This window comes from Biomphalaria glabrata, chromosome 10 (genome assembly GCF_947242115.1).
Source record: "Biomphalaria glabrata chromosome 10, xgBioGlab47.1, whole genome shotgun sequence".
NCBI classification, from domain to species: Eukaryota; Metazoa; Mollusca; class Gastropoda; family Planorbidae; genus Biomphalaria; species Biomphalaria glabrata.
In genome coordinates, this window is record NC_074720.1 from 38015341 (window position 1) to 38236023 (window position 220683).

The 220683-nt window shown below is 36.2% G+C and overlaps 6 protein-coding genes and 2 non-coding genes across 18 annotated transcripts; 2 read left to right on the forward strand and 6 right to left on the reverse strand.

Annotated features, from left to right (window-relative positions):
* Positions 1-18645: 18645 nt before the first annotated feature.
* LOC106071623 (putative ammonium transporter 1) lies at positions 18646-31978 on the reverse strand. Its single transcript, XM_056044372.1, has 13 exons — positions 31576-31978; positions 30838-30990; positions 28245-28334; positions 27803-28030; positions 26708-26817; positions 25191-25328; positions 24846-25012; positions 24089-24152; positions 22584-22722; positions 22397-22491; positions 21595-21721; positions 21009-21125; positions 18646-19532 (listed from the first exon to the last, which is right to left on the reverse strand). Exons 2-13 carry the CDS (start codon positions 30971-30973, stop codon positions 19180-19182), a joined length of 1764 nt encoding a protein of 587 aa, XP_055900347.1. The 5' UTR covers positions 30974-30990; positions 31576-31978; the 3' UTR covers positions 18646-19179.
* Positions 31979-91753: 59775 nt separating this feature from the next.
* On the reverse strand, positions 91754-100968 carry LOC106053258 (gamma-secretase subunit Aph-1-like). Of its 4 annotated transcripts, none has more exons than XM_056043984.1 (8): positions 100725-100801; positions 100326-100373; positions 97881-98016; positions 97413-97556; positions 96890-96984; positions 95486-95608; positions 95066-95193; positions 91754-93742 (listed from the first exon to the last, which is right to left on the reverse strand). In XM_056043984.1, exons 3-8 carry the CDS (start codon positions 97991-97993, stop codon positions 93566-93568), a joined length of 780 nt encoding a protein of 259 aa, XP_055899959.1. In that variant the 5' UTR covers positions 97994-98016; positions 100326-100373; positions 100725-100801; the 3' UTR covers positions 91754-93565. The 4 variants fall into 4 exon arrangements, with proteins under 4 accessions (XP_055899959.1, XP_055899958.1, XP_013064234.1 ...); XM_056043983.1 differs by having other exon boundaries at positions 97881-98029; positions 100725-100741; XM_013208780.2 differs by lacking the exons at positions 100326-100373; positions 100725-100801 and adding an exon at positions 100840-100968.
* A 1710-nt stretch (positions 100969-102678) lies between these two features.
* LOC106053259 (transmembrane protein 117-like) lies at positions 102679-131776 on the forward strand. 3 transcript variants are annotated; one of them, XM_013208783.2, is made up of 6 exons: positions 102679-102973; positions 104793-105669; positions 116822-117057; positions 118826-119083; positions 123598-123724; positions 125364-131776. In XM_013208783.2, exons 2-6 carry the CDS (start codon positions 104955-104957, stop codon positions 125987-125989), a joined length of 1962 nt encoding a protein of 653 aa, XP_013064237.2. In that variant the 5' UTR covers positions 102679-102973; positions 104793-104954; the 3' UTR covers positions 125990-131776. The 3 variants fall into 3 exon arrangements, with proteins under 3 accessions (XP_013064237.2, XP_013064236.2, XP_013064238.2); XM_013208782.2 differs by having other exon boundaries at positions 102679-102964; XM_013208784.2 differs by lacking the exon at positions 102679-102973 and adding an exon at positions 104348-104662.
* Positions 121294-121432, reverse strand: LOC129928888 (U4 spliceosomal RNA). The gene has a single exon (XR_008780415.1). It is a non-coding gene; the product is annotated as a U4 spliceosomal RNA (small nuclear RNA).
* LOC129928889 (U4 spliceosomal RNA) lies at positions 122193-122331 on the forward strand. Its single transcript, XR_008780416.1, has one exon. It is a non-coding gene; the product is annotated as a U4 spliceosomal RNA (small nuclear RNA).
* A 2777-nt stretch (positions 131777-134553) lies between the features above and the next one.
* LOC106074904 (uncharacterized) lies at positions 134554-156311 on the reverse strand. Of its 2 annotated transcripts, none has more exons than XM_056044292.1 (9): positions 156154-156311; positions 150756-151467; positions 149297-149468; positions 148704-148838; positions 148257-148449; positions 147584-147733; positions 146033-146205; positions 141699-141848; positions 134554-137893 (listed from the first exon to the last, which is right to left on the reverse strand). In XM_056044292.1, exons 2-9 carry the CDS (start codon positions 151223-151225, stop codon positions 137339-137341), a joined length of 1998 nt encoding a protein of 665 aa, XP_055900267.1. In that variant the 5' UTR covers positions 151226-151467; positions 156154-156311; the 3' UTR covers positions 134554-137338. The 2 variants fall into 2 exon arrangements, with proteins under 2 accessions (XP_055900267.1, XP_055900266.1); XM_056044291.1 differs by having other exon boundaries at positions 149297-149471.
* A 3189-nt stretch (positions 156312-159500) lies between these two features.
* LOC106063929 (rho GTPase-activating protein 5-like) lies at positions 159501-215048 on the reverse strand. Of its 5 annotated transcripts, none has more exons than XM_056043636.1 (30): positions 214925-215048; positions 203182-203332; positions 201327-201467; positions 200669-200807; positions 199544-200222; positions 196543-196761; positions 195603-195896; positions 195034-195186; positions 192873-192981; positions 192619-192742; positions 191980-192181; positions 190656-190811; positions 188468-188728; positions 187996-188177; positions 187473-187659; positions 186217-186419; positions 185694-186029; positions 183516-183596; positions 181707-181846; positions 181202-181300; positions 180583-180697; positions 179754-179951; positions 178705-178893; positions 178377-178441; positions 176904-177032; positions 167725-167884; positions 167281-167358; positions 166417-166548; positions 166214-166319; positions 159501-165217 (listed from the first exon to the last, which is right to left on the reverse strand). In XM_056043636.1, the coding sequence occupies exons 2-30, from the start codon at positions 203302-203304 to the stop codon at positions 165028-165030; spliced, it is 5190 nt and encodes a 1729-aa protein (XP_055899611.1). In that variant the 5' UTR covers positions 203305-203332; positions 214925-215048; the 3' UTR covers positions 159501-165027. The 5 variants fall into 5 exon arrangements, with proteins under 5 accessions (XP_055899611.1, XP_055899610.1, XP_055899612.1 ...); XM_056043635.1 differs by lacking the exon at positions 214925-215048 and adding an exon at positions 208231-208364; XM_056043637.1 differs by lacking the exons at positions 183516-183596; positions 214925-215048 and adding an exon at positions 208231-208363.
* LOC129928572 (uncharacterized) lies at positions 210010-217769 on the reverse strand. The gene is made up of 5 exons (XM_056043228.1): positions 217738-217769; positions 216447-217425; positions 216237-216312; positions 213266-213427; positions 210010-210101 (listed from the first exon to the last, which is right to left on the reverse strand). Exons 1-5 carry the CDS (start codon positions 217767-217769, stop codon positions 210010-210012), a joined length of 1341 nt encoding a protein of 446 aa, XP_055899203.1.
* Between the last annotated feature and the right edge of the window lie 2914 nt (positions 217770-220683).

Genomic DNA, 220683 nt, shown 5'->3' on the forward strand with positions numbered 1-220683 from the left:
GACATGAAAACCAAAAAAGCGTTATTTCAATCGCTTTGGGTTTCTTTATTGTGCATTCTTTTCCTGTGGTATTCTCGATTGACATTGTGTCTTACTGAGGACGATATTGAAAAACCACTTCTGTATATTTGTATTTCACTGTATACTTTGTCTGTCCCACTTTCCAGATAGGTGCGTCATAGTGTTTTGGTGTCTGGAAAAAGGGGGGGGGGGAATTTCCGCATGAATAAGCACGCTAGCGCTACATCCTCTTTGACGAAGTGTACTTCAACTGAAGGTTAGTATATGAAATACTATATTAGGGATTTGTTTCTGGTCGTTTTCTAAGATAATGTGTCTTATTGATTCTTAAATTTCCATAAGTGCAGGGGTTGCCAAACTTTGTATTTAATGGGAAAACTTCGCTTATTCGAACATTTACAAAGAAAACGTTTATTTTAATTTATTTTTTTACATATCAACTCACTCTGTCTGTCTGTCTGTTTGTCTAGTAAAAAGTTTGAACAAATGTTTTTTTCTCGGATCAAGTTGAAACTTTGCACAAATATTTATTTTGTACCTGACAAGACATGAATCAATAAAAAAAAATTAAACAATTAGTTTGGTAATTAATTATTTTGTTTGATACCGAAATAATGGGAATAACTGCTATTTAATGAGTGATGTGGAAATATATTATGGATTTAACCCCCCTTAATACGTTTTCTCCCACTTCTCGGTTCAAATTTGGCAGAATTATTCATACCCAATCGATCCAAAAATTAACTAATTAGATAATCAATTAGTATTAATTAATTAATCTTGTTTTATATGGTAAATAGGGAGCGTACAAGCGGGCCTGCTCAACATTGGAGGTGGACTGCACATGGGTTTATGGTGCGTACAAGCGGGCCTGCTCAACACTGGAGGTGGACTGCACATGGGTTTATGGTGCGTACAAGCGGGCCTGTTCAACATTGGAGGTGGACTGCACATGGGTTTATGGTGCGTACAAGCGGGCCTGTTCAACATTGGAGGTGGACTGCACATGGGTTTATGGTGCGTACAAGCGGGCCTGCTCAACACTGGAGGTGAACTGCACATGGGTTTATGGTGCGTACAAGCGGGCCTGCTCAACACTGGAGGTGGACTGCACATGGGTTTATGGTGCGTACAAGCGGGCCTGTTCAACATTGGAGGTGGACTGCACATGGGTTTATGGTGCGTACAAGCGGGCCTGCTCAACACTGGAGGTGGACTGCACATGGATTTATGGTGCGTACAAGCGGGCCTGCTCAACACTGGAGGTGGACTGCACATGGGTTTATGGTGCGTACAAGCGGGCCTGCTCAACACTGGAGGTGGACTGCACATGGGTTTATGGTGCGTACAAGCGGGCCTGTTCAACATTGGAGGTGGACTGCACATGGGTTTATGGTGCGTACAAGCGGGCCTGCTCAACACTGGAGGTGGACCGCACATGGGTTTATGGTGCGTACAAGCGGGCCTGTTCAACATTGGAGGTGGACGGATCGTCAAGACGAGAATGAAGAAACAATATTAGCCTGAAGTGATTCGAAAGAGAAGTTTGAGCTGTCTGGTACCAAGAGCCGTCTTTGCGTGCTACCAGAAAATGAGATAAAGACGTGGATTGACACCGGGAAGAATTAAGGGTATCGTAAGTCAACATTAAGATTGTAGGTAGGCAAGGACTGATGTGTATTGTGTATTCAGAGCTGACGTCACTTCTGTGTTTTGTTGTTGTTACAGTAAACCCTCGTTGAGTTGCCACTCTTATATGTATTACAATCTAAACTTACACTAGGAAGAACACACCTTTACTACCAGACTTACCATAAATTAGGTTTTTGAGCTTTAAGCCCTTCAATAGCAAATCTTAATATCAGTTTTAAATCACTGGATCACTGTCGGATTCGTGGTTTGGGGAATGGGGCTAAAGGAAAAACCGCTCTAAAGCTGTGGACTCATCAATAGTACTTTTTCATGGTTAAATTATAATTTTTGTGTCAAATAAAAGTAGTTGCTAATCCAAATTACATGGGGGGGGGGGGTTATTTCTGAATATTTCCAAACATTCTTTTATCGTCTTACCTCATCCTTTTTTTTTTTTTATTTCTCTAATCCGAAAATTCATCATTAATAATTATAAACTGAAGACACAGCAGAAATAAATACCTATCACTGTTAATATTAATAGCAGGGGATGTAGAGTCAAATCCAGGGCCTAGATCTAAAGATAGATGCAACATCTGCAAAAAAGTATGCACCATGAAACAGAAAGCCATTCAATGTGACACCTGCGATGAATGGTACCATGCATCATGTCTCCACATGAATACACCTGTGTATTATGCCTTAGGCAACAAAGATGCATCATGGCACCGTGTACCGTGTGGGTTACCTCAGTTTACATCAGGACTGTTTGATTCCTTTGATGCAGACACTTCTAACCCATACAACATCCTAAACACCATCCCAAACCAAACTCACCAACCACTAGCCAGATCCACTCCTGTTAAACCTAAATCTACTAAAATTAATACAACAGCCTCACTAAACAAACCTACTAAAGAAGTAACACCAAAATACCTTAAAACCTTAGTAATAAATTTTCAAAGCATTAGGAACAAAACAGCAGACTTAGAAATTTTATTAGAATGTGAGAAACCAGACATAATTGCAGGCACAGAAACTTGGCTACATCCTCAAATTTATAATGCAGAAATTTTCAATAGTAATTATGAAATTTTTAGAAAAGATAGGGCTGATAATCATGGAGGAGTTCTTTTAGCAATAAAAAAACACTCTTATAGCAGAAGAAATTACCTTACCTAACTCAAAAAATATAGAATCAACATTTTGTAAAATTAATACCACCTCAACATCCCTAATAATAGGCAGCATTTACAGACCACCAAATTCTAGTTTAGAATACATGCAGGAACTATGTAATCAGATTACTACACTTAAAGAGACAAATAAAAATGCAGTTTTTTGGATTATGGGTGATTTCAACCTACCTGATATAAATTGGAAAACACTAACCATAGATAAACACCAAAACCTTAAGGACATAAATGAGCTTTTCATAGAAACTTTACACAACCTAAGTTTAGATCAAATCATTAAAAAGCCAACTAGATTAAACAACACATTAGATCTCTTCTTAACCAACAGACCTGGATTAGTAGTTGATTATGATATTATCCCTGGTCTATCAGACCATGAGATCATAAAAATACACAGTCAGATAAAAGCAGTAGCCAATACAAAACCCAAAAGAAAAATCTTACTCTGGAATAAATGTAACCTAACACAACTACACCAAGCTGCATTAAACTTTCAACAAACATTCTTATTAGAAAAAGACATTAACCAACCAGTCGATGACCTCTGGAATTTCATTAAAAACCATCTTAAAAGCATTATAGAAAATCATATACCAACTAAATACACACCAAACAAAATAAATAAATGCTGGTTTAATAATAGACTAAAGAAGCTTTGTAAACAGAAGGAAAACCTATATAGAAAATTTAAAGAAACTAATGCAGAAAGAGTTTACAAAAAGTATATAAAAATTAAACACTTAACCCAAAAAGTAAGCAGACAGCTGCAGAGTGAATACATAAACAATGTAATATCTAAAGATAACAACAAAAACCTATGGTCATACATTAAGTCTAAGAAAATGGAAACAACAGGCGTAGCGCCATTAAAAGATGAACATAACATAATACATAATGATAATGAAACTAAAGCAAACATTCTAAACAAATACTTTGCATCAGCATTCTCAGCCCCAGGAGACAAAGACATATTACTGATTTTGAACCAAGTAGACAACATAGAAGATATAGTAGTACAAGAAAATGGAATTCAAAAACTATTAGCCAACACCAAACCAAATAAAGCTTCTGGACCTGATGGTATTCCAGCTAGATTACTCAAAGAACTAAGTAATGAGCTAGCCCCAGTGTTCAAAATACTCTTTCAGGCTTCACTTAACCAGGGCAGAGTACCAAAGGACTGGAAAGAAGCTAATATCACCCCCCTATTTAAAAAAGGAGAAAAATCTGACCCAGGAAACTACAGACCAGTATCACTTACCAGCATCACATGTAAAATCCTAGAACACATAATATGTAGCAACATCATAAACCACTTAGACAAACATAATGTCCTCACACCATACCAACATGGCTTTAGGAAATATAGATCATGTGAAACACAACTAATAGGACTAATTGATGATTTTTCAAAAGGTTTAGATAATAGTGAACAAATAGATGCTATCTTACTAGATTTTTCTAAGGCTTTTGACAAAGTTCACCACCATAGTTTGCTTAAAAAATTAAAATATTTCGGCATTAATGGTCCACTGCATCAGTGGATTAAAGACTTTCTGATAGGGAGAGAACAAACTGTAATAATAAATGGTTCTAAATCAACACCGATAACAGTAAACTCAGGTGTACCTCAAGGAACAGTCTTGGGTCCACTACTATTTTTAATTTACATAAATGATTTACCAAATTGCATTACTTCAGGAACAAAAGTCAGATTATTTGCAGACGATTGGTTAACACAGGGGCGCCCCAGGGGGCTGTAACATCGCCATTGTGGTTCATTTTGTACACCAATGATTTTCAATCCGATAGTTCTTGTTGCTCCTTCACAAAATTCGCTGATGATGCTGCTCTTCTTGCCCTGCTCTCAGAGAGCTCAGACGTAAATGAGTATTTCAAAGAATTAGAACACATTGAGGAATACTGTAAAGATAATTTTTTATTATTAAATGTAAAAAAAACCAAAGAAATGATAATCGATTTTCGTAGGGACAAGAAGGAAAATGATATTGTTTCTGTAGCTGGAGAGACTATTGAAATTGTGCAAACCTTTAAATACCTTGGTACTATCCTAGACAATAAACTAAATTTTACTGCAAATACTGATTATATCAGCAAAAAAGGGCAGCAAAGATTACGACTACTAAGAAAACTGTCCTCGTTTAATGTTAGCGAAAAGGCCTTGGCTATGTTTTATCACGCTCACATCTGCAATATTTTCAGTTTCAATATCACTGCCTGGTATGGCAATCTGAGCATTAAAAATAAAAATAAACTTAATAGAATCCTAAATGCTGCTGGCAAAATCATTGGTAAAAAAAAAACCCATTTGGGCAGTTGTTTGAGACAAACATCTATAAAAAAGCTAACAAGATCCTCGAAATAAAGAATCACCCTTTGTGTCAGGATTTTGTGATTTTACCATCACAAAAGAGATACAAGACACCGATAGCAAAGACAAACAGACACAAACACTCTTTTGTTCCCCTGGCAATCAAATCATTAAATAAGAACAATCTGGTATAAACTTTGTCACATGTAAATTATGAGTGAGTCTGGTGTGAATGTACACTTTGGTTTCTCATAGTTATAATGTTTTTTTGTTTGGTGTAATGCACAAATTGTAAGACAAATTTCCTTACGGATAATAAAGATTATTATTATTATTATTATATAGAACAATAAAAACAACACAAGACACAGATATTTTACAAAGAGAATTAGATGAATTACAGAAATGGGAATCAAATTGGAGCATGTCTTTCCACCCAGAAAAATGTCAGTTGTTAAGAGTAACAAAAAAACTAAAACAAATTAATTCCACTTATCTTATTCATGGCAATGACACAGACTAAAAACGCAAAATACCTAGGTGTTATAATAAATGAAAAACTGTCATGGAATCCACATATTGATGAAACTACAAAAAAATCAAACAAAGCATTAGGATTTATTAAAAGAAATTTCTATAAATCAAATAAGAACATAAAACTAAAATGTTATTTAACCTTGGTTAGGCCAATAATAGAATATGCATCCTCTGTTTGGGACCCCTCAACTCAAGAAAACATTAAGAAACTAGAACAGACACAAAATAGAGCCAAGCGATTCATAACAAACGAATATTCACATTTGACTAGGATTACCAGATAACCTAGAATTATGTCGTTACCAGATAACCTAGAATTATGTCGTTACCAGATAACCTAGAATAATGTCGTTACCACATAACCTAGAATTATGTCGTTACCAGATAACCTAGAATTATGTCGTTACCAGATAACCTAGAATAATGTCGTTACCACATAATCTAGAATTATGTCGTTACCAGATAACCTAGAATTATGTCGTTACCAGATAACCTAGAATTATGTCGTTACCAGATAACCTAGAATTATGTCGTTACCAGATAACCTAGAATTATGTCGTTACCAGATAACCTAGAATTATGTCATTATCAGATAACCTAGAATTATGTCGTTACCAGATAACCTAGAATTATGTCGTTACCAGATAACCTAGAATTATGTCGTTACCAGATAACCTAGAATTATGTCGTTACCACATAATCCAGAATTATGTCGTAAGAAATCGGAGAAGGGGGGCAGTAGCTGATTAAGAATTTCAATTCAAACGCCCCCCCCCCCAACCTTGGGGCGAAGAAAAAGTATAAGCTGTGGACACCTGGAGAATGAATTTCTGAGGCTCAGATTACCAGAAAAAACTTTGGCGTTCTAGACCCAGTCTAAAATATTAAGGCCATGGCTACCTACTTCGTTTAGCTGTGCCTTGCATTTAGTGGATAGAGTGAAAGGCAGCTGAGGCAACTAAGACTAGACTAAGACTGCTTGATTGATCCTTATTAGGAAATTTTGTAGTAATTACATGGCCAAGGACCATTTTCTCAAATAAAATCAACAAATACGTTGATACAAATACAACAGAAACAACATAAAGATTTCATTGAGCGACTACACACAGACATCCTGATTCTTTTCATGTTTCCTAGTCAACCAGGATGTATGGATGGCTGCCTGGTCGTGCTGTTTGGATTTATCGATGGTCCTGGGTTCAAACCCTGCCCGCTCCCATCCCCAGTCGTCCTGCGGGAGGTTTGGACTAGGAAGTAAACTATCTTCAACTCTGAAGGAACATCCGAAATATGTAAAACATTTTACAAACAAACAAACAAACAAACAAACGATAGACGTTGATATAGTCTGACCGAGTAAGGATTCATGACGCGCAGGACGTAATCATCTTCTTTTTTGAAGTAACGTCTGTATTATATAAGATATACGATAAGGAACGAAAGAGTACATGTGCCGTTCGGTTCTAGATCTCCAGTCTTCATTGACGTCGCTCACTTCGCGACGACTTGACGTAGCTATGATGGAGCGGGTGGCTGTTGTCTTCCAATATTTTTCCGACTTTTCTTAGACATTTTTGTTCAAAAAGTTGGTTTAAATATAGTAGTGTTGTTCGTGGGTAGTTTGGCTGGTCAAATAACACTTGACCAATTAAAGCTAAATTTAACTTTCTACCCAATGGCAACGTGTTCTTTAAGTTGATATAACTGTACACATTAATTATTAAAAAGTTTTCCTTTCAGACTATGAGGTCTGCCACGGATGAATGTGTGTATATATGTATAATCTATTTTTACAATTGCGCGAATGACCAGAAGTGTGTTAGTTGTCAGAGAGAGTCCAGCTTGTGTGTGATATGCCGTAAAGATGATTAAAGTTTCTATGTTTGATCGAGTGTTACTTGTTTATGTGTAACTACAGCTGAACCAGGGACACCTAGATGTATCGAGAACTAAGATAGTTTCTAGCGAGTTATAAGTATAAATATAATAAAGAAGATGTGAAGCACGGTCTATAAGGCAGATGCTGTAAAGGTCATCTGTTTCTGTAGCCCACGGTTAACCAGGGTGTCATGTAGCCAGCAAAACGACCAACCGCCTTTACTCCCCCCCCCCCCTCTAAGGTCAAGTACCAATTAAAGAGGCGACCTAAAGATCCCGAAATTAAAAATCCCAGTCTTCACCAGGACTTGAACTCAGGAGCTTCAGAAGCTTTACCACTCAATACCGCGCCTCAATAATTATAAAACGGAATGTAATTTAAACTTTTAATGTTTGAAGTCCTTGACAGTGTTTATGTCAAACCTACTGGATTTATAAGAAACATGTCAGCTTTGATTTAAAAGTTGGTCACGGTAGTTTGCTATCTTGAAAAGATCAATTTCATCTTTAGAAAGAAAAAGGGCAAAGCACTGGTTTAGGCAATACATTTGCTTGTCTCTTTTTGTGTAGATCTTTATTGATAGCGACAACAAATCAATTCAAGAATAGTTCAGCTACCAGGATCTTAAGCAGAACAAAGACACACAGTTAAAAAACAACAGACAATGAATAATAAATTCATTTTAATTTTCTTTAGTTTGATATAGAGCACTGGACTTCAACGGGGGCGCAAGCGCCTCCTGAGGGGCTTTTTTGTGAAATGGGTGGGGGGCGGGTGCTGGGAGCCAAAGGAGCGGTAGGGGGGCGCTGGGCACAATAGAGGCGGAAAGGGGGCGCTGGGCATAAAAAGGGGGTTGGGGATATAACTGCGCTGAAACAAAACAATTGAAACATTTCTTCAAATTTAAAGCTGGCAAACTAAATATAGACAAAGTTAGCTGGCTTCTAATTTAAGAACAGAAACATCGTTAGAAATTGAGTTCGGGAATCCCATTTTCTATTTTTAAATTCTTACTCCGTTGCTGTTATCGGAGGGCATCTAATGTCCTTAAATCTTGCGCGCATAAACGTTTATGATTTGTTAACAAAGTAGGTAATACGCCTTTTAGATTATAGTTTATTTATCTACACAAGTTAATATATTGATATGTAAATTTTAATGTAAAAAACCCATTAAAGCTAACATTCACATAGAATAATTTAACCTTTTTTGAAACAAAAACATCGACAAAGTGTTGTTACGAAAACTCGCTGGTATGACCATTCTCAGTAATATTACCGTATTGCTACGAGATAAAAAGTATTCCAATGTTCTAGATTGAAACCAAGTCGGCTTCACGAACATATAGCAATATTCAAAAATAATTTAAGAATATTCATTAACAATTATAAAAATCTACTATTCAAACAAAAAAAAAAAGGGACATAGCAGGATATAGGCCTATGTTTTAGTGGCGTGTTAAAAAATGCATAGCTTAAAAATAAAACTGAATTTACGATTAAACCTAAACACTGTAGGCCCTATCTTCATACTATAAAGTAGAAAGTATGTATGTCCCGCATAGAAATCCAAACCGTTTGACCAATCTTGATAAAACTTGGCATTAATGTTTCTTGGGTTGGCTACTAACTGGAACCGTAACGTAACGTCAAATTTGTTTTATAATGTTGTTTATATGCTATACTTTTTTTTTAAACACCCACACCCTATTTACAACTCAAATATGTTGGCTTATTATCATGTTCCACAAAAAAAGTAAAGGCTCTTTCAATTTTGTAAAAGATTCTACAGAGTCCCATTTCATAAACGCATAAATGTTAAAGGTCATGGTACCAATCAATGGGAGAAAAATTGAGGGCCCTAACGTAGGTAAAGAGACATTTTTCAATCTTTTTTTAAGGGGGTGAGGGGGTTAACGGGCTGTATGGAACCACGTTGCGGGCCGAATATGGCCCGCGGACCGAATTTCGGCCATCACTGACGTAAGCAAAGAAGTTTTAAAATGACTTCTTCAAAAAAAAGTTTTGAATCGATATTGCTGCTAACGCCTCTCGCTAAAACGGTAGACATTTTTACAAGATCCTTAATACAAGATGATACGAAGTCTTTTTAGCGGCCCCCGTAAGGGGAAAAAGCCGCTATTAGGTTTGTGCAAAATGTCCGTCTGTCCGTCTGTCCGTCTGTCACACTCAGATCTCGAAAACTAGAAGAGATATGAAAAATATTATTTCATCATTAAATCCGGCTTGAAAAGTTTAGGTGCAACGGCTACTTTTGGTTTTCTAAAATTAAACCGTTTAATTTATAAAATTAATTATGCAAGCGATTTTTTCATAAAAATACACCAATTCTAAAACAATTACGTAAATGTAAGGGAGGCAATGTTACAATATGCTAACAAAGATGGACAATTTTTGTGTATTTTCAGTATCACTAAGTCAAATATATTTTTAAAATGTACAGGAAATGTTTACAACAAATACAAATAATAGTTAAAGACGTTTTTTCTGGTCAACTAGCTGCTAAAATTAAAAGAAAACATTTCTGTTTGTTTATAAAGGCTAATAATGAACTTTGTATGTAAATATCACGCACATTTTTTTAAATGGACTTTTTAAGCAGCGATTTTCGTGCAGTAGCGTAACGTCGCAACATGATCAGGTGCTAAACCAATTCCTTAAACTTTTTTTAAAAATCAGATTTTATTTATTTTTTGTTTAGTGCCCCCATCCGAATAAAAGAAGCTTATTTTTGTGCGTTTTGTCTGTTGGTCGGTCTGTCCGTCACGATTAGATTTAAAAAACTAGAACTCTAAAAGCTATTGAAAATCTGATTTACCCTTTAATGTTCCTCCCATAACATCTCAATAGTTTAAAGTATCTAAAATTGATTGTTCCGGATTTTTTTGTGCAAAACTAATCAACGCCAACAAATGTTTATTTGCTCTTCTAACTTATATTACATTCAATTTCCATGCTTAAACGTTGCAAAAACACATTATCAATAATATGTTGTTCCGTTTTTTTATGTAAATAGCATATTAATGCTAAATCATAATCTCTATACTGACTTATATTTCATTAAGTGTAAAAATGTTCCGGATATTGTTTTATAAAACATGAATTATGCCTAATGATTGTTTGAAATCGCATAAGGCTTTTAAAAAAAGTAATTTACTTGAATTGATTACTGAAAATTACTTTTTAGACATTTAATTTTCTTGTAAAACATAACATAGAAGTTTTGTAATCGATAAAGAAAGTTCCGGATTTTGTTTCTTACAAATCGTCGCCAGAAATTTCCGAATTTATTTAAAAATCTACTAACGCCAAATAATTGTTTGAACTCCCTCTTCTAATTAATAAACAAATAATCTTCTCATTTACGAAATAATGTTTTTACGGATTTTTATGAAAAATATTTTAACTCACTACTCTCTTACAGTACATTTAACTTTCTACCTAAAACACTAAAAAATCTAATTATCGTTAATATTATGTTCCGATTTTTAAGGAAAACAGAATCCAAACACCAAAGTAAGGTATGAAAATCTCTCCACGTGGCTGTAGTACATCTAATTTTTATACGAGACCATCCAAAAAATTTAATTAACGGTATTACATTTATATGAAATTCTCTTTTTCTTTTACTGTTTATACAAACATCCGGAACAATCTATTATATAAACTTTTCAATTGTGTTCATACCTAAAAATTATTGCGATGTTTTGAAACGTAAAATAAAGGTTAATCAATTTTTAATAACTTTTAGTTGTTTTTTTATATCAAGATAACGGACAGACCGACTGACAGACAAAACGCAAAAACAATGTGGCTTTGATCCTTTTTAAATAATATCTATTAGAACTCAGTGCACCAATGTCTATGAACCCTCGTTAAATATCTCGTGTAAATAAAGACATTTTTTTTTATGGTACCGGTACTAGCCTATTGTGAGGTAATGGAATTTTTTTTCTTTGACGTCATATGAATGGACTCTTTAAATGTAATGTTAAAAGAACGCACTCGGTGCACCAATGTCTATTAACCCTCGAAAAAATTGCTTGTATTAATGAAAACATATTTTAGTCTAACTAAGCCGTGTGACGTAGTGTTTTTTTTCCTTTGACGTCACATGGAATGAAATCTTTAAATGAAATGCTAAAAGAACGCACTCGGTGCACCAATGTCTATGAACACTCGAGAAATGGCTCGTGTTGATAAAGGTGATTTTTAGTCTAGCTAGGCCTTGTGACGTAGTGTTTTTTTTTCCTTTGACGTCATATGGAATGAATTCTTTAAATGAAATGCTTAAAGAACACACTCGGTGCACCAAAGTCTATGAACACTCGATAAATGGCTCTTATAGATGAAGGCGATTTTTAGTCTAGCTATAGGCCGTGTGACGTAGTGTTTTTTTTTCCCTCTGACGTTATATGGAATTAATTCTTCAAATGAAATGAAAAAAGAACTCGGTATAGTAATGTTTATTAAGCCTCGTTATGTGACTCGCGTTTAAAAAAGGAATGATATCTTGATTTAGATCTAATCTAGATTTTTTAAACTAGATCTAGATTTTTATTACAGTATATCTAGATCTGGATTTATATTCTAATTAAAATTATTTTAGAGTCTAGATCTAGAATTTCTAGATCTAGTTTAGACTAAAATAGACTAGATTAAGATGTAGAATTTCAATTTCTAAACTTAAAGTGTAAAAAAAAATGTGTAGATTTTCATTTCCAAACGTTTTGATCAATATTGTAATGTTTTAATATACTAAAACTAATCTACTATTTTTTTATTAAATTTAAATTTAAATTTACGGCAAATGAATCTTTGAAACATTATTACTTTTGACCATCGGATGGCTGCCTGGTCGTGCGGTTTGCGCGCTGGACTGTCGTTCAGATTTATGGATGGCCCAGGGTTCAAACCCTGCCCGCTCCCATCCCCCGTCGTCCTGCGGGAGGTTTGGACTAGGAAGTAATTATCTTCAACTCTGAAGGAACATCCGAAACGTGTAAAACATTTTACATCAAAATTAAATCACCTCTTGAATATTATTTGCGAATATGCAGATCCGACAGGGATCCGACTTCGACGGGGGCCGCCTCTGAGTTTGTGTAACACAAACTCTCTTTGTAATCTTGTTCTTACTATGTTTTAACTTTTGAAACACTACTGATAATATACTAATAATATACTAATAATATCATTTTAATGGGTCATTATTCAAACCTCCATTGATAACAACAATGAAATACACATTTTTAAATTTGAAAAGGCTTCGCCACCTTCCCAATGGTCAAGACATCGCGTTCCCACGAGAGAACGTCGCACCCTCCGCCCTTTGAGGTCCCCCCCCCCAGCCTGAGAAAAGCTTCAGTAGATCCTGCAAGTTTGTGATGGGCTTGCTGTTATAAGATTATCCTCGTCAATAGTACGATATCTTGAGAGACATTGTTCCGTTCTGCCGAAAAAAAAAAATTATTAAAGAATTAAAGAATTATTAAGGAATCGCGTTGGTGAAGACGCATTAAAATATTTTCTTTAAAAGAACCTTTTGAATCAATCTTGTTGCGAAGGTAGAAAGGCTCTTCTTCTTCTTCTCCTTCTATAATACAGACGTTAGAAGATTAATCGACGTCCCTTTAATTATTAATTGAACTTCTTAATTTGGTGCTAAATTCGTTTTTAACTCAAGTATAAAATAAGTAAAATGCAAATACTAGCGATTTTTTTTTGTTTGTTTTAAAAAAAAAGACCACTTTTGCATCACCATTTTAAGCACGTGCGGTAACGTTCAAGACACTGGTTCCAATAAGACAAATACAATAAGGCCTAAAATAAAACATATAGATGTAGCTTACTGCAGTAGATGTGCCTAGGCGTGTTTGGGTATATATCTAGAGGTTTTTTTATGTATCTGCTTGTGCTAAGATATAGTTTTTCCCACTTGGGTGTCACCCCCCCCCCATAAGGGTGTCACCCGGTGAGGACCGCACCTCCAAGTGAGGCCACTAGTTTAGAATTACTTAATTATAATTGCATAAATTTAGAATTGCATAATTAGAATGGCACGATTAGAATGTTATGGTTTGAACGTCATTATTAAATTTCACGATTAAAATGTCATGATTAGATCGACATGATTATGATTTCTTCATTAGAAAGTTACCTTGAGAATGCCATGAAGAATTTTTTTTTTTTTTAAAGTTAGATAAAATATCTGTTCGTAGATGCATCATCTAATAACTAAAGCCATCCATCCCAGTGGCACTACAGTTCAGGGAGGGCCCGAGTACATCTCTCCATTGTGATCTATCCTGTACTATACGTCTCCATGCCCGGACTTTTAGCTGTTCTAGATCTGCCTCTACATCATCAAGCCACCGTACTCGTGGTCTGCCTTTGGGGCGCTTGCCTTCTTATTTTTGCCTGTGAACAAGCTTTGCTCCTTTGTTCTTTGGCATTCTTTCGAGGTGACCTGCCCAGCTTAATAAGTTCCTTATGGAGGAATGGAAGGGTCACTATGGAAGAGTCTTCCTATAGCTAATAAATAACTGAATGTGCTCATTGAATACACATACTTGTACACCTGTTTAAAAACAAAGATGTAATAGACATTTAGTTTTATTTAACAATGTACGTATCTACATACAATGACATATGTATATAACATGCAATTTCATTAATAGACATTTCTTAAGAAGATTTAATATATCTCGTTGTATTTAAAAATATAATGTCGTACCACATAATGCAACATAATGTAGAAGAACAAATGACCTTCAGGGGCCGCTCAAGAGTTTGTATGCAACACAAACTCTGTTCATTATCTTGATGTTAAAGAATGTGGAGATGCAAACTTTACAAAGGGAAGTAAATACGGTATTGATATCACTCTAATGTAGAACATATTGTACTTAAGAGTTATGTTTCCTTGTAGTCCACCAGTCCACCAATTACTCAAGGAACCTAGCGTGTGACCTTCAAGGATTTATATAGGCCTACTCGTGCGTTCTTATAGTTTTCAATATCTAAAAATAAATAGAAAGATAAAATATTCAGATTGACACCGCAAGTAACTTCAATTATATTTAAACTATTGCAACTATTCTCTATTAGTACTTCATCACAATCACTACACTAGACTGGTCCTTTTTTTTACATGAAAAACAAAAGGATAACCAAACTACTACGCATTCTTCAATTTTAGCGATTTCGATATTAGGAATAGGATTACCAGTTGATTGGTTGACATGTCCTCCTTTTTGAGTCCTCCGCCCGACAAGCATTTGCATAGAATATATGAAAATGACCGGCTTTTACTCTGGTGTTTACTTCAGAGGCATAATATCCCACGATAGGATATAATCCTCCAAATCTTCAGTGACGATATCTGTATATCTTTTGGTCAAAGCGGCAAAAAATAACATTAGATTCGAAGGAACATTTTTTTTTAAATTACTTTTGAAAAGACAGCACGGAAACCTTCCAAAAGAGATTCGACCAAGCGAACTGAGCATGAAAGTCGCGCTAAATAAAAACGAAACTATTTCCACTCGCAGACGTTTATTATTGTTAGTCCAAAGGCTGAGATCTATTTGGACAAGTCAAGCACAAGTTTATTATTGTTAGTCCAAAGGCTGAGATCTATTTGGACAAGTCAAGCACAAGTTTATTATTGTTAGTCCAAAGGCTGAGATCTATATGGACAAGTCAAGCACAAGTTTATTATTGTTAGTCCAAAGGCTGAGATCTATATGGACAAGTCAAGCACAAGTTTATTATTGTTAGTCCAAAGGCTGAGATCTATATGGACAAGTCAAGCACAAGTTTATTATTGTTAGTCCAAAGGCTGAGATCTATATGGACAAGTCAAGCACAAGTTTATTATTGTTAGTCCAAAGGCTGAGATCTATATGGACAAGTCAAGCACAAGTTTATTATTGTTAGTCCAAAGGCTGAGATCTATATGGACAAGTCAAGCACAAGTTTATTATTGTTAGTCCAAAGGCTGAGATCTATATGGACAAGTCAAGCACAAGTTTATTATTGTTAGTCCAAAGGCTGAGATCTATATGGACAAGTCAAGCACAAGTTTATTATTGTTAGTCCAAAGGCTGAGATCTATATGGACAAGTCAAGCACAAGTTTATTATTGTTAGTCCAAAGGCTGAGATCTATATGGACAAGTCAAGCACAAGTTTATTATTGTTAGTCCAAAGGCTGCGACCTATTTGGACAAGTCAAGCACAAGTTTATTATTGTTAGTCCAAAGGCTGCGACCTATTTGGACAAGTCAAGCACAAGTTTATTATTGTTAGTCCAAAGGCTGCGACCTATTTGGACAAGTCAAGCACAAGTTTATTATTGTTAGTCCAAAGGCTGCGACCTATTTGGACAAGTCAAACACAAGTTTATTATTGTTAGTCCAAAGGCTGCGACCTATTTGGACAAGTCAAGCACAAGTTTATTATTGTTAGTCCAAAGGCTGAGATCTATTTGGACAAGTCAAGCACAAGTTTATTATTGTTAGTCCAAAGGCTGCAACCTATTTGGACAAGTCAAGCACAAGTTTATTATTGTTAGTCCAAAGGCTGAGATCTATTTGGACAAGTCAAGCACAAGTTTATTATTGTTAGTCCAAAGGCTGCAACCTATTTGGACAAGTCAAGCACAAGTTTATTATTGTTAGTCCAAAGGCTGCAACCTATTTGGACAAGTCAAGCTATTGGACTTTAAGACAAAAATACACCTACTTGACACAATCGTCATTCCAACAGCAACATATGAATGCGAGACATGGAAGTCATCTGCCAAAATTGAGAACAAGACTCAATGTTGTAAATTTATGTTGATTTATGTGTCTTTGTATTATTTTAATACCTCTTCTGGTATTGTTATAATGTCTGTTGAGTACCAAATAAATATCCGTCATCACATCCAGTTTGTTGTTCCACTTGCTGTCGCGTATGTCTGCTCTAATTAGCACAACACAACATATATTCAAATTCACTGATTCAAGTCTGACTTAGCAGATATACAATTATTAATATAAGATAACAGTTTATAATATACTGGCAACTACAGCTATATCATGAACTCACATGTAATACTTCACATAAATTGATAATGTAATCCAATTTTATGAAGACCCACCAATAGTGAACAAAATAAAAAAGAAAAGACTACGTTGGGCAGGTCACCTTGAAAGAATGTCAGACAACAGAGGGGCGAAAATCGTATACAGGCAAAAACCAAAAGGCAGGCGACCCAAAGGCAGACCCCGAATGCGATGGATAGATGACCTGGAAGCAGATCTGAAGCAGCTTGGGTTTAGGGCGTGGAGACGAAAGGCCCAGGAGAGATCTGAATGAAAGGATGTGTTAAAGCAGGCCAGAGCCCTCCATGGGCTGTAGCGCCACTGGGATGGATGGATGGATCCAATAGAGTTCATCAAATACGTAGCTAGCAATGCTTTCCACTCAAAAACAAAATACATCTATCTTCTTCCATATCCATTGCGTCTACTGATTTCAATGTGGTCAACTCTCAGAACGAGACCTTGTACCCATAGTTCCCCGTTATGTTTCACTTTCACGTTAAACATAAACACAAATAAAGAGTGTACTCCGTGCTTCCTGACTAGTCCATATCACAATAGCTATCAAGCTATGATGTGACAAACGTGACTCAACAAAGATTGCTAAGACGAATGATTAGGAGTCAAGTTATAGAAGCTAGGTCTCAAACAAGGAAATCCTATGCCACACTGGTAGTCGACCACTTAGTGAGGTTGTAACAGAGCGTCGCATGGGATTTGCGGGACATGTTCTCCCACAAATGAATTACGCATGCCGGTACCAAGAGTTGAGATGACTCGAAGTCCGATACGAGGAAAGAGCAAACTGTATAACTTGGCGCCAGACTTTCATGGAGGACCTCATAACAGTGGACACCAGGTGGGAAGAGGCTTCAGACATTGCCAGTGACAGATCTTAGTGGAGACAGCTTGCCGCCCAATGCGCCGCTAAAGTCTAAGACAACTATAGTTTTGGCACCACCAGTAGTCACTCATTAATTTCTTCCAAGCAAGATCCTCTGTGATGGTTGAAACTTTGTTAACAGGACTTCTCTAGTAGTGGCCCCGTGCATGCGTCTTATAACTACTAACTTCATTTCAAAACTGTTATGCAAATCAATACAAACATTGAGAAGATATGACGATAGACTCGTCAGCGGATGGAGACACTTAATCTTTCACTCTCCTTGTAATTTTTATGAGTAAGGTTGAAGCTTCAGCAGCTTTCTTCTTCTCAGGACATTTCTTCCATCATTGCAAGAGAGCTCTTTTTCTCTTTCGCAGTCAGAAAATGGCTTCACGTCCCTACTTGCATGTGAGTAACCCTGTAGCCTTACAGCCGACTCATTTTCTTGTCTCTTTTGGTAAATATTCTCATCAATCACCCACTCTAGGTGTAATCTGACAATCGCGTCTCAAACCAAGAATAGACCTCACTCACCAATCATAAACAGACAACATTTGCCACGTGGTTTTCTACATCTTCCATACAAAATACGCAATCCATAAAGGCTGTCACGTGATACGTAATATTGTTTCATCATTATCACGTGGCTAAATGTTTGTTTACGATTGGTGAATGAGGTCCATTTAGATGATTTTTCTTATTTGTTTATGTTTGACTTCATAAAGTTGTTTAATGTTCTTTAAAAAGAGACTATACCTTACAACAAATAGGTTGAATAAGATCAAGGACACTAGCTTAGTGCAAGACGGTTTTTTTGTGGAGAGAAGATTTTCTCACTGTGCCGACATGACATTTCAGCGGGCCAGATGGTACCACATCACGGACCTATGTGGCCCATAGTCTCTATTTTTTTGGCATCACTGCTTCAGCCAAATGCCTTTTAATTATATCTTATTCTTTGTAGTGTACTGTGTTGTCTTTTAAGTTCATATAAGTTTTAGTTCAAAATGTACAGCACAATATCTAGAAATCACAATATAAAACCATCTTTCGTTATACAAGTTTTAATTGTAATAAATTCGTTAAAAAATTAAAATATAAATTTATTTAAAAATCTACTGTAAAGTAAATATTTAAAACTATGTACAAAGAAATGCACTGTCATCGGTATTCTGTTTACAAATAAATTGCTTGGTTATACAACAAATAGCAAATGGACATTTCAGCAGAGGGAGACCACCTTGAAATAGATACTATTTAAATAATCCGGTATTCTCTCCCTTGGCATGTACAACATTGATTCGTTTTCTGTGCGTGGCTGGGAAAACATGGACATAACCGACAATTAAATGCTTATTCAGATATAAATGCAGCTGTAAAAATTAAATGCTTTAAATATTGAACGAGTACCTTAAAGAAAAAAAAATTAATACATAAAGATAAAATGTTAGTTTCATAATCAATAAAACAAAATCGAGGATATCTTTTAGTCACTGACTTCCTTAAATGTAACCAGGCTGCTGAGATGTTCTGTTCAGGTGCATCCCGGTGGCCGCACCCAATGGTCCAGGGGGGGGGGCTCTCAAAGGGCTGTTCTCTCTATGTTGTCAGACTTTCCGTTGCCCTCGCTGTAGTCCATGGCCTTGTTGGTGTAGCCCTCCTCAGCCAAGATGCGGGCGGGGCCCCACTTGTTGCCGGAAGACTTCTTCACGATCGGTGACGTCGGGGAAGGAGGCGCCACGGACGGGAGGGACGCGGACGAGATGGACCTCTTAATGCGCTCGATGTCCTCCGGGTTCTTGACCGCCTTAAACTTGTTGATGGAGTCCAGCTCTATCATGGACGGCACAGAGTGAATCTTGTGGATGCCCATGACTTTGACCTCTGGATGCTCGTAAGGTCCTTCATCCTTGACGAAGACTCCGCTCTCAAAACCTGCAAAGAATATGGTAACAGTTGTTCATCAAAGGGATATAACCCAATAATTATTAACACCATAGCAGATACAGAGTTTGTTCATCAAAGGGATATAACCCAATAATTATTAACACCCTAGCAGATACAGAGTTTGTTCATCAAAGGGATATAACCCAATAATTATTAACACCCTAGCAGATACAGAGTTTGTTCATCAAAGGGATATAACCCAATAATTATTAACACCATAGCAGATACAGAGTTTGTTCATCAAAGGGATATAGCCCAATAATTACTATTAACACCATAGCAGATACAGTTTGTTCTTCAAAGGGATATAACCCAATAATTATTAACACCCTAGCAGATACAGAGTTAGTCGTGTAAGACAGGTGGCTAAGGGGAGATTGAGGGTGAGTGTAGCCTGTTTAGACTTAGCATTAGTATGTGGAATATAATTGATTTGGAAGAACAAAGTATTTGAAAAGTGGAATTATCATACCTATATGACTATGTACGTGATGCGAAGATGTATTCAAAGAAATAATTTTGAAGATAAAAAGACAGAAAAGTCCCACCAATAGGTCTACTCCCAGTGGATACCATCGAATGCGTGACAAGGACAAGAAATTCAATAAAACAAAGGCGCAAGGGCCGCACTATGACATATGCTATTCAGCCAATGTAAGGGGAGGATTTAAGGGAGGGCAGGCGAGGGCTACAGCCCCGGGGGAACTCCATAAGAAAGGAGAATCCACAATAAAGATAATATATCCGAATTTCGAAGGATCAGAAAGTTTTTTTTTTAACCCCCTTTTTTTTTTTTGCTGACAAAATGTGATTTTAGTGTCTACCAAGGGCCCTACCCCTCAACAAACTGAAAAATGTACACTTTTTTAAACTAAAATATGCATATTTTTTTTTAAAGGAAAGTGAAATTAAATTTACAAAACCTATTTCTTCTAAAATATAACATGATTTTAGATACAAGTATTTTCATTTGTAAAAGGATCATTACAGCGTTAGAAAAATTGTTGAGGGCACCACATACATTTGTGTGTTGTTAGTCTGAATTCTACTAATGCGATTCTTTTTGGATTTATCAATGTAAGTATTCGGAATGAAGTATTGCAGTATCCCTGTGTTTGATTCATGAACAGTCGATTTGAATATGAGAGCTAAGCCATCGGCGAAATTCTGTTCTGAACTCTAAAAGATATATGCATACAGGGCCGGATTTAAGGGAGGGCGTCCCATCAAAAGTTTTTTTTTAAATCTCTGAATTTAAAGGAAACAAAATTAAGATTAATATTCAAGCACTCTTATGGCATAGTTAAGATACAAGTATTAGTAAAAAGGGAATTTCCATTAAAGCTTTCGAAAAAATTGTAGGGGCCTCCAAAAACCGTGCTCCAGGGCCCCCACATGCTGCTTAGATCTGGCCCTTTATGCATAACAATAACTCAGTTTTAATTTAGAAAGAGAGCCACCTACCTTGCTCTGTCTGAGCCAGCTGTCCATTCTCAAGTACTGCCAACACTTTCTCGTAGTAACCATGACCATAAGCTTCCAATGGGTAGGCAGGCTCACCATGTTTTGGTATGTCCAGACCTGAACAACAACAAAATTTTAATTTTTTTTTTTGCTAAACTTCATGAGAAAAAAATCTATTAAAATTTTGCAGGCATACTAGTTTTTTTTAATATATTTTTTAATAGTGTATTTTAGTGCCCTGTGGCACCACGCAGTTTATTGCCTTCTGATTTCACGTCCGAGCCACGTGTAGCTTTGTAGCTAGCTAGCTACCCTGCCATACTGCACTTTAAACCTCCCAGTTAAAGGTAGCCATAATGCAGTACAAAACTCTTGGCCAAGAGTAGCCATACTGCAACCATCCAGCAGCTATAGCCTAACGTCTTCAGCCATACTGCATTATTAGCCCGCCCCCACCCCCATTCAAGCGTAGCCACAACTGCAACCCCGCTGATTCTAAAACTGTATCGCTCTTGCCTCTCTTTGGACAGAGCTAGTAAGCCATACTCCGCTACAATTTAGTAACACACAATCATGCTTCCCTCACCTTTCATTTCGATCTCTGGTGGTACTCTAAAGAGGCCGAAATATCTCAAAGTCAAATACAACAAAGTCATCATGCCAGCAGTCCAGATGAAATAAGAGCAGATCCCAGCCAGCTGCCATGCCAACATCTGTGAAACCAGAGCATATAGGTTTTAGGACAAGCTTATAAGTGAGTGACTAAATGTCAATAAATAATTCGAAAAAGCAGTTTTAGGTTTAGGCAAGGCATCCCCATGTTTCGACTTTTCATTTGAAATTATACTCAATGGACATACACAAGTGAACACTGAAAAACGAGGCCGGGCATGCGTAGATACGATGAAGTTCAGTTTAGGTAGTACCAACAGTTTGGGTAGTACCAAGCAAAGAAAAAGCAGGCCGGGGGGTGGGGGGGAGGGAAGAAATACTTCCAAACAGCCTATTATCCCAAGCACTACTTATATATACTTTTATACTGTTTCACCAGCCCCACGCCCAGCAACCACCTAGCACAGAAGAGCATTTTGATAAAACTAACCCCCCAAAAATAGGACAAATAATGGAAGACACTACAGTGCAGAAATTTTTGTGTGTGGAATTAACACGGAAAGTCTTGCAAAGGGAGATACCCTTAAAGAATTTTTAAAATAAGAAACGTGTAAATTGAATGTTCTCCCTTTACTAGGCTTTGTTAAGTCCCGTATTTCAGTAACAAAACTCCCCAAAAATAATAATCGTGAACTCGGTTCGAGCTCTTGAAATCCACCCTCCCCCCCCCCCCCACCAGTTTTTTTTTCCAGAATAAAAAAAAAATCCTTTCTTACATAGCCTGATCTTTTATCCCAAGCCATCAAAATGCCGGTTGGATACTTGACAAAGGCCACACTTAAGGCTCCCCATGATCCGCCTCCGAAATGAACTGGGGGAAAAAAAAAGGCAAAGCTTAGAATACAATGTATTTGTACTAACTTTGTTATCGTTTTAAGATACCAATGTTTAGAGGTGACTTACCCCCTACAGCATTCAAAGGATCGTCAATTTGCCATTTCTGCAGGGTGACTTCAATAATATTCATGATCAAGGCGCCGACAAAGCCAACAATGACTGCTCCCCAAGGTTTCATTGAGTTACAACCTCCACAAATAGCCACCTTTTAAAAACAAAAGTCAACACATTTGTATTTAGTTCCAAAAATATTTATACTAAATACTAAAAGTTGTTTGTGTACTAAAGAGGTAAATGTAGGTAAGTGCCTGCGATAATATAGATTCTCATGTAGAAAAAAAAGTGGTGTATCCGGTGTACAAAATAAAGGAAGTGAGTTTTTAAAGTGTGTATGCACCATAGACCTATTGTATATATTATATCGAGACTGGAAATCGGAAACACATCCGCGACTGATTCACAGACCTATATATATATATATAGAGAGAGAGAGATTTATGTACGTAACTCTTCTAGCTGTAAATAAATCTTTTGTCTTAGAAAAGTAATGATCTTTAGTTTTCAAAGTTTAGAAATAATGCAAAATCATTTCTCGGATTTTCTTTAGAATGGACAATTAATCACAGAACTATATATTCACGCAAATATATGAAACAAAGGCATTTCATGTTGGTTTCCATTGAGATATTTTCAAAAATCCTAGATCGAAATAATTCATGACTTATTTCAATCATCTTATGTACATTTAAATAGATTGATTACCTAGATCTTTCTAGATTATGTATCTAAAAATTGCAAAATAATCATTATGAGACGAGAGTACTTTAATTTATGATGCTTCATTACTAGATCTAGATCTACAAATTAAATTATACGTTGTACAAGTTAGGACTGAAAAAAAAAGTTTACAAAACAAGGCATTGTTTCAACTTTTTAAAAAAAAATTCACATTTTTTGTATTGTTAAAAGATCTCATGTCCAGTCTAGATATATAAATATATAAATAAACATTTGACAACCATTAAGATGTTAAAATAGCTCATTTTTTATTTTTTTTTGTAGTTGGCAACAGCGACGTTCAATTTGAATTTTAGTTCATTTTGAGAAACCTCAATAACCTTGTGTTGACAAGACCGTCATATTTATGCGGGGCACAAGTTCGCCAAACACTGCTAGAGATCGAGCCCTAGCATTGGTTTAGTACTTTTAGATCTTAGTTTCATCCTCATCTGTCCCTTGACTTTCATCGGGATGCTGTGACAGTTCGTGCACCCAAATCCCTCCACTGTTTCCGGTCAGCAGCTGTTCTTAGTTGGATATCAAGAGAGAGGCCAGCCCATTCTTATTACGCTATCCATCCAGCTTTTCTTTGGGCCGCCCTTTCTTCGTGCTCCCTCCACTGGACCTTGAAGAAGGACTTTTGATAGTGAGTCATGTCTTAAAATTATGACCGAACAGTACAGAGTTTTAGACTACACATAAAACTTGTTTTTTGCTTGATGTCCAACTTTCGAGGGTGTGCACCAACGATGTGACCAAAACGAAACCTAGGCAAATATGCAAGTACTCACCATGCCAACGAAGGCTCCATTGATGACACTAAGCATACTCCAGTGATGACCAAAGAGTCCAATCCTATTAACAAAAAAGTACCATACATAAAATGAGTATATATATATATATAGTAGAATGAAAACGAGCAACTATATATACTGTGATCTGACATTCGTTGTTTTCCATTTATGAATTCTTGACAAGGGAAGGGAATAACTTGTATAAAAGTCTAAGTGAGTGAAAAAAATTATGGGTCAGGGTCAACTTTAAAATTGGTCAACAAGTCGCACTACATATTCCAAAAGGCTACTTGAGCTATGAATAGAGAATTTGTAATAACTTAGCTGTAGAACATTTAACTCTTGGCATGGCCTAACTTCTGCCGATGTGCCAAAAATAAAAAATATCAAATATCCATAAGGCTACAAATTCCTTTTTTTTTTAATTGCAAAGCTTAAGATAAACTCGCCTGTCAAGTAAAAAGTGTGTACACGTTATTTCTCCCACACCCATTCTCAGATAAGGTTGGAACTTTTAACATGAATCAAAAAATTAATTAAGTCATTTATTTATTGGTAATCATTTCAGTATGAAAAAAAGGGGAATAACTTCATTATTAGGAGATATAGTTAATGTGATGAGTTCATTCCCCTTTGCTTTTTTTTTTTTATTTTGCTTGTCTATGATGACTTGGTATCGTTCAAAAATTCTATTTAAAAAAAAAAACAACGTCCCAGCTTCTTGTGCATTAAGAACATAAAAAGGAGAACTTACTTGTGAGCAAAGAGAGACGTGAAAGCGCCCATACTAGCGGAAATGATCGTATTGAAGACCGCCATGTTGATGGCGTCACCGTCTCCAGGGTGAGACAAGTGACCTTGAGAAGCGGCGTTGAAGGCCAGGAAGCCGAAGACGAGCACGAACGCACCAAGAGCAGCCAACTGAAATTTAAAAAAAAATGTGTTAAACTGGTAGTTGGGTTTTTACAAAATCTAATAACTATATCAGTGATGCCCAACCTAATTCAACCCGCGACATGAGAGCCGGAAATTAAAATGGCCCGCACAAACGTTTTGGCTTTGTTTTGTACAGTTGTAAAATAAGCATTTTTAAACTTACCGGAACTGAATGACCCCTGATGGGTATACACGTGCCAGTCTCTTTGTGAAATCTGCCAATACGAGGCCCTAAGATCAAGGCGCCGAAAAACGCAGTAGTCCCACCGACAAGATGAACAATGCCGCTGCCACCAAAATCCTTCGAATGATAAATAGAAGAATAAAGATGTGCACATAAATAAAACAAATAACCATTATCTCGTGCACTGTACACATTTCATTTACTTCTTAACTCTTTCTCTCCTTAATTATTTACCACATTCTGGTGGAATCAACGTTGGTATCGTTAGTTAGGAGAGAAAGGGTTAAAATAGTAAGAATGGTAGAACGACGAGATTTAATGATTAGAAAATATTAAAGAGGTGTAATGACGTCATTTGTTTTTCCATTCCTTTAGTAGCTCACTTTTTTTTTTACACATAGTCAAATCAAAAGGTAGAAGGTAATGGACAAGTCAAAAACTCAAAAAAATAATCAGTGCTAAAAATTCGTACGGAAAGCAAAGTTGACAGCCCAGCCCATAAAGCAAATGAAGTGGTGCAGTTCCCAGACTGGGCCATTTTTTTTCCCTTTAGTTTATCTTATAGAATAGAGACGTTACTCCAGAAAAGATTACATCCTACGCGTCATGCATCTAGTCATGCATGTTAACCAATGACCTAATTTCTGCAAAGTTATTGCTTTTCTTGGCTGGCTCAGGCAACCCATTCCATGCTCTGATAGCACTGGTGAAGAACGAGTATTTGTACAAATTTGTCCTAGCATATGGAACGAGGAATGTGCCTTTATCTTTGTGTCTTTCTGAGTATTTTATTAGATTTTGTTTTTTTTGTATTTGAAGATTATGGTTCAGTGTTTTATGTATAATCTATTGAGTCTTCTCTCCTTCAATATCATATGAACATAAACTAGGAAATTGTGAAGTATAATATCCTGGTATCTGGGGCAATCAAGGAAGATGTGTTTCACGGTGAGGTAAGAGCCACAGTACTCACATAGTGGGGGGGGGGGTCTTATCCGTTTAGCACAAAGGAGTGCGGGTTTTTTTTTTTTTGTTCTGTTGAAACCATGACATGTCTATGTTAATGGATGTCACGTGCGTGTGGGTGAAGGTTGAACGGGAGACGAATCAGAGAAGCAAGAGAGAGACAACTAGTTGTGAGATTCGTTTCACTATTTCATTTTGTTACTAGCCTATCAGATCTATCTCGTCTCAAGTTCAATAAAATGTTTAAAAGTTTTGATTTTTAAAATGGACACTTGATCGTGATATTTAATGTTAGTTCATTAACTCTTTCTCTCCGTTATTATTATCCACATTCTGGTGGAATCAACGCTGGTATCGTCAGTTAAGAGAGAAAGAGTTAATATAATACGCCTACATAGGTCAGTTGTGCTTAAGGCTTGGACCAACAATCATCGAACAAGTCTGCGGCTCATTTTCTGAAATGGTAATGGAATGAACGGAGAAAGGGGAGAGAAGTGGAAAAAGGAGGAAACAATGTTTCACTGACTCACCTCGTATTTAATGTGCACTGTCTGTCCGTTCTCTATCTCAATGTCTAGACCCTGATAGAAGACTCCATAGTGTGACCACCCCCAGCGACTGCATAACGGATAGACAAAGGCTGAAGAGAAATAATACAAATAGTCAATACAAAAACACAATTGCAGCTCTGTTTTTATGCAAGGTGTTTGCAACCAGTTGAGTGACAATTTTAATTTAATCCAGACACAAAGTCTTACAAAACATTTTTGGTTTATGGTTAATAATAAAATAATACCTCAATCTAAAGATTTGACATCTTTCTAAAAAAAAAAAAAAGAAAAAAAAAAAGATTTGAAATACAAAAATAAGTATTAGACACTTGTATCCTTTGAGCCTTTTAAACATTTAAAATACTTAATTCAAATTTCCCAGCTTTCTTTGTTTTCTAATCCTCACGGCTATGGAGTGATAGGTTGTGTTTGTATATTAAGTTTTTCATCTATACCGAAATAGTGTCTGTGGGGGGGGGGGGGGGGGCGGTCTTAAGGTTTTCCGATCTTGAAACTTTTGGTTTATATAGTCAATTTTGGTTTCTCAGCAAAATCCTCCCTTAATTGCATTTCTCCAAGCGATGCTTCGGCCTCCAGCTGGCTTGATAAGTCCGTCCTGCTATGTGATATGTAGACTTGTTATATTTCATAAAGCATAGTTCAATTACTGGTTGGCGTCTTGTTCCATAAAATGATAATTCTTTTTAAAAAATATTCACGCCTATTGATTAAAATCGAGCATTTTCAAATGCTACATCGACACAGTCACAACACAACGTCGACACAGTCACAACACAACGTCGGCACAGTCACAACACAACGTCGGCACAGTCACAACACAACGTCGGCACAGTCACAACACAACGTCGGCACAGACACAACACAACGTCGACACAGACACAACACAACGTCGGCACAGACACAACACAACGTCGACACAGTCACAACACAACGTCGACACAGACACAACACAACGTCGACACAGTCACATCACAATACAATATTAACAGCATCTGATATATGATATGTAATAAAAGCAATAACATTTCTACCGAAATGAAAAACTTCACGCACCTGTCAGGAAGAAACTATAGATGAGGTACGCAATGAAGTCACACCGCTCGGCCAGGGCGCCGGACACGATGGTGCAGGAGGTGGAGGCGAACATGAGCTGGTAGAAGAAGTTGGACATCAACTTGTCCTCCACGTAGGCAGAGGCGAAGCCGTGCCACCCTATGAACCTGTTACCCTCGCCATAGGCAAAGGCGTAGCCGATACACCAGTAGGAGATCCCAGACACAACTAAAACAAGAATACGGACAACTCAGAGGCAGGTCAGCATTGCAATGTTATAAGTAAAAAAAAAAAAAAATTAACAAATTCGCCAAAATTCTACTTTTTTTTTTTTGTTTAGAATTTTAAATCTGTATAACTGATCATTAATTCTATTCTATTAGACAAGTAATAAAAAATAAAACTAAAATAAAACGACTAAGAGTAAGAAAACAAAACCTACATCCATCCAGATAGTTCTTGAGCAGAATGTTGTGGGTATTTTTACTGCGCACTGCTCCGGCCTCGATGAAGGCAAAGCCCATGGTCAACACTGAGAGAAAAGTAAAAAAAAAAAAAAAAAAAAAATTAAAAAAAAAAGGAAAAAAAAATTCCTTTATCAAGCTGATTTCTGATTATTTTTTTGTCATGCTACAGTCATTGTGCTGGCCACATGACACTCTTGTTAACCGTAGGCTACAGAAACAGATGACCTTTACATCATCTGCCTTATAGACCACAAGGTCTGAAAATGGAACTTTACTTTTTTTGGTCATGCTTCATAATTCCAAAAAAAAAAAAAAAAAGTCGGTTAAGTGAGCTCGGACTGTCCAGCTAATGGTTTTTTACAAGGGCATGTGGACGGGAAATTCATGTCTACAAAATGTTGCGCAAAATGTTCGTATTTTATTTAATTCTTCACTGGATACGAAAAAAACATTTAAGTCGAGTACGGGAATTCCCGTTCAAGCCGTGCTCGCAAGACTTAAAGCCAAATTTAATTTCTAACTTTTTTTATTGTAAGTCAAACCAGAGTGTTCGCTGTGTGGCATATTAGGTAGTTTTTTTTTTTTTGTTTTTGTTTTTTTGTTTGTTTGTTTTTAAAGTTTTATAATATAAATTGTTAAATCTCTTTGAAAATCTTTTAGAGCCATTTTCGAACTTCTAGTTTACCCTTTCAACCCATGAAGAGTTTACAAGCAAACAAAAGGAAATTGTAAACAAATAATAACCCAGGTATTATAATACGAGTACTGAAAAGTGCAGTGATTTTCTTAAAAAGTTATAATTTATAAAATACTTCGCTTATCAATACTTCCGGTTATTTTTTTTACACCGGATGCACCAAAAAGCTTGTCACGTGAAAATCTGGTTCATTTCCGTTTTCAGACGTTTATATTTCCACGGAACTCTGCTGATTATTTTTACACCTTTTCTACGTGTTTTGTGTACTAAGTTCATGCCTCGCTTGGCGAACGCATTAGCGCTTCGGGCAGGGCACAGAAGTGCCTTCTTTCAGAATTAAATATGTTACTCTCTAATAAAAAAAAGTTCTGTTTCCGTTCACTAAGGTTTTGTAAATGAGCCACATTTAAACTACAAGTCTAGCTAGTTATGTGAAAAACAATGACTATTATAGATTTTCACGATAAACTTTTCAATGTCTACATCTAGAATTTAAAATATCCACCCTGCCCCCACTTTTTTTCTCAAGCACTACTTCAAAGGGAGAGAACCATGTTAATCTTTCTTCATAATTTTTTTTTTTTTTTGACCACTATAATGCTCTAGAACAGTGATGTCCAACCTAATTCAATCAGGGGGCGATTTTAATTTTCCAACACTGGTGTCGCGGGCCACATGATCGAAAAGATGCAAAAGCTTAATGAAATTGACCTGAAACTATTTTATTTGAGACCCGATTATCTAGTAGGCCTACTTACATTCGTTATGGCGATATTTAGAGTTTTCTTTTTACGCGTCAGAAAATGGCGAATGTTTTTTTTTGTTGTTTTGTTTTTATTTTTGTAGAACAGCCACAGTTTCCTTATAAAACAAACACCTTGGCTGCCTTGTTATGTTCAACAAAAATACAGATCCGTTCACTTTTCTTGGTAGATTCTATACGCTGACTCCCTATTTTATAAACGCACACATGTTACATGCCTTGGAAGTAATCCATTAGGAAAAAAAGGGAAATTTCTAAAAGTTTCTAGTAAAATATATTTTATATTTACACTTACACACAATACTATTTTATCTGTAAGAGTTTGTGAGTGTTTTTTTTAAATGATGGTTTTCTATGACGAATGTATTTTAATAAGCTTTTTGCCAGGCATTTTAAAATGTAAATCGGTTTGCCTTAAGTTGATGCAAACCTAAACGTTTATATAAATACTCAGGGGAAGACTACTTACGTATAAACATTCATGGGAAGACTATTTACGTATAAACATTCATGGGAAGACTATTTACGTATAAACATTCATGGGAAGACTATTTACGTATAAACATTCAGGGAAAAGACTACTTATATATAAACATTCAGGGGAAGTCTACTTATATATAAACATTCAGGGGAAGTCTACTTGCATATAAACATTCATGGGAAGACTACTTATATATAAACATTCATGGGAAGACTACTTATATATAAACATTCATGGGAAGACTACTTGCATATAAACAATCATGGGAAGACTACTTGCATATAAACATTCAGGGGAAGACTACTTGCATATAAACATTCAGGGGAAGACTACTTGCATATAAACATTCAGGGGAAGACTACTTATATGTAAACATTCAGGGGAAGACTACTTATATGTAAACATTCAGGGGAAGACTACTTGCATATAAACATTCAGGGGAAGACTACTTGCATATAAACATTCAGGGGAAGACTACTTATATATAAACATTCAGGGGAAGACTACTTATATATAAACATTCAGGGGAAGACTACTTGCATATAAACATTCAGGGGAAGACTACTTGCATATAAACGTTCAGGGGAAGACTACTTATATATAAACATTCAGGGGAAGACTACTTACGCAAGATCATGATGCCAAATGTCAGCTGGTAGAAGTTGTCTATGTTCTGAGACAGATTGTCAAATAAATAGTTTAACTCCTCTAAGCTCCGAGTCACTGGAGCTTGAGTCGCAGGAACGGCTGTAATGTTGCTCATTCTGATGTTTTATTGAGCTAAAGGGAAAAAAAATCGTGCCAACTATGAAGTTTAAAAAAAAAATGACCATCAAAAGATAGAGTACTTTGTCATTAAAAACGAATGCACTTAATGCCATAGTTAAAAAGACTGCAACTTTAATACTGGCTCACTACAATTCCTACTATATGGTATTTCTTTAGCCACACGAGTAGCGGGGGGGGGGGGGGAGATGGTCTTAACGTAAAATAGCTACAGAGTATAGATACGCATAAGTAATACCACCACAAGTTTTAGAATGAAGGTTTTACACGTGTAGAGAGTCTATAAAAAAAAGTACTTTTTTAAGTTACGCAATTTTAAGTCAGCTAACATCTTTGTTATTTGATAATGATCTACAAACAAGCAAAATTCGATAGCTATTTAAGGTAATGGTCAAGCACCATTGAAATGTACTCTAAAAACTTTAATGTCACACGCGTGTTGAGAATATTAACGTTCCCAACAGCTTAGCTCTAGCCTCGTTTTGGGAAAAAGAGCAAAGGTCAAAGTAATCCATCAAACGAGCTGGACTTTAACAAAAAATCTGCCAAAAAAAATTAAAAAGTCCACACACAACATACCTGATTGAAAAGAATAGATCAATATCCGAGTAACGATACGTTCCAGAAGAAATGAATGGGGGACTTTCTTCAGATGATGAATGATGATGCACAAGCGATCCAAACAAAATGGTTTAATAACAGCGGCGATTTCGCCGGTATAAACCTCTGATGCTCACCAAATAGTAGAAGATGTTGGATGAACTATTGTCCCCTGCAGAGATTGTACTCATGACCACGTGGCTGGACTGTCCAGAGTTCCGACAGCGAATGGAGACCGAAGAGATTGGCGCAAGAGCGTGTCGTCTGAAAGACTACCCGTGACTGAATGTCCAAGCGAGGTCTGGGTACAGGCGCTTTTATAGGGGGGGGTAAGGCGAAGCTCAGGCGAGTTCCTGGAGAGAGAAAATCACACACGGACTGAAGCCTTAGAAAACAACTTATATAGGTCAGACAATTCATGCAATTTTTATTGTCGCGCATATCGCTACAGTCCCCTAAATGTATAGGGGATAGGGGTGGGGCGATTTTGGTTAGATATAATGGGTTAAGAGAGAGAGAATGCGGGGGGAGGGGGGTAATATAATGCGCAAGCAGGCAAACACGCACCCACAAAAATGACGTAATATGCAAATTTATTTCTCTTTCTGAAATAAAAAAATAATGGCATTAAATGCGAGAAGAGAAGTCGCATGTCAAGGTCATGTGATTTCTGTGACACGGAGCTCAGCCAATGAGAAGCGAAAGCAGACAAAGTAGGTCTTGCGCTGAGCTACTGGACCGAGACTTCGCCTCGACCAACACGTAAACTTTCTGGGCTAGAGGGGCTTTACTGAAAAGAGGAGGACAAAAACTAGGGTTAAATGGAAAACTGGTTTCAACTGGAATTTTTTTTTTTTATTTGTAGGTCTTTTATTTTTTAGCAGGGGCGTCCTTACTTGTCCACCCAGACAGGGGCAATTAACAGCAAGGGCCTCCATTTTTTTGTTGCTATAAATAACAATGGGGTTAACGTTACAGTAATATTTGAATGCCGGGGGGGGGGCACCCTATTGTTTCTCGGCTAGACCCAGCCGCCAGCCTTGACGAGCCTCTTCTCGATGTGACAAGCTTTGAAAGTTGTACAAATTAAGTCTTTGCCTCTGTGTAGGAAGGGAACAAGGAAAGATCCGGGGAGGGGATGTGGTAGGAAAGGAGGGGGTGGGGGTAAACAAAAAAGGAGGGGTGTGGGAGAGATGGCCACTACTTGCGATGTAATGTCATGGGATTTGTTTACTTTGAGCCCGACCAGAGTTATTACTATTGTAGCCTCGGTAACACTAACATACGATAAAGAGAATGATCATCGCGATTAGCTTGACCTCACATCCAATAGTCTCACGGTCACGTTTTTTTTTTTAATGTATATTCTATTTCTTGAATTCATACTTATGTTGTCTTGAACGGAAACGTCACATTTTCTTGGACATGAAGAAGATAACTTATAAATTAAAGAAGTTCCAACAGAAGAGAAGATAATTACGTCTTACATCTACGTGTGTTAAGTCTAGGCGTTCATGTTAATAAGAGACGTAAACTCTGCTATGTCGTTGGTTTTCTTAAACTCTGCTAAATCGTTGGTTTTCCTAAACTCTGCTAAATCTTTGGTTTATTTTATTTTTTTTTGACTAATTCAGGCAAATCTTTCTATGTTCTAACCGCACTATGGAGGAAGAAGCACTTGTATGAATTTTATCCTGGCATATGGAATAAGAATTTTTTTTTTTCATCTTTGTGTATTTCTGTGTATTTTATTAGGTTGTGTTTTGAAATTTGTAATTAATAGTTTACTGTTTTATGTATGATTGCTGTTTTACTTTTTAGTCTTCTGTCCTGAAGTGTCTCTAAACTTATTGATTTTACTAATATAATTACTCAAGTAAAATCTGAATATTCATCTGTTATAAATCTCAAGACTTTATTTTGCGTCTGTTCTAGTTTCTTTTATAAAAACAAGCAAAATACTTTTTAAAAAGCAAAGCTTAAATAAAGTGTATCAATTAGTTTGGGTCATTCATGTAGTTAAGTTCGTAATAGATCTAGACAAACAAAATAGAGCTAAACGATTAGTAATATTTTTACCAATTGTTTTTGTTTAGATTAGTTTCATGCTTCTAGCTTTCTCAATACGCCATGATCCTATCACTTGTCTGCACCAGTCGGGAAAGGGTAGGGGAGAAAGAAGGGGGTAGCTGGGTGATCGCTTTAAATATTTTTTTAAAAGTGGAACGATCTGAATTGAGCTTGTGGGCTAAAGCCTTCTCAGGCCAACGCGGTAACCACTCTGCTAGCGAAGAGTCTAAGAACATGGAAGATTGAATAGTTATAAATTATTTCTATTTCATGTATAGGCCTAATTGTATCCATGTAAAAAAAAAATAGAGAGAGAGAGGGACCGCTAAAGTGGCGCTTGGAATGTGCAACGCAATCCGTGGTATAATCACTTCTGCTTTACTATCCACAATGATTGTTGCTTAAATAGTCTCAATATCTTTTCATGTTAGTGCTATGTGTGTGTGTATGTGTGTGTCTCCCCTTTAGAGCTGATATCCTACCCTGCCACACAAAAAAGCTTGGAGTTCCTCTTTTTTTTAAAGTGTGTATGTGAGAGAATATACGTGATTTCCTATCAAAGAAGAGATAAAAGAAGAGATAATGAATCCCAGCTTCTTTATGAAAAGGTGTACTATACAATTCTAGTAGTTAACCTTAATCTATTAGTCCTTGATTACGCCAAGAAGATTATGTGCGTTATCGCATTTCTGAAAGAATGAGACACAATTGATATATATACCTATATTATGTGTTTTAAAATAGGTCGTTATTAATAACTTATCTAAGATTAACAAGGAATAGATTTCAATCTACGAAAGGTGACTATGGGTATAGTAAAGGATTTGCTATGTGTTGATCACAATGATTGCAAATGAAAGGTATGTTTTGCAGCCATGTTTGCACTGTAACTTTGCAGCTTTATGCTTGTAATATAGTTACATTTACAACTTGTCTTGTGACTTCAAAGACATTATCTTATAACATAGCAAAGTTACACCATTGTAGCCTTGTATTCGTAACACTGTACCATCAAAATGTAAACTAATAGCCTTGTAAAACTGTACAGGATTACTCGTAACATTATACACCTGTACATCTAGCATTGTAGGCTTGTGGTTATAACATTGTAAGCTTGTAATTATCACATAAATAGGCTTGTAATTACTACATTATAGGCTTGTAATTACTACATTATAGGCTTGTAATTACTACTTTATAGGCTTGTAATTACTACTTTATAGGCTTGTAATTACTACATTATAGGCTTGTAATTACTACTTTATAGGCTTGTAATTACTACATTATAGGCTTGTAATTACTACATTATAGGCTTGTAATTACTACATTATAGGCTTGTAATTACTACTTTATAGGCTTGTAATTACTACATTATAGGCTTGTAATTACTACTTTATAGGCTTGTAATTACTACATTATAGGCTTGTAATTACTACATATAGGCTTGTAGTTACTACTTTATAGGCTTGTAATTACTACTTTATAGGCTTGTAATTACTACATTATAGGCTTGTAATTACTACATTATAGGCTTGTAATTACTACATTATAGGCTTGTAATTACTACATTATAGGCTTGTAATTACTACTTTATAGGCTTGTAATTACTACTTTATAGACTTGTAGTTATAACATTGTATTGAGATATTTGTAATGTAGTAGGCTTGTTACGAAGTAGGCTTGTTACGAAGTAGGCTTGTTACGAAGTAGGCTTGAAGCGATGTTGGCTTATATCATTGTATGTTTGTATCATTTTAGACTAGTAACAATGCAGTATTGTAAAAATGTATGCTTGTAGCAATGTAGGCTTGAAACAATGTGGGCTTGTAACAATGTAGGTTATCAACAATGTGGGCTTGCAGCAATGTGGGCTTGTAACACTGTAGGTTATCAACAATGTGGGCTTGCAGCAATGTGGGCTTGTAACAATGTAGGTTATCAACAATGTGGGCTTGTAACAATGTAGGTTATCAACAATGTGGGCTTGTAACAATGTGTGCTTGTAACAATGTAGGTTATCAACAATGTGGGCTTGTAACAATGTAGGCTTGTAACAATGTAGGTTATCAACAATGTGGGCTTGTAACAATGTAGGCTTGTAACAATGTAGGTTATCAACTATGCAGGTTTGTAACAATGCAGGCTGTAGCAATGTAGGCTTGTAACAATGTAGGCTTGTAAAAATGTAGGCTTGTAACAATGCAGGTTTGTAACAATGCAGGCTGTAGCAATGTAGGCTTGTAACAATGTAGGCTTGTAAAAATGTAGGCTTGTAACAATGTAGGTTTGTAACAATGCAGGCTGTAGCAATGTAGGCTTGTAACAATGTAGGCTTGTAAAAATGTAGGCTTGTAACAATGCAGGTTTGTAACAATGCAGGCTGTAGCAATGTAGGCTTGTAACAATGTAGGCTTGTAACAATATAGGCTTGTAACAATGTAGGTTATCAACAATGTGGGCTTGTAACAATGTAGGCTTGTAACAAAGTAGGTTATCAACAATGTGGGCTTGTAACAATGTAGGTTATCAACAATGTGGGCTTGTAACAATGTAGGCTTGTAACAATGTAGGTTATCAACAATGTGGGCTTGTAACAATGTGGGCTTGTAACAATGTAGGTTATCAACAATGTGGGCTTGTAACAATGTAGGCTTGTAACAATTCAGGCTTGTAAAAATGTAGGCTTGTAACAATGCTGGCTTGTATCAATGTAGGCACGTAACAATGCAGGTTTGTAACAATGCAGGATGTAGCAATGTAGGCTTGCAGCAATGTGGGTTTGTAACAATGTAAGCTTGCAACAATGTGGGATTGTAACAATGTAGGCTTGTAACAATGTAAGCTTGCAACAATGTGGGCTTGTAACAATGTAGGCTTGTAACAATGTAGGCTTATAACAATGCGGGCTTGTAACAATGTAGGCTTATAACAATGCGGGCTTATAACAATGTAGGCTTGTAACAATGTAGGCTTATAACAATGCGGGCTTATAACAATGTAGGCTTGTAGCAATGTAGGCTTATAACAATGTAGGCTTATAACAATGTAGGCTTATAACAATGTAGGCTTATAACAATGTAGGCTTATAACAATGTAGGCTTGTAACAATGTAGGCTTGTAACAATGTAGGCTTGTAATAACGCAGGCTTGTAACAAGGTAGGCTTGTAACAATATGGGCTAATAACAATACAGGCTTGTAACAATGTAGGCTTGTAACAAAGTAGGCTTGTAACGTTGTGGGCTTGTAACAATGTAGGCTTATAACAATGTAGGCTTGTAACAATGTAGGCTTGTAACAATGTAGGCCTGTAATAACGCAGGCTTGTAACAAGGTAGGCTTGTAACAATATGGGCTAATAACAATACAGGCTTGTAACAATGTAGGCTTGTAACAATGTAGGCTTGTAACAATGTGGGCTTCTACTTAATTCCCACGTGTTGTGTGTGGGGGTAACAATGAAAACGTAAACTGGAAATAGAAACTTCGAATCAAATTAAAATGCATTGAAACTGAAACTTGAAAAACAAAATCATATCAACATGAAACAAAACTAAACAAAAAAAAACTGACTTAATTTTATCATACTAAGTGCACATTCTTACCCCCTTTCATGTTTCCTCTTGTAACTCAAACGATCAAAAAAATTGTGTTCTTATATAGAGTGTCAGTTCTTTCCAGGATATTACAATGTTGATTGTTTTGTTTTGTTTAAAACTTCCTTAAATAAATCTGTTCCGATATTAAGTAAATCTCAGCTAATGCTCTTTCTAGATTAATTGTTTGGCTAGTTCCTCGTTAAATGGACATGTCGTTAGGAACTGATAGATGCAGGAAGAGAAAATAACGGAACAAGAGAAGGGGAAGTGTAGGGATATTTGCAGATAAACTCAATAGAATCAGACAAGGAACTAAAGGAACATTTGATTGTTGTGTAATATAAACACTTGATTGTTGTGTAACAGGAACATTTGATTGCTGTAACATAGTCATTTGATTGTCATTAACAGAAACATTTAATAGTTGTGTAACAGAAACATTTAATTGTCGTGTAACAGAAAAATTTGATTGTAATGTAACAGAAACATTTTATTGTCATGTAACAGAAACATTTGATTGTCATGTAACAGAAACATTTGATTGTCATGTAACAGAAACATTTGATTGTCATGTAACAGAAACATTTAATTGTTGTGTAACAGAAACATTTGATTGTTATGTAATAGAAAAATTTGATTGTAATGTAACAGAAACATTTGATTGTCATGTAACAGAAACATTTGATTGTCATGTAACAGAAACATGTGATTGTCATGTAACAGAAACATTTGATTTTCATGTAACAGAAACATTCGATTGTCATGTAACAGAAACATTTGATTGTCATGTAACAGAAACATTTGATTGTCATGTAACAGAAGCATGTCATTGTCATGTAACAGAAACATTTGATTGTCATGTAACAGAAACATCTGATTGTCATGTAACAGAAACATTTGATTGTCATGTAACAGAAGCATGTCATTGTCATGTAACAGAAACATCTGATTGTCATGTAACAGAAACATTTGATTGTCATGCAACAGAAACATTTGATTGTCATGCAACAGAAACATTTGATTGTCATGTAACAGAAACATTTTATTGCCATGTAACAGAAACATTTTATTGTGATGTAACAAAAACATTTTATTGTCATGTAACAGAAACGTTTTATTGCCATGTAACAGAAACATTTGATTGTCATGTAACAAACATGTGATTGTCATGTAACAGAAACATTTGATTGTCATGTAACAGAAACATTTGATTGTCATGTAACAGAAACATTTGATTGTCATGTAACAAACATTTTATTGTCATGTAACAGAAACATTTTATGGCCATGTAACAGAAACATTTGATTGTCATGTAACAAACATGTGATTGTCATGTAACAGAAACATTTGATTGTCATGCAACAGAAACATTTGATTGTCATGTAACAGAAACATTTGATTGTCATGTAACAGAAACATTTGATTGTCATGTAACAGAAACATTTGATTGTCATGCAACAGAAACATTTGATTGTCATGCAACAGAAACATTTGATTGTCATGCAACAGAAACATCTGATTGTCATGTAATACAAACATTTGTAAACGTGAGTGTCATCTTGACATGTTACTAACTAAACGTAGATGTCCAGGACACAATAATCAATATATAGCTTGGGACCACATCAACGGACGTAGCCGGTGGGTAAAAACTTGTTAACTATAAAGTGTGAATTTGGTAAAGTTAAATATAGGACGTAATTATCTTCTTTTCGGAAGAAACGTCTGTATCTTATATTCATCTACTTTTGTGTGTTGTATCCTTAAAACCACATCCTGGATGTAGGTTTAAAAACAAACAAAGAAAAGCTTATGTCATAGTTTCTCGGTGTATCTAAGTAGTGCGCGAAGGTAAGACTATTTAAGTTAGCAGTGTACTTGTTAATTTGGTGGTTGATGGCGTAGCACCCATTGAAACGATGGGGCTCAATGCTCCCCCCCCCCAGCCCAAGACCATCAGGGTTCCATGGGGGCAGTTTAGAGAAGAAAAAAAAAGGGGATTATAACAATTTTAATTGAACGGATTCTTTCATAATTTTACTTAGCGTCCATTGTATTGGGGGCGCGGTGGATGAGTAGTTAAGAGTTTGGCTTCAGGACCAGGGGCCCTGGGTTTGAATCTCGGTGAAAACTTGGATTTCGAATTTCGGGATGTTTAGGCCTCCTCTGGGTCCACCTAACACTAACGGGTACCTGACTAAAGTTGGGGGAACGTAAAGACGTTTGGTCGTTGTGCTGGCCACAAGACACCCTGCCCGTTAACCGTTGGGCAAAGAAACAGATGACCTTAACATCATCTGCCCTATAGATCGCAAGGTCTGAAGGGGGAACTATCCATTGTATCACTATTAAACTATATTTCTGACATTGTGATGCTACAGTCCTAAGCGCTTACTACACGACCAGACAGCCATCCTATTGGAGGACTCAATTTTGGTTTTTGTCTCACTTAACCTATTAGGAAAGAAGTTGCGTAGCTATGAATTTGTAGTCATTTGGGTGTCCGGGGAGCTTGACCTCTTTGGGGGCCCCCTCATTTTGCGTAATATTTAATATAAAAAAACACTCATTTGGTGCCCCCCTCTGTTGGGGCACGGGAGGATTTTCAAATTCTCCCCCCCCCCACTATAGCTACGCCTCTGTAGGAAAGGAAGGGGGAAAGGACACGATCATAGTCTTGAACCCCGACCCACCGGTAACTTGGTACTCTAGGTTTTGTGAACATACACGGATTTCTTTCAAACTGTTTCAACGGACGTAGCTAGGATTGAATTAGTCCTATTGGAAAGACATACATTTTAAGGGATTATGTGTAGAAATGAATCTTATTGTATATATAATATCGTGAATAAAGCACCGAATATTTGACATAAATCGGTGTTCTCCCTGTACGGGTTCTGCAGAGTCTTATGCAAAATGCTCTCTTCTAATATATTCGAGTTGTGTATAACATTAACCTAGAGTTCAAGGTGTGTATAGAGTGTATAGAACACACCAAAACAAAACTGAATGTCGCAAAATAACGTTTCCTTATTCCTACAATTAGCTGCCATTAATCAAGCCAGCACCTTGATTTGGACGTAAACAAACGCCACCACAGCGAATCATTAGCTGCAGTAATGAAGTAAGGCAGTGACACGTATACCCCCTTCTTCCCCAATAAAGTTTAGGCGCCCCGGTCGTTTAACTGAAATTGTGTGTGAGTGTGAATTGCTCTATTGTCCACTATGTAGCACGGTGGGAGCTCGGATCAAACGAGGCGCCCCATGAATTCGAAACAAAAAATCCCACCCTGTCAACCCAATAGTTGTGCTGGGTTTTCTTTTACATTTAACGCAGTGGCGTCGATGAGTGGACGAGGGGGGCATAGTACCGGGTAACCCCCCATCAGTGGGAAGGCATCAAAAGGAAGATGTTTTGTTTTTTTAACCATAGCCGAAAATATTTTTATATAGAATTAACATCATTAACTAGATAATGGAACATGCTTTTGCAAGTATAATAATAATGATAATAATAATGACAACATTAAATGGGAAGTAGTTGATTAAGACAAGGGTGACATAGATACAAAAAGTAACACCAACTCTAGCGCCGCCTCTGAGTTATAGGCCGAGACAGAAGGTGCAAAAAAGTTGTTGGTACAATACTTTCATACAAGCCGCACATTCTGAAGGGGTGGACACGCCTATCGAAAACGGCTCTAATGATTTTCCTACAAATTTGACAAATTTTCAAATTCTTCCCTCCCCCCCCCCCTTGCCACGCCTCTGTATATTGTTGGGAAAAGAACTACCAGCTAGCGGGTCTTGCCTGTTAAACTCTAGTTTGACTGTTATAATTTTTCAAAGTATAAAAAAATATTAGTTTAAATTTGGCTATAGGATTAGAGAATATTTATCTTGAACAGACTCTTCATTTTTTTTTTTAAATCAAACATCCATTAGTTAAGAAGAGCAATATAATCGCTCTATATTATATTGTATAAAGGAGGTATTGTCTTTAAAAAAAAATATTTTTATGTTTTTTCATGTTTTATTTTTTTTTTCCAGATTGGTGCAAAAATAAAATTAATATAGATTGAATTTATGAAGTCCTTAGACTAATAATAATAGCCCTGAACCGATGAAATATAATTTTAAAAGATAAAAGCAACCAGACCATCAGTGGCGTAGCTAAGAATTTGCCATCCTGGGGGAGGGGGGGGGGTTGACCTCTCTGGGGGCCCCTGCATTTTATTTAATATTTAATGTAAAAACACTCATTTGTCCCCCCCCCCCCCGCAAGTGGGGGCCTGGGGGATTTTCAAATTCTCCCCCTCCCTCCATCACCCTAGCAACGCCTCTGCAGACCATCAGACGTCTGCTCTTCAGGACTACATGACCAATGTGGCCTAGAACTGTATCCGAACGCTTGTTTGACTTCATTCGTACTGTCTAACTCTCCCCGTAAACCGAGTCATTCAATAGCTTCGCCTGAGGCGTTAGAACAAAAATGCTTCGATTACGTGGACTTTCAAGAAATATTGGATCACTCCAGTATTCATTAGAGTGAACTGCTTTGAACCAGATCTGTGGGTCAGGTCAACAGTCTCAGGCAAAATTCTTCATCAACCCCCATCCTTTTTTTTTTATTTGGTTCGGAAAGGGCCCGAGAATTAATACATTATGCTTGGGCAGTTGGGGGGGGGGGGGGGGGGGGCAAAAAGAAGTTACTTATTGTAGGTCGATAATTGATGTTTAAGTAGGTTAAAAAAAAGGTTAATTAGTATTTTAAAAGGAATGTCCTATAAGCATTACGCTCGCCTATTTTTTTTTTTATTATTTATAGTAAACTATGATAGTTTCCCGGGTATTTATTATAACTTATTAGCAAAAATATTTATTTTAAAAAAATTATCCACCATCAAGCATATCACGTGAGCAGACGCCAATTGAGCTTTATATAGAATGTTGTGACCTCCATGTATCCATGACCCTCGTGGGATAGGAATGCAGGAATTTGGAGAAATTTGACTTTCAAACGAGTTTTGATGTCTTTGAATAAAAAAAACAACATATTTATTTTATTTCAACTTGGGCTTAGAACAACAGGCTGGCGCTTTGAAGTAAGTTCTTTGACGACGTAACGGCTGATTATAAGCATTCCATGGGGTAGATAAGACAGAATTAACGGATGATAGATGCTTGAGACTGTTCTAGTGATCTAATGGAAAGACCTTTTTATATTTGTTTGTTACCGTAGTGGGAGTGAGAAGACCTTTTTTGTTTGTTACCGTAATGGGAGTGAGAAGACCTTTTTTGTTTGTTTGTTACCGTAGTGGGAGTGAGAAGACCTTTTTTGTTTGTTACCGTAATGGGAGTGAGAAGACCTTTTTTTTTTGTTACCGTAATGTTAGTGGGGGACCTGGATGATAGCCCTGTAACCTGATTGCTGTTAGGGGCGGACTACTGTTTGTGTCCTCTTTGGAGCTAGTATACGTTTCATCATATTTTCTTCACTCTCTTCTGTTCTTTACCTTTACCTACTCCTTAGTCTGTTGGACCGTTGGGGCACCAAGCAAGACTCGTCAGCCGTCTTTCTACATTCCTCCATGTCTTTTGTCTTAGAACCTCTTTCAATGGTAGTCCCGTCCATTCTTTAATTTTGTCCTCCCATCTCTTCTTTTTTTTTTCTGTTACAGTTCCCTGAAGGAAGGTTTTTGCGAGCCCCGAAGATCTTGTAATATGGCCATAGATTTTGAGCTTGCGTTTTTTTTACTATATTCAGCAGGTCATCATGGGGTCCGATCGGTGCAGTAACCCTGTCTCTAATCGCTCTTCTGTTACTAAGAACTAAACCATAGTTCTGCTATTATTTGTTACACGTGTTTTTTTGTTTCGTCAGTTGTTTAAGCGCCAAATTTTCTAGCCCAATTACGTTATGCTATTTATTCATGCAGGTGTTTTTTGGTGTCAACGATCTTAATGGTAAACACGGTATGTCCTGGTTCAATTCCGACCGCATATCTTGAGGCGCTACTCTTTCATGGTTCATTAATAAGGATTGATGGAAACTTTTGTAGTTGTTTATTATTTTGTACTTTTGTGGGACATGCAATTAACTTTGTCGGTAGATTGATGAAAGACGAACCTACATTTCAAACGGATAAGAAAAAAAAACAACTTTTTTTTCTCCCTGTTAATCCTAACCAACTTGTTTAGCCCTGTAGGAGGATTCAGTGAAATAATTGATATTGAGGATTAATAAATAGCGCGGAGATGCACACGATCGAACTAGGAGGGGACGGGAAGCGACAAAAAAAAATGACTTAAACTTGACTTAGACTTGACTTAAATTTGAATTAGACTTGACTTAAACTTGAATTAGACTTGACTTAAACTTGACTTAGACTTGAATTAAACTTGAATTAGACTTGACTTAAACTTGACTTAAACTTAACTTAGACTTGACTTAAACTTGAATTAGACTTGAGTTAAACTGGAATTAGACTTGACTTAGACTTGACTTAAACTGGAATTAGACTTGACAAACTTGACTTAGACTTAACTTAAACTTGAATTAGACTTGACTTAAACTTGACTTAGACTTGAATTAAACTTGAATTAGACTTGACTTAAACTTGACTTAAACTTAACTTAGACTTGACTTAAACTTGAATTAGACTTGACTTAAACTGGAATTAGACTTGACTTAGACTTGACTTAAACTGGAATTAGACTTGAGAAACTTGACTTAGACTTAACTTAAACTTGAATTAGACTTGACTTAAACTTGACTTAGACTTGAATTAAACTGGAATTAGACTTGACTTAAATTTGAATTAGACTTGACTTAAACTTAACTTAGACTTGACTTAAACTTGAATTAGACTTGACTTAAATTTGAATTCGACTTGACTTAAACTTGACTTGGACTTGACTTAGACTTGACTTAGACTTGACTTAAACTTGATCTAGACTTGACTTAAACTTGACTCAGTGCTCTAATTTTTTATTTCTCCTTCACACAATCTCGGAAAACACAAGAATCAATATAACAAACATAACCAATTCATTAATTAGCTTTTGGTAATTAATTATTTTGTTTTTGGTATCTAGAACAAGGGAAAGAAATTGTACTTGACTGAAGTGGTGGTATAAGCTGAATTAGTCCCCTTTATAGGTCGTCGTCTGAGTCTTCGTGAACACAAACATGAGGTAGGACGAGACTATAGAAACAAGAAATAACTATCCAACCAAAAGCTCTTCGCTAGCAGAGTGGTTACAGTGTTGGCTTGAGAATTCAGGTCTTTCCCATTTTATTTTTTTATTTTTATAAATTATCCTCTTAATGTCGGTCTAGATTTATTATAAATTTAATTCCATGACTGCTCCAGACTAATTGTTATAACTTTGTTTAATGTAAGCTTGTTTTTTTTTTTTCAAAAGTATTTTTAGCGACCCACAAAAGGGGAATAGACGCTATTAGTTTTGTGTGATCTGTCTGACCGTCGTAAACTAGAAAAGATATTGAAAATTCGACATCATGATACTTTAGACCTTCCAAAGTTCTAATACAACGACTACTTTTTTTCTTTTCTGAAAGCGAAAAATTTAATTTTTAAAATTAACTTTGCGAGCAGTTTTTTTCATAAAAATGCACCATTTTTACAACTATTAATAGTAACAAACACAAGGTAGGCCATTTAATTAGGGAGATGAATGTTTACCATATTTGTAACACATTTATGCAAACAGTTTTAGAGTTTTTGTAAACAGGTTTTTTGATAGATGCATAGGAAAGTCCTTTCATATCAACCACGATAAGAGAGAGAGAATGTTTACTTTTTTTTTTTAAAGAGAAAAAAATTAATTTATGACTATAAGTGGAAAATAATTTAAAACAACAATTAATAAGTAGTTTTTCATACTATCGCGTTAACTGCAACGATGAACACAATAGACGGAAAACGTAACTAAGGGGGGAAAAAATATTTTTTTTTGGCGGCCTCCGAAACGCTATTAGTTTTGTGTAGTCTGTCTGTTCGTCCGTCCGTCCCTCTTTGATCTCAGAAACTAGAAGACAAAAGGAAAATCGGACATCATAATATATTTGATCATTCAAAGTTCTGATGCAACGGCTTTTTTCTTTTCGAAAGTGAACCATTTAATTTTTAAAATTATACATGCAAGCAGATTTAAAAAAAAAAATAAAAAAAATACACCACTTTTAAATCAAAACTTCAGGGCAGGTAAGTTTTTTTAAAAGGTCACAGATTTCTTCATTAATAACTTGAGCTTCATTCATAGATTCGCGCATAGGTACCAAAAATTTGCATCTAAGGTCTCAATGGAAAAAGTGCTGATGGATCGTTATAAAATATATTTTCCATTTACTAACACATTGAACGGAATACTGATTCAAATGTTGTTTTCAAAAAAGAATTTCGATAGTAACTTCGTTTTAGTTGTAAGTTAAAATAAAACGAACTACTTTTTTAGCGCGCAGTTTTGACATATCCTCATTATACACTTGACAACAATCTAAATTAGATTAAATAGATGCCAGATGTAGATTTAGGTGATGTTAAGTCTGTTTCTAATTTTTATTACATATAATTTTAAAATTTTTAATAACATTGAATAAATGTCATAAATAGTGCGATTTTATGTTTGAGTAAAAATAAATAAAAGTAAGTAATCAGCTCACTGTACTAATGTGTATTAGTTCAATAAAAAGAACTAACTAGCAATAGTGTTATTGGAACATATTTCAAGAAAGAGATGCCGCACTAGGTACCACTGGCACTATATCGGGAGGTTTCCATGCTGTTCTTAGGTGGTCAGTTAAGCTTATTCCAGAAGAGTCTTATCAAAGACGACGCGTTGCACTGTTTGCTTTTATGTGAAAAAATAACACCAAATGATTTTTAAAAAATTTATTACTTTAAACGATCAAAACAAGACTATGACTTGAATATTCCTGGTCCATTGGTGAATTCGATGGGGGCCGCCTCTGAGTTTGTGTGATAACATAAACTCTCTTTGTAATGCTGTTTCTTGATGCTTTGAATAAGAGATTGATCCTTTTACAGAACAATAAGATCATTTAGATAATCATTATATGACATCAGTTAGGCCAGGTACACATCTAACTTCACCTTCACTTTCACCAATCCCTTGGTCTGCTGAACCGTTGGGGCACCATACAAGATCTGTCAACATTCTTTCTCATTTTTTCTTTGTCATTGGCCTTTGATAGAATTTCATTCTGATATTCTTTCTGAAAATATTGAAATTTGCCTGGGTGGACCACTTCGGGGGGCCGATTTCCACACCAAACTGTCTTTGTAACCATCAGACTCTTGGCTAGCTTATGTCCTCGTCGCAATGCCGCGCATACCTGGAAGGTATTGAAGAGGTTTTCAGGGACCGTTATTCTCAGCCCCCGAAAGCCCGCCGCCAGCGAGGCGGCTTAATGCAATGCCGTTGTCTCCGGAAACGTACTTTCGAAATCACACGACGCTTATTAAGCGCAGCTTTTCGTACCGGCACACTGTGTCCCCTTTGATGCACATGGACCCACACATTGGGCTGGACCTCCTGGACTTTGCGAAACCCGTTTGTCTGACCCTTGAAACCACAAACGGGGGATGGTCTTCGTTAGCCGCTGCCAGAGACGTTTGCAGCGTTTCCAGGGACATCCACGAGGAGGCCGAGACCAACAGAGATCTCCGTGTTACGAGAGCGAGTAATACAGAGGTGGCCCTCTACAATGGATTCCCTCACACTGTGGAATCAGAGGAAACGAGAGGACCGACAGTTTGGCGAAGCTAGGAACGCTTTTAGACCCAACAGAGGAGCCGCAAACATACGAGAGTGCAAAAGCTAGGATTTGTGAATTGATCCAAGTGGTACGTAAGCTGGGACCATTGTAGCACGGAGCGGGAATGCTGGAAGTTTCTCAAACAAGAAGGACGAATGGTGGAAGTTAGACAAAAAGGAGCAAGCAGTCTTGGCACGATTCCGCACTGGACAGTGTCCGATAGGAGCCTACTTCGATAGGATCCGAGAGAATCACGATCCCAGTTGCCCAGACGATGGCTATTGTAGCTAACCAGCATATGGGAATCAATGTCTTGAATGTAGTTGAAAATCAGTCTGACTGAAATGACCACATATAATACAAATATATATATAACGCAAATACCCCACCCCTTTTCACCTTCTAATTTTTCTACCAGCTAGCTGAGAAAAAAAGGGAATATTCTTAATTTTTGACCTCTGACCTACAAGTTTATCCATACACAAACGTACTTCTAACACACACACACACACATACACATCTATCTCGCTGTCTTTATATTCTAACCCAAAACTTTTACAGTCCGACTCGCATGACTAACCCATTGACGTCACTCGCCTTTTTTTTTCTTACACCCTTATTGGTTCAATGTCAGCGTTGTATTATTATTTCGCTTTTTTTGTAAATTATTTTTTCCCCCTTGCGCAGCAATTTTTTTTTTTTAAATCTACGACACTGTCTCACTAAGTTTGTTATCAAACCAGGATGAATGTTTGCACTCACTAAAGAGAACTTCTCAAACGTGCTGGAGCCAGCAAGTGATGCCGCTGTCTTGACCCTCATCGTCAACTACGAAAGTGGTCCACAACCATTTAAGTTCATAGTTCAATTGGTAGTGTTTAGTGTGGATTTTTTTAGCTACCCGTGTGTCCGAGGGGTCAACTAGAATTGCTAGAGGATCATTTATTCACATCCGTTTTGGCGTGGGTTCGCTCTTTAGCCTGCATGGGTGAGCCTATTGGGCAGGTGGGGGGGGGGGGGTCACCTGAGTTTGTGTATAAACACAGAACTCTCTTTATTATCTTAGCTTTGTATTGAGTTGGTTCCCCTGATATCTTTCTTAAACTGGATGTCAACACTTTTTTCTTTGGTCTTTGGTGCTGGGCCTATCTAATCACCAGGGCGCAGTAGTACTTCTTTCTACTTCTGATGTGTACGTCATCAGCAGTCCAGGGCACTTCTTTTATGCTCACTCTCCATGTGGATCTATCCATTGCCTCTTTTTCCCTACTGTTGGTGTCAATTTTTAAGAGCTTCATGTCGCGTTTACACACAACAGAATACCTTAAAAGTGGGAGACCTACTAGCCCATAATAGCTCCTTGTGGCACAGCGACGTCAGATTTGGTGTATTTGGTTTCGAGACGACGAGGTTATCAGATAGCACTGAAAAAGACTAGGCAAAGTACATTTTTAAAAGACCAAAAGCGGACAATGCTACAACTAAACCCAACCTACCCATCGAGTGTGATTGGGTATTAGAACCAAACATCGGACTTTCGAGCACACACTATCGTGAGTTTGCCCATCTAGACCACAAAGGTTCAATAACGATTTCTATCAGTTCTTCAAGTGATCTGTTGAACGCATTTAAGAGAATAAAAAAACGCAGTAATTTTACTAGCGAAGTGCAGCGGTATTTTCTCACAGCCATTTGATTGCTTAGTTCTATTGCCTGCAGCCTAGCGTCACCAACACAGAGATGCCTAAAGTATACCCCAGGCAAACCAACACAGAGATGCCTAAAGTCTACCCCAGGCAAACCAACACAGAGATGCCTAAAGTCTACCCCAGGCTAACCAGCAACTTATTTTGACTACTGACAAAAAATCGGTGAAGTGGAACAGAAAGAAAAAAAAAAGAATGCAATTACTACGGACGTAAACCCAGGGTAGTGTTTAGGGACATGCACAATAGCAACGCCATTTTGCTTCCTGCCAACTACCATTCTCTCTTTCTCTTTCTCCCACCATTCTCTGCATCTCCTCTTCTTCTTCTCCTCTTCTCATTTCATCTCCTCTGTTGTTTTATCATCACTCTCTCTTACACCTCTTTATCTCTCTTCGAATTCTTCCCTCTCTCCCTACCAGTCTCTCTCAAACAGTCTCTCTCTGTCTCTTTCTGTCTCTCTCTCATCTTTTTTTACAAAGCTTATAGCAACTCACTCTGTCTGTGTGCGTTGTCTGTGTGTCTATCTGTCTGGCCAAATGTTTGAAAAGGCTTTAGCCCACAAGTTCGAATTCAGGTCGTTCAATTTTTTATTTATTTTTATATAAATGCTTTTTTTTTATTGTTAGTCTAGATCTATTACAAATTTAACTACATGACTGACCCAAACATTGATACATTGTACTTCATATATTTTTTTAAAAAGTATTTTGTATATTTTTCTTTTTGCATCTTAAAATCTTAGAAACACACACATTGGAGGCCTTAGTCATGCTAGAGACTATAACAAGGCAAGATAGACGACTTTCAGGCCTGTAATGATTTCTACAAGACTCTGTTAGTCTCAGTAGAAACCAAAGAAACTTCTGACTATATTTATTTATGTTAAGCATTCAAGAACCAGTAGTGTGAAAAAAACATATTCCAGAATTAAGTATTGCAAGAAAATGTCATGATTATTAATTTAAAAAATTTCAGACCTTGTCATCTATTGGGAAGAGGATGCAAGGGCCCACCGTTGACGAGGGTGTCCTGTGGCCAGTACAACGACCAGCCGCCTTACTTTCCCCCGACTAATGTCAGGTGCCCGTTTGGGCTGGGTGGACTCAGAGGTGCCTGAAGATCGCAAAATTCAAAATCCCAGTCTTCACCAGAATCCGAACCCTGGAACCCGGTTCAGATGTCAAGCGCTTTAACGCTCAGTTACAGCGCCTCCATGATTATTAATATAGGCGTACGAAATCAAGGTCATGACGTGTTTCTGTTACTGTTGATTGCAAGCTTTACCAGCGCTTGGCTCGCGTCGAAACGTGAGATAATTACATATAACCCACACTGGCGCCTATTATGTTACGATGCGTCTTTACGGGATTCGCCGACTGCGGTAGAATGCAGGGTGTGTTGAAACGCTAATATTATAATTTTGTATAACTTTTCTTTAAAGAAGAGCGTATCTTGTCTCGTTCAAAACGAGAGCGTGGAGACTTTTTTTTTTTTTAGGGAAAACGGATATTTTTTTATTTTTTTGTTGAAACAAACAGGCCCATAGCTCTGGTGTATTAAGCACCAACCCGTGAAATTAAGTATTTTTAACTCACGTTTGTAAAATGTTTTACATGTTTCGAATGTTCCTTCAGAGTTGAAGATAGTTTACTTCCTAGTCCAAACCTACCGCAGGACGACGGGGGATGGGAGCGGATAGGGTTTGAACCCTCGACCGTCGATAAATCCGAACGACAGTCCAGTGCGTAAACCGCACGACCAGGCAGCCATCCAGCTCACGTTGTTTTAAGGTATTAAAAATGTATATTATTTGAAACTAGACATATTTTCCTGTGTGTTTAAGTATCTTTTTTTATTGATCATTGCTCTGTATTATATTTTCAATTTTTTAGAAACTCTGGTACTTTGGCATAAGGCGCTACGTTCGGCCGTGTGTTGTGAACGGTCGTTGACTTGTTTGTATCACCACACTGCTGGTAGACAACTGTAGATGTAGTATATCTAAACTTCTAAAACTTGAAATAACATATATAACTTCGTTGTGAATTATATTTAAAAATAACTGTTATTACAAATGAAATAAATCTAGTAGACTTTAGTTACAATATAAAATGTTATTATTAACAAAATCTAAACTCACTACAATAACACGTCTTTTCTGTCTGACGTTCTGGAGTCGTCTCTCCACCTTAGTCCGCTGACGACAATGTCGCTTATCTGGCATTATTCACAACCAATCGTTAATCTCTTCCCGCCGTCACTATAGAAACACACACACACACTCCACAACATCGTATCGTAGTTTTCAAACCATGTGAACAATTTGCGACAATTATGTAACTTTTATTAGTGTCTCTATGTCTAGAAAATTTTGACACAGCTATCCTGTCAGCTATGGCTCGGTGGCCGTGTGGTATTGTGATTGGCTATGGAAACGAAGGGTGTCAAGTTTGAAACTCAGTGAAGATTGTGATTTTGAATTTCTTGATTTAAATGGGTACCTGACAGGCTTTTTGTTGTTGTGCTGGCCACAAGTGCACCCTAGTTAACCGTTGGTCATTGAAACATATAGGTTTTAACCGTTGGTCATTGAAACATATAGGCTTTAACCGTCGGTCAAAGAAACATATATTCTTTACATCTGCCCCCATATAGGTCAAGGTCTGAAGCTGTTAACTTTACAATTATCTACCTTGTCGGTATCCACCCATGTCAACAAATCGATCAAGTGACCGAATTTAAAAGCTCCATTCCATCTTATTCCAAAACGTAGGGTGCTGCTAAATATTATTTAGTAGCGATTGATCTTAGCATACACCTAAAATCAATCATATTATAAACAGTGACGATTTTATGACGATTGACGGCACGCCACTGAGAAATGTCATCTTACCCCAGAAACAGGAAAAAAACAAGCAGACAAAGAGAAGTAGAAGTCACAGTCTAGGTGTAAGGCGCTTAGTTTCAAGTCTGCTATTATAATACAGACTATTTCGTCGACCTCGTAGCGCTATGACTTCCTGTGCATTCAACCAGGAGTGCATTCATTGATGTTTTCTCACTTTATTATTTAGATCTTATGCCATTGTCAACAGTTTTTTTTCCCGAAAAATCTTAGAGGAATAACAGCCATATATATATTTCCTTATGGAAATTTGTTGTGATTACAAGGACTCTTTTCTCATATAAAGACAACACAACAGAAACATTCACATAAAAAGAACTGACACATTTTAAAGAGTTAATTCAGCGACTACACACAGTCATCTTCATGCTTCATATATGTATTTGCGTGTGTTAGGCTTGATTTGATACCTATATATGCGCACTTATTAAATGAATTATTGTATATGCATGCATGTTTATTTATAAGTATGCAAATATGTATGGAAATAAGTATGTATGTTTGTGTGCGTGGTGAGCTGGGTAGGATGTTTCTTGCAGGTGAGCCTGCTGTCAGATGGCCACCTACCTTTCCATGTATCAGGTCTGCCAACTCGCCGCGCTTAAAAAGAGTGGACATTTACTTTTTACATCGAGTCGACACTGGTCTTTGCATGGTGCTCCGAGTTGCTGATCTTAAGTTTGATATAGATAGATAGATAGATAGATAGATAGATAGATAGATAGATAGATAGATAGATAGATAGATAGATAGATAGATAGATAGATAGATAGATAGATAGATAGATAGATAGACAGACAGACAGACAGACAGATAGATATATAGATAGATAGATAGATAGATAGATAGATAGATAGATAGATAGATAGATAGATAGATAGATAGATAGATAGATAGATAGATAGATAGATATCTTAACATCTTTTTTGGCCATTATTTTTAGTTTACTATGATTCTAATCATGTTGCATGTACATATTTAACATGTTTATGTTCTTCAACACCTTGAATTGGTTGATTCTGGAAATTTTTTTAACTTGCTCAGAGGTCCAACAATTTCTTTCAACGTAAGAGATTGGACCGTATATTGATGTACTCTTGCTGACTGCTTCTTAGCTGACCTTCTGGAGACCCTTGCGCTCACCTTCACCTTCAAACCACCTTCTCGACGTTGGGTCAAGGGTAGAAATAACGCTGCCGGTGTAGCGTTCAGTTATTTATAGAAAATGAATGCCACAAAAAGTAGAGAAAAGTCATGTGACTGGAGTACATTTAAAACATAATAGAGGTTTAGTTTTTGAACAAACTTGGTTAATCCACCTAGTTCTAGGTTGATCATGTCTGTTGTAGCCCGTAACAATGGAACTTAAATCGCTTCCAAAATAATGCATTTTTTGCAGAAGTATTCATTGTGAAGAATACATTCAAACTTTGTAATTTTATTCTTTTCAAATACTTTCAGGACAATACAGGCCAATTTCTTGAGTCGGATTTGAGTCCAGATTAAATACTTAAGGCAAACTCGTTTCGATATTTATTAGTCTTAGTTTAGGATATCAATGAAATAATTTCCAAGCATTCAAATCAAATCAAACGTGATACTTAAATCTGTTATGTATACTCCTAGGCATGGGCGTAGCCAGGAATTTTCTTCCGGGGGGGGGGGATTATAAGTATAAGTTAAGATGTTGTCACCCGATAAAATTCAAACCGGTTGGTCATTTTACTGGCTGCACGATACTTCACGATGTTGTGACCTGATGAAATTCAAACCGGTTGGTCATTGTACTGGCTGCACGATACTTCACGATGTTGTCACCTGATGAAATTCAAACCGGTTGGTCATTGTACTGGCTGCACGATACTTCACGATGTTGTGACCTGATGAAATTCAAACCGGTTGGTCATTGTACTGGCTGCACGAAACTTCACGATGTTGTGACCTGATGAAATTCAAACCGGTTGGCCATTGTACTGGCTGCACGATACTACCCTGCTCGCATCAACACATCGTAGACTTTCACTTCAAAATGAACGCGTGCACTTTTAAAATAATATCTAGGATCTGGATCTCTGTTTTGTTAGTCAAGTCAACAGGTCGGGAGAAAGTAAAAGTTCAACACATTTTAAATGTGCTACGTACACGGTACTACATAAATACTTTTCAGATAGACTTCTATCATTATATACAGACACACAGATACACACACACAGTCAACTTTGTGCGTGTTGAGGGAAGTGACGATGCGGTTTTTCTTAATAGGGACTTTAGACAAGTAGAACTGAATATTGCATATTTGCTTGCAGTTAGCGTGATGACCTCTCAGAAGTGGAGTCTTGGTCTGACGCCCCTGTCCCACTAAACCTTGCGGGTTTTAACATTAAAGCAAACATACATTGTTACTTTGTAGAGGAGTGGGGGCGGAAAAAGGGTGCAATAAGAGCAGAGATTTGAAGTTTTTTGACACCCCAAACCCCTTTCTCTCCTCCTCTCATTATGCAAGTCGTAGCCACGAGGTGGCGCTGGTTCTCGACTACAGGATATCCCAACGGGCTTATTTCTCAACGCCTTTCGGAAAGCCCCGGGACTAAATAGGATTCCGCTTCGAGCGTAAGAACCTACGCTGGATGGAGTCCCTGAGTCTCAGGGTGTCAACGAGTGATGCGAAAGCCCCGGGACAGGGCCGGTCCTACATATTGCGGGGCCCTATGCGAAACGGATTGCGCGGGACCCATTCTGGGTTGTGATAAGGATAATAAGTGAAAATTAAGATTTTGTATTAAAAAATAAACTCTTATTTGCATTTTATTCATACTTCACTAAGTATAAAATCAGTGTCAAACTAACTTTACGAGCCATCATCAGATAGTAGTTTTCCAACAAAAAGCCAATAAACATTTAGATCTGCCTTTTAGATTTACTATCAACTAGCAAAATATCGCTTATTTTTTAAGAGGTCGAGATAGATCTAGATCTATATTTGTATGCCAGTGACTAATAAAGTAAATTAAGTATTTAAACTTCTTTTTTTTTTGTCTAAAATTCGCCTTATTATTAGGTTTGTATTAAATGAAAGGTGTCAAAGTCGTTTTCTTTTAATCGCGAGTAGGAATGGCAACCCAAAATGACAATTTTGTCTGTTTTAAAGGAGATTTGCATCCGTTTTTAGAAGATTTTTAATAATTTTAGGAGATTTTCATGACTTTTTCGTAGATTTTGCAATTTTAGGAGAATTCCAGGAACCTTTTAATAATAAGTTAAAATGGTTTAATTTAATAATTTACACCTAGAATTCGCGCGAGGCCTATGAAAGTGCGGGGCCATGCGGCCGCATAGGTTGAAGTAGCCTAAGGCCGGCCCTGCCCGGGGGTCCCTGAGTAAAGGAAAGGTCTAAGGATAATGGAGTCCCTGAGTATCCGGGGGTCCTCGAGTTAAGTGAAAGACCCAGGGGGGGGGGGAGGAAAGGTCCAGAAAGTCCTTGAATAAGGACACATTGGCTGGTCTACAAGGTCATGGTTCTTGTACGCAAGTTTGTATAGCTGGGGATGGAAGAGGGACGCCTGGACTTGGAGAGCCGCCCCTGCTCCCTGCCCCTTGCACCAACAGCATGAATGAGGCCTACGTTAACAGAAGCCACAGTCCTATGACGTAGATACATAGTAAGCCAGGGAATTCTTTCCATAGTCTCGTACACCTGCACTGTCCTGATCTTTGTGCACGCGTGTGACACACACACACACAAACACACTTTTAAAAGCATACAGACACACAAACGTACACACTTCAAATAGTGTACATATCAGGGGCGGACTGTGTGTCAAAATCGAACCTGGCAAGAAAATGCAATCCGGTTTGCCATTCCTGAACTTTATAGTTTCTTATCTTATCTTATAAAATACAGACGTTACTTCAAAAAAAAAGATGATTACGTCCTACTTGTTATGTATCTAGTCACGCAATGACTCAAATTCTTTCCTGGCTGACTCAGGCAACCCATTCCATGCTCTAATAGCACTAGGTAAGATGGTGTCCTGTAGACTCCTGTTCGCTTATATTAAGTTTGATAATAAACCGACGGACAGACAGACTGCGCAAAACTAATAGCGGCTGGACCGCTAAAATTGTATTGATAGCAACAAATAGCTACTAGTCGGGGGGGGGGGTGGCGTGATGGCTGAGTAGTAAAGTGTTTGGTATTGCAATGCAACTATCTCATAACCTTCAAGAACAAACTGAAAGTGACGCATGATCCAAGTATAAAAGCCTGAGCTTGCCGATTAAGCGACTGTGCATGTTAAGTACAAATTACATATTCCAAATGATGATATCAGCCCAGGGTGTAATTACTAATGACCTCACAGACATCTTACTGACCTAAACAATCCTTAGACTATTTACATTACTTGTCCTGGGGGGGGGGGGTGATACTGCTGCAGACTTGCCATAACATTTGACATTAGAAGCTTTCACACTGGACTCTCTTAAAGGGATACAACACTGAATTTTGTTTCCTTTTCAAGAATCTCAGACCTGACAGCGCCAGAGAAATTCAAAAACCTTGTTTAGGAATAGCAATAATACTAGTATGTTAAAGGGCCTTAAAGGTCGATTAATAAAAAGAAATCTAGCTCACTAATTAACGACCATTGTTTACAAGAACATACATAGAATCCATCAACTGGTGTGTAGGGCCTACTTGTTTGTAAAATGTTTGACATTGTTTCGGATGTTCCTTTAGAGTCGAAGAAGATCTACTTCCTGGCCCAAACGTTCCGCAGGACCAGAGGTGGGGGGGGGCACCATGTGAACCAGAGACCATTGACTCGACCGAACGACAGTCCAGCGCGAAGACCGCAAGACCAGACAGCCATGTAAGGAAGGGGCAAGAGAAACGTGATGACGAACCAGGACCTTCTACATCGACCTGGTCACACTTAACTTTGTTCTATAGAGTAGTTCAGCTATAGCCTGCGGCCGGGTGCGTTGAGTGCTTTGCATTGCTATGGTCGGGATGAAAAAAAAATAGGTGGGTAGATAATACATTAAAAAAATTATCCCACTGCATAAACTATAAGTCAACATCTCTGCATAGATATAATAGCCTCAAAACTTGACAAGTCTGTTGGTCCGTAGAATGTTCGAGAAATTGGAGAGGAATGTATTTAGTCATAGCTTCTCTTCCACATCTTTACGCTGTTGTGTTTGATGTCACGCTGTTGTGTTTGATGTCACGCTGTTGTGTTTGATGTCACGCTGTTATGTTTGGTGTCAAGCTGTTGTTTTTGGTGTCACGGTGTTATGTATGATGTCACGTTGTCATGTTTGATGTCACGCTGTTATGTTTGGTGTCAAGCTGTTGTTTTTGATGTCACGGTGTTATGTATGATGTCACGCTGTTGTGTTTGATGTCACGCTGTTGTGTTTGATGTCACGCTGTTATGTTTGGTGTCAAGCTGTTGTTTTTGATGTCACGGTGTTATGTATGATGTCACGCTGTTGTGTTTGATGTCACGCTGTTGTGTTTGATGTCACGCTGTTATGTTTGGTGTCAAGCTGTTGTTTTTGATGTCACGATGTTATGTATGATGTCACGCTGTTGTGTTTGATATCACGCTGTTGTGTTTGATGCCACTGTGGTGTGTTAGATACCACGCTATTCCCGTAGAGTCTGCTAAAAAAGATATCCTCTTCGAAAGGTTGCCTGGTCGAGTGGTATGCGCTTCAAACTGTCATGAATTAGAAATCTGCCGTCCTGCTGGAGATTTGCTTTTAATTAACTATGACCAATAGGTCATTTAAAGACATACGTGCGTTTTATGTACATCGAATAGCACTCGTATAATAGTATTGGCCAGATCTTCCTCCTTCTATATTACTGTTACGAGCAGATGAGACTCCTAATAAACACCAAACAGACTCGTATAATATAGTAGATTTATGCAGACTCTAATCTTGAGTAACAATTAACTAATATATCAATAATAACTTCTTTTATTCCTCCATTTTATATCCTTCTTCCTCTCTAGCACTTTCAACACGCATTCGCACCATTTCAGTCACGCTATGCTGCGCAAGTAACAATTAGACCTGTGACCTTTTTTTTCTTTTTCAAAGCTGAATAGTGAGCTCTGATAGCCAATTTGAGAATTTGAGAAGCTCAGATAGCAGGAAATCTGTTAGCGCCACCGCTCCGGGGGGAGCTTACAGAGCTTACAGCTCGAGATTTTTTTTTTACTATACATAATACGCTTAATAATTATGCACAAAAAACTAAACAGATCTCTTCAATAAAAAAAATTTATAAACATGTAAATAATGTAAAATAAAACCGGAAAGCCGTATTATATGTTTTTAAGTTTGTTTTCCTTTTTTTTTTATTTTATCCCGAAAACACTCCCAGATCACACTTTTGGAGCCTACAGCGCTCCACCAGGTACCCAGATGGCTTAAAAAAAAAGGGGGTGCTATCGATAATGGTGTCATTAGGGAGCCACCGATAAAAGTTTGAGAATCACTGGTAAACTTACTTCTGGCTTGTGTATTTGGTTCCCACTGAGAAGCGATATATTCAAACTTCAGTTGTCGTGTAGCCTTATTGAAGGGAGATAATTGGGCTTACAAATTTAAATGGTCACTTTGACCCAGATGCGCCAAGGTTTTCCGTGTGATTGTCAAAAGAGCTGAGCCGAAGGCTCTTCGAGCTCTCAGCATGTAAGCTTGCCTGAACAAACCGTTCTGTCTGGAAGAGGTCCAAGTCAATGCCTATGTAAAGCATTGCTATTTCCGATATATCTGGCACTCCAGGCGCATCACTTGAATACATGGCCGAAGGCCGAGTACATCAGGAACCTCCGCCATTTTCCTTTGTTGTACCAAGCTAACCGTGCAGGACTCGCCATTAGTGTAACGGTCCCTTAAGGAACGGCGCATGGATTATCAACAGGGACGTGGGAGCTCTCTTTCAACTTCGCACCGTGCAATGGGAAAGCTCTCGCATTCCTTTGGACACTCCCACAGGAGTTTTGTTTTGCTATTCATGTAGCCTAATTACTTCCTCAAGTAATAGTTTCCACCAGGTTCCACGTTGAGGCAGAATAACATACCCGAGCCACGGTTTTCCTCTTTTGTCAATAGTCTACAAGAAATGTCAACGAATCATGGCTATTTGGATCCCGAACTGGGTCAATCCAGATGTCCACTCTGTGACATATTCAGCCTTTACCTATGTATTACCTTAATTTTATTTATTTATTTATGGTTTTTTTTTTTTTTTTTTTTTGCATTTATCCGAAACCTATAAATAAATTAGAAATAAAAAATATTATGAATCATGTGAGATCAATATAAGTTACATCACGTGTAGTAATGTGTATCTGGAGAGCTTGCGTTCCACGAGTTCCATTTGTGTTTTAATATGACTTTATGTATTAAACTTACACCTAATATGTAATAAAATAAATCACATATCAACAGAATTTAAGCAGAAATAAGTGTTACGGAGTGTGTGTGTGTGTTTCTATGGTGACGGTGGGAAGAGGTTAGCGATTGGGTGTGAATGGTGCAAGATATTCGGCATTGTCGTCAACGGACTTAGGTAGGGAAGAAGATTCCAGAATACAAGAGGGAAAAGACGTGTTTTTTGTAGTGTTAGATTTTGTTCCAAATACCATTTTATATTATAACTAAAGTCTACTACGTTTATCTATTTCCTCTCAAGTTAAAATATGTATATATTGTATTAAAATTATGTTTAATATTGTCGACATATGAGGCGCGGTGTCTGAGCGGTAAAGCGCTTGGCTCCCGAATCGGAGTCTCGGGTTCGAATCCTGGTGAAGACTGGGATTTTTATTTCGGGATCTTTGGGCGCCTCTAATGGGTACCTGACAATAGTTGGGGGAAAGTAAAGGCGGTTGGTCGCTGTGCTGGCCACATGACACCCTCGTAAACCGTAGGCCATAGAAACAGATGACCTTTACATCATCTGCCCTATAGACCCTAGACCACAAGGTCTGAAAGGGGAACTTTACTTATAATATTGTCGACAAAGAAGATATTCCAGTTATTTCAAGTTTTACAAGTTACAAGTTAAAAGATTACATGTATACAGCGATTCACTTGTCTAACAGCATCTTGTTGCTCTAAGGCAGTGAACTGTAAATATCAATAAGTTGAATAAGAAATGTGAAAACCAAAAAAAAAAAAACTATTCAAAAAATATTTCTTACAAGATTAGCAAATATGAGTCTTGTGAATTTTTAGTCAGGGAATGACAAGAAATGAAAAGATTGGTGTTTCACATTTGTGGTTGAGTAGACGAGTAGTTAAGTACTGCACTTCCATTTCAGCAGACGAGCAGTTTTTGTGATGCACTTCCGTTTCAGCAGACGAGCATTTTGTGGAACATACGTTTCAGCAGACGAGCAGTTTGTGGAACAAACGTTTCAGCAGACGAGCAGTTTGTGGAACATGCTTTTTAGCAGACGAGTAGTTTGTGGGACATACGTTTCAGCACACGAGATGTCAAGTGCTGCACTTCTATTTCAGCAGACGAGTATTTAATTGCTTTTACTTACTTCTTTTAGCAGACGATCAGATAAGTTCTATACTTCCCCCTTTCTTTTTTTTAAGCAGAGGAGCAGCTGAATAGCTCACTAAAAATTACCTTAGGACCTTAACAACCAAGGAAACCGAATAAAAAAAAAGGTTTAGCTTTTAAATGCAAATTATTCAAATGTTTTATCGCATTATTTCTATGTCTAATTAAATATGTTTCTTATATCCTTCAGCTCTTGCTGGAACCGCATTGTAGTGAGAATGTCTAGCAGCAGAGTCACTCAAGCGAGACGACCAACACACAGAAAGATGATACCTCAGACGTCACTGGGATATGTCGCGCAGGTCTCGCTGTCAACTAGAACACATTTCTGACTCCGTGTTTTACGACCCGTATATTTTAAAGATGTGACTGTAGCCTATAATTGTGTGTATCTTTCCGTAGTTGTGTGTGTGTGTGTGTGTGTGTTTACCCTACTTGTTTGAAAGTCACTTGGCACAGACTTGGGCCTGAGAATGGAAATTCATGGAATGGTCTTTTGGTTTAGAAATAATGGACCTCATTCACCAATCGTAAACAAGCAACATTTAGACACGTGATTCTCTATCTCTTCTATACAAATTTCGTAATTCATAAAAGCTGTCACGTGATACATTTTTTCCATTTTTTATCAGTATTATCACGTGGCTAAATGTTGTTTGTTTACGATTGGTGAATAAAGTCCATTAGAATGATAAGCCCTTGGATAAAAAAAAATTGTTTTGTTTTGTTAGTGCTTGATTTTTCTTTTTTCATGTTTTTTTGGGTGGTGTTGGTCTCCCCCCCCCCCCCGCTTTATATAAATATATATTCAAATTCAAAATGCACCAGTTCTCATGTGAACAAAGACAAAGGGATCCACATTGCAAGCTATCCCGTCACGGAAGATGAAAATTGGATCTAGCGGATAATACCCTTGTGGATTGTCTCCAGAGAATGCTGACCACTTACTGATGGCTGCCTGGTCGAGGATGGCTGCCTGGTCGTGCGGTTTGCGCGCTGGACTGTCGTTCGGATTTATCGACGGTCGAGGGTTCAAACCCTGCCCGCCCCCATCCCCCGACGTCCTTCGGGAGGTTTGAACTAGGAAGTAAACTATCTTCAACTCTGAAGGCACATCCGAAACATGTCTAACATTTGACAAACAAACATACTGTAAAGCTGCATACTTTACCGAGAAGCCCCCGAACAAGAAACTGGCCCCCAATTCATTGCTTTGGACGACAAACTCTGGGGAGAGCTGCCTAATCTGGAAACCACTGCGCAGTTCATCCCAAATAAAGGATTGGTTATCTGAACTCTTCCAAATGAAAACGCAAAAGAAGTAAACCAAAAAAAAAAAAAATTATTGCATGTAAACATAAAATAAAATCAGTTGGAAGCCCAGTTCTTTTTATATTATATGTATAAATATGTCTTAAATCTTGTGTCTTACGATCGTTCGAAGGTCAATGGTTTAGTTAGTAGAAATAACCTAAAAATATAGTCACGTTTTCTCATCACAAACACGGCATTGAACGAAACAAATCTCGCATTAAGCAGGTCAACAGCAAGACGTCTCTTAGAGCTAAAGGGAAACTAGGGTCATTGGTCATTGGTCATTGGTCAGTCTTCCATTACTGAAACTTCATCACTTAACAGATCTCCAGAAATATCAGCATGGATGTCCACAATAGGTAAATTTCCATTTACAGATGCTGGTACATCGATTAGAAAAAATGATCTTAACATTTCAGATACAAGAGTATAGAGTCAATGAAAAGAGCAGTAGAAGAGCCATTGTCTATATTTTTTACGAATTGCTCAGATTTTCAATGACGAATACGTGAGACTGTATGGTCCCCATTGCATGATGAAGCTGTTTTGCAAAGACAGCTCTTCAAGAGACAGGTGAGAGAAAGCAAAGACAGCTCTTCAAGAGACAGGTGAGAGAAAGCAAAGACATCTCTTCAAGAGACAGGTGAGAGAAAGCAAAGACATCTCTTCAAGAGACAGGTGAGAGAAAGCAAAGACGGCTCTTCAAGAGACAGGTGAGAGAAAGCAAAGACGGCTCTTCAAGAGACAGGTGAGAGAAAGCAAAGACGGCTTTTCAAGAGACAGGTGAGAGAAAGCAAAGACAGCTCTTCAAGAGACAGGTGAGAGAAAGCAAAGACAGCTCTTCAAGAAACATGTGAGAGAAAGCAAAGACAGCTCTTCAAGAGACAGATGAGAGAAAGCAAAGACAGCTCTTCAAGAGACAGATGAGAGAAAGCAAAGACAGCTCTTCAAGAGACAGGTGAGAGAAAGCAAAGACAGCTCTTCAAGAGACAGGTGAGAGAAAGCAAAGACAGCTCTTCAAGAGACAGGTGAGAGAAAGCAGAGACGACTTAAGAAGTGAAGGTTCATTGAGACAATGGAATAGGGGGCGCCCGTCCTTAAGGGATTCGTTGACATTAACAGAATACGTTACAAAAAAAAAGTTTACATTTTCTATACAACGTAATTATGGAACCAACGACGTCAGACCCACTTAGGTATCTTCTTCCGCATTAAGTGTTCACATTATAAATTGTATTTTTTTTTTATCCAAAATTTTTTTTTCATGTTGACATGAGTCAGTGTGTGTGTGTGCGCGCGTCATTAAAGTACGGTGAATGAACCATAAAGCTCGTGCGTCAACGGATACGGTCCAGTGGCTTTAATAAGTATCCTGGAAACGAATTTTTTTTCTTACCCAATGTTGACAATAATCTGTGTAAATATTCCTAATAGTTCTGAAGGGGCCTGGCTAAACAAATTGAACAACTGTGATTGACAAAACTTTGAGCCCCATTAATTCATTATTTTTGGAGATAAAGTTTTTTTTTTGTTTTTTTTACTCAAATGTGTTTTGAAAACTAGAAAAACATGAAAATTACGTTACAAAAAAGAAAACAATAGCTTATGTATTTTAACTATTTTGGGGTTCAGAATATACCTCTGTATTTGACGATCCAGAACATACCTCTGTATTTGACGATCCAGAACATACCTCTGTATTTGGCGATCCAGAATATACCTCTGTATTTGACGATCCAGAACATACCTCTGTATTTGGCGATCCTGAACTTACCTCTGTATTTAGGGATTCAGAACATACCTCTGTATTTAGGGATCCAGAACATACCTCTGTGTTTGGCGATCCAGAACATACCTCTGTATTTGGGGATACAGTACATACCTCTGTATTTGGGGATACAGTACATACCTCTGTATTTGGGGATCCAGAACATACCTCTGTATTTGGGGATACAGTACATACCTCTGTATTTGGGGATCCAGAACATACCCCTGTATTTGGGGATCCAGAACATACCTCTGTATTTTGAGGTCGAAGCTATAAAAAAGGTGATCATATTGTAATTAAACGAATTTCCATTTTCTGGCTACAGTAAAATTACATCTTATCTCTTGTCTTAACTTATCTTATCAAAACCCTTATCGAATCAATGAGAATGTTTTATCTTCTAACATAATAGTTCATTTTATTATTTCTACTTTCTTATACCATTTTTATAACATTAAAAATAATGTATTAGTTTGAGCCCAGTATTGAGTATTAAGGCACTACGACAATAGACACCGAGCAAGGTCTTTCATTTGAACACCATCGGGGTCCTTCACTACCGGATCAAAGAGGGGCTCATGTGTTAAATTACTTCCGCAATGTGAATGAGTTCTTCTGGTGTTAACACGTTTGAAGAACTCCGATTGTTGCCGGGACAGGCAAGACCACTTCCCCAATGGTGCCCCGGCAGCTACTGTGCTGTTTAGAGTCTCGTATCTGCAATACACGTCGAATGACACTTTTCAGACATCATTACAGTTTGATGTCACATTCAGTCCCCTAGTTCTCAGAGATGGGGACATTGTTTCCTCAGACTATGCGTAGAGGCGATACCGGGAATTACATATTGATATTATATTTAGATTGGACCGTGACTATGCCATACCTCCAACGCACACACACACACACACGATCTTCATCCACACACAGAGCTAACATAGACACACACACACTGTAAATGTAGATGTAATGAAAGCGTCCTGGTTCCTAACTTTAAGATTTGGGTGGCAAAAAAAAAATAATTGGGAAGAAGGTTCCCAAGAAGTCAACTGGAAAGAGTTAGCTCACCGTGAAGACCTACCTCTGTCTACGCTCATACATGCCCACGAATAAACGGCCGCCTGTGGATCTGTAAGAAGTCTAGCGACAGTGGCCCTTCCCTCCCCCCTCATAGTCGTCATTATGCCCCCTTTCGTCTGACACCTTTTAAGCCAAGGGTCAGTAAATGGACTGTGACGATCTCCATGACCGTTGTCCGTCACACGACGTCACCCGGTAGCCTTGGGAGGTGGAACAAAAATAAAGGAGGGGGGGGGCAGGGGAGGTAACAAACACACGCACGGATTCGAACGACCAACTCACTCGTGCCTCTTCCAACTTTCAAGGCCTACTAGAAATCTAGACTAACACATTGTGTAGTCTGGTTCTTGAGTCAGCTTGAGGATGATACGTTTATTTGATACACGAAATATTTGTTGAAAAAAAAAAGATATTATAAAACAGGAAAAATATTAACAAAATATTTTTTAAAAGACAATACCTTCTTCATAGAACTAATAGTGAGATTGTTTTTCTCCTAATAAGTAACAATTGTTGGGTCAACAACAACGAAACATATTTTACATGTATTACGGTCAAACTAGAGTTTTCCCCATGTGGCCAACGAGCTAGTCATTCTCTTTCTCCCACTTGTCATTCTCGAATACAATTGAGACTTCGCATATAATTATTCATATTCGTTGACAATACAAAAAATTAACCAACTAGTTAACCAATTTTTATGATTCTTCCCATTAGATAAGCTTTATCTTCTAAAAAGATTTTAAGTACCGGTATATTTTAATTTTTTTTTTTTATAACATGAAAAAAACACAAACAACTAACATCATAGTTGAAGTAGACAGGAGAAAACTGGCTTCAAAAGACAAGAAAAAAAAAGCCTTCTCAAAACGTTGTTTTGAAGTTTTATGAGCTTTCCGCCTATTTCATTGCTGGCAAACTTTTACTTTGAAAACAAATGAGCTCACTCCCAAAATAATCGATTTGGCAGTAGAAAACTTGAATGAACCAAATCACTAAGGGTTTTTTTTTTTTGTTTTTTTTTTTTTAGTTTTTTTTTTAAAGTTTGACTGCTCGCGACTGAACCATAACGGTGTTGTGTGGTGCTAATTATAAAAACAATGGCCACTTCCCAGCACTTTGTCAACATGGCCACTCCATCAGGCCTACACCAGGAACTGGCATTTGTGAGTTTGTTTCGTTTGTTTACCTTTGTTTCATTCAACTGGTCCGGGGCAGACGACCGGATAACAATCAATAGTTTTTCATTTATTTTGGCCTTCACCTTTTTTGCAGGAGATGGAGAGGTCCTTCAAAGAGGTGGCCTGCAAAGCATCCACACAATCCTGATGCAGTCCCAGCTACAAAGCATCCACACAATCCTGATGCAGTCCCAGCTACAAAACATCCACACAATCCTGATGCAGTCCCAGCTACAAAACATCCACACAATCCTGATGCAGTCCCAGCTACAAAGCATCCACACAATCCTGATGCAATCCCAGCTACAAAGCATCCACACAATCCTGATGCAGTCCCAGCTACAAAACATCCACACAATCCTGATGCAGTCCCAGCTACAAAACATCCACACAATCCTGATGCAGTCCCAGCTACGATAGGAAGTCCACAGCTACAGAATGGAAGACTCCCGCATCCCTTTATGACTCCTATATGAATTGAAGAAAGGGAAGCGCCAAAAAAGGTGGCCAAAAGAAAACGCTTCAGGGAACCCTCAAAGTTTCTCTGAAAGCCTTCAGCATTGACTCTGCCACATGGAAGACGGAAGCACATAATTGAGCGTCATGGCGTCGCGCTGTGAAAACTGGCGCCCAAATGGCAGAAGACAAGAGAATAGCACTGACAGACGAAAAACGTCAGAAAAATAAGAAAAACCTAAAAAATACTTTAAAAAAAAAAGCTTATACGTATTGTAATTGTAGCAATTAGTTTGGATCAGCCATGTAATTAAATTTGTAATAGATCTAGACCAACAACAATAAATCTGTGCGTTTAATATTTTACTAAATTTTTTTTTTTTATGCGCTGAGCTTTCTCATTACGCTATATTCCTATCACTTGTGTGGACCAGTTGGGAAAAGGGGAGGGGGAGATAGTAAAGGGAATCCGGGAGGATTTTACCGTAATTGGTTTTTAAAAGCATAAAAAAATGCACACATTCACGCCACAGACAGACAGACAGACAGATAGAAGAACTATGACTAGATTCAGGAAGAGGGAAGTGTTTATATGTGATTAAAAAAAAAATTCTGATAATCTTAGTTATAAGCAGGGTCGGATTTAGGTAAGTGGAGGCCCGGGCGCAGGATTTTGTGGCTACCCCTACACTTTTATCGTACGCTTTAATGAAAGTTCATTTAGTAATAATAGTATGTACCTATATCTAAAAGCGTGCCATATTTAAGAACAAAGAAATAGGGCAGGCCTACTTCTACATTTTACCTCATTTTTTCTTCTATTTCAACAGAAGGTATTTAATACTAATATTTTAGTCAAAACATGTATATTTAAGAGCAATTATGCCCAAAAATACGGCCTCCGGGCTAGATCCGGCCCGCGACGTGGTTCCATCCTGCCCGCCGAAAACGTCAGCACAAAGTGTAGAAAACCCGCAGACCCCGCCCCCCCTCCACACAAAAAAATAAATGAAAATGAGTCGGTGGCAATGTCAGCTACTATATTGCTCACATTTTACGCAGAGAAATTAAGCCATTTTTCTACGCGTAAAAAAATATAAACCTCAATATCCCATTAATTAATGTAATTGCTGGATCAACGTGGTTCTAATTAAATAGTATGAGGCCAATTTAATTTCGTTTTTCCACCTTTTTGGTGATATGGCCCAATATTTGATGGTTAGAAATTAAAATGGCCCGGAGACCGAATTAGTTTGGGCATCACTGTTTTAAATTGGTTGAAGCACTGCAGTAAATCATGTCTGTATTATTGTATTATAAGCACGCTACAAGCGGACGTTTAACCACGACAGTCTTTCCATCTTTATAAGTATTGTTGGTAAATCTATGAAATAGGAAATATACACTAGATACACTACATATTGTGTGTCTATATTGGGGGGCCTGCTCTCTTGCGGACTCCCCCCCCCTCCCGGGAGTCGCTCCGCTGCCCTACTCAGATACTGGCCATGATTACAAGGGCCAGTAAATATTTTTTCGAAGTTAAAATAGTTTTAAGAAAAAATATATATAATTGAGATGCCATAATCGTGCCAAAACAAACTCAAGAACAAGAAAAAGTTTTTTTAAACCATTATTTGAAAAAAAAATCCCACTTTGGAGTCACACAAGATAAATCATTTTGAAAGAACTAGTATTAGTTTAGTCAAACTTGATCAACTCTTTGATACTAGTATGCAAGTGATGTGTGAATGAAGGTTTTATCGATTGAAACGCTAATTAAACGACTTTAGTTTCAAAACTGGGACACTCACGACTAGAATTGAAGCTTTGATTGAGTTTGTTTAATTCAAATAGACCTAAGCTACACAGTGGCGTAGCAAGGTACTTGTGGGCCCGGGTTCAAGAATATGTTGGTGGACTCCCCTCTCCCCCCCCCACACACACAAAAAATTCAAAAATTTATAGTGTATAGCGAATAAAACGAGTAGATAAAACGATTTCATTCGGCTCACGGGGGCCCCGATTGGTCACTAGCCCAAACCCAATGAAACCCACACTTGCCATGGTTGGTAGATAGATAGATAGATAGATAGATAGATTGGAAGTCATAGATAGATTGGAAGTCATAGATAGATAGATAGATAGATAGATAGATAGATAGATAGATAGATAGACAGATAGATAGATAGATAGATAGATAGATAGATAGATAGATAGATAGATAGATAGATAGATAGATAGATAGATAAATAGATAGACAGATAGATAGATAGATAGATAGATAGATAGATAGATAGATAGATAGATAGATAGATAGTTAGATAGATAGATAGATAGATAGATAGATAGATAGATAGATAGATATGCACGTGGGAAGGGAGATGTGTGGGTGGGGAGATATTGGGATATTAAGATATTTGCTATGTGTAGTTTAACAACAGGTAGACCTATCAATAAATTCAATAAACGTTAAACAGCTTTAATAATTAACACCTTTTATATTTTTTAATTATTTTTTTTTTTTGCTTTGGATTGTGTTCTCTGCTTGCAAGAGACCACAGGAGCAATCTCCACGTAAACAGCCAGCGACACTTGCCTATATACCCCTGTAAACAGACGCTTTAGTTTCGGTTTCTTGTCGTACGGCTACTGAGATGTCTTTTATCTCGCCTTCCGTCACGTGATCTCCACAAGCTTTCCAAATAAAAAGCATTTGCGTCATCACTTTTCGTGTCAGTGATTTCCCCTCTAGCAGTACTTCTGTGCTTTAGACTCCCTCCAAGCACCCCCACCATTTTCTTTTATTAGGTGAGACTTGGTTTGAGTGCTGGATGGAGAATGCCATGGGACATGAAGGCACACTAGGAACAAAAAAAAAAGGTCACCTCGAAGTCACAAGGTTAATGTGACTGTCCGACAAATGATCTTCAGTCTGTAGTCTGTACCCCACATCTATGGGAGCCTTAAGACTGAATAAAAATTTGCGAGCCTTTAGAAGCAGGGCGCAACATAGTGTTCGTACGATGTAGGCCTATATATCATCATACATTATTATCTAATATATAAAGTAGAAAGTATGTATGTATAGATGTATGTATGTATGTATGTATGTATGTATGTATGTATGTATGTCCCGTATAGAAATCAAAAGAGTTTGACCAATCTTGATAAAATTTGGCATAAATGTTCCTTGGATCATGGCAGAGACCGTAGTGTATGTTCAATGCTCAAACCCACAACTGGATAGCCCAAAAAAATAAAAAATAAAAACTAACTGTATATCTACTAAAGGACGAAACTTTTTTTTACAATCGGGTAAACCCGTTTTCACAGTATTTTATATTTGATTTCAATATTTCGGCTAAACTGGTCAACCCATGTTCATACTCTGCTTTCGTTTGATTGGCAAAATTGATAAGGTAGCTTTCGCTATGTTTGAAATAGATCTAAATCCAGTCCACTAGATCAGTAATACCCAAACTAAGGCCCGCAGGCCGCGTGTCATATCCGGCTAGTTATGATATAAAATAACGTGTAGTCAGTCTCTGGTACTATCAGAGTCGAGATTCGTTACATGGAAACAAAATTGGTAGTGACCGTCTTAACTGTGTACTGTTGAATTGTCTGAGGATGCAGAAGCACCGCTCTCTGACATAACAAGAATCTTCTAAGCAATATTTTTTTATCCTATAAAATACAGACGCTACTTCAAAAAAGAAGATGATTACGTCCTAAGCGTCCTGCATCTAGTCATGCATGTTAACCAATGACTTAAATTATGGCAAGTTATTGGTTTTCCTGACTGACTCAGGCAACCCATTCCATGCTCTAATAGCATTAGGGAAGAAGGAGCATTTTTACAAATTTGTTCTAGCATATGGAACGAGGAATGTGCCTTTATCTTTATGCTCTTTCTAGTATTTTATTATGGCTTTTTTTTTTTGTATTGGAAGATTATGTGTTCAGAGCCTTAAATATATCTGCAAGTTTAGTTGCCACCAACCCTTCAGTAGATATTGGTATAGCTCGGGCTATGTTTCTTAGCTTCAACGTGGCTCCCGGGTGGAAATGGTCGTTAGAGGAGACGATTAGGCCAGTAATGAAGCAGAACCACCGTTGGGGTACCTAAGGATCGAGTCCATTGCATTGGTGGGGATGGAATAGAGCCCTATCAATCATGACTCTCTCCAGACACCGTTTCGCAAGGAAACGTTTTATGATGTCACACAGAAAATGTGTCACGAGAAGGAATTTGAGAGAGTTTCTCCGGTGTCCTCGGCCTTTGGCATCTTGGGATACGAACCATCAGGGATATAAAAGCAGTAAAGTTCCCTTTTTAGGGCAAATGATGTAAAGATCATTTGTTTCAGTGGCCCGTGGTTAACGAGGGTGTCATGTGGCCAAATCAACGACCAACCGCCTTTACTTTTACCCAACTAATGTCAGGTACCTATAAAAGCTGGATGGACTCAGAAGCGCCCCAAAGATCCCGAAATTAAATAATCCCAGTCTTCACCAGTATTTGAACCCGGAAACCGCAGATTGTAAGCCAAGCGCTTTACAACTCATTGGTGATGACATGAATCAACAAGATTACAAAGATAGCATTCTGTGTAAACACAAACTTAATCATCACTTCATAGGTTTTCATCTCAAGCAGGTAAAAAAAAAAAAAGGGGGGGGGGAGGTTTCAATATTTTTAGCATGAATATAAGAAGCTACGACCCTATTTTTGTCTATACAGCGGAAGAGACGCGTAATATTGAAAATGTTGCCGATATTGTATTGTTAGGCCTACTGACTGCAAGATACAACAGGATACGGAGATTTATTAATGTTATTATTAAATTGTTTATATTCATACGCTTTCAATGAACTGACTGCTATGAAGTATGAAGATATGGTTCAGTGTGAACATGACTTTACTGATGTTATTGAATGATTATCTAATAATATAATTGATGGTTTTGTAAAGGTCCAATCACTCGTTCAAAGCCTCAAGATATATTATATACATATAGCATACTACAATCTGACGTGTCCATGGCACTCAGTACACCGAGGTTCTGTCAAACCTAGAATGTGAAGTCTGGACTTGGCGGCCTGTGCGTAACGTCACAAAACTAGACTAATCGGACAGAATGGCAAGTACCAGCACAGTGCTGTGGAGTACTCAAGAGCAGGACAAGACACACAGAAAGTCTCTGGTCATCCACTGCACCCAAACTTGTCCCCGGACGTCTTGACCAAATCTTGCTTCCGGAAAAGGACGAGCTTTAGGGCGAGAGAGTGAGGTCGACGTGTTGCGCGAATCCTCCTCACTTTAATCCAAATTCCAGAGCAAGTCACTTGTCATCCCCCCCTCCCCAACACTACAATCCACTTCTATCACATGAAGCACTGGTTAACAAATTATTGTTTTATGTTAAACTAGTCGAGATTAAAGTTCGCCAACAGAGATTTAAGAGATCAGTCATTCTGTTAACAATGCACTGTCCCCCATATTTTAGCATTTCTGCTGATATCATGTCTAGTCCTGGTGCTTTGTTATTCTTTAGCACTGCTATGGCCATGGTAACCTCCTCAGCAGTTATTGGGTCTGTCTTGACCTTGAGATCATTGTCTGGAGAGGGGTCCTTGAATATGTAAGTTAGGTCTGGCGACAGTTGGTTAAGGGTCTCTTTAAAGTGCTCTACCCATCTTGCATCCTGTTCTTCTTTCGTTAACAAAGTTTTGCCTTGCTTGTCTTTTATTGGTGCCCCATGTCCACTCTTTGCTCCAGTGAGATCTCGGACAATACGATGGAGGGTTTTTGTGTCATTTCTGCTTGCAGCTGCTTGTGCCTCTTGTCCCTTCTGCTCAATCCAGTCCCGTTTATCTTGCCGACAGCTTCTCTTTGCTTTCAGATCTGCTTCCCTATAGGCTTCTTCCGCTAGGCTGCGATCCTGTGTTTCATTTTTCTGATCTCGTCTACATTTGGCCTCTTTCCTCTCATCTATCAATTTCCATGTTCTGTCTTGTATCCACCGTTCCTTGTATGAACCTCGCCTCCTTCCGATAACTTCTTCCGCGCACCCAATAGTGGTATCTTTGAAGTTGGCCCACTCTTCTTCAAGGGTCAATATATCTGCAAGAGCATCAAAGCGGTTCGTTAGTTTCAATTGGAACTGTGCTGCAGTATTGCCGTCTTTAAGCTTCTCTACATTAAATGGGCGGGGTCGTGTGGCTCGTTTTGGTTGGCGTTTCAATCGGAGCTTACATTTGCCACTGACAAGGTAGTGGTCTGAGCCGATATCAGCTCCTCTGCGGGTCCGCACGTCTAACAGAGATGACCTCCATCGTTTGGAGATGCAAATGTAATCTATCTCGTTGAAGGTTTCTCCATTTGGTGATCGCCATGTTTTTTTGTGTATTTGTTTGTGCTTAAAATACGTGTTTCCAATTGAAAGGCTGTTGGATGCGCAGAGAGAAATCAAGCGCTCGCCATTATCACTGATGTTTTCTGCAGAGCCATATGGTCCCATTACATATTCAAAGCCAGTTCGGTTGGGATTGATTTTGGCGTTAAAGTCTCCCATCAGTAGAATTAGGTCGTGAGTAGGTGTTTCATCAAGAGTGGTTTGTAGTTGATTATAGAAATGATCTTTGATGGTATCTTCTGCATCCTCTGTAGGGGCATAAGCTTGGATGGTAGTGACTTTAATTTGCTTTGTTTGGAGTCGAGCTGTAATGATGCGGTCACTGACTGGCTTCCAAGCAATTAGCGCTGAAGCTGCTATTTTAGACATGATGATTCCTACACCACCAATGTGCTCCTTGTCATGTCCGGAATATATTATTGTCTTGCCATCATTGATTATTTGTCCACTTGATGTCCACCGCATCTCGCAGATCCCAAGGATGTCCAGCCGGTAAGAGTCAAACTCTCTTAAAAGTTGGGCCAGTTTACCGCATTGATTCAGGGTTCTTACATTCCACGTGCCTATAAGAGTCGGTTTTCTTGCGTTGAAAGGCTTGCCATGTATCGGGTATTGGACTTCCAGTTGGCTTTGATCCAACACCGTCATCAGGGTTTGGCCGCCCTCGCCGCATGTATAGTTTTCATTATGTGTCGAGTTTGCCGTTTCTGTAGCAATAGTGGTTTTACAGGGTGAGGTCGCTAGCCCCACGCCAAACCCTCCTCCTTTCTCACCTGGGCTTGGGACCGGCATATGGCGGAGTTAACAGAATGACTGATCTCTTAAATCTCTGTTGGCGAACTTCAAAAGTCCCAGAGGACTGGCAAAAGGGAGTGATTGTAAAGCTTCCAAAAAAGGGCAACTTGGCAGACTGCAACAACTGGAGGGGCATTACTCTCCTCTCTGTTCCAGGCAAAGTTTTCAGTACTGTTTTGTTGAGACGGCTTCAACAGTCTGTAGATGAAAGGCTCAGAGAAGAACAAGCAGGTTTCCGAAGAGGCAGATCATGTACAGAGCAGATTTTCGTTTTACGAAATATCATAGAACAAAGTCTTGAGTACCAACAACGGCTAACGATCAGTTTTGTGGACTTCAAAAAAGCGTTTGATAGTGTCCACCGAGAATCACTATGGAAAATAGTTAGAGAATACGGTATCCCAGAAAAATTCGTCCAGATCCTACGACACCTTTACAGTCAGTCTAGTTGCTGCATTAAAACAGAAGAGGGAACAACAGAGTTTTTTACAATCGAGACAGGTGTGAGACAGGGGTGCATCTTATCTCCCTTCCTTTTCCTCCTAGCCATCGACTACATAATGAGGAGAGCAATGAACCAGACTGCCTTTGGTATTCCATGGCATGAACAACTCCGATTGACGGACTTGGACTTTGCTGATGATGTTGCACTACTCGGGGCTACAAATAGACAGAGAGGCACCCAAAATTGGCCTCCGCATAAACTTGGATAAGACTAAAATTATGCGAGTTGGATATAAGGCAAAGGGTGTCCCCGTCAGACTTGGCGAGTCAAAGCTTGAAGAGCTGGACAAGTTCACGTACCTTGGCAGCATCATAACAAATGATGGAGATGCTTACCATGATGTAGCATGTCGAATAGGAAAGGCAGGGAGCATTTTCCAAAGGCTGCAGCCTATTTGGACTAGCCAAGCCATTGGACTCGAGACAAAAATACACCTTCTCAACACAATCGTCATTCCAACTGCTACATATGCATGTGAGACGTGGAAGTCATCTGTCAAAATTGAGAAAAGACTAAATGTGGCTCGACAGAGATGGCTGAGACGGATTTTGGGAGTCAGTTACACAGACCGGATCTCAAACAAGGAAAATTCTATGCCGAACTGGGAGTCGAACACTTAGTGAGGTTGTGACTGAGCGTCGCATGAGGTTTGCGGGACATGTTCTACGTCAAAATGAATTACGCACACCAAGAGTTGCGATAACATGGAAGCCAAAACGAGGAAAGCGCAAATGGGACGTCCTCGTATTACCTGGCGACACACCTTCATGGAGGACCTCAGAACAGTGGACACCAGGTGGGAGGAGGCTTCAGACATTGCCAGTGACAGATCATTATGGAGACAGCTTGCCGCCCAATGCGCCGAACGGCGCGGGAGGACCTAAGTCTAAGTAAACTAGTCGACCCACGGCGTAGCATACGCCGCTATTTTGCAGGGTGGCATTAGGCCACTGCAACCTATGAGACCGCAGTGGGCCCCGCACTTTCATAGGACCCGCGCTAATTCTAGATGTAAATTATTAAATTAAACCATATTATAACTTATTTTTAAAAACCCCGCGGCCTCCGGATTTACCAGAAGCTCCTGGAAATCTCCTGAAATTGCAAAATATACGAAAAAGTCCTGGAAATTTCCGGAAATTATTAAAATCTTTTGAAAACTCAGACAAATATCCAAAAATATATTGACAAAAATTGTCATTTTGGGGTGTCATTCAATATTGAAAACGCCAATCCTACGCGCGATAAAAAAAAAACGGCATTATGCAATACCAGTGACCTATGTAGGAAACAGAATTCTTATAATATACTGTATGACTTCGCTACACGCAAGGCTCGTAAAGTAATTATGTACGTAGTAAAGAATGAATAAAATGCAAAGGCGAATTTATTTTCTAATACAAACACTTAATTTTCACTTATTATCCGTATATCCGTTTCGCATAGCGCCCTCAATGGTTAAGTCCGGCCCTGCTATTTAGTGACGGGTGAATACAAAGTATATTACTTTTTCTCTTTCCAAGACTTCTTGGTCACAATGGTTAGTTCCGGCCCTGCTATTTAGTGACGGGTGAATACTTCTTGTTCTCCTCCACTCTTTTTTTTTTTTCGCCTCAAAAATTACTTTTTTTTTTAAGGAAACCTCAGCATTTGTGCTAATTATTTTTAGCTTTTTCATCATAGGAATCCTTGGGACCTAGGCCTCTTTTTTCTTGCCTCTTTTTTTGGTATTTCTTTCACCTCTTTTTGAGCTCATGTCTCATTTTCGGGCCTCTTCTTTTTTTTTTTAATTTTATTTAAAAGAAAACACATAACATATTATTTTATATTAAATAATAATACAAAGAATATTTTATAAAAACAAATTGTATGAAGGAAATAATTTCAAAAAAACTCATTCCATGATTTCCATCATGATCGTGGAGTAGACTGCAGTAAGGGTTCAGAAAGTGACGACAGCATGAGCCAGAAAATGATGACAAAGTCAATTTACATAAATCTTGAAAATTTCCTCAAATCAAATATTCTATAAAAAAAAATATTTAAGGGTTTATGAGTTATTAAAATTCATGACTTTTTGCAACAATTTTTCCCCTTAAGAACCAAAGACAAAATAAAATCTAAAATTACGTGGGATGTGGGATAACTCTGGTCCGCTTGTCTTCTAGAAGTATGATATTGGTCTTTCCAATACTCTTGAGCCATGAAGAGAATTGTATATATAAATTGGACAAATATGCATACTAAATACAACATTTCTTTTTAAAAACAAAAGTAAACACTTTTTTTAAAACGTAAATGAGTTTATATGACAAGGAAAAAAATAACTTACTAATACAGTGATATCTCCCATATAATTTTAGAGAATACCATAGCCATTTGGTGAGTGTTTAAAAAGATATACAACAAAATTCTCCCTAGTTGATATTGTCTCCCGTGTTTTGTTTTGTTTTTTGTGTTGTTTTCTTTTACTATTAATAGTGAAAAGTAGTAGAAATGGTGGTTCTTTTTTTTTTTGTCTGTGTGTTTTCTTTTTGGTTGTTGTTTTTGGAAAAAAAAAACTGCTTGCATGGTTAATTTTAAATATTAAACAGTTTTAGAATACAAAGCCATTGCATCAGAACATTTTTTTAACATAAAACAATATCATGATATTCGATTTCCAATCAAATAAACAATTGTCAATATCTTTTGTACTTTCCGCTATCTAAACGGGACGGACAGAAAGACCACACAAAACTAATAGCAGCTTTTCCGCTGCCACTAATACTAAAGTCGCAAAGTCTTCTTTTTCTCAACAACCTTGTGTTTTTTGGGAGGAAAATTAATTCTTTCCTTGACCAGATTGTTCAAGAAATAATCACTCGATATGATGTGGCAGACTAATGTGAATTTGTGTCACCTTTCTAACTATTGAATTTTCAGGTCGAAATCAATCTCGATAGCGACATTGACAAAAACTAAATTCGTCTCAGTTTCTTCAAAAGTCTGCTGAATTCCGAAACAAAAACCTGGTGAGCTCTTAAGTTTTTTTTGTGTTTTTTAAAGTTACATTATTAAGTCCCGAATATTATCTTCAATCACATATTTCTGACAATGGTGAGCAAAAGTTTTTCCAAACTAAAGTTGATCAATATTTATTTGCTATAAATGATACTAATTTGGCCATTTCTTCCTTTAAACTATAACTGGTGGGAAAATGCTTAGGATGAAAGTATGGATAGTTTTGCCACTTATATAGAACGTACGATATTTTTGTATTATTGTTGTTTTTTTTAAGCGAATTATCAATACTTTAGAACATTAGTTCGATAAACAAAACATCATTTTTTTAAGGCACCATGAGGAGGTGCCGCACAAGTCATAGTATACCCTAGCCCCGCCACTGCGTCGAACCGTGGGACTTTGGCCATATTGACTTAAAATTTTGAACTTTTTAAAATTCACATCAAGTTGGTAAAATCTTGGTGTAGGTTATTGCTGTCAAACGCTGACAGAACGTGGTCGCGATCGGTCTTAAAATTGTGTCAAAATGTCAGTAAAATTAATTAAACCATTAGGCCAGATATACCATTAGAATCAGGAAAAAGAGGTTCACAACTTATCTGACAGACTTCTCTTTTAGGGCTGGATTAAGCTGTCAGGGTTCATAATGAGCTACAGATACCCTCTTTAACTTCCTCTGATCTATGTCTAAGTAATGATAGTAAGGGGCATAGTTTTGGATCAGTCCGTTCGTCCCTGGCAAAAAAAAAATGTCTCTGACTATAGGCTAAGTTTAAAAGAGGAAAACTTTATATAAAATTTATTTTAAAAAGTGAAACTCTTGTGGACTATAAAAAAAAATTGTTTCTGGCTTACAATTTTCAACAGCAATAATGAGGTAGTTCCGGATCTCTTCTCAGTCACGTGGGTGTGTTGTTTACATTAATGACCTCATTGATTTCATTGTAATTTAAACATGAAAATAGTCTAGATCTAGACATCTTTAAGTAATAAAAAGTATGTTACAATAATTCACTAATTTTTATGATTATTTAGTAGGTCTACTAGATCTAGGGTACCACTAAATCTAGATCTACATCTTATATTAGGAAGATATTGCCGTTATTGCCATGTATTAGACCACAGTCACGTGACTTTTATAAAGTAGGTCAGAGATTCGGAACTACCTCATTAGTCCAACTGGGCTAGGGGGCAATGTAAACTAAAAAAATAGAAGCTCTAGCGGAAGCACATCTTTGTGCAGAAATGAATGATGCAAGCATGGGCATGGAAGATGCAAGAATGTAATCAATGAATATGATGCAAGCGTGGAAGATGCAAGAATGTAATCAATGAACATGATGCAAGCGTGGAAGATGCAAGAATGTAATCAATGAATATGATGCAAGCGTGGAAGATGCAAGAATGTAATCAATGAACATGATGCAAGCGTGGAAGATGCAAGAATGTAATCAATGAACATGATGCAAGCGTGGAAGATGCAAGAATGTAATCAATGAACATGATGCAAGCATGGAAGATGCAAGAATGTAATCAATGAATATGATGCAAGCATGGAAGATGCAAGAATGTAATCAATGAACATGATGCAAGCGTGAAAGATGCAAGAATGTAATCAATGAATATGATGCAAGCGTGGAAGATGCAAGAATGTAATCAATGAATATGATGCAAGCATGGAAGATGCAAGAATGTAATCAATGAACATGATGCAAGCGTGGAAGATGCAAGAATGTAATCAATGAATATGATGCAAACGTGGAAGATGCAAGAATGTAATCAAGTGCGTTCATGATGGCACCAAGAAAGAAAAAAAAACCAAGCAGTGGCACTAACATATCATTCGCTCTTTAAACTTGAAGGCTCTTTAAAAAAATCGTTTTCCAATAGCTATTCAAATACTAGTTTAAAAAGTACGCAGACAAACACGGACACACACACACACACATAAATACATTGTAACACACACACACATATAACCCATTAAACTTTCTTCTTTGATTTCCTAATATTTTTTTTTCAAGTTTTGTATGTGCGTGTGTGTTTTGTTCATTTTAGTTTTCACAGCTCTGTTTGACTTTGCGATGTCCTACTTGCGGTAGAGGACATTCTGTTTATGGTGATAGACATCAGTGGTCTGATAATGTCTTGTTGATCACACCATCACACCGCTTTCAACAAACAGAGACACTTCCAGGTGTGTGAGTGTCCAAACAAGGAGGAGCGAGGGGGAATGAGGGGGGTGGGGGAGGCATACGAAGGCCCGACGCAGTGTAGCAATGAAAGGATTAGCTTGCTTATAAGGTAGACTCATTCTTTTGCGTAGCAGTCTTTTGGCTGTGCTGAGCAGATTTAGACGATTTCAAGACTGACAAGCGAAGATAAACAATTACATGGCTGGGCCGGAAAGAAAGGGGGCGGCTTAAAGCGCCTCCCCCCCACCCCCATTGTTCTGATGAATACAAGATACTCCAAGCCCCAAGAGTTCACCAAAAATGGAGGCGGGGTGGAGAAGACGGTTAATACTTTTGGCTGGGAAAAGTTTTCTAATCCCTCTTTTCTGGCAAGCTGACACACCAAAAGGAAGAAACACGCGCACTAATGTCATTCTTGAATCTCGCAGCTATGACTATGACATTTCATTGAATGGCGTAATCAGATTAATATGAACAATGTGTGACCTACTCTAGAAACCAAATGGTTAGTTTTACGCTTCGCACTGAGCAAGAAGCTTGTCACGCGGATAATGTGACGTAGTTGGCGGATGTGATGTGTGAGTCGATGACGCAGGAGAAAGAATGTCTACAGGGTCGATAATCGACTGTCAGAGGTTAGGATTGGTGTTTATGGGTATCTAGATTATACACAACAAACGTATTTGTTGTATTTATTGAATACCGGTACCTACGTCATATTTGCACAGTTTTGATTGGCTAGTTAGTTAAGGTAGTAGGCCTATTTGAATAAGAAGAAAACATGGATTCACGAGTCAATAAAATGCAAATATTTTAATTCCACTAGTAGATCTATAATTACTTATTTTAAAATCAATTCTCTGTAGTAAAAGATTAGGTCTACGTCTAGTTGGGTGGATTACGCGTAGGACCTAATCATCTTTTTTTTTTTAAGTAACGTCTGTATTATATAAGATAAGAAGATAAGATTGACTTTTTAAGGTGGTGGATTAAATCAAAGCCTGTGGATTAATTTTTTTTTTCAAGTAGGGTTGAGTCTGTTATAGTTTTTTTTTTAATCTGAAATTGTTATAAAAATAACTAGTCGACCGGCGGCGTAGCATACGCCGCTATTTCGCTGGCAGGCCTTAGCAGGCCACTGCAACCTAAGCGACCGCAGTGGGCCCCGAACCTTCACAGGACCCGCGCTAATTCAAGGTGTATAAAGTTTTTAATTAAACCATTTCATAACTTAAAACAGATTTCCCGTGCCCTCGTGTCGATTTACCTTAAAATATACGGAAATACATAGACAAAAATTGTCATTTTGGGGTGTCATTCAATATGGAAAACGCCAATCCTACGCGCGATAAATAAAAACGGCATTATGCATTAGCCGTAATTGTGGAATCTGGTGAAAGAAGCTTCTCGCGCCTCAAACTAATGAAGAATTACTTGAGGTCAACAATTCTCAAAGATAGATTGAAACATTTGGTAATTCTTGCTTTTGAGCGTGATCTATGTAGGAAATACATTTTTTATGACATACTGTATGACTTCGCTACACGCAAGGCTCGTAAAGTAGTTCTGTACGTAGTAAACAATGAATAAAATGCATAGACGAATATACTTGTCAAACTAAAAAAAAACAACCGTTGTATACAAGAACATAGAATTGAATGCGTACAGGAATAGTCCTACTGATATTTGTTAATAAAATGGTTTGACAATGTTTTGGATGTTCCTTCAGAGTTGAAGATAATCTACTTCCTAGCCCCAACCTCCCACAGGATAATGGGGGGGGGGTCGCAGGATAACAGGGAGGAAGACAGGGAGGATGACAGGGAGGAAGACAGCAGGGATGAATCCTGGAAAATCAAGACGATCGAACTACAGTCCAGCGCACATACCGCACGACCAGGCAGCCATCCCGTAAACTAAATATTTCTTAGGGGGCCCTAATCTATATTTTTTTTTTTGTTAAATACAGTTAAAACCGGCCCTGACTTTTTTTTTTTTTAAGTTGGGGTGGGAGAGAGGGGAAAACGTCACAAGCAAATAATTGAGCACAGTGTTAATATACTCATAAAGACAAGTAGAAATAGATAAACAACAAGGTCGGTTTACAAAACACACACAGGCTTCATTCCACCATATTAGATAACAAACAGCAACACACACTTCCTAATCCGCTAAGGGAACTAACTCTCACACAACATTTACATTATATATCAACGCACAGTTTCCACTTAATCCGAGAAAGTGGGTGTGGGAGAAATAACGTGTACAAACTTTTTACCAAGCAGACAGCGTGAGTTGTGAGTTGATATAAGCTTTGTAAAACGTCGAGAAACAATCGCTATTTTTTTTTTTTTCCTTGACATAGCAAAGGAGATAACCGTGAATGAATATGTTTTTGACACGATTACGTCCCTTTCACGTTGTGATCAATTTTAATACTATTTTAAGTCAATGTAATGGTTCTGGTCTTAGGGAGTCTACTTAACTGTCTATGGACAGTAAGAACCTAAGTATGATTAAAACAAATATAAATAGTTTACAAAAAAATAAAATTTTAGTAAAATTAATAGCTCATCGGAATGAGACTTAATTATTTGTATATAAACAAAGTACTACTGCATGTCACTATGTCTCTTGTGTTACTAGGTCTGAACATTCACCCCCATTGGATTAGCGTTATGCAACATTCATTCCCATTGGATTAGCGTTATGCAACATTCATTCCCATTGGATTAGCGTTATGCAACATTCATTCCCATTGGATTAGCGTTATGCAACATTCACCCCCATTGGATTAGCGTTATGCAACATTCACCCCCATTGGATTAGCGTTATGCAACATTCACCCCCATTGGATTAGCGTTATGCAACATTCACCCCCATTGGATTAGCGTTATGCAACATTCATTCCCATTGGATTAGCGTTATGCAACATTCACCCCCATTGGATTAGCGTTATGCAACATTCACCCCCATTGGATTAGCGTTATGCAACATTCACCCCCATTGGATTAGCGTTATGCAACATTCATTCCCATTGGATTAGCGTTATGCAACATTCATTCCCATTGGATTAGCGTTATGCAACATTCATTCCCATTGGATTAGCGTTATGCAACATTCACCCCCATTGGATTAGCGTTATGCAACATTCACCCCCATTGGATTAGCGTTATGCAACATTCACCCCCATTGGATTAGCGTTATGCAACATTCATTCCCATTGGATTAGCGTAATGCAACATTCACCCCCATTGGATTAGCGTTATGCAACATTCACCCCCATTGGATTAGCGTTATGCAACATTCATTCCCATTGGATTAGCGTTATGCAACATTCACCCCCATTGGATTAGCGTTATGCAACATTCACCCCCATTGGATTAGCGTTATGCAACATTCACCCCCATTGGATTAGCGTTATGCAACATTCATTCCCATTGGATTAGCGTTATGCAACATTCATTCCCATTGGATTAGCGTTATGCAACATTCATTCCCATTGGATTAGCGTTATGCAACATTCACCCCCATTGGATTAGCGTTATGCAACATTCACCCCCATTGGATTAGCGTTATGCAACATTCACCCCCATTGGATTAGCGTTATGCAACATTCATTCCCATTGGATTAGCGTAATGCAACATTCACCCCCATTGGATTAGCGTTATGCAACATTCACCCCCATTGGATTAGCGTTATGCAACATTCATTCCCATTGGATTAGCGTTATGCAACATTCACCCCCCATTGGATTAGCGTTATGCAACATTCATTCCCATTGGATTAGCGTTATGCAACATTCACCCCCATTGGATTAGCGTTATGCAACATTCACCCCCATTGGATTAGCGTTATGCAACATTCATTCCCATTGGATTAGCGTTATGCAACATTCATTCCCATTGGATTAGCGTTATGCAACATTCACCCCCATTGGATTAGCGTTATGCAACATTCATTCCCATTGGATTAGCGTTATGCAACATTCATTCCCATTGGATTAGCGTTATGCAACATTCATTCCCATCATGCATCGCGATCGCGAAACAAAAATAAAATATTAGCTCGTAAAATTAAGTTCGTTTGTATTTTACACACATCACACACACACACACACGTAAAATTAAGTTCGTTTGTATTTTACACACATCACACACACACACACGTAAAATTAAGTTCGTTTGTATTTTACACACATCACACACACACACACGTAAAATTAAGTTCGTTTGTATTTTACACACATCACACACACACACACGTAAAATTAAGTTCGTTTGTATTTTACACACATCACACACGCACGCACACGTAAAATTAAGTTCGTTTGTATTTTACACACATCACACACGCACACACGTAAAATTAAGTTCGTTTGTATTTTACACACATCACACACACACACACGTAAAATTAAGTTCGTTTGTATTTTACACACATCACACACGCACGCACACATAAAATTAAGTTCGTTTGTATTTTACACACATCACACACACACACACGTAAAATTAAGTTCGTTTGTATTTTACACACATCACACACGCACGCACACGTAAAATTAAGTTCGTTTGTATTTTACACACATCACACACGCACGCACGGACACTAGTGATGGGCAAAAGTTAACTAAAAAGTTGCCAACTTTTAGTTTAACTAAAAAAAATTAGTTAAGGCCAAAGTTTAATTAAAAAAAAAAAGTTTAGTTAAAGTCCTAGTTTAATTATTTTTTTTAGTTACAAACTAAAAAGTTTAATTACAAATTTTACAAACTTTTTTAACATAAATACCAATAAATATTTAGATCTATGTAATTTGGAGAATATATATAATGAATTATAGAGAGGAGAATAAACTAGAGGGTGCACAGGTCACTTGAAAGCCTTTTGACCTTTACCCTATAATGGCCACTATTCCCGCCAATTCAAGGTATTTGAAAGGCGAGAAAAATAAACGTGTTCATTATATTTCTAGCATGTTTCGCTGCTTGATAAATCCTGATAATTCCTTGCTTCTATAGATCTACATTTTGCTGCTTTTTATTAAACACCAGTGTGTTCCTGTATAGATCTAGAAGAAATGTCGACTCTTTTTATTTTAAAACTTTTTACTATATAGATCTAGAGTTAAGAGTCTAGTGACGTCTAGTCTATTAGTCTATTACTACTATTAGATCTAGACCTATAGTCATAATAGTCTATATTTAATTATTTTAGTCTCTTATTAGTCTTAAGTAGAGTCTAACTCTTAGTAGGCCCTAGTCTTACATCTAGATGTAAATTCAAAATTATAAGTCAATAATAATTAACCTAGATCTATTAATTGAAATCTATATTACTTTACTTTATTAGACTAGATCTATTAGTTTAGAGATTCTACTATTCTAGAATTAGAGTTTAGATTAGATCTAGATATATCTAGATTACTTATTATACTAAGACTTAAGATGCATAGATGATAAATCTATAATGAGTATAATATTAATAATAGTCATCACTACTAAATTAACTAAATCTAGACTAGATCTACATCTACTTCTATTATAATTATACTTATATCTACTATATAGATCTATTACATCTAGAATCTAGATCTAGTATTATCTACTAGAGTATAGATCTAAATACCCATATCTAGTTATAATCATAATTATAATAATCTAAAATCTCTAGATCTAGAGTTACCTACTAGATCTAGACTCTATCTAGATTTTAGATCTAGTAGTAGTAGTAGTAACTAGTATTTCTTAGATTATTTTTAGATTAAAATTAAAATATTAATTATTTGATCTAGGTCTAGTAGCTAGATCTAATTCTAGATCCAGATTATATTTCTGATCATTTCGTTTGTAGAAGATATTAGATCCAGAATATTCTAGAATCTAGAGTTAGTTAGAGAGTCAACATGCAGTTTTATCATTACTTCTAAAGGTAACATATTAGAACTTGGACAATTACTTCTAATTTCTTTCTATAATAGTATCATTCTAGTGATTCTATTAAGATGTACATCTATCCCATAAAGACATTTAAATCTTTTTTCATGTGCACAAATAAATGTTTATTACATTTTGCTAAAGAGATTGGTTGTGTTTTATATTTTTCATGTTTGGCTGTATCGTCCTTAAAAAAGGTCAAAATAGTTTGTAAAAGTTTAACTAAAGTTTCTTAGTTTAGTTTAACTAATTTTTTCAATTTGTGATTAACTAAAAGTTTAATTACTTTTTTTTAGTTCAAACTTAGTTTTAGTTTAACTAAAAAAATTTAGTTTAGTTCCCATCACTAACGGACACACACACACACTTCATCATTGGTGGTTTATAATTTACATTAGATTTAAGCAAGAATGTTACAGTCATCTCAGGCTCATGTGGTTACAGCTAACTTATAACCGTTTCCACAGCACGGGCAACTTATAGCAGACGTCTAATAAGCAGTTTGATAAAAACTAGGATCTATATGCTACAAATTAATAATAATAATCCAAAAGAATTTGAAACCAGCGTTGCTCTAGTTATCCCAATGACATTGTCTAATGCGAGGTTAAATAATCCAACAAAATCGAGGTAATCATATCCACCGTCAATATCAAAGAACACAATCTAACAATTTGTTTGTTTTTTTAAACTAGACATTCAAGTCAGTGGAGGCTTCGCAGACAATGTCGTAAATCCAAGTATTGGTTTTCAAAGTCTCATTGATTTAGATCTAATTTTGTTCAGAGTCTTTGACCGAAAGATAGTGAGAAAGAAGAGACAGAGAGCGTGCGTTTAACGATATATAACCACCCAACCAATCGCCATTCAGCATGTTCGTGTCATACGCTATGAGCAGAAGTGAACAGCTCTTGTACATGAGTGACCTTGACAGTGCCATAGAGCGCTTAACGCACTGCTACATACACTACACACGTTTATTGCTTAAATGTTTGATGCTTAAAGAAATATTCAATAGGGCGATTGGTTACGTAGTTGTTATTTAACATAACTGTAACTAGAGCAGGGGCGTAGATCGCTGTGGGGATCTTCGCTCTCCTACCGCCATTCCTATTTTACGCTCCCTACGGTGTTAATAATATGGTCTGGAGATATAGGATATGTGAGCAGGGGCGTAGTTAGGAATTTTCCATCGTTTGGTGACCCGGGGGGGGGGGGGATGGTCTTGACCTCTTTGAAGGCCCATGCATTTTTCCCCCTCAAGTGGGGTCAGGGGGATTTTCAAATTCTCCCCCCTCCTCCCTAGCTATGCCACTGGATGTGAACCGCGACAGGTTGGGAGCGTTCTGCTTAGAGAAACCTTGAAATCCTTTTATATTGTTTTCTACCCAGTGTGTCTGAGTATGTGTGTGTGTGTGTGTGTGTATTTGTGTATGTGTGAGAGCAGTGGCGTAGCAAGGTATCCGTGGGCGCGGGTTCAAGAATATCTTGGTGGGCCCCCTCCTCCAAATAAAACTAATGTAGTGTGTGACAGAACAATTGAGTAATCTGAATGTATGGGTACATTCACCAAAAGACATTCCAATACTTTGTGCTTGATTTAACGTAACGCTGGCTGCGCTTACAATTTTGTACTCGACAATAAGCAGAACAATGTTATCGAATGTTTCCTCAAAGTGCTGCAGCTTCCAGGCACTCTTTTCTTTTGAAGAACACAAAGTAATTTGAGTGATCAGTTTTAGTACATCAAAATATATGAATCATTTTGTTAGAGCATTCCTTGATGACCACCTTGTGGGCAAATGTATTTGAGTGTAATGTAAGCTATGCTCTTCCTATTGGATTTAAAACGCGCCCATCTTGAGATGCTGTGAGCAAAAAAAAAAACACATAACAAGTTCTAGAAATCTGCAACGTCTTGAACACAGCTGACGAAATCATTTAGGACCAAGTTAAAGTCCTGGTTAGAATAGTGAAAATGCTCAAGCGGCTTCTTTTGATGAAGCAATACTTAAAGACCATTGTAGGCCTTAATATCCACTTATATTGGAAGCACCATCATAGGTTTGGCCTAGCAGTTTATTTAAGGATAAATAGGGATTATTCATTATTTGGAGCATTTGTTCAGCCAGTTCTGCAGGCGTCTGGTTCTCACAAAAACGAAAATCAAGAAAAAACTCTCTGATTGCTATTTTTTTTTTTTTGGGGGGGGGGGGGGGTATTCCATCAACGGAGATCACACAAGTTTTTTTTTTTTAAATCATGCTAATTTAATCAACTATGAAAGAGAAAAATGGTGCGGATTGGACCTCGGGATTTTTGCCAGAGCTGCATCGCCCAACAGATCTATTTCTCGCCCAACAGATCTATTTCTCGCCTAACAGGTCTATTTCTCGCCCAACAGGTCTATTATTTCGTTTTGAATTTTTGCGCTTTGTTTTCCTGTCGCATGTCAATATTCATAGCAATTTCAAATAAAACCTGGTCAGAAATTTTTGTATAAATATAATGGTGTTATCTTTCTTTAAGAACTATGAACCAAAATACTAAGCATTGGTCAGAGAAAGACACTATTCCATGATTAATTTGGACATCTCTCTATCTTCTAGATCTTTGCTATAAGGCTGCTACCCAATTTGGTTTCGCCATTCATCGTAACAGAACGAGCATATTCAACTTGAACAAGACATATGACATATAGGCCATAATGGTGTTTAGTTTGCTTGCTAAATATTTAATATTATTTATTTATATTTATTTTTTTATTTCGTCTCCTTTTTTATTCTTTTCTAATGATTACATAACATTTTTTACACAATACAAAGACAACAAAAAAATGTGATGAAGATCTTTGAGTTTGTCCCAAAATGAGTGTTTTTCATATTTCAAAGGATCTACCTCTTTGGCTCGGATACAAACTATTTAGAACCTCAACTGTTGCGACAGTTTGCTACTTATATAAAACTTTTTTTTTAGCATATATATATGTATCCATATATCAGACAATCCCATTTCAAAGTTAATGTAATAAAGATTCGATACAACAAATTTGAAATACAGAGAAATAAAGAAACTGATTGAGCTTTCAAAAAAATGAATAATTAAGCAGCTGTATCGAAATTTTAATTCGTGAACATCAGGACTTTAGTGTCATCCGTAAGTTGTCACGTGGGCCCCAAATAGTCAAGAGTCATTGGCCCAAGTGCAATGAACCCCTTTGCGCCATTGTTGCTACTCCTTCAGCTGTGGGCCCCTAATGGTCGTGGGCCCTGGTTCATTGAACCCCTTCGTGCCATGGATGCTACGCAACTGTGTGAGAGAGAGAGAGACAGAGAGAGAGAGAGAGAGAGAGAGAGTATAAAGTTTGTCGTTGGCGTCTGTTTACTAAACAGCTGGTATCTTTAGTTCGCTGTACAATAATTCAGACAAAATCTCACAAGATAAAAGACGGAAAATTAAATATTAGAGCTGCAACGTTTTGATCACAACAACATAAAGGATATAGCGGCAATATAGCCTACCAACTACTTTTAAAAAACAAAGCTTGTATTGAACGTACTTGTATCAATTAGTTTGGATCAATCGTGTAATGAAATCTGTAACAGATCTAGAGTTCTAGACTAACAATAATAAATCTGTGCGATTAGAAATAGTTATTACCGTACCAATTGTTTTTAGAGCAATGTCATGCTTTTAGCTTTCTCAATACGGGGTAGAAAGAAAGGAGTAGACTTATCTGGGTAAAGGTTATCGTGGTCGCTTTTCAAATGTATTCTATACAAAATAATTGTACGACTTCAATTCGAGCTCAGGGCTAAAGCCTCCTCAAGCCAATGCACTAACCATAGAGCTATCCCTCTGTTAGTTTCAAACTTTTAAGCGACAACCAAATTCTCTACACCAAGTTTGAAGTGGACTAATTCAGCTTCTATCGCCAAATCTTTGTCTTCCCTGATTCGACACCAAAACAAAATAGTCCAGATTCTTGTTTTGTCAGGTACAAAGCAAATAATTATGCAAATTTTCAACTTGATCCGAGATTAGGTGTGGGAGAAATAACGTGTACACAATCTGTACCAGACAGACAAACAAGATATGTCAGACATGTCAGCTTATCCATAAATAGCTAATTTTTAGTGTACAGATACGGAAGTATTGATATGCGAAGTAGTTTAGTGTACAGATACGGAAGTATTGATATGCGAAGTATTTTAGTGTACAGATACGGAAGTATTGATATGCGAAGTATTTTAGTGTACAGATACGGAAGTATTGATATGCGAAGTATTTTAGTGTACAGATACGGAAGTATTGATATGCGAAGTATTTTAGTGTACAGATACGGAAGTATTGATATGCGAAGTATTATAGTGAAACATAGTAATTTGTATTTCGTTTTCAACAGTGAACTTTGAGTATGGTGTACTTGACATCAGTGATGCGCGGTGGCTGAGCGGTAAAGCGCTTGGCTACCGAACCGGGGTCCGGGGTTCGAATCCTGGTTAAGACTGGGATTTTTAACTTCAGGATCTACGGGCGCCTCTGAGTCCACCCAGCTCTAATGGGTACCTGACGTTAGTTGGGGAAAAGTAAAGGCGGTTTGTAGTTGTGCTGCCACATGACACCCTCGTAAACCGTAGGCCACAGAAACATATGAACTTTACATCATCTGCCCTATAGACCACACTTTACTTAACATCAGGGTATTTGGACTATTTCATTTCAAAATCTTCCTCTTTTCATCTTCGAAAGTTTTTCTTAAGGTTCCATTTTATCGCCACCACATTGCTTCATTTCTTTTTTTTCTCTCTAACTTAATTACTTAAAGAACGTTAGAGGGATCTTAAATGTAATCAAAGAGTACATTTCTTCGATTAACATTTTTAGCGAAAAATCTCCAGGAGCAGATAGGCCAGACTTCTTATGTCAGTGTCCTGTTCTAAGTTCAAGGACTTTGTGGATGCCAAGACTTTCGATTGATCCACTGGATGTGTGTCTGGTCGTTTGCTTTGCCCTCTAAACTGTCGTTCGAAGGTCATGGTTCGAACCCTGCCCTGAGCCAGGCTTGGGCTAGAATGTAATCATCTTCTAATCTGAAGGGACATCCGAAGCATGTAAAACAACGAACAAACTCCACCTCAATCGAAGTGCAGAATTGGACTAAAGTAATGACAGCAAGTGTCAAGCTTAATAAAAAAAAAAGGGATTATGAACTCATGTTGATAATTAGGGCTCTCCTTGTATAGTCAGCAACTATGTTTTACATTAGAGGATGACTGTCCTTATTTCTGCCAAGTCACTGGTTTTCCTGGCTAGCTCAGGCAACCCATTCCATGCTCTAATAGCACTAGGGAAGTAGTATTTGTACAAATTTGTCCTAGCATATGGAATGAGCCTTTATCTTTGTGTCTTTCTGAGTAATTTATCTATCTTCAAATGTATTGTTACAAATGAACAGTGATAGGTAGAGGTCAACGTATGACCCCGGCGAGATGACACAGCAGCTAGTGTTCCCTGGAATCTACATGTACAAACAAAGACAGGATGTGACGTGTCCACACGTGTTGTTCCAGGGGACGAACAGATCTAAGTAGGGGGACAGTTACTAATGAACAGTGACAGATAAAGGTCACTACGTGTGACCCCGACTTGATGACACTGCAGCGAGTGTTTTCTGGAATCTACGTGTATAAATAAAGACAGGATGTGACGTTTCCTGACATGTTATTCCAGAGAATACTAGGAGTGTTTGTGCAACTTTGGAGAAGCGATTAGGGACTCTATATAAGCCAGAAAGTTAATGTGAAAGTCAGTCGTATGGAGTCGTGAGTGAGCCGTTACAGTCGATACAGACTATGTAAGACGTGTGCGGCTCTGTGGAAGAGAAATGTGTACGACTCGATGCAAGTTAACTAGGGTAGAGTTAACTGGAGTGGACTACTGTCGTTAAAGTCTATACAGCGAACTACAGTGGACTTGAGCCGTTACAGTCGATACAGTCGATGTAAGACGTGTGCTGCTCTGATTCGGTAGACTTGAGTACGACTTGGTTCAGCTTTGGGAGACCTGGAGCGACACTGGGAAGTGTGTCGTTGGTCTGTTCTGTAGAATACGGCTCGAGGAAAGTTGTGAAGGGATGAATTGCAACGAAGTGAAGAGATGAATTGCAACGAAGTATAGCTAACTGTAAACTGACAGATATTGTACAGTCTTCTACGCTACATGTTACAGTAACGAATTGTTAGAGTTAATCGTCATTAAAGTTATATGAAACTGAAAGTTTAGTCGTCAAGTTCTTTGCTGTGTTTTTATTTGTGTGCCAACTAATACATCTAGCCAGAAGATTCAGAAATACGTAACAGTATATAGATCATTCAATTTCGAACCTGGTTATTACACCAAAGTTACACAAATGATTAATTTAGAAATTAGATTTTAAGAAGTATGGTGAGTGTGGGGATGAGGGGGGAATTGTCAGGCTGGTAGTTGTCATGCCGGTGATGAATGTTCAGATGGCTTAGTTAATCTCGAGATCCAAAAAAATGTTTAACCAAGATCGATTCCTCGACAAGTAGGCAGACTTGGCACGTCTTCGTATTTCTATTAAGTTCTTTCATCTTAAGAATCTTTTGTCCTGTGGCCTAGGGTTAATATTATCCTCACAATGATTATAATTCTGGCAGCTCATCCCCTGCTGTACTACAGGAGATTAGGACAAGGGCATATTATAATTAATCTAAGGTTTCTGAAAGAAAGGTATGACAATTATAAGAAATACCAGAACATCATTGAAAACAAATCAGCAAAGTGAATTTAAAAAATATTTTGTTTTTATTTACAGTAAAAATGTATTAACTTTGTCAGCATTTGGTCTTAGGATTTAAAAACAAAACAAAAAAGATGAAGGTAGGTTGTTTCTTGAACAAGTCTGAAGCAATGGTGGGGTTGTATAATGAAGAGATAATACATGGCAAAGATTTCATCTACATCAGTCACCATTTTGAACAGCTACAATAATTTAAAAGAATTTGTACAATTCGACCAGTTTATGTAAAAGCAATATCAAACAATAGGTCAGAAAAAAAAACAAGCAATAGAAAAAAGATTACTTTTTTAAAAAACAAAGCTGAAGGGAAAGAACAGCTAATTACTGTCATTTATCTGAAAATTACATGGTTTAGCTCCCTTTCTACTATATGAAACAAAATTAATTAAATAGTACTAAATGCTTAATTAATTGGTTAATTTTTTTGATTGATTTGTGTATTATCATCGACTATGAATAATTATGCTAAATTTTAACTTGATCTTAGAATGGGAGCTGGGAGAAAAAGCATTTTAAAATGTAATAAAGGGATTAAATCCATACATACATCCACATCACTCATTAAGTAACATTTATTTCCCTTATTTCCATATCAAACAAAACAATAAATCACAAACAATTAATTAACTACTTGGTTAATTTTTTTTTTTGAATTATGTCCTGTCAGGTTTAATAAATAATTGTGAAAAGTTTTAACTTGATCCAAGAATGGGAAATGGGAGAAAAAACATGTTCAAACTTTTTACCAGACAGACAGAGTGAGTTGAAATAAGCTTTGTAAAAAAAAGCAACAAAACATTTAAAACATTATTTAGATAAAATGTCTGAAATAATCAGATTGTATCTCTGTTAGTTGAATTTTGTTCTCAATCTAGATTTTGTGGACTTCTCATTTCTATTACTCTACACCAGTGGATGCAACCTTTTTTCAACCTGAGTGTTATTTAAATGACAGATAAGCCTTTCAAGAGCCACATCATCGCAATAAATAGTAAGAGTCCAATGGATTTGAGCCTTTGCTGCTTCTTATGGATGCGGACATGCCTTTTGATGGGCCAGACACCAGCGTGTCATGGGCTGAATATGTTACACAGACCATAATTTTAGCCCAGAATGATTATCAATATGATCTGCTTGGTCTTTCAAGTCTAACAAACAGAATTCACATGTATCGATGCAGAAGCTAAAATTCCAAAGACAAACAATTTTTTGTTTGTATTCAAAACTAAATAAAAATATTTAGCGCACAAAGAAAAAAAAAATATATATACAAAAATAGATAGGACTTGAAAGCAAAATTAAAAAGTATAGGGTGATATTTGTATCTCATACTGCATGTTATATTTTTTATTCTTTATGTCCATTATTTCTTTGGGGCTATAGCCAAATAATAATAAGCAAAGAAAGTTATGAGGCCTCATGCCAGTTCTGTGACAAGTAATCTTACGTTAGAAGAATGTTGTGACCTCAACTAAACCTGGCAAATACCATTAGTAATAACCAGAGTTATCTACCTGTTTAAAGACATTTATTAGCTAACATGAAAAGTGAAAAGGAAATGTCAAGCATAAGGTTTAAAAAAAAAAAAAAAAAAGCTGCTGCAAGATATTTAACCCACTGCTGCCAATAGTATTAATTTCTTTTTTCGTGTGTTCAAACTTGTTATAAATCTTTAGGCAGGTTTGGGTTAAGGGCCCAAAAAGTCTTCAATAACAAAATATTAAAACTCTTATTGCAATCCACTAAGTATTAACCCATAGTGCTCAGTTAAAGAACTATGTTTATTTAATTTGTCTATTCGATCTGATATCGCCTCTTTCTACAAGTTACACAGTTTTTGATGTTTGCCAGTGAGCCCCCAGCTGTGTAGAAGGCAAATATTCCTGAGACAACTAAAATGATGTATGCTGGAATCAGTGGTCCCAAGTAGATGGCGCTGTCAGTGCTGCTGCTCAGCTGATTCAATAGTGTCTGAAGATAAACAAACTATTAATGTGGTATGGTCAAATTTCATCTTATTTGATAACTATATCCAATACTAAGTAATTTGATTAAGAATGATAAAGGATTTAAAAATTTTAAACTAAAAACAAGAAAAATTTTACAAGACAATACCTCCATTGTACAACTTAAAGTATAAATAAAATATAAAAAGATATAATTAAAAAAATATTTGGTTCAAACCGGGTATCGAACCTGTGATTTTGACACAGTTAGATGCGTGAATGGACAGCCCCTTAACGTGGTAGACCACTTCACATATCTAGGAAGTATAGTATCAAATGATGCCTCACTTGCAAGGGAAGTTGATAACTGTCTGGCCAGGGTCAGTAGTGTTTTTGGATGCCTTCAAGCGAGAGTTTGGCGGAAAAAATCGCTCCGCCTGCCTACAAAAAAGCGGTGGTTTTCTCAACCCTTCTATATTGATCTGAGACATGGGTATTATACAGAAAGCAACTAAGACTACTTAAGCCCTTTCACCAAAGATGCTTGCACTCCATCATGGACATACGGTGGCAAGACTGCACTACAAACAGCGATGTATTTGCAAATAGACAGTATAGAGCAGGGGTTCTCAACCTGTGGGTCGCGACCCCCTTGGGGGTCAATTGACAATTTGCCAGGGGTCGCCTAAGACCATCGAAAATATGGATTGTTGTTGTCTATTCTTCTTTTGCTGTATGTGTGTGTGTGGGGTGCGGCAGAGTGGGGGATTGTAAAAAGGGGTCGCCGAGCATAAAAGGTTGAGAACCGCTGGTATAGAGGGACTTCTTGTTGTCCAACAGTTATGCTGGGCAGGGCACATATGGGTGACAAACGTATGCCGAACGCAGTGTTTTGTGGTGAGCTAAAAGGTGGTCGACATGACAGAGATGCCCCATGGAAACGCTTTAAAGACCAGCTTAGGCGCCAACTTGTCATAGCTGACATAGAAGAGAACACCTGGTTGCATGCGGCTTCAGATTGAGACAGCTGGAGGTCACTCACAAAGACCGCTGGATACACATGTGAGACCAAAACAAAATCCGCTGCTGAGGACAGACACAGATGGTGAAATGAAATTCTTAATTGACCACCGCCGGACAAAGGTTATGCTTGCCCTGGATGAGGCAAAATCTGTAGGTCAAAGCTGGGGCTGTGTCGCCACGGGAAATACTGCATTCCTCATTAATCTTGGGACTCGAAGACACGCCATTATTATTATTAGAATATATGTACTTATCAATCCTTCCAGAAGGAGTTCATACTTGAATAGAGGTATTGTAATAAAACAAAAAAAAAATATATACAAACCAGACATGAAACCAGCATATGAGTTGCTACAACATAAGCCACATAGAAATAGCACTTCCGGTCCATTCCAGCAAAGAAGATGACACCCCACATAGTATGTAGCAGGATAAAACATAAAGTTAGATACGCTGGAAAATAGAGTTTAACCAACAATCAGTCAAGAAGAGCAATGACTTTGTAGCGTTTAAGTCTCTAATTAACACAAAGGACAGGACCAACAAAAAGACTCAATGTATTAATCTAGAAGTTTTAAAGGAAAGTCTGTAATTGATAAGATAAAATATGAAATATCTAAATTTATCTGTTGCTACTAGACTTGCTGGCAAGATTTTTTAGAGCAAGTGCTCAGTTGATTGGATGCGACTGTAACAAATTTCTTGGTTTCAATAAATTTTGTTTCTTTCAATATAGTATACTTACACGAGGACCAAAAGAAATATTTTGAATCTCCATGAATCCCTATTGAGCCAGGGCCCCACAAATCAGCCAGAACATTGATCAAAGAAAAGGCTCCAGACATAAGTCCAAAGCCAAGTCCAGATACTGAAAAAAAAAAGAAAAAAGATCTAGAATTTGTTAAATGCTATTTCATTTTATGGCAATGTTGGCTGTCTTTTCTTCTTCTTCTTCGTTCTAATTTTTTTTTTTGGAGTGTTCAGATGACTAGACCAATATTTGAAATGGGGGAGCTACCACCTTCTACCAAGCGCGTCCCCAGGTGGCGGATAGAGGAAGGACCCATAGATATAAGGGTTAGCTGTGAACACCAAATAAACAGCCACGGACCAACTGGTTTGCAGTCATGGAGGATGAGGTGGAGTATTTTCGTATGTAAATATTGAGTGAGTCAGGTATGAATGCACATATTTTTTCATAGTTACTATGTTCTGTTTGGTGTAATGCACTAATTGTAAGACAAATTTCCTCAAGGACAATAAAGATTATTATTATTATTATTCCAGTGGTTAGAATATTAACTACAAACATGCTAACTGACTGAAATGGGCCATGTCTGGTTATTGATATGATCTGAAAGAAATGAGTGTTATTAACATATTGATCTATACAAATGCTTGGAGTGTTAACAATAAATTTAGTAGCTTCAAGTTGATCAGCAATGAATGAGATGGTTTTCTTTTTGAGTTGTTGGGTGTCCTGCAAATTAAAGTAAAACTATTTAAAAATTCATATGACATTGTCTCATGGCAGGTGGGGAGTGGTGACAAACAAATCTTGTTTTGTTTTTTTTAATTTTTAGACATTTTCCTGCTAACAGTATTTTTTTGTTCTTAAAAGTTAAACGAGCAATTTACAATGATGTAAATTGGCATCAAGTGACAATTTTGATTTGAAATTAAAAAGTTCCCTTTCAGACCTTGTGATCTATAGGACAGATAATGTAAAGGTCATCTGTTTCTATTGCCCACATTTAATGAGGGTATCATGTGGTCAGCACAACGACCAACCGCACAGCACCTCTGATTTGAAAAAAAAAAAGATTGATAAAAAATTGAGCTGAAAAGAATGCAATTTTAAGCCTCTAGAGATTTCAGTTAGTTTTGCTAATAATCGCAGTAAATTCTGCAAATTAAATCTGATAGAAAGACTAAATGGACAGAGTTTTATACTTAATTATCCCATGACATTTTCAAGAAGACCGAGTATATGGCACCATCAGGAAATAAAGCCAGGTATTTATTATTTTGAATCAAAAGTGATGCCAGTGCAACTTGAAAGGAATGAGCATAAACCGAACACAATGTCTTTTTAAAAAGTAAAAAACACCCATGTGTTTGCCATAAATAAAGAAAACAAACAATATACCATAAGCCATAATATGTGTGTTGGCAAAGTCTCTGGGAGTTATATTTGAGTTGTCTGACTGTTGGCTGACTTTTATTAAACCTTCATTGGCTAATCTGAAAGAACAAAAACCAATTTTGAAAGTTACTATAGAAGTATTATTTATATGACAAACCTAAATTGTGACATTTAGTTTCTCCATTTTCAAATATTAAATATGTCCAGAAAGTGTTTTTTTTTTACTTTGAATTTTTATTTAAAAAAAAAAAAAGTTACCCTTTTAGAATTAAGATCTATAGAGCAGATGATGTAAAGGTCATGTTTCTATGGGTAATGGTTAACGAGGGTGTCATATGGCCAACACAACCACTAAACGCTTCTACTTTTCCTCAACTAATATCAGGTAGCCATTAGAGTTGGGTAGACTCAAGGGTGCCTTAAAGATCCTGAATTAAAATCCCAAACTTCACCTGGGACATACGGTTTAAAAGCCAAGCACTTTATCACTCAGCTACTGAGCCTGTAAAGCTATGTAAATAATTACCTCATAATCTTGTAGAAGAGAAACCTGAAAAGTTCTTGGAAGAGCACAGAAAAAACCAAGCCAAAGGCTAATGTTTCTCTTAGAGGAACCACTGCAAACCATAGTATGGATGAAATCAAGAGGGCTATCAACCAAAAAAATGAACTGAAATGTCAAAAAAAAAAAAAAAGAAATATATTAATATAAGAATCATTAAATAAAGGTTTCTATATCTATAATGTATGTAAGTGTCAATCATTGTGTCATCAATTAGATCTATGTAGTTTTTTTTTTCCCAAGATATACATAAACTGTCAACTCATTTGAATTTTAAGCACATGAAGAATTTGCAATCTAATATGAAGAGTTATAAAAATACTTTCATAAGTTCATATCAATCAATATCAAGTAGAAAAGAAATAAAGCTTCACATGCATCTTTTTTTTTACATCTTTTCACATTTGTAGCAGAAACAGGACATTTACTTACCTAGCAATGAGAACAATTACTCTCATTGGGTCTTTAGCAATAGTAAAGATAAATAATGCTATTGGAGGTCCAAAGGCGATAAAAGTACAGCCAAAAAACTCCATTAAAGTCATTTTCCTATTTTGTTTGTCTCAAACTAAAAAAAAAAACTGAAGAAGAAAAACAATCTTGTCAAATATTAGTGTAGGCACTTCTAGTTATTTTTCATATTAAAGTTTAAATCTTACACCTTTTGTATCTAAAAAATAAGATTATAAAATCTCTTATCGCTAGTTAAGATATAAAATTCAAAGGGAAATACAAAAGGAAAATTTCTCCCAGCTTAATAATAATACTGTTTGAAATATATGATAATAATAATAAGGCCTGTTTTCGAGTCTGAAGATTAGTGAGAAATGTAGTATTTCCTGTGGTTACGCAGCCCCAGCTGTGACCTGCATATTTTGCCACATCCAGCACAGGCATAACTATTGTCCGCTGGTGTTTCATTTAGATTTATTTTCACTGCCTACGTCTGTCCTCTGCAGTAGATTTTCTTTAGGACTCAAATGTGTATCCTGCGTGACCTCCAGCAGTCTCGTTCCGAAGCCACATGCAACCAGGTGCTCTCTTCTATGTCAGCATATTTTCCAGCATCTTATACAGACAAATCCGTTGTCTGCTGGCGGTCTATTTAAGTTTTCTTTCCGTCTTCTGCACCTGTCTTCAATAATGGCTTTTCTTTTAGTCTCAAATGTTTGTCCAGCAGCCATTGTGAGAGCAATCCAACTGCCTCTTTCAGAGACCATCTGCTGCTAGTTACTTTCCTCTATATCAGTGAGGGCAAAATGGCACCTGAGTTAATCTTTATAGCGCTTATGGGGGTACCTTTGTTACACTGTCCTCCTTTAAGCTTGCCAAAAAAAGATCACCTTTGGCATGCAGTCATCTCCCATGCAGGATAAGTGTCTGACCCAGCGCAGCTGTTGAATGGTAATTAGTGCTTCTATAATGCCCACATGGGCCTCCAGCAGAGCATAGTTATTTGTAATGTAGTCTTGCCAGCGTATGCCCATCATGATCAAAGGCAACTTTGATGGAAGCGTTCAAAGAATCTTAAATGCCTTTGGTAGAGCATCCAGGTCTCAGAGCCATACAAAAGTGTGGTGAGAACCACTACTTTAAAAACATTCTTTTTTGTTGCCTGGTTAAGAGACCTATTCCACCATACTATCAGTCTAAGGTGACCAAAAGTGCTGTTTGCAAGATGGTTGTCTATTTCTCTGGACAGTGACACATCTTTGGAAACTGTACTTCCTAAGTAGGTAAAGTGGTCAACAACACTAAGGAAATGGCCATTCACATTGATTTGTGGTTCTGGATTAGTTAACATTTGGGACTTCTGAAGCATGAACACCTTTTCTTTGGTGGAAGGATAGACCAAACGAGGCAGCAGCCTCAGCAAATTCATGGACAGCAAGTAGAAGTCCCTGTTAGGTTTGTGCAAGAAGGGTGCAATAATCCACATAGAGCAACTCAGTAGCAATCATTTCTGTACTTTTTGTATGGTAGAGCAAACCCTGTGTATGTTAAATAAGATGCCGTCGGTGCAAACATAATGCCCATATGCAGGCGTCGCCTCATTTTTTTTAGCATTGCTCTAAAGAATATTGGATATAGTCTATTTGATATAATAAAAATTTATATAGATCTAGATTAGATTAAGATATATCTCATCTCCTGTACTATTCTCATATGATATACATAAATATATAATAGATCTAGAGTCTATATTGATTAGATTATTATAGCTCAAAAAAATATAAATCTATGACTAGATCTAGTCATTACTATATGAAGTATATATGTATATTACTGTCATTAGAATCTAGATTAGCCAGGTCTAGATCTAGATAAGATCTAAAGTCTAACCACTTTTCCATTTCTGTTTTTTAAATTATAGCCAAGGCTTGATGAAAGCTTACAGCCTGTTCAGTGGGTGGAATTTGCCCTCCCTGGTGGGCCAAAGAGTCTGCAATTGTGTTGCCATTCACACCATTTTCAACCATCTTTCCCATACAAGATGTCAGTGAGATGGGCCTGTAGCCCTCAGCAGTGGAAGCATCTTTTCCCTTTTTTGGTATAGGAATAATGGTGGCACGTTTCTAGGTCCTATTTACAAATGCCAAGAGCACAGCCCTTCTTAAGCATTTCGGGGGTGATACCATCCGGCCCGGGAGCCTTTTTTAGCTGGCATTTCCTTATGGCAGCATTAAGCTCGCCTATCGAGAAGGGGGAGTTCATCGTTCCCTCTGCACTTTCGGTCTTTGGTTCCTTTCTGTCTTTTTTTTCATCATCTAGAGTCTAGAGTTTATAGACTATGGTCATACTGTGTATACTACTATAGTAACTATAGTATAGTGATTTATAGAAATATAGATCTAGTCCAGTTATTTAGTTACCTACCTAGTTACTAGATAATACTAGATTACAAGATCTAGATCTAGTAGTAGCCTAGTAGGATATAACAATGAATAAGTAAGTATTTACTTTCAACTTTCAGTCAGTTTACTTAATTATTAATAAAACTTAACTTTAACTTACTTAACTTACAGTTACTCAGTTAATCAAGTTAATGTCTTTTGATAAATAAAGTTTTATAGATGTAGGGAATGTAGTAATTATTAGATTATTATTATTAATATAGACTAGTTATATAAATAAATTCATTAATTATTATACAATAATTTCAATAATACATCTATAAAATCTATTATACATTTAGATCTAGAATAGACCTAGCAGAAATTTAATGTAACAAGACAAGCCTAACAAGGGTAAATAAAATTAGATCTATGCAAGAACCTTTCTATCTAAGCCTAATTGTTAAAGACAGCAATAAATTAAAATCTAAATCTAGTTATTCTAGGGCGTTTATAGTCTAGATCTAGATTCTAGATCTAGATTATGATATTCTTACTTATAATGTTTGTGTTTACTCATTCACAAATTGTACTTCCGTATTTGAAAACCGGAAATGAGCTATCGGTACTAAACCCTGACTAAACCGTATGAATTTTTTTTTATCTTCAGAATGTAGATATCTACCGTTTTACAGTTCAAAAACTTTTTTTTTTTTTCTAGATCTAGATCAATGTCTTTCTATCGTCGGAATGGTCGAAATCTCCAGGAATAACTTGCTGTCTTTAGCGTGAACAAAACAGGCTCTCTAAAAGACATCTTGCTGAACACGAGATGAATGACTTTACGAACTAACGAAACTCAAATGCCTCTTATTTTTCACCATTGACTCATATTCCATCCGTTCTTAAAAAGTGAATGGTAGACTTGAGAATAAGGGTTACCAAACACCTACACGCCCAGGGGAAGACAAAAAAAACTTCAAGAACTGGAAACCAAAGGCTAACAACGTACTTTATTAATTTTTCATATTTCAATGATGAACTTATGAAGTGTCATTCCGAAGTAGCCTACTATTGTAGGCCTGTGTGTGGAACTTCATGCATGATAAAAATCCATCTCTCTTATCCACTATCCGTTGATAAGTTAACTACAAACAGGAGTGAGGCAAGGGTTTAACTCTCTCGATCCCTTCTTTGTTTCTGGAGGCACGGTGGCTGAGCGTTAAAGCGCTTGGCTTCCGAACCGAGATCCTGGTTTCGAACCATGTTGAAGACTGGGATTTTTTAAACTTCGGAATATTTGGGCGCCTTTGAGTCCACCCAGCTCTAATGGGTACCTGACAGTTGGGAAAAAGTAAAGGCGGTTGGTCGTTATGCTGGTTACATTACACCCTCGTTACCCGTGGGCCACACAAAAAGATGACCTTATACATCATCTGCCCCCATAGATCACAAGATCTGAAAGGGGAACATTACTTTTACTTCTTGTTTATGCTATCATAGATTTGGTTATGACGACAGCAACAGACTAGAAGCTGTCCGGTATACATTGGACAGTCACCAAATTCTATGAGCGTGGCTTAGGGGAATTTTAGATTTGTTAAAAAAAAAATCCAGAGATTTTTTAGTTTAAAACCCCCCCAACAAATGATTTTGACGATTAAACTTCCCTTTTTGATATAAAATCTAAAGCAAACTATACATTCATGCACCGAATTCCAAGATCTAGGTTACCAATTTCTACCAGTCGCTGGGCTCCATTAATAAAGTGCAGTGAATAGGCATCTGCCGAAATTGAAAAAAAGGCTATATGTGATTATAACAAAGATGACTAAGATGACGTATTTTAGGAGTCAGTTATAGAGATCGAGTCTCAAGGAAATACTATGCCGAACTGGGAGTCGACTCCTATAGTAAGTTTGTGACATCGAGCGTCGCATGAGGTTTGCGGGACATGTTCTCCGACAAAATGAATTACGCATAGGCCTATTAAGAGTTGCGATGACATAGAGGCCATTACGAGGAAAGCGCAAACAGGGACATCCTAGTACAACTTGGAGCCACACTTTCATGGAAGTCCTCAGAGCAGCAGTCACAGCGCTTCCCCAGACCCCCTTGTTGTCAAGGTCAGGGTTTGTACAATTTTTACACTAACTCAATGTAGAATATATTACAAGGTGCAATAAACGTCTTCATATATATATATTATATATATGGCCTGGGAGGGGCGGGGTGGAGCAACTCCAACACCCCCCGAAAAAAAATCCTGGCTACGCCCATGACACACACCAACACACTAAACCTATGTCTGTGTGTGGTGGGGGAGGGGAGAAATCCTGGCTACGCCCAGGACTCAAGGAGAGGGCATGGCAGGGTTTGAACCCGAGACCATCGATAAATCTGAACGACAGTCCAGCGCGCAAACGCACGACTAGGCAGCCATATATACTACAGTTAACGAATTCCATTAGCGTAGCAACCTTTTTATTATTTGTAGCAGTTCACCTCTCTCTCTTTCTCTCTCCCTCTCTCTCTCTCTCTCTCGAGTTTTACATCTCGCGAAGTCTTATAATTTGGTAAGGCTCAATGAAATCGAAAAAGAGCGAAATTTCTACTAAAGTAAGTAAACAAAACAGAACAAGAAAGATGGAGGATGGATATAATGTAAACAAACACTCACCCGTAAGTGGCGTAAGTGTCACAATAATAATCTAGAGCTAATAGAGCTAAATAGATCTAGAAAAAAACATATTATGACTTCTATTATATCGCCTATATGCCTAGATCTATATAGTATATAGATATCTAATAATTTAGTTAATTTGCTTCGATTAAAAATCACTAAATTTATCTAGTCAAATTTAGAAACCCTGTGCCTGGCCCTGGCTCCCTGCCTTAACTTGCCTTAACTTTACTTAAGCCTTAACACTAACAGTTAACATCTCTAAGTTAACTGTTAAAGTTAAGGTATTAGATTAGATTCTAGGGTAATTAGATTCTAGTTTACGTGACGTATAGATCTAGATCTAGATATATGGTTAATCAGGTTTCTCTTATATTTTAAGAATATGCAGAAAAAAATGCAACTAGATTTTACTAGATTCTAGATGAAGTAGATGCCTAGATCTATGAACTTATTATAATATTATTATAGATTCTAGATATAGATTCTAGATCTACATACATATACTTATACTAGATCTATATAATATATATAATATACCATTAATATAGTAATATAGGTATAGCGGTATAGCCATATTTATGATTAATATTACAATATATATATATATATAAGAGAACAACGCTTGCAGAAGAAAAACGCCTGAGAAGAAAAGCAAGGCAAACGACACTAGCTCCAGCTGGAATAACCTGCCCAGTGTGCGGCCAAACATTCCGGGCTCACATAGGTCTCACCAGCCACATGAGGAGGAAATAAGCCCTCACTGCCTCAGCCCCCTGGATGATCGAACCGAGATGGACGAACTATATATATATATACTAATATATAGTATATAGAATATAGGATAGTTACATATAATTTATTAGCTGCTTATATTAGCATCTTAATGAAATCTAATCTACTAGATTCTAGATCTACCGGGGTATATAAAACTTATAAAAACTAAGATAAAGATTATATCTAGAATAATAATCTAAATCTAGAATGATGATTTATATTATGAATTTGATAAAACATGCTCTGAACCAGGGTTGAAAACCTTATGAAATACTCACTTAAATGAGAAACACACAAATGAAAAGCTGATATGTTCCCTACACCTACAGTTAGAATGCTATTATATTACTAGTGACTAGATCTAGTGCCATTAGAGCAGCGGTTCTCAACCTTTTAAGCTCGGCGACCCCTTTTTTCAATCCCCAACTCTTCCGCGACCCCCATCAACACATAAACACACAAACAGCAATAGAACAATCCATATTTCCGATGGTCTTAGGCGACCCCTGGCAAACCGTCAATCGACCCCCAAGTGGGTCGCGACCCACAGGTTGAGAACCCCTGCATTAGAGTATTAGAGCATGGAATATGGGTTGCCTTTTTTTTTTTTTGCATTTGAACAATTAATAACAAAATTCTAAAAAATAAAGCAATTTTTTTTTTTGTAATTTAATTCATTGTTTGAAAACATACAGATCTAGATTCTAGATCTAATTATAAAACAAATAAAATATTATTTTTTTGAAGGAACAGCTGTAATTTATAGGAAAAGATATCATAATATAAGTTGATTTCTATCATCTGGTGTGGCAATGAAACAAAAGAAAATACCTCTTTGCAGAATAGTTTGATGAGAATGAAGTAAACAAACAAAAATGGATATATATTGTAAAATATTGTGATACATTCTGGAAAACTTGGTAAATACTTCTCTATTTGTTTATAGTTGTGATTCTCAATGTAATTTTTTTTAATGATAATCATGATGTATGTTTGCTAAGAAGTTAATTCTGCTTTGTGCCAGCTATTTGAAACATTTTATAATTTCAGGTTTCATCACCAGAGAGATTATGAACTACTGTGAAATGATAGGTCTGGGCATGTATGTCTTCTACAGTCTCTGGGGTATCTTTACCTTAAGCACTGTCATAAACAAAGCTGCCTTATAGTGTCCACTAGCAATCTTCAAGACCAGCCCATTTCATAACACAAATGTGGAAGCTGAACAGAAAGAAAGTTACAGATGAATGCAGCCTGGCGGAGAAGAAACCTCTCAAGATAGTTGGCGAGGTCTCCGAACAAGACAAACTTAAAGGTGAAGGTGACAATGTTAAAATGAAAGATGAATCTCATTCAGAGATAAAAGAAGCACAAGAAGAACCAAAAGAAGAAAGCGACCAGCAACCTTCATGTCAAAACAAGGTTAGCTCCGCTGAAATGACTGAACAATTTTCTGGAAAGAAGATTGAGCAGCCTATCAAGAGCACCAAGTCCAAGGAAGACATTCATCCTCCTCATCAAGACGTACACTCTGAGGGGGTTGAGATTGTTGACAAGCCTCATCCACCATTTAAACACAGTTTTGAAAGGCTACCTAGCTTAGAGATCGCTACCAAAGACGATGTTGATGCAGGGAGCATTTATTCCCTGATTATGAAACACGACTTCCGCTACCACTTTCAGCATCCGTACTTTAGAATGTTCACTGCCTACTTTGTCACCTTCTGCAACTTCCTGATCTATGCAGAGGATCCAGTGGCCCACAGCAGGAGTGAGTGCAACATACCTGTTATTGGAAATGATTTTTCCTTTGTCTTCATGAAGTGGTTCCCCAACAGTTGGAGTGTTCTGAAAGCATTCATGTGGTTTTCTGGGATTATAGTTGGACTGATTGCTGGGAAAGTTATTTTTCATACTTTCTTGTTCAGTAAGTCTTAGCTCAATTTTAAACTTAGATTTCTCTTAGTACCATTCACTAGTTTGCAATTATCTGGGTTTTTAAAAATAAGATTTAAAAAAAAAAGGGAGGAGAGAGGTTTCATGAGTCTTTATCTGTCAAATGAGGCATGGTGGCTGAGCAGTGAAGCACTCTGCTTCCAAACTGGGGTTCAAATCCTGGTGAAGAATGGTATTTTTAATTTCAGGGTTTTTGGGTGCCTCTGAGTCCACCCAGCTCTAACGGGTACCTGACATTAGTTGGGGAAAAGTTGGTCCTTGTGCTAGCCACATGACACCCTCGTTAACCATGGGCCACAGAAACCTGACCTTTACAACATCTGCCTTATATATCACAAGGTCTGAAAGGGGAACTATCTGTCAAACATTTCAACTTGTAGGCAGCTTTTAAGCTTTTAAATGTTGTTCGTGATTATGTTGATAACATACATGGCCACACACTGCTCATGTTAAAATACATGATGGTAACACAGTGCTCATGTTGATAACATACATGATGGTAACACAGTGCTGATATTGATAACATACATGGTAACACAGTGCTGATGTTAAAATACATGATGGTAATGCAGTGCTCATGTAGATAACATACATAGTAACACAGTTCTCATGTTGATAACATACATGATGGTAACACAGTGCTGATGTTGATAACATACATGATGGTAACACAGTGCTGATATTGATAACATACATGGTAACACAGTGCTGATGTTAAAATACATGATGGTAATGCAGTGCTCATGTAGATAACATACATAGTAACACAGCTCTCATGTTGATAACATACATGATGGTAACACAGTGCTCATGTTGATAAACATACATGATGGTAACACAGTGCTCATGTTGATAACATACATGTTGGTAATTACACAGTACTCATGTTGATAACATACATGATGGTAAACCTGTTACGTGTCAACAAGCTATTTGCACAAACAGCCCACAGGTTACAACGTCACAGGTCAGTATTCAGGCCTTGTATAACGACTGGTCTCGGCTAACCGCAGTAAAATACCCCCCCCCCATTTCTTTTCTATCCCAGCCCCCCCCCCTTTCTAAATTTAAATGCTTAAATTTTGATAATTCCAATGATATCTTGGGGCCGGGAAAGTGTGCACTATTGTCTATTGCCTTCTTCCCATTGATGTGCCCTTTCCGTCATCGGTAGTCGGACTTCCAATACATCTACAATTTACTTAGCGATTTGTTTGTCTAGATGCTCCGTGTCTTTAACTTGATGCTGTCCACTCCATTAGCCTCACATTTCATTCGAACTTTCTAGCCATCTAAACTAACTAGTGATTGGACGTCTGGGTAATCTATAATACAAAGGTTGTGAACTCCCAGTGGACCGCCTCTAGAGAAACGCCCTCGTGTGACCGGTTCGTGATTTACTCCTGTAACTCGTGTCTTGAAGTCGTTTGTAGGGTGGATCGATTCACTTCCTTTGACGGGGACCTAATGGTAGTCTGTACGTAATTGTCTTGATTTATGGCGCAACGACTACATGAGCTACTAGAACTGTTTAGATGTAACAGCCAACCTAGAACTGTTTATATGTATTCTATTTGTGTCTAGCCAATTTAGAACTGTTTGTATGTATTCTATTTGTGCCTAGCCAATTTAGAACTGTTTATATGTATTCTATTTGTGTCTAGCCAATTTAGAACTGTTTATATGTATTCTATTTGTGTCTAGCCAACCTAGAACTGTTTATATGTATTCTATTTGTGTCTAGCCAATTTAGAACTGTTTGTATGTATTCTATTTGTGCCTAGCCAATTTAGAACTGTTTATATGTATTCTATTTGTGTCTAGCCACTTAGAATTGTTTGTATGTATTTTATTTGAGTCTAGCCAACCTAAAACTGTTTGTATTGTATGTATTTTATTTGAGTCTAGCCAACCTAAAACTGTTTGTATTTTATGTATTTTATTTGAGTCGAGCCAACCTAGAACTGTTGGTATTGTATGTATTATATTTGTGTCTAGTGAACCTCTGCTGCCCTGCGCTTATACCTAAACATCGGAAAGACTTCAGGAGTCAATCCTGAGGAAAAATCAGGAGCCGAAGGCCCTTAATGAGCTTGCAGTGCACAGTGCTACACCCTGGCAGAGCCTACGACGCCGCTGATCCCAAACTGTGTCGGCTCTTGGCGCTCCTTTGTATACATTAGCTTCCTTGGAGAGGGGGGAAACTGATGTGTGTGGCTAATGTCCAGGCATTCATTTCATTTCCATGAGATGATCCATAGTCGCCGTAATAATAGCTAAGCTATAATAGAACTGTTTGTATATTTACAGATAGCCATCACCAGGGCCGGCCTTAGGCCGATTTGACCGATTGCTCCAATTTACATCAAAGCATATCACTATCAGTCATGGATCGCCACAGTCTTTTAAAGATGCATGACTTAATGGGTTAACATAGTGTAAGCCTTTCGTGCGATTAACGTAACTTTAATTAACCCACTGGCGCCTATTGCGTTTGAGTTGTTTCCTATGCATATTATAAAATATTGGTAAAATGATCGAATATATAGTAGTTGTTGTTATTGTAAAGTCATTTAGAAGAGGGGTCTTGCAAGCATCCCTTAAATTGGGCCCTGACCATCACCTTTACACCATGACCTACCATCACAGTTACACTATCAATGAAGTCTTGCCTTTTCTGGATGCAACTAAATTTCACACCCTTTGTATTAACATTCTGTTACGTCCATTTAGCTAACGGACTCCGTGTTGAAAGTCATTGCACGGAACAATATCTCACTATCTTAGAGAATCTAAAGTTTTTAGCTGGTCCCCTCAGGACGTCCCTCAACCGCCAGTTCAGGTCCCTTGGACAATCGCTTGTATAATCGTCCTCTTTTTCTATTGCGAAACTAGCAATCCCTGCGTCACGAACTAGATTGCCAGATTTAGCAACAACAAGGTCCGCGTTTTTTTTACGCCGATTCCAAAACAAGTTCTACTTTGTTTTATTTATTTACGTGGCCCTGGCTTATGCCTTCCAACAAAAAGACGCACATACAAACTGATTTTGTTTCCTACAAAGATTGCCAGATTTAGCAACAACAAGGTCCGCGTTTTTTAGCGGCCCCCGAAAGGGGAAAAGACGCTATTAGTTTTGTGCGAAATGTCTGTCCGTCTGACCGTCTGTCCGTCCGTCCCCTTTAGATCTCGTAAACTAGAAAAGATATTGAAAATCCGACATCACAATATTTTAGACCATTCAAAGTTCTGATGCAACGGCTACTTTTTTTTTTTCTGAAAGCGAAAAATCTAATTTTTAAAATCAGTTATGCAAGCAGTTTTTTAAAGAGAAAAAGCTAATTAGTATGCATTATAAACTAGACCTAATTTAAAAAGAATAGTGATCTTATAAACTTCATTTTTCTGAACAATTTTTATTGAGGAAATTTTTTTTTTTTTTTTTTTTTTTTGAGGATTCGAATAAGAGATTGAGCCTTTTCAAAACAATTAGATCATTATAAGACATCAGTTAGGCCAGGGGAGGCGCGGTGGCTGAGCGGTAAAGCGCTTGGCTTCCGAACCGGGGGTTCCGGGTTCGAATCCTAGTGAAGTCCACTCAGCTCTAATGGGTACCTGACATTAGTTGGGGAAAAGTATAGGAGGTTGGTCGTTGTGCTGGCTACATGACACCCTCGCTAACCGTAGGCCACTAAAACAGATGAACTTTACATCCTATAGACCACAAGGTCTAAAAGGGGAACTAGTTAGGCCAGGTTCACATCTAACTTTACATTCACTTATACGTATCCTTTGATCTGTGGGACCGTTGGGGCACTACACAAGATCTGTTAACCTTCTTTCTCCATTCTTATCTCTCATTTGTCTTTGATATAATTTCATTTGGATGTTCTTTCTGAAAATATTGAAGCCTGCCTGGGTGGACCTCTTCGGGGGCCGATTTTGAGTTTGTGTTTCCACACAAACTGTCTTTTGTAACCTTGTTTTTTTTACGCCGATTCCAAAACAAGTTCTACTTTGTTTTATTTATTTACATGGCCCTGGCTTATGCCTTCCAACAAAAAGACGCACATACAAACTGATTTTGTTTCATACAAATATTAAACGTCTTGAAACTTGCAGGACAAAAAAAAAAAGATGAGGCACTGTTCTTTTTTTTTCCCCTCCCCTTACATTTTCGTAATCATTTTAATTGTCCCCCCCCCCCACTCCCCATATTTTTTTTTAAATTTATGTCGTTTTCCATTGATTTTTTTGTCAGTTTTGAAGAATACATGTTCAGTTTTGGTTTTATAAAAAGAAGTACGATTTGGGCGGAGGGATTCCTGTATCTTGTCCTATGTGCTGTCAAATATTCAACGGTGTTGTTAGACACACACCCATGCGCATTGTAACAGAAATCTTTTGATGAATGATCTGCTCACACCAGCTGTAGCCCAGTCTATTTATATACATTACACTTCGTATAAGCTTTGTATTTTTAAAAATAGTATTTTTTAAAAATGTTTTTCTCGTTATGCCAAGGCAGAGGCGTTGTTAGAGGGGGCAAGGAGGCGCGATGCACCGGGCATCACCCTTAGAGGTCTATATTTCTATGTGATGTTCATGAAAAATAGGTGGGGTACCTTGCCCTGAGCGCTCGTTTTGCTCATTACGCCTCTGTGCCATAGACGAAGTCAGCCAGCTAATATCTGTTGATTGATGAGGTAATGTCTGGAATAGAATATTATAGATCGAGTGTGTGTTTTTATTTTAAATCTATGTTTGGCGTAGCTCGCTGCACAGACACACTTTTTACCCTGGGTTTATTTGTTCTTCCCTTTTTTGGTATAATCTAGTTTATCCCCTAACCCATTCCTTGATCTTTGAATCAAATAAAACTTCTCGTGACTTCGATATACACAGAGTACCGGCACCTTTTTCAATGTGGGGAAAAAAATATTACTTTTCTTGTATTTTAACGTTTATTATTAATATATTAGTAGTTAAAAATTGGGCGATTCATCACTGAGTACCGGCTTCTATTAAAAAAAAGCACTGGATGGATATACATATATATAAACTCTGGTATTTGTTCATTGTGGCTCTATTGGAAAGCATCTGGTCATGGAGCCATTATGACATTTGTTTTAGGGCCTGGTATGTAGCCCCTTGTATGTACCAATGCTTTAATACAGTGTTTCCCAAACTGTGTTCCGCGGAACATTAGGGTTCTGCGAGGCTTGAGTAGCTGTTCCATAAACACTTGGAACATTTAATTTAACTTACAGGCCTAGGGCCTAGACATGGATTATTTATAAGTTTACAGGGAAGAAAATTTCATTTTACGGTTTAAATTTTTCTTGATAACGAAACATAACCCTAACAAGATGACCCTAAACTTTGAACTGACCTAAATTCTGTCTTTAATTTGAAACAAAAAAAAAAAAAAACAACATCAGCCTAATTTCTGGTGGATTTTTTGTCCAAAGAGTCCCTTACAATTTCAAAAGAAGCTGATGTTATCTGATTTCTGTCTGTTACAATCTATATGTGATGAGCAGTTTGCTTTTATATATGTTGAAACTAGGTCAGAGTATATATTCGTATCTAGAAACAGGCAACTTGATGGAATTAAGCTTACCAGTATCGTGCCTGATATCAAAAAGTTATTAGTGTCGTTTTTTGAAGAGGCTTAAATCAACTCGTTCTGTCTGTCTGGTACAATTTTGTGTACACTCTATTTATTCCACAGCCCAATCTCGGATCAAGTTGAAACTTTGCACAGTTATTTCTTGCACATGAAAAAAAAAATAAAAAAAAAAACAGAAATCCATTTAAAAAATGTAACTAATTAGTTTATAAATTTGGTAAAAAAAAATGTGTGTGTCTCAAACAAGGGAAAGAAATTGTACTTGACAGATGTGGCGATATAAGTTGACTTTGTCCCCTGTATTCTTTGTGTAGAAAATTAGGTCGTCGCTTAAAAGTTTGAAACTAACAATATAGATAGCTATGTAACCTTCTATTTTCATAAGCACTTCGCTGGCAAAGTGGTTAGTGTATTGGCTTGAGCCATTGAGTTCGAATTCAAGTCATACAAATTAAAAAAATAATAATAAAATACATTTAAAAAGCTGTCATGGTAAAATTTACACAGATACGCCTTTCTTTCATCCTCCCCTCTCCCCCTCTCGTACACACCTTTGACGGGGCAACGAGCTATTGGTCTAAACTGCCCACAAGTTGTGACGTTGCAGGTCAGTGTTCAGGCCTTCTATAACGTCTGGTCTCACCGGAGATCACGTCTTATGGTAAAACTGTGCTCATGTTGATAACATGCATAATAGCAACAGAGTGATCATGTTGATGACATGCATAATAGCAACAGAGTGATCATGTTGATGACATGCATAATAGCAACAGAGTGATCATGTTGATGACATTTATCTTTAACAAAGTGCTTATATAATTCATTCAGCTTGAAAAAGATAAAATGTAGCGACACTTCTCGAGTTTAAATGTTAATCATTGGTCTTTAGTTTGTTAGAGGATTTTTCTATAAACACAGACACATCTGGATTTCGCGAATGCTTTTGTCTTTCATGCATACAAAATGTTATGTTGCATTTACAAATCAAAGTGACTGTTGATTTGCTCTCTTCATAATTTTTCATTTTTTTTTTAAATTAAATCAATAAAGAATTTCGCCTCTCTTTGTGATTTTTTGCATACCTATATTGCAGTTTGTTCTTTTCATATAGGCCTATTTTATTCTCGAATTATCCAGTGCTATAACGGTCAGCTGCATGAACCCCCACCCCTCCCCCATCTCTTTGTCCACTGGCGGATCCGGGGGGGGGGCGGACGAATTATAGTATAGAATTCACACAATTTGTATGCGAATTTATTACTTCTGTTAATAATATATACTAATTATTTATATTTCAACCTATTTTTAGATTATTTCGCCTCCGCTCTAGTATTTTGGCCGATTTGGTAGGGTCGGGAGGGGGCGATGGCATCAATCCGCCCCCCCTCCCACCATAAACTTTCGAGTGGGGGGCGGTCCTATTTATTTGTAGAAATCACAGCTTGCTAACAGAATCAATTAAATATCTATATGATTAAAACTTGTTATTGGTATTTTAACCGGTCTTTGTATAATTTCGTTCACCTGTTGGCCGATTGGAAGGGGAAGAGCGAATACCTCCACCGCCCTTCCCATCTAAACCCTTTGAGTAGGGGGGGGGCGGTCCTACTTTTATGGAGAAATCATAGTATGTGAACAAAATTAGTCGAATATCTATATAATATAAACAGGTGGAAGTGCGATACATGCAATCCCCTTCCCCCCCCCCCCATCGGACAAATCAATACTTTTTCTTTTTGTATTATAGTAAAAAATTAAAAAATTTAAAAAAAATCTGTCACTAATATAATTTATATATGCTATAAAGTAAATTCTTATATCGAGTCGCCCAACCCCTATTCTTTAATGCAAAATGCAATCAATAGCAGAAATTATAAAAAGGAGCGAGAATTAATCGTTTTCATTTTACCGCCCTTCCCCTTTCCAGACAGAGTTTGTGTAATTTGACATGAATTTATCATAACTATTTTAAGAAAGACTTTGCTTTGGAAAAGTTATAATTCAAACGAAATTTTTCAATATAACAGTCACGGTTGAGATGAGTTCAAAAGCCAGATAATCTTTTCCTAGTCGACTTTTTCCAACCTTTACTCTATCTCATATTTTTCTAGTTAAATAAATTTAGGACTATAACTCACAATTTATGCTTACATTTTATTGAATATTATTAATCGATTTTTTTTTCGGCGGCGATCCTCAAAACCTTAATCTAAATATGTTGGGTATCTAATCTTTTCAAAGAACAAATCAGTTGTATTTGCAATGTATTGAGGGACTATAAATTCATATTAGAATATTTTTCTAATTATTCAAAAGGCACTTTATAATAGAATGAATAATGAGCTGTAGGTCAGGAGAATGCGTTACTGCAGTGAAGAATGCCAGAAAATGCTTTTAGCGTCGAGGCTTCGCCCCGAACCTCACTGATGAATAATAAGCTGTTGATGTCAGGAGAATGCGTTTCTGCAGTGAGAAATGCAAGAAAACGCTTTTGGCGTCGGGGCTTCGCCCCGAACCCCACTGATAAATAATGAGCTGTAGATGTTAGAAGAATGCGTTTCTGCAGTGAAAAATACAAGAAGACGCTTTTGGGCGTCGGGGCTTCGCCCCGAACCCCACTGAAGAAGCTTACATCGCTCTCTCAGACCCCCAAGCTTGCAAGAGAAAGACTGTTTTTTTTCTGTTTTTTTTCGCCGAAGATTGAGAAACAGTCTTATTTTATTCTCATATGTCGAATATATATATATATATATGCTGTACGCACGTTTATGCATAGGGTTAGGGTTTACTGGGCGTTAGGGTTAGGGTTTGGAAAAAAATCGCCCCCCCCCCACTCCAAAGTTCTGGATCCGCCAGTGTCTTTGTCTGGATCCTTCCTCGAGGCCATAATTGTATTGACCCTTTCTCGTGCCTTTCGTTTTCTTGATCTATTGTCGTGGCGTCATTGTCTTGACCTATTGTCGTGGCCGTCATTGCATTGACCTACTGTTGTGGCCGTCATTGTATTGACCACCTCCATTCGTTTTTGTTTTTTGTTGTATTTTGATGTATAGATTACATTCGGTCAGTTTGAACTCGACTTGTACTATGCCCATACACAGAGGTTCTCAACCTGTGGGTCGCGACCTCCTTGGGTGTCGTTTGACAATTTGTCAGGGGTGGCCTTAAGACCATCGAAATATGGATTTTTTGGTGTGAATTCCAGCATGTAAAACTTAACTCGTACAAGAATTCCTGATTTGATGAAACAGAAATAAGCTCTGACTGTCACAACGATATTGTAGAAATGCAGTATAGTACTGCCGTAGTTATTATCCTTGTTTTTCAAATTGTCACATATGTATACAACATAATTAATAATAATAATAATCTTTATTGTCCGTATGGACAACAAAGTTTATATCAGAATGTTCCTTTTTAATGATTTGATTGCCAGGGGAGTGTTTGTGTCTGTTTGTCTTTGCCATCGGTGTCTTGTATCTCTTTTGTGATGGTAAAATCACAAAATCCTGACCCAAAGGGTGATTCTTTATTTCGAGGATCTTGTTAGCTTTTTTATAGATGTTTCAAACAACTGCCCAAATGGGAAAGACATTATTGTATTTATTTTAATTGATTTATTAACAGGGAGAAATATAAATGTCAAGAATATAATTAAATATTGTTTCGTGATTAAACATACAGCTTTGGCAATGCAGGCAGATACTTATGGTAATTAATGACAAATGATAATGTTCAAGTTTGCCGTTTCTGTAGCAATAGTGGTTTTACAGGGTGGGGTCGCTAGCCCCACGCCAAACCCTCCTCCTTTCTCACCCGGGCTAGGGACCGGCAGATGACGGAGTTAGGAGGCTTCAGACATTGCCAATGACAGATCTTTAGGGAGACAGCTTGGCGCCCAATGCGCCGAACGGCGCGGGAGGACCTACGTCTAAGTCTAATAATGTTACTTTTGGGGTCGACGCATAGTTAGGAGTTGTAAAAAGGGGTCGAGCTAAAAAAAAATTTTGAGAAACGCTGCCATGTAAGTAAAGTAAAGTTTCCATCTCAGACCTTGTCATGTATAGGGCAGATTATGTAAAGGTCATCTGTTTCACTGGCCCTCAGTTAACGAGGATGTCATTTTGGCCAGCTCCACGTCCACCACCTTTAGGCCTACTTTCCCCCAACTAATGCTAGGTATACATTAGAGCTAGGTGCACTCACAGGTGCCCAAAGATCATAAAATTAAAAAAAAAACTCAGTCTTCACCAGGATTCGACCACAGGACCCCAATGCGGAAGCCAAACGCTTTGCCACTGAGCCACCAAACCGCTGCCATTCAGTAAACATATTGTCACGTGTTTTACGTCACTTTCCAGTTTGTATGAGTTTGTATGAGTTTTATAGTTTTATAGAGTCGGAAAACAAGCAAACTATAACAAATACTTTTTAAATAAAGGCAAAGTTTCTACTTGATCCTAGAATGGAAAGTGGAAGAAGTAAAGTGAACAAAATTAGTTGGCCTACCAGACAGACGGACAGACAGACAGACAGACGGTGTTAGTTGACGGACTGTCTGCTCTATTTATGTGCATGCTTCTGTTGTGTTGTCTTTCTATGAGAAAAGAGTCCTTGTAATCACAACAAATTTCCATAAGGATTAATATAGCAGTCTTAGTCTTAGACTTAGACTCTGGATGCTGACTACCTGTATATTATACTAGGCTTAAGTCAATAATTGAATATAGTATATAGGGACTCGTAATTTAAGACTATAGACCTTATAAGAGAGCTGGGTAGTAGTACAACATAGTCTTGTTTTACAAAGCTTATATCAACTCTCTCAGTCTGTCTGTCTGGTAAAAAGTGTGTACACGTTATTTCTCCGACACCCAATCTCGGATCAAGCTGAAATGTTGCACAATTATTTCTTTTTACCTGCCAAAACAAGAGTCAATATGAAAAAAAAAACGACTAATTGGTTAATTAACTATTGGTAATTAATTATTTTGTTTGGTATCTCGAACAATGGAAAGAAATATTACTTGACTGATTTAGTGGTCTAAGTTGATGAATTAGTCCCCTTTATTGTCTGTAGAAAGAAAAGTGTGTAACTAACTATCAAACTATTTTCATAAGCAGTTCCCTGGCACAGTGGTTAACGTGTTGGCCTGGGGACACTGAGGAGGCCTTAGCCTTCAAGTACGATTTCAGATCGCTCACTTTGTTTTTTGTTTTTTATAAATACATTTAAAAGCGATCACCCAGATACCTCCTTCTTTCTCCCCTAGCCCTTTACAACTGGCTCAAACAGGTGATAGGATCAGAGCGTACTGAGAAAGCTAAAAGCATGAAATAGCGCTAATAAAAAACAATTGGCTAAAATATTTCTAATCGCATAGATTTATTATTGTAGGTCTAGATCTATTACACATGACTGATACAAACTAATTGATACAACTACACTTAACTGTATTTTTCCTATCATTTTGTTTATACTCCTGACTAGATCATCTTTTACGTCTGAAGATGTTCCACGATGATAAGGGAACATGGATGACCATGTTCCTCAGCACGGTCCTCTCCGTCTTCATCTTCTCCTACCTGTACAACGCCCTTCTCATGATCGGGGGCGACCACACGGCGCCCTACGCCATATCCACCTACATGGGCATCACCAACAGCGCCTTCATGAAAGCGGCGGCCACGGGGACCTGGTGCGGAGACTTCTTCACGGCCTGGATGGTGAGTCGAAAGAGAATTGGGCACTGTTTGGTTTAAATGGTGGTGAAAGCTGTGTTTTTTTCATCCTTGTTTTCTGTGTTCAACTTCTGCTACCCTGCAAATGGTAATAATGTTACTGCTGACATAATTAAGAAAGAGACGAATGGTATTTATTTAAAATAACTAACATACACTACCTATCTGACATTCATCTTTCATATATCTCAGAATCTCATCTCTGGCTGTGGTCCCTTCTGGGGCATAGGCCACCAACCAGCTTCCTCCGGGCGTCTCGGTTCTGGGCGAGTCTCTCCAACTGTCCCCACGTCTTGCCCGCCTGCTTGACATCTTCTTCCAGATCGCGGTGCCATGTATTCCTGGGCCGTCCCCTCTTCCTCTTTCCTTGGGGGTTCCAGGTTAGGGCTTGCCTTGTTATTTTGGATGCAGGCTTGCGAAGGGTGTGACCTATCAATCTCCAGTGTCTTTCCGTGTACCGATGGGGGTGGTTGTTCTGGTAGAGATAATGGTCTTTGGCCTGTCGGCTTCCAGATGACTCTGGCTTTCACCGACATGCGTCTTAAACCTTCCAGTTGGAGGTCCGGCTTCTCCCAGGTCCGTGACTTGTGTTGATTTTCTGTTTGGTGTTTCTGTAGTTAGTGGTTTTCCTACAGGGTAGGGTAGCTAGCCCTACTCCCAACCCCCCTACTTTCTCAGGCTTGGGAGCGTCCTATGGAGGAGTTGCTTTCAAATATGAATAGCATGAAATAACTTAACTTGAAATCAAAATTGGGGTTAAAAAGAAAAATTAAATAATACTTGTAAGTTATGCCTTTTTTTTTTTCATTTACTGTGTCAATTGTACTCGGTGCATATTTTAATGCATGGTCTGCTTTTCAAAGCCAGGAATGGCCCAAACGGAAAAAAACAACAACACATATTTCGTTCTTGTATTTTTAATATGTTAAAATATGTTCACTTTAATAAGAATAATAGCGATAACCCCTTTTAGACCTTGCAATTGTTAGGCGCTTCCGCGGTGTCTAATGCAGATAAACTAAACGAAGGTAACACTCAACGAAATCCAATAACACCGGCGAAAGGCCGAACAATCGATACGAGTTAGTCAACGCTGATACTGAATGTCGAACAAGACGTTTAACAGCTATGAAGGGAACCGTCGAATGTCAGCTAACTCTCTACGGTCATAACAAGCTTCCTATCTCTAAGGCGTCCCAAAGTAATCTGTTTACATCGGCTGATATTTCGTTCTGCCTAAAACCTTGTCTAGTTTTTACTAGTCACGTCATTGTCTCTAAGTCAAAACTTTCCCTATTTCCGAAATAAATAACTAATTCCAAATCATGCCATAACCCAATATATGTAAAGCTCATCTTAATATATGGCCAGCAGTAAATAATAGTGTTATGTGGCCAGTACAACGACCAAGTGCCTTTGTAAGTCAGGTACTCATTAAAGTTTGGTGGACTTACGGATGTCCTAAAAATCCTTTATTTCCAAAATCACAATAATATATCTTTATTATCCTTGAGGATATGTACAATAAGGCTTGATACATAACAAAACATTATAAGAATAGCAAATGAAATGTTTCACATTGTTATTATGGTCTGTGTCTTGCATCTCCTCTATGATGGTTGAGATGTTAAGATTTTGTCCCAAATGTTGTGGGGAGTTTTTAATGTTTAAAATTCGTCTTCCCAACGTTTTTCTTTATTTTCTAGATGTCCCTTTCATATGGCGCCAATTGTTTGACAATTTTTGTTTTTAGGTGACTGATATAATGCTCCAAGAGAAGCTCTACCCGGGTTGGGCCACTCTGGCCAGGAAATGGTGGAACACAAACATGAACCGCATAATTGTGTTTTGGATCGCAGTCAGCATGTGCTCGTTCATTGTCCTCTTTGTCATCGCCACAGACTACATCAACTGGGACAGGCTGAACCATGACTTTCTGCACAGCAATGAACTGTCTCGCTCTTTTCTGGCATCCTTCATCCTGGTCCTGGACATCACCATAGTCATGCAGGTACATTTCAAGTTGGGTACAAAAAAATAAATAAACGAACCCCTTTCAGACCTTGCAATCTATAGGGCTAGCGATGTAAAAAGTCATATGTTTCTAAGGCTGACAGTTAACAAAGGTGTCATGTGACCGGCACGATGACAAACGTCCTTTACTTTCCCCAACTTATGTCAGGTACACATGACAGTGGTGTGGACTCAGGGCATCTTAAAAAACCCAGATATTTAAAAACCCAGTCTTTACCCAGATTTGAACTTGAGACTCTTAAGCCACCATGCCCCCCCCCCCTTTTTGATTATGGGTAGGGTATTAGAAAGTTTTCACTGCCAGCTCCATGGCACCTGTGGGAAATGCTATTAGTTACTTGGCAATCTTCTGTTATTGAAGAAAACCTTAAGCAATATCAAAGATTTTTTTTTCAAAGATTTATGCTGCCTCCTGCATGACCCATGTATTAATATAATACATGTCAAATGTCGCTTAAACTGTTTTGTAGCACTGTTATTCCAGAACCCAATCTTGTGGCTTTTATATTGCGCTACTTTCATTCTTATAGCATGCTCAGAGTGGGGGAAAGGGGTATCTAGAAGAAGGTTTTTCCGTGCTGCCTTTGAAGGTTTTTCCGTGTTGCCTTTAGGCACACAGTAAACACAACTCTGCCCAAGTCGGGTGTCGAACCTCGAGCACCCTCATGGATAGCCAAGCCTTTCGACCTTGCTTCCAATAAAAAAATAAGTCATGAATCCTTTGGCAATGAAAACTTAGAAAGTGAATTTCAATTCACACTTTCTGATTCTAACCATAATAAAGCTGGTCAGTCAGTTGTACAGTAATTCTGGTATTAGTTTACGTGACTAGAAACACTAAATCAGGTTTCTCTTATATTTTAAGAATATTCAGAAAAAAAATGCAGATTACAAATATGTAATTTGATTTCCTCTGAGATAAATAGTTTTTTAAATATATATTTTTAAGTTATATTTCTTATTACCAATATTGTCATTGGAAAAACGCCATTTTTGTTTTAAGGCTTAATACTAGACTCTCTCCCTTGAATTACTTGCCAACTTTTTTATGTTGCTGTTTTGTCTTTCTTTCTAGCAGTTATTAGATCTAATATTAAAATTCATTTAAAATGATAGCATAAGAACAAAAAACTCTCTTTAAAAAAAGTTATTGAAAAAAAGAAGAAACAACTTCATTAATGTATTATTAACATTTTTTTTAGACCTTCATTTCAGTGAATACACTTAAAAATTCATAAGTTGACAGCATATGAACAAAATCTCTTTAAAAAAAAGTTATTGAAAGTTTAATATAGATAAGGGAGATAAATATACTTAAAAACAGTAAAGGTATCTGGGCATCTAAACTATTACCGTAATTCTTTCTTTTAGTGCTCTTACTGTGAATTGTTTGTCTCCAGTTCATTTATATTGTGTCTTTGCATTGAAATAAATCATTGTATGCTTATTTATTCTAAAACTTTGTTGTGTTATGACACTGTTCAATGTAAATACCATATGTGTTCTCTGAACTTTGTTTTCAAATTAGTGCCACTAGATCAAAATCTAGAATCGTCACCCTGAGAAAGCTCACAGATACCAGCGTTTTACACACACCCTTTTGAAGAAGTCAAAACTTGATTTCTTTATTTATACATTATTACATAATCCACTCACCCTAGCAAACATTATTGAGGTCTTTTTTGAAGTAATGTCTGTATTATATAAGATAAGTTATTGATATTGGGTCCAAAGGCATATAACTCACAGTTTTGGGCTAATTAAATGATGAAGTTCTCTATTTTCATTTCTGTGTTTTAAAACTTTTAGAGCAGCTAAAATATAGAAGTATCAGAGTGTGACATCTCGTTGGTCAAACTATTAAAAATTTTCAACAAAACCACCACCCTCACCTGCCACTGGCGAAAGAACAAGCAAATGACACACACCCTTTTAAAGAAGTCAAAACTTAAGATTTCTTTATTTATACATTATTACATAATTAAACAATAGCACCCAGATCTTATCTTATGACAGTGACAAGATGAGGAAATAAGTTGTTTTTATAAACTACAATAGGTAACCCTGCTGTAATAAATAAAAATAAAATGTATGGGCCACGACGCCTTCCTTTGTTCATGGTCCGGTAGGGTTACATATATGTATGAAGTATTTACTTTTACTTTTCGTGTCATTAGTTTTATTTAGCTCCCGGAAGAGCCGTAAAAAATTGCACTAGCCGACCGGTTAAGGTCGTCTGTGCGGGGTATTGGGAATAGTTTTCAACTAGCAATAACCACGCCTCGGTAAAACCTCATTGGCTATGGTACCGCCACTGCGCAAAGCTAAAGAGAAATGGGGGTATTGGGGAGGTCATTCAGCCAATGCTGAAATAAATATGGTTTAAGGTCCGCGCATACGTGAACGTTTTAATTATCTTTATATGTACCGATACCATTATATATTTTTTTTTTTTGCATTTTAAAGTAATTATATATAATTTCTTAGAGTTATTATATATAAATATTTTATAGAATAAATAATAAACTTCATACACAAAATGTTAATTACTAGTAAGCCAGTGAAAAGAATAAATGATAAACTTGAAACACGTAATGATAATTACTAAGCCTGTGGAAATGAATTTCTTTGAACTCACGGTTTAATGTTCTTTATGCCATTATTTTTGAAGCAGCCGAATTTATTATGGAATTTAAAAAAAAGATAATAATAATAATTAATGAGCGATTAGCGTCCCATTTATGAGGCTAACACTTGTACCTACGTCTCAGCACCTTGTTTAATTGTTAATATACATAAGGGGGTTAACTGTGGAATTTTCGCTCGAGTAAGAAATAACAAGGGGAGACTATCAATGCATATCTCTGTGTGTTTTGCTTGACGTTTCTATAATATTTAAAAATACTTTTATTTGTTAAAATATAGTTTTTAAAACATTTTAAATTAAAGCAAACACAATTATAATGAATTTAAACTATACTTCTTTGTACTGATAAATAATTAAAATGAACTATAGGCGCAGACCCGAAAACCATATTTATTTCAGCATTGGCTGAATGACCTCCCCAATACCCCCATTTCTCTTTAGCTTTGCGCAGTGGCGGTACCATAGCCAATGAGGTTTTACCGAGGCGTGGTTATTGCTAGTTGAAAACTATTCCCAATACCCCGCACAGACGACCTTAACCGGTCGGCTAGTGCAATTTTTTACGGCTCTTCCGGGAGCTAAATAATTCAATAACAGGAATGGATAAGTCTAGTAATTCTCAGTGATATCTCTCATTTTATAGACGAGGACTATGCCTTTGTATTTCAAGAAAACTTTTTGAGTTGTGCTTTCCTTTATGGATTGCAATCTGTAACCACAGCCACAGAAATATTTTAACAGAAGCTTGTTTCATTTGAACATAAGTTCCTTAAAAGCTATAGAAATGGGGATATTTACTATAAATGGATTCATTTACTAAGTCACTTCAATAGGAACAATATGGTAGACAAAAGCTTCAGGGCATTGTAGCCTTAATATTCTTATTATCTACCACTGTCTCTGTATTTGTAAACAAGCAGCTAAAACTTCCAACTCTTGTTTTGTTGATTTAATCCCATCATGTCCTGAATTTCTCAAAAGTAAAGTAGCAATTATACATAAAACACTGAACCATAATCTTCAAATACAAAAACAAAATTTAATAAAATACTCTGAAAGACACAAAGATAAAGGCACATTCCTTGTCCCATATGCTAGGACAAATTTGTACAAATACTCCTTCTTCCCTATTGCTATTAGAGCATGGAATGGGTTGCCTAAGCTAGCCAGGAAAACCAGTGACTTGGCAGAACTTAAGTCATTGGTTTATATGCATGACTAGATGCATGAGGCATAGGACGTAATTATCTTCTTTTTTGAAGTAGCGTCTGTATTATATAAGATAAGATAAGAATCATGTCCACCTTGTTTTGTTGATTTAATACCATCATGCCCAGAATTTCTGTAAGATTCATATCCATCTTATTACAACTTGTAAAAAGGTTTAAATATAATTATTGGAAGTGATAATCAGTGTAAGACCATTACATGTTCTTTATAAGAGTTGGCTCAATAGTGTCAATTCATTATACCTATTCAAGGAAACAGCTTGCAGCTAAGATATGCCCATACAATCTAAACCTTCTCCCAGACTTTAAACATTATTAACAGAGGGCTACATGCTCACTGGACCTTACATCTTGGTCTTTCAATGACAAGTAGTATAAGCTGATTTAGAGTCATCAGGCTTCCTTCGACAGTCGTAGAACAACTATGGTTCACCTCAAACTAAGGGAGATGAAAGACTGGGCATTGTTTATTGTCAGGACGATGTCGCCCACCCAGCAGTTCCCCTCTCCATGCAGCTGATTTAGGTTATGCTGCTCTAAACATGGATTGTGTTCCTTTATTGTTGTACATTTAACTCTTGCATTGACTTTAAGCAGAATTTCATTTTTCTACAGGATTGGGATTTCCCTCATTTTGTAGGTGCCATAGACATTAAGTTGCCAGGTGTTAATGCTTCACATGTTCGATTCAAAATTCCAAAGCTGCTCAGAAAACTGGAATACTGGCACATACATATATCAGGTAGGGACTGTCCAACAGCAGTGCTGGTGTCTTTTTAGGGGCTAGAAGAGATGGGTGGCTGCCCAAATTTGTATTCTGTGCAGAGTTACTGAGATAGTTATACTCCCTGCTGGGGTATACTAGGCCCTATATAATAAACTATTCCTTTAATCATATTAAACTATTGTTTGGTTTGTAGTATTTGACCATATGCCTAATTATGCACAAGGAGTTTATTTATTTTTATTTAGATGTTTCTTTAAGGAAGATAGAATTGGTTGGCAAGCAATGTCTGGTATCATGGTGTGAATATAAGATGGGCATCTAGCTCCAAATATATTAGTTAGCCATGATTCATGTCCAATAAGTGTTTTATGTTGAATTACAAATTAGCTAGAATAAAATTGAAATACTTAAGAATTATAAAACAAAAATATTTTTATTTTAGAAAATACAATTTCTTGATAACACACACAACGTAAAAAAATGTTGCAGTAAAAGAAATTTGTTTGGTCTTAAGTAAATGAAATCTTAGTGAAGGAAATTCATTATCTGTTCACATTGTCATCCTAACATCTCCCATATATCAGCCTGGCTTCAAGTGTCTTCCCTTCCAGTAAACTACATATATTTGTATATGTTTTACTTGTCTTGGGTGTTCCTTCAGAATGGAAGATTATTAGATCCTATCTCAAACCTTCCGCAGTATGGCTGGTGGAGATGGGGGCTGAGATCAAACCTTCCGCAGTATGGCCGGGGTAGATGGGGGCTTAGATCAAACCTTCCACAGTATGGCTGGGGGAGATAGGGGCTGAGATCAAACATTCCGCAGTATGGCTGAGAGAGATAGGGGCTGAGATCAGGCCTTCCACAGCATGGCTGGAGGAGATTGTGGCTTAGATCAAACCTTCCACAGTATGACTGGAGGAGATCGGGACTGAGATCAAACCTTCTGCAGTATGGCTGGAGGACACAGGGGCTGAAATCAAACCTTCCAAAGTATGGCTGGAGGAGGTGGGGGCTGATATCAAACCCGGAACACTGGAGACAAAAATCCTGACAGTATACCACTCAACTTATATGTATATATATATATAAATATTTCTTGAGGTTAATAGCATTCATAATTCATATACTTTGTTTTTATGTTAAAAATGTAAAATCCTAAACCATAGAGACAAACACATGAAGAAACACATTTCTATATGATTACTACAACTAACAAACAAACTGAAAGAAGTGTTTGACCCTGGAATGGGCTGCCTTAGCTAGTCAAGAAAACTTATGAATTATCATTGTTAAGGACGCTTATATAAACATATGGATACACTAAGGCAGTGTTTCCCAAACTGAGTTTCGCTGAAACCTAGTGTCCCATGAGGCCTGAATAGGTGTTTCACAAACTACTGGAATAATTAAATAGAAGGCCACCACATGAACTAACCTATCTAAAAAAATAAGGAAAGTTTTCCGTTAAGCCAAATACTTAGAATGTGGGAAGTGTTCCATTGAGAAAAGAGTTTTGGAAACACTGGATTAAGGAGTCAAAATGAACTATAAAATAAATGAAAGCGCTATTCTCACTTACTTGTGGGAATAGTTGTAATATTTTAATGATTATATTTTTGAACGTAATCTCTCTAAATTTGTTGTTTTCCAGGCAAGTGGTTCAACTATGGGATCCTCTTCATTGTCATACTTCTGGATCTCAATATGTGGAAAAATCAAATGTTTTATGCGCCTTATGATTATGGACAGTACATCGATGACTATGGAAGAATCTACACTGTGCTAGACTCATTCAGTTTGAACAATGCTAACAAATCTATACTGACCTTCTATTACAGAAACAGCACTATTAACCCAGATACTGGGAATGTTTACGCCCTAGCTGACACAAGAATGAATTCAAGATACAATGGTTATTCCCTAGGACTCAAGGGGCTAGCCTTTGTGCCCAGCTTGGCTATTTTCTTAATTTTTGGTCTGATGGTGGCCATCTACGGACGACGACCTAAGCCCACTCAAGAAAACCCATATGCTGGACGCTTGTTGAAAAGAAGAAGAAATAAATTCAACGGGAATAAGAAGTGGTCCAGCTTGAGAGCCTTTCTTTACCGAGCAATGCCCCTGACCAATCGCTTGCGGAAAAAAAGATTCAACACTGCCAATGAAGATGTAAAAGAAAATGTGACTATTGAGATGGTTAAAGACGAGTCTGATTATCATCACTCCCAGGGAGATGTACCAGAGCTAGTTCAGGTCTCAAGTTTAAACAAAATGTAAAATAATTGGTTTGCTTGAGATTCTTTTTTTTTTATGTTAGCATCTATATAAATCTAAATCAAATTGTAAAAATTATGTTTTAGCTTCTATGGTCAGTTTCAAATTGTAACAATTATGTTTTAGCCTCCATGGTCAGTTTCAAATTGTAACAATTATGTTTTAGCCTCCATGGTCAGTTTCAAATTGTAACAATTATGTTTTAGCCTCCATGGTCAGTTTCAAATTGTAACAATTATGTTTTAGCCTCCATGGTCAGTTTCAAATTGTAACAATTATGTTTTAGCTTCTATGGTCAGTTTCAAATTGTAACAATTATGTTTTAGCCTCCATGGTCAGTTTCAAATTGTAACAATTATGTTTTAGCCTCCATGGTCAGTTTCAAATTGTAACAATTATGTTTTAGCCTCCATGGTCAGTTTCAAATTGTAACAATTATGTTTTAGCTTCTATGGTCAGTTTCAAATTGTAACAATTATGTTTTAGGCTCTATGGTCAGTTTTGAATTATAATACATATGTTTTGTTAGTTTTTAATTTTTTTCTAATTTTCTTGTAGCTTAATTCAGTGTCACAAATTTGATTCTATTGTTATAGTAATTGTATATTTTCAATTTTACATCTCAAGAGAGTATCTTTTCCATTAGGTTTTCATTTATGTTACATACGTGGTAAATATGTTCAATCTTAAATTAATTTTAGACAATCTTCTAGTGCAATAAATTATTTTCATTCATGGATTTAGCTTATTTCCCTTTAGTTGAAAAACAAACTTTCTAGTCCATTTATGTAAAGATATACTGACAGATATTTTACACCAATGTGTTCTGTTAGCAGCTCTCCATTCATGTACACTACTTTATTTCCCATTGGCTAGATTTTAATTAAGCCAGGTCCACTAGTTTCTTTGTCCTAGTGGTTTTTGAAATCCTTAATTTACAGTTTTATCAATGAGTGGGTACATGTACAGCTAGAGGTTTAAAATGCTTCGTAAATAAACCTAGGCTGTTAAAAAACAAAAATAATACTGGAATTATTCAAACTATAAATGGACTGCCTATTGTTATGTTATTAGTGTTTATCTTATGATTTTGTACTGGTGATTACAAAAATGTGTTAGTAACCTTGAAGATATTTAACAGAGTTTTATAAGTTGATATAAAAGTGTACAAAGTATATAATGTGATGCCTAAATTTGTACTGATCTTAACAACAAAATTTTATGATATTTTTGTCATTTAAAAAAAAAAAAGATTTTTAGTTTTTTAGAAATAATTTCTTTTACTGAAAAGGTTAATATACTTCTATATGGAGTAAAAGGCAAGTTGAATGTTAGCCCAGCTGTCTTCTGTTTTATATTAGTTCAGCTTGGATTCAATACAATATTTAGTTCACTTGATTCTAAGGACCTAAGTAACCAATGGGTCTGGTGTTTGTACCCTAAGCTCCATGTGTCTATTGGCTTTTTGTTATTTGTTAAAGAAAGTAAAGGCAGTTACTTATTGAGCTGCCCAATGACTATTCCCCATCCCCATTGGTGCTTTGAGGCCCTATATGTTTCATGAGGAACACAAAGGAAAGATGATGCTTGGTGCTTTGAGGCCCTATATGTTTCATGAGGAACACAAAGGAAAGATGATGCTTGGTGCTTTGAGGCCCTATATGTTTCATGAGGAACACAAAGGAAAGATGATGCTTGGTGCTTTGAGGCCCTATATGTTTCATGAGGAACACAAAGGAAAGATGATGCTTGGTGCTTTACTAAAAAACAATTTAAAAAACACTTGCCCAATATTTTGGTCCAATTCTGCATGGAGATTAAATACAAAAGAAATAAGCATGACCTATGGCTTAATGTAGTCACAAAATGACTATGGTTCTTCTCATAGAAATGTGATGAATGTCTGGGCATTAGCTATGGTCAGAATGATATTGCTCACACAGCAGCTCTCCCACCTTGCCACTTGACAGCGGATTTGTTCAAAGGAATGGCAAGTGCCATATAGTTTGGAATAAGCTGCAAGCTGCCTGGGAGTCACCAGCTCTTCCTGATGTTTCCTCAGGGTTGAAGCCTTTCACATGTTTGGGTATAGCTGCAAGGCAGCAGAGCTTGGAGTTTTCCTTCTCCTAGGTGGGTAGCCAATGAAGGCTAGGGGTCCCTGCTGCCCTAAGCTTACTGGTATGTGATCCAGCTGCTTGGCTTTCAGTATTTCATGTCAGTGATAACAGTTTTGCTGTACCCAATATCTGAGCCAAGGTCAAGAGTTAGGCCTGTAGTCAGAGGCTATTTGAGAGGCAGTTGGAAGCATTTTATAAATAGGTAGGGGAAGGGTTATAGCCATTATCTTAGAATGGTCAGTATAGTACGGGTGTCCAGGCCTTCAATGGTTAGTAGCAAGGCTCAATGTATGTTGTGTCCAGCAGTACACTATATTTGTACATTTGTTGATGTCACTATAAGCTTTAATGTTATTTGTTTATACATCAAGTGGCTTATATATTGTCAAAAAAAAATATCACAAAGTTTATTTACTAGAATATTATAAAAAAATTTTATACATTTAGAGTCAGTGATTCGTGTATCTTGATTTATGTAATAAAGATATCTTTATATACATATCCTTTTGTGTATAGTTGATGGAACAGTCTATATATTGAAATGCTGTAATATTTGATTATACATATATACATTTGATGCATTTAAAATGAGTTTGTGCATAACAATTGTTTAAGAATACAAATATGTAACTTAATATTGTGTAAATTAAGTAATCAAAACTAGTCTAAAGATTATTTATATTTCATATATAAATGCATACTGGGCCGGATCTAAGGAAGGGCAGCCGGGGCTACTGTCCAGAGGTCTCCACAAGAAAGGGGCCTCTGCAATCGAGGAAAAAAAAATCATATTTTGATGAGTCAGCAACTTAAAAAAAATAATAATTTGTTCGAATTTTTACCAACAGTACTTAAAATCTTACAGTTGAAGGAAATTTTTATTTAATTTAAATTGCTATCTTTCTATTACAGTATGGCATGTGTTTAGATATTAGTAATTTTTTTTAGATGTTTATTAAAGTTTTTGAAAAAGTGTAGGGGCCTCCACTAACTTAAATCCAGCCCTGAATGCAGCATCTGTTTTAGAATCTGTAAGCATTTGATGTATTTATTTTTTAAATGGCTGTTCATATTTGTGAAACGCTGCCTCACTGTCTGACTAAAGGAGTGACTTGGTGAAAAAGTCAATTTGGAGAAATCAACTTTAAGCCAAAATCGATATAAGGTTGTTGATATGAAAACCTAGTGGCTAAAATTGAATAGGCTTCTAGAAAATGCCATGAAGCTTGACTTTGTTCACATTGTCAGACAGTGTCACTTGATTCCTCATTTCATTCCATTGCTGTATTCACAAATCACTCTGAACTTTTTTTTGACTTGCATTTACTTTCAGATTTTTTTTAGCGAGTGTATATTAATTTAAACACAATTGTATGATCAATGTCATTGAAATAAATCAATTTTATGTCTACGTTGTCCAGAAGTGGTCATCACTAACTTATGTCATCAGTTAATGAGTTTCTCTTTTGTCCCTATCTATAAAGGCCTTGACCTGCATTTGCCCTTGCCCCTGCCCCACATAAGTCAAAGGTTAGTCATCCATCCTGGACTCTTGATTTCATTGAATGTTTGACAAATGTAGACATACAGAGATGTATCTTTATGTTTTGAATGTACTTACAATTTACAATGTGGCCAATACAATCAGGATTAAGTGAGTATGGTTATATGGAAATGTGCTCAGGTATTTCTTAGGCTGGTAGTTAAGAAATGATGCTGCCATGTTATTAAGTGCTCAATGTCCATCAACCTATTTATTCCAAAACGTAGGCACGATTCATTAGCAAACTAATTCTTTCTGAGCAAAAATAAATTATCTTCTAAATTAATTTTGTCTAATATTGGCATACACACTTTGAACATAAATAATAATAGTCTTTACAATTTTGCATTCCATCCATCCAACCATCCAAGTGGCACAACAGACCGTGGAGGGCCCTGGCCTGCACATCTTTCCATTTTGATCTATCCTGGGCTTTACGTCTCCATGCCCGAACTCTGAACTGTTGTAGATTTGCACTACATCATCAAGCCACCGTACTCATGGTCTGCCTTTGGGACACCTGCCTTTTGCTTTTTGTGAGTGAACAATCTTTAATTTGCTCTTCTGTTCTCTGACATTCTGTCGAGGTGACCTGCCCAAGTTATCTGATTCCTTTTTGTGCTATTGTGCATTGCACACAACAATACATTGTTAGAGCAAACAGAGTGTACGATAACACACAAAACATAGACGTCCATACCACAGTTTCTCTTTAACATTACATGTGAAATTTAACAGTGTCATATGTTTTTCTTCCAGCTCCTCTTGGGGTATGATTGAAAACATATGACTTCTATTATTTCGACCTCTACAATCTACAGACTTGATAAGCTTTATAACTATTAAATAAATAATCTCTAAATGTTACTCAAAAAATAAAACGCTTCAAACACATCAGCTCAAGAACAAGATATCCAATATCTCAAAATGACACACCTGCACTCATAACAAACTAACCCACAAGATAACAACTGACTAACTAAGCTCTCTCAGTCATAGCCAGAATCAAAACATTGAGTTCACAGTTCACATCAGGTGCAGACTATTCACATTCATACCCTGGGAATATATATATATATAAAGGGATATAACTTATTCATACCAAAATATCAACAAAGAAATAACATATTCACTCTTGCCGTACCTGCCCCTGACAAACAGTTAGTTACATTTTGTTCAACGAGTTAATTGCCAAAGGAACAAAAATTTTTTTTTATGTCTTTTTGTTTTTGTGATGGGTGTCTTATATCTCCTTTGTGATGGGTGTCTTGTATCTCCCCTTTGTGATGGGTGTCTTATATCTCCTTTGTGATGGGTGTCTTATATCTCCTTTGTGATGGGTGTCTTGTATCTCCCCTTTGTGATGGGTGTCTTATATCTCCTTTGTGATGGGTGTCTTATATCTCCTATGTGATGGTAAACTCTTAAGATCCACTCAGATTGGTTAGCAAACTATATGTATCATTGTAAAGGTTTTAAGAGACACTTTAAGAGTTTCCCTGAAGTGTTTTCATTGTCCACTTTGTGATTCACTTTCTTTAATTGACCATAAAGGAGTCTTTTAGGGCTGCCTCGCCCATTGCAGCAGAGACTGCACCAGGATTGTGTGGCCAACTTTTCAAAGGACTTGAGTATCAGGTATTTTTTTCTTGCCATTACACACGCAGTATTTGTCTGAGACAGATCATGTGGTTCAGTTTTTGTGCATCTTCTGTATACCGTCCATGTTTCTGAGGCATAAAGCAATATGGGGAGGATGATAGAGGCTTATCTTGGTACTTGTGGTTATACCTCGACTATTCCACACATATTTAACAGTCTACAGTAGTTTGTATCAGATATCAATTGAATGACTCTTAACATCAGTTAATTAGCTTTTGTGTATAAACCAAATGTAAATTACATTAGATGTAAATGTAATGATGTAAATTACTTGATTAGGTGTTGAATTTCTTTTTTTAAATTCTTATTTACTATTTATCAAGGGCAGAAGAAAACAAAAAGAAATAGAGTTGCCTCCACTTGAAGCAGAAATAGGTTTTAGAAAAACTCTCATTAGGAAACAGCATTTGTTGTTTTTTTTTTGTGATTCACTTGTTTTGAAATGGAAAATAAAATACTTTATTGTAAGTTAAAGTTTTATTCGTGTGTTCTACTATGTTATGTGATTACCTTCAGGTCTGTAGGCCAACATTAATTAGTAGCCTACAGCTCAGCAGTAAAAAGCTGATATTCACCCAAACTTTAAAATGTGTCCTCTACTGTGACAAGGTCCCTGTGATATTCAAAACTTTTGATCCAAGATTTTTACTTGAAATGATTACATATTCTTCAATCAACGGTTGAGCAGATCTTTACTAGGTAACACATATATTTTTTTAAATTAAATTTCTCCCTTTTGAATCTGATGGAGGTATTTAATTTCCCAACCCAACATTTTGAAATGTCCAAGCAGGGCTATTTATTGATTCAACTCACAAAAAGAAACTTTTAAGTCAGTCATGCTCAACCTAATTCCATCTGCGGGTCATTTAAATTCCCAACACTAGTGTTGCGGGCCACATGATGGAAAAGATACAAAAACTTAATGAAATTGACCTGAAACTATTTTATTTCAAACCTGAGGATCTAGCACTTACATTGAATTATTGGGATATTTGAATTTTCTCTTTACACTCTTCAAAAAATGGCATAAGTTCTGTTTATATTTTGTTGTTCTTGTTTTAAAACAGCTTCAGACTTTCTTTATAAAATAAAAACAAACATGTTGGCTAGCAATGGTATCATGTTCTGCAAAAAAGTAAAGATCTGTTCACTTTTCCTAGTAAATTCTATAGTCCTATTTCATGAACGCACAAATGTTAAATGCCTTGGTAGTAATCCATTAGAAAAGAATGAGGGCCCTAACATAGGTAAAGATACATTTTGAACATTTTTATTGGGCATCACTGTTTTAAGTCAAGTGCAAGAATTCCAACTGAAGCCACATTCAAAATAAAAGATATAAGCCAAGTTACTTTTAAAACAATTATATTTTGCTAAATTAAATCTAACCCAAATTTTCACTGTGTGACCAATTCGGTAGTTTTTTTTTTTTTTCCCTCCAAAGATATACATGTCTAATTTCTAGGAAAGTTGTTAAGAGCCATGTTCAAAATGCCCATCCACCCAGTGTTCCCCTATGAAGAGTTCGCAGACTGACAAGAAGAATTGTAAAGAAAAATAACACATTTTCAAAACCTTCAAAACAAATATTTAATTTGAGATTAAAGGGAGATTATCTCCAGTAGTAAAAAAAATGATAATAAATTGAGTACAAAGTTATGGCATGTACAAACTGAACTCCTTCCATTGCACTAAAATGAAACATCATCAAAGAAACACAGTAAGTTGTAGCTGTAAACTTTAGCAATTTTATTAAACAAAATTAATAGATTCACAATGCGCATTCAAAACATCTTCATCAGTGTAAGAATACATTGCTCTTTTCCAACTTGCTATTATTTACACATTGAAATTGTCCATTCACTATCTTCTGATGAACTTAAAAAGACAGGATAAACAAAAGCAAAAACATTGATCCTTAAAAGGAAAGTTTCATAACTTGAAATCTGAGAGTCGGGTTGTCCTCATGATTTGTGGTGGAAGGGAAGGAATGGCTCGACCGTGGCAATGTGATCACAGAGCAACAAAACAAGGAACACAAAATGATTTCCATGGCGTAGCTTCAAAACAAAAAGTTTCAAAAGTACAATCTTAGAAAGCTGGAAAACAAACATCCAGAACATAAGTAATACATATTTATGAGTAGGATACCCTTTTATTATGCCACCCATAGAGTGGGAGAACAAAATGTTGGCCACTTTATCAATTAGCAGCAGTTTACACAAGTAGCACCATAGGAACTGTAGTAATGCTGACAAGAGCATCAAAGACTTGGCTTTTGATGGCTACAATGGTCTGCCACCACCGTTGAGTATCAACCAAGCAAGCTTTCAAGACATTGAAATGATTTTTTTTCTTAAATCTTCAAATCAACCTAACATTTTAAAGCCAGCTTTTAAAAAAAAAATGTTAGCTTTAAATTTAGGCTTTTTGTACAGAAAAGAGAAATGATATTTAAACTCAAATTTATTTCATTACAATTTTATGCCTTTGGCATTCACAGGACATATTCTTAGACTAGACCAAACATGTGAGCCAGATGGTACCTAAAAAGAGGAATTGAAAAACAAGGCCTTCTATGTATAACAGGTGTCACACTTCTTAGAAGAGGCTGTGGAAGTCACCTAGGACTGATCTCTATCCCCCAAATGGCACTGGAGGACCAAAGTCTAAGTCATACAGCACTGGATGACCAAAGTCTAAGTCATATGGCACTGGAGGACCAAAGTCAAGTCATACGGCACTGGAGGACCAAAGTCTGTCATATGGCACTGGAGGACCAAAGTCTAAGTCATGTATGACTTATGTATGACCTGAAGAGATTTATTTTTAAAAAGGAAAAAAAAAAAAACCCATTTCACTGGCAGAGCATTAAATTAATAAGGCAGCTTAGTCTTTCCAAAATGTTTGAAAAGAAATATAAAAAAAATGTGCACACGTCAAACAGGAATACAGAAACAAAAATGTTCTCGTTATAAAAAGACTTTATAAAAATTAGAAACTTAAAAAAAAACAATGTAAATACGATAAAGTAGAAATGCATTACAGAAAAAGGTTTTCACATCAAATTTAACAGTACATTAATGTAATAATGAAATTCTCAAATATCTTGTTGAAAAGGAGGGTGCATCCAATATATTTACAGTAACAGCTCATCAATACCAGACAATCAACTTTTTCTGTTTATTTCTATTTCATTTTCTTTTAAATCCCCAAGTCATCTTGTTTGGATTAAATAAAAAAATCTTGTCTAGATATAATATTTTTTTATTGCTTACAACTGGTTGAAACTTTTGTACCACATATAATGAAAATCCTAGAATGTAACAAGATGCTTCTGTTTTATGTGACTTCTGAATTGAGTGTATACACAGATACAAGTCTTGGTAGAACTATTCTATTCTTAGAAGCAGTTTAAGAAACTACAAGTCATTACACAAGACCACAAAGAAAATATAATTATAAATCCCTTGACAAAATATCTTTATATCCTTTGACAAAATATCATTATATCCATTGACATCATTATATACCTATATATTTTAACATTTATAACTAATTGATATTTAAGTACCAGTTAGGGTAATTATGTCTCCTAAAGAAACGCCCCAGTTATGTTATGCACATTTAATTGTGCTATGCATATTCAACGTCACAAAAAAAAAATAAAAAATTTCTGGTTTCATTTAAAATAATTTTTTTCATTGTAGATTTATGCAGCCGAGTTTTATGTATCATGATATATTTATTAAACGGGGAAGTAAATTTGTAGCATTTCACAACTTTAAAAAATGTTTGCAATCAACACTACAAAGTACTGTCTCCTACATCAGCTGACATTGTTCAAATCTAAACATTTCATACTAAATAACACTGTACAGAAAACTTGAAATACAAAATCAAAACCCAACATCATTAAAGTTTAATCCCAAGCATTTAGCAACCCACAAATATATGGACTAAGACAATCATAGACTATGAAAACAAAGCTCTACTGCTACGACAGTCCCAATCAGCATTTTCTGGTTATATAAATTACTAGACTCCCAGTCAGCATTTTCTGGTTATATAAATAACTATGTTTCACATGAGTAAAACCATGTCATAATGAAGTAACATGTACACACCAATCATAGAAATGTATCAAGTTAAAGAAATATGATGTGAATGTAAAACCTACAAACAAACGCACACAAAATAAAAAAAGACAGAAAAAGCCTAAATTTAACTTTAGTTTTTTTTTTCTATCAATCCACTAGATATGGTACTAAAAACATCTGTATCTCTTTTTCTAATAGCAAAGCAATGTATAAGGAAGAAAAATGTCTCCAATGTTGGTAATAACAGAATATGAAATGGAACTAGTCAATATTTTAATGTGACCCAACTTATTGCTCTTGTGTGGGATTTTCCACTACATTTCAATAAGTACCAAGTTCCTAAATGTGTTGGTTTTTTTTTCTGCAGCTTTTCTTTTTCATATACCATGATAAATTAATAAACAAGACCAAGAGATTCATGTGATAGGTGATGAAATAGTTACCCAGCATGGCCCATTTCGACAATAAAAATTTCTGTTGTGATGGGTGTACTCAAGGTTACCCGATATAAGTATAAAATAAAAATTCAAGGCTCAGCGTGTATCATGAACTAATAACCTATGAACTCATGACCCTTGTTGTAGCACTTTACTCATCGGCCGATTTTTTCTTTTCATTTTTTTTTAATGGATGACATTTTATAAAAACAATTAAACTTAATGACTGATTGTTGTAAGTGATTAATGTCCTATAATCAATCAGTTCAAGTCCTATAATAGTTCAGTTTATGTCCTCTGCTAGTTCCAGCAACTTCATGTTTCCATTTTATTTGTATGTCACAAAATGTTAATTAAAAATGTTAACACTGTATGTAAATACTTGTCAATAATTATTCAAATGCTGAAGCATGTTAGTAAACTGTATATAATATCTACACCAGAGATTTCAACTAAAAATATCTTTGAAGTTCAGAATGTATAAAACAAAAGGATCACACACCAAAACAGTTTGAATAAAAATGTACGGCTAGATCAGTAAAGGCATTTTATACAATTGAAATGTAAATAACAATTACTTCATTTGTTTTTTTTTTTAAAAAGAAAACTGTTGAGAGAGAAAAAAAAATCTGGACATTGAACTATTAAAGTTAAGTGACAATTTTTTTTTTACATATGTACAGGTTTAGCAGCATTATGTAAACATCCCTCATATACAAATTGTGTACACCACCATTAGTATTATGGAATGAAGATTAGGCTTGGAAGAAAACAGAATGCATCTCATCCTTTGAATTCAGAATGAAATAAACTGCACCATTCTTTGAGTTGAAAACTAGTAACTAGCGATACAATAAAAAGGAAAGGTAATTAGGTTTCAATTCATTTCTAACCCAAAACCTCTTCCTTTTCTCCCTTCAAAACTTGATCAAATAAGGTTAAAATGTTAACACCACATACTACTATTAAATTCAAGAACATGTTATTATAGCTTTCTCAGCAGTGCCACCTACACCAACAACAGGAGGGGGTAAGTAAAAATATATATATCTATATATTAGCTGATCAGATCTCGAGGAAAAGGATGAACAGAATAGAGAATATCACAAATCAATGGCTGACAACTTTGGAACATTTGTTCAAGAACAAAAAAAAAAAAAATTACAAGTATAACACACTAATGTCAAATAATGGTTTGTTTCAGGGCCACATTTTCAAATAATAAAATGAACAATTTAAATGAACAGTGACACTTGAACAATCTTATAAAAAATAGAATTCACTAATTTTAAATAACTGTTAAAATAAAAAACTATACAGAATTATTCAACAGACAACATGAGACACTTGCATTTGTCTCAGTGAGAATTATAAATAAATTTAAGTATATTGAAATTGAGTTTGTATATGGAAACATGAAAATGTGTCAATCTTTAAGTATAATAATAATAAGTTGTTATGGTCCAAAACTTTGTGTATAACTAGTCTACTTATATATTATTAGGTAAATCTGTCTTGGCCAATACATTGTCATAATAGTCATAGGCGTCATTTTGATAGTTTGAAATGGCTTGGTCAATGTTTTGTCGTAAATTGGCAGAGTGCTTACTTTCTTTTGCAGCATTGACTTGGTTATTGAAGCCTACGTTTTTTGCCTTGTCACCTTGATACTCCAGTGCGCCGGGCTGGTCATCTTGATGTTGGAGTGGGTTGGACTGGTCATCTTGATGTTGGAGTGGGTTGGACTGGTCATCTTGATGTTGGAGTGGGTTGGACTGGTCATCTTGATGTTTAAGGGGGTTGGGCAGGTCATCTTGATGTTCTTGTGGTCTGGGCTGGCCATCTTGATGTTCTTGTTGTCTGGGCTGGTCATCTTGATGTTCTTGTGGTACGGGCTGATCAACTTGATGTTCTAGTGGCCTAGGCTGATTATGTTCTAGTGGGCTGGGTTGGTCATTGTTGTCTTCTCTGGAGTTCTTCTGATCGTCTATCATATCAGCTTTAATCTCTTTAACCAAGTGTTCATTGTCTACCTCATCTGCCAACTGGAAATGAAATCTTATTTCAGATAATGGTTTCAAACATTTAGAGGTGCAAAAAAACATTGGCAAAAAGTCTCAACAGTTTCCATCAAACGCAAGATTATATTTAATGAATAACTTAAAGCGGTTGTATACAACAATTATTCAATATTCTCCATTTTTATTTCAGACATTAAATGATTAATTTTTTTTTTATGTATTAAATTTGTTACTTAACACACAAATTCTTGAACTTAATTTGGTTAGTTCTTGAATAGACTCAATTTCCAATGTCAATGCATCGAGAACTTGTTAGTTGATGAGTTTAAAACACCAAACCATTTTTTTTGTAGTTAAGTTGTAAGACTCCAAATAATTATTTAATAATTTCAGCAATCACGTTTCTCTTGTAAATGTCAGGATATAAAATCCTGAGGTGATCATACTTTTAATTACAGAAATATTCAGAGTAATTCTTTTTGGACAATCAATCTAGTTTCAGACATAATAGGTCCAGGGCCAGTCTTAGGCATAGGCAAAGTAGGCAGCCGCCTAGGGGCTCTGATTGGTGAGGGTGTCACAAAAGACTCTATAAAACTTTTTAAAGAGAAGAAATAGCAGACGTCTGCCCAATGTTATTGTTGGAGTACACTAGGTTTTAAATCATTTGCATACTTTTATTCTTTCACTGCTTATTTATTTATTTTTTTTCTATTTCATTTCAGGCCACCAAATTGACTTCACCTAGGGCCTCCAATTATCTAAGGTTGGCCCTGATAGGTGCACCATGAATCACATTTGGATCGTACTAGAAAGATGTCATGAAAAATGTCTCAGGCCACCAACTCTATGTTGACTATAAGAGGACTTATGAAAGCATCAGCAGGAAAAAATCTGAAACAAAGGAAACACTAAAGGACTATGCATACCCAACTAACTTACAAGACTAATAAATATAACCCTAACTCAGAATGTTAAATCATAGTCCTTGGAGAGTATTCACAGAAATCTTGGATTAAATGAGGGCTTTTCAAATAGACACCAGATAGAATGATAACAAATTCAACACCAAAGGAACAATTACAAACTCCTTAAGGAGAGAAAACATGAGCTAGCCAGGAAAACCAGTGACTTGGCAGAATTTAGATCACTGGATACGCGTAGGACATAATCATCTTTTTTTGAAGTAACGTCTGTATTATATAAGATAAGATAAGTAGGACTATAGACAGCCAACCTCTTATGCTGATGACAAAGTGCTCTGTATGGAAAAAGATATCACTCCCAAACTAGAAGATGCATCCAAATCAGCAGCATGACACTAAAACTACATATGTTATATAGACAAGAAAAAGAAGAAAAAAATATTAACAATACTGACCACAAGCTCAAAAAAAGGTAGAAACCAAATTCAAGTATCTAGGCAGAAAATGACTTAATGACAAAAGTAAAGGAAATAATAGATGCAGGTATCATAGCATCCATAGCACCTAAAAGCAAAGAAAACGTATCTAGAAAACTATCACCGACCAGTAGTCATACGTGTGAGACTAGAAACTGACAAACCAAAAGAGAATCTGTTTAACACTTAGGAAAGGAAAATATATGGAACTAGACAAGATGAGACTGGATAGAGGACATACACTTATCAGGAGATATACCGGTACCAATCATATGAAGATTCATTTATAGTGACAGAAATAAAATACAGATTACAGTGGTCAGGTGTCTGAAAGAATGTCAGATAATAAATAATCTGGTAAAAAAAAAGTGGGTGAACCAAAAGGAAGACCATAAATAAGATGACTTGATTAACCCAAAGGTAAATCAAGAATAAGATGACTTGATTAACCCAAAGGTAAATCAAGAATAAGATGACTTGATTAACCCAAAGGTAAATCAAGAATAAGATGACTTGATTAACCCAAAGGTAAATCAAGAATAAGATGGCTTGATTAACAGATTAACCCAAAGGTAAATCAAGAATAAGATGACTTGATTAACCCAAAGGTAAATCAAGAATAAAATGGCTTGATTAACAGATTAACCCAAAGGTAAATCAAGAATAAGATGGCTTGATTAACCCAAAGGTAAATCAAGAATAAGATGACTTGATTAACCCAAAGGCAAATCAAGAATAAGATGGCTTGATTAACAGATTTATCCAAAGGTAAATCAAGAATAAGATGACTTGATTAACCCAAAGGTAAATCAAAAATAAAATGGCTTGATTAACAGATTAACCCAAAGGTAAATCAAGAATAAGATGGCTTGATTAACAGATTAAGCCAAAAGTAAATCAAGAATAAGATGACTTGATTAACACAAAGGTAAATCAAGAATAAGATGACTTGATTAACCCAAAGGTAAATCAAGAATAAGATAACTTGATTAACACAAAGGTAAATCAAGAATAAGATGACTTGATGAATTAGAAGCAGATCAACAAAACTTTGGGCCAAGAAAGGAAAATGGAAAGATGTTTAGAAACATGCCAGGCCATCACTGGGCTGTAGAGTCACTGCCACGGATAATATTCATGTTTTGTAAAAATATATGACAGTAAAAGTTCATTCTAATGATCAATCAGTAAAACCGTGAAAATAAACAATGTGTGGTAACAAAATAATCCTGATTATTTTCATGATTACAGTGTGACCTTTACTTTTCAAACAAATTGTTAGGTACTCCATAGAGCTTGTAAGCTTCAAGTATATCTTTAAAATCACAAAATCCAAAGAAATATTAACTGGGTTACAAACTCAAGATCCTATGGTTGGTGTCATGTGACCAGCACAATGACCAACCGCCTTTACTTTTCCCCAACTAATATCAGGTATCCATTAGAGCTAGGTGGACTCAGAGGCACCCGAAGATCACAAAATTAAAAATCCGATTCTTCACCAGGATTCGAACCCGGATCGAAAGTCAAGCGTTTTACCGCTAAGCCAACGCGCCTCTAATAAAGTTGTACTCGAAAGATAAAGCTCATAACTGAAATTTATTGAAAAATACCTATTAACTTTCTAGATTGAAGTGCTAAAATTTATTTAAAATCTGTACCGGTTCTTATAATAAATTTTAGTTATCAACCTTCAAAAAATACTTTGCATAATTTTGAGCTAATCATGCAACTTTAAGATTTGTTTTCACCCATTTATAAGTCATTTAAGTTGCTTCAAGAAAACATTCAATACAACTGAATAACTATGTGAAGACATTATCACTTCAAGAAAACATTCAATACAACTGAATAACTATGTGAAGACTTCAAGAGCACTTGTCACACATATGAAACTGTTTCTAATAATAGAAATCTTTTACATTGTTCAAAGTTAATTATAACTGCTAAATCTACATTATAATTCAGCAATAATCTGTGTATATAATTTCAGTACAACACCCAACCATGCGAGACACCATGCACGCACGCCAACTTTCTAACCCTGGATGAAAATGTCATGGAAAGATAACTCTTTTATTTCTGCAAGTCGGACTAGAATCACACCATGTAACTTTTACAGCGACAGATAGCGTGGCTCAGAAAAAAAAAAGGGGGGGGGGGAAGAACAATTAGTCTTCTCTGTATATATATCTCTATACGAAGTGTTCATCCGTCACTACATACGCTACGCCGTGGGTCGGCTATAATAATTAAACAATTAAGCTTTTATCTTTAACACCAATGAGTTCTACTGTTGAGAAAGAATGGTTTCACTGCAAAATTATTGAAACTGCCCAGAACAGTGAATGCTTACAGAACCTTTAAAATAAAACGTTACCTCCTTAAAATCATATCACATAATTAGGTTAAGTCTTAACATCTTACATTAGGAAGATCCTCAGACTTGTGCAACATTTTTTTCAGCTGTGTTAAGAAAATGTATGAAACTTTCCCACAGTTCGAAGGTTTGGCCTCTGACAACTTTCTCTCCAGCTTTGTGACCAACTCTCTGTCTACAGTATTACCAAGTTCATTCTAAATATAAACACACACAAACATAAAATTACAGAAAATAAACACAGAAACAGATAAAACTTAAAGAACTCAACAGTCACTAAAAAAATATGTTGTCTAAGATTACTTCTTCCATTTCATTGAACCACTTGATTTTTAAAAAAAAACAACGTTCATACTGATTTAAAAAAAAACAACAACAATAGAAAACTTTTTAAAGATACAAACGCAAGTGATCCAAATATAATATTACATAAAAAAAAAAGTATTTTGTATATTTTACTATTATATCTATATATATATTAGGGGTGCACCGGATAGTATTTTTTGATATCCGACCGGGGCCGGATATGACCGGATAGTAAAATTTGATATTCGGCCGGGGCCGGAGCCGGATACCTAAGTGTCTTGTAAATATCTTGTATTGCTGAACATTTTACGAAACTGTTAAATAACATACCTATATTGGTTGTTGTTTTTTTTTCCTTTTATATACCTTATTGTTTTAAACTCTGTTACTGATTGATTTATTCAAACTTAACAGTATTTCTAAAAATCTGTATAGCATGAGTGTGTCTGTGTGTATGTACGATGCCACCAACTGTAAAGGATGTGTGTAGGAAGGTCAATGTAAATAATGTTAGTATATATTTAACTAGTTACTAATGTAAATCTCATAAGTACAATCTGCCTTGTATAGTGGTCGGTTGTGTGTGTTCATGAATTTCAGACCATCAACTTGGTCAGATATACCTAGTGAGCCTACACATGTAGCCCTAGTGTAATGTGTATAGTTGTTTGTGTTAACCATCAAGCATTGTTTTTTCCTTGAGCATACGCACGCAATAGAGTTGGGTGTCAGTCAAAAAAGATAACACATTGGCATGGTCAGTCAAGCATATAGATAAATTATACCCGTCCACTAGTTAGAGGTCAAAAGTTGTTGTTGGTTTTTTTTTATGCTCCAGCATATTGTTTCTTTGTTTGCTAGATCTAACTGCGGTATTATTATTCAATTTATTTTATGCGATTTTAAAATGTACTGTAAGGTTTTCCATTATTTATTAAGTCAAAAGAATTCAACAATGAAATTAGCTTTCTTTCTAAAGATTTTAATACAAGGCAAAAAAATACACACACGCAAACATGCACATCTTTGTTTTATTTTACTGTGCAAAGAACGTACGTAAGAAATATTAAATGCAAAGAACGTAAGTTAGAAACATCTTTCTTAATTAATACTTATTAATTATTTTATTCGTGGTATCAGTAACTGTTACAAAAGGGAAGGATAGTGAGCCTATGGATGTCAGGTGTGTAAAAGTCGTCCTGGCCTGATACACACTGGCTAAGTACGCGTCTTAAGTAAAAAAAAAATTTAGTAATAACAAGGAGTTAATTGACTGTCACAAATTATTAAGAATATTGTTATCAAATCAAGACACTTAACTGCAGGAGTAATATTCAAGTTAACACGTTAGAAAAACTATTTAACCGTAATATTTATTGACAGTGTAATATCCTTTGTTAGCACGTTGTGTTTTTTTCATTCTGGCTTAAAAATGGCCAATGTCTATCAATAAATTGGGTGTCAAGGACCAAAGAAATAAAATAAAGAGTAGGGGGTGTTTAGCTCTCCATTTAAAGATAGCCCTGGTCGTGTCTTCTACAAAATAATTAGTTACTGGCTTACTGGGCTATATAATCTCGCGGTTTGTGTTCTGTGTAGCTAAAGGTCACTTGTTTAGATGCGTTTGATCTTTAGTCCAGCTTACTAATTGAGATTTATGTTCAAGTAACTTAGCACACTTGAAAAGGTGTGGCCTCTAGCCCAACCACGTGATTAAGATTTTTCTCCAAATAAGCAAACTCTTTGTCCGGATACCCGTGTAGATGTTTGGCTTGAAGTCCAGTCAACCCCCCCCCCCCCCAATTAGGATTAACTACTAAGTAAACAAACATAGTTCCCTCGTGTGACCTCTAGAGAGTGGTTACGTCCATCGTATCTGACTTGGGGTCACCTGTCAATCAATGAACTCATTGTGATGAACGAAACAAATAAAAGGGGGAGGGAGTTGTTCATCTGGAAATATACCTAGTTACCTTAGAGGTGTGGCTCTTGTAGTCCAGCCCCCCTAATAAAGATTAACTACTAAGTAAACAAACTCAGTTCCCTCGAAAGGTGTGACCTCTAGAGAGTGTCAATACGCTGACATTAAACCTACATGCATCGTATTTAACTTGTGGTCGCCTACCTATAAAAAAAAACTCAATGTCTTGAATGTGATGGACTAAACAAATAAAAGGGGTGGGAGTTGTTCATCTCTACCTCTGGAGATATACCCGCACAGCTAGACAGACGTCTGGTCAGCATGACGTAGTCAAGGAATGTAGCATTTTAACATGTTAACTAACTTACTCAAAGGTCAAGACAAATTGAAAAAAAAAGTGCCAGCCATTGCTGCTCTGTATGTAAAGCGCATTTATGATGTAAAGTTTCATTTCTATTTATATTAAGTTATTAACACGCCTTGTCTTTATAATAAACGATGTTTGGTGCATATTCATAATGGCTCTATTTTTAAGCACATTATTTTGTTTTAATATAAAAATTAATACATTCTACAACAGACATTAATGGAATGAGGTCCACTTTATGCATATTAAATAGGTGTATTTTTTACTATCCGGTAGTGATATCCGACCGGAGCCGAATAGCACCGGATAGTAAAAAACGCCGGATATTCGGCAGAAGCCGGAGCGACTATCCGGTGCACCCCTAATATATATATATATATATATATATATATATATACACATATATATACACATGTATTTGTCATTTTGTTCACCTTAGTAAATTAGGAAGCCCTGAGATATGAAATTTAGATGGGTGGACTATTATCTTTATTTTATTGTAAATTTTTATTTAATCTAAAAGCCAATTTAAAATTTCAATTAAAATACCAGAACTGTTGACTAAATCGGTTTCTTATTGTATTGCTAGGCTAGTGATGTGATGAAAAGTGTTGAATCAATGAGTGAGACAGCTTTGACACTGACAGATTTATTCTTTTATAGAGCTTATCAATAAATAAGAAATGACATTATTGTTTAAGTTTCTTCCTTTCTTTACGTTTCCATGATGTCAATGTCTTCTTTATTCCTGGGAAGCTATCTACTTGGCTACCATTATATATTGTCAGACATAATATTTAAGTACTTTCCACCAGTGGACCAGTATGCCTTGAAAGTGTATGCCATTGATTTTGACATAAAAATTTAACAAGAGAACTATACCCTAAGAGATATTCATTCATCTTAATCAGATATCATGAGAAAAGAATAGCAATTTTGTAAGCATTTGCCAAGATATCCATCGATTTTTTAGCCAAAAATAAGGATTTAACAGGTATTTACAGGTAACAGGTATTTACAATCTAAACAAATTTTGAAAAGAACTTGAACTAGGCCTACAAAGGCATTGATTTCTTTTGGAAGGCACTATTATAAGTTAGTTTATAACTACACTTGTTATTAAACTATGAGGAATAGTCTAATAAATCTGTACTAATTAGAAAATACATCTTCAAACAGAAGATAACAGATATTTGACATAATAAACAGAGTCTAATCGTTCAGCATTGAAAGTTCCAATTTAAAACCAATGTTATGCATTGCATAAAGAAAATCATGGTCTGGGACAGATTTACAATGAAAAATCATGGTTTGCATGATGTATGAGACAAGATGATGTTGAGGTCATCTGTTTCTATGGCCAATGGTTAACGAGCAGGGTGTCATGGGGCTAGCACATGGACCAACCGCCTTTACTTTTCCCAACTTAAGTCAGGTACCCATTATAGTTGGTGCTCAAGCCATCGAATTGGACTACTATCAGGCGTCGCATAGCAAATACCGTGGAACATATGGAACACTGCGGGACATGTAGATCTCTCTCACTTTAAGAAAATTTCATCACACAAGACACACAGACTTTAATAATTATGTTCAAAAATTAATCAAACTTGAGTAAACTGAACTACATCTAGAAAAAAAATTATTGAATTTTACATCAACACCCAGAAGTACTTTTTTTTTATAATAAAGAAGGCAAATCCAAAATAAAAAATAGTTTTCAAAAACATTCAAGAAAAGTGGCACCTCTGTTTTACAGTTTGATGGATTATTTTTAGTTCACTTACATTTTTTAAAGTTTCAAAAACAGCAGCAAACACTGGCTCTTTGTTTTGGTAGAACATTCGACGTGAACCATGGAGAACAAACACACCTTCCTGTTCCGCAGCCTTGCAGTTGCTCATGTACTTGCAGTGATCATTTCTGTAGTTCCATGGACAGGAGAGCAGGTAAACTTCATCTGGTGAAAAACAATGTGGTGAAAATGCTGTGCTTTAGTTTAAAAAAAAAACAAACTCAAAAAGACCTCTAGCTACTTCAACAATTAAACTGAGTTTATCTTTTGACCAAAGCCTTTTGCTATGACTAGTATTTTAGCCCAAATTTGGACTAAAAGTTTGTTAACAGTTGCTGTTTTACAGATGCTTAAAATTATGTATTAATTACCTAAATAACATCCCCCACCCCCCCCCCCACCCCCCCAAAAAAAATATTTCAACCACAAAAAAAAACATGAAAGTGATCCAGTTATTTTTAAAATAGATAACTCTCATCTGATTGGTGTTTACTTTGTACAAGTATATAGCCGAAGTATTGGGAAAATATATAATTAATTTTTACATTCTTTAAAACAATTTCTCTTATGCGAACTCCAAGCCAAATTTTTGAAGTGCAATCAAGTTTGCAGAAAAGCTATTCACTTTATGTAAATGGCACACAATTTTTATTAAACCAAACCATTTTGACATATTTATAAAATATAATGTTTGTACCAATTACCAGTATATAATATCTTTTCATGGATGTAATAATAATTAATAAAATAAATGAGAAATGGACAAGCTCTCATCCAAATCAAAAGAAAGATGATGCTTATTATAAGCTATCCCAACAAGATCAATGTCTAATCTTTCGACTCAGGACCAGACACAACAGAATGCGACAACATATGTACCGGAAGCTCAAAATTGGAACCAGTGAAATCTGCCCATGTGGATTGTCACCAGAGAATGCCGACCATGTCCTCCAAAACTGTTCTCTTTACCATGAGGCCCATACAAGATACTAGCCCCAAAACACCCCAATAGAAAGAAAACTATATGGAGAGCTCTATGATCTGGAAACCACTGCGTAGTTCATCTCATGTATCGGTCTAGTCATCTGAACGCTCCAACATAAAAATGAGAACGAAGAAGAAGAAGAATGGATGTAATAAAACAGGACCTCAAATCAGTGAACATTGATACTGTTCACTGGGAAGACATAGGAAGAAACCGCACTTGATCGAGAGGGACAGTGACCAAGAAAGCTATGGACAGCGAAAAAACATGGGCCTCAGCTCTGGAAGAAAAGCGTGCCATGCGAAAAATGGCCAGCTCCTCTACCACCAAAGCAAAAGCCACCTTAACCTGCGATATTTGTGGGCGGGAGTGTCTCACCAAAATAGGGCTCCACAGCCACATGAAGTTATAAATGAATTACACAGTAATTTTCTATATGTTTATAACCATTTTAAACAAAGAAATTTATGTATTCAATTATTACAAAGTTTATCAGAAAACCTACATTATGTAGAGATTATTGTTATCATTCTATTCATATCTCTCATTACCACTGACCTGGATGTGCAGCAAAGTAAATGTTAATGAGGTCCTGGTCACCCCATGGGATCATCATTTTATATTTGTTGTAAAATGTTTGCATGTCTGACAGCCAAGATGTCTTCCTCATTCTCGTCAGATTCATTAACATAACTCCAGAGTTGACACCTGAAAAGAGAACATCATCAACATAACTTTGGAAAAAAAAAGTTGTATCATCAATTTCTAATTATTAGAAAATTAGATTATCCAAAGTCGATGGCTGTCTGGTCATGGGTATGTGCTCTGGATGATCCCAGTTTGAACCCTGCCCCTGCCATCTTAAGTGCAACATAAACTGTACAAATAATTAAGTAAAAGTGAAGTTCCCCTTTCAGAGCTTGTGATCTATACGGCAGTTGATGTTAAGTTTATCTGTTTCTTTGGCCAACAGTTAACAAGGGTGTCACAATGATTTACTTTCCCCAACTTAAGTCAGGCACCCATTAGAGTTGGGTGGACTCAGACGCGTCCTTAAAATCCAGAAATTCAAAAACCAAGAATCGAACCCTGGACCCTAGGTTCGGAAGCCAAGCGCTTAACCACTCAGCCACCGCACCCCCAAGAAACTGAATTAAGCAAGACGATTGTTATTAGAATACTTAAAAGAAAAAAAAACATACAAAATAAAACAATGACAATGTTCTCCTACCATACTGTCCATAGAATGGGTGGTTGGCGAATCTATTGTACCATCCAGCTGTTCCATCCTCCGCTTCTGACACCACACCTGCCAACTGACTTTCATTCATTTGATAGAAGTGAGACCAGAGATCAGCCAGGGATCTCAAAAACAAAGTGTCTGTGTCTACATAGATCAGACTGTCCACAGACGGCAGTATCTCCTGGAAATTAACATTATGAATTTAAATCCACCAATACTATTAACTTTATATTAATAGGATCAATAAACATGTTGCGAGCTTGTCTGACCTAGCCAGTACAAAGTAGCCTACATAAATAAAAAAAAATGTACAGTGTACAGCCAAAATTTTATAGTTTTAAACCGATAAAGGAAATTCTCAATACAATATGTTGTTTTCAACTACTTCCACATAATATGAAAATGTAGGCTGAAAATGAAAAGTGTATTGCTAACCGGTAAGAAAAGCCGCTGGGATGCACAAGGTTTAAACAGCTTTTTCCATGAATCTGAAGTGTCGTCATCAGGAAAAGATATGTTATAAATAAAGTAGGACAACCTCTGCCTGTGCCTCCGAGGCCACAATTCTAGCTGTAGAATAAAATATTGAAATAAAAGTTTATTCTTTTTTTTCTACAAAAGATAAAGCATAGGCCTAATTCTGTATGTCAGTAAAAAAGTTTAGAGAAATGTAATCCCAAGATATCAAAATGTATGACTAACAAATCTCACATGCAACTAACCTATCGAACCATCTTTGTTTTTAATTACTTCACACAATTCAACAAAAAGCTACTCTACATCCTATTTCATATTGCAAGTCACGTAGAATCTGACATCAAAGACGAAAGTATTAGCGTTGCAGTGAATCACTTGAAAGGATCTAGTAATTGTTCATTTGTGTTTGCAAAGATATTGATGGCGAAGTATTTTTTTTTTTTTAAGTTTTATAATTCTAGATTAATATAAAGACTTTATTTTTTTTATTAATAAAGAGCAAGATGTCTTTAAACATTAAGATTGTCTCTTGCCTGGAAGAGTTACCTCACCTGATCTTGAAAAAAATTCTGAGCACTTTTTTCTGCTACAATGTGGAAGGCTAGAGACACGGTGGATGGTGTTACAAACGCCGCAGACTTCAGCATTGCCATGGTTTCTTCCTCTCTCTCCCCACACACTACAACACATAAGTGAACCAAAGCTCCGTTGGTCTCTCCATGGCTGCTTGAAAGGAAACAAGAATAGTTTGAAATTGTAGTAGTGACAAGTAGTGACTCACATCTTAACTCTTTCTCTCCGTAATTAGTTTCCTTGTTTCTATAGTATTATTCATTTTGCTCCTTTGTATTTCACTATCCTGTTAGGGTTAAACTTCGTTAACATTTTTGTTTGTTATCAGAAAATGTTTTTATTTGGTATCGACTTATAGGAGAATGTATATTCTATTTACACAGCACAAATCAAAGTTTTTAAATCCAAAATCAATTTAGTTTAATTGTTGGCATCGTCGATTAGGAGAGAAATAGTTAAACTTTGCAGATGTAAACATACAGAAAAATAGAGCACATACAGAAGGAGCTAAATTATTTAGGTGCTAATTTTGGCCACCCAATGGAATCAATCAAGAAGTGCTAACCAGAAGTTTTCAAATAACTGTATAACTTTTTATTATCTTCTCATCTCATAGATTACAGACGTTACTTCAAAAGAGACATTTAATGTGTCAATCTAGTGATGCATGTTAATCAGTGACTTAAACTCTGCTAAGTCGATGGTTTTCTTGGCGGAATCAGGCAACCCATTCCATTATCTAACGGCACTAGGAGCACTTGTACGAATTTGCCCTAGCCTATGGAATAAAAAATGTGCCTGTATCTTTATGTCTTTCTGAGTATTTTATTAGGTTTTGTTTTTCTATTTGTAAATTATGGTTCAGTGTTTTATGTATTATTGCTACTTTACTTTTTATTCTTCTGTCCTGAAGTGCCTCTAATTTAGTGATTTCACTAAAGGTAAATTTCTTCCAACATATGTCAAACTAATTCAGTCAGTAAACAGACCAGTTGTAAGTGAAGTTTGGGCAATTTTTATTGCATCTTTCCAAAGATGTTTTTAGTCCTTGGAAATGTCTGTAAGCTCTTCATAACATTTTATTGAACAGAATTCTAGGAGCGATATATAGATATATAAATGCATAACGCTTAGATGTGACATGACAAATATCAAATATAAATCATCCTACAGTGACAGGCGGAAGATAGCAAGATGAGAATGGAGAACCATCTGTCACATTTCTTATCCTTCCATTTATATAGACAAATGTATAAGCCTTTTAAACAACAATACAGCTGGTACTTCATCTGTGTTCTTTACAATTTTAAAGTGACAGCAATGGTGACAAGTAGTTTATGAATCAATCATGTAATTCTCAAGCAGTTCAGATATACCTAAGATGATTATGATAAAAACTATATATATATTTAATAAAAACTTTAAAACAATGCTAACCTTTGACCTTGAAGCACTGGCTGTAGATGGTTTTCTTTAAAAACAAATGCATTAGTTTTGGATGTCTTTGTTACTCTAATTTCTTCAAGTTTCAATGATTTATTCTTGAGCTTTACCTCTTCATGACTCTGAGTATTAGGTTTTGATGTTTGGTCCTTTATCATTTCTTTAGGTTTCAGGTCCTCAGATTTAGGACCTGGCTTTATTTTCAGCCTTGATTTTAACTGATCATCAATAACAACTGGCCTTTGAGTCAATTCAATTTGTTTAATTCGTTTGTCGGGATCGGCCACATCCATATTAACTACATGTGCATCGCCACGTCGATGTAAATTCTCAGTTTCATCAAACAAGTCATGTTTCAAAGTCTCTCCCTTTTCAATGTCTTGGACATTGACCAAGTAGAAGAGAATAATTCCAATGCCTAACACCAGGGTGACACCAATCTTAAACAGCATCCTTTTGCGCATTTGCGAAATTTAAAGATTAAAAGCTTTTCAATGGAAAACAGTATTTGAAACTTTTGAATCTCTGTAACGCAGGGGTCCTAAATTCCAGATCTTTGTCAAGTGTACACATAATACATACTAAATCATTTGATGTATTGATGATTGATGATCAGGCCTCCTCAGGAGGCGCAGGTGAGCAGTCTTTGTTATTTTCAATCATCTCTGGTGCCTCAGTCTGTTTCCATGTTGCTCAAGTTTTGCTTCTAATAGAATTGGATGTAAAGCACAACATGAACCAATAAATTTTAAACACATTTACAGAATCTATTTTTTAGAATACTCTAGAGCTAGATACATTAATAGAATTACAATCCCTATTCCACAAGCACATGTAAAAAAAAATTCCCCTTGTGTAAAAGTCATCTGTTTCTATGGCTGATGGTTATCAAGGGTGTCATGTGACCAGCACAATGACTAACAGCCTTTACTTTATGTCAGGTACCCATTAGAGTTGGGTAGACTTAGGGGCATCCTAAGAATCCAGAAGTTCAAACCTGAGATCCTCAGTTTAGAAGCCAAATGCTTTACCACTCAGCCACCCCAAGCACAAGTACTATCAAGTAGTATGAAGTAATGAGTCTAACTATATTACTCTGAATATATCTATAGTAGTACTACCACAGTACTAGAGTATAGTGTACTACTAGACTATATATACTACTAGACATATGTTACCCGCGGGTCTTTATTTGCGCATTACTGGCGATATAGTCACAATTAAACGAAATAATAATGTAATAAGTAAAGTGAATCTGTCAATGTAAAAATAGTGTGAATGAAGCTATCAAATAAAAATAGCTAATAGGCTTAAATCAATTTTTTCAAATTAAAACATTTGCTTGTAGGCCTAAATATATTTGATTAAAATTTGAGATGAATAGACTTAATTTTGTATGTTCATGTGTTAAAGTATAAAGTAGATCTTGAGGTAGACATAGATCTAAATCTACACTAATCTAGAGTTAAAAATTGGCTTTTATAGAGTTCATTCTGTGTTACGCATGCGTGACCTTTTTTCATGAATGAATATAGGCCTACCTCAACACGGCTACGCAACTTTAGCGAACAGCGAACGAATGTATTAAAAATGCTTTAGAAAAACAAATTTGAATGTTAAATTGATTAAAATATCAAATGAATGGACAATAATTAGTATGTTTATGTGTTAAAGCACAAAACTATCTTTGCGAAAAGAAGTTTTATCATCTTAGAGTTCAATAAGAGTTTTAGACCTAGACCTAGGAATAGACTCAGTAGAGAGATGTGTTAATGTGTAACCAATTGGTAATGTCTAATGAAAGAATGTTCGCCAGAAAATCTGTAGTTACAGATATCAGGAACTAATTTATGTAAAAAATGCTTTTGAAACACAAAATTGAAGGTTAATTTTATTATATAATGAAATCAATGGATCTTCTTTTGTATTTTCATGTGTCAAAGTAAAAAACTATGTGCGCAAAGTGTATTTCTTAAAATTAGATCTAGGTCTAAATCCTTTCTATCTTTTCTCATGTCAACATTGTTAAACATAGCCTAGATCCATAAAATACTATAGCTGTAATAGAGTCGGACAACTTTAATTATTTTTTTTTGAGGGACTTAAAATTGTTTTAGGGCTACAATACACACACTATGGTCTAAGTTAGTACCCAAGGAACATCCCTGCCTAGTTTTATCATGAGTGGTCAAGCGGTTTTGATGTCTATAAGTAACATACATACATACACCTCACATTCTACTTTATAATATATATATATAGATTATGGAGGATCTATAGGTCACTAATCTAGATATATGGTATGCAAATAAATGCTGAAAAAAAAACATAACAAATTATGACCAATAGCCAATATGCACATGTCGAGTGTCACCAGAGAATGCTGACCATGTCCTTCAAAACTTATCTTATCTTATCTTATATAATACAGACGTTACTTCAAAAAAGAAGATGATTACGTCCTACGCGTCATGCATTTAGTCATGCATATTAACCAATGACTTAAATTCTGCCAAGTCACTGGTTTTCCTGGCTAGCTCAGGCAACCCATTCCATGCTCTAATAGCACTAGGGAAGGAGTATTTGTACAAATTTGTCCTAGCATATGGGACGAGGAATGTGCCTTTATCTTTGTGTCTTTCAGAGTATTTTATTAAATGTTGTTTTTGTATTTGAAGATTATGGTTCAGTGTTTTATGTATTATTGCTACTTTACTTTTGAGCCTTCTGTCCTGAAGGCTTTCTAAATTTAGTGATTTTACTAAAGGTGTTACTCTAGTCAAATGTGAATATTCGTTTGTTATGAATCTCACTGCTCTATTTTGTGTCTGTCCCAGTTTCTAATGTTTTCTTGAGTTGAGGGGTCCCAAACGGAGGATGCATATTCTATTATTGGCCTAACCAAGGTTAAATAACATTTTAGTTTTATGTTCTTATTTGATTTATAGAAATTTCTTTTAATAAATCCTAATGCTTTGTTTGATTTTTTTGTAGTTTCATCAATATGTGGATTCTATTCTCTTTACCAAGCGGCCCCTACAAGACACTGGCCCCAAAACACTGCAATAGAAAGAAAACTATATGGAGAGCTCCCTGATTTGGAAACCACAACATAGTTCATCTCATTTATTGCAGTGGCGTAGCTAGGGTGGGGGGAGGAGGGGGGGGGAGAATTTGAAGATCCCCACGGGCCCTCAATTTCAGACACAGAGATGGGCCAACCTGAAAGAAGCTGGAGCCTGGAATTTTAAAAAAGAGAGTTAACAATACAAGGTGGTCCGCAAGAGAAGTAGCTACGTCGGCAGTTTCCTTGCATCTTGACACTACTAGTCACTACCAGTAGTAGTCTAAGTAGTACTACAGTAGGTACTTCGATAAACTGACCTAGATCCATTTTTTTTTCTCCCAAAAAATGGCTGAAAAGTGTGTCAGCACATTTTAAACCTTTTTTTAGGGGTGGTCATTTCCATCAAAGTTTTAGCTAATTATGATTACTTTTTGTAAACATAAGATATCAGAGATCATTTTTATTTGCTTTTGAAGCCAATCTGTTAAATTTTTCTTAACAAAAGTTAATGTGAAAGTTGACATTTTTACAACTTTTTTCCTATAAAAGTTACAACAATGCTGTTTGCTACAATAATTTATCATATTATGAAATGTGTATATTTCAAATTTCATTAAATTCTCTTGGCGCACTTTAAAGATATTTGATATTAAAATTAACAAAGACAAAGAAGGGTAAAATTTTCTTTTTTAAATAAAATAAAGGTGTTTATGGTTACAACAATCTCACTAATTCTATTGAATTTAGCATGTTATTAATATATATATGTGTGCTAAGTTTGGACTTTGTAGCTTGGCGCACTCTTTAGATATTAATTTTCAAAGTTGATGGTTAAAATCTATTTTTAGTAACAACCAACACTGTGATTTACTGGAAATGGTCAATTTCTGTCTATCACGAGCTATTTTTAGAAGCACACATATGAATTTTTCATTTAGATTAACTTTTATAGTGTTTGAATGCTAGATTATGGAGAGGGAATGTGTCTTTATTATAATGACTTTGTAATCTGCAAATTTTAAAGTAAAAGTTTAATTACTTTAAAAAATAATATTAAATATTACAATTTTTTTTTCATATTTTTAGCTCAGCGAACTAATAATTATTTTTTTTTTCTGTGTGTTGTTTTTTTCTATTAATATACATGTAAATTAATAGTTAATAAATGAGTACATTATATTTTTAAAATGATGAGCTATTATTGCACAAAAATTCAAGTAAAAAATCTTTTAATAACTTCTAAAAAAATCGCAAGGTTTCTTTTTTATTTTATTGTCCGAAGCAAGAAATTTTTCATTTACAATCTAATTTTTAAAGCATTTTAATTAAGGCATTTTAAAATGATTAATTGCCAGTGCTCTACAAAAAGGTTAAAACTGTTTTTTTATGAAGTTTATGAAACTGTCATTAAATTTTAGGAAATATTTTCTGCGCAGTGCTATTTTCATTTATAATTTATAAGAATAATCTATCTGATCATAATCTGATGCATATAAATAGCTATTTAAATACAGTAGAATTATAATTAAACAAAATAAAACAATACAGATCTCTGATTTGTTTTATTTGTGATTTTTGGGCTCATATGATGACAAAATCACATATATATTTTTATTTTTTGTCGAAGGCTTTTTTTTTATATATTAATTAACTTTTTTTCAAAGATTTTATTGCTTGGTCTTATTTTTTAAATTTATTTTAACAGAATACTGGTTAATGTAAAAGAGTGTGAAGTTTCAACCCCATATCTTTAAGACTTTTTGTAATACAGTTAATATAAGTTCAACTGTCAGTTGTTTCGGTCACAGATTTTTTTTTTATTTACAAAGGCTAAAGAAGGATAATTTTTGGCCACTAAAAATTTGATAACTTCCCTCACAATTAACTCAGCAATATAAAATTGGTATCATTGGAAAGCATTTCTCAAGCTCTATCAAACTATATAGGTTCCATTGCATCGTGATCATTTTGAAATTTTTATCGAAGTACCTAACTACAGACTACAGTTACAGTACTAGATCTAGTAAGTAGTATACTACTAGCTAGTAGTAGTAGTAGACTTAAGTAGACTAGACTGTCTTACTGTCTACTAGACACTAGTCGTGACTAGTACTAGACTAGTACTATATAAATAATAACTCTACTGACTCTAGTACTACTAGACTTAAGACTAGTGACTAGTTACTATTACTAGTAGATCTAGACTCTAGAAGAAACTTATTATGACTTATAACTAGACTGGAGTCTAGAGTCTAGTACTTCTAGATCTATATATCTATATTAACTATATCTTTTATGATTATCTAATTTAGATCCACTCCTTACTCAAGGCAGTCGATACAAACAAAATAAAAGTTCAAAATGCCACAAATACAGATCAATAATACTACTGAACACTGTGCTTAAAAATTCCACATCAACACAGTTAACTTGATTCTATCCAAAGCTAAGCTGGGTTTACTTTGTTGCTTATTTGAATATAAGCATAGTTAGCTGAAGTTTTATGCTTATGTTGCCAATTTAGCTACTCTTTGTTGTTTTTGTTGTTGCCAAGTTTATTTAGATATGAATTAGAATCTAGATCTATTTAGTGTGAAAAAAAATTAAATTAAAAATGATGTTTCACCGAGAAACTATTTTAGATTGATCGGTTGATCTAGACTAAATCTATATTGCAAGTGAAAATGTACTGAAAATAATAAAAACAAATTTTATCAGAATTTTGTTAAAAATGATTTTGTTATCTAGATCTCATTATCTTGCAAGTTGTTGCTTAAATCGCTATCTTATAGAGTCTATACTTCCAACTGTTTCATATGTTTGCAGACTGGCTCTGTCAATTCCCTGGCATCTTGCAATAGATCTATATTATATAGTGTTTCTAACTGGAGTGAGACCCATCCAATTTTTTATTTTATTTTTCCATGTTATTTTTAAGCCTCCCATTCTTCCTTTTTTCTCAGCTCATGTTCCAAGCTTTGTGTAATTTTGTTTTCAATTTAACAGGAGGTCCTTTTTGGGTTAATATAAGTGGATAATCCTCAAGTGAATTTCCTTGCAATATTATTTGTACTTTTAATGTGGCCATCCATCGTTGGTGTTCATCAACTAACTTTTGACCTCAGTAAAAACTTGACACACTCCCAGTTTTTTCTTGCCCTTTAGATTCATCAAGTGGTTACTTCAGGGCCATGTTCTTTTTCTCTGGTTCCAATCTAGTGCCGGTCTATAATAGGGTGTGACCACTCCATCTCCAATATCTATGATATGCACCTATATAGATCTACTTCTCTGTCTGCAAATTTTATGTGATCACACCTGTATTTTCAAGATATTTTTCAAACTTCTGTTGGTGAAAGCCTATACCGGCACTTATAAATCTTTTTTTTGTTTCTGTTGTTCTCCATGTTTCAGACCCATAAACCATAATTATCATATACTATATAGATCTAGTAGATCTAGGACTGATTCTTATTTTAATCCCTACTTCTCAGAAACATTAGATTTGCAGATTGGTTTTAAGTGGGTCAATTTAACGTCTTTATCTTTTCCAATTGGCACATTGACTACACTTAAAAAGGTATATCTATGAGACTATGGTCTGGAAATTCAGTTCTGTCAAATTATTTTTTTTTCTTTTTCTGTGGTTTATTTTGAGGCTTACTTTTCTTTTTTCATGTTTCACTTAAAGCTGTGACATTTTCTTGCATATCTTGTAGTCTATAAGATAACATGTCTATATCCTCAAGCTTTTGTGTAAAAGTCAACTAAATTCATTTCCCCTGAAATAGTGTAAGCTTCTTTTGTGTCCCAAACCAGTACTAGAAGGAACTAGGAATTCCTCTATGAAACTATCAAAAAGGTTTTGTTGACTGCAATTTTTTTTTTTTTGTTTCTCTGTCAATACCTATCAAAGGCCTTTTGAAAACCTACAAATGTTGCATAAAAAGAAGATTGCCATTTGACACATTGTATTTCTATTTGTTATGATTTAGTCAGCACAATATCTTCCTTTTCTGATTCTGGCCAGTTCTACCTTTGGTGTTGGTCACATTTCAACATGATTCTGCTGAAAATCTTTATTGTTACTAAAAAAAAAAAGGTGATTCTCACCATTTCTTACATTGTGACATTTTCTACACTCTTTGATAGTTTTGTCAGTAAGACTTTTTTCCACTCATCAGGTTTTTCTTGTTGAATAGTTTTATTGCTACATGTTTATTATTATTACAAACCAAGAAATTAGAGTTACCAGTACTGTAGCAATTGGACCCCATGATGACTATAGTAAAAAAAAACGCAACCTTAAAATCAATGGACATATTACAAGATTTTCGGGGCTCGCAAAGACCTTCTTCAGGGAACAGTACCAGGAAAAAGAAGAAGAGGCAGACAGAGAAAGTATGAGAGGACAACATAAAAGAATGGATGGGCCTGTCATAGAGAAAGGTTTTAACTTGTGCAAAGGACAGAGAGGAATGCAGAAAGACAGTCAACTAGTCTTGCATGGTGCCCCAACGGTCCAATTGACTAAAGGATAGGTAAAGATTTTGTTAGACAATGACAGAGAGGGATGATTAAAATACAAATATGATTTCATAACTACTAGTACTTAAAGTCTTTATGTTTAATTATCTTCAACATAATGGCTTCTGACAATAACACCAACAAAAATGGAAAGTTTCATGACAGTTTAGAAGAACTATGACAAAGTTTTAAATGACAATGTATGTTTGGGTTGAGTAAAGGTTGGCCTCCTTCAGTTGTAGAACGACTTAGGTTCATCTCGAAGTTTTTCAAGTGACTGTGGAGCCTTATTTTGGAGAGACACCCCCGTCTACATATATCGCAGGTTAAGGTGGCTTTCACTTTTGTAATAGAGGAGCCGTCCATTTTTCATAAGGCAGGCTTTTCTTCCAGCGCTGAGGCCCAAGTTTCTTCACTTTCCATAGCTTTCTTGGTCACTGTCTCTCTCCAACTAATGCAATCTAGGGCTATGTCTTCCCAATGGTCTGTATCAATGTTCATTGTTTTTAGGTCCCATTTTATTACATCCATGTAACAGAGGTGGGGGTCAAGATCTCAAATAATAATCAATGAATGATCTCTTTCATGTTTGTTTGTTGTCTTCATTGATGTAGAGGAAATCAATTAGTTAAGGAAGCAGAATGCATTATTTTAAGCTCTAGCAACCTTTTCCATCCCATATATGCATAGCAGATAGAAAGAAGAGTTAACTTTAGATTCTGTCCGGCATAGATAAATTAGAAAAGTATTTTTTTTTTTAATTTTAATGTTTCATTAGGCTGTGGTTTTATATCTGTATGGCTAAAGGCTTAACCATTCCAACATATGAAGTGAGGCACATTTTGCTCTACCAGTATCTAACCATCCATCCAATCCAATGGTGCTACAGTCCCATGGAGAGCTTTGGCCTGCCTCAACACATCCCTCCATTCAGATCTCTCCTGAGCCTTTCGTCTCCATGCCTGAACCCCAAGCTGTTGTAGATCTGCCTCCACATCATCAATCCATCTTATTCAGGGTCTGCCTTTGGGTCGCCTGCCACTAGATCAGCTAAATTCACTTTACTGCACACTAAAAAAAAAATATTTGGCAAAACGAACCTGCAGAAAAAAATATATAAGAAAGAAAAACGAATAAACAAAGTGTAATTGGAAACCAAATTTTGTTTTGTATTTTTTGTTTTGAATCAATGGCAAGGGCTGCGGAGGTTAAGGCTGGCCAATAAACTCATGACGATGACATACAAGACTCAAACAACAAAACAAAATTGTGGTTGCAAAAACAATAACAATAGCAACTAGAAGAAGTGACAACCAAAACAAAAACTAAAAATATATTTATATATAGATAAGTACAATGGTCTTTTGTTTACCGTCATATGCAAGGGAGTACCAAGGGGACATTATTAATCATCTTTCAAAGAAAGAGGGAAATGTTAACATTAAAGGTTAAAGCAAACAAATCAACAAATTCTGAGCAGAATACTTGAAAAATAAGTAACATTTTGGTTTTTAGTACAGCACTAACATAGAAATTTGATGGCAAACATATTATGAAAGTTCCATGAAAATTAGACAAAAGTATCAGTCAAGTTTCTATACATATATCAACCAATCAAAACAGACACTTTGTTGTACCTCTTGTATTATTATAATTGCACATTAAAAAATCATAATGTTCAGCCCATGAAACAATACTCATGTAAAAGAAAAACCCTATGAAAAAATGACTATTGAAAATATTTCTAAAAATTATTTCTATTTTATAAACTTGAACAACAGCCCATTGTTAATGGCATCTAGAAACAACAGAAACCATTTTGGTTCAATCTCATTAGTTAATTGTTTGACAAAGTGTGATGAATTACCAGAAGGTTCCTGGTGGGATGTGATAGTGAATCAACACAAAATGGTTTGATGGCACACAACATTATAATGCAGGGCGCACCACACAACAGAAAAGTAACAACATGTAAATATCATTAAAAGCAATATTTCAGTCACAGCATGTGGCTGGCGCTTGGTTAGGCAATAGCCATTTCAATGCAAAATAGGAAAAACAGAATTTGTTAGATATCTATTTAAAAAATCAAAGATTTAATAAACTTTTCTGAGTAATAAAATTTAATCCTGGCAAAAAATAGCAATAATTTACTGAAAAAGTCAACACATTTAGCAAACTATTTATGAATTAATTGAGAGGGGTGATAAAAGCCAGATGATGATTTAGGCAAATGGTCAATAAAGCGAAAATTTCCCCACCTCTTTATTTTTACCTTCTCCACATTGGTCTTTCAGCTTACATGTTATGTAAACACTTTTAACTCATGTTTTTCATAGCAACTATGTTAAACAAAAAATAACAGTTAACATATTCATAAACATTATTTGGAACCGAAAAAAAAAAATAAAAGTCTGCCAAAAAATAATTGTGTTTTCACCAGAACGAACTGCCTCAATAAAGCTCACAGCAAATTTAGTGTCCTGCTGGAGATATAGATGCGCATAATGCAAAACCATTAACTTTCATGTGTTTACTAGTCAAAATGGCAAAACAAATAAACCCTTCTATCACAACCAAGTATTGCTTCTGGTTAAATACAAATAATGAACACTAATTAAAAAAAAAATTAGCATTAAATACAATTTTTAAAAAATCTATAATCATATTTTGAAGTGACAATGATAACATAAGTAGTTAATCTATTTGGCTGATTGAGGTTTTAATCTATTAGTGGTCAAAATGACAGATTGATATAGCACTTAACAAAAATAACAATCTTTCTCTGTTCAGTTAAATAAGTTATAAGGAATCTATTTTCATGAACAATATGCGTGACTTCGATATTAAACTCTTAATAACGACTACAGAAATAATTCTACAATATTTCTAGTTTCAAAGTCAAAAGAATATACATTGGAACAAAAGAAAATGTAATACAATTGTCTATATCTTTCTGAAAGTCATTAATTACATGTTTGAAACTAACACAAAATGAAAATATGTTGTTTCTGATAATCATTCGTACCATTAATGTACTTCAGTATAATTCATCTTTTTTTTTTTAATATTTAAAAAAACAATCTTTTTAGAAATAATAAAAAAAAAAATTAGCATAAACTATTTAACATGGTTACGTCAACATGCTTTCATATTTGAAAAGAAAATAATATATTGACAATACCAGCTATGGCTTTAATAAGTCAATGATTTAATGATCATTTGATGACACAAGAAACACAACTTCCTAAAGGGTATACTTCTGCAAGAGTTTAAAAGTGCAACAAATACTAAAACTATCAACTAAACCAAAACTGCTCCATAGACTTGGCTGAGATATGAACAACAACCTATACATGATGTGAACAAGACTATATACAAGCTCATATGTACATGTATTCTACAAGATATTCCTTCCCTTTACAGTTTGTGCTTGTTGCTGGGTTAGACTTAGCTGGTGTTGACCAGATTCAATTATTTATACTGACAATAACTATAACCATGACCCTATAACTAAAGAAAGTGAAGAAAATATGTGACCGGAAGAAAGTCTCCATTGTTTGGTGACTTGTGTAGCAGATGTCAAAGATTCACCTTTTTTTTTTTTAATAAGTTAAATCAAGTGTCAGAGCAATGTTATTAAGAAATTATTTGAAATATAATGAACAAGAAAGAATGATTGTGGTTTGATTCAATGTAATGAAAATCTTCCCAAGCCAATAACTCAAGCAAATTGAAAGTCTTAAGGATTCTGATACAGGCTCACAATACTCAGACTTGTATCTGTAATGCAACTTAACACACAGTAGCCCTAAATAATCGGTGAACTGAATGTTAGGCCACATTTCACAAATAAATCCCTCACTTCATTCTATTTTGAATTTTAAAACTATTTAATGCATTTTAATGAAAATCATTTAAGTGATGTAATAAAGTTTAAAAAAATTATTAAAAAACATGTTCACAAAAAAATATAGATAATGATCTAAGTATCAGCCTGGACATTGTCAGTTTTTGATTTTCTAACTCTGTACTTATTATACTTGGAATCAAAGAAGTGGATAGAAACAAAGGAGTGGTTTTAAAAACAACAAATCTTGCTGGCTCAAAATAAGTACTGTAGATGAGGAACAACTTTATGCACACTCTATTCTCTCTACAATAACTCATTTAATACACCATCACTCAGAAAAATGGCATTCAAGACAACATATACCTGTTTGAATTTGATAAATTATTATGTTTCAACGCAAAGCAGACTCATGAGACAGATAGCAATGGATAATGTTGTAAGTCTCTCTGTACAGATATAGTGACTAACTTGTGTTTTGTACCGATACAAACACTGCACAGATGAAAAAAAAAATCCTCCTAGTTAAAGAACTATTTACACACATATTTGTACATTCTAGGTAGTCTATTCAATTGTAGGACTCTATATATGGTGCACACACTTACAGGACAAAACAGTATCAAAAAGCAACTATGAAATTATATCAGATGTCAATCAAAAGCTATTGTCTGTAAGACAGCACTTTTTGTAGAGTCAAGAAAGAAGTGGAGGACCCCCCCAGCAGTATATGTATTTTAAGACTAAATAACCACATGAAGCTATGAGTCTTTGTAAAATCCACTAGTGTTAGAAACAATGTATTTATGCTCAATACAAAAGAATGGACCAGATACATCTGAGGTAATACAGTTCTAACCCATACAACTAATGACCAACAGCTCAGAAAGTATGAACTATGATTTGTAAGAAACACAAGTTAGCCAGTGAGGTGAGCACAACATTTCAAAAAGTGCAATTAATAATTAAGTACACTTTCAGAAAATGGCAGATCTATGATTTCAATATTTCTCACCAATGGTCTGGTTTTGTTTGGCAAAGTCACATTAATACAACACAAAGAAATAAATCTATACTGCTTCAGAAGTCTGTTGAATTTAATAAGCAAAGTAATCACATGACCAGCAACTCACCTTTCACAATGTCACTACACTATTTAACTAGATACTCACAGGCATACATAGTGTAGATACCACTAATCGCTTCCATTGACAACATTGTCGCAAAACTAGTTATCAATGGTTAGACTGCTTCTTATTTCCTAATCACTGACACATATCTATAAGTGTAATGAGAAACTTGAAAGGGACAAAAACATTGCCACAACACTGGAGGTGAAGGGTTCTTACTTCTTATTGGTTGACACAGGCCTATCTAGTGAAGTGACTAATGACTTCAAGGTGTAAGCTCCTTCCACTGACAACAGCACTGTCATAAGACTATAAAACTGATGGTAAAACATGTTCTCACAGTTTTGATATGTAGAGTATAGACAACCAATTCAGCTCTTACAATAAAACACAAAAAAAAAAGGTTTTGCTCTTTGATAACTGAACTAAAAAGTCAACATTCATGGACAATTAAAAAAACAAAACTTTATGATATTGAGGTATGCTGATTTTGTTTAGTTATAGTCAAATATAAAAAGTGACCTGTAAATCTATACAGCGAACAATCAAATTTGAATTCTAATATCATTTAATTTGTATAGAAACAAGAGACATTAATACCTCCAATATAAAGGTAATAAGTGAATCTATGATTTGAGTGGTCGTATTGCAAGGTGTGGCTTCTTATTTCTCATTTAACTAGCCTATGTCTTTCACACTCTATAGCTGCCTGGCTTTTATGAACATTTATTTATTTTCTAGATGTAAATAGTTAAGAACAGAGCGCAGCATTGAGCAGTACTTCAAACAAAAACTTGTGTATAAAATTTTAAGACAAAAAAAAAATGAAACTTTCAAACTCCATTACTCATTAAACAAATTTTCCTTAAATAGTCAAATCAATATAAAAAAAAACAACGCATGTTTTTTTTTTCACTTTGTAAAAATGAGTTATGCTCAAAACACAGAAACAAGTACACTAAAAAACATAATCGAATACAAAGAACTAAATTACATTAATCACTTGTCGCTTTTTGAAAATTCTAGCTAAAGATTTGCATTTTTGAAGTATCACAAAAATGACAATCACAAAAAAATAATATAACAGTAAATTGTTATTTATATCCGATGAAAAATAAAATACAATCACAACAGTAGAACACAAAACTGATAGTCTGGGAGAAAGTGAAACAATATATTTCAAAACAAAGTATAAAAAGTTGAAACCTTTAATTCCACTGTTTCTTTACTACTACTTAAGATCAGATAAATGCACAAATGTTTTGATAAGCTCCACTTTTGAATTCACTCTACATTAATATCACCCCAAGGCGAAGAATAACAACATAAATATAAAAATAACGCCAAAGACTAAGACTTTATAAAGGAAGGGGGGGGGGGGGGGGGGAGAGAAATGTCATTATCAAGTAACATAAATGTCCAGTGTTGAGTGATCGTCTAGTCTGAGCAACTTTGAGTTGTATATCCATAGGTTTAATCCGTAATTATCTTTTATCTCAACACGAGCACACAATGAAATAAATTAATGTTAAGCTCATTTTGATGAATCAAGAAGAGGAGTCGCCCAGTCACAAGATGAATCAAGGGCACTTGACTGAATGGCCCAGTCACATGAATAGTTCAAGAATACCTCCACTGAGCATGACTGGATGGCCCAGTTGTGGGACTACTTAGCGACTAGTCTATACCCTGTCATACTTCATTGCCTCCATGGAAAAAGAATGCACACTGTTCAATCAAGTTTTGAACTATATCCTCAGGAACCTGAGAACCTTGTATAAGCTTCTCATAGCTTTTAAACTGCAATCTAATCAGTGTGGGCCACCAACATTTGGCCAGATTTCTACTGTTCATACTGTTAAATTCATGGTTTTGAGAAACTCTGAAAAGCACAAAAAAAAAGTTAATTTATGTTTTGATTAATTTAAAAAAAAAATATTCACTAATGTAAGATCTAAATATTGATTTTAATTGCCATTCCTTTTTAAAATTGAAAATAATTTAAGTAACGCTGAGATTAGTGCTCATAGGATAAACAAAACTCCCCCTATTTCCTATTCATTTGGGAGAAAAAAAAGAAACATCTTATGTAGTAAAAAGACCCAGATGGGGCATGTTTCATAAATTTTAGAAAAATATTATAAATTTATACACATAAAAATATAATAATCAGCAGTAGCTAGAGCTAGAAGCATGCCGATTAAATATTTAAGTACCTTGGTACATCTTTAGACTTCACAAATTATCTACCAAACTAATTACTAAAAAAAACCCACTGATTTTTTAAAATTAACTTTATTGAGTTTGTGCAACTGGATGTGTGTAGTTAAATGAAATACTCCACTCTCGTCTCCAGACACAGAGATTTAGCCTTATTTATTAATTAACTTTATATGTGCCATTTATCTTGTCCATTCTGCCCTGAATCAACATCAGTGTACTCTGCTTTCTGTCAAGTAGCTAGACCATGAGTTGAAACAACAAATAGGATGCTGGCTAAATGAAACTGAAGCTTTTCATTTATTTTATTTTTTATGAATGATTCATTGACTGCACACAAAAATTTATCACTATGCATTGGTTTAAAAAAACAAAATAATTTTAATAGATGAAAAAAAATTTGCCAGAACATTTTTTTTAAACATATGTAAAGGAGAAGAATGAATTAATTCTAGGTGAAAGTGTGGAGCTTTGAGTACGAAATGGGCTGACCTAGACTTATATTGTGAAACAGTTTGTTGGTTTTTATTTTGTTTATTTTAAACTAACATTGTCTTTTCATTTTTTTAAATATTTTTTTTTGTCCTAAGTTAATTTAAACACAATGAACATTTAAAATTAAAATGTTTTTTTTTTGTTCAAATTAAGCACAACTTACTTGAACAAATGAGAAATGATATATTTTAAGACTTCAAAGTTTTGTAGTGGGAGTTTCTTTATAACTCCACGCAGCATAAGAAGGCGGCTGCTCTTGTCTGTCATTTCTGGAATAGATGTTGACAGTACATCAATAAGAACTCTACCTTAAATAAGAAACAGGTTCAAGCCTTAACTTATTTACAAATGAAATTAATGTCTCACCTGCTGCTTCCATCAGCTCATCACAAAGCTTCTCTGGTATCAAGGCCTCGCTGAGATCACTGAAAAAACTTTTTAACAAGGTGGCTATGGCATTGACTGGGATTTCTAGTGTAGATATGTCCACATTGGGATCTGTGGGGGAGTCAATATAATGAGTTAGTCTCTTAGTTTCTCTCATTGTATGAGATAAGAAAGAATGTTAAAGTTGACTTTGAAAGAACTGTAACAATCAATAAAAGACCAGTGCATACGAATAGATCTGTTCAGACATATTTAGACATTCAACAGTATTTCAAGTTCAATGTGCACAACTCTCAAACAATGAATTAGTAACACATTTACAGTTTAAAGTAATGAATTAGTAACACATTTACAGTTTAAAGTCAACATACTTGAATTCACAAGATTAAATGGAAATCTTTACAAACTTTATTAATAATAAACACAACAAATCCTTCCCAATAATTAGAGGAATAAATTATTGACTCACAATGACAAAAAAAAAAAAAAAAGAGATGATCTACTTATTTAAAATCTACTGTTTGTTCAAATTCTTCTTTCCTTCCAGATATTATTTAACCAGTACCAACTGATAAAATTTTCTCTAGTTAGGTCAACTATGACCTAGATTTTAATCAGTCTATTAAATTCTTAATAGTTATTCAAATGTAGGATCTATTTATCTACCAACATATAACAGTGCCATAATTGATTTTGAATATTGTATTGAATTTTTTTTTAAATATTGCTTTTTTTAGATAAGCTATTTAAGTAACATAAAGAACTATTTCATACATTGATTAATTCAATGTTCAGCATCATATCTAATTTTTCAACTGTTAACAAATCGCTGTCCAAACTTACCAACAGCAAATTTATTGACAAAGAGTTCCCCTTGTGCTTTATTGCCAGGTATTCTGTACAAACCTTCTGTTTTCATGCCTAGTGAAATAATGTAGAAATAAACAATTATGAAGAAAAGGTTTATATTGAATATAGCAGCAATAAATTATACTACAGCTAGACCAGAGTTACCCAGAGCACACAACCATATATCTATCTTTAGATAAAAACAATGAATGTTAACTTCTGTTTTCACTGGCATAAAGACTTTCCCAGTTGGCAAATCAGCCAGTGAAAGTCATTTTACATGAGGAATGAGGAATGTATTAAAAAAATATAATGGCCAAAAAGATGCTAATTAATAAAGGTAGCAAGAGCTCAAGAAAATGGTCATATTTAACATTCTTTAAATAACTTCCCTACACGATTAACCCCCATGTAAATTATTCAAGTAAAGAAACTCACCTTCTGCTTCTATGTAAGAAACACACTTGTAGACAAACTGTGGAATATTTGGGTTCTCCAGAGCAGTGGGGAAATCTTCCAGTGACACTCCGCTGGTTGATGTGCCAGATGCTTTCTCCTTCTTTTTGAACTTCTTCTGAGCTTCTTTAGCTCTCTTCTCCTGCAAACAGACACAACATTCAAAATAAGAGGCCAGGGGCAATAACTGGTGTCTCTAGCACAAAGTGTTTCAGGATTGGACAAACTAGTAATACAAGTTATATCAGGCAAGTGTGTTAATTATATGGTTTTTAATTTGGATCAACATCTGACAGTGGTAAGCAAAACAAGTTCAAATCATGTTACATAGATGTAATGTTGTTGTTTAGTTAGGGACAGAAACCTGTAATTTAATACTATTAATCAAGTTAGTTAAATCAGGCAAAACTTTAACTGACCCCATGTGGTCTACAAATGGTCTGTACAGATAAAAATACTTTTACAAATGCCTGTAGAAGCTCTATGTACAGTTACAAACACAATGCAGACATTTTCTAACAAAAATAAAATGAAAACACTATTCCATACAGATCAAATATCTTGAGGATGGAAACATGACAATTTACCCTCTTACTAAAGCCATCAGAATATTGATTTGTAATTGTTGAACTAAATAAGATTATTTCATAATGCAAATGTAATCAAGAAAGAATTTAGGTACAAAAAAGAAAGTGTGTTGCATACTGTAGTAACTCCAGTGGCGGACTGAAAGGGTTAATGTGTGTGCGGCCTACTGACACACATGACTCAGGCCAATCAAACAGGTCAACGGCTGTTGAACAAGGGGCATTACTGCTAGTACACGCAAATATGACCAGTATTATGGTCATGTAATCGAAAGCCTTCACTGTCAAGAGACAGTGTGTAAGAAAGGACAGTTGAGTCCAGGACAACAAGGCAGTAAGGACTGTGCGGTAGCATGTGAGTCCTCAAAAATGTAGCTGTACGAGCTAAAGAGACTTGTAGTGATTAGTTAGGCAGTTCTGTTGTGTAGCAAAGCCTTTGAAGTTACTGTAGCCAATTGTGTTGAATTGGCTGTTGATGTATTTGTAATTAAACCGCCACACAGTTTATTGAAACTCTTGTTGTCAAGTACTTGTGTTAGATGTGCTGTGTTGTTTAGCAGTGTTTACAGAAGGCCTGGTAGAGAAGATCATAACAATACAAAAAAAATTACAGCTGATAAACAGCAAGAAAACAATTTTTGGAAATTTACAATTAAAATAGAGCTGTTTCTACTCAAAGTGAGGCATACATGTAAACAGTGTTCAGTTACCTCATCTTCAGCATTATTAGAATTCTCATATTCAGCCACCAGTTTTATACTAGATTGTAAGTCTACACAATCTTCATTTTGTCTCTCTTGCTCACAATGATCCTGTCCATCAATACTGGTCGAGACTGGCTCATGTTCAAGTCCATCACAACTGGGCAACACTGGATCACAGAGATCCTGTTCATCATCTGATTCAGGGCCAAGTGTTTTTATCTCTAGCTCTCTCCCATCCAAAGTTTCTGAGTCTGACCTGGCCAAGCGATCTGGTGTCTGAGAGATGCCAGCTGCTGCCCTGGTCAGCTGCCAGAAGATTGACCTGTTTTCTTGGAGTATCAGGCCCATAACACCAGGACTGACAGTATTCTTAGACAGTGAGCCACAGCCCATTACCACATGTTAAAAAGATCAAATCATTCTCTGTGTGTGCAGTAAGAATAAGTCTAAGGCTGTGGTTAATACTTGAATAGATTGACCAATGCAATGAGTGCAGGGCTTTTAACTTTGATAACTGCCAGTAATAGTCAATTAAATTTTAAAAAAACCTAACTTCTATTACTAGCTATGTTATTAAATGTAGACACATAGATCTATAAGTCTGTAAACATGAAAAAAAAAAAAAAAAAATAACTAATAAAACGTTTCACTAGATTATCATCCAATGTGTAATATCTACATCACAATTACATTCTACTAGTATGTCTTTGTTACTGTGACAATTGACGACTAGTTAAATTGAAGATCTAGATCTAGTTTTGCATTGATAGCTAAGTGTATATAACATCTCAAAGAAAATAAAAAACGATTCTTACGGCTTTTATTTAAAAAAAAAAAAAGGGGGGGGGGGGTTAAGACATGACAGCTATCTAGATAATGACATTATTGCTATACACATTTTTTAACATCCAACTGTGGATACTTTTTAAAAATTGTATGAGCACAAAGGACGATGTTTATGTACAGAAAGTTAAATCTAGATCTAGACTAGTCAAGCTTAGATTTACATTAGATTCTAAACATAATGTTAATGTTCGTAGTTTAGACACGTTAAAAAATAAAAACCAAATTGTTTTCAGACGGAAGAACAAGAAAATGAAATCTGAGTGATTTCCCTTACTTAGTGCCATTGGAAACGCAAGTAAACAATTTCACTCTCCACGATAAAGCCCCGAACACACCAGTTATTTATTGAACTACATTGTAACGTATGACTCATTGCAAAGTAAAAAAAAAACTCCGGGCCTCTTCCTTTTTTTTGTTGTTGTTTAAATCAATAACTTATATCTAGCTCTAGATTGTTCAAAGTGAAGGAAACGAGCCCATTTTTGCTAATGCCAGATCTAGACGACTAGAGTCTAGAGCTAGATTCGTTGTGATGCAAATATTTGTCTAAAAATTGTCATCTTAATAGTGAATTGTATGGGCAAATATCAACAAGTACAAGTCTAAGAAGTTTCTGTTAAATTACAGTCGCCGTTGAAATAGTTTGTAACTGATTTTATTTAAAGAAATGTGTAAAAAGAATTCTTAATCATCAGGGATAATGCTAAATATTCTCTGCCTTCTGCTGTAAGCTAGCTTCCGGGAAGATATCGCGTGAGACGGGAGGAAAAAAATATGTCCAAATCAAAGTGGAGAGGGCGGGGAGAACGACACGTGACTTGAAATGATCGAATGTGTGCTAGGGAGATACACGTGCAGATAACTCTTTGACAACTTCCAAAAAGTGAAGAAAGCCAAAAACGAGTTCTAGACAGGAAGTAGACATGTTCCCATTAGGTCTGTGTGTGTGTGGTTGTGACTCTGACGCTACTGAGATACAAATCTGTATTGTTTGGGGACAAAACACGTGCCCATATCAAAACGACTCGACGGGTTGGTTACACGTGCGCGAGCAAGCTACTCTGCCTCATCGTGGCGCTCGTGTGGAAACGACCATTAGAGGAAGTGGCTAGGCTAAACGGGTAGCAAAACAAAACATCGTGAGGGTGTCCACGGGTTAGCGAGAGTCAACCCATTGCACGGAGCGGAGTTGAAAGACAGCCCTCACGAAACTTTCGAAAATCCATGCGCCGTTCCTCAAGGGACCGTTACATTGATGGCGAGTTCCCTAAGGTTAGCTTGGTACGACATAGGAAAATGGCGGAGGTTCCCTGTGTACTCGGTCTTCGGCCGTGTCTAGCCCATGCGATCGGGGACCAGATACATCGGAAATAGCAATGCTTTACATAAGCATTGACTTGGGTCTCTTCCAGACAGAACGGTAGTTCACACAGGTTTTTTTTTTTTTTTACTGTTTGACGCTCAAACAGGTTTTTTTTTTTTTTTACTGTTTGACGCTCAAACAGGTTTTTTTTTTTTCAAACTTAGAGCTCGAAGAGCCTTCGGCTCAGCTCTTAAGACGATCAAACGGTTACACGTGAGAAATTCAATTATATCTGTTGTAAAGTGTTGTAAAGCGAAATAGGAAAAGATGGAGGCTAAGTCTAATTGTATTAAACAAGTAATTTAAATATTAAATTTTATTTGCGCATTTAAGTCAAAGGCCTAACAGGCACACATTAGCATACTCTATAAAAAGCATCGCTAAAAGATTGATAATTTTCCATTCAGTAGCCGACCAGTACACACAGGTGACGAGAGGAGTCCTGGGGTTACGTCAAATCACTCTGGAGACAATAAGTTACAACAGCGTCGAGGAATATGAGACTTGGGTGCTTAGGGCGATGTCAGGGCGCCAAAAAAAGACATATAAAAAAAAAAAGATTTTAGTTTATTCTAAAGGTACTTTTAAATGTCTTTAATTAAAGACCGCATCACAAACAAAAGATATTAGAGACAGAGCTACACAACGATTGGACCCCACGATAACTATTGTAAAAAAACAACAATACTATATCTCTATGGCCATATTACAAGGTCTTCGGGATTCTCAGATATCTTCCTTCTGGAACAGTTCCAGGAATAAGAAGAAGAATAGGTAGATGGAGAAATCGATGGGAAGACAACATAAAAGAATGAAGGGGTCTGCCATTGAAAGAGATTATATCCAAGGCAAAAAGACTGAGAGGAATGGAGACGGTCGACAAATCTTGTGTGGTGCCCCAACCGTCCAACAGACTAACCTAGGGATAGATGAATGCGTGTGGTGAGGTACCTTCGAATGGGTTGAAATTAACTTGAAAGCGGTAAAGAAAAAGGGAGGTGGGGGAAGAACATGATGAATGACACAAACCTAAATCTTACAGCCTCATAGCGTCACAAAAAAACAATTTTATTTCACTAAGATATATTGTTCCTAATACAATGTACTACTGTTTAAACAAAGCGAAGGACACCAGGTATCAAACTGTCCTAGGCGTGGGAAATGTACTACTGTGTCAACCAAGCGAAGGACACCAGGTATCAAACTGTCCTAGGCGTGGGAAATGTACCACTGTGTCAACCAAGCGAAGGACACCAGGTATCAAACTGTCCTAGGCGTGGGAAATGTACTACTGTGTCAACCAAGCGAAGGACACCAGGTATCAAACTGTCCTAGGCGTGGGAAATGTACTACTGTTTAAACAAAGCGAAGGACACCAGGTATCAAACTGTCCTAGGCGTGGGAAATGTACTACTGTGTCAACCAAGCGAAGGACACCAGGTATCAAACTGTCCTAGGCGTGGGAAATGTACTACTGTTTAAACAAAGCGAAGGACACCAGGTATCAAACTGTCCTAGGCGTGGGAAATGTACTACTGTGTCAACCAAGCGAAGGACACCAGGTATCAAACTGTCCTAGGCGTGGGAAATGTACTACTGTTTAAACAAAGCGAAGGACACCAGGTATCAAACTGTCCTAGGCGTGGGAAATGTACCACTGTGTCAACCAAGCGAAGGACACCAGGTATCAAACTGTCCTAGGCGTGGGAAATGTACCACTGTGTCAACCAAGCGAAGGACACCAGGTATCAAACTGTCCTAGGCGTGGGAAATGTACCACTGTGTCAACCAAGCGAAGGACACCAGGTATCAAACTGTCCTAGGCGTGGGAAATGTACCACTGTGTCAACCAAGCGAAGGACACCAGGTATCAAACTGTCCTAGGCGTGGGAAATGTACCACTGTGTCAACCAAGCGAAGGACACCAGGTATCAAACTGTCCTAGGCGTGGGAAATGTACCACTGTCAACCAAGCGAAGGACACCAGGTATCAAACTGTCCTAGGCGTGGGAAATGTACCACTGTGTCAACCAAGCGAAGGACACCAGGTATCAAACTGTCCTAGGCGTGGGAAATGTACCACTGTGTCAACCAAGCGAAGGACACCAGGTATCAAACTGTCCTAGGCGTGGGAAATGTACCACTGTGTCAACCAAGCGAAGGACACCAGGTATCAAACTGTCCTAGGCGTGGGAAATGTACCACTGTGTCAACCAAGCGAAGGACACCAGGTATCAAACTGTCCTAGGCGTGGGAAATGTACCACTGTGTCAACCAAGCGAAGGACACCAGGTATCAAACTGTCCTAGGCGTGGGAAATGTACCACTGTGTCAACCAAGCGAAGGACACCAGGTATCAAACTGTCCTAGGCGTGGGAAATGTACCACTGTGTCAACCAAGCGAAGGACACCAGGTATCAAACTGTCCTAGGCGTGGGAAATGTGCACGATTCTAGTCCGCCCAAAAGATAAGCTGTAACACATGCAGCACAAATTACACAATGTAGGTGGCTTGCCAACTTGAGTAGTATTTGTTTGTAAGGGGGATGATTGTGGTGGGAAGAGAGACACGGGTTTTCAAACAATTGAGACATTACCTCTAGTTCAAAGCTTTTAGATACAGCCATTAGGTAATATTGAAGTGCACTAGACGTTCCCTGTTCTTGATTTCTAGACATTTCCACACACACACACGTCTCTCCCAAACCAAATATAGTTTCTAATTTTAGAACGAATTCCTGAACGAACAAAACAGCGAGCGTTTACTTCAGGGAGGACAGAAGTATTCGCATGTATAGTTCAGGACTTCATGTCTGTATTTGAGTTTCATGCCTAGTTACTTGAACTGTCTGGAACATGATTTCACCAGTATTTTTCTCTTCAATTATTTTGTTTTAAATCATGGTGACACTGAAGCGCAGATCGTCAAAGAACTAGTTTGTTGTTGTTGTTTTTCGTGTTGTAATGTCTTTCTAGTTGATTTTTGAAAATGTGTTAGGGTCACCCCTCTCTACCCGCCCACTGTTCCTAACCCAATTCATTTAATTTGCAATCAGTTTGAGCCACATCTAATAAAAACAGAAAGATATTTTATTAAATCCAATACACAGGCCTCAGCTCTGGAAGAAAAGCATGCCATACGAAAAATGGCCAGCCAGCTCCACTAAAGGAAAAGCCACTTGAACCTGCGACGGGAGTGTTTCTCCAAAATAGGGCTCCACAACAACATGAAAAAGTGTTCAAGATGAACCATACGACTGAAGGAGGCCAACAACAAACAAACATTCACAATTTACTTTGAATCAGTCATGTAAATCTGTGCGATTAGAAATATTTGTTTTGGTTTAGCGTTTAGCTTTTTGAATGTGATATTTTAATATCACTTGTCTGGACCTGTACTGAAAAGGGGAGGGAAGAAGGGGGTATCTTAGTGAATGTTTACATGATCGTTTTTTAAATGCATAAAAAAAAGTCCACTCAGGGCTCGAGTCCTCAAGAGGACTATTATTCAACTTATACCGCCACATCTGTTGAATAAGATTTCTTTCCCATATTCAAAATACCAAACAAAATATTAATTACCAATAGTCAATTAACTAATTGGTTTTTTTTTTTAAATTGATTTTTGTGTTGTCAGGTAAAAGAAATAATTGTACAAAATTTCAGCTCATTCCAAGATTAAGTGTGGGAGAAATAACATGTACAAACTTTTTACTATGCAAGCAGGCAGACAGAGTGAGTTGATATAAGCTTTGTAAAAAGCAACTACAAACAAACATTTGAAAATCATATTGTTTTATACATGCTACTTTTAGGTACTCTCAAAATATTTCTGATCTATTTCCATCCAAAACATTTTTTTTTCTTGAGTTTAGCACAGAGTTTTCATTAAGTTATTTTCATTCAATGGTGCAACAGTGTAGCCCAAAACATTTTAAAAGAATGTTTGAACTAGCATTAAAATGAGATGGTAATAAGACACACATGATCACCACAGTACAGAACATTGGCTTGTCTTCATCACCACAGTACAGAACATTGGCTTGTCTTCATCACCACAGTACCAAACATTGGCATGTCTTCATCACCACAGTACCAAACATTGGCTTGTCTTCATCACCACAGTACCAAACATTGGCTTGTCTTCATCACCACAGTACCAAACATTGGCTTGTCTCCATCACCACAGTATCAAACATTGGCTTGTCTTCATCATCACAGTACCAAACATTGGCTTGTCTTCATCACCACAGTACCAAACATTGGCTTGTCTTCATCATCACAGTACCAAACATTGGCTTGTCTTCATCACCACAGTAACAAACATTGGCTTGTCTTTATCACCACAGTACCAAACATTGGCTTGTCTTCATCACCACAGTACCAAACATTGGCTTGTCTTCATCACCACAGTACCAAACATTGGCTTGTCTTCATCACCACAGTACCAAACATTGGCTTGTCTTCATCACCACAGTACCAAACATTGGCTTGTCTCCATCACCACAGTATCAAACATTGGCTTGTCTTCATCATCACAGTACCAAACATTGGCTTGTCTTCATCACCACAGTACCAAACATTGGCTTGTCTTCATCACCACAGTACAGAACATTGGCTTGTCTTCATCACCGCAGTACCAAACACATTGGCTTGTCTTCATCACCACAGTACAAAACATTGGCATGTCTTCAAACTTTAAAAAAAATCTCTGTAAAAGTACTAGGTATTCTTGTAAGACAACAGCTAGCTTGAATCTACAAGTGCTTTAATAGCATCATTTCCATTCAAACAATCAATGGCACCACATCACCTTTCCACTGCACAGCAATAACCCATAGTTCTACTGTAACTTTTTTATTGGTTCTTCTATATTGGAAATTGGAGCAGCATTGGTGGGTAGTTATAAAAAAAAAAGCACTTCATAAAAAAATGTTACCTATTCATTATTTCAGTGGTAATCCAGAGATAATCCATTAGAAATAGAAGCCTAGACTATGAGCTGGAAAGCCAAGAGCTTTACCACTTAGGCCTAATCCTATTATCAGCTAATATGGAGGAAGTACAGCCAAACATTAATATATCAAAGTAGTTTATAGCAAAGTTGTTATGTTGTTTTTTTATCAACATCTAAATTCTATTACAGTTTGACAAGCATAAAATTATACTGAACAGCAGATATATCATTAAAATATATATTCACTCATATGCTTTATTAAAAAAAAAAACTTACCAAATAAAGGCATAAAGGTAAGGACATGCAATATTTTATCATTGTTTTACCAGACTCACAAAGAAAATGAGAGCGAGATGGAAACTTTTATCAAATGTTCAAACTGTATGTCAACCAGTTGAATATAAGTTTCAAAGTTCTTAAAACAAGGCTAACATAACAACATGGGCACTAACCTCTGCCTTCTACCAGGCTAACATAACAACATGGGCACTAACCTCTGCCTTCTACCAGGCTAACATAACAACATGGACACTAACCTCTGCCTTCTACAAGGCTAACATAACAACAAAGACACTAACCTCTTCCTTCTACAAGGCTAACATAACAACAAGGACACTAACCTCTTCCTCCTACAAGGCTAACATAACAACATGGACACTAACCTCTTCCTTCTACAAGGCTAACATAACAACATGGACACTAACCTCTTCCTTCTGTCTCCGCTTTTCATCTTTTTTCCTTTTATCTTTGTCTCTTAGTGTGAACCTGAATCTCGACCAGTTGCCACTGTCATTTAAATCTTCCTCTACTTCTTCAGGATAGCTCCCTGCAGTCTATGTGAAACAAATACATATAAGAACAATTGAAGTCAATCATTTATTTATAGTTACCACAATATATATTATAATATACATCTATCCTCACTGTGCATATAAGCTTGGCAAGCCTCTTCTATAGGTCCTATAAAAATGTCAAGTGATATTGAGGTGCTCTAGGGGTTCATTTAAGGAAGTATTATAAACTATCAGTATTCACATTTTACAATTTTAAAAAAAAAGTTACAATAAAATTGTCAAGAGAATCTCAGGAAGCATGGTAGCTGAGTGGTAAAGCACTTGGCTTCCAGAGGGGTGTCTCAGGTGTTTCAGTCAGTGAAAAAAAAAAGTTGGAGACATTGAATTTCAGGCGTCCCTGAGTCCACCCAACTCTAATAGTTAACCGTTGACCAAAGAAACAGATGATCTTTGCATCATCTGCCTCAATTTGAAAGGGGTACTATACTAGCCAATCTCATTAAGGCTTTTCGACAGCAGTTTAAAATGCAAACATGCTACAAGACAGTCATGCAAAGACCCCCTAAAAAATTAGAACAACAGGCTGAAGAAAGAAAGCAAGTAAAGATGTGTGGCCTCACTGTAAGTGAGAGTTAAAGTTTTGCAGACATCAGAACAAGAGGACAAGTGCAGGTCATGTAGCTAAACAAAATCTTGGCTCTAATGTTCATTTCAATTATTGTAATGACACCCCATGAAACTTAACAAAAAATATTTCTTAAAATGAATGTACGCTAATAAATGTGAAAAAAGAATTAAAGCTTATATTATTGGAATTATAATGCAAAATACTTTTTTTTTTATCTGGCATTTATTTCTGGCTTTTCAATGTTAGTGAGGGTTTACTTTGATGAATTTTAATGAAGCTAATTATGTTCTGCGATAATCTGTCTTTTTCTAATTTTTCTCAGTTTGACCAAGACCAAAGCTAATATCAAGATCTATCTTATTGATTTGTGTCGTGAATTTGTTTATTTTGATTGTCACCCCTAGTGTTTGCTTACATTTGTGAATTCACGTGAGATTGTGTACTGACCACATTTCGTGTCTTGACCTTTACTATGTGTGTAATTATTTTCATCATTCTGTGTAATAAAGCTTTAGATGTTAATGTTTTTTTGTTATATTAAAGTAAGACAACTCACTTATAGATTAGCATAGAATTTAAAGGTAATTCAAATTGCTGGCATAAAATATTTCTTATCAGGATGATGATACCAAAGATTGGTTCAAGCTTTCAATCAGAGCTACGTACTGAGAGTTAGCAATGGTGCCCAAACTACTCAAACACAATGGATCACAAAATAGACCTAGCACCTAGCAGACAATGATGAATGTACAAACCTTAGGAAGTGTTTGGAAATGATGTGTTACTGGGTTGTAAAGTGGTATTTCCTCCAACGAATCACCTGGAGAGACAAAAAAACAACAACATAAAAACATGAGTTTAATTAGTGGAGTTCACAATAAAAAGGAGACATCTACTCAAGAGCTTCACCTTACAATCGACACAAGGTGCACCTATATTACATACAGAATTTACAGCTTATACACAGATGCAACTAAACTATTTTAAACTTGAATGGTACAAAATGACAAGATGAAGTCTTGGGATGATCAAAAGCATTAAAAAAAACAATGTGTTTATATATATTGGGATATTGTGCCTTACCAGGGTGGGAGCTCAATAGATGTTCTTGGTCAGAATAGTTTGGACTAGAACTGGGATTTCCTACTGACGTGGATGGGTTGCGCCATTTTCGGTTGTTGAAAGAACGACGCTTCTTTTCCTTCTTGTTGGAAAGAAGTTTCTCATCCCCAGTTCCATCACTACCATCTTCTGAGGGGGAGTGGTTAGAACCTGAAGAAATAGGATAAAAACTATCTTGTAACATAGAAACATAATGCTTCAGTCATTTCATAATAGACTGGCAGAACATCACCTATCAATGAATAAGAATAAAGTCTATAACCCAGTGGTCAAAAGGTTAACAATGAACACAAAAAGAAGTGATGGTGATGTCAAAATAAATTTACATTTTTTGTTTTTGTTTTTTAATTTCCGTTATTTTGTTGTCTGCAGCAGAGATTATTTACACCCTCCAATAGCAAGTCACTACTGATACCATCACATGTACGAGGGAGCATTTTAGGTTCAAGTGACCTAATTAATTAGACCCACATATAACATTTTTTTAGTACGCTACACTGAAAAAAATCTGTCTGCATCAACCAATGACACTTTCACAAGTTTGGGTCAGTTGAAATCTTAAACATAAAAACGGAAAATATTGCCATTACTATTAGTCATCAGGTGAATAAAGTCTCTGAACTGTACACTTCATAAAATATACACTAGAGCAACATGTCAAATTTCCTCTCAAAACCAACCCATCAGAAATAGACACCCAGGCAATGAGCATGGAAAGCAAGTGCTTTACCACTAAGGCCACTTCCTTTTGATGAGAATGTAACCCAAGTTTTTAACAGAGAGACAAAATTGTTTTGATGTGTATCAATCAGCAAGGGATAAATTGATTTTTGAAATGCATTATCAAAAATTGCAGATTAAAAAAAACACAAAAAAAACTCAAGGGTTGCAAGTATAAATTATTAAAGTATTTCTCATTTGATTAACAAAAATACAAGTTCATAATTTTTCATATACACACGCTGATTACAAAATGTTCTGTTTGTGTCTACAATGAAACATTTACCTACCTGATCTAATCTGTTTATGGCCAATGCCAAAACTTCTTGGTTTAGAAGCTGTGATTGTGGGACTAGAGTAGATAGCATTGCTGTCACTTGCTGGATACTGTTTGGATTTGTTGCGTCTGTGAGATGCTGGCCTCTTACCCTTGATATAGCTGTCCCTCTCTAATGAGGAAAACTCTGACTCTTCCGAATCTGTATGACCTAAACAATTAACAGAAGCTGATGAGATATTATCTCTGGTAAGATGGATTTAGAACACAAAAGAAATATTTTCACTTCCTTCACTGTGATATTATAAATAAGTCATTTCAATAGAGTCAATGCCACTAGTTAATTTGTGGTTATAAATTAATTATAATGCATTTCTATGCAGTTTGACTACTTGAATCAGTTCATTTTTAACAATTTCTATTATAGGTTGGATTATATTTTGTTTTCTTTCTTCCTTAGAGCCATTAGAGCAAGGAACAGGTTGCCTGAATCCACTAGGAAAACCAATTATCTAACAGAATTTAAGTCTCTAATTATCATGAACGACTAGGTCAAAAAAAATGGATACGGGCAGGGCATAATCAACTTGTTAATTTGCAAGATAAGAAATTCATTCAAGTTCAGGAATCGTTTCATTGTCTGTGTGACAGTCTTCTTCCAACCTGCATCCCACTTAAGAGAGAGATTATATATCCTCATTACATCATCTCTCATTAATATGGTACACAGGGTAGCACTACAGAAGGCACTCTAAACATTTTTTTTTAACAGCAACAATGTAACCATCAAGAAGATTTGATGCACTTATTTTATGGAATTTACTGTTCTAGTGGACACAAACCTTGTGCTCTGATTGGTGATTTAGTGGACTTGATTCTGTGCAGCTGACCAGGTGGCAGAGCATCATCTACTATCTGGTAGTCATTGTCTCCCAGATCTGGAGTAGGGACAGCATCCTGCAGCACACAAAGTACATTCTAAATAGAGTTTTTATTTTTATTTTTTTAAAGAAACTTAAAGTGATTGTGAGTCAAATATTTTTTTATAATTGCTTCTGCATATAGGATGCTATAAAACACATTTATTAAATAATACCCTAACAAAAGTGTTTTAGAAATGCATCTTTCATGAAAAAGCTCTTCAAGAGATGGTAGCTGTGTTCGAGTGATATACATTTTTTAATTAGTCTATTTAGTCTATGTCTTTTGTGCCAGTGAAGTATTCCCATACCAGCAGGTGATGGCAAAGTTAATTAGACGCAGATGGTTGCTGTATAGATACGTTTAATTATTGTTTTGTCGATGTTCAATTTCCTTAGATAGAAGAGTCATTGATATATAAATTCATTCACAAATCCACAACACAGAACTGAGAGATCATTTTGCTGATAAGTACTTGACTGATACAAAACTTTTTAAGAACCATAAAAAAAAAAAGGTTCAGGTGGGTGTCTCACTTACCTTGACACTTCCATAGTCGGCTATCTCTATAGGCTCTGGTACAGCCAGTGGAGCAGTGACTTGACTAGGATGAGATCTGAACATTGCTGCACTCTGAGACTGGTCAAGGAAAAAGAAAATTTGAAAACTGAACAATGACAAAACGTTAAGCAATTAGTTTTAGCAAACAAATACAGTGCTTTGTATAATAAATCAACTATTAAGCACCGTGTTGAAGTTTATTTGGTTCCATAAAAACATGTAGACTGGATCGATCTGAAGCATCATACTGCATTATCTTATTTTTTCTTTAATAAAGACTTTTGAAGTCTATAAAGTGCTATAATATAATAATAATGTTGAGCTGTGTTAAATGTGGTTGGTTGACAGTCGGGCTAATGAAACATGAAGCTATTATTAGAAGTGCACTGTAATAGATTCTAGTGCAAAGAATAAATTTAGCATTTATTAGAAGTGCACTAAGTAGATTCTAGTGCAAAGAATACATTTTGTAAGTGCAAATTACCTGAGATCTTGTGTTCATGAGTTTCCTTCTACTGTTGGCATCATTCTCTATGTCATGAGAAGACTTGCTGGTGCCATACCGCACGTGGCCAAGAGAATCATTTTTACCAGCAGAGTTGGAGTTATTACTATCTGGCCAACCTAAGTTCAAACAATAACCTTTTAGTTAACAACCAAACAGAAACTTATTGAAGCCATTCATATCCCATTCAGTTTTAAGCTGTAATTTAAATATGTATTTCAAATGAATTACACAACAAATAATAAAACTTTAGCTAGTTGTCAGAAAGTGTTGCACATCAATAAATAAATCATTCCAAATAAGTCCATAGAGTTATTTTGTTTTTCATTCCTAGATATAAAAAAAAGTGACACAAAATCACAATTTGTATTTTTTTAAACTAGTTTTCTATGTATGTATCTTAAGATTTGAGATGTGTAACAATTTGTGTACTTTTCTTAATAACTCAAAAGAACCATCAACAAAGATATTTAGCCTTCAGGTTAGGCTCTTAGCATTTCTGTTTAACTGTACACAAAGCAAGCCTCATGTTTGCCTTGGCTTATGTTATAGCATCATACTTATATAAATCAATGAAGAGTATATTTTAAAATATTTATTAAATATACTGAACAAAAAACTAGCCTCTGTGTAAAAAAAAAAATAAACACAGTTAGTAATCAAAGACATGCATCACAACAAAAAACCAAGTATAGAGAAAGAATCTCTTCTCAGTTCAACACAGCAAACAGTCAATAAGCCGCTCTCAAATCATGTTGATCACATGACAGCTAGTTATCTAGTCAGCTCAGCACTATCTCAACAAAACTACAAACCCAAAGAGAAACAAAAATGTATTCAAACTACAATTCATGCAGGCATCAGAAGAAGTACTTTGGAAGGAAGGGAGAGGGGGAGGGGGGGTTGATGGTCAATAATTCAACAACAACTTTTGATGCAGAAATAAAAATTACAATAACAAAACAAAAACAAAAAATGAACAGATTGAAGATGTGTATTAGTAGACATGTGACTGATGTAGGACAACACTTCACACAGACTACAACTAATAAACAAGATGAACTCTTCAGGTCAAGGAAATGGAAAACATAACACAGTCACTTCTGCTAGATTAAAACACAGAAACAGTCACTTCTGCTACATTAAAACACAGACACAAAGAAGACATTAAACTATGTAAACTCATTTTTTTTTTAAATGTGAAGAACTAAAAACGTCAATATGAAACACAGAAAATTAAGTGGATTTCAACAAAAAAATACAAACTCTGAAAGTCCACCCTCTTATTCTATTTTTCTCTTTCATCTTTTTACTTAAGTACTGTCTCACGGCACAGCTAGATATTTGAATGTTTTCTTCAGTACCATCTTTGAAAGATGGTATAGACACAAAACTGTCAAAGTGATGCCATCAAGATGGAGTAACAGGACTGATGGTGAATACATGACTTACTCTCTGAATGTCCAAGATCAACTTCCACCAACTTCAGACCATGTATACCATATTAAAACTTATCTCTCGTATTAAACTCATTATGCTATTAACACAAATCTATTTTTATAAAAAACGTATATTAATAGGGCAAACTGAATATCTCAATACATAAATGACACCCACTATCAACATTGTAACAATATTACCGAACATTGAAACAAAAAAATGCATTCAACATCAACAATGCATCAAGTGAAATCAAATTTTAGAACTAAAAAAATTCAGACATTAAAAAAACTGAACGTCAAAATAATAAACAACAAATAAAGAAGGTGAACAATAAGAGCTAATCACCGTCGTCACCCATAGAACTCGGCCTTATGACTGGTGGGAATGTTTCACCTTTCTTACGCCGCTGCTCATTTAATGCCCAGGCTGTAGGAGAGGCATACATCAATCATTGCATTAAATAGCTGAGGTGCCAAATACAATACAGAATACATATCCACCAACTTAGCATATAGAGAAAAAAAAAAATAAGGCTGCAAAAATTAGATTATTTTCACTGCAGCATTTGAATGTACATGCTAGCCCAGAAAAACAGTGATATTTTATATACATTGGTATGTCATCAACGTCATATCAAAATAATAAACAGAATTTTTTCTTTTTTTCACTGGTGATAGTATCAATCATGAATCAGCAGTCTGTTGTTTTTTCTTCAAATTATTTTAATTGTTTTCTCATTATATTTCCACAACAAAATATGGTTGATTATTCTAGTTTGTTTTTAGAAAAAAAAAAAATTTCTAGTTTAGCTTAGCTGCTGATGTAAATGCTAGCTATGAAATGTATGAGTTAAATCTATACTTAAGTGAAGCCTGACTTGTTTACAACATTCAAACAATTAGGGTAGGGCGAATGAACACCAAAGAAATTTGTTGAAGAAAAAGCAATGAAGGGGAAAATTCTAGGCTACATATAAACACTTGAACATCTACAAGATCACAGATGTAGAATGTCATGGAAATAATTGAAATGTTCTGTTATCTCATTAAACAAATATAAAGTAACAAAATAGTTCCAAAAATAAAAAGTACGAAAAAAAAAACATCTACACAGTTTCTAATTATATAAACATTGTAGGATGTTTTAAGAAAATATAATTTATAATGTATTTTTTTTACTACTGATGTTTTTTTTTCTCTTTTAAATCTGTCTTTAGAGAATGTTACGAAATATTTTTTGAAAAGTAATAACAGCATTCATTTATTTAGACTGTAATAACCATAGTCTCCTACTATAGACAAGATGACTTATGGAACAAAATCCTTTTGAATGGCATCATATTAAATATTCAACAATTTTTTGTTTCAAAAAACTATTTGGACATCACTTTTAGTGTAGGTGCCTTTTAATGAGCAGTTTGTGAATAGTAATATTACAGTGAATCACAATTTTGACTACTGATTTTTTTTTATTTTGTTGTACTTTGTCCTTAGTTTATTTCATTCTTGCTTATTCATTATACCATTCCCTTTATTTAAATATACAAATGAGTTCTAGTACAACATTAAGGGCAGGTTAAACCCCAAATTGAAATATTAATAAATCTGTCACTATTTAAGTGTCTATATGTTTGGTGGATGGATCATTTAATAATGAAAAAAATATTAAAAAAAAAAAAAACTTAAAAAAGCTCAATTGACATAATTTTGAAAATAAATTGTATTTTCCCCAGTTTAACCTGCCCTTAAGGAACATCCTACATTTCTCCCTGACAGCATGACACCAAAGAGAACAAAAAAAAAGGTGTTGACCTACTTAAAACTCACATAATACTTTACGCTTAAAAAAAAAACATTCAAAATTCACATTACATATAATGAGAAAAAATAAAGCTACGTACAAAGCAACATGTAGAAAAGAGAGATATTGCCCTGAGTAAGCAGCACGCCATTTCAGTGAAACAGATGTCTGTCTATCCCAGGAATTCACAATCATATGTGTCCTATCATGTTTTATATTTTCAAGTTTACCATTTCAAACTTCATTCTACACATTTGTTTGCCATCTCAAAGAATGACTTTGTTGAGATCAAGTTGAGTAATAAAAAGAAAGAATATCAATCAAAAGTGACACTTTTAATCACTGAAACCGAAGCTGAACTTAAAAAATCATTTAGTCTATGGCACTAGATAAGTTAACTAAAGGAAACACACTAAGAACGGGAAGGACTTTTAAATATACATTTCAAAAGATAAGGCTTCTTTTGTTGAACACATAAAACAGCCAATAAGGTGGCCTGCAGCCATGGAAATATGAAGCTGGTATGACTAATTGTAAATCTCTAAGACTAAAAAGGTTACTGGGATAATAAATGAGGATAGAGTTGAGTTAAACACAGCATTAACTGCAAATAAAGGATATAATGAAGGCTTGGAAACAACAACAACAAAATACAACAAAAGGAAAATGGCACAAAAAGAAAGACATCAAAATCCACAGAATGCTCCGGAAAAATCTGGTCACCTCTGGGTCCTCTTAATCGATTCAGTTTCACATCGTCATCATCCTCATCTTCTTCCGCTTCATCCCCTGCCTCCACAGCTTCTTCTGCTGCAATCTTCATGCTACACGACTTTCTAAACAGCTCTTGGGGATCTTTGACAGCTCGATGCTCCAGGATGGCCTGACTATTCACAGAGGCTCCAGTAACTCCTCCTCCATTTTGACCAAAGTAGCTGCCAGCGCTGCTGGTGGTGGTGTTACTGTTGCAGCTGCTGCTAGTGGTGCTAGCTTCAAGGGAAATGGAATGTTGACCCAAGGGCATAATGGGAAGGGACTTTCGATGTTCCCACTTACTTCCTGTTAGCAATTGGCAATCAAACGGTCAAATGGAAACGATAAAACACTGGCATTGTTAAGTCATGTAACATGAACTAGAACATAGCAGTATTCAGCTAATTATTCATACACAAAAGTCTTCTATTGATAATCTACAGCCTATTCCTTTCACAAAGCATTAAAAAACTTTTCAAATTGTAGAGCTTACCGGCATAAATGTTCTTTCTGGTTTTAACAAAGCTGGGTCTGACTAAATGCTCTCCATTTGAATTTGGAATGTTGACTTCACTATAAATCTCCTCATCTGCTGGAGGTGGGGACACACTGGAACCTCTATCTGCTTCATGGTCACTGTCTGAGTACTGAGAGTGGAACAAGTTGGGCTGGTCGTAAACAGGTTCAGAATCAGTGCTGAAATAGACATATGTTAACTAAATTTAGCTGGAAACCAATTGAAAAATATAGCAATTACAAGCCTATAACAAGCAAAATACAAAAAATAAAAAAAAACAAAAAAACAAAGCTAATAGTAAGTGTAGTTGTATCAACTAGTCTGGATCAGACACGTAATTAAATTTGTAATAAATCTAGATAACAAATCTGTGCAATTAGAAATATTTTTTACTAATTGTTTTTGTTTAGAGCAATTTCAAGCTTTTAGCTTTCTCAATGTGTTATAATGCTATCACTTGTATCTGGGTAAATGTTACCATGATCGCTTTTTAAATCCATCTAAAAAAAAAGTAGTACAACTTGAATTCCTACTCGAGGGCTCAAGCCTTCTCAAACCAATGAATTTAGGCTTTATTAGTAATCTATTTTTATTTTCAAACTATCAACTGATGTCCTAATTCTCTACACAAAGTATAACAGGGTCTAATTCAGCTTATACCACCACATCTGTCATGTACTATTTCTTTCCATTGTTTGATTAAAAAAAAATAAAAAATAAAAAATGTATCTTTATCTTTAATCAACTAGCAAATTTTTAAAATGATTCTTCTTTTGTCAGGTAAAAAATAATAATAGTGCGAAATTTCAACTTGATCTGAGATGGGTGTGGTATACAAACTTTTTACCAGACAGACATAAGGAATGAGTTGGCATAAGATCTGTAAAAGTTAGAGAAAATTTTTTAGACCTTGCAATCTATAATCAGATGATTTAGAGATCAATTGTTTTTTTAACCTATAGTTAACCAGGGTTTCATGTGGCCAGCACCACGACCAACCGCCTTTACTTTCATCTACTAATGTCAGGTACCCCAATACAGTTGTGGACTTGGGAGCATGGTAAAAACATTGAAAATCAAAAATCCCAATCATCACCAAGATAGGAACCCAGGACCCCTCGATTCAGATGCCTAGCACTTTACCATTTGGTCACCATTCCCCCAAATACTGTTATTAAATGCCCTCTGCTCAAGTGACTTTACAAAAAAACATTTTTAGATCTTGTGCTCACCTGTTTGATGTGCTGGATATGTGAGTGTGATTGTCATAATGTTTGGGGAGTGGGGGAGCTGGACGAGATCCATAGTAACCTTTTTCATAAGCAGGTGGACAAGGTTCTTCTGATGGTTCATTGAAAAGAGCTTCAGACTCTTCTCTCTGTTGCCAAACTGTCTGGAAGAATGGGAGGAACACTCCCGCTACAGGAAACAAGAATAAAATAGTGAGTAAATTAGCAAGATCAGTGGCACTTCAACAATTCAAGCATTTTTCTTTGGGAAGATGAACGCTGCATTAATATTTATAAAACTTTAATAATCTGATATGCATTTAATTTAGATGAAATGATTGTTTCAATTTGAGAAGTTAATACCAAAAGTCCCATTACAGGGCAATTATTTAAATTCAAGACCTATGGAGTCAGTGCTCTATACTATAGAGTACTAAAAATGACAAACACTTAAGACACTTAAGTTCTGACTCTTGGGACTCCTTATCCCCCACTGCCCTTTAGGTAATGTTATAGAATTTCTTACTCTGTTGGCTAAAGTTGGCTGTAGTTGTCATAAAACTGGCCTGTAGAGACTCAGACAATTCATGACCTTCCTGTATCAGCATCTGGCAGATGTCACTGGAAAAATAGCTGGAGGATGTCCCACCTGAATCTGCCACTGCCACTATCAGCTTTGGAACATTGGGCAGCCTATCAGTGAATGCCCTATGCAAGACAAATGTAGAAGACAAACTATTTAAAAAAGGGTCAAGGTTTTTATGTGATGTTTACTTATTTTAGTTCATTAACCTAAATTTTAAAAAAGTCTCAAATTGTGATCATATCATATATTGTAGTAATTAAATGAATCTACTTTTGTTTTAAGTATGTAGAGATTGATTTTGAACAATTGTAATGTCAAAATGTAACTTAAGTTGTCATGAAATTGAACATTAAAATGAGCATACATTGAAAAATTAAAGAATCCTAAACAATACTCTGATTTGGTTCCGTACTTGAGTGTAGCTAATGAAGCTCTTCTTTTAGCAGAGTAAACTAGGATGTAGCCATGGAACAGCCCCTGGTGGAGACGATTGCCACCATGAAAGGATGCCACTTCAACTTCCACCTTCTGCTTGGACGTGGCCTCCAGGAACAGGTCCAGAGTGATACAGTAAGGGGTATCGGCTAGGACTCGACACATATCATGATTCAGCAATGGCCCTAGGGGAAGCTCCAGTTGGAATGGGTCGCCGCACATCAAACACATAGAAAGCCTTAAAGAGATCAAACTGGTTTGTCAGTGGTATAAGTACAAGTATAATAAGAAAATACAACTTTTTTCTACAAAGCGGTTCTCAACCTGTGTATCGCGACCCCCCCCCCTTGGGGGATCCAATGACAATTGGCTAGGGGTCGGCTAAGACCATCGGAAGTATTTAGTATTGTCTATTCTAAGGTATAAAACTTGACATTAAATAAAGTTTTTTTTTCATTGGCAGTTACTAATTTTTACTTTACTTGTCAAACTTTTGAATTGTCACAGTATAAATATTTATTAACAGTTTATGTGAGGTATATAAAAGATGGTGATGTGAAAGACGAGTATCTCTTTTCCTAACCTCTTGAAGTGACTACAACATACGCATTTGGTTCATTTCTAGAGAAGTATAAAATCTCTTAGAAAATATTTGCAGTGTCTTTACAGATGGTGCTCCTAGTAATCTAGAATGATTTCAACCAACAAATATCAGCCATACTGCCAAAAGAATCATGAAAAATGTCGTTACTTCTGTCAATTTTGTGACATAAACAGCCAACTGCTTTCAAAATTATGTGATGAGTTTGATGCGTCCAACAATGCTCTGCTATTCCATACTGAAGTGAAATGGTTATCAAGAGGCAAAGATCTAAAACTTTTTGTTATCTTCAAGATGAAATTAACCTTTTTTAATTACAATGCGGAAACCTCAGTTGGAAGATATCTATAGTGATGAAAGAAATCTACAGAAAATTGCGCCCTGATTGACATCTTTGCCCTCTTGAATGAGTTCAATTTATCACTGCAAGGATCAAATCCAAAAAACTTGGATTCCAATGAACAGATCCAAACCTGACTGATGAAACTTGAGCTTAAGCATAGAAAATGGGACGAGAATAAAATGTACATGCTGCCAACCTTATCTGCTTTCTATGAGGAAAATAGCATGACAAAAGGAGCACAATGATAATTTCCGTCAAAGAACATTTGTGCATGTTTGTGGGCAAAAGCTCATCGTACTTTCGAAATCTACATGACATCACTTCTGCAGAAATCTTTTTCACAGTTGAAGCTGAAGATGTTCCATTTACAGGAAGAGTTATTTGAGCTTATTAAAAGCAATGCAGCGAAAAATTAAAATTATTTCTCTTCAATATCGGTTACATGATTATGGATCAAGTAATCGCAGTCATATCCCCTTCTGTTTGAGATTGTTTTAATGCCATTTTCTTCTATGTCTAACAAAATTCAAATATCTTTTGGAAACATGGTTTTCCGGCCTGTTAGTCTAAATATTGAAGCACACTTGAAGTGGTAGATGAAATTTAAAATTGACTTATCTGCACTTATATGTTGTCTGTTGTCATAACAAATTTGTAGTTTACTGTAGCTCAAATGTTATTTATGCCATTGTTTTCAAATTGTCACATAAGTGTGCAATATGAAACAGTAAATACGCAACAGAAAATTTAATAAATGGAAGTCATAATCATAAAATCTCTTTTTTTTTTGTAGTTTAATTAATAGCAAATATTTATTTTGCACAAAATAAAATAAAATTAGCAATGAAAATTTATATTGCGCACATCAGATATATACATTACGAACAAAAATAATTTTACGGTTGGTTGTCACAGCATAGTGGGGAATAGTGAAAAAAAAAAGGGGGGCCACGAGACAAAAGGTTGAGAAGCGCTCTTCAACACAGTGACAAAGTAAATTTCTGTCAATGTTTTAAAAATGAAGATATAAAAAAAGGTATACTGGTTTTTTTTTAGTCAACAGAAATAACAAAATATTTTAAAATAAATGAACAAAATAGTTGGACTTTGTATAACTAAAATAACATCTGAAATAAATAGAATCAAATCAATCAACAGAAAAAAAAAAGATACGAAAATGAAATTAAAAAAAAAAAAGCTACTTAGAATAAAACAAAATACCTTATATCAGGCTCAAATTGATCTGATAGGTACCAGCTGTTTAAACCTGGACTACAGCCATGGATGACAGTGTGCAGTGCTGCATGGATCTGTCCCGGTACAAACTGAACTCCTTCCTCCACATCGTCATAGTCCACAATAAACTCTCCGTGAAGTCTGACAACAGCAAACACAAAATCTCAAACAGTGATGAAGAATAAACATTATCTTTACATTGGTAGGTGAATATAAATATGTAATCACCAAGTTTCATCATTACACTAGCCGAATATGGCATGCGGACCGGGTTTACCTGATTTGTCAATCTTTAATAGAGATAAATTTAGGTATTTTCTTTAATTTTAGGACCCCCAGTTGTGGTAGGACATTAAAGATAAACTACGGTCTCTGCCATGACCTAAGGAACATTTATGCCAAGTTTGATCAATATTGGTCAAACCGTTTTGATTTCTATGCGAGATATACATACATACGTATGCCTTACTTTGTGCTTTATATATAAGATTTGTAAGTGAATATAAATATGTATTCACCAAGTTTTTCTCTGGACTACTACATTTGATTGTACAGTGTTTCTTACCAATGATATAAGGCTCTAATGACCTAAATAAAAATGGACAATGACACAACTTTCGCAAACAATGATTTGATTCAAAGACTGCATAACAAGAAATCAGTCTCTGGCTCCTTATTATATTTATTTAATTAAACTACACAACTAATATTATATAAGATAAAAATTCTGTGTACTGCAATATCTAGTATATGATTTTGTAAATTTAAAAAATATGTTTATTCATTATGGGTTCAACAACATATGACATAACAAATATATAGTAGGTTTTGAACCATGTATACAATGCATGAAAAATGACCTTCTAGATTTACAACATTATCTTGTGAGAATCCATCTCCATCTATGTCAACAATTTGCTGATTAGTACTCATTATAAAATTACTTCTAATATTGCTTCAGGAATTATTATATTTGAATACTGCCATCTTTTGGGTATCAAAACATATCATGTATGCCCTAAAATGTTGAGCACATGATTATTTCAAAGCGCCACAGAAAAGCTAATTGTAACAAGCTAAAGTCAAATAAAATAGAACTAAAACTATAATAACACTTTTTATTTAAGATTGGAAAGAGACTTAGCTATGAACTCTTTTTTTACATTTTGATTTCAAGGTCTAGAGGTCCTTCAGACAGTTGATAGAGGCTTCCCCAATAACTGTGACTAATACAATAATAACAGAATAAAAATGCATATTAATATGTTCGCTTGACAAGTTCACATATTATGAATGAAATGGTCCTCACCTGGAAGCTAGCATTCTACCCTTCTCACGCAAGATCTCATTTTCTTTTTCACTTTGACTAGAGTTAGATGCCTGGATGATGGCAATAGGCATGCCATTGAGAGTGGCCTCCCCATCCCTCACAATATCATTGGTGAGAGATCTCTCCAGGCTATCACGAATGTAGTTGAGGGTGTCCTCAGAATTATATACACACAGACAACCTGACAAGAACAAAACATAGTAGAGAAGTTGTGATTGGCAGGTAGCCAAATCTACAGCATTACAATTCTAATCCGTTCACATTATGATATACAACATTCTTGCCTTGGTTTCTATAGCTTTAAATATTAATTGATTTGAGATATTTTAGTGATTTCTAAAAAATTAAAATGAGAAAGTAAAAAACAATTCTTATTCTTTTAATATATTTATATACATGTATAACATTTATTTTATTGAAATATATGAAGGCTAGTCTTCTAGATTAGTAAACTTATAACTTTAGTTTCAAATATAACAAATTATGTACAACAAAAAAACAATTTAACTAGTAAATCTCTCAAAGAATATATCTTGTGAATCTATTGTTTAATATATTTCTGTCATTTACTATATTTACAGCTAATAAAGATACAAATGTGATAACAAACAGTTTTACCATGTGGCCTAAAATTGGCAGTGGCCAGGGCATTCTGTTCTCGACTAACATCACCATCTATGGGTCTATAATCTAAACTATAGGTGGCTTTTTCTACAACATATTCATCATCTGTACAAAGATTCTGAAAAGTAGCAAGCAGATTTTCAGTGAATAACAACTTTCAAATTCTTTAAATACAAATGTAATAAGGTAAAAATATATATATAACAATTTGACAGTGCATAGAGGTTTACTGTCATGTCAGTACTTACTCTGATTTCTTTATTTAGTGATATGGCTAGCCCATCTTTGCCTAGAAGCACCAAGTTTAATGTCTTACAGCCCATTTCTACAGATTCTGAAGAATTCTTCAGCTCAGGTCTGTCAAAACAAATTTAATTAATCCAAATATACACAAGACTCTAAAAAGAAATTCTTATATATCAATGATAATGAAGAAGAAAGAAGAATGTAATAAAGGTTTGATATGAAAGTAACTATACTCATTTAAAAGAAAGGCATTTCATTTTCACTAAACAAACATGATGTTGTGTTCAAGCCATGCCTACCACCTAGACCCAGAATGTGGAACACTCAGGTTGAAAATGTGGAAATTAAGGCCCCTATGTGGAACATAAACACGTTTAATTTTGGCAGCCATATAGTGTACAATAAATAAAACTTCAATCAACAATGCTAGTTTGCTTCTTATACATTAGATGTAAATAGTCTAATTAAAACTAAGAAAAACTGTATCATAATTTATCTATGTCCTATGCTTGAAATCAATAGTTCAATCTAAATCTATATGACCAGTTCAATTGCCTTTTAAAATAAATAGATACATATTGAGTCTAATAGTCATTCAATCTCATATCTATATTACAGAAATAGATCTAGATCTAAATTTACTTACTAGAATAGATAAATGATTCTAGATATAGATGTAGATTATTCTACAAATTATAGAATCATATATCTAACGATTAATCTAGTCTAATCTATAGGTATTTTAATGCTACTATTAATTCTAAATCTAAATTATAGCTCAAGAAGAATTTAGGTCTAACAACTTTAAGAAGTGAACTAAGTCTAAACTAGTTACTAATCTAGATCTTGAGTAGATCTAGAATATATTTAAATTTAGATCTAGATCTCTAGCAAGAGAGTAGAATCTATAATGTAGAAGTAGGACTAGAATTAGAAGAGTCAAATAAATTTAGTTTTCAATAAGTCTGTAGATCTCTTGGACTTGATTTAGAATTTAGTTAAGCTACTAAACCATATTTTTGTAAATCTAGGACACACAGAGACCTATATATATTGTAACGAATCTCACTATCCAGGCTCTCAGCGAACTGCACCACACTCACCACCAACTTAAAGAACTTGAATACTCATGGCTCCAAAATAACATAATGGTTTAATGTCCAATAAATAACAGCCAATACTGTACAATTGGCAACAAGTAACACAGACTGTACAAATATCTCTCCGTTAACAACGGTACCGCTGTATCAACTCTTGCACTGGCCTAGTCTCGGACTTGTACTGAGTCGTCTTGACTATGACACCTCCGCTCTTTATATAGGGTCCCTGCTGACCTTCTAGAACCAGAAGGGAACATTGATCGACCATTCTGGTTAATCACATGACCAGACCCTTCGTGGCGCTCCTGAGCTCTACTCACAAGACAGATCCTTCCCAAGCTGTCTTGGCTGACCGTTGTAACTCGTCACAGTTGAACGCTTGTCTAGCCTGGCCTGGGGCGATTTGCATCCGTTGTCTACACACACCTCTACTCCCATCTGTGTCACCACCAGGTTTATTACAATATTTTATTTTGAATTCAGTATTTTTTTTGCACTATTTAAGAAAATGAAAATAACAGCCAATTGTTTTCTGTTGGAATTCAGACTTGAAAGAAAAAATCGCCAATGCTAAATGGCAGAACATGTACGCTTGTTAAATTAAAAAACTTAATAAGCTTTATAATAGCGGTGAAACATTCAAACTTTATAATAGCAGTGAAGCAGTCAAACTTTATAATCTAGAATTCTAGATTTAGATCTAGATCTAGTCTATATTGACTATATTAATATCTACTAGATCTAGCTTAAGTATAACTGTTAAACCATATTTTTATAAATCTAGGTTAAACTGAGAGGAGACGAAATGAAAACAATATATAACACAGATCTATAAATTTATATTTTATTTTGAATTCAGTATTTTGATTTAGCACTATTAAAAAATAATGAAAATAAGGGCCATTTTTTTTTGTTAGAATTCAGACTTGGCAGAACAAAAAAATTATAACGGTGGAAAATGTGTGCTTTTTTGATGATTTTGCACGAGGGTTCTACATAATGTGGAATAGTAGGGATGTATTTTGTAACAATGTTTCAAGAATATCGGACTACAACCACTAACCTGATAGCCCTAGAGGCCAACAAATTTTCCACCTGAGTGTCTATACAATAGTTATTGAAGTAACATCTCTCTCTGGACGGAGACTGTATGAAGCCTAAATGGTTAAGAATCATCACTTTCCTATCTTCATCTAACCTTTGTAGTGCTTTGAACCTAAACAGAGGGAAAAAAACAACAACATAGAAATATTTCATTTTTTCATTGCCATGAACATGATGAGCCAAAAAATTAAAACAATAAATTATACATACAAAACTGTTGAGTATTTTAAATATCCCTTTAAAACCTTGTAATCTATAGGGCAGATGATGTAAAGGTCATCTGTTTCTGTTAATTAGGGTGTCATATGGCCGCCTTTCCTTTCCCCAACTAATTTCAGGCTTGAGTTTGATGGACTCTTTAAGAATCCCAAAATTCAAAATCTCGGTCTTCACCTAGATTTGAACCTGGTACCCTTCAGTTCAGAAGTCATGCAAAAAAATGTCCTCCACCTCCCCACTGCCTCCTAATGCATGAGGATCTAAGTCTTAAGTAAATAAGTCAACCCATCAATATCAAACCTTCCCGACCTTTTGTCATCCTGCAAAGCAGTAGTTATACTCTGCAAGTCTTTGGTGGTGACACGCTCCACACTGTTCATGTTCATGAAGACAGAGGACTTCTCCCACAGCAGTTCATTGAACTCTGCCCTGGCCGTCTGCTTCAGCTCAGCCATGTGCTGCTCGTACACAAAGTTGCGCTCATGCTCATCCAGGCTGGAATAGCACTCCTTGCCGATGAAGAAAATGTATGTTTCGGACAAAGGTTTCCCAGGGGTGATCTGGGGGTTCTCTTCCAAGATCTTTTTAAACTGCTGCTGCAACCTGTAAAGCCAAAAAAGCTTAAGTAATGAGGGGAAACATGGATTTCTAATTAAGAAGTTTAATTAAGAATTAAGAAGAACAACTAGATTGAAAAGTAAAGACTGATACAACTACTGTTAAAATGATAACTCCTAATGTATTCTTAAAGACTAGAAATATATAAAAAATTATACAAGATTTTCTTGGTAGATAAGAGCCATGAAAACGACTTAAGGTCAAAACAGATTATTTTGATTACATGTAAGAACTGGTCAGGCATATTTTCATTCTTGCTTTTTTTTTTTGAATAGACATGTTAGGCCCAAGTCATTTTTCATTATTTTGCTTTTAAATAAGCTTAAAGAGCAGAACAGGTTCTAGGAAAAGTTTTTTAAATTTTCTTTATGATATGATTTAATCAACCATTTCTTGTGCATTTTTTTTCTAACACAATTCTAGAATAACAAAACCTTAGTAATAATACATTGCTCAACAATAACAATCATTTTATGTTAAAGGAAAAATATTTTGTTAGTGCCAGCAAATCATACCAAAAATATTGTGTGTTTTTAGGTGTGATTTGGCACATCAGAACATTTTAAGTCACGTGATGTCAATTAATTCTTCAAAGACTTATCTAATTAAGATACCAGATTGTGTCGCTTACTCTCTTTTCTTGTGTAGAGCCTGTAGTTCATTGAGATGGTTCCTAAAACACATTTCTGCCTCCGCTGAGTTGAGCAAATCAAAAGGAATCCTGGACTCTTCCATGTTGTCTAAGAAAGACTCAGACTGTTTCCAAGATGTACAACCTTCTTCAATCAGAACAAAGTGACGATCAAAGTCAGGATGCTCTCGAATAAGTCGGCGAATGGTATTCCACGCTCTGAAAAACACAGTTTTAAAAAATTGATATTTCCAAAGAAAAAAACTGTACATCTTGTAAAAAGTATTTAAACAAAAAAAAAAAAAAAGGAAAAATGAATAACAAGCTACGAAGAGTTTATCTCCATGCATTTCTTTAAACTTTGAAAGAACTACAGGTACCTTGTGAACTTCAACAAGAAAATTTTGTTTCAATACTTTTTTTTTTTAAATAACTCTTTTACACAACATATAGAGCGACGGTGTTTCTCTTAATAATTAATGAATGTTAGATTTTAAAAAATGGAGAAAAAAAAAATTAACAAACCACTCCATTAGCCCCCCCCCCCTCCCCTAGAAAGAATCCTGGTTTAGTGAATATAAATCTACTAAATTGTTTTCGAGTTCCAGGCCCAGGTTTTTGAGTCAACACACCCAGAAGGTTCCAGGTTCCATGAAGTTATGAGGTATTGAAAAATGGCGAGATTGACAATAGAATTGGAAAAGCAAGAGAGTCCTTTGATATCCTAGAGAACATGAACCGAATACAGTCTGATGATTTGAAAACGGGACTTCCAGTTCCAAGTGCTTTACCCCTCAGCCACAGCATCTCCATATATTCATTTAGTGTACACTTATATTTTTTAAATAATAATTATTAACCTTATCCATACATTCAAAATTAATAACGTTACATGTCATAAAAAGAATTCATCTTACAAAATTAGATAAATTGGCAACACGAAAAAAAAAAAAATTATTGACCTACTTTATGACACTATGTAGTAAGCTAGCTACAGTTGTGTACAAATGACTTAACAAGACTTTCCCTCGCAAATAAAAATTAATATCTCCATTGTCATTTGTCATACAAACTAGACATAGATCTAGCTAGATCTAGACCTAGTTCTAGATTCAAGATCTAAGTCTAGGTCTAGATCTAGAAATAGATATAAGTCTAGATCTAGATCTAGAACTAGATATAGAATCTTGATATAGAACTTGATATAGAACTAGATATAGAATCTTGATATAGAATCTACTATATCTAGACTAGAACTCGTATGAATTTACACGTTTAATCTTAAAATATCTGATTCATTTCTTACTGTTTACATAATAAATAAATCTGCACCCCTAAGTTGTCAGAAGATAAGTTATTGCCTTATTAATTAAAATTTTGTTCAAATTATTAATAAATTTATAATATATATATATATATTATAAACATATATCTAGATCTGGGCTCTACTTAGTCTTATTTAGACTGTCAAGTGTATATGTCAGAACTGCGCGATATAAAAGTAGTTTGTTATTTTAGAAACTTATAACTAAAACGAAGTTCGTATCAAATGGAATGGACATAGAAATAAATGGAAAATATATTTTATAATGATCTATTTTGACACTTTTACCATTGTGACCTTAGATGCAAATTTTTTGTACCAATGCACGAATCTAAGAATGAAGCTTAGTTATTAATGAAGAAGTTAATGACCTTTTAAAAAACTTACCTTCCCTGAAGTTTTTCATTTAAAAGTGGTGTAAGTTTTTTTAAAAATCTGCTTGCATATATAATTTCAAAAATTAAATGGTTCACTTTCGGAAAAAAAAAAAATAGCAGTTGCATCAGAACTTTGAATGATCTAAAATATCATGATGTCCGATTTTCATTTTCTCTTCTAGTTTCTGAGATCTAAACGGGACGGACGGACAGACAAAGCACACAAAACTAATAGTGCCTTTTCCCCTTTCGGGGGCGGCTAAAAATCATCATAAGTTTGGTTCAGAATATTAAAAAAAAACTATGTGATAGACATGAAGCTTTCACTCAAGGAATGTTTGCAACAAATATTGAGAAACTTCTGTCCAAACATATTATAAAATGAGGAGCTTAAAATAAACGTAAGAGTTTTAGAGTTAAATTAGTAAATCAGTAATTAGACTATCTATCAGAGGGCCATCAGACAGATACTAAAGAGAGTGAAAGAGAGGATAAAGGTAACATGGGTAAGACCAATAGGAAAGTCAGTTTAACATTCTCATTTCATTAACTTAATTCTAACTCTTGTTTTGAAATTCACCATCTGTCTTTAAGTTAAGAGAAATAATTCTAACAAGAAATCCCATATATAATTTTGGGAAAAACTGATATTAGGCACCCTTTAAAATATTTTTTTAAAATGAGGGGGAAAAAAATAATTGATGGGCTTAGTTATATGGCTGTCATTGTTGGTATTACTTTCATCTGGGCCTTCTTGGAAAGCCACTTACATCTACATTTTTAAGAATTTAATTTCATGCATATTTTTACAAAAGCCATAGCTAAAATAACAAAAAAAGACAAACTCTTGTTTAGGCAACCTGACTGAACCAATAGACCCTTTACATAGATGATGAATGCAAGAACAATCTGTGCCATGTTGTGTCTTTTGGGTACATACATTTTTTAAGGGTAGAATACTGACAAATTACAATACATTCATCAGACAATAATCTGGAACCAAAATTGTTTTGTTTAGGACTGAGGAAAGTGAATTAGAGTTTGTTGGTAAACAAGTGAGAAACCAATATGCCAGTACTGAGATAAGACGTTTAACCCTTGTGAAGAATAAACCTTTGCTCTTAATTTATATCAAGAATCAGTTTGAGCATTCATGCTAATAAGTCAAGCCGCTGTTAGCTTATGTTAATGTTAAATTAAGACAATGTTGAGCACTAGGAGCAGTTCAAGGAACATTTATAGTAAATGCATCTAGTAACAGATAAAAGAAGAAGTTTCTATTTGCTATCCAATTGCTTACCTCTCAGTCACAGAATCTAGCTCTGGCAAGAAAAGTTTCAGCAGTTGGGGCAACAAAGACAGATAGCGCTGCTCACGTAAACGTATTTGCTCGTCTCGCAGTCTCTTGGTATGAGCCCTAAATTCCTTGCGGGCCTGCTCTGTCCCAAACATTTCCACATAGTGCCCAAAGTCAGACTCTAGCTCCAGCTTTTTCCTGCAAGTGTTCCACACAGCCTTAGGGTCCACAACGGTGGTGCGAAGCAGGTGAATGTAGGCCTCTTTGGCCACCTCCAGAACCTCATACCTCTGTTTCCTGGCCTCCCCAAAAGGAAGGATTTTGCCCTTTGCTTTAGTCCTATCAATAAGATGAGCCAAGAGCATGAATGCTGCCTCCACATTGATATTCTCATGAGCAGATGTCTCCACAAGCAAGACGTTGCCTTTAAACTCTTTCCTGTTAGCAAGCTTCTCTGCTTCCTTTACAAACTCTTGGCTGGCCACATCTCCCTTTGTGGTGGCTAACACCACAGGTTTCTTAGTCTTAAGAGCATTATTGAGCAGAGCTGCAACAAATTCCACTTGTTTTTCTATTGTCCTCTGGGGGACCTTGCTCACATCAAAACAGCATATGAAACCATCAATGGTCAATTTCCCTTCAGGCATCAGTACTTGAGGGTAAGCAGAATCCGTCTCCATACCTATGTCAAAAAAAAAATTTTAAAAATGAAAGTAAAACCCAACTTAACTAAAACTATTACACCTTGAAAAATTTAGCAAATGAAAATAAAACCCAACTTAACTAAAACTATTACACCTTGAAAAATTTAGAAAATAAAAATAAAACTCAACTTAACTAAAACTATTACACCTTGAAAAATTTTTAAAGAAAAAATAATAATAACATATCTTTAACTACATCTTCAACTTACAGATAATGTAACAAAAAAAAAACAAGTCTTACATAGAAATTGTTTATGCCTTGTGTTTAAAAAAAAATTAATCTTATTGTCAACAAAAACAAAAAATACTACTCCTAATGCTCTAGCTATTCACTATCTCATAATGGCATGATCACCATGCAAATTAAAAAAAAAAGAACTAGCAAAAACTGACAAAACTCTTGTTGCAATGATTAAGAACTAACCTAACTGGTCCTTGCAGATATACATGAGTTTCTCAGCACTCTGTACTTTGCCACTGATGGCTCTTTTGATGTAGGTTTCTGTCCTGCCTGTCATGAATGGGGCAAAGCTGACATCATCAATAAACTCTGTCTGCTCCACCTGAGAATTCAAACAATTTAATCATGTTTGATTAGGAGAGCTCCAAAAGAACAGAAATATCTTTCACAACTTTATAATTTTTTAAAAAAAAAACCACATAACCCTAACTTTGCAGAAACTACCAACTTGCAAAGTTTAATGTAGGCTGTTAATGTGACATATAATGTACAGGAGGCATGTTTAGTCCAACCTAATGACATGTCCTTGTCTTAAAGGATGAAATGGTAACAAAGTGACTTTTTTTTTCAATGCATCAAAATGACTGAACAGGATGTGAAATACTGGGTTGTTTTGATAGACTTAAAGATTGATAGATTTGATTTTAAAGACGTAGACTAAAGTGCTTTACTAATCCTTATTGGAAATTTGTTGTGTATTTCTTTTTTTTTTAATTAATAAATATAAAATAACAACAAGTCCACAAAAAACAACAGTCAATGTTGATTAGGATTGGGAAATATTTTTGGACCTAAGGAGTTAAACAATTTATACTAAAAAAAAATCAACAATTGTACTAACCACATGAAATGTGAAGTTGTTGCTGTCATCTGTTTTGACCACAGATCCCCAATACAAGAAGTGGTCATTATTGATCACCCTTCCCGCAAAATCACTCTGACTCAGCACAGAAATATGGTCCTGGTAGTAGCTGTCTGCCACCTAAACAATACGACGACAGCATTATTATGAGAAAAAAAGTAGATATATATTTTAGAAAGAGATATAACACAGCGCTGACGTAGGGAAAAATAGGACAGCAAATACAGCTTTAATATTATCTGTATGCTACCCAATGTAAGCTTTGCCTGAGTTCAAGCCTCACTCGATTTTGGGGGTGCTAAGAATCAGAGAAAAAAAAAATCAAGATGCAAGTCTAAACAAACGTCATACAGACAATATGAAATGATGATGACTAAAGCAAATACCAATATTATCGCATTAATTATTCACATTCTTCCCCACCCAAAAATGTCTACCTAAAGAATAGCCACAAGATGACTGTGATAATGGCATCATGGGGAAAGGTCGATCGAGTAGCGTACTTTTAAGAATGTCCTACATGCAAAATTCAAAATGGCAAAAAGATATTACTGATTCACAAGAAAGGCAATAAAAATGCAGCAGCAACATTAGATATTGACGAATCCTGTATCAGACGGTGGTGGAAAAAAAAGGCAACTTTCTGAATTCCCGTGTGAATTTAAGGCCCTTCAAATCTCTGTGAAGACTGGGATTTTGAATTTCAGGGTTTTTAGGGCCCTCCTGAGTCCATCCAACTCTAATGTGTACCTGACAGTAGTTGGGGAAAGTATAGGCATTTGGCCACTGTACTGGCCACATGACAACCTGCTCGTTAACCGTTGGCCAAAGAAACAGATGACCTTAACATCATCTGCCATTTAGATTGCAAGGTCTAAAAGGAGAATTTTACTTTACTTACTATGGTTAGTCAAGCAAGTAGATCTACTCTTTGAAACACATATTCTTTTCTTTTCTTACAAGATCTAGATCTAACTGCATAGACCTAGATCCATTTCTTTTATGAGATTATAAACTTTACTGTATAGTTTTTCTTTATACAGTAAGTCAATAGATTAAATTAATAGATTTGAGTGACTTCACACAGAAACCGGTGCAAATCTGACCATTTGGAATGCGCAGAAAAACACCAATTATTAAGTTAATATTGGAAATAAAACAAAATGAATAATACATATTTATTTTCTGTAAATCAAAACACATATTATATTAAAAATTGTCTAAACCATCAGAGTTTCCCTTTAACATTAAAAATAAAAGTACAAATTTTAAAAAGAGCCGAAACAATGTTTAAAGTGAAACTTAAAATTTGAAACCCCTAGAGATGCAGCTAATTATTAAATATGAACTTCCTTTTAAATCTGACTTTAAATATGATATACACATGAATGCATAAAATGTGTTCAGAAACAAAGTGGCAAGTTTTGAGGAGAAACTAAATAGCCATTACACATAAGAACACATTTTAAACATGATGATGCACAAAATTGTAATGAGTGCTGCTAAATAAATATTATTTGTAACAAATGTAATTTTTTTTTAAGTGATATATTTGGGTGGGTTATAACATTATTTCGATTAAAGATAGTTTGAAAAACAAGTTAATTTTACAAGAACTGTTTCTATTTTTTTAAATATATATTAATGCTTTGTACTAGCAATCTACTTCTAGCTAAGCTCTAGAATTTATGTAGAACTCTCCCCCATCCAGTTACCAGCCAATCAAGTTGGACACCTACAGTGTTATTCATTGATGCTGCAAGGGAAAGCTGCTTCCCATTGTGCATTCATAAACTCATTTATCCAGGATGTTCAAAAGACAAAAGTTCACTACCTGATTGAGAAATCTGTTACACAGACACGACTTCCCAACACCATATTGACCCTTTTCTCTTTCAGTGCCTGACAGGCCAATCACACTCACGTTGAATATGCGGCCTTCTGCCCTCCGCGCCATTCCGCGGAGTTACATCTTCATGGAACCCCTGAATAAAAAAAAGAACAATTATTTTAAAAACAGCTAAAGAAAAGTAATGAATTTTGAAATAATTTTTAAACATATTTCTAGCTCACCACACACACATTTTATCAACCATTTTTTTAAACAAATTAGTGTTATGATTAAAATTCTCCATGAATGTTTAATATAAATGTTTGACTATTTCCGGTACATTTCAATCAAGTATATTTTATAGCCTTGAAGGTCTTAAGTAAATAAGAAGAATTCTCTTGAAATGTAAGAATAAATTCTCTGATATATATATATATATTATAAAAATCCAATGTTTTCGGCAATCCAATACCCTCTCCGCTACGGTTTGGTTTATAAGCATCAGATTATTAAGAGTCAACTGTAAATTTATTCGTTATTGGTCAAGAGACAAAAAATCAATGACAAAAACCCAACAAATTAATTCAAGAAACTAGCTTCTCAAAACAATGTCTCAATGTAATAAGAGTTTTAAATGATTGATTAACTTAGTAGGAAATATTATCAAGCAAACAAAATTTATACAGAATGTTAATTTTATTAAGAAAATCAAAAGGGTTTGCGTAAACTTGTTTCAGACACTAAAACACTACATTAAATGATCATACAAAGAATCAGATTGAGGTCAGCTACCACCAATCAGTAATAAAAACTTGTTTTAGTCACAGCTTGTGGCAAACAATTGTAATAAGCATCAAAAACTGATATTAAAAAATTAAATTTTGAAACATTCAATTTGTTGAAAAGGTAGATGTCCTTTTTTTATTAGTTTAAAAAAATCCACATTTTTTTTTGGCTGGTGGAAAATTGGGGGGTGGGGGGGGGGGGGTGAAATGTAAAAGTTTACAATAATATCCTTTAGTCTAAAAAAAATAAATAATTTAACAAGGTGAATATGATACAATGTTTTGAGTTAGAATTCAATCTTGGGGGAGGATAGCCTATCATGGAGTGTCACAAAAAAATGGAACTCCTTTCAAGAACAACCAAATTAAGTTAAGCTTCAACAGTAGGTAACATTGCATCTCCTGTAAGCAGCATATCTACCATCCCCTATTGTCACAGCAGCAGTCCTACAGACTATTGATTGACACTGGTGATCCAAGCTAACAACACTCAGATGGGCCTCTCATTGATTTCTTCAGAGGGCCATGTCAATATTGTGCACTTGGTAGGAGCCTTCCTACAATAAGTTGTCATAAGTGATTCAACACTCTTTGCACTATCAATAGGGCGCACAATGAGGCTGGTGGAACAAAAGGAAAATAGTGGTAGAGTTTCTGATGTTTGCACTATTTGTTCAACCAGACTTTCACAAGCCCAGACAAGATATTCTGTTCACAATTTGTAACATCAGTAATCCAAAGAGTTAAAAAAAAAAAAAAAGATTTTAAAATTACATTTGTTATAGGGAGAGGTCTACTAATAAATGCAATGAAAATAAAATGTCTTATAAGCTAATTTTAAATGCAGACAAAACAAACAAAAAGTATTGAAACAAATTTAAAAACTTTTTCATCAACCTCAGCATCACTTTAAGACAAAACACCTAAGACAACTTGTATCACTCAAGTTGTAGATAAAATACAGATCAAGAACAAGAATTTAAAACAAGCAAAATATTTTTTTAAAATATTTCAATAAAAAAAAAAACGTATATTGTAAAGGGACAGGACCATCTTATTGCTATCTCAATGCTGCAAGCTTTACCCCCTTTGGTAAATTTGTTTGATTCATGTGTTGTCATCGACAATGAACATAAGTGCAAACAATTTCAACTTGAAAATGTGAGAAGAAAAAAAAAAAAGGTGTACTAGAATTCACCCAGTACAGAGTGAATTTAATACAGTACTAGAATTCACCCAGTACAGAGTGAATTTAATACAAGCTTTGTAAAAACCATTTAAAGCCATGACATGATGCACAAAGTTGCAAAATAGGTGCATACGTGACCAGCCTTGAAAGTTATCCAAAAGTAGGAACGTTGGGAGGGGGGGTGGAGTATAACTCCCCAACACCAGACTTGTTCACCACCTCTCTCTGTTCAGTAGAAGATAGCCACTTGTACAGAGCAGCTTTCTCGTGAACAAGTATCTTGATTGTCTCACCATGCACTTTGAATGTTCCAGCAAAGAACCCATTCAGAAGCTGTACTCGGGAGGGAACTGAATGTAAGGGATACACTTTTCCCCATTGAGACGTAACAGGCGATGATATGGACACCGGACACTCGCTAAAACAAACTGGGCACCGTACACTTGTTGAAACAAACACCATAAGTGACAATACACCCAAGTAGTTCTAAAAATAGCTGTCTTTGCCAAAAAGACGAGAGCGGTGCGTGTGCGATACTAAATAATATTCGACTCACGTGTTGCTCACTTCATATCATCTTTGGATTGTACTACTTCCCCCATGCCGTTTGTTGACTAACACTCGCTGCGCTCTAAGGGGATTGGTTGTAAGGAGCAGCCTGCCTACGTTCATTCATTGATGTGATGTCACGGCCCAAACAACCCGCTCCAGCACACACCAATGAAAGGTCATCTAGGAAACTGGGCACTACTTCACTTTCACACTGGTAATAAATGCAAACACAAGTCTGAATTCAGCACTAATCAACGTGTTCTATTTTCAAGGGTATTAGGTTAATCTTTACATTGGCTGCAGTTCTCAACCCATTACAGATTTAATACCACTTCTACAACACACAAGTATTAGGGTTCATTTTAGGGGGAGAGGCCTACATCGCAAGCACAAACACACACATATACATACATACATACATACATACATACATACATATATATATATATATATATATATATATTTAGAGAGAGAGAGAGAGAGAGAGACAGACAGAGAGAGAGAGAGAGATGGATGGAAAGACAGGGACGGAATAGAAGGGGATAAAAAAAAAAGGGGGGGGGGGTTGTAATGCTATACAGATCTGTTGTTCATGTAACAATACACTCGTCCATAGAAGAATACAGCCAGATTTCCTTTGATCACTTGAACCAATTACTACGTTTGACTATATCAACTGAAAAGATCATTTTTAGTGAACTCATTATTTGTATGGCTATGATAAAAAAACAAATCTACTATTTAAACTAACGCTATGTGCGATGTGGCTAGCGTATATTAAGCAGAGATGCTAGCAGCTAAATGGGGGGAAAAAAATAGTCCATAAACCACCATGTTATAAAAGCAAGGGAAATATCTTGCTTTGAAATGAAACAAGAGCACGGTACAACGAGTTTTCAATCGGACCAAAGCTTCACTGTAAGCTATGCGTGACCCTTGAAAGTCAGCGAAAAGTTTTCATCAGAAACGAACTCATTCCCTCTCCCCCCAGTACCTGAAAGGTCCAGTTTTATTCTACACACACACACACACACCCTTTTTCACAACCACCAATTAGTAAGGGGACTGTTACACCACACCCTGACGCCACGCACCAGTGCGGAAAGAAGAGGCGCTCCGTGGCGAGCGCTAGCTCTGCCGTGTTGTGCCACTTCCAGCTCTACTCATCAACATGTCGGTGCAAGTGCCAAGACCTAGACATTCTTTGATAATCCATTTCAAAAAGTACGGCCAGTCCCAGCTGCATGCTTTGAGTACAACATTTCAAAACATGAATGCTACTAGATATTCTATGCTATTAACGCGCTATCATGACCAATCTAAACCTGTGCATCAAAGTCACCCCATGTCTTCATCAGTTTCTTGTTTTAGAAATCTAAGTACATACAAAGAATACATTGTTCCTGTTGAATACATGAAACGATTACAGCTTTAGCTAACAGACTATTAGTACCGTCTACCCATAGGAAGTGCTTGCAAACGTATTTAGCCTGTACACAAACACTCACAGCTTAATCATTAAGTACGGGCTGTATTCTATTACTAAAGGTATCCAGCGTAAAGACAAACACTTGTCAAGTCTCCGAGACCTACTCGCTTGGCATTCGCAGATGACCCCTTGCCACTCTGGCCCACGCGTTTCTTGAGATGCTGTACGTAGCGAGCAGGATCGTAGCTCGGCCTTTAGGGAAAGGAGAAAGGGGGGGGGGTCAAAGATAACTTATCAATCATGGTCAAGCTAATGTGAAAACAAATCTCCAAGGGAACGGGGCGCATCTTCCGAACAGCGTACGGTGAGTCAGTGAATCAGGTGGTGCACAATTGCACAGGTCAACTAAAGAAAGTGGTGAGAACGTTCGGAATGTCCAAACTCAAGTCTAGGGAGAGAAAAAAAACGAAACATACACAGACACACAAGTACATACATACAGACACACACACAAGTACATACATACAGACACACACACACAAGTACATACATACAGACACACACACACACAAGTACATACATACAGACACACACACACAAGTACATACATACAGACACACACATACAAGTACATACATACAGACACATACACACAAGTACATACATACACAAGTACATACATACACACGCGCAAGTACATAAATATAGACACACACAAAAGTACATACAGACACATACACACGTACAAGTGCATACAGACACATACACTTAAGTGCATACAAACACACAAGAATATACATACATATACACACACACAGAGAGACACAAAATAAAACATGCATACATACACACACAAATACGTACATACATACATGCACACACACAAAAGTACATACAGTCATACACGCACGTACATACAGACACACAGACAAACATAAGTCAGGCACGCTTGTAGCCAATGCACCACCACCACCCCCGTGTCGCAGCGGAATGTAGAATTGTATCAAACGAGTGCCGAAGTATTGAACTCAACATCCCCACTCACTGACGGTGTGACTGCCTAGCGCTACACCCAAATCATTAAAACACGCATTCACCTGTCCACTAGCAGGCAACGCTTCTGCTTCATCGGCACACGTACGTCCAATGCCAAACGCCCAAACCCTAACAGAAAGAAATCCAGTGCATTCATATCCACGTGAAACACGACACGAATCCTCTGTTTAATAGAGCAGTCAGCAGTTGTACACGTATAGGGTTGTAGGGATGTGAAACAAGTGAAATGGCTGATGTACACAAGACAATCGCCCCCTTTCATTGCATCAACTGAAAACAAGGAACTTCTTGTTCTAAATAGCGGTGAAAAGGGGGTGGGGTGGGGGAAAGCACTGATATGTGAGCCCGGGGATTTCCCGCACTCACGCAGACACACATACATACACTTGGCTCTCACAGTGTATCTTCCATTCGACAAGGAAATCTCGGGCACGGACGCTAGTCTATTCGGTGGCACTCGTCTGGCTCTGCTGATGCTTTTAGTTGGCAGGACACACAAAAAAAAAAATGTCACAACCTGATGTTTACCCAATGGCTAGTAAGCCAATCAAAACGGTCTGATGTCTATCGAACAAGTAGCATAAAACCAAAAAAATTAAAACGTAATTTTGTTTAAATCACACCGCTTATACAAAGTGTAACTGTATTGATCAATTAGTTGGGATCAGCCGTGTAATTAAATCTGTAACAGATCTAGACCTATAATAATAAATCTGTGCGATTAATAATGTTTTTGTTTAGCGCTATTTCATGCCTTATAGATTTCTCAGTACGCTATGGTCCTATCACGTATCTGGACTTGTTGGATATCTGGGTGGATTTACTGTTATTGGTTTTTAAAAGCATTTACACGACCTCACTCCTCCTCAGACCGACATGCTAACCACTCTTCTAGTGAGGTACTTATATGACTACAGAACATTGTATAGTTGTATATTGTTTATTTCAATTTAGAGCGGCGACCTATAAAGGGGACTAATTCAGCATACACCACCACTTCATTCAAGTACAATTTCTTTCCCATATTCGAGATACAAAACAAAATAATTATTTAACAATAGTTAATTAACTAATTGGTTAATTTGTTTTTATTGATTCTTGTGTTGTCAGGTAAAAGAAATAATTGTGCTAAATTTAAGCTTAATCCGAGATTGGGTGTGGGAGAAATAACGTGTAAAAACTTTTTACCTGACAGACAGAATGAGTTGATATAAGCTTTGTAAAAAAAAAATTTTTTAAATTCTCTCTTATGAAGCTAATGGTGGTCTATAACTTGTCATTCTATTTATTTCTTGTAATGCTTCATTATTGCAAGGAGTCTTTCCACTGAGCCTTTCTATTAGTAGTCCCGCTAATGATTTTCCTACAGACGACGTTGCGAGAATGTTCAAGTACGTCTATTTGTTGATTCAACTGAATACAAAGAAACACGCGAGTCAAGTGCGGGAATTCCCGCTGAAAAAAAAAAAAAAAAGACGTATATACCAAATTTAATATTAAGAGGATTATATTTCGAAAAAAAAAAAAAAAAAAAGAAAAACCAGTGTTTTTTTTTTATTTTATTTGTAGTCAATCAGATAGTTACTTTCCCACAAAAAAATACATAAACTGTCAAATTTCTAAGAAAATAGTCCGAGCCGTTTTCCCAATACCGGTCCAGCCAGTGTCCACCCCCCTTTTTGAACCCATCAAGAGTTTGCAAGCTAATAGGAGGAATTGTATATATAACAAAAAGGCATGCTTATCACAACACGACCACAGTCTCAGAGAGTTAAAGCGAATCTAGCAGAGGCGGCCACCCCATGCGTGGCTTGTGAAGGCTAAACTTCAAAACGCAATGCAGCTTGCACTGAGCCAACAACCATTTCTGGAGAAAGTGCAAGAAGGAAGTAGCGTTCGTTTAATCGTGGGCCTGAAAATGGATAGCAACTTAAACATTACTTGAGGATAGCAACTTAAACATTACTTGAGGATAGCAACTTAAACATTACTTCAGGATAGCAGCTTAAACATTACTTCAGGATAGCAACTTAAACATTACTTGAGGATAGCAACTTAAACATTACTTGAGGATAGCAACTTAAACATTACTTCAGGATAGCAACTTAAACATTACTTCAAATAACAGAAGTCCTGTGAATCAACTCGAGGCTGTTGGGAATGTCAGCCTCGTCTCTGATCATTCTATTTATATGTTGGTCCATGACTCCAAGTTTCGGCATGGTACTCCACTTTCTGATTCCAGAATTTTCTGTTGGTACTTCCATTGATATGTATCGCTGTCTGGTCGTGCGCCCCTACGTGGTCGTGCGGTAGGGGCGCTGGACTACCGTTCGGTCGTCCCCATGTTCATACCCTGCCCGCTGCCATCCCCCTGCGGGAGGTTTGGGCTAGGATGTAGATTATCTTCAACTCTAAAAGGTACATCCGAAACATGACAAACATTTTATAAACATATAACTATGTAATGGCAAAGTATCGGTTCTTATAGACACAAGACCTGGTAAGCGAGGCTCATGAAACAGTCTATTGCTTACTGTTGTTTTTGGCTAATACAGTTTAAAAAGTTAGTTTGAATCTATCACAAGCTCCAAGAGGTCTACGACGTTGAGGAGGTTAAGTTTGACCCGAGTCTGTAGCCGCTAATAGAGACATTGTACATATGTAGTATTTATTTTGGTCCGACCGCGTTGTTTTACTTGTTTAAAAGCACGCAACACAACCTAAAACGAAGCCCCTTCAATATCTGGGATAAATCAATAGCCCGCCTTTTATTCATTACAGTTCTTGGACTCGACCCCCCACCCCCTCCTACCCTTTCCACGTCCTTTCTTGTGTACTACTTTCTCACACCCTGACGAAAGTCATTCAAGCAGGCAGCGCCCCTCTCCCATATTCATGTATTCAGGCCATACGCAATCAATAATGACAATTAGATGACTCAAATCGTCGTTCATAAGTTCAAAAGAGGAAGCGGGGGCGCATGCGTGAAGCAGAGGAGATTTCCTTTTTAAAGGGGAAAAAAAACAACTACTCTTGGTAAAATGGGCTTGGTGTGTGTGTGAACGGGTAGAAATGCCTGACAGAGGTAGTGAAGTACAGTCTGGTTAGTGGCCACGTATCAACCCATAGACTGAACAAGATATAGACACCAATCATTCCAATTGGATCAACTGTCAAGCAGAAGTCTACATATGAGAGAGAGAGAGAGATGTTTTATAATAACGGACACCTTGTTAGTTGAAAGTCGTGTATATACAATCACGTGTACCGGACAGTTCAATCGTGGTGCCAAGAACATCGATAGATCGAACTAAACGAATGGCACTACGATGAGGTGGGCCACGCTGACAGGCTGTAGTCTCACCTCCTCTGCAGTGCCATCCTTAAAACACATATAGTGCTTCTGGTTATACAGTAACACCATAATCCTTTAACTATCACCCTAAACAAACAAGAGAGCGCCATTTATACATAGAGATCTATACACACGTGGCTAGCACAAGCTAATGGTATTTAATAAGGATAAAAAATAATGTATTTAATAGGCGCGAATCAAGAAGTTCGGCTCTATAGATGGCTATGGTCGTTCTATAAGCAATAAATGTAAAGTTCCCCTTACAAACCTCTAGGGCAGATGATGTAAAGGTCATCTCTTTCTGCGGCCAACGGTTAACAGGGTGTCCTATGGCCATCACAATGACCAACCGCCTTTACTTTCCCCCAACTTATGTCAGGTACCCATTAGAGCTGGGTTGACTAAGAGGCACCCAAAGATTCCGAACGAACCCGGAAGCCTCGATCCGGAAACCAAGCGCTTTACCGCTCAACCACTACGCCTCCCTATAAGTAATAAGCGTCTAATTAAAGAAAGAATCAATGACTAAAAATGGTTTCGATGGTCCGATGACATTATCCGTATGGTGCGAAACATTCCAACAGTACAATAGTCCCCAAACACACCCCTTTTTTTTTAAGGTTGACACGCCCCTCTGAGTTTATATGAAGACGCATTATATTTCCGTAAGTGAATTTCACTTGGAAAAAAAAAAACATCCCCAGGAGTAGGGTACCAGAGAAGGTACGCGGTACTAGTGTAGATTAGATCTAATGGGTTACGTTTGCTATCGCTGTGCGCTATTAACTACTTAAGTGGAAATGCAGCAGACAGGCTTGCGAAAAACGTGACCTAGTTTACTCACGTCTCACAGTGCATTCACACCCGACACACACACATATACACAACAGCGTGAGCGCAATGACACAGCGCATTCACAGTCACACCCGAAACACACACACACAAGCAATAACACAGTGCACTGAGCTCAAAGATCAAAGTTGTTGTTAAATTTTTTTGTTCCCACCATGTATTATACCATGTAAACACTCGTACTGGGAGCCAGTGACCTAGCAAAGTGGTGCCAGGTTCAAGAATTTGACTCAGGCCTCCCCCATTTAGAAATGTGGAAGTTTGATGGCCATGATGTTTGTATCAGTTCTGTTCAGTGCATTTGTAAAACACATTCCAATGTACGTACCCCCTTCTCCAAGGGACACTGTCTTTACACTCAATAACGAGCTGCTACAAATATGCAAGTGTCAACTCATTCAGTGCAAGGAAAGTAATACACGATTATTGCGTGCTTTACATTAACAACCATCCACATGCCAAACAAATGGGGTAAAAGTTGGTGCATTTCAATTCTTATAGTTGTTCCCTCTTACAAGACCCTCTACTGGTCATGGGCACCAGTGAACGGTAACCCCTTACGCCTTGCGAAGACAGACATTAAGCAACTCATTTGAGTTGGTTTTTTTTTTTTGTAAAGTGACATTAACACATCAATGTGCTTTATTAAAACAGTTACAAAATGTTCAAATAAAACCTTTTTTTTTTGGTATGCCTGCAAGGTAACAGCATCAGATATGCAGATTTAAACCAATAAAGTACATACTACACTACATTGGGACCCTAAATTTTAAACACAAACCGACCATCATGCAGCCAGAAAAATGTTGCTATTTTCTTTTGGGCACTTTCCCTACAACCAGAACAGAGGAGCAAAAATTTTATACCTGCAAAAAAACAAAAGGCAGGTGACCCAAAGTCAGACTCCAAATACGATGGATTGACGATGTGGAGCAGATCTACAACAGCTTGGGGTTCAGGCGTGGCAACAAAAGGCTTAGGAGGGATGTGTTGAGGCAGGCCAAAGCCCTCCATGGGCTGTAGCGCCACTGGAATGGAGCACTCAATCTTAAGTCTTGAAATCCATTAAATTAGTCAACTCACGTTTTCATGCAAAGTATGTCACACATGTAACATGCCAGACATCTTCATGGCACATATAACTTTTAGGTATTGCATTGTAATAAGTCTCTACTCTTGAGTCTTGTTTGTGGAAATGTTTGCAGTCAGTAATGAATGAATGTAATTTAATAAGAAAGCACATTATCTCAAAGACTCAGAAAAAAATGACTAATATGTACATCAAGACACATAGACCCACAGAGATAATAAAGCTTTTAAAATTAGTTTGTAACATTAATCAACACCCAGAAATAAAAAACTGAGCTATATCCTGCTAAAAAAAAAAAATCATGTCACGCCATAGATTGAACAAAATTTACCTCATCATACATTGCATTGATAGTCACCTGATAGTGCATTATTAAAAACAATCTTTGATACTGCGATACTGCCATTAGATGTAATTGGAACTCAAATATCTATCTAAAGATATATAATATACTAAAATGCTACAGTAGGTCTGGTACTAGTATTACTTAAGCAATTAGCTCCATTTGTCTACACATCAGACGCATTTAATTTAGTATTTTGTGTCATATTATAGATCTACATATACATACAATAAAGATTAGCTTTAGGTCGAAGTTGACATGCAGGAATGAAAATTTCCATTATTCTACTTATGGCAGAAGAGCAGAAATTCAATACTTAGTGCTATATTTAAGCCTGATGGCAAATGAAACACATGAGACTGGTCTCATCTAGAATCTAGGCTTGTGAAAAGAAGGGGAGACACATTATAATTATACCTGACCTACGTCCTGTTTAACATATCTAGATCTATATAGATTAGATATATTATATAGATCTACTCTTTACTTGTGTAGAGGTCTTGGTTTAATCTACTATTACAACTATTACTAATCATTACAACTAGACTCTAACTAGATTCTTAGCATTCTATTTTCTATCTTAGTATCTAGACTACTTTTTCTAGAATTGAATAAATTTTTTACAAATCTAGATTCTAGATCTAATAATCTAATTAAATTATTAAATCTAGATAGATCTAGAATCTACTATCTAGCTCCTTTTTACTTTACTCAGACTTTACTGTTTACACTGTCTTTACTGATAATCATACTGACTTTAGATTTTAGATTCTTATTCTAGAAATAAGACTTCTAGATCAGTAGTGAGTAGATCTGGGCTAAATCTACAATCTAGATCTAATCTAGAGTCTAATCTAAGTTTAAGATTTTTATCATTTTTAATTTTCTTATCACCGTCAAGACTCCAGACATCTGATGATCATGATCATCATGATCATATTCATATCATTCTCAATCAAACTCAATGATTCTGATTATAATTATTCTGAAATTGAAATTCATTGACCATGACATAAACATCGAATCATGGATTCATGCCTGTAAAAAAAATGAAGAAGTTCAAATCATTTTATTAAAATCAAGGCAACTCACCAAAATCTTAAAATGAATCCACTCAAACTGAGGAAGATCAAATGTTTGAATATCCACAAGTGGTATTGTATGGGAATCAAGATATCATCACATCGCCATGTTGGATGCGGTCAGCTTGACTGCTGAATTCTAAATTAGAAAAATATTGAAGTATTGTTATTTTCGTATAGAAACAGTTCTCAAAATTATTATAAAAAAAACTAAATATACATTAAAGGAAAAATATCAAATTTTAAGCCAAAAGTATGCTTTAAGTTTTTTTTAACAGTCTTATTTTTCTTGTAAATGTTATTTTATTAGTTATAAACATTATACCAATAGTTTCGAATAACCTTAGCTCAGAACATGAATGAAGTTGAGGGGGGGAAAATGTCAAGATCTAAGGGCTGTAATGTAGTCAATGTAAAGTAGCAAAACATAACTATGCATTTTTACCTCCCTTTGTTAATAAAGTAATATTATTTATAAACAATATCCTTGTTTTTATGTTTAGCAGCCCCCGAAAGGGGAAAAGCCGCTAATTGTTTAGCGTGATCTGTCCGTCCGTCCGTCTGTCTGTCAGGTTTAGATCTCAAAAAACTATAGAAGATATAGAAAATCTGACTTCATGATAATTTAGAACCTGCAAAGTTTAAGCGCAACGGGTAGACTAGAGCTTATCTCCTGTTAGGGAACACATTTTTTAACATTTAAGCATACAGTTTTGTTTTTTCTCAAAATAAAGTTATAAAGGCAACCGGGTAAATGCCCGATGGGCCTGTGGGCCTTCCGAATGGGCCACTTTAAATGTCAGTACGTCCCATAAACGTGATTGGCCCAGTGGCGTACCGAGGGTGCCAGGCGTCCGGGGCGGCATAGTCTGTTGGCGCCCCCCCCCATTAGTATGCGTAATCTATATTTGCATTAAAACAATCACCAATCAATAAATTATATTTTTTTATTGTAAACAAAGTTAATGAACAATCTGAAGCAACATTAGCCATTTCATATAGAACTACTTTTCGTGATCTTGCACTAGCAAAGTTGTCAATGACATCATCAAAATTAATTGTTTCGACCAGCTCCTTTTCTATGCTTAGCAATGCCAAGTCTGACAGACGCTCCTGACCCATTGAAGCTCTCAAATAAGTTAAAATGATTTTTAGTTTACTAAAAGAACGCTCACAGCTAGCAACTGACACAGAGATTGTCAGCATAATTTGCAAAGCAATTCGCAAGTTTGGAAATATGTCATTGCCATATGAAATAATAAATGAAAGTAATTCTAATGGGCTGCTTGGGGTAGCATCTGGCCGGGTTTTCAGCAACATACTGCAGTCACTGATTTCTACGAACAGTTCAGTTCCATCGATATCAGTTTTATAAAAGTCAGCCAGCGTAGCACAGTGCTGTTGAATATCATTAGAGGTATCATTAGCAAACAATTTGCTGATGTTGAATAGAAATCCAAACTTTTCATCTAACGTCTTCAGACGACCAAATCGTGTTCGGGTGTCATCTCCTGGATTAGTCTATCAATAACTGATTTCATAATGCGAGTTATTTCTTCAACCGCAGCGAGTCCTGCATCACCAGCATTTTCACCAGGCATCTGTTTTCGACGTTTAATTCTTCCTTCTATCCTAATTCCCAATTTTTCACACAGAACTTTATCTGCATTGACTGCAGTGATGCAAACATCTTCTCGAATGCTACTTAGCCGTTGCTGCAGTCCTTCTAAATCCAGTGCTGCGTCATGGAAATTCATTGATGGATCTTGCAGTCGTTTTTGAATCCGGTCAATTTTTGACAAAACTGCATGCCAGAAATCAAGTAGAGTGATGAAATTGAAACTCATCAAATTTTGAAGCAAACTGTATGCATCATTCTGAGTCTCACTAGTTTGAGTACCATCTTCATACAGGTTTTCTAACAGCTGTAAAAATCCATCAAACTGTTCGTGGATTGCATTCACCGCATCTTGTCTTGCACTCCAGCGTGTTGGACATTCTCTCTTCAATGTAATTCCAAGCAATTCTTTCATTTTCTCCCATCGAACAGTTGAAGCACTGAAAAAAACGTAAATTTTCTCAACTGTACCAAAAAATGTAACAACAACTGGATCCTGTTTTGCAGCATGTAATCCAGCTAAATTCAAGCTATGGTTGTTACAATTAACAAACGATGCTTGAGGATTTCGAATGGCAATTCTTTGTTGGAGTCCGGACAGTTCTGCTGCCATTACAGCTGCGTTATCATAACACTGAGATCGACAGTCAGCTATAGGAAGGTTGTCTGCTTGCAACTGTTCAACAATAACATTTTCTAGTGTTGCTGCATCTTTTGCATGAAGCTGAATAAAACCAAGAAAAGATTCTTTGATGGTCACTTTTTTGGTTTTGAAATTAACATCAACAAACCTAATAACTTCTGATAACTGTTCCCGGTGTGCTAGATCAGGTGTTGAATCTAGCATTAGACCATAATATTTGTTTCGTCGAATATCACAGAGTATCTGCTTTCTGACAGTAGATGCAAGAAGACTGATAAATTCATTTTGAATTCTTGGTGACAGATAGGAACTGAACCCGGAACATTTTTAGAATGCTGTAGATGACTTGATAATAATGGATCAAACTGAGCAATTAGCTTCATTGTGGCCAGGAAATTTCCTATATTGTAACATTCGGTATCAAGACTTTCACAGTAACCACGTAAAGCCAAATTTAGGCTAGCTAGAAATTTTATGCAAGCCAGAATTCGTTTCAGCACTTCACGCCATTTCTGCTTTTCATTTTGAATTTGTTTCTCAACTTCCATATCAATCAACATACCTTGTGAAATCCGATGTTCCAATTCCTTCCATTTAGTAAAAGATATTCGATGACTTGGACTGTTTTCGTGATCCCTCAGTCTCTCTGTGTGTCGCCAATTACAAAATCCAGAAGATAACTCAAATGACGATCTAGAGTTACTGCTTGTTGAAGTGAATAATACACAACAGAAACAGTACACTGACTTTTTAGAAGGGGAATAAAGCAACCAAGATCTGTTGACTTCTTCTCCATTGGGAAGACTACGTTTAAACCCCTTTATGGGTGTCACCCGGTGCGGACTACACCCCCCGCACCTGCCTAGTGACGCCACTGGTAATACCCATTTTGGCGCCCCCTACTCTCCGGCGCCCGGCCGCCCCCCCCCCCGCCCCCCCCCCCTCGGTACGCCACTGGATTGGCCTGGTCTTACCTTTGATAAAAGTTCTTTACAGACTTTACTTTATAATACTAGCCACATATTCCAAAACAGTGGATTCGCTTATATCCCTATACCTTGCTTCTGTGATTTTTAACCTAATATTAACAGATTAACAAACATAAGACCTATGTTTTTTAATAGTCCTGTTGAAGTAGAACTAGTGTGAAAGTCTGATCAAACTAGTGTGAATGTCTGATCAAACTAGTGTGAATGTCTGATCAAACTGGTGTGAATGTCTGATCAAACTGGTGTGAATGTCTGATCAAACTAGTGTGAATGTCTGATCAAACTAGTGTGAATGTCTGATCAAACTGGTGTGAATGTCTGATCAAACTGGTGTGAATGTCTGATCAAACTAGTGTGAATGTCTGATCAAACTGGTGTGAATGTCTGTCTGATCAAACTGGTGTAAATGTCTGATCAAACTGGTGTGAATGTCTGATCAAACTAGTGTGAATGTCTGATCAAACTGGTGTGAATGTCTGATCAAACTGGTATGAATGTCTGATCAAACTGGTGTGAATGTCTGATCAAACTAGTGTGAATGTCTGATCAAACTGGTGTGAATGTCTGATCAAACTGGTGTGAATGTCTGTCTGATCAAACTGGTGAGAATGTCTGATCAAACTGGTGTGAATGTCTGTCTGATCAAACTGGTGAGAATGTCTGATCAAACTGGTGTGAATGTCTGTCTGATCAAACTGGTGAAAATGTCTGATCAAACTGGTGGGAATGTCTGTCTGATCAAACTGGTGTGAATGTCTGATCAAACTGGTGTGAATGTCTGTCTGATCATACTGGTGTGAATCTAAAACTACCCTGAGCTTAAAGTTTTAAAAAGTATTTTCCGATGTTATGATGTTGTTACGTAAGTTACGTTTACAGTAGTCCGTAGATCCACTGTTACCAGAATTGACTCATAAATGCATAGTTTTGTCTGATGTGCTTTACATAAATGGGTTGGTCGGTTCGTCGCAAGATCTTAGGATTTTACAGCTACGAAGTCATTGACAAATCACAATTATTATTTAAACGCCATAGACTTCGAAAGTCTTTTAATAATTTACTGTCTCTAAATGCGATCACGAAACAGTAGTGTCTAGAACAACATCATGTTATTTGACTTTAATTTAACCATTAACCAAGTGGGCATTAACAATTAACTCAATGAATTGATGAATAGAAATATGACACTTGGAATATAAGGACGATGGCTATTGTGGTAATGGTTTTATGGAGATGATGGCAAAGTGTGCTGTCTTGTAATAACTCTCCCAATGGCTATTATTGCAAAAACAATATTTAATAAAATACTCTGAAAGACACAAAGATAAAGGCACATTTCTTGTCCCGTATGCTAGGACAAATTTGTACAAATGCTCCTTCTTCCCTAGTGCTATTAGAGCATGAGCATGGGTCGCCTGAGCAAGCCAGGAAAACCAGTGACTTGGCAGAATTTAAGTCATTGGTTAATATGTATGACTAAATGCATGACGCGTAGGGCGTAATCATCTTCTTTTTTGAAGTAACGTCTGTATTATATAAGATAAAATAAGATAAGATAATGAATTGAGGGTACACTTTATTAAGGGGGAGAGTTTTAGGAAATCATCAGCTAGGCTTTCGAGTTAGTTGCTGTAATATGCATAACCTATGAAAATAAGGTTTCTGCACGTTTCAGAATGTAAAGCTTACGCTAAAAAACATCATGACACAGGAACAGTTGCTGGGTTTCATGCTGGAGGCGGGGAAGAAAGTCGTTCATAAGAAAATGTTTCGGACACAAGCATAAAAGTACTATCAATGTGTAGTTTGTTGATGAGAGACCTAGCATAAAGGTAATGTCAATGTGTAGTTTCTTGATGAGAGACCTAGCATAAAAGTACTGTCAATGTGTAGTTTGTTGATGAGACACCTAGCATAAAAGTACTGTCAATGTGTAGTTTGTTGATGAGAGACCTTTCTTTCCCCACAGGACGACCTTTTGAGGGTGAGGAGAGGAAGGAGTGGGCGGCGGCAGAGCTCGAACCCGAGACAATCGAGACGACACTCCAGAACGCATACCACTCGCAGCCATCAAGTGTTAGGCTTTACTACTTTAGTTCTATCAAATAATGTAGTAGACTAATTAAGATTGCGATTTTTTTTTTACAAATTAAGATTTCCTATAGTCCCTAATGGCATGTAGAAATACAATACGTTAAAACCCACGTTTTGCATACAATGCCTCCAATTTATCCATATCATATGCAATCAAGTTGTGGGCCGAATAGTATGGTAATGCTCGGGCCGATTTTGGCATCCAATCCGCCCCTGTATATCTATATATGATGATGATAGTGGTTGCGATTCTTGTAAGTAAAGTTACTCTTTCAGACCTAGTGGTCTATAGGGCAGATGATGTAAAGGTCATCCATTTCTGTAGCCTACGGTTAACGAGGGTGTCATGTGGCCAGCACAACCACCAACCGCCTCCCCAACTAATGTCAGGTACCCATTAGAGCTGGGTGGACTCAGAGGCGCCC

What these genes read in the sequence shown, in the direction of transcription:
- LOC106071623 (XM_056044372.1), bottom strand. Translation starts at nt 30,973, where the DNA reads ATGAGCAACATTACAGCCGTTCCTGCGACTCAAGCTCCAGTGACTCGG. An exon ending in ACGTCTCTCTTTGCTCACAA is followed by an intron (nt 24,153 to 24,845) that starts GTAAGTTCTCCT and finishes TTTTGTTAATAG; the next exon opens with GATTGGACTCTTTGGTCATC. An exon ending in GGGATAAAAGATCAGGCTAT is followed by an intron (nt 21,722 to 22,396) that starts GTAAGAAAGGAT and finishes CTGGTTTCACAG; the next exon opens with ATGTTGGCATGGCAGCTGGC.
- LOC106053258 (XM_013208780.2), bottom strand. Translation starts at nt 97,993, where the DNA reads ATGACTTTAATGGAGTTTTTTGGCTGTACTTTTATCGCCTTTGGACCT. An exon ending in CTCTTCTACAAGATTATGAG is followed by an intron (nt 96,985 to 97,412) that starts GTAATTATTTAC and finishes TTGTTCTTTCAG; the next exon opens with ATTAGCCAATGAAGGTTTAA. An exon ending in ATATTTCTTTTGGTCCTCGT is followed by an intron (nt 95,194 to 95,485) that starts GTAAGTATACTA and finishes TCTATTTTCCAG; the next exon opens with CGTATCTAACTTTATGTTTT.
- LOC106053259 (XM_013208783.2), top strand. Translation starts at nt 104,955, where the DNA reads ATGTGGAAGCTGAACAGAAAGAAAGTTACAGATGAATGCAGCCTGGCG. An exon ending in ACTTCTTCACGGCCTGGATG is followed by an intron (nt 117,058 to 118,825) that starts GTGAGTCGAAAG and finishes TTTTGTTTTTAG; the next exon opens with GTGACTGATATAATGCTCCA. An exon ending in ACATCACCATAGTCATGCAG is followed by an intron (nt 119,084 to 123,597) that starts GTACATTTCAAG and finishes ATTTTTCTACAG; the next exon opens with GATTGGGATTTCCCTCATTT.
- LOC106074904 (XM_056044291.1), bottom strand. Translation starts at nt 151,225, where the DNA reads ATGCGCAAAAGGATGCTGTTTAAGATTGGTGTCACCCTGGTGTTAGGC. An exon ending in CCCATTCTATGGACAGTATG is followed by an intron (nt 147,734 to 148,256) that starts GTAGGAGAACAT and finishes TTCTCTTTTCAG; the next exon opens with GTGTCAACTCTGGAGTTATG. An exon ending in TTACTTTGCTGCACATCCAG is followed by an intron (nt 146,206 to 147,583) that starts GTCAGTGGTAAT and finishes GTTTTTCACCAG; the next exon opens with ATGAAGTTTACCTGCTCTCC.
- LOC106063929 (XM_056043636.1), bottom strand. Translation starts at nt 203,304, where the DNA reads ATGGCGCGGAGGGCAGAAGGCCGCATATTCAACGTGAGTGTGATTGGC. An exon ending in GGTAGAATGCTAGCTTCCAG is followed by an intron (nt 190,812 to 191,979) that starts GTGAGGACCATT and finishes TGCTGTTGTCAG; the next exon opens with ACTTCACGGAGAGTTTATTG. An exon ending in TCTATTGAGCTCCCACCCTG is followed by an intron (nt 178,442 to 178,704) that starts GTAAGGCACAAT and finishes TTGTCTCTCCAG; the next exon opens with GTGATTCGTTGGAGGAAATA.
- LOC129928572 (XM_056043228.1), bottom strand. Translation starts at nt 217,769, where the DNA reads ATGGAAGGAATTGGAACATCGGATTTCACAAG. An exon ending in GGAACATCGGATTTCACAAG is followed by an intron (nt 217,426 to 217,737) that starts GTATGTTGATTG and finishes ATCTACTGTCAG; the next exon opens with AAAGCAGATACTCTGTGATA. An exon ending in CGTAGAAATCAGTGACTGCA is followed by an intron (nt 213,428 to 216,236) that starts GTATGTTGCTGA and finishes GCTCCATTCCAG; the next exon opens with TGGCGCTACAGCCCATGGAG.